The sequence below is a fragment of the Hoplias malabaricus genome, chromosome 2 (genome assembly GCF_029633855.1).
Source record: "Hoplias malabaricus isolate fHopMal1 chromosome 2, fHopMal1.hap1, whole genome shotgun sequence".
NCBI classification, from domain to species: Eukaryota; Metazoa; Chordata; class Actinopteri; order Characiformes; family Erythrinidae; genus Hoplias; species Hoplias malabaricus.
This window is the reverse complement of record NC_089801.1, coordinates 74,618,047-74,906,404: the sequence shown is the minus strand read 5'-3', so window position 1 is coordinate 74,906,404 and position 288,358 is coordinate 74,618,047. Positions and strand designations below refer to the sequence as shown.

Genomic DNA, 288,358 nt, shown 5'->3' with positions numbered 1-288,358 from the left:
CTTTGTTCAGTCTGCACCCTCCGCAAGAGTCTTAGACCTCCAGCAGAGGAGCGGAAGGCCTGCCGTTAGCCGTCATATCTCGGGTTTCTCTTCAGTCACGTACAAATCTTTCGCCTTTTACTAAAGATTTCCGTGGAGGGGAACGTTGACGAGTTTTGTGTATTTTTGAAGGCTCTGTTGCTGCAGAGCTACACATTTTCTTCCTGTATAATGACAGAGCGACAGCCGTCTTTGGAGCACGCCTTGCCACAAGTTCCTGTAGCAGCAGCTCTTAGCTTCTGTTTGCAGTTCTTGGTGGGAGGAGCCTCCGGTGTGGTGGTGGTGTCTGAGTGGGAGGGGTCAAGGTCTGACGACCAGGTTTAAATACCCTCCAGTAGTTGCTGGTTTGCGGCAGGGTGCTCCGGGCCGGCCGGGCCTTTCCGGTTATCGCTTCTCGGCCTTTTGGCTAAGATCAAGTGTAGTATCTGTTCTTATCAGTTTAATATCTGATACGTCCTCTATACGAGGACTACATATTAAATTGATTTTTTGAGCAGGGAGACGGAAGAGGGGCTTGCTCCGTCCGCTCCACGCATCGACCCGGTATTGCAGTGCTTCTGGGAACGGTGCACCTCCTTAAACTGGTTAAAAGTCAGAAAGAAATAAGTTAGGACATGGGTACGGCTTTATGATGTTGCCTTCTCGAGGCTGTTCTCTTTTTAATCTGTTTCATGGTTTTCCCTCCATTTTTCTTCTTTTTTTTTTTTTTTTTTTTTTTAAATACAAATCTATGATCTCATGTTTTTCTCGTCTGTGTTGACCTCTAATTGGCGTGTTAATTTATGCACAGATTATCCCACCCTGACCTTTGTTCAGTCTGCACCCTCCGCAAGAGTCTTAGACCTCCAGCAGAGGAGCGGAAGGCCTGCCGTTAGCCGTCATGTCTCGGGTTTCTCTTCAGTCACGTACAAATCTTTCGCCTTTTACTAAAGATTTCCGTGGAGGGGAACGTTGACGAGTTTTGTGTATTTTTGAAGGCTCTGTTGCTGCAGAGCTACACATTTTCTTCCTGTATAATGACAGAGCGACAGCCGTCTTTGGAGCACGCCTTGCCACAAGTTCCTGTAGCAGCAGCTCTTAGCTTCTGTTTGCAGTTCTTGGTGGGAGGAGCCTCCGGTGTGGTGGTGGTGTCTGAGTGGGAGGGGTCAAGGTCTGACGACCAGGTTTAAATACCCTCCAGTAGTTGCTGGTTTGCGGCAGGGTGCTCCGGGCCGGCCGGGCCTTTCCGGTTATCGCTTCTCGGCCTTTTGGCTAAGATCAAGTGTAGTATCTGTTCTTATCAGTTTAATATCTGATACGTCCTCTATACGAGGACTACATATTAAATTGATTTTTTGAGCAGGGAGACGGAAGAGGGGCTTGCTCCGTCCGCTCCACGCATCGACCCGGTATTGCAGTGCTTCTGGGAACGGTGCACCTCCTTAAACTGGTTAAAAGTCAGAAAGAAATAAGATAGGACATGGGTACGGCTTTATGATGTTGCCTTCTCGAGGCTGTTCTCTTTTTAATCTGTTTCATGGTTTTCCCTCCATTTTTCTTCTTTTTTTTTTTTTTTTTTTTTTTAAATACAAATCTATGATCTCATGTTTTTCTCGTCTGTGTTGACCTCTAATTGGCGTGTTAATTTATGCACAGATTATCCCACCCTGACCTTTGTTCAGTCTGCACCCTCCGCAAGAGTCTTAGACCTCCAGCAGAGGAGCGGAAGGCCTGCCGTTAGCCGTCATGTCTCGGGTTTCTCTTCAGTCACGTACAAATCTTTCGCCTTTTACTAAAGATTTCCGTGGAGGGGAACGTTGACGAGTTTTGTGTATTTTTGAAGGCTCTGTTGCTGCAGAGCTACACATTTTCTTCCTGTATAATGACAGAGCGACAGCCGTCTTTGGAGCACGCCTTGCCACAAGTTCCTGTAGCAGCAGCTCTTAGCTTCTGTTTGCAGTTCTTGGTGGGAGGAGCCTCCGGTGTGGTGGTGGTGTCTGAGTGGGAGGGGTCAAGGTCTGACGACCAGGTTTAAATACCCTCCAGTAGTTGCTGGTTTGCGGCAGGGTGCTCCGGGCCGGCCGGGCCTTTCCGGTTATCGCTTCTCGGCCTTTTGGCTAAGATCAAGTGTAGTATCTGTTCTTATCAGTTTAATATCTGATACGTCCTCTATACGAGGACTACATATTAAATTGATTTTTTGAGCAGGGAGACGGAAGAGGGGCTTGCTCCGTCCGCTCCACGCATCGACCCGGTATTGCAGTACTTCTGGGAACGGTGCACCTCCTTAAACTGGTTAAAAGTCAGAAAGAAATAAGATAGGACATGGGTACGGCTTTATGATGTTGCCTTCTCGAGGCTGTTCTCTTTTTAATCTGTTTCATGGTTTTCCCTCCATTTTTCTTCTTTTTTTTTTTTTTTTTTTTTTAAATACAAATCTATGATCTCATGTTTTTCTCGTCTGTGTTGACCTCTAATTGGCGTGTTAATTTATGCACAGATTATCCCACCCTGACCTTTGTTCAGTCTGCACCCTCCGCAAGAGTCTTAGACCTCCAGCAGAGGAGCGGAAGGCCTGCCGTTAGCCGTCATATCTCGGGTTTCTCTTCAGTCACGTACAAATCTTTCGCCTTTTACTAAAGATTTCCGTGGAGGGGAACGTTGACGAGTTTTGTGTATTTTTGAAGGCTCTGTTGCTGCAGAGCTACACATTTTCTTTCTGTATAATGACAGAGCGACAGCCGTCTTTGGAGCACGCCTTGCCACAAGTTCCTGTAGCAGCAGCTCTTAGCTTCTGTTTGCAGTTCTTGGTGGGAGGAGCCTCCGGTGTGGTGGTGGTGTCTGAGTGGGAGGGGTCAAGGTCTGACGACCAGGTTTAAATACCCTCCAGTAGTTGCTGGTTTGCGGCAGGGTGCTCCGGGCCGGCCGGGCCTTTCCGGTTATCGCTTCTCGGCCTTTTGGCTAAGATCAAGTGTAGTATCTGTTCTTATCAGTTTAATATCTGATACGTCCTCTATACGAGGACTACATATTAAATTGATTTTTTGAGCAGGGAGACGGAAGAGGGGCTTGCTCCGTCCGCTCCACGCATCGACCCGGTATTGCAGTGCTTCTGGGAACGGTGCACCTCCTTAAACTGGTTAAAAGTCAGAAAGAAATAAGTTAGGACATGGGTACGGCTTTATGATGTTGCCTTCTCGAGGCTGTTCTCTTTTTAATCTGTTTCATGGTTTTCCCTCCATTTTTCTTCTTTTTTTTTTTTTTTTTTTTTTTAAATACAAATCTATGATCTCATGTTTTTCTCGTCTGTGTTGACCTCTAATTGGCGTGTTAATTTATGCACAGATTATCCCACCCTGACCTTTGTTCAGTCTGCACCCTCCGCAAGAGTCTTAGACCTCCAGCAGAGGAGCGGAAGGCCTGCCGTTAGCCGTCATGTCTCGGGTTTCTCTTCAGTCACGTACAAATCTTTCGCCTTTTACTAAAGATTTCCGTGGAGGGGAACGTTGACGAGTTTTGTGTATTTTTGAAGGCTCTGTTGCTGCAGAGCTACACATTTTCTTCCTGTATAATGACAGAGCGACAGCCGTCTTTGGAGCACGCCTTGCCACAAGTTCCTGTAGCAGCAGCTCTTAGCTTCTGTTTGCAGTTCTTGGTGGGAGGAGCCTCCGGTGTGGTGGTGGTGTCTGAGTGGGAGGGGTCAAGGTCTGACGACCAGGTTTAAATACCCTCCAGTAGTTGCTGGTTTGCGGCAGGGTGCTCCGGGCCGGCCGGGCCTTTCCGGTTATCGCTTCTCGGCCTTTTGGCTAAGATCAAGTGTAGTATCTGTTCTTATCAGTTTAATATCTGATACGTCCTCTATACGAGGACTACATATTAAATTGATTTTTTGAGCAGGGAGACGGAAGAGGGGCTTGCTCCGTCCGCTCCACGCATCGACCCGGTATTGCAGTACTTCTGGGAACGGTGCACCTCCTTAAACTGGTTAAAAGTCAGAAAGAAATAAGATAGGACATGGGTACGGCTTTATGATGTTGCCTTCTCGAGGCTGTTCTCTTTTTAATCTGTTTCATGGTTTTCCCTCCATTTTTCTTCTTTTTTTTTTTTTTTTTTTTTAAATACAAATCTATGATCTCATGTTTTTCTCGTCTGTGTTGACCTCTAATTGGCGTGTTAATTTATGCACAGATTATCCCACCCTGACCTTTGTTCAGTCTGCACCCTCCGCAAGAGTCTTAGACCTCCAGCAGAGGAGCGGAAGGCCTGCCGTTAGCCGTCATGTCTCGGGTTTCTCTTCAGTCACGTACAAATCTTTCGCCTTTTACTAAAGATTTCCGTGGAGGGGAACGTTGACGAGTTTTGTGTATTTTTGAAGGCTCTGTTGCTGCAGAGCTACACATTTTCTTCCTGTATAATGACAGAGCGACAGCCGTCTTTGGAGCACGCCTTGCCACAAGTTCCTGTAGCAGCAGCTCTTAGCTTCTGTTTGCAGTTCTTGGTGGGAGGAGCCTCCGGTGTGGTGGTGGTGTCTGAGTGGGAGGGGTCAAGGTCTGACGACCAGGTTTAAATACCCTCCAGTAGTTGCTGGTTTGCGGCAGGGTGCTCCGGGCCGGCCGGGCCTTTCCGGTTATCGCTTCTCGGCCTTTTGGCTAAGATCAAGTGTAGTATCTGTTCTTATCAGTTTAATATCTGATACGTCCTCTATACGAGGACTACATATTAAATTGATTTTTTGAGCAGGGAGACGGAAGAGGGGCTTGCTCCGTCCGCTCCACGCATCGACCCGGTATTGCAGTACTTCTGGGAACGGTGCACCTCCTTAAACTGGTTAAAAGTCAGAAAGAAATAAGATAGGACATGGGTACGGCTTTATGATGTTGCCTTCTCGAGGCTGTTCTCTTTTTAATCTGTTTCATGGTTTTCCCTCCATTTTTCTTCTTTTTTTTTTTTTTTTTTTTTTAAATACAAATCTATGATCTCATGTTTTTCTCGTCTGTGTTGACCTCTAATTGGCGTGTTAATTTATGCACAGATTATCCCACCCTGACCTTTGTTCAGTCTGCACCCTCCGCAAGAGTCTTAGACCTCCAGCAGAGGAGCGGAAGGCCTGCCGTTAGCCGTCATGTCTCGGGTTTCTCTTCAGTCACGTACAAATCTTTCGCCTTTTACTAAAGATTTCCGTGGAGGGGAACGTTGACGAGTTTTGTGTATTTTTGAAGGCTCTGTTGCTGCAGAGCTACACATTTTCTTCCTGTATAATGACAGAGCGACAGCCGTCTTTGGAGCACGCCTTGCCACAAGTTCCTGTAGCAGCAGCTCTTAGCTTCTGTTTGCAGTTCTTGGTGGGAGGAGCCTCCGGTGTGGTGGTGGTGTCTGAGTGGGAGGGGTCAAGGTCTGACGACCAGGTTTAAATACCCTCCAGTAGTTGCTGGTTTGCGGCAGGGTGCTCCGGGCCGGCCGGGCCTTTCCGGTTATCGCTTCTCGGCCTTTTGGCTAAGATCAAGTGTAGTATCTGTTCTTATCAGTTTAATATCTGATACGTCCTCTATACGAGGACTACATATTAAATTGATTTTTTGAGCAGGGAGACGGAAGAGGGGCTTGCTCCGTCCGCTCCACGCATCGACCCGGTATTGCAGTACTTCTGGGAACGGTGCACCTCCTTAAACTGGTTAAAAGTCAGAAAGAAATAAGATAGGACATGGGTACGGCTTTATGATGTTGCCTTCTCGAGGCTGTTCTCTTTTTAATCTGTTTCATGGTTTTCCCTCCATTTTTCTTCTTTTTTTTTTTTTTTTTTTTTTAAATACAAATCTATGATCTCATGTTTTTCTCGTCTGTGTTGACCTCTAATTGGCGTGTTAATTTATGCACAGATTATCCCACCCTGACCTTTGTTCAGTCTGCACCCTCCGCAAGAGTCTTAGACCTCCAGCAGAGGAGCGGAAGGCCTGCCGTTAGCCGTCATGTCTCGGGTTTCTCTTCAGTCACGTACAAATCTTTCGCCTTTTACTAAAGATTTCCGTGGAGGGGAACGTTGACGAGTTTTGTGTATTTTTGAAGGCTCTGTTGCTGCAGAGCTACACATTTTCTTCCTGTATAATGACAGAGCGACAGCCGTCTTTGGAGCACGCCTTGCCACAAGTTCCTGTAGCAGCAGCTCTTAGCTTCTGTTTGCAGTTCTTGGTGGGAGGAGCCTCCGGTGTGGTGGTGGTGTCTGAGTGGGAGGGGTCAAGGTCTGACGACCAGGTTTAAATACCCTCCAGTAGTTGCTGGTTTGCGGCAGGGTGCTCCGGGCCGGCCGGGCCTTTCCGGTTATCGCTTCTCGGCCTTTTGGCTAAGATCAAGTGTAGTATCTGTTCTTATCAGTTTAATATCTGATACGTCCTCTATACGAGGACTACATATTAAATTGATTTTTTGAGCAGGGAGACGGAAGAGGGGCTTGCTCCGTCCGCTCCACGCATCGACCCGGTATTGCAGTACTTCTGGGAACGGTGCACCTCCTTAAACTGGTTAAAAGTCAGAAAGAAATAAGATAGGACATGGGTACGGCTTTATGATGTTGCCTTCTCGAGGCTGTTCTCTTTTTAATCTGTTTCATGGTTTTCCCTCCATTTTTCTTCTTTTTTTTTTTTTTTTTTTTTTAAATACAAATCTATGATCTCATGTTTTTCTCGTCTGTGTTGACCTCTAATTGGCGTGTTAATTTATGCACAGATTATCCCACCCTGACCTTTGTTCAGTCTGCACCCTCCGCAAGAGTCTTAGACCTCCAGCAGAGGAGCGGAAGGCCTGCCGTTAGCCGTCATATCTCGGGTTTCTCTTCAGTCACGTACAAATCTTTCGCCTTTTACTAAAGATTTCCGTGGAGGGGAACGTTGACGAGTTTTGTGTATTTTTGAAGGCTCTGTTGCTGCAGAGCTACACATTTTCTTCCTGTATAATGACAGAGCGACAGCCGTCTTTGGAGCACGCCTTGCCACAAGTTCCTGTAGCAGCAGCTCTTAGCTTCTGTTTGCAGTTCTTGGTGGGAGGAGCCTCCGGTGTGGTGGTGGTGTCTGAGTGGGAGGGGTCAAGGTCTGACGACCAGGTTTAAATACCCTCCAGTAGTTGCTGGTTTGCGGCAGGGTGCTCCGGGCCGGCCGGGCCTTTCCGGTTATCGCTTCTCGGCCTTTTGGCTAAGATCAAGTGTAGTATCTGTTCTTATCAGTTTAATATCTGATACGTCCTCTATACGAGGACTACATATTAAATTGATTTTTTGAGCAGGGAGACGGAAGAGGGGCTTGCTCCGTCCGCTCCACGCATCGACCCCGTATTGCAGTGCTTCTGGGAACGGTGCACCTCCTTAAACTGGTTAAAAGTCAGAAAGAAATAAGTTAGGACATGGGTACGGCTTTATGATGTTGCCTTCTCGAGGCTGTTCTCTTTTTAATCTGTTTCATGGTTTTCCCTCCATTTTTCTTCTTTTTTTTTTTTTTTTTTTTTTTAAATACAAATCTATGATCTCATGTTTTTCTCGTCTGTGTTGACCTCTAATTGGCGTGTTAATTTATGCACAGATTATCCCACCCTGACCTTTGTTCAGTCTGCACCCTCCGCAAGAGTCTTAGACCTCCAGCAGAGGAGCGGAAGGCCTGCCGTTAGCCGTCATGTCTCGGGTTTCTCTTCAGTCACGTACAAATCTTTCGCCTTTTACTAAAGATTTCCGTGGAGGGGAACGTTGACGAGTTTTGTGTATTTTTGAAGGCTCTGTTGCTGCAGAGCTACACATTTTCTTCCTGTATAATGACAGAGCGACAGCCGTCTTTGGAGCACGCCTTGCCACAAGTTCCTGTAGCAGCAGCTCTTAGCTTCTGTTTGCAGTTCTTGGTGGGAGGAGCCTCCGGTGTGGTGGTGGTGTCTGAGTGGGAGGGGTCAAGGTCTGACGACCAGGTTTAAATACCCTCCAGTAGTTGCTGGTTTGCGGCAGGGTGCTCCGGGCCGGCCGGGCCTTTCCGGTTATCGCTTCTCGGCCTTTTGGCTAAGATCAAGTGTAGTATCTGTTCTTATCAGTTTAATATCTGATACGTCCTCTATACGAGGACTACATATTAAATTGATTTTTTGAGCAGGGAGACGGAAGAGGGGCTTGCTCCGTCCGCTCCACGCATCGACCCGGTATTGCAGTACTTCTGGGAACGGTGCACCTCCTTAAACTGGTTAAAAGTCAGAAAGAAATAAGATAGGACATGGGTACGGCTTTATGATGTTGCCTTCTCGAGGCTGTTCTCTTTTTAATCTGTTTCATGGTTTTCCCTCCATTTTTCTTCTTTTTTTTTTTTTTTTTTTTTTAAATACAAATCTATGATCTCATGTTTTTCTCGTCTGTGTTGACCTCTAATTGGCGTGTTAATTTATGCACAGATTATCCCACCCTGACCTTTGTTCAGTCTGCACCCTCCGCAAGAGTCTTAGACCTCCAGCAGAGGAGCGGAAGGCCTGCCGTTAGCCGTCATATCTCGGGTTTCTCTTCAGTCACGTACAAATCTTTCGCCTTTTACTAAAGATTTCCGTGGAGGGGAACGTTGACGAGTTTTGTGTATTTTTGAAGGCTCTGTTGCTGCAGAGCTACACATTTTCTTCCTGTATAATGACAGAGCGACAGCCGTCTTTGGAGCACGCCTTGCCACAAGTTCCTGTAGCAGCAGCTCTTAGCTTCTGTTTGCAGTTCTTGGTGGGAGGAGCCTCCGGTGTGGTGGTGGTGTCTGAGTGGGAGGGGTCAAGGTCTGACGACCAGGTTTAAATACCCTCCAGTAGTTGCTGGTTTGCGGCAGGGTGCTCCGGGCCGGCCGGGCCTTTCCGGTTATCGCTTCTCGGCCTTTTGGCTAAGATCAAGTGTAGTATCTGTTCTTATCAGTTTAATATCTGATACGTCCTCTATACGAGGACTACATATTAAATTGATTTTTTGAGCAGGGAGACGGAAGAGGGGCTTGCTCCGTCCGCTCCACGCATCGACCCGGTATTGCAGTGCTTCTGGGAACGGTGCACCTCCTTAAACTGGTTAAAAGTCAGAAAGAAATAAGATAGGACATGGGTACGGCTTTATGATGTTGCCTTCTCGAGGCTGTTCTCTTTTTAATCTGTTTCATGGTTTTCCCTCCATTTTTCTTCTTTTTTTTTTTTTTTTTTTTTTTTAAATACAAATCTATGATCTCATGTTTTTCTCGTCTGTGTTGACCTCTAATTGGCGTGTTAATTTATGCACAGATTATCCCACCCTGACCTTTGTTCAGTCTGCACCCTCCGCAAGAGTCTTAGACCTCCAGCAGAGGAGCGGAAGGCCTGCCGTTAGCCGTCATATCTCGGGTTTCTCTTCAGTCACGTACAAATCTTTCGCCTTTTACTAAAGATTTCCGTGGAGGGGAACGTTGACGAGTTTTGTGTATTTTTGAAGGCTCTGTTGCTGCAGAGCTACACATTTTCTTCCTGTATAATGACAGAGCGACAGCCGTCTTTGGAGCACGCCTTGCCACAAGTTCCTGTAGCAGCAGCTCTTAGCTTCTGTTTGCAGTTCTTGGTGGGAGGAGCCTCCGGTGTGGTGGTGGTGTCTGAGTGGGAGGGGTCAAGGTCTGACGACCAGGTTTAAATACCCTCCAGTAGTTGCTGGTTTGCGGCAGGGTGCTCCGGGCCGGCCGGGCCTTTCCGGTTATCGCTTCTCGGCCTTTTGGCTAAGATCAAGTGTAGTATCTGTTCTGGGCAAATACTATGACTGACAGCGATAGTCGGCCGGCCCGAGTGGTGCGGCTTAGGCATACTGTTCGTGTGGAACTGCTGCAGGATGCTGGGGACGATGTGAAAAAGAGATTTGGATGGGACTGGTTAGTACTACGAATTCTTCGAGATGTCTGCGATCTCTCACCGTCAAGGATCTTCTGCATACAGGATTTTTCCAAGGCTGGGTTTTTGGACGTGACTTTCGCATCGTTTACAGACTGTTCAACATGTTTTGAGAAGTGCTGTCAGCAACAAGATCAGGAAGTGCTCAGAGGACTACGCCTGATCCCACTTTTCGCTATGGACGAGGTTCCGGTAACTGTCCATATGTACAACCCTTTCGTAAAGGATGAGGATATCCGGACATTTCTAGGACGTTTCTGTTCATCGGTCTCTCCTGGAGAACGACTGAAAGGAAGGTTCGGGATTTGGAATGGGAAGCGGCGGTTCTTTGTCCGGCTGCGGGCAGATCCAGCGTTTTCGGGAGGCCTCGTACATCCGCCAGGAAGTTTTTCCATCGGCCCACATCGAGGCTTCTTGCACTACCCGGGACAGCCTGAATACTGCAGACGATGTGGGGCCCGGGGTCACTCCAAAGACGCCTGCACTGGAGGCAGGTGTAGATTCTGTGGCGCAGAGGAGCATACGACAGCCGAGTGCGGAGCTCCAAAAGCATGCAGCCTGTGTGGAAACCATGACCATTTGTATAGGGACTGCCCTGCACGGACCAGGCTTTTTAGTGATCTCTTCAAAGTCCCAGCAGTCTTTAAGATACTGGATGGAGGACCTAGCATGGGAGAAGCAGAAGTGGAAAAGTCAACTGGTTCAGCAGAAGTTGTTGTGCCGGGGACGTCTGGGGTGAACCCACAAAGGCCCGTGGAGGGGAAGACCGGAGAAGTGGGGTCTGAGGCTGTTCCGGGGACTTCCAGGGCAAATTTGTCGGGGAATGTGCAGAAGAGGTCTGAGGTGATGGGGACTAAGTCCGCAACAGAGGAGGTGGCAGGTCGTGAGGCGCCAAAGGCAGCCCTGGCAGAGACAGCCATCCCGCAAGCCCTTGCGGGAACCCCCGTGAAACAACTGGGGGAGCGTGCGGACATGGGTGAATGTGAAGAGATGGTGGGGGTGGAGGTCAATGCTAAGGAGCCAGTGGAAAATGCACAAGCTCCTTTGCCCACCGAGGCTCGGAGTGAGCAGCGGCCAGGAGAAGATGGGCAGGGGAACTCTTGGTCCCCTCTGGAATGGGCTGGAGCCTCCGGGGACATGGATCAACTCCCGAGCATACAGGTCCTAGACTGGGCTGATCTGGTAATCTCGGAAAGCCCAGTTGCCACAGAAGGGGACAGTGAAATGGAGACAGAGGAGGGAGGGGTTTTGTTCAGGAGCCATTCGTCAAGGAATAAGGACTTTAAGGACGAGGATAGATCAGCCAAGAGGAGCCGTCTGGAGGTGGTTCGAGAGTTTGACCTCGTCCCAGTCGAGATGGGGGAAGCTGCCAGCACAAGTACAGAGGTAGATAAGCAACAGAGGACTGAAGGGCCGGAGTTCCCTGAACATAACCGGTCACCATTTTCACAAAGAGAAGGAGAGGGTGAGGGAAGCAGGGGAAGTCCAGGGACTGGGGAGGCAGGTGGGCTAGAAGAGGTGGGTTGGAAAGAAGTGGTCTCAAGGCGGGTGGGGAAGGGGGTAGGGAGGGGGAGAGCCAAAGGTTTGGAGGGGGATCATGGAAAACGGTTGGGGAGAGGAGGTGGGGATAAGGAATAGGGGGTTTTGTGAGGTTCAGTGTTATTTTGGGGGGATGGGGCCTTTTTTTTGGGGGGGGTTTGTTTTTGAACCGTGTTGCTCTATACCAGTCTATTCTTCCTGTTATTTTTTTTTCAAATGGATAAGCTCGCAGTTGCCACACTAAATGTAAGGGGCATTAGGCAGGCACTCAAGAGGACGGCGGTATTCTTGAGTCTGCGTGATGTCCTGTTTGACCTGTGCTTCCTGCAGGAATGCCATGTAAAATCAAAGGCAGATGAGGTCTCCTTCGCCAGGGACTGGACGTTGGGGCCATCGGTCTGGGGTGTCGGGGAGGGAAACGGAGATGGTGTGGGAATCCTGTTTAAAACATGCGACTTCCTAGTGACCGACGTCCAGTCGCCTGTGCCAGGTAGAGTGCTCTGCGTGGACGGTGAGTGGAGAGGGATCGGGTTCAGGGCCATTGCAATTTACGCACCCCCTGGGAAGGGTAGGCGGCGAGGTTTTTTTCAAATCTTGGAGCCCCTTCTCCACACGAACAGGTTCCTATTAGTAGGTGGGGATTTTAATGTTGAGCCAGATGTGGAGAGGGGGTGTCACCTAGCTCAAGTGTTGCGGGGGGCAGGGCTGGTAGATGCTTTCAGGGTGGTCGAGCCGAGAGCATCTGGTCACACCTGGGCCAATTCCCGGGGGGACTCTTCAAGGCTCGACCTCCTGTTGGTGGCTGAAGGGTCCCGGGTGTTGAGTTATGCCGCTGAACCGTTCTGGGGGTCAGACCATTGCTTAGTGTCAGCAGAAATCCTTGTTGAGGGAGGACAGAGAGGGAGAGGTCTGTGGAGAATGAATAGAGGTTTTCTCCAGGACCCCTCCTTCCTTCAAATATTTGGAGTTTTATATGGGGAATGGAGACGTTTGAAGGTGCTCTACACTTTGATGGCAGAGTGGTGGGAGGACCTTAAGAAAAGGGTCGCCACTCTGTGTCGTTGGTGGGGGCAAGAAAAGGTAAGGAGAAGGAAGGAGCACATCAGGCGATGGTCCGAAGAGCTACAGGCAGCTTGGCAGGGGGGAAACAGGGAGAGATTGAGGGAAGCAAGTGAGGAGCTGCGAGCTTTTTATGAGAAGGAAGCAAAGGCTTTTTGTTTCCAGGCAGGGAGGCAGAAGTTGGAGATGGATGAGAGGCCAACGCGTTTCTTTTTTGAATCGATTAAAACCCGCCAGCGACGATCACACATAGAGGGGTTGAGGGATGGGGGGCGGGTGGATGCATCCGTGGAGGGGATGTTGGGGATAGCGGAGGCGCATTTCACCTCTCTTTTTGGGACTGGACCCCCTGGGGAGGGGGGGGTAAACGACTATGGGTTCTTGGAGGCAGTCAGCGGGCGTTTGGTGGAGGAGGAGGCAGTTCAGCTTGAGGGGGAAATCAGAGTAGAGGAGGTCCAAAGGGCCATGCTCTCCCTGAGGTGTGGCACGGCCCCTGGGGGGGATGGCTTGCCAGTAGAATGGTACAGGACTCTTTGGCCCTTACTTGGGAAAGACTTGGTGGACGTGTACAGGGAAGCAGTAGAACGAGGCATATTGCCTCCCTCAGCACGGGTTGGCCATGTCACCCTTCTTTACAAGCGGGGGGACAGGGCCGACCTTGCAAACTGGAGGCCGATAACGTTGCTCAACGTGGATTACAAGATCTTGGCCAAGGTTTTGTGTCAGCGGCTGAGTGGGGTCATGGAGACAGTCATTCACCCCGACCAGACCTGCGGGGTGCCCGGTCGCAGGATAAGTATGAACCTGGCCTTGATAAGGGATGCCCTGGCCTGGGCAGAGCAGCGACAAGTGCCCTTGGCTTTGCTCAGCCTGGACCAGGAGAAAGCTTTCGACCGGGTTCAACACGAGTTCATGTTTGCCGTTCTAGATCGGATGGGTTTTACTAGGCCCTTTGTAGATCTGGTCCGGCTGATGTACAACGGTGTGACCAGTAGAGTGGGGGTGAATGGTTTTTATACACGTCCGGTCAAGCAGCAAGGAGGAGTGAGGCAGGGTTGTCCCATGTCCCCGCTGCTCTACGTCCTGTACCTAGAACCACTGATGGAGCGACTCCGGAGGGAGCCGTCCTTTCAGGGTTTGCATGTTCCAGGGGGAAGTGGGAGGAGGGCAAAGGTTTCTGTTTATGCGGATGATGCAACACTCTTCCTTTCCTCTGAAAAGGATTTTAATGCGGTTGGTCAGGTACTGAAGGAGTTCTCGAACGTCTCCGGGGCCCGAATCAACAGGGCTAAATCGGCTGTGATGTTCGTTGGGGCATGGGCACGCAGGCAGGAAGTTCCCGGGGGCTTCTCCTTATGTGCAGATGGGCTTAGGATTCTGGGGGTAGTCTTCTGGAGGGAAGACTGCGCTCAGAAGAATTGGGAAGCAGTCCTCAGGAAAATACGGATGAGGGCGGAGTTTTGGAGTCGTAGGGACCTCTCGCTTTCTGGTCGGGTGCTGGCGGCAAACACAGACCTTTTTGCGGCCGTGATACATTTGGCGTATGTTTACCCGATCCCTTTTGTGATAGGCAGGCGGCTGGAAAGGGCCATGTTTGGTTTTGTGTGGGGTGGGAGGTACGAACTCGTCGCCCGCTTTACAATGTATAAGGAGAAGAAAAAGGGGGGTAGAGGGGTGATTTGTGCGCCTCTTAAGATCATGGCACTTCATACGGCATTCGTGGCGAGGATGGTGCAAGGGGGGGTGGACCATGCCTCCAGTCTCTTTGCAAGGTTCTGGTTTGCTTTCACATTACGTAATGTCATCCCATGGAGAGGTACAGCGCCCTGGTCCAACGATAGGCCCTGGCACTATCAAAAGGCTGCCGAGTTTGTGAGGGACAATAGGTGGTGCCTGGAGGAGGACACCATTATGGACCACAGGCAGCTGTACAGGAAGTGGAGGGACCAGCTTGTAGCTCAGAGTACCACACACATGGCAATCGCCTGTTCCCCGTCAGTTGACTGGGCTGAACTTCAGCCCAGCTGGCTAGACGGGGCCAGCAAAGACCTGCACTGGCTAGGGGCGCTAGGCCGCCTTCCAGTAAGGGAGCGCTTGTACAGGCACGGATCTGGGCACACCCCTCTGTGCCCCCTTGGTTGTGGTGGGGAGGAGACGATTGAGCACGCCCTCTGGTCCTGCCCAATAGTGGCCCATTTCTGGAGGCTTGTCGCAGCTTGGTGGGGATCTGGGGGTGGCAGGACGGTTTTGAAAAGGGAAATGGTGTTGTACGGTAGTGGTCTGAAGAATCTCGAACGACGTGAGGCAAGGGACTTCTGGACAGTGATCTCGGTGGCGAAGTGTGTCTCATGGGGCACGAGATGCGAGAGTCTCAGAGTCAGGGAAACAAAGGCAGACCCAAACCTCATGTTACATGTTTTCAAAGGGCGTCACCGTAAGATTATTAACAGCAGGGAGGATGGTGGGGAGGGAATCATCAGGGTGGGAGTGGGAGGGGTGGGAGAGACTGGAGGTTTTGCAGGCCTCACGGTGTTGGGGCACTCATGGTGGCCCAAAAATTGATGGGAGTCCTGGGAGGTGATTATGAATTTTGGGTTGGTTTTTTTTTTTTTTTTTTTTTTGACCAAGTGAAGGATTCTGGAAATTGGGCATCTAGGGGACTGTGTTGGGTGGTTTAAAGTGTGGTGGCGGTGAATGTGTTTTTTCTTGTCTGATTGTAATGATTGAAATATGTAAATAAAGCTTTGGTTGGAAAAAAAAAAAAAAAAAAAAATCTGTTCTTATCAGTTTAATATCTGATACGTCCTCTATACGAGGACTACATATTAAATTGATTTTTTGAGCAGGGAGACGGAAGAGGGGCTTGCTCCGTCCGCTCCACGCATCGACCCGGTATTGCAGTACTTCTGGGAACGGTGCACCTCCTTAAACTGGTTAAAAGTCAGAAAGAAATAAGTTAGGACATGGGTACGGCTTTATGATGTTGCCTTCTCGAGGCTGTTCTCTTTTTAATCTGTTTCATGGTTTTCCCTCCATTTTTCTTCTTTTTTTTTTTTTTTTTTTTTTTTTAAATACAAATCTATGATCTCATGTTTTTCTCGTCTGTGTTGACCTCTAATTGGCGTGTTAATTTATGCACAGATTATCCCACCCTGACCTTTGTTCAGTCTGCACCCTCCGCAAGAGTCTTAGACCTCCAGCAGAGGAGCGGAAGGCCTGCCGTTAGCCGTCATATCTCGGGTTTCTCTTCAGTCACGTACAAATCTTTCGCCTTTTACTAAAGATTTCCGTGGAGGGGAACGTTGACGAGATTTGTGTATTTTTGAAGGCTCTGTTGCTGCAGAGCTACACATTTTCTTCCTGTATAATGACAGAGCGACAGCCGTCTTTGGAGCACGCCTTGCCACAAGTTCCTGTAGCAGCAGCTCTTAGCTTCTGTTTGCAGTTCTTGGTGGGAGGAGCCTCCGGTGTGGTGGTGGTGTCTGAGTGGGAGGGGTCAAGGTCTGACGACCAGGTTTAAATACCCTCCAGTAGTTGCTGGTTTGCGGCAGGGTGCTCCGGGCCGGCCGGGCCTTTCCGGTTATCGCTTCTCGGCCTTTTGGCTAAGATCAAGTGTAGTATCTGTTCTTATCAGTTTAATATCTGATACGTCCTCTATACGAGGACTGCATATTAAATTGATTTTTTGAGCAGGGAGACGGAAGAGGGGCTTGCTCCGTCCGCTCCACGCATCGACCTGGTATTGCAGTACTTCTGGGAACGGTGCACCTCCTTAAACTGGTTAAAAGTCAGAAAGAAATAAGTTAGGACATGGGTACGGCTTTATGATGTTGCCTTCTCGAGGCTGTTCTCTTTTTAATCTGTTTCATGGTTTTCCCTCCATTTTTCTTCTTTTTTTTTTTTTTTTTTTTTTTTAAATACAAATCTATGATCTCATGTTTTTCTCGTCTGTGTTGACCTCTAATTGGCGTGTTAATTTATGCACAGATTATCCCACCCTGACCTTTGTTCAGTCTGCACCCTCCGCAAGAGTCTTAGACCTCCAGCAGAGGAGCGGAAGGCCTGCCGTTAGCCGTCATATCTCGGGTTTCTCTTCAGTCACGTACAAATCTTTCGCCTTTTACTAAAGATTTCCGTGGAGGGGAACGTTGACGAGTTTTGTGTATTTTTGAAGGCTCTGTTGCTGCAGAGCTACACATTTTCTTCCTGTATAATGACAGAGCGACAGCCGTCTTTGGAGCACGCCTTGCCACAAGTTCCTGTAGCAGCAGCTCTTAGCTTCTGTTTGCAGTTCTTGGTGGGAGGAGCCTCCGGTGTGGTGGTGGTGTCTGAGTGGGAGGGGTCAAGGTCTGACGACCAGGTTTAAATACCCTCCAGTAGTTGCTGGTTTGCGGCAGGGTGCTCCGGGCCGGCCGGGCCTTTCCGGTTATCGCTTCTCGGCCTTTTGGCTAAGATCAAGTGTAGTATCTGTTCTTATCAGTTTAATATCTGATACGTCCTCTATACGAGGACTACATATTAAATTGATTTTTTGAGCAGGGAGACGGAAGAGGGGCTTGCTCCGTCCGCTCCACGCATCGACCCGGTATTGCAGTACTTCTGGGAACGGTGCACCTCCTTAAACTGGTTAAAAGTCAGAAAGAAATAAGTTAGGACATGGGTACGGCTTTATGATGTTGCCTTCTCGAGGCTGTTCTCTTTTTAATCTGTTTCATGGTTTTCCCTCCATTTTTCTTCTTTTTTTTTTTTTTTTTTTTTTTAAATACAAATCTATGATCTCATGTTTTTCTCGTCTGTGTTGACCTCTAATTGGCGTGTTAATTTATGCACAGATTATCCCACCCTGACCTTTGTTCAGTCTGCACCCTCCGCAAGAGTCTTAGACCTCCAGCAGAGGAGCGGAAGGCCTGCCGTTAGCCGTCATATCTCGGGTTTCTCTTCAGTCACGTACAAATCTTTCGCCTTTTACTAAAGATTTCCGTGGAGGGGAACGTTGACGAGTTTTGTGTATTTTTGAAGGCTCTGTTGCTGCAGAGCTACACATTTTCTTCCTGTATAATGACAGAGCGACAGCCGTCTTTGGAGCACGCCTTGCCACAAGTTCCTGTAGCAGCAGCTCTTAGCTTCTGTTTGCAGTTCTTGGTGGGAGGAGCCTCCGGTGTGGTGGTGGTGTCTGAGTGGGAGGGGTCAAGGTCTGACGACCAGGTTTAAATACCCTCCAGTAGTTGCTGGTTTGCGGCAGGGTGCTCCGGGCCGGCCGGGCCTTTCCGGTTATCGCTTCTCGGCCTTTTGGCTAAGATCAAGTGTAGTATCTGTTCTTATCAGTTTAATATCTGATACGTCCTCTATACGAGGACTACATATTAAATTGATTTTTTGAGCAGGGAGACGGAAGAGGGGCTTGCTCCGTCCGCTCCACGCATCGACCCGGTATTGCAGTACTTCTGGGAACGGTGCACCTCCTTAAACTGGTTAAAAGTCAGAAAGAAATAAGTTAGGACATGGGTACGGCTTTATGATGTTGCCTTCTCGAGGCTGTTCTCTTTTTAATCTGTTTCATGGTTTTCCCTCCATTTTTCTTCTTTTTTTTTTTTTTTTTTTTTTTTAAATACAAATCTATGATCTCATGTTTTTCTCGTCTGTGTTGACCTCTAATTGGCGTGTTAATTTATGCACAGATTATCCCACCCTGACCTTTGTTCAGTCTGCACCCTCCGCAAGAGTCTTAGACCTCCAGCAGAGGAGCGGAAGGCCTGCCGTTAGCCGTCATATCTCGGGTTTCTCTTCAGTCACGTACAAATCTTTCGCCTTTTACTAAAGATTTCCGTGGAGGGGAACGTTGACGAGTTTTGTGTATTTTTGAAGGCTCTGTTGCTGCAGAGCTACACATTTTCTTCCTGTATAATGACAGAGCGACAGCCGTCTTTGGAGCACGCCTTGCCACAAGTTCCTGTAGCAGCAGCTCTTAGCTTCTGTTTGCAGTTCTTGGTGGGAGGAGCCTCCGGTGTGGTGGTGGTGTCTGAGTGGGAGGGGTCAAGGTCTGACGACCAGGTTTAAATACCCTCCAGTAGTTGCTGGTTTGCGGCAGGGTGCTCCGGGCCGGCCGGGCCTTTCCGGTTATCGCTTCTCGGCCTTTTGGCTAAGATCAAGTGTAGTATCTGTTCTTATCAGTTTAATATCTGATACGTCCTCTATACGAGGACTACATATTAAATTGATTTTTTGAGCAGGGAGACGGAAGAGGGGCTTGCTCCGTCCGCTCCACGCATCGACCCGGTATTGCAGTACTTCTGGGAACGGTGCACCTCCTTAAACTGGTTAAAAGTCAGAAAGAAATAAGTTAGGACATGGGTACGGCTTTATGATGTTGCCTTCTCGAGGCTGTTCTCTTTTTAATCTGTTTCATGGTTTTCCCTCCATTTTTCTTCTTTTTTTTTTTTTTTTTTTTTTTTAAATACAAATCTATGATCTCATGTTTTTCTCGTCTGTGTTGACCTCTAATTGGCGTGTTAATTTATGCACAGATTATCCCACCCTGACCTTTGTTCAGTCTGCACCCTCCGCAAGAGTCTTAGACCTCCAGCAGAGGAGCGGAAGGCCTGCCGTTAGCCGTCATATCTCGGGTTTCTCTTCAGTCACGTACAAATCTTTCGCCTTTTACTAAAGATTTCCGTGGAGGGGAACGTTGACGAGTTTTGTGTATTTTTGAAGGCTCTGTTGCTGCAGAGCTACACATTTTCTTCCTGTATAATGACAGAGCGACAGCCGTCTTTGGAGCACGCCTTGCCACAAGTTCCTGTAGCAGCAGCTCTTAGCTTCTGTTTGCAGTTCTTGGTGGGAGGAGCCTCCGGTGTGGTGGTGGTGTCTGAGTGGGAGGGGTCAAGGTCTGACGACCAGGTTTAAATACCCTCCAGTAGTTGCTGGTTTGCGGCAGGGTGCTCCGGGCCGGCCGGGCCTTTCCGGTTATCGCTTCTCGGCCTTTTGGCTAAGATCAAGTGTAGTATCTGTTCTGGGCAAATACTATGACTGACAGCGATAGTCGGCCGGCCCGAGTGGTGCGGCTTAGGCATACTGTTCGTGTGGAACTGCTGCAGGATGCTGGGGACGATGTGAAAAAGAGATTTGGATGGGACTGGTTAGTACTACGAATTCTTCGAGATGTCTGCGATCTCTCACCGTCAAGGATCTTCTGCATACAGGATTTTTCCAAGGCTGGGTTTTTGGACGTGACTTTCGCATCGTTTACAGACTGTTCAACATGTTTTGAGAAGTGCTGTCAGCAACAAGATCAGGAAGTGCTCAGAGGACTACGCCTGATCCCACTTTTCGCTATGGACGAGGTTCCGGTAACTGTCCATATGTACAACCCTTTCGTAAAGGATGAGGATATCCGGACATTTCTAGGACGTTTCTGTTCATCGGTCTCTCCTGGAGAACGACTGAAAGGAAGGTTCGGGATTTGGAATGGGAAGCGGCGGTTCTTTGTCCGGCTGCGGGCAGATCCAGCGTTTTCGGGAGGCCTCGTACATCCGCCAGGAAGTTTTTCCATCGGCCCACATCGAGGCTTCTTGCACTACCCGGGACAGCCTGAATACTGCAGACGATGTGGGGCCCGGGGTCACTCCAAAGACGCCTGCACTGGAGGCAGGTGTAGATTCTGTGGCGCAGAGGAGCATACGACAGCCGAGTGCGGAGCTCCAAAAGCATGCAGCCTGTGTGGAAACCATGACCATTTGTATAGGGACTGCCCTGCACGGACCAGGCTTTTTAGTGATCTCTTCAAAGTCCCAGCAGTCTTTAAGATACTGGATGGAGGACCTAGCATGGGAGAAGCAGAAGTGGAAAAGTCAACTGGTTCAGCAGAAGTTGTTGTGCCGGGGACGTCTGGGGTGAACCCACAAAGGCCCGTGGAGGGGAAGACCGGAGAAGTGGGGTCTGAGGCTGTTCCGGGGACTTCCAGGGCAAATTTGTCGGGGAATGTGCAGAAGAGGTCTGAGGTGATGGGGACTAAGTCCGCAACAGAGGAGGTGGCAGGTCGTGAGGCGCCAAAGGCAGCCCTGGCAGAGACAGCCATCCCGCAAGCCCTTGCGGGAACCCCCGTGAAACAACTGGGGGAGCGTGCGGACATGGGTGAATGTGAAGAGATGGTGGGGGTGGAGGTCAATGCTAAGGAGCCAGTGGAAAATGCACAAGCTCCTTTGCCCACCGAGGCTCGGAGTGAGCAGCGGCCAGGAGAAGATGGGCAGGGGAACTCTTGGTCCCCTCTGGAATGGGCTGGAGCCTCCGGGGACATGGATCAACTCCCGAGCATACAGGTCCTAGACTGGGCTGATCTGGTAATCTCGGAAAGCCCAGTTGCCACAGAAGGGGACAGTGAAATGGAGACAGAGGAGGGAGGGGTTTTGTTCAGGAGCCATTCGTCAAGGAATAAGGACTTTAAGGACGAGGATAGATCAGCCAAGAGGAGCCGTCTGGAGGTGGTTCGAGAGTTTGACCTCGTCCCAGTCGAGATGGGGGAAGCTGCCAGCACAAGTACAGAGGTAGATAAGCAACAGAGGACTGAAGGGCCGGAGTTCCCTGAACATAACCGGTCACCATTTTCACAAAGAGAAGGAGAGGGTGAGGGAAGCAGGGGAAGTCCAGGGACTGGGGAGGCAGGTGGGCTAGAAGAGGTGGGTTGGAAAGAAGTGGTCTCAAGGCGGGTGGGGAAGGGGGTAGGGAGGGGGAGAGCCAAAGGTGTGGAGGGGGATCATGGAAAACGGTTGGGGAGAGGAGGTGGGGATAAGGAATAGGGGGTTTTGTGAGGTTCAGTGTTATTTTGGGGGGATGGGGCCTTTTTTTTGGGGGGGGTTTGTTTTTGAACCGTGTTGCTCTATACCAGTCTATTCTTCCTGTTATTTTTTTTTCAAATGGATAAGCTCGCAGTTGCCACACTAAATGTAAGGGGCATTAGGCAGGCACTCAAGAGGACGGCGGTATTCTTGAGTCTGCGTGATGTCCTGTTTGACCTGTGCTTCCTGCAGGAATGCCATGTAAAATCAAAGGCAGATGAGGTCTCCTTCGCCAGGGACTGGACGTTGGGGCCATCGGTCTGGGGTGTCGGGGAGGGAAACGGAGATGGTGTGGGAATCCTGTTTAAAACATGCGACTTCCTAGTGACCGACGTCCAGTCGCCTGTGCCAGGTAGAGTGCTCTGCGTGGACGGTGAGTGGAGAGGGATCGGGTTCAGGGCCATTGCAATTTACGCACCCCCTGGGAAGGGTAGGCGGCGAGGTTTTTTTCAAATCTTGGAGCCCCTTCTCCACACGAACAGGTTCCTATTAGTAGGTGGGGATTTTAATGTTGAGCCAGATGTGGAGAGGGGGTGTCACCTAGCTCAAGTGTTGCGGGGGGCAGGGCTGGTAGATGCTTTCAGGGTGGTCGAGCCGAGAGCATCTGGTCACACCTGGGCCAATTCCCGGGGGGACTCTTCAAGGCTCGACCTCCTGTTGGTGGCTGAAGGGTCCCGGGTGTTGAGTTATGCCGCTGAACCGTTCTGGGGGTCAGACCATTGCTTAGTGTCAGCAGAAATCCTTGTTGAGGGAGGACAGAGAGGGAGAGGTCTGTGGAGAATGAATAGAGGTTTTCTCCAGGACCCCTCCTTCCTTCAAATATTTGGAGTTTTATATGGGGAATGGAGACGTTTGAAGGTGCTCTACACTTTGATGGCAGAGTGGTGGGAGGACCTTAAGAAAAGGGTCGCCACTCTGTGTCGTTGGTGGGGGCAAGAAAAGGTAAGGAGAAGGAAGGAGCACATCAGGCGATGGTCCGAAGAGCTACAGGCAGCTTGGCAGGGGGGAAACAGGGAGAGATTGAGGGAAGCAAGTGAGGAGCTGCGAGCTTTTTATGAGAAGGAAGCAAAGGCTTTTTGTTTCCAGGCAGGGAGGCAGAAGTTGGAGATGGATGAGAGGCCAACGCGTTTCTTTTTTGAATCGATTAAAACCCGCCAGCGACGATCACACATAGAGGGGTTGAGGGATGGGGGGCGGGTGGATGCATCCGTGGAGGGGATGTTGGGGATAGCGGAGGCGCATTTCACCTCTCTTTTTGGGACTGGACCCCCTGGGGAGGGGGGGGTAAACGACTATGGGTTCTTGGAGGCAGTCAGCGGGCGTTTGGTGGAGGAGGAGGCAGTTCAGCTTGAGGGGGAAATCAGAGTAGAGGAGGTCCAAAGGGCCATGCTCTCCCTGAGGTGTGGCACGGCCCCTGGGGGGGATGGCTTGCCAGTAGAATGGTACAGGACTCTTTGGCCCTTACTTGGGAAAGACTTGGTGGACGTGTACAGGGAAGCAGTAGAACGAGGCATATTGCCTCCCTCAGCACGGGTTGGCCATGTCACCCTTCTTTACAAGCGGGGGGACAGGGCCGACCTTGCAAACTGGAGGCCGATAACGTTGCTCAACGTGGATTACAAGATCTTGGCCAAGGTTTTGTGTCAGCGGCTGAGTGGGGTCATGGAGACAGTCATTCACCCCGACCAGACCTGCGGGGTGCCCGGTCGCAGGATAAGTATGAACCTGGCCTTGATAAGGGATGCCCTGGCCTGGGCAGAGCAGCGACAAGTGCCCTTGGCTTTGCTCAGCCTGGACCAGGAGAAAGCTTTCGACCGGGTTCAACACGAGTTCATGTTTGCCGTTCTAGATCGGATGGGTTTTACTAGGCCCTTTGTAGATCTGGTCCGGCTGATGTACAACGGTGTGACCAGTAGAGTGGGGGTGAATGGTTTTTATACACGTCCGGTCAAGCAGCAAGGAGGAGTGAGGCAGGGTTGTCCCATGTCCCCGCTGCTCTACGTCCTGTACCTAGAACCACTGATGGAGCGACTCCGGAGGGAGCCGTCCTTTCAGGGTTTGCATGTTCCAGGGGGAAGTGGGAGGAGGGCAAAGGTTTCTGTTTATGCGGATGATGCAACACTCTTCCTTTCCTCTGAAAAGGATTTTAATGCGGTTGGTCAGGTACTGAAGGAGTTCTCGAACGTCTCCGGGGCCCGAATCAACAGGGCTAAATCGGCTGTGATGTTCGTTTGGGGCATGGGCACGCAGGCAGGAAGTTCCCGGGGGCTTCTCCTTATGTGCAGATGGGCTTAGGATTCTGGGGGTAGTCTTCTGGAGGGAAGACTGCGCTCAGAAGAATTGGGAAGCAGTCCTCAGGAAAATACGGATGAGGGCGGAGTTTTGGAGTCGTAGGGACCTCTCGCTTTCTGGTCGGGTGCTGGCGGCAAACACAGACCTTTTTGCGGCCGTGATACATTTGGCGTATGTTTACCCGATCCCTTTTGTGATAGGCAGGCGGCTGGAAAGGGCCATGTTTGGTTTTGTGTGGGGTGGGAGGTACGAACTCGTCGCCCGCTTTACAATGTATAAGGAGAAGAAAAAGGGGGGTAGAGGGGTGATTTGTGCGCCTCTTAAGATCATGGCACTTCATACGGCATTCGTGGCGAGGATGGTGCAAGGGGGGGTGGACCATGCCTCCAGTCTCTTTGCAAGGTTCTGGTTTGCTTTCACATTACGTAATGTCATCCCATGGAGAGGTACAGCGCCCTGGTCCAACGATAGGCCCTGGCACTATCAAAAGGCTGCCGAGTTTGTGAGGGACAATAGGTGGTGCCTGGAGGAGGACACCATTATGGACCACAGGCAGCTGTACAGGAAGTGGAGGGACCAGCTTGTAGCTCAGAGTACCACACACATGGCAATCGCCTGTTCCCCGTCAGTTGACTGGGCTGAACTTCAGCCCAGCTGGCTAGACGGGGCCAGCAAAGACCTGCACTGGCTAGGGGCGCTAGGCCGCCTTCCAGTAAGGGAGCGCTTGTACAGGCACGGATCTGGGCACACCCCTCTGTGCCCCCTTGGTTGTGGTGGGGAGGAGACGATTGAGCACGCCCTCTGGTCCTGCCCAATAGTGGCCCATTTCTGGAGGCTTGTCGCAGCTTGGTGGGGATCTGGGGGTGGCAGGACGGTTTTGAAAAGGGAAATGGTGTTGTACGGTAGTGGTCTGAAGAATCTCGAACGACGTGAGGCAAGGGACTTCTGGACAGTGATCTCGGTGGCGAAGTGTGTCTCATGGGGCACGAGATGCGAGAGTCTCAGAGTCAGGGAAACAAAGGCAGACCCAAACCTCATGTTACATGTTTTCAAAGGGCGTCACCGTAAGATTATTAACAGCAGGGAGGATGGTGGGGAGGGAATCATCAGGGTGGGAGTGGGAGGGGTGGGAGAGACTGGAGGTTTTGCAGGCCTCACGGTGTTGGGGCACTCATGGTGGCCCAAAAATTGATGGAAGTCCTGGGAGGTGATTATGAATTTTGGGTTGGTTTTTTTTTTTTTTTTTTTTTTTTTTTTTTTTTTTTTTTGACCAAGTGAAGGATTCTGGAAATTGGGCATCTAGGGGACTGTGTTGGGTGGTTTAAAGTGTGGTGGCGGTGAATGTGTTTTTTCTTGTCTGATTGTAATGATTGAAATATGTAAATAAAGCTTTGGTTGGAAAAAAAAAAAAAAAAAAAAAAAATCTGTTCTTATCAGTTTAATATCTGATACGTCCTCTATACGAGGACTACATATTAAATTGATTTTTTGAGCAGGGAGACGGAAGAGGGGCTTGCTCCGTCCGCTCCACGCATCGACCCGGTAATGCAGTACTTCTGGGAACGGTGCACCTCCTTAAACTGGTTAAAAGTCAGAAAGAAATAAGTTAGGACATGGGTACGGCTTTATGATGTTGCCTTCTCGAGGCTGTTCTCTTTTTAATCTGTTTCATGGTTTTCCCTCCATTTTTCTTCTTTTTTTTTTTTTTTTTTTTTTTAAATACAAATCTATGATCTCATGTTTTTCTCGTCTGTGTTGACCTCTAATTGGCGTGTTAATTTATGCACAGATTATCCCACCCTGACCTTTGTTCAGTCTGCACCCTCCGCAAGAGTCTTAGACCTCCAGCAGAGGAGCGGAAGGCCTGCCGTTAGCCGTCATATCTCGGGTTTCTCTTCAGTCACGTACAAATCTTTCGCCTTTTACTAAAGATTTCCGTGGAGGGGAACGTTGACGAGTTTTGTGTATTTTTGAAGGCTCTGTTGCTGCAGAGCTACACATTTTCTTCCTGTATAATGACAGAGCGACAGCCGTCTTTGGAGCACGCCTTGCCACAAGTTCCTGTAGCAGCAGCTCTTAGCTTCTGTTTGCAGTTCTTGGTGGGAGGAGCCTCCGGTGTGGTGGTGGTGTCTGAGTGGGAGGGGTCAAGGTCTGACGACCAGGTTTAAATACCCTCCAGTAGTTGCTGGTTTGCGGCAGGGTGCTCCGGGCCGGCCGGGCCTTTCCGGTTATCGCTTCTCGGCCTTTTGGCTAAGATCAAGTGTAGTATCTGTTCTTATCAGTTTAATATCTGATACGTCCTCTATACGAGGACTACATATTAAATTGATTTTTTGAGCAGGGAGACGGAAGAGGGGCTTGCTCCGTCCGCTCCACGCATCGACCCGGTATTGCAGTACTTCTGGGAACGGTGCACCTCCTTAAACTGGTTAAAAGTCAGAAAGAAATAAGTTAGGACATGGGTACGGCTTTATGATGTTGCCTTCTCGAGGCTGTTCTCTTTTTAATCTGTTTCATGGTTTTCCCTCCATTTTTCTTCTTTTTTTTTTTTTTTTTTTTTTTTAAATACAAATCTATGATCTCATGTTTTTCTCGTCTGTGTTGACCTCTAATTGGCGTGTTAATTTATGCACAGATTATCCCACCCTGACCTTTGTTCAGTCTGCACCCTCCGCAAGAGTCTTAGACCTCCAGCAGAGGAGCGGAAGGCCTGCCGTTAGCCGTCATATCTCGGGTTTCTCTTCAGTCACGTACAAATCTTTCGCCTTTTACTAAAGATTTCCGTGGAGGGGAACGTTGACGAGTTTTGTGTATTTTTGAAGGCTCTGTTGCTGCAGAGCTACACATTTTCTTCCTGTATAATGACAGAGCGACAGCCGTCTTTGGAGCACGCCTTGCCACAAGTTCCTGTAGCAGCAGCTCTTAGCTTCTGTTTGCAGTTCTTGGTGGGAGGAGCCTCCGGTGTGGTGGTGGTGTCTGAGTGGGAGGGGTCAAGGTCTGACGACCAGGTTTAAATACCCTCCAGTAGTTGCTGGTTTGCGGCAGGGTGCTCCGGGCCGGCCGGGCCTTTCCGGTTATCGCTTCTCGGCCTTTTGGCTAAGATCAAGTGTAGTATCTGTTCTTATCAGTTTAATATCTGATACGTCCTCTATACGAGGACTACATATTAAATTGATTTTTTGAGCAGGGAGACGGAAGAGGGGCTTGCTCCGTCCGCTCCACGCATCGACCCGGTATTGCAGTACTTCTGGGAACGGTGCACCTCCTTAAACTGGTTAAAAGTCAGAAAGAAATAAGTTAGGACATGGGTACGGCTTTATGATGTTGCCTTCTCGAGGCTGTTCTCTTTTTAATCTGTTTCATGGTTTTCCCTCCATTTTTCTTCTTTTTTTTTTTTTTTTTTTTTTTTAAATACAAATCTATGATCTCATGTTTTTCTCGTCTGTGTTGACCTCTAATTGGCGTGTTAATTTATGCACAGATTATCCCACCCTGACCTTTGTTCAGTCTGCACCCTCCGCAAGAGTCTTAGACCTCCAGCAGAGGAGCGGAAGGCCTGCCGTTAGCCGTCATATCTCGGGTTTCTCTTCAGTCACGTACAAATCTTTCGCCTTTTACTAAAGATTTCCGTGGAGGGGAACGTTGACGAGTTTTGTGTATTTTTGAAGGCTCTGTTGCTGCAGAGCTACACATTTTCTTCCTGTATAATGACAGAGCGACAGCCGTCTTTGGAGCACGCCTTGCCACAAGTTCCTGTAGCAGCAGCTCTTAGCTTCTGTTTGCAGTTCTTGGTGGGAGGAGCCTCCGGTGTGGTGGTGGTGTCTGAGTGGGAGGGGTCAAGGTCTGACGACCAGGTTTAAATACCCTCCAGTAGTTGCTGGTTTGCGGCAGGGTGCTCCGGGCCGGCCGGGCCTTTCCGGTTATCGCTTCTCGGCCTTTTGGCTAAGATCAAGTGTAGTATCTGTTCTGGGCAAATACTATGACTGATAGCGATAGTCGGCCGGCCCGAGTGGTGCGGCTTAGGCATACTGTTCGTGTGGAACTGCTGCAGGATGCTGGGGACGATGTGAAAAAGAGATTTGGATGGGACTGGTTAGTACTACGAATTCTTCGAGATGTCTGCGATCTCTCACCGTCAAGGATCTTCTGCATACAGGATTTTTCCAAGGCTGGGTTTTTGGACGTGACTTTCGCATCGTTTACAGACTGTTCAACATGTTTTGAGAAGTGCTGTCAGCAACAAGATCAGGAAGTGCTCAGAGGACTACGCCTGATCCCACTTTTCGCTATGGACGAGGTTCCGGTAACTGTCCATATGTACAACCCTTTCGTAAAGGATGAGGATATCCGGACATTTCTAGGACGTTTCTGTTCATCGGTCTCTCCTGGAGAACGACTGAAAGGAAGGTTCGGGATTTGGAATGGGAAGCGGCGGTTCTTTGTCCGGCTGCGGGCAGATCCAGCGTTTTCGGGAGGCCTCGTACATCCGCCAGGAAGTTTTTCCATCGGCCCACATCGAGGCTTCTTGCACTACCCGGGACAGCCTGAATACTGCAGACGATGTGGGGCCCGGGGTCACTCCAAAGACGCCTGCACTGGAGGCAGGTGTAGATTCTGTGGCGCAGAGGAGCATACGACAGCCGAGTGCGGAGCTCCAAAAGCATGCAGCCTGTGTGGAAACCATGACCATTTGTATAGGGACTGCCCTGCACGGACCAGGCTTTTTAGTGATCTCTTCAAAGTCCCAGCAGTCTTTAAGATACTGGATGGAGGACCTAGCATGGGAGAAGCAGAAGTGGAAAAGTCAACTGGTTCAGCAGAAGTTGTTGTGCCGGGGACGTCTGGGGTGAACCCACAAAGGCCCGTGGAGGGGAAGACCGGAGAAGTGGGGTCTGAGGCTGTTCCGGGGACTTCCAGGGCAAATTTGTCGGGGAATGTGCAGAAGAGGTCTGAGGTGATGGGGACTAAGTCCGCAACAGAGGAGGTGGCAGGTCGTGAGGCGCCAAAGGCAGCCCTGGCAGAGACAGCCATCCCGCAAGCCCTTGCGGGAACCCCCGTGAAACAACTGGGGGAGCGTGCGGACATGGGTGAATGTGAAGAGATGGTGGGGGTGGAGGTCAATGCTAAGGAGCCAGTGGAAAATGCACAAGCTCCTTTGCCCACCGAGGCTCGGAGTGAGCAGCGGCCAGGAGAAGATGGGCAGGGGAACTCTTGGTCCCCTCTGGAATGGGCTGGAGCCTCCGGGGACATGGATCAACTCCCGAGCATACAGGTCCTAGACTGGGCTGATCTGGTAATCTCGGAAAGCCCAGTTGCCACAGAAGGGGACAGTGAAATGGAGACAGAGGAGGGAGGGGTTTTGTTCAGGAGCCATTCGTCAAGGAATAAGGACTTTAAGGACGAGGATAGATCAGCCAAGAGGAGCCGTCTGGAGGTGGTTCGAGAGTTTGACCTCGTCCCAGTCGAGATGGGGGAAGCTGCCAGCACAAGTACAGAGGTAGATAAGCAACAGAGGACTGAAGGGCCGGAGTTCCCTGAACATAACCGGTCACCATTTTCACAAAGAGAAGGAGAGGGTGAGGGAAGCAGGGGAAGTCCAGGGACTGGGGAGGCAGGTGGGCTAGAAGAGGTGGGTTGGAAAGAAGTGGTCTCAAGGCGGGTGGGGAAGGGGGTAGGGAGGGGGAGAGCCAAAGGTGTGGAGGGGGATCATGGAAAACGGTTGGGGAGAGGAGGTGGGGATAAGGAATAGGGGGTTTTGTGAGGTTCAGTGTTATTTTGGGGGGATGGGGCCTTTTTTTTGGGGGGGGTTTGTTTTTGAACCGTGTTGCTCTATACCAGTCTATTCTTCCTGTTATTTTTTTTTCAAATGGATAAGCTCGCAGTTGCCACACTAAATGTAAGGGGCATTAGGCAGGCACTCAAGAGGACGGCGGTATTCTTGAGTCTGCGTGATGTCCTGTTTGACCTGTGCTTCCTGCAGGAATGCCATGTAAAATCAAAGGCAGATGAGGTCTCCTTCGCCAGGGACTGGACGTTGGGGCCATCGGTCTGGGGTGTCGGGGAGGGAAACGGAGATGGTGTGGGAATCCTGTTTAAAACATGCGACTTCCTAGTGACCGACGTCCAGTCGCCTGTGCCAGGTAGAGTGCTCTGCGTGGACGGTGAGTGGAGAGGGATCGGGTTCAGGGCCATTGCAATTTACGCACCCCCTGGGAAGGGTAGGCGGCGAGGTTTTTTTCAAATCTTGGAGCCCCTTCTCCACACGAACAGGTTCCTATTAGTAGGTGGGGATTTTAATGTTGAGCCAGATGTGGAGAGGGGGTGTCACCTAGCTCAAGTGTTGCGGGGGGCAGGGCTGGTAGATGCTTTCAGGGTGGTCGAGCCGAGAGCATCTGGTCACACCTGGGCCAATTCCCGGGGGGACTCTTCAAGGCTCGACCTCCTGTTGGTGGCTGAAGGGTCCCAGGTGTTGAGTTATGCCGCTGAACCGTTCTGGGGGTCAGACCATTGCTTAGTGTCAGCAGAAATCCTTGTTGAGGGAGGACAGAGAGGGAGAGGTCTGTGGAGAATGAATAGAGGTTTTCTCCAGGACCCCTCCTTCCTTCAAATATTTGGAGTTTTATATGGGGAATGGAGACGTTTGAAGGTGCTCTACACTTCGATGGCAGAGTGGTGGGAGGACCTTAAGAAAAGGGTCGCCACTCTGTGTCGTTGGTGGGGGCAAGAAAAGGTAAGGAGAAGGAAGGAGCACATCAGGCGATGGTCCGAAGAGCTACAGGCAGCTTGGCAGGGGGGAAACAGGGAGAGATTGAGGGAAGCAAGTGAGGAGCTGCGAGCTTTTTATGAGAAGGAAGCAAAGGCTTTTTGTTTCCAGGCAGGGAGGCAGAAGTTGGAGATGGATGAGAGGCCAACGCGTTTCTTTTTTGAATCGATTAAAACCCGCCAGCGACGATCACACATAGAGGGGTTGAGGGATGGGGGGCGGGTGGATGCATCCGTGGAGGGGATGTTGGGGATAGCGGAGGCGCATTTCACCTCTCTTTTTGGGACTGGACCCCCTGGGGAGGGGGGGGTAAACGACTATGGGTTCTTGGAGGCAGTCAGCGGGCGTTTGGTGGAGGAGGAGGCAGTTCAGCTTGAGGGGGAAATCAGAGTAGAGGAGGTCCAAAGGGCCATGCTCTCCCTGAGGTGTGGCACGGCCCCTGGGGGGGATGGCTTGCCAGTAGAATGGTACAGGACTCTTTGGCCCTTACTTGGGAAAGACTTGGTGGACGTGTACAGGGAAGCAGTAGAACGAGGCATATTGCCTCCCTCAGCACGGGTTGGCCATGTCACCCTTCTTTACAAGCGGGGGGACAGGGCCGACCTTGCAAACTGGAGGCCGATAACGTTGCTCAACGTGGATTACAAGATCTTGGCCAAGGTTTTGTGTCAGCGGCTGAGTGGGGTCATGGAGACAGTCATTCACCCCGACCAGACCTGCGGGGTGCCCGGTCGCAGGATAAGTATGAACCTGGCCTTGATAAGGGATGCCCTGGCCTGGGCAGAGCAGCGACAAGTGCCCTTGGCTTTGCTCAGCCTGGACCAGGAGAAAGCTTTCGACCGGGTTCAACACGAGTTCATGTTTGCCGTTCTAGATCGGATGGGTTTTACTAGGCCCTTTGTAGATCTGGTCCGGCTGATGTACAACGGTGTGACCAGTAGAGTGGGGGTGAATGGTTTTTATACACGTCCGGTCAAGCAGCAAGGAGGAGTGAGGCAGGGTTGTCCCATGTCCCCGCTGCTCTACGTCCTGTACCTAGAACCACTGATGGAGCGACTCCGGAGGGAGCCGTCCTTTCAGGGTTTGCATGTTCCAGGGGGAAGTGGGAGGAGGGCAAAGGTTTCTGTTTATGCGGATGATGCAACACTCTTCCTTTCCTCTGAAAAGGATTTTAATGCGGTTGGTCAGGTACTGAAGGAGTTCTCGAACGTCTCCGGGGCCCGAATCAACAGGGCTAAATCGGCTGTGATGTTCGTTGGGGCATGGGCACGCAGGCAGGAAGTTCCCGGGGGCTTCTCCTTATGTGCAGATGGGCTTAGGATTCTGGGGGTAGTCTTCTGGAGGGAAGACTGCGCTCAGAAGAATTGGGAAGCAGTCCTCAGGAAAATACGGATGAGGGCGGAGTTTTGGAGTCGTAGGGACCTCTCGCTTTCTGGTCGGGTGCTGGCGGCAAACACAGACCTTTTTGCGGCCGTGATACATTTGGCGTATGTTTACCCGATCCCTTTTGTGATAGGCAGGCGGCTGGAAAGGGCCATGTTTGGTTTTGTGTGGGGTGGGAGGTACGAACTCGTCGCCCGCTTTACAATGTATAAGGAGAAGAAAAAGGGGGGTAGAGGGGTGATTTGTGCGCCTCTTAAGATCATGGCACTTCATACGGCATTCGTGGCGAGGATGGTGCAAGGGGGGGTGGACCATGCCTCCAGTCTCTTTGCAAGGTTCTGGTTTGCTTTCACATTACGTAATGTCATCCCATGGAGAGGTACAGCGCCCTGGTCCAACGATAGGCCCTGGCACTATCAAAAGGCTGCCGAGTTTGTGAGGGACAATAGGTGGTGCCTGGAGGAGGACACCATTATGGACCACAGGCAGCTGTACAGGAAGTGGAGGGACCAGCTTGTAGCTCAGAGTACCACACACATGGCAATCGCCTGTTCCCCGTCAGTTGACTGGGCTGAACTTCAGCCCAGCTGGCTAGACGGGGCCAGCAAAGACCTGCACTGGCTAGGGGCGCTAGGCCGCCTTCCAGTAAGGGAGCGCTTGTACAGGCACGGATCTGGGCACACCCCTCTGTGCCCCCTTGGTTGTGGTGGGGAGGAGACGATTGAGCACGCCCTCTGGTCCTGCCCAATAGTGGCCCATTTCTGGAGGCTTGTCGCAGCTTGGTGGGGATCTGGGGGTGGCAGGACGGTTTTGAAAAGGGAAATGGTGTTGTACGGTAGTGGTCTGAAGAATCTCGAACGACGTGAGGCAAGGGACTTCTGGACAGTGATCTCGGTGGCGAAGTGTGTCTCATGGGGCACGAGATGCGAGAGTCTCAGAGTCAGGGAAACAAAGGCAGACCCAAACCTCATGTTACATGTTTTCAAAGGGCGTCACCGTAAGATTATTAACAGCAGGGAGGATGGTGGGGAGGGAATCATCAGGGTGGGAGTGGGAGGGGTGGGAGAGACTGGAGGTTTTGCAGGCCTCACGGTGTTGGGGCACTCATGGTGGCCCAAAAATTGATGGGAGTCCTGGGAGGTGATTATGAATTTTGGGTTGGTTTTTTTTTTTTTTTTTTTTTTTTTTTTTTTGACCAAGTGAAGGATTCTGGAAATTGGGCATCTAGGGGACTGTGTTGGGTGGTTTAAAGTGTGGTGGCGGTGAATGTGTTTTTTCTTGTCTGATTGTAATGATTGAAATATGTAAATAAAGCTTTGGTTGGAAAAAAAAAAAAAAAAAAAAAAAATCTGTTCTTATCAGTTTAATATCTGATACGTCCTCTATACGAGGACTACATATTAAATTGATTTTTTGAGCAGGGAGATGGAAGAGGGGCTTGCTCCGTCCGCTCCACGCATCGACCCGGTATTGCAGTACTTCTGGGAACGGTGCACCTCCTTAAACTGGTTAAAAGTCAGAAAGAAATAAGTTAGGACATGGGTACGGCTTTATGATGTTGCCTTCTCGAGGCTGTTCTCTTTTTAATCTGTTTCATGGTTTTCCCTCCATTTTTCTTCTTTTTTTTTTTTTTTTTTTTTTTAAATACAAATCTATGATCTCATGTTTTTCTCGTCTGTGTTGACCTCTAATTGGCGTGTTAATTTATGCACAGATTATCCCACCCTGACCTTTGTTCAGTCTGCACCCTCCGCAAGAGTCTTAGACCTCCAGCAGAGGAGCGGAAGGCCTGCCGTTAGCCGTCATATCTCGGGTTTCTCTTCAGTCACGTACAAATCTTTCGCCTTTTACTAAAGATTTCCGTGGAGGGGAACGTTGACGAGTTTTGTGTATTTTTGAAGGCTCTGTTGCTGCAGAGCTACACATTTTCTTCCTGTATAATGACAGAGCGACAGCCGTCTTTGGAGCACGCCTTGCCACAAGTTCCTGTAGCAGCAGCTCTTAGCTTCTGTTTGCAGTTCTTGGTGGGAGGAGCCTCCGGTGTGGTGGTGGTGTCTGAGTGGGAGGGGTCAAGGTCTGACGACCAGGTTTAAATACCCTCCAGTAGTTGCTGGTTTGCGGCAGGGTGCTCCGGGCCGGCCGGGCCTTTCCGGTTATCGCTTCTCGGCCTTTTGGCTAAGATCAAGTGTAGTATCTGTTCTTATCAGTTTAATATCTGATACGTCCTCTATACGAGGACTACATATTAAATTGATTTTTTGAGCAGGGAGACGGAAGAGGGGCTTGCTCCGTCCGCTCCACGCATCGACCCGGTATTGCAGTACTTCTGGGAACGGTGCACCTCCTTAAACTGGTTAAAAGTCAGAAAGAAATAAGTTAGGACATGGGTACGGCTTTATGATGTTGCCTTCTCGAGGCTGTTCTCTTTTTAATCTGTTTCATGGTTTTCCCTCCATTTTTCTTCTTTTTTTTTTTTTTTTTTTTTTTTAAATACAAATCTATGATCTCATGTTTTTCTCGTCTGTGTTGACCTCTAATTGGCGTGTTAATTTATGCACAGATTATCCCACCCTGACCTTTGTTCAGTCTGCACCCTCCGCAAGAGTCTTAGACCTCCAGCAGAGGAGCGGAAGGCCTGCCGTTAGCCGTCATATCTCGGGTTTCTCTTCAGTCACGTACAAATCTTTCGCCTTTTACTAAAGATTTCCGTGGAGGGGAACGTTGACGAGTTTTGTGTATTTTTGAAGGCTCTGTTGCTGCAGAGCTACACATTTTCTTCCTGTATAATGACAGAGCGACAGCCGTCTTTGGAGCACGCCTTGCCACAAGTTCCTGTAGCAGCAGCTCTTAGCTTCTGTTTGCAGTTCTTGGTGGGAGGAGCCTCCGGTGTGGTGGTGGTGTCTGAGTGGGAGGGGTCAAGGTCTGACGACCAGGTTTAAATACCCTCCAGTAGTTGCTGGTTTGCGGCAGGGTGCTCCGGGCCGGCCGGGCCTTTCCGGTTATCGCTTCTCGGCCTTTTGGCTAAGATCAAGTGTAGTATCTGTTCTTATCAGTTTAATATCTGATACGTCCTCTATACGAGGACTACATATTAAATTGATTTTTTGAGCAGGGAGACGGAAGAGGGGCTTGCTCCGTCCGCTCCACGCATCGACCCGGTATTGCAGTACTTCTGGGAACGGTGCACCTCCTTAAACTGGTTAAAAGTCAGAAAGAAATAAGTTAGGACATGGGTACGGCTTTATGATGTTGCCTTCTCGAGGCTGTTCTCTTTTTAATCTGTTTCATGGTTTTCCCTCCATTTTTCTTCTTTTTTTTTTTTTTTTTTTTTTTTAAATACAAATCTATGATCTCATGTTTTTCTCGTCTGTGTTGACCTCTAATTGGCGTGTTAATTTATGCACAGATTATCCCACCCTGACCTTTGTTCAGTCTGCACCCTCCGCAAGAGTCTTAGACCTCCAGCAGAGGAGCGGAAGGCCTGCCGTTAGCCGTCATATCTCGGGTTTCTCTTCAGTCACGTACAAATCTTTCGCCTTTTACTAAAGATTTCCGTGGAGGGGAACGTTGACGAGTTTTGTGTATTTTTGAAGGCTCTGTTGTTGCAGAGCTACACATTTTCCTCCTGTATAATGACAGAGCGACAGCGGTCTTTGGAGCACGCCTTGCCACAAGTTCCTGTAGCAGCAACTCTTAGCTTCTGTTTGCAGTTCTTGGTGGGAGGAGCCTCCGGTGTGGCGGTGGTGTCTGAGTGGGAGGGGTCAAGGTCTGACGACCAGGTTTAAATACCCTCCAGTAGTTGCTGGTTTGCGGCAGGGTGCTCCGGGCCGGCCGGGCCTTTCCGGTTATCGCTTCTCGGCCTTTTGGCTAAGATCAAGTGTAGTATCTGTTCTTATCAGTTTAATATCTGATACGTCCTCTATACGAGGACTACGTATTAAATTGATTTTTTGAGCAGGGAGACGGAAGAGGGGCTTGCTCCGTCCGCTCCACGCATCGACCCGGTATTGTAGTACTTCTGGGAACGGTGCACCTCCTTAAACTGGTTAAAAGTCAGAAAGAAATAAGTTAGGACATGGGAAGGCTTTATGATGTTGCCTTCTCGGGGCTGTTCTCTTTTTAATCTGTTTCATGGTTTTCCCTCCATTTTTCTTCTTTTTTTTATTTTTTTTTTTTTTAAATACAAATCTATGATCTCATGTTTTTCTCGTCTGTGTTGACCTCTAATTGGCGTGTTAATTTATGCACAGATCGCTTCTCGGCCTTTTGGCTAAGATCAAGTGTAGTATCTGTTCTTATCAGTTACTCACCTTTTCAGTCGTTGGGCTAAGACAGCGATCGACTCCTAAGTGTGTTTAGATCTTGATCTTTGTGATCTTGGTCTCGAGCGCTTAGGAGGTAAATTGTACTTGTCCTAGTGTTTGGTTTGAAGTCTGGGCTGATAGACTTCAAGTCTAGTAGTCCTAGGGCTCATTTTTCTCTCCACAGGTTTCTTTTTCCATCAAGGCCGCAGGAGGAAAACAACCTACAGGTAAGTACAATCTTCTTATTCATTCTTCCTTTTTAGCCTATTTATTTGGTTTTTAAAGGAACTTTATTTTTAGGTTGCGTTTTAAGCCACCAGGTGCCTCCAAGCATGTCGGCTGCTCGTGCCGGCGTGCGGAGGCACCACAGTGTGCGCCTATTATTTAGAGAAGTTGAGGGAAGGATCCTGGGGATGTCTCGTTTAGACTTCTCCAGGAAACTAATTCAAGGAGCCCTCAACTTCTCACCAAATGACCTGAATTGCCTCTTGACTCTGCCTGGAAACAAAGGTTTCGATGTTAGCTTCCGCACTGCTTCCCTGTTGAAAGATTTCTGGATTAGATATGAAAGTGTAAAGGAACAGTTCTCTATGTTTAAACTGGAAAAACTCTCTGACGATTCCCTGAAAGTGGTAATTGTTAGAATGTTTAATGAAACCGTCGATAGAGAAGACATTATAACATGGCTTGAAAGATATTGCACGGTGAGAGACCTACCGGTTAAGGTATTGGACGAGGACGGCATTTGGAACTGCTCGTGGAGAGTTCCCATTAAACAGTGGGACGACCCGAGCAGTTACCTAGGCCTCCGCCAAATACCATCAGTGATCGTGTTGGGCGAAAACCGTGGCTACATTTTTTATCAAGGGATGCACAAACTTTGTCGCAAATGTAACAAGTTTGGGCACCTTGCCGAAGCGTGCCAGGAGATCATATGTGGGAAGTGCAGAGAAATTGGGCACACGTATGAGGAGTGTCCCAATGGTAAAAGGTGCAACCTCTGTGGAGAGTCTAACCATCTTTACAGGGATTGCCCCAAGTCCTTTGCCAACAGAGTTAAAGCTAATAGAATGGCCGCCAGGGCCCAACCACACGAGGAGGAGGAGAAGGAGAGAGAGGAGGATTTGGGCGCTGAAGTTTTGGAGGGAAATTCAAATCCTCCTCCGGCTTCAGGGATTGGCCAAGAACGAGAGGGCGGAGCTAACAAGCAGGCAGAGTCAGAGCAGGTGCTGGAAGCTCCTCCCTCCCCACCAGGACATGGAAAATCACAGAGAGTGGAGCAAGAGGAGGAGGAGGACTTTTCGTCTTCCACCTCCTCTTTGATAACGGTTCCAGAGGTGAGTGTGGCTTCCAGCGGGAGTGAACCAATGGTTGCACTCCCAGAGATACAGATGTGCAAGAGACCCGCGGAGTCTCCTCTATCTGTCTTGGCAGAGAAGAAACAGCGGGCTAGACAGGATCCGGGCAGTTCCTCATCAGAAGGCCCGGATCGGTCGTGGCCTGGTGGATCTCCCAATGAGGTGTCCTTCTTGCATTTCCATCTGAAAACATCCACGCCTAAGGTCCCACAAGAGCAATGCTCTGTGGGCCTAGAAGCCAGGGACACCAGCAAACCTCCTATCCTCAGAAAAGTGAGGATAAAGGAGGAGCAGGTGTCACAGGAACTCGGGTGATTTTAACTGTCTTTTTAAAGTTTTAATGCCTCAGTAGTCCTTTTTTAAATTGAGTTTTACAATGTGTACCTGTTTTTTAAACCATATTGCTCATGGCTCTCACCATCTCAACTATAAATGTTAGAAGTGTGAGAGCCCCTACTAGAGCAGAGAGCGTCTTGTCCCTTTTAAAAGACATAAAGTCAGATGTTTTTTTATTGCAAGAGTGTGCTTTGCCATTTATGAAAACTTACAGAGATTGGGAGCAGCGGTGGTCTGCCGGTCCCTCTCTCTGGAGTGGCTCACACTATAACAGAGCAGACGGCGTCGCCATTTTAATTAAAAAACCCCATATTTCGGTGAAGGGCAGCACAGTGGTGAGAGACGGACGGGCTCTTTTAGCAAATCTGACTTTTTTAGGGACGGATTTTAGCATTTTGAATGTATATGGTTTTAATGATAAAAACGACAGGTACGACCTTTTAGAAGACCTGCAGCCCCACATGCTAGGGAGGGTTCCTTTTATAATGGGAGGGGATTTTAATTGTGTTTTATCAAGAAAAGACAGGAAGAATGTAGGGGAAGATTTTAAATCAGACAAAGCATCAGTTTTATTGCAGGGGTTATTAAAAGATTTTAAACTAGTCGACTGCTTCAGAAAAGTGCATCCAGAGGAGGAGGGCTTCACCTGGTACAGTGGTGATGGTGCCCGAGCCTCCCGCATCGACTATGTTTTTACAAGAGACTGCCCACCAACTGATGCTACATTGACCCCTGTGTTCTTTTCCGATCACGTTCTGCTGTACAGCACCCTGTCCTTCCCCACTGGTGTGACTGTAGGGGGAGGGCTGTGGAGGCTGAACTGTTCCCTGTTACAAGATGAAGACATAGTGCAGAGTTACAGGGAACAGTGCAGTCTCTGGCAGACCCTCCAAGACTTGTTTGATTCACGGACACAGTGGTGGGTGATGGTTAAAGACAGGACGAGACGATTTTTTAAGAAAATAGGAAAGGAGAAGAAGGAGAGAGAGAGACGACGCATGGTGGGGCTGCAAAAAAGACTACAGAGGTATTTTAAACTTTTAAATGCAGGACTGGATTTTAGTAAAGAGATTAAAGAGGTGAAAAATGAAATGTCGGTTTTATCGGAAATAAAAAGCAAAGGCATCATTTTGAGAAGTAAAGAGCAAGAAGTGGAAGAAGGAGAAAAGTGCACTAGATACTTTTTTAAAAAAATCTTATCAGGGGAAAGAGGGATCACAAAACTAACAAGAGATGGGAGGGAGGAAAACACAACAGAAGGGATTTTAAAAGAAGTAGAGTGTTTTTATGAAAATTTGTATGATAAGAAGTTAGTGCACGAAGAAACGATGGGAGAGGTCTTAAACTTTTTAAATAAGAAAATAAACAGTTATGATGATCTGGAAAAAAATTTTAACGAGGGAGAAATTTTAAAGTGTCTGAAAGGTTTTAAAAAAGGCAAGTGCCCGGGAGAGGATGGACTCCCCGTGGAATTTTATTCGACCTTTTGGGACATTTTAGCAACAGACATTTTAACTGTTTTTAATGAATTTGAAAAGTTCGACCGACTCCCAGACAGTTTTAGATTAGGGATAGTTTCTTTACTCCACAAAAAAGGGGACAAGACCGACTTAAGGAACTGGCGACCCATCACTCTTTTAAACCTGGACTGCAAACTTTTTAGCAAACATTTATCGAGACGGATGTCCACAGTTTTAGAGGACGTGATCCACCCGGATCAAGCCTGCGCGGTTCCAGGAAGGAGGATCACTGACAGCCTGGTTTTGGTCAGAGACGCCATCTGTTTTGCGAGAGACAGAAACATTCGACTAGTAGTCCTAAATTTAGACTTTGAAAAAGCTTTTGATCGGGTCTCGCACCAGTACCTGTTTCAGGTACTGCGAAAAATGGGCTTCCCTGGGAGGTTCCTAAAGTGGGTGGGACTACTCTACAAAGAAATAAGTAGTAAAGTCATTGTAAATGGGCATCTCACAAAGGCGATCAGAATTCGTTCTGGCGTCCGCCAAGGGTGTCCGTTATCTCCGCTCTTGTTTGTAACATGCATTGAACCATTAGCGCAGATCTTGAGAAAGGACGAATGGATCAAAGGACTGGACTTGCCAGGTGGACTGACGGCGACCTGCACCTTGTATATGGACGACGTCACGCTTTTATGCTCCGACTTTTTATCGGTCCAAAGAGCACTCGACGTGACTGACTGGTTTGGAAGGGCCTCGGGCGCCAAGCTCAATAGGAGCAAGTCCGAGGCCCAGCTCTTTGGACCTTGGGGTAGCACGCGACCGGACCTGGATTTGGATTTTAAAGAAAAAGATATAAAGATTTTAGGAATTAAATTTGACGAAGAGGGTGGTGGACGGGGTAACTGGACTGACGTGTTAGGGAAAGTAAGGCAGCGTTTGGGGTTTTGGAGACTAAGACAGTTGACCATGGAGGGCAAGATTTTAATCATCAAAGCCGTGATTTTACCCTTGCTTTTACTCCTGTGTTCTGTTTTTAGCCCTCCTCGCTGTTTTCTTTTAGGTCTGGACAGAGCGGTTTTTTATTTCCTGTGGGGGTCCAAGTGGGAGAGATTGAAGAGGGAGGTGGTGAAGAAGAGGCCAGAAAACGGAGGGAAAGGACTCCCAGACCCCCACTTGTTTTTAGGAAGCAAGTTCGCTGCTTTACACATAAAGTACACGACGACCCCATCCAGAGAACACAAAACAGTGGCCATGGCGAAGTTCTGGATGGGGTCATACTTGCACCATCTGAACATTTTAAAACCAGACCTAAGAAACCCCGTGTCCTTTACCCTGCCCCATGAATATAATTTTATTAGAAAGTTTTTAAGAAAGTTTTATGTAGAAAAAGAAGAACTGAATGTTTTAACCGATGCAAAACTTCTCGTCTCTCTTGTACAGGACCGGGAGACGGTGAGCCCCGTTCCAGGCCTCACACTAGGTGAGGCCAAACGAGTGTGGAGGAACGCAGCCCACCCCGTTCTTCAGAACAAGCACAAGGACCTGTCGTGGATGGCTGCTCATGAGATCCTCCCGGTCAGAGCCGTGATGCACTCCCGGGGCATGGCAAAAAATCCCATCTGTCCACGACCCGGGTGTGGCGAGCCCGAGACCGTGCGACATGTGCTCTGGGAGTGCAGCGTGGCGAGGGACCTGTGGGCCTTAACCGGCCCCCTACAATTCCCGTGCCTGCCAGCAGGGGAGGCCCAGCCTTTGGTTTACCGGGTAGCGGTAAACGGGGTGGGCCAGGGCATTGACAAACTATCAGCTGCTGAATTCAACAAGCTCTGGCTCACCCTCAACGGAGTGAAGGCCGCCTTGTGGACCTCCCGCAACCTGCTGGTGGGGAAGCGCGTGACGGTGTCCCTGCAGGCACTTGCAGCTATGGTGACATCATCGCTGAAGGGGACACCGCACGTCGACATTCGGAGGAGGGGACTGGGGCCACACGCAGGAGGGTCCAGACCACCACGGTCTCTGGCTTCCACAGGTGCCCCCACCGAAAATAACGAGGAGCGTGGACATAGGGCGGGGATCTCCTCTGAACCCTGAAACGACAGTGGGACAGTTCTGAGGAACGGGTTGTTGACCTTTTGATAGGGCTCACCCCAGTCCTGTACAAGACAGCATTTTATCTGCTCTTATTTGTTTTTTATGGCAGGGTATTTATGTACTTTTTATTTAGTTTTCATGATTTTATTTTCTCACACATACTTGGACTTTTAACTTCACACGTGGGGTCTTTTTTAACGCACAGACTTCTTTTAAACAAAAAGACCTTTTACACACAAGATTTTAAAATACACATTATACTATGTAAATGTTATTTTATGAAAAGATGTGTGATGTATGTTGTGGAAATTTGAAATTGTGACAATAAAATTTTTTTCGAAAGAAAAAATCTGTTCTGGGCAAATACTATGACTGACAGCGATAGTCGGCCGGCCCGAGTGGTGCGGCTTAGGCATACTATTCGTGTGGAACTGCTGCAGGATGCTGGGGACGATGTGAAAGAGAGATTTGGATGGGACTGGTTAGTACTACGAATTCTTCGAGATGTCTGCGATTTCTCACCGTCAAGGATCTTCTGCATACAGGATTTTTCCAAGGCTGGATTTTTGGACGTGACTTTCGCATCGTTTACAGACTGTTCAACATGTTTTGAGAAGTGTTGTCGGCAACAAGATCAGGAAGTGCTCAGAGGACTACGCCTGATTCCACTTTTCGCTATGGACGAGGTGCCGGTTACTGTCCATATGTACAACCCTTTCGTAAAGGATGAGGATATCCGGACATTTCTAGGACGTTTCTGTTCATCGGTCTCTCCTGGAGAACGACTGAAAGGAAGGTTCGGGATTTGGAATGGGAAGCAGCGGTTCCTTGTCCGGCTGCGGGCAGATCCAGCGTTTTCGGGAGGCCTCGTACATCCGCCAGGAAGTTTTTCCATCGGCCCACATCGAGGCTTCTTGCACTACCCGGGACAGCCTGAATACTGCAGACGATGTGGGGCCCGGGGTCACTCCAAAGACGCCTGCACTGGAGGCAGGTGTAGATTCTGTGGCGCAGAGGAGCATACGACAGCTGAGTGCGGAGCCCCAAAAGCATGCAGCCTGTGTGGGAACCATGACCATTTGTATAGGGACTGCCCTGCACGGACCAGGCTTTTTAGTGATCTCTTCAAAGTCCCAGCAGGTGACTTTAAGATACTGGATGGAGGACCTAGCATGGGAGAAGCAGAAGTGGAAAAGTCAACTGGTTCAGCAGAAGTTGTTGTGCCGGGGACGTCTGGGGTGAACCCATAAAGGCCCGTGGAGGGGAAGACCGGAGAAGTGGGGTCTGAGGCTGTTCCGGGGACTTCCAGGGCAAATTTGTCGGGGAATTTGCAGAAGAGGTCTGAGGTGATGGGGACTAAGTCCGCAACAGAGGAGGCGGCAGGTCGTGAGGCGCCAAAGGCAGCCCTGGCAGAGACAGCCATCCCGCAAGCCCTTGCGGGAACCCCCGTGAAACAACTGGGGGAGCGTGCGGACATGGGTGAATGTGAAGAGATGGTGGGGGTGGGGGTCAATGCTAAGGAGCCAGTGGAAAATGCACAGGCTCCTTTGCCGACCGAGGCTCGGAGTGAGCAGCGGCCAGGAGAAGATGGGCAGGGGAACTCTTGGTCCCCTCTGGAATGGGCTGGAGCCTCCGGGGACATGGATCAACTCCCGAGCATACAGGTCCTAGACTGGGCTGATCTGGTAATCTCGGAAAGCCCAGTTGCCACAGAAGGGGACAGTGAAATGGAGACAGAGGAGGGAGGGGTTTTGTTCAGGAGCCATTCGTCAAGGAATAAGGACTTTAAGGACGAGGATAGATCAGCCAAGAGGAGCCGTATGGAGGTGGTTCGAGAGTTTGACCTCGTCCCAGTCGAGATGGGGGAAGCTGCCAGCACAAGTACAGAGGTAGATAAGCAACAGAGGACTGAAGGGCCAGAGTTCCCTGAACATAACCGGTCACCATTTTCACAAAGAGAAGGAGAGGGTGAGGGAAGCAGGGGAAGTCCAGGGACTGGGGAGGCAGGTGGGCTAGAAGAGGTGGGTTGGAAAGAAGTGGTCTCAAGGCAGGTGGGGAAGGGGGTAGGGAGGGGGAGAGCCAAAGGTGTGGAGGGGGATCATGGAAAACGGTTGGGGAGAGGAGGTGGGGATAAGGAATAGGGGGTTTTGTGAGGTTCAGTGTTATTTTGGGGGGATGGGGCCTTTTTTTTTTTTTTTTGAGGTTTGTTTTTGAACCGTGTTGCTCTATACCAGTCTATTCTTCCTGTTATTTTTTTTTCAAATGGATAAGCTCGCAGTTGCCACACTAAATGTAAGGGGCATTAGGCAGGCACTCAAGAGGACGGCGGTATTCTTGAGTCTGCGTGATGTCCTGTTTGACCTGTGTTTCCTGCAGGAATGCCATGTAAAATCAAAGGCAGATGAGGTCTCCTTCGCCAGGGACTGGACGTTGGGGCCATCGGTCTGGGGTGTCGGGGAGGGAAACGGAGATGGTGTGGGAATCCTGTTTAAAACATGCGACTTCCTAGTGACCGACGTCCAGTCGCCTGTGCCAGGTAGAGTGCTCTGCGTGGAAGGTGAGTGGAGAGGGATCGGGTTCAGGGCCATTGCAATTTACGCACCCCCTGGGAAGGGTAGGCGGCGAGGTTTTTTTCAAATCTTGGAGCCCCTTCTCCACACGAACAGGTTCCTATTAGTAGGTGGGGATTTTAATGTTGAGCCAGATGTGGAGAGGGGGTGTCACCTAGCTCAAGTGTTGCGGGGGGCAGGGCTGGTAGATGCTTTCAGGGTGGTCGAGCCGAGAGCATCTGGTCACACCTGGGCCAATTCCCGGGGGGACTCTTCAAGGCTCGACCTCCTGTTGGTAGCTGAAGGGTCCCGGGTGTTGAGTTATGCCGCTGAACCGTTCTGGGGGTCAGACCATTGCTTAGTGTCAGCAGAAATCCTTGTCGAGGGAGGACAGAGGGGGAGAGGTCTGTGGAGAATGAATAGAGGTTTTCTCCAGGACCCCTCCTTCCTTCAAATATTTGGAGTTTTATATGGGGAATGGAGACGTTTGAAGGTGCTCTACACTTCGATGGCAGAGTGGTGGGAGGACCTTAAGAAAAGGGTCGCCACTCTGTGTCGTTGGTGGGGGCAAGAAAGGGTAAGGAGAAGGAAGGAGCACATCAGGCGATGGTCCGAAGAGCTACAGGCAGCTTGGCAGGGGGGAAACAGGGAGAGATTGAGGGAAGCAAGTGAGGAGCTGCGAGCTTTTTATGAGAAGGAAGCAAAGGCTTTTTGTTTCCAGGCAGGGAGGCAGAAGTTGGAGATGGATGAGAGGCCAACGCGTTTCTTTTTTGAATCGATTAAAACCCGCCAGCGACGATCACACAGAGGGGTTGAGGGATGGGGGGCGGGTGGATGCATCCGTGGAGGGGATGTTGGGGATAGCGGAGGCGCATTTCACCTCTCTCTTTGGGACTGGACCCCCTGGGGAGGGGGGGGGTAAACGACTATGGGTTCTTGGAGGCAGTCAGCGGACGTTTGGTGGAGGAGGAGGCAGTTCAGCTTGAGGGGGAAATCAAAGTAGAGGAGGTCCAAAGGGCCATGCTCTCCCTGAGGTGTGGCACGGCCCCTGGGGGGGATGGCTTGCCAGTAGAATGGTACAGGACTCTTTGGCCCTTACTTGGGAAAGACTTGGTGGACGTGTACAGGGAAGCAGTAGAACGAGGCATATTGCCTCCCTCAGCACGGGTTGGCCATGTCACCCTTGTTTACAAGCGGGGGGACAGGGCCGACCTTGCAAACTGGAGGCCGATAACGCTGCTCAACGTGGATTACAAGATCTTGGCCAAGGTTTTGTGTCAGCGGCTGAGTGGGGTCATGGAGACAGTCATTCACCCTGACCAGACCTGCGGGGTGCCCGGTCGCAGGATAAGTATGAACCTGGCCTTGATAAGGGATGCCCTGGCCTGGGCAGAGCAGTGACAAGTGCCCTTGGCTTTGCTCAGCCTGGACCAGGAGAAAGCTATTGACCGGGTTCAACACGAGTTCATGTTTGCCGTTCTAGATCGGATGGGTTTTACTAGGCCCTTTGTAGATCTGGTCCGGCTGATGTACAACGGTGTGACCAGTAGAGTGGGGGTGAATGGTTTTTATACACGTCCGGTCAAGCAGCAAGGAGGAGTGAGGCAGGGCTGTCCCATGTCCCCGCTGCTCTACGTCCTGTACCTAGAACCACTGATGGAGCGACTCCCGAGGGAGCCGTCCTTTCAGGGTTTGCATGTTCCAGGGGGAAGTGGGAGGAGGGCAAAGGTCTTAGTTTATGCGGATGATGCAACACTCTTCCTTTCCTCTGAAAAGGATTTTAATGCGGTTGGTCAGGTACTGAAGGAGTTCTCGAACGTCTCCGGGGCCCGAATCAACAGGGCTAAATCGGCTGTGATGTTCGTTGGGGCAAGGGCACGCAGGCAGGAAGTTCCCGGGGGCTTCTCCTTATGTGCAGACGGAAGACTGCGCTCAGAAGAATTGGGAAGCAGTCCTCAGGAAAATACGGATGAGGGCGGAGTTTTGGAGTCGTAGGGACCTCTCGCTTTCTGGTCGGGTGCTGGCGGCAAACACAGACCTTTTTGCGGCCGTGATACATTTGGCGTATGTTTACCCGATCCCTTTTGTGATAGGCAGGCGGCTGGAAAGGGCCATGTTTGGTTTTGTGTGGGGTGGGAGGTACGAACTCGTCGCCCGCTTTACAATGTATAAGGAGAAGGAAAAGGGGGGTAGAGGGGTGATTTGTGCGCCTCTTAAGATCATGGCACTTCATATGGCATTTGTGGCGAGGATGGTGCACGGGGGGGTGGACCATGCCTCCAGTCTCTTTGCAAGGTTCTGGTTCGCCTTCACATTACGTAACGTCATCCCATGGAGACGTACAGTGCCCTGGTCCAACGATAGGCACTATCAAAAGGTTGCCGAGTTTGTGAGGGACAATCTGTGGTGCCTGGAGGAGGACACCATTATGGACCACAGGCAGCTGTACAGGAAGTGGAGGGACCAGCATGTAGCTCAGAGTACCACCCACATGGCAATCGCCTGCTCCCCGTCAGTTGACTGGGCTGAGCTTCAGCCCAGCTGGCTAGACGGGGCCAGCAAAGACCTGCACTGGCTAGGGGCGCTAGGCCGCCTTCCAGTAAGGGAGCGCCTGTACAGGCACGGATCTGGGCACACCCCTCTGTGCCCCCTTGGATGTGGTGGGGAGGAGACGATTGAGCACGCCCTCTGGTCCTGCCCAATAGTGGCCCATTTCTGGAGGCTTGTCGCAGCTTGGTGGGGAGCTGGGGGTGGCAGGACGGTTTTGAAAAGGGAAATGGTGTTCTTCGGTAGTGGTCTGAAGAATCTCGAACGACGTGAGGCAAGGGACTTCTGGACAGTGATCTCGGTGGCGAAGTGTGTCTCATGGGGCACGAGATGCGAGAGTCTCAGAGTCAGGAAAACAAAGGCAGACCCAAACCTCATGTTACATGTTTTCAAAGGACGTCACCGTAAGATTATTAACAGCAGGGAGGATGGTGGGGAGGGAATCATCAGGGTGGGAGTGGGAGGGGTGGGAGAGACTGTAGGTTTTGCAGGCCTCACGGTGTTGGGGCACTCATGGTGGCCCAAAAATTGATGGGAGTCCTGGGAGGTGATTATGAATTTTTTTGTTTTTTTAGTTCTATTTGGAATTTTTTTGACCAAGTGAAGGATTCTGGGAATTGGGCATCTAGGGGACTGTGTTGGGTGGTTTAAAGTGTGGTGGCGGGAATGTGTTTTTCTTGTCTGACTGTAATGATTGAAATATGTAAATCAAGCTTTGGTTTGGAAAAAAAAAAAAAAAATCTGTTCTTATCAGTTACTCACTTTTTCAGTCGTTGGGTTAAGACAGCGATCGACTCCTAAGCGTGTTTAGATCTTGATCTTTGTGATCTTGGTCTCGAGCGCTTAGGAGGTAAATTGTACTTGTCCTAGTGTTTGGTTTGAAGTCTGGGCTGATAGACTTCAAGTCTACTAGTCCTAGGGCTCATTTTTCTCTCCACAGGTTTCTTTTTCCATCAAGGCCGCAGGAGGAAAACAACCTACAGGTAAGTACAATTTTCTTATTCATCCTTCCTTTTTTAGCCTATTTATTTGGTTTTTAAAGGAACTTCATTTTTAGGTTGCGTTTTAAGCCACCAGGTGCCTCCAAGCATGTCGGCTGCTCGTGCCGGCGTGCGGAGGCACCATAGTGTGCGTTTATTATTCAGAGAAGTTAAGGGAAGGATCCTGGGGATGTCTCGCTTAGACTTCTCCAGGAAACTAATTCAAGGGGCCCTCAACTTCTCACCAAATGACCTGAACTGCCTCTTGACTCTGCCTGGAAACAAAGGTTTCGATGTTAGCTTCCGCACTGCTTCCGTGTTGAAAGATTTCTGGACTAGATATGAATGTGTAAAGGAACAGTTCTCTATGTTTAAACTGGAAAAACTCTCTGACGATTCCCTGAAAGTGGTAATTGTTAGAATGTTTAATGAAACCGTCGATAGAGAAGACATTATAACATGGCTTGGACGATATTGCACGGTGAGAGACCTACCGGTTAAGGTATTGGACGAGGATGGCATTTGAAACTGCTCGTGGAGAGTTCCCATTAAACAATGGGAAGACCCGAGCAGTTACCTAGGCCTCCGCCAAATACCATCAGTGATCGTGTTGGGTGAAAACCGTGGCTACGTTTTCTATCAAGGGATGCCCAAACTTTGTCGCAAATGCAACAAGTTTGGGCACCTTGCCGAAGCGTGCCAGGAGATCATATGTGGGAAGTGCAGAGAAATTGGGCACACGTATGAGTAGTGTCCCAATGGCAAAAGGTGCAACCTCTGTGGAGAGTCTAACCATCTTTACAGGGATTGCCCCAAGTCTTTTGCCAACAGAGTTAAAGCTAATAGAATGGCCGCCAGGGCCCAACCACAGGAGGAGGAGGAGAAGGAGAGAGAGGAGGATTTGGGCGCTGAAGTTTTGGAGGGAAATTCAAATCCTCCCCCGGCTTCAGGGATTGGCCAAGAACGAGAGGGCGGAGCTAACAAGCAGGCAGAGTCAGAGCAGGTGCTGGAAGCTCCTCCCTCCCCACCAGGACATGGAAAATCACAGAGAGTGGAGCAAGAGGAGGAGGAGGATTTTTCATCTTCCACCTCCTCTTTGATAACGGTTCCAGAGGTGAGTGTGGCTTCCAGCGGGAGTGAACCAATGGTTGCACTCCCAGAGATACAGATGTGCAAGAGACCCGCGGAGTCTCCTCTGTCTGTCTTGGCAGAGAAGAAACAGCGGGCTAGACAGGATCCGGGCAGTTCCTCATCAGAAGGCCCGGATCGGTCGTGGCCTGGTGGATCTCCCAATGAGGTGTCCTTTTTGCATTTCCATCTGAAAACATCCACGCCTAAGGTCCCAAAAGAGCAATGCTCTGTGGGCCCAGAAGCCAGGGACACCAGCAAACCTCCTATCCTCAGAAAAGTGAGGATAAAGGAGGAGCAGGTGTCACAGGAACTCGGGTGATTTTAAAGTTTTAATACCTCAGTAGTCCTTTTTTAAATTGTGTTTTACAATGTGTACCTGTTTTTTTAAACCGTATTGCTCATGGCGCTCACCATTTCAACTATAAATGTTAGAAGTGTGAGAGCCCCTACTAGAGAAGAGAGCGTCTTGTCCCTTTTAAAAGACATAAAGTCAGATGTGTTTTTATTGCAAGAGTGTGCTTTGCCATTTATGAAAACTTACAGAGATTGGGAGCAGCAGTGGTCTGCCGGTCCCTCTCTCTGGAGTGGCTCACACTATAACAGAGCAGACGGCGTCGCCATTTTAATTAAAAAACCCCATATTTCGGTGAAGGGCAGCACAGTGGTGAGAGATTTTAGCAAATCTGACTTTTTTAGGGATGAATTTTAGCATTTTGAATGTATATGGTTTTAATGATAAAAACGACAGGTACGACCTTTTAGAAGACCTGCAGCCCCACATGCTAGGGAGGGTTCCTTTTCTTGATAAAACACAATTAAAATTCCCTCCCATTATAAAAGACAGGAAGAATGTAGGGGAAGATTTTAAATCAGACAAAGCACCAGTTTTATTGCAGGGGTTAATAAAAGATTTTAAACTAGTCGACTGCTTCAGAAAAGTGCATCCAGAGGAGGAGGGCTTCACCTGGTACAGTGGTGACGGTGCCCGAGCCTCCTGCATCGACTATGTTTTTACAAGAGACTGCCCACCAACTGATGCTACATTGACCCCTGTGTTCTTTTCCGATCACGTTCTGCTGTCCAGCACCCTGTCCTTCCCCACTGGTGTGACTGTAGGGGGAGGGCTGTGGAGGCTGAACTGTTCCCTGTTACAAGATGAAGACATAGTCCAGAGTTACAGGGAACAGTACAGTCTCTGGCAGACCCTCCAAGACTTGTTTGATTCACGGACACAGTGGTGGGTGATGGTTAAAGACAGGACGAGACGATTTTTTAAGAAAATAGGAAAGGAGAAGAAGGAGAGAGAGAGAGACGGCGCATGATGGGGCTGCAAAAAAGACTACAGAGGTATTTTAAACTTTTAAATGCAGGACTGGATTTTAGTAAAGAAATTAAAGAAAATGAAAAGTGAAAAATGAAATGTCAGTTTTATCGGAAAAAAAAGCAAAGGCATCATTTTAAGAAGTAAAGAACAAGAAGTGGAAGAAGGAGAAAAGTGCACTAGATATGTTTTAAAAAAAACATCTAGTGCACAAAAAGAGGGATCACAAAACTAACAAGAGATGGGAGGGAGGAAAACACAACAGAAGGGATTTTAAAAGAAGTAGAGTGTTTTTATGAAAATTTATATGATAAGAAGCCAGTGCACGAAGAAACGATGGGAGAAGTTTTAAACTTTTTAAATAAAAAAATATACAGATATGATGATTTGGAAAAAAATTTTAACGAGGGAGAAATTTTAGAATGTCTGAAAGGTTTTAAAAAAGGCAAGTGCCCGGGAGAGGATGGACTCCCCGTGGAATTTTATTTGACCTTTTGGGACATTTTAGCAACAGACATCTTAATTGTTTTTAATGAATTTGAAAAGTTCGACCGACTCCCAGACAGTTTTAGATTAGGGATAGTTTCTTTACTCCACAAAAAAGGGGACAAGACCGACTTAAGGAACTGGCGACCCATTACTCTTTTAAACCTGGACTGCAAACTTTTATCAAGACGGATGTCTACAGTTTTAGAGGTCGTGATCCACCCGGATCAAGCCTGCGCGGTTCCAGGAAGGAGGATCACCGACAGCCTGGATTTGGTCAGAGACGCCATCTGTTTTGCGAGAGACAGAAACATTCGACTAGTAGTCCTAAATTTAGATTTTGAAAAAGCTTTTGATCGGGTCTCGCACCAGTACCTGTTTCAGGTACTGCGAAAAATGGGCTTCCCTGGGAGGTTCTTAAAGTGGGTGGGACTACTCTACAAAGAAATAAGTAGTAAAGTCATTGTAAATGGGCATCTCACAAAGGCGATCAGAATTCGTTCTGGCGTCCGCCAAGGGTGTCCGTTATCTCCACTCTTGTTTGTAGCATGCATTGAACCGTTAGCGCAGATCTTGAGAAAGGACGAATGGATCAAAGGACTGGACTTGCCAGGTGGACTGACGGTGACTTGTACTTTATATATGGACGACGTCACGCTTTTATGCTCCGACTTTTTATCGGTCCAAAGAGCACTCGACTTGACTGACTGGTTTGGAAGGGCCTCGGGCGCCAAGCTCAATAGGAGCAAGTCCGAGGCCCAGCTCTTTGGACCTTGGGGTAGCACGCGACCGGACCTAGATTTGGATTTTAAAGAAAAAGATATAAAGATTTTAGGAATTAAATTCGACAAAGAGGGTGGTGGACGGGGTAACTGGACTGACGTGTTAGGGAAAGTAAGGCAGCTTTTGGGGTTTTGGAGACTAAGACAGTTGACCATGGAGGGCAAGATTTTAATTATCAAAGCCGTGATTTTACCCTTGCTTTTACTCCTGTGTTCTGTTTTTAGCCCTCCTCGCTGTTTTCTTTTAGGTCTGGACAGAGCGTTTTTTTATTTCCTGTGGAGGTCCAAGTGGGAGAGATTGAAGAGGGAGGTGGTGAAGAAGAGGCCAGAAAACGGCGGGAAAGGACTCCCAGACCCCCACTTGTTTTTAGGTAGCAAGTTCGCTGCTTTGCACATAAAGTACGCGACGACCCCATCCAGAGAACACAAAACAGTGGCCATGGCGAAGTTCTGGATGGGGTCATACTTGCACCAACTGAACATTTTAAAACCAGACCTAAGAAACCCCGTGTCTTTTACCCTGCCCCATGAATATAATTTTATTAGAAAGTTTTTAAGAAAGTTTTATGTAGAAAAAGAAGAATTGAATGTTTTAACTGACGCAAAACTTCTCGTCTCTCTTGTACAGGACCGGGAGACGGTGAGCCCCGTTCCAGGCCTCACACTAGGTGAGGCCAAACGAGTGTGGAGGAACGCAGCCCACCCCGTTCTTCAGAACAAGCACAAGGACCTGTCGTGGATGGCTGCTCATGAGATCCTCCCCGTCAGAGCCGTGATGCACTCCCGGGGCATGGCGAAAAACCCCATCTGTCCACGGCCCGGGTGTGGCGAGCCCGAGACCGTGCAACATGTGCTCTGGGAGTGCAGCGTGGCGAGGGACCTGTGGGCCTTAACCGGCCCCCTACAATTCCCATGCCTGCCAGCAGGGGAGGCCCAGCCCTTGGTCTACCGGGTAGCAGTAAACGGGGTGGGCCAGGGCATCGACAAACTATCAGCTGCTGAATTCAACAAGCTCTGGCTCACCCTCAACGGAGTGAAGGCCGCCTTGTGGACCTCCCACAACCTGCTGGTGGGGAAGCGCGTGACGGTGTCCCTGCAGGCACTTGCAGCTATGGTGACATCATCGCTGAAGGGGACACCGCACGTCAACATTCTGAGGAGGGGACTGGGGCCACACGCAGGAGGGTCCAGACCACCACGGTCTCAGGGTTCAGAGGAGATCCCCGCCCTATGTCCACGCTCCTCGTTGTTTTCGGTGGGGGCACCTGTGGAAGCCAGAAACGACAGTGGGACAGTTCTGAGAAACGGGGTGTTGACCTTTTGATAGGGCTCACCCCAGTCCTGTACAAGACAGCATTTTATCTGTCCTTATCTGTTTAATGGCCTGGTATTTATGTACTTTTTATTTAGTATTCATGGTTTTATTTCCTCACACATACTTGGACTTTTAACTTCACACACATGGGGTCTTTTTTAACGCACAGACCTCTTTTAAACAAAAAAGACCTTTTACACACAAGATTTTAAAATACACATTATACTATGTAAATGTTATTTTATGAAAAAATGTGTGATGTATGTTGTGGAAAGTTGAAATTGTGACAATAAATTAATTTTTTCGAAAGAAAAAATCTGTTCTGGGCAAATACTATGACTGACAGCGATAGTAGGCCGGCCCGAATGGTGCGGCTTAGGCATACTGTTCGTGTGGAACTACTGCAGGATGCTGGGGACGATGTGAAAAAGAGATTTGGATGGGACTGGTTAGTACTACGAATTCTTCGAGATGTCTGGGAGTTCTCACCGTCAAGGATCTTCTGCATACAGGATTTTTCCAAGGCTGGGTTTTTGGACATGACTTTTGCATTGTTTACAGACTGTTCAACATGTTTTGAGAAGTGCTGTTGGCAACAAGATCAGGAAGTGCTCAGAGGACTACGCCTGATCCCACTTTTCGCTATGGACGAGGTTCCGGTAACTGTCCATATGTACAACCCTTTCGTAAAGGATAAGGATATCCGGATCTTCCTAGGACGTTTCTGTTCATCGGTTTCTCCTGGAGAACGACTGAAAGGAAGGTTTGGGATTTGGAATGGGAAGCGGCGGTTCCTTGTCCGGCTGCGGGCAGATCCAGCGTTTTCGGGAGGTCTCTTACATCCGCCAGGAAGTTTTTCCATCGGCCCACGTCGAGGCTTCTTGCACTACCCTGGACAGCCTGAATACTGCAGACGATGTGGGGCCCGGGGTCACTCCAAAGACGCCTGCACCGGAGGCAGGTGTAGATTCTGTGGAGCAGAGGAGCATACGACAGCCGAGTGCGGAGCCCCAAAAGCATGCAGCCTGTGTGGGAACCATGACCATTTGTACAGAGACTGCCCTGCACAGACTAGGCTCTTTAGTGATCTTTTCAAAGTCCCAGCAGTCTTTAAGATAGTGGATGGTATACCTAGCATGGGAGAAGCAGAAGTTGAAAAGTAAACTGGTTCAGCAGAAGTTGTGCCGGGGACGTCTGGGGTGAACCCACATAGGCCCGTGGAGGGGAAGACCGGAGAAGTGGGGTCTGAGGCTGTTCCGGGGACTTCCAGGGCAAATTTGTCGGGGAATGTGCCGAAGAGGTCTGAGGTGATGGGGACTAAGTCTGCAACAGAGGAGGCGGCAACAACTGGGGGAGCATGCGGACATGGGTGAATGTGAAGAGATGCTGGGGGTGGAGGTCAATGCTAAGGAGCCGGAGGAAAATGCACAGGCTCCTTTGCCGACTGAGGCTCGGAGTGAGCAGCGGCCGGGAGAAGATGGGCAGGGGAACTCTTGGTCCCCTCTGGAATGGGCTGGAGCCTCCGGGGACATGGATCAACTCCCGAGCATACAGGTCCTAGACTGGGCCGATCTGGTAATCTCGGAAAGCCCAGTTGACCCAGAAGGGGACAGTGAAATGGAGACAGAGGAGGGAGGGGCTTTGTTCAAGAGCCATCCGTCAAGGAATAAGGACTTTAAGGACGAGGATAGATCAGCCAAGAGGAGCCGTATTGAGGTGGTTCAAGACCTCGTCCCAGTCGAGATGGGGGAAGCTGCCTGCACAAGCACAGAGGTAGATAAGCAACGGAGGACTGAAGGGCCAGAGTTCCCTGAACATAACCGGTCACCATTTTCACAAAGAGAAGGAGAGGGTGAGGGAAGCAGGGGAAGTCCAGGGACTGGGGAGGCAGGTGGGCTAGAAGAGGTGGGTTGGAAGGAAGTGGTCTCAAGGCGGGTGGGGAAGAGGGTAGGGAGGGGGAGATCCAAAGGTGTGGAGGGGGATCCTGGAAAACGGTTGGGGAAAGGAGGTGGGGATACGGAATAGGGGGTTTTGTGAAATTCAGTGTTATTTTGGTGGGATGAGGCCTTTTTTGGGGTTTGTTTTTGAACCGTGTTGCTCTATACCAGTCTATTCTACCTGTTATTTTTTCAAATGGATAAGCTCGCAGTTGCCACACTAAATGTAAGGGGCATTAGGCAGGCACTCAAGAGGATGGCGGTCTTCTTGAGTCTGCGTGATGTCCCGTTTGACTTGTGTTTACTGCAGGAAACGCCATGTAAAATCAAAGGCAGATGATGTCTTTCGCCAGGGACTGGATGTTGGGGCCATCGGTCTGGGGTGTCAGAGAGGGAAACAGAGATGGTGTGGGAATCCTGTTTAAAACATGTGACTTCCTAGTGACCGAGCTTTTTATGAGAAGGAAGCAAAGGCATTTGTTTCCAGGCAGGGAGGCAGAAGATGGACGAGAGGCCAACGCGTTTCTTTTTTGAATCGATTAAAACCCGCCAGCGACGATCACATAGAGGGGTTGAGGGATGGGGGGCGGGTGGATGCATCCGTGGAGGGGATGTTGGGGATAGCGGAGGCGCATTTCACCTCTCTCTTTGGGACTGGACCCCCTGGGGGGGGGGGGGGTAAATGCCTAAGGGTTCTTGGAGGCAGTCAGTGGACGTTTGGTGGAGGAGGAGGCAGTTCAGCTTGAGGGGGAAATCAAAGTAGAGGAGGTCCAAAGGGCCATGCTTTCCCTGAGGTGTGGCACAGCCCCTGGGGGGGGATGGCTTGCCAGTAGAATGGTACAGGACTCTTTGGCCCTTACTTGGGAAAGATCTGGTGGACGTGTACAGGGAAGCAGTAGAACGAGGCATATTGCCTCCCTCAGCATGGGTTGGCCATGTCGCCCTTCTTTACAAGCGGGGGGACAGGGCCGACCTTGCCAACTGGAGGCCGATAACTCTGCTCGACGTGGATTACAAGATCTTGGCCAAGGTATTGTGTCAGCAGCTGAGTGGGGTCATGGAGACAGTCATTCACCCCGACCAGACCTGCGGGGTGCCCGGTCGCAGGATAAGTATGAACCTGGCTTTGATAAGGGATGCCCTGGCCTGGGCAGAGCAGCGACAAGTGCCCTTGGCTTTGCTCAGCCTGGACCAGGAGAAAGCTTTTGACCAGGTTCAACACGACTTCATGTTTGCCGTTCTAGATCGGATGGGTTTTACTAGGCCCTTTGTAGATCTGGTCCGGCTGATGTACAACAGGGTGACCAGTAGAGTGGGGGTGAATGGCTTTTATACATGTCCGGTCAAGCAGCACGGTGGAGTGAGGCAGGGTTGTCCCATGTCCCCGCTGCTCTATGTCCTGTACCTCGAACCACTGATGGAGCGACTCCGGAAGGAGCCGTCCTTTCAGGGTTTGCATGTTCCAGGGGGAAGTGGGAGGAGGGCCAAGGTCTCTGTTTATGCAGATGACGCAACACTCTTCCTTTCCTCTGAAAATTATTTTAATGTGGTTGGTCAGGTACTGAAGGAGTTCTCGAACGTCTCCGGGGCCCAAATCAACAGGACTAAATCGGCTGGCTAGACGGGGCCAGCAAAGACCTGCACTGGCTAGGGGCGCTAGGCCGCCTTCCAGTAAGGGAGCGCCTGTACAGGCACAGATCTGGGCACACCACTCTGTGCCCCCTTGATTGTGGTGGGGAGGAGACGATTGAGCACGCCCTCTGGTCCTGCCCAATCGTGGCCCATTTCTGGAGGCTTGTCGCGGCTTGGTGGGGAGCTGGGGGTGGCAGGATGGTTTTGAAAAGGGAAATGGTGTTGTACGGTAGTGGTCTGAAGAATCTCGAACGATGTGAGGCAAGGGACTTCTGGACAGTGATCTCGGTGGCGAAGTGTGTCTCATGGGGCACGAGATGCGAGAGTCTCAGAGTCAGGAAAACAAAGGCAGACCCAAACCTCATGTTACATGTTTTCAAAGGGCGTCACCGTAAGATTATTAACAGCAGGGAGGATGGTGGGGAGGGAATCATCAGGGTGGGAGTGGGAGGGGTGGGAGAGACTGGAGGTTTTGCAGGCCTCACAGTGTTGGGGCACTCATGATGGGAAAAAAAAAAATTGATGGGAGCCCTGGGAGGGGATTATACATTTTGTTTTTGTTTTTTTTGTTTTTTAGTTTTATTTGGAATTTTTGACCAAGTGAAGGATTCTGGAAATTGGACATTTAGGGGACTGTGTTGGGTGGTGGTGATGTGTTTTTCTCGTCTGACTTTAATGATTGAAATGTGTAAATAAAGCTTTGGTTTATGGAAAAAAAAAATCTTTTCTTATCAGTTACTTTTTCAGTCGTTCGGCTAAGACAGCGATCGACTCCTAAGCGTGTTCAGATCTTTATCTTTGTGATCTTGGTCTCAAGCGCTTAGGAGGTAAATTGTACTTGTCCTAGTTATAGGTTTGAAGTCTGGGCTAATAGACTTCAAGTCTGTTAGTTCTAGAGCTCATTTTTCTCTCCACAAGTTTCTTTTTCCATCAAGGCCAGAGGAGGAAAACAACCTATAGGTAAGTGCATTTTTCTTATTCATCTTTCCTTTTTTAGCCTATTTATTTGGTTTTTTAAAGGAACTTCATTTTTAGGTTGCGTTTTAAGCCACCAGGTGCCTCCAAGCATGTCGGCTGCTCATGCCGGCGTGCGGAGGCACCATAGTGTGCGTTTATTATTCAGAGAAGTTGAGGGAAGGATCCTGGGGATGTCTCGTTTAGACTTCTCCAGGAAACTAATTCAAGGAGCCCTCAACTTCTCACCAGATGACCTGAACTGCCTCTTGACTCTGCCTGGAAACAAAGGATTTGATGTTAGCTTCTGCACTGCTTCCCTGTTGAAAGATTTCTGGACAAGATATGAATGTGTAAAGGACCAGTTCTCTATGTTTAAATTGGAAAAAACTTTCTGACAATTCCCTGAAAGTGGTAATTGTTAGAATGTTTAATGAAACTGTAGATAGAGAAGACATTATAACATGGCTCGGTAGATATTGCACGGTGAGAGACCTACCGGTATTGGATGAGGTAAGGTATTGGATGAGGATGGCATTTGGAACTGCTCGTGGAGAGTTCCCATTAAGCAATGGGAAGACCCAAGCAGTTACCTAGGCCTCTGCCAAATACCATCAGTGATCGTGTTGGGTGAAAACCGCGGCTACATATTCTATCAAGAGATGCCCAAACTTTGTCGCAAATGCAACAAGTTTGGGCACTTTGCCGAAGCGTGCCAAGAAATCATATGTGGGAAGTGCTGAGAAATTGGGCACAGGTATGAGGTGTGTCCCAATGGCAAAAGGTGCAATCTCTGTGGAGAATCTAACCATCTTTACAGGGATTGCCCCAAGTCCTTTGCCAACAGAGTCAAAGCTAATAAAATGGCTGCCAGGGCTCAACCACAGGAGGAGGAGAAGGAGAGAGAGGAGGATTTGGGCACTGAAGTTTTGGAGGGAAATTCAAATCTCCCTCTGGCTTCAGGGATTGGCCAAGAAATAGAGGGCGGAGCTAACAAGCAGGCAGAGTCCGAGCAGGTGCTGGAAGCTCCTCCCTCCCCACCAGTACATAGCAAAACTCAGAGAGTGGAGCAAGAGGAGGACTTTTCGTCTTCCACCTCCTCTTTGATAACGGTTCCAGAGGTGAGTGTGGCTTCCAGCGAGAGTGAACCAATGGTTTCACTCCCAGAGGTACAGATCTGCAAGAGACCCGCGGAGTCTCCTCTGTCTGTCTTGGCACTTCCAAATCTTTCTTGCACTTCCACCTGAAAACATCCATGCCTAAGGTCCCACAAGAGCGATGCTCTGTGGGCCCGGAAGTCGGAGACACCAGCAAACCTCCTAGCCTCAGAAAAGTGAGGATAAAGGAGGAGCAGGTGTCACAGGATATCGGATGATTTTAACTGTCCTTTTAAAGTTTTAATGCTTCAGTAGTCTTTTTTTAAATTGTGTTTTACAATGTGTACCTGTCTTTTTAAACCATATTGCTCATGGCTCTCACCATTTCAACTATAAATGTTAGAAGTGTGAGAGCCCCTACTAGAGCAGAGAGTGTCTTGTCCCTTTTAAAACATATAAAGTCAGATGTGTTTTTCTTGCAAGAGTGTGCTTTGCCATTTATGAAAACTTAGAGATGGGGAGCAGCGGTGGTCTGACGGTCCTTCTCTCTGGAGTGGCTCGCACTATAATAGAGCAGACGGCGTCGTCATTTTAATTTAAAAAAAACAACCATATTTCGGTGAAGGGCAGCACAGTGGTGAGAGACGGACGGGCTCTTTTAGCAAATCTGACTTTTTTAGGGACGGATTTTAGCATTCTGAATGTATATGCTTTTAATGATTAAAAACGACAGGTACGACCTTTTAGAAGACCTGCAGCCCCACATGCTAGGGAGGGTTACTTGTATAATGGGAGGGGATTTTAATTGTGTTTTATCAAGAAAAGATAGGAAGAACATAGGGGAAGATTTTAAATCAGACAAAACATCTGTTTTATTGCAGGGGTTAATAAAAGATTTTAAACTAGTCGACTGTTTCAGAAAAGTGCATAAGGAGGAGGGGGACTTCACCTGGTACAGTGGTGACGGTGCTCGTGCCTCCCGCATCAACTATGTATTTACAAGAGACTGCCCACCAACTGATGCTACATTGACCCCTATGTTCTTTTCTGATCACGTTCTGCTGTCCAGCCCCCTGTCCTTCCCCACTGGTGTGACTGTAGGGGAAGAGCTGTGGAGGCTGCACTGTTCCCTGTTACAAGATGAAGACATAGTCCAGAGTTACAGGGAACAGTACAGTCTCTGGCTGACCCTCCAAGTCTTGTTTAACCATCACCCACCACTGTGTCTGTGAATCAAAGACAGGACTAGACGCTTTTTTAAGAAAATAGGAAAGGAGAAGAAGGAGAGAGAGAGGGCGCATGATGGGGCTGCAAAAAAAGACTACAGAGGTATTTTAAACTTTACTAAAATCCAGTCCTGCATTTAAAAGAGATTAAAGAGGTAAAAAATAAAATGTCAGAAATTTTAAAGTGTCCGAAAGGTTTTAAAAAAGGCAAGTGCCCGGGAGAGGATGGACTCCCCGTGGAATTTTTTGACTTTTTGGGACATTTTAGCTTCAGACATTGTAACTATTTTTAATGATTTTGAAAAGTTCGACAGACTCCCAGACAGTTTTAGATCAGGGATAGTTTCTTTACTTCACAAAAAAGAAGACAAGACCAACTTAAGGAACTGGCGACCCACTACTCTTTTTAAACCTGGACTGCAAACTTTTTAGCAAACTTTTATCGAGACGGATGTCGACAGTTTAGAGGACGTGATCCACCCCGATCAAGCCTGCGCGGTTCCAGGAAGTAGGATCACTGACAGCCTGGTGTTGGTCCGAGACGCCATCTGTTTTGCAAGAGACAGAAAAATTCGACTAGTAGTCCTAATTTAGATTTTGAAAAAGCTTTTGATCAGGTCTCGCACCAGTACCTGTTTCAGGTACTGCAAAAAATGGGCTTCCCAGGGAGGTCCTTAAAGTGGGTGGGACTATTATACAAAGAAATAAGTAGTAAAGTCATTGTAAATGGGCATCTCACAAAGGCGATCAGAATTCGTTCTGGCGTCCGCCAAGGGTATCCGTTATCTCCGCTCTTGTTTGTAGCATGCATTGAACCGTTAGCGCAGATCTTGAGAAAGGACGAATGGATCAAAGGACTGGACTTGCCAGGTGGACTGACGGCGACTTGTACCTTGTATATGGACGACGTCGTGCTTTTATGCTCCGACTTTTTATCAGTCCAAAGAGCACTCGACGTGACTGGTTTGGAAGGGCCTCGGGCGCCAAGCTCAATAGGAGCAAGTCCGAGGCCCAGCTCTTTGGACCTTGGGGTAAGCACGCGACCGGACCTGGATTTGGAATTTAAAGAAAAAGACAAACATTTTAGGAATTAAATATGATGAAAAGGGTGGTGGACGGGGTAACTGGACTGACTTCTTAGGGAACGTAAGACAGCATTTGGGGTTTTGGAGACTAAGACAGTTGACCATGGAGGGCAAGATTTTAATCATTAAAGCCGTGATTTTTAGCCCTCCTCGCTGTTTTCTTTTAGGTCTGGACAGAGCGGTTTTTTATTTCCTGTGGGGGTCCAGGTGGGAGAGATTGAAAAGGGACGTGGTAAACAAGAGGCCAGAAAATGGAGGGAAAGGACTCCCAGACCCCCACTTGTTTTTAGGAAGCAAGTTCGCTGCTTTACACAAAGTATGCGACGACCCCATCCAGAGAACACAAAACAGCGGCCATGGGGAGGTTCTGGATGGGGTCATACTTGCACCATCTGAACATTTTAAAACCAGACTTAAGAAACCCTGTGTCTTTTACCCTGCCCCACGAATATGATTTTATTAGAAAGTTTTTAAGAAAGTGTAATGTAGAAAAAGAAGAAGTTAATGTTTTAACTAACGTGAAGCTTCTTGTCTCTCTTGTACAGGACCAGGAAACAGTGAGCCCCGCTCCAGGCCTCACACTTGGTGAGGCCAAACGAGTGTGGAGGAACGCAGCCCACCCCATTCTTCAGAACAAGCACAAGGACCTGTCGTGGATGGCTGCTCATGAGATCCTCCCGGTCAGAACCGTGATGCACTCCCGGGGCATGGCGAAAAACCCCTTCTGTCCACAGCCCGGGTGTGGCGAGCCCGAGACCGTGCGACATGTGCTCTGGGAGTGCAGCGTGATGAGGGACCTGTGGGCCTTAAACAGCCCCCTACAATTCCCGTGCCTGCCAGCAGGGGGGGCCCAGCTTTCGGTTTACCAGGTAGCGGTAAACGGGGTGGGCCAGGGCATTGAGAAACTACTACAACAAGCTCTGGCTCAACCTCAACGAAGTGAAGGCCGCCTTGTGGACCTCCCGCAACCTGCTGGTGGGGAAGCGCGTGACGGTGTCCCTGCCGGGGCTCGCAGCTATGGTGACATCATCGCTGAAGGGGACACCACACGTCGACATTCGGAGGAGGGGGCTGGGCTCACACGCAGGAGGGTCCAGGCCACCACGGTCTCTGGCTTCCACAGGTGCCCCCACCGAAAACAATGAGGAGCGTGGACATAGGGCGAGGATCTCCTCTGAACCCTGAAACGACAGTTGGACAGTTCTGAGGAACGGGGTGTAGACCGTTTGATAGGGCTCACCCCAGTCCTGTACAAGACAGCATTTTATCTGGTCTTATCTGTTTTTTAGCTTTGTATTTATAGTTTTTTATTCTCACACATACTTTGTCTTTTTACATGCACACACACACACTGTCTTTTAATGTACGGACTTCTTTTAAACAAAAGACCTTTTTTACACACAATGAAAGATTTAAATTACATAAAGTACGTAAAATGTTATTTTATGAACAAAAAATGTGATGTATATTCTGGAAGAATGAAGTGAAATTGTGACAAACATTTTTCGAAAGAAAAAATCTGTTCTTATCAGATACTACACTTGTCTGTGGATGAGCTGAGGGAAGGTCTTTGGAGGTATCCAGAAAAAGGATCCGAAATTTGGAGCCAGCAAGGCCTCTTCGCCATCTGACAGAGCCACAGAGAGATGAAATGGCCGAGTCATGTGAGAAAGCAGTGGACAAATCAGTATGCCAAATCAGAGTGGAAAAGTTTGATAAAATTCTCAGCGAGCACAATCAAATTCAAGCACCTGCCAAAAGAGAGAGAATATCATAGCAGATAGTTCCTAACCATTGCCATTAGATCAAAGAAATAAAGAGATAAAGTTAAAGATAGAGGAAGGGTAAGAAGAATTGTGAAGGGAGGGGTTTGATGTAAGTGGGGGAATGATTGGTGGGATTGGGGGATGGGAATATGAGGGGGATAACAAAAGGTCACACAAAGATGCAAAAAGGCCATATAGATTCTTTCAATTCCCCCTTTGATTCTCCCTAATGTAGAATCACAAAATTGTATCATCATTACAAATATGATAACTGTACAGAGAATAGACCAGTGCCATCTCCATAATGTTATGTCCAAAGCCGGGTGGCAGAGCTTTTGAAAGATTCTGAAAAGATATTGAATCCATATCTAAGATTGTAAAATTTGGCTTCAACAATGTTTTCCCTTCAGTCAGCTTTTCAGCTCCTCAGCTTTGTAAGCATCTAATGTCCAAGATGTGTGCATAATGCCTTGAAGAACATTTGATGAGAGGTCATCTTAAAGTCTGGTTGAAGCAGTAGACACTCAGCTCTTCAGCCGTTGTAGTTTTGGTCAGAAATGTGAAGATCATTCAGACCATGCTGGATAGGTAGGAGCACTGCCTGGCTCTGGTTTATCTGTAATCAACACAAAAGAGATTCGTCCACAGTAAACTGTTCACAGGTGAGAAGTTTATCTGCAATTAAGTTATACTCTGCCCCACCATATGTCCCTCAGAGGGGGCTGGTATGGTTCCACACAGTGTGTTGAAATCTTCACCAACAGGGGTGGCCACCACAGCCTAAAAACCATGGGTCTTCCCTGAGGCTCTGTGCTTTACCCACCTCCTCTACAGCTTTCCCTAGCAGTAAGTTCTGGGGCAAATTTGATCTATTTACAGTAAGAAATGTTTACATTCATATGTAATAAACCCAGGAAAACTTGGCATGTTAGTTCACCATGACCCTTTGACCAGTATATATTTTATGGCTACCTTTAGTATTTAACTAACGTTCCCCCTTTGGTTCAGACACCTTTGTTGCACTAAGGGAGTACAATAGCAGATCATATAGTGGTTTTGGAAATATCAGTGTAAGAATATTTTCAAGATCTAAGAAGGCCTTAAATATATACAAATGTATTCAGGTAACAATAGTTTATTAATATTAGACCTAAAAGGCAAATTCCTTAAAAAGCTTTTCTTAATTCTCATCTGCCTTAATTACATCAACCCAAAATATCTGAAAGGTGTGCTTGCAAATTAAATCAGTAAGTGCCCTTACATATGTATCACAATTTCTTATTCTAAATCATCAGGGAATCATTAACATGAAGGTTATTGACTGCATTTTTGTTGAAAAACATGCTGAATTTTACCCCATTTAACATGACGCCAGTTAGGAAGTAATGTCAACAGGGCCTGTCTAAGATCTGGTCTCAAGTATTCTACCAGCTGTGTAAAATGAAGACCTTCAGTTGTATCATCAAACTTGCCACTATTGTATGTATCTATACCTGAGTGACTCAAGAAAACTCTTTCAAACCTTTCACAGAAATCTGCAGCTGATTCTCCCTTTTTCTGCCTGCATTTAGTTATTTGGCCCCAATCAGTAGTTTTGCGGCATTTGTGACTAATCCAGTCATTGAAAGCTTTCCAGACTTTTTCAATGTTCTGGCCTCTGCTTTGTCACCCAAAGCATCTGACACCTTTTTAGCAAGATGTCTGCTGTCTGTTAAGTTGAGGACTTGGCTTGCTATGGCCACAGCATCACTGGGGTTCAGAGAGTACAGCATTCTTTTTTTGCATCTATAAATTCAAGACCCATATGCCTTGGAGGTTTAAACTCCTTGGACAGGTTGTCCAGGGTTGCTGCATCTAAAGGAACATGGCCAATGTCTAGCCTGGTTTTATTAACTTCACCTCTCTTGTGAAGTACCTCAGCAGATGTGATTGTCACTGGCCTCATTTCAGCTTTCCTTGTGACAATCACTTTACCATGGCTAGTACTTAGCCCATGCTCAGAGTCCTCCTCAGAAGATGAATGGTCACTGCCATCAGAATAGTTAGTCTCTTCACCCATGCTGTTTGCAGCCAATTGTGGATACAATCTGACTGTTGCTGGAGGATTTAAATCTGAGTAACAAGACTTCTTTTGTACATGACCTATTGGTAAAGGACAAGACTGCCTTTTACATTTGGCATGTTGCAGTTCAAGGGATTTCAATGATCTCTGAAGTTTTTCACAGGTTTTCTGTGCATTAATAGGAGCTTGTTTATGCTTTTTACATTCATTAGCTAGTTCAGAGATCTTCAGATTCTCCTAGGTTATGTTCCATGGACTTCAGTTTGTACTTCCAGTACTGCTTAATGACATAAAGGCACTCTTTAGCAGAGTCATGTTTGATACCATATCCTAAAGCTGATCTACATTCTTCAAGATTCCATTCTGTGTCTGCAGAAAAGCCTTTAGATAAAAAGTACTGATTGCTCTTTTGCTCATTGGTGTGCTTATTGACTATGCTGTCTATTACCTTTTCAAAATCTGGTTCAGTCCATTGAGGCATTTCAGTCCCCCCCCCCTTAACTAATGTGCTGTTTCTATAGCTGATAGGCTTCCAGAAGACTTTATAATATTTATGAGAATTTTGGCCAGTTGAAGTCATGGTGAGGCAATACAACAAAACAAGCAAACAAACAAATAAAATAAACAAAACAAAAGTTTTCTTCAGTAGCTAACAGTAACTTTAAGTACTGTTTTTCCCCAATCAGAGTATATAGGAACAGCCATAAAACTAAGTTTTTAACCAGTGACACTAGTGTTTCAGCAAACACAAAGATCTTTCTTGATCAAAGAATATAAAACAGCCACAAAATGCTAGGTTTTTACCAGTGACATGCCAGTGTTTCAACGAAACACAAACAGGCCTCTTTTGATCAGAAAAATCTAAACACTTATAAAATACCAGTCTTCCCTCAGAGGAGATTTTGAAGTGCCTTCTGACTCTGCCTGGTAATAAAGGATTTGATGTTAGCTTCGGTACTGCTTCCCTGTTAAAGGATTTCTGGACAAGATATGAATCGACTAATGACCAGTTCTCTCTGTTGAGAGAAAAGTGGAAAAATTTGACAATTCCCTAAAAGTGGTAAGTGTCAGAATGGTCAATGAAACTGTAACTAGAGAGGACATTATAACATGGCTCAAAAGATTCTGCATGGTGAGAGACCTACCAGTTAAGGTACTTGACGAGGATGGCATTTGGAACTGCTCATGGAGAGTTCCCATTAAACAGTGGGAAGACCCGAGTGGTTGCCTAGGCCTGTGGCATGCTAAATTGACCCATATGTTTTTTTTCCGATCACTTTATGCTGTCCTGTACCCTGTCTTTCCCCATTGCTCTGACTGTAGGAAGAGAGCTGTGGAGGCTGAAATGTTCCCTGCTACAAGGTAAAGACATAGTCCGGAGCTACCTGGAACAGTATAGTCTCTGGCAGACCCTTCAAGACTTGTTTGATTCACAAACACAGTGGTGGGTAATGTTAAAGACAGGACTAGACCTTTTTTAAGAAGATAGAGAAGGAAAAAAAGAATAGAGAGAGACAGCGCGTGGTGGGTGTCACGCCTTGGCCCTGTCTTTTGTTGTTTGTTGTTCCCACCATGTCTCTTAGCACATGGCTCCTTGTTTTGTTGCTGTCTCACTTGTCTCCTCCTGAGCCCCTCCTTGGTTTGTAGCTCCACCCTCTCATCAGTGTCTCCTCTTGTGATTGTTGTTCCCTGTAAAGAACAGGAAACAGAAGGATATATATATATATATATATATATTTTAATCTTATCAAGGGAAGAGAGATCATGAAAGTAAAAAGAGATGGGAGGGAGGAAAATACCACAGGAGAGATTTTAAAAGAAGTGGAGTCCTTTTATGAAAATTTATATGGTGAGAAATGGACTGTCCGTGGAATTTTATTTGACCTTTTGGGACATTTTAGCTTTAGATATTGTGACTATTTTTAATGAGTTTGAAAAGTCTGACCGTCTCCCAGACAGTTTTAGATTAGGGATAGTTTCTTTACTTTATAAAAAAACGGGACAAGACCAACTTAATAAACTGGCGACCTATTACTTTTTTAAATTTGGACTGCAAACATTTTAGCAAACTTCTATCAAGATGGATGTTGACTGTTTTAGAGAACGTGATCCACACAGATGAAGCCTGCGCGGTTCCAGGAAGGAGGATCACGGACAGCCTGGTGCTGGTTCGAGACACCATCTGTTTTGTGAGATACAGAAAAATTCGACTAGTAGTCCTAAATTTAGATTTTGTAAAAGCTTTTGATCGGTCTCGCACCAGTACCTGTTTCAGGTACTGCAAAAAAATGGCTTCCCAGGGAGGTTTTTAAAGTGGGTGGGACTACTATATCAAGGGATAAGTAGTAAAGTCATTGTAAATGGGCATCTCACAAAGGCGATCAGAATTTGCTCTGGCGTCCGCCAAGGGTGTCTGTTATCTCCACTCTTGTTCATGGCATGCATCGAGCCGTTAGCGCAGACTTTGAGAAAGGAGAAAATCTGTTGAATGGCATATGATGAAATTCATTAGGATGTGTAAAGTTCCCGGTAAGAGAGACTGTTTGCAGTTTCTTAATGCTGAACCACATTCTCTTCAGAGATGATCATGGGCTGGTATGAAATTTTATGTAGAGAAAAAAAAAAACCAAAAAAAAAAAAACCATCAAATAACGGCCTTGAAAAGGCAAACTTGTTCATGTGCTAGTTAACCAAGTGTGTTGGAAAAGGCAGGGCCTAAAGGACTAGGCTTACGAACCAATGAAATAAGTAATGTTTACACAAACCTGAAGTAAATCCCACTACACAATTTTTTGGCATTATTGTTTTTTTTTTCTTAAGTTTAACTGTGTATCCGTAATGATTGTACTGCATCATTTTTTTAATAGGTTAAATCGCTTAACTGTTTTAAGGTTATTTCCATAACGCTCCATGTTGAAGAGATCAGCTTATGATAGTTGTGTTCATGAACCTAAAATGGTCTGAATATTCCAATAACTATATAATAAGTAAGCAGGAATTATTAATTAATTCATTATCTGTAATCGCTTATGCAATTCAGGGTCGCTCTGGGTCCAGAGCCTACCTGGAATCATTGGGCGCAAGGCAGGAATACACCCTGGAGGGGGCGTCAGTCCTTCACAGGGCAACACACTTGAGTCGCCAACCCAACTGCAACGTGTTTTTGTGGGAGGAAACCGGAGCACGCGGACACGGAGAACACACCAACTCCTCACAGACAGTCACCCGGAGCGGGAATCGAACCGACAACTTCCAGGCCCCTGGAGCCTCCTTGCCGCCCCAGCAGGAATTATATATATAACATATACTTGTTGTACAGCAATGGTCAAAAATATTGCCAACCGTGCATAACCTCTTCCAGATCATTGTAACAGTTACAAATGCCAGGTATCCACTTGTTTGTTTCTTTTATTTGCAATGGATCAACACCGGGAAAAAAAAAAAAAAAAAAAAAAAGTAAAATCTGATATTATTCCACACAGAACTCTAGAAAATGGACTGGAATGCTTTGCCACAAATACAAATTAAAATAAAAAGTGCTTCATGATTGAAATGTAATTACAATATATAATTTTTTATTTGAAAAGATGCCAATAATTCTGTTCAGACCATTTTTGGAGTTCTATTGAGTTTATCAGAAAAAGACCCCAAAAAGAAATTACAGAGATTTCACAGACCAGGATTCAGTTCACCCTTCTTTCATTCCCCTGTATGTTATTAAGGCTACATGCATTGCTTTGAAAATATTTACAGCAAAAAAAACTGAAATACTCTTGCTATACCTAAATTGTGAAGCATAGTTAAAGCAAATACACACTAATATATGCAGGTGTACGTTACTACATTACAGAGTTATAGCCAACAGAATTCTGAATAGCTAACCGCAAGCTAACTTTATTGCAGTATTAAGCTTCCTTTAGGAAGTTATATAGATTTAAGAATTACACAATCAGCTAGCCATGTATGTTGATAACTATCGATGTAGATAGCATTTACAGTACTTTCTATTACTAATAAAGTAGTTTCTACAGTAGTTGCAGTACAATTTACTGTCGTTGCTAGCACGAATTTACACTATGTACATTGTTTTTAGCACATCAGCTACGTTGCTGAATCAGTTAATCAAGGTAAATTCAAGGCCAAAAACAACAGATAAAAACTCTACAATGTTGCCAATTCAATGAATATAAAATAAAATGACTGGCTGGTCTAGTCTGTTGCCGTTCAGAGGGCACTGTCAGATTTCCCCCTAACCATAACCTCACACTCGCCGGTGTCCGCCTATTTACTGGTCTCCGGCCTGTATGTCCTACCCCCTTGGCGGTCAAGCCATCCAATTAGAAATTACCTTTGCACCTGCATGTGGTGAAGACTAGCTATCTGTATCAATATCAGCAATACTGACCCTGTATTTACTTGGTATCGGATCGATACCAAAATTCCCGGTATCGCCCACCTCTTTCTTGTACTCCTGAGAGAGTTTGACGGCATTGTAAACAAAGCATAGGCAGAAGTTTAACCCATTCTAGAGGAACCTTTGTGAAGTCATAGCAACTGTTATCTAATGTCAAGGAAAGCTGTGGATACAAACTAACCTTTCCAGTTATCCCATTTTTGTCACTGAAAGCAACTACACTGCTGATAACAGAATTTTAAACAGCCACTTTAACCGTTATTTTTCTGTTTTTCATTTGAACTTTGTCCCATGTGCATTTGAAAATGGAAAGCCAAAGCGGAGCTAATTTTGGGACAAAAGTTTTGTCAAAAACAACATTAAAAAAAAACAACCTGAAACTAAGATTCAAATAGATTTAAATAGAATTTAGATTTCTGGAATTTTTTTAAATAAATAATTTATTTTCATTCTGTATATGTATATAGTATAGAACAGGGTAGGATATTTTTATCCCACAGGGGGAAAGATGCATTGTAACAGCAGCGGAGAATACAAAATAAGTAATAAAGTAAGCAAAGAGCAATAAATAGACAATGGTGCACACTATACAAGTACAAAATGTAAGAAATGCTGTAGACATAAATATGTAAACATCTAAAATGAAGACTACACAATATACAAGTTCACAGCATGGGCATTGCACTGGTACTGTTCTGTCACAGCAGTTACATAAATACTGACATTGGCCATCTAGAGCGTTATACAGGTAATGAGTTATAGCAGCAACTATTGCACATTAAATAGAGTATTAAGGGATAGTGCACGGGTCCATATAATGCATTAGTGAGGGAATAAATTATGGGTTCATGTAGTGTGGGACAGAACGGACAATCCAGAACCACTAGTTAAATATTTCTGTTCCCCTCTTATTCCTAGTAGCCCTTTCTGTCCCTGTTTTATCTTCCAGAAGCTCACACACACATTATTCCTTTTCAACTTTACTTACATATTGCTAGCTTGGTAAACAACCTCACCTTTTTCAGTTAAAATACGCTACTGGGCTGTAAAGCAGATCTATTTCATACTTACACGGGACTTATTGCACTTTCCTGGTGTCAAAAAAACAAAAGACCCAAATTGAGTTTTAGGTGTCCTTAAATAGTGCCTGAGCAAATTCAGACACGCCCAGGTTGGGTTGATCCATTTGAGGTGGAGGGGGTCGTATGATTGGAATTTATTTATTTATTTATTTTCATTTTAGATTAATCTTGTTCATAATGTGTTTGTAGTTTGAGAAATATCAAGTAGTCATTTTTGAACAAGGGTTTTGCATAATACAATACATGTTTTTTTTCTGCAGAAAACGAGTGGTATATACTGAGTTAGTTAAACCAGTAGAAGTCTATATAAGGACTCATTTGCGTACAGCTGAGAAAGAGAGCGAATGTGGGATAGTTGGCTGAATAGTTGTGTCAAGAAATTATCTTTTATATTTGAAGGAAAAGGGTTGTTTCCTTTTATCCCCTGTATGTACTTTGTAACTATTTTTTTTTTATACATTTTCTCTGTTACTTTACCTTGATTTGGACACCTTTCCACATTTCACTAAATAAAATGCCCTTGCACTGAATCCGCTGTTGTGGGTTGCCCTCATTTAATTCATTTATAGTGTTATATTTATTTATTTATTTATTTTCAAACCATAACCTTGTTGGAACACACTACCCTCACCAGTGAGCAAGGTGTAGGCGAAGGTATGAGTCCATCATTGGTTAATGACAGAAAGGTGACTGAATCTCTGTTTGGGGAAATTTTGATTGTAGAGCTTAACAGCAGTAGTTGGAGGAGCCATCCCCTGAAAGAGCTTCCCAATACTGCAACTGTCTCCTGTAGTGGGTGAGAGGTGTTATCCATTATGGATGCCAGCTTGGCCAGCCTCCTCCTCTCTCCCACCTCCACCACTGAGTCAAATGCACAGCCCAGGACAGAACCTGCCTTCCTGATGAGCTTGTCTATTTTCTTCCTATCAGCTGATGTAATGCCACCTCCCCAGCAGACAATGCCATAAAAGATGGCTGATTCCACCACAGAGTCATAGAAATAGTGAAGTGCACCCTGTATACCAAAGGACCGGAATCTCCTCAGCAGGTGCAGTCTACTCAGGCCTTTCTTGTACAGTGCATGAGTGTTGTCTGCCCAGTCCAGTTTACTGCTTAGATCAGGTGTCGGCAACCTTTACCACTCAAAGAGCCGTTTGGACCCGCTTCACACAGTAAAGAAAACACTGGGAGCCACAAAACCCTTTTGAAATTTTAAATGATATAACACTGCATATGACAGGGTTTTTTTTTTTTTTGCCTTTGTGCTATGTATAAACAAACTATACTGTGTTACATTTATGAAATCAATGAACGACTGCAGAGAAAATGAAATAAAATTTTCTGCAACAAAATATTTTTAACTCCGAAAAATAAAGACGTTGGGTTGACGCACTTTGGAAGTTGTGACGTGTATTAAGAGCGACAAAAATATTTTAAATATTAAAAATTTTTAGATGTTACAAGATCGCCATAATCTTCATAGAATTACATTTAAAAAAATGAACAAACTAAAATAAAATACATTTTAATTAAATACTCATTAATTATTTTCAAAAGCTGATATATATGGAAGCAAATCTGTCTCATCAGACTTTGAAATATTACCACCTTTGAATTTGTAGCACTGAAAGCAGCAAAAATCAGACGCATAATTTCAGTGCAAAAAAAATTAAGTGCTACAAATTCGGAGGTGGTAATATTTCAAAGTCTGATGAGACAGATTTGCTTCCATATTATGTCATTAGGAGATGTACCACTTGCGTGTTAAAATTGTTCCCCACAGGCTTTAGTAAAGAAGCAGGCAGCTGGCCTTAGCATAGTTTTTATAATAAACAGGGGTTCAACAAATTTCCATTATATTTCAAACATGTTCAGCCTCTGCTAAAAAGGCCAGAGCTGGATGCATCAGTTCGTAACAATTTTAGACCCATAAAAAGCTACCAATATTGCCTTAAAGAAAGATGTTTTCCCCAAGTTTTTTTTATTTTTAAGCCCTCCATCAATTACATTTGGGGCCGGCACAGTGGTGCAGTAGGTAACATTGCAGTCACACAACTCCCAGGGACCTGGAGGTTGTGGGTTCGAGTCCGGCTCTGGGTGACTGTCTGTGAGGAGTTGTGTGTTCTCCCTGTGTCCGCGTGGGTTTCCTCCGGCTGCTTTGGTTTCCTCCCCCAGTCCAAAAACACACGTTGGTAGGTGGATTGGTGAATGTGAGTGTAAGTGTGTTGCCCTGTGAAGGACTGGCGCCCCCTCCAGGGTGTGTTCCTGCCTTGCGCCCAAAGATTCCAGGTATGGTCTGGACCCACCGTGACCCTGAACTGGATAAGCAGTTACAGATGGATGGATGGTATTCCATTCGGGTTTAGAACACTCTGAGTTCGCCTCATTGAAAGGCAATGTTTACGATTTTAATCAGAAATCACTTTTTATAAGATTCAATGTTTTCTCACCATCTGTGACTCCAAAGAGGTCTAATGTGTTTAAGAAGCCCTACATCATAAGACCACCTCCAAACATCAAAAAGCATGTAAAGAGATGAGGAAATGTCTCTTTTCTTATTAAAAATGTGGGTGTTATATTTGCTATTTTAGATTACATAAGGTGGAACTAAAAGTAAAAAGACTGAAAATGCTACAAAACTAAACAACTTTCTCTGTGGCAGTTCTGACAGTGAATAAAAGCTTACAGACAAGTTAACCATTAACCACACAAATATATAAATTTATTTTTTAGTTGTGGAACTTCTGAATGCAAGCAAACTAGAGAGAACAGCAATTTAACATGCCTCTCTGTCTCATGCAGGCCACCCCTTCCTGATTATTGCTCTTTTCAACAGAAACGTTCATTGCAAGTTTCTCAGGCAACATTAATGTCTATCAGCCAGCAACAGTGTTCTTTAAGGAATACTTTTTTTGTTTTTAAACCTTAAACCAAATGCCTCCAAGATATAATGTAGAAATTATTTTTCCACATCAAGCCGCACAATTTCATATTTAGTTTTTCTTTGCTCTGTGTTGAGATCTAAAGATAACAAACGTTCTCTGTCTGCTCCAAGCCATTGTCTCCAATTTATCATCAAATTGCCCCTGTCCAAATATATTTTAAATATGTACAAACATTTATTTTCTCAGTTATCTGGGTTCTTTTAAAAACCGTGTTTAAATGATCTGTTGTCTTTCTGTCAGGATCTTTGTTTTATTTTAGTTTCTATATTGATATTTTCTTCCATCATGTAGCTTTACTAAATTTAATTTAGATTAATTGTGCAGTTATAACCTGTTTTACATTTTCACATTTTTTTCAGATTCCTGAGAATAATGAATGCTCCACAGAATACCCTACATGTCAGTAGCCTAGTTTAAAAGATAAAGCAGACTGAGACCTCTTTAACAATAGATTACTGCCTATTCATACATATAAGTAGTTGTATGTTTAAAGATGTTTAAAGTAGACATTCACAGATAAACCTACACACAAACACATATGCACACAGACACACGGCAAATTTTTAATTTCATTTGTTATTTGTTACAAACAAAATTAGTTGATAAAGCACCCTTTATATTTATAGTCAATCACCCATTAGAATAGATCACTTTAAAATGCGTCCAATATTCTGTACAAAGAAATGGCACGCAGTGTTACGTTATCACTTTTTTTTTTTTTTTTTTTTACATTTTTTTCTTTTTTACAATTGCATAGAAGATTAAAAACTTTTTTTTCTCTCAATAATAAAACAATTCTATACTTATAAGAAACTACTGAATTCTATCATCTGGAACCATGATCATTCAGAAAAATAGATTTTATTGATTTCACATTGTAAACATATCCTGTCCAGCTGTTTACACTACAAAAGCATGCACTGAGAAGACTTCTTCAGTCTAAACCCTGCTGTTCTGTCATTATGCTGACCAATGACTCCAAGCCATATCCAGTGTTATCCGCCATAGGGAAGAGACTTTCCATTTAATTTTCTGAGGAAAATGAAACAAAAAGACTAAATAAGTAAGACAGTCATGCAAATAACAGACAGTCAAGTAAAATTAGTAATATTCACACTAAGTTCATTACAGTAACACTCCTAAATCATCTACTCCTACCATATACATTTTTCCTGTCAAGTCAAAGGCAGAAAATTAAATTCTACATTACTAAAGATAATTCAATTTTGAAAAGCATACAAAATCTGGATAGGCAAAGGCTCTATTTTCAGCAAGCCTCAAAATGCATACATAAACGTTCTTGATACAATTAGCTTACATAACAAGCCAGAAAAACTTTAGTTCTTTGGATGAACTCTAAAGCAGGTAGGTATTCTGTATAATCTGGAAATTAAAAGATCTACTTCACACACACACACACACATACACACACACATACATACACAATGGTTAGCATTGGACTTTACTCTAAATTTTATGAAAGCAATCTGATGTACCCTAGTAATCTGACTACATGTGAATGTTATGTTGAAAGTTATTTAATAAGCAAAACAATGCAACAGAGCAGGAGAACATGAAAAGAAAAAGACTAAAGTGTGTACAAAGTGAATTCCTGTGCAATAATAGTGCCATACTAACCTCTTATGGGTTTAGTTTTCCATCTCCTTGGATAAAAAAGACAGATAAAAAAAAGAAAGAAAGGAAAATTACAGATTAAATGCATGTCCTTTGCTTGTTAAAGGCATAAAAATAAGAAATTGACATCTAGAGAATATTTACGTGCTGTTCTTTTGTTGATATCTAATGTTTGGAATATAAGCGATATTTAGGGATTGGCATAACAATGAAAACCTATGGCAATGATTTTGGACATTGAGTATTATCAAATGCTTATGGACATTTAAACATTTTAAATGTATAACTGAAACATTTTAAAATGAATTAATGTGAACCTATAGAAAAGACTAGACAGAAATAAAATCAAAACATGGGGTAATGACAAAAATATGATTACTAGCTGGGTTTCAACAAAAATCTACAAAAGCTAAATAAAAACAAATTAATTTCAACAAGAAAGTAGCAAAACTAGAAAGCAATGAAAATGTAGCAAATTTTAATACAAAAACATCACACAAGAAGAAATGTGAACTATAAAAGCAACTGTGCTGGATGGTAATATGACAAAAACTGATCAAACTGCATACCTTTAAAACTGAATGGCTTGCTAAAGAGGCCTCTTATCTTTTTTTAATTACTTAAGGCCAAAGTTAAAGGAAATAATTTTTAGTGTTTGTTTTCCAAGGAAACCCTCGTTCCTGCAGCAAAGGTTTTCCCTTGGTGTGGCCACATTAAGTAGGATAATGTGCCTGGTCACACTTCAAAAACTTGTTCAGAAATGGTTTGAGGGTGTTCTCCCTGTATCTGTGTGGGTTTCCTGCAAGTGATCCTGATTCCTCTCACAGTCCAAACAAAAAAATAAATAAATTAGATAGATTGGGAATACAATATTGGCCTTGGCTTTGAGTGTGTGATGGACTGGTGCACAGTCCAGTGTGTGTTCCTGCCATGCACCCAGTGATTCTGGGTAGGCTCTGAATGATGAATGAATGAATGATTGGTTGGGCGAACATGACAGATTAACACGTGTTGACTTGGTCTCCAAATAGTCCAGATGTCAATCTGAATGAGCATATATGAGACGTGCTGGAAAAACTAATCAGATCCATGGAGACACCTCACAACTTACAGGAATTAAAGGCAATTTTCATAATACATAATAATTACAAGTAACATTTGTGTGCAAACTTTTTAATATTTGGGCTTACAAACTTCATTTAGGAGAAATGCATGTTAATCATATTAACATTCTTTTTAATATTAATGAACTTCTTAATTGTTTAAGGACTATAGAGGATAGAGGGTTTACTAATTGGCACAGAGTCCACAGAGAGCACCGATACCATAGGTGTGTTGGAAATATCCTGCTACTCACTATTCCTACATGTAGTGGACATGGAACTTTTCGGGACACTCCCAATGAAGCAGATACTGACACAAATGCACGCTGCTAGATGCAGCTCAAATTTAAAGTTGGGGCAGATGGAAAAATATCACACACGACTGGGGATAACACACTACACGACCCTAAATTCCCCATCAAACACTCAATTTGCGTTTCCTTAGACAAACAGATAAATACAGACGTACAAATTTCTGCGGTTATTGGGGATAAAAAACACGTAAAAATGTTTTTGGGTCAGTGTTGCATCATTTAAGGTGGAATGGAAAATTACAATACAGTTGGAATAAAGGCTGTAACAGCGTGTTGTGTGGCGCACTGTTTTCCTATGTAATATATTGCAGTTTTTCATAGTTTTACCGTTTAATCCGTCCTCCAATGTAGAGCTCCACACCACATGCCTGTGTTTACTTTCTGTTCTCTATTCCCATTAGCTGTTGAAGTGACTCATTCAGCCTTAAGTTGGTGGAGAGTTTACACTATACGATTAGGTCTAAATTTAAGTTGAAAAAACAAACATCTGATATGCTGCGACTGGTCTAAAATGCGATTTTAAGGCAAAAATATTTCAAATCAATAAAAAAGTCATGTAGCTTAAAAGTCATGCACTCCAGCTTAGACATGCCAAAGAACACTAACTTCATTCAAGCAGCCACAAAGAAGCATGCAAACACAGGTCAGAAAGAGTCCTTAGAAAGTGCATTTCACAGTCGTATAGTATAGTCTAGCCTGACTGAACTGTCATGAGGATGTTTTCCTACTTGTACTTGTTACTGCATTGTGGGAAGATTTATTTTTGTCATGGCTCTGAAACTTTTATTTTAATGTGCAGTTAATTAAGTACATGTTGTTCATTCAAGCTTATTTTATCTTATTAGTGATATAGAACAAGATAAAATCTGTTAGTATAGAAATAGAAATATCTGCATTTATAGACACCTAGCTAGAAGTTAAGATGGATAAAGTTGTTTTCGGTACTCAGTATCGGAAGGGAAAAAGTGGTATCGGTGCATTCCTAGTTATAAGGTGTAAACCCTCTGATGAAAGATCCAAACTATACAAATATCTGGTCATGAGCCTTTTTAAAGATGCATTTATGCAGTATTTTCAATTGTTCTCTGATATCTACATAGATCCAATATCAGTCAAAAATTATTTATATATAGCTTTCGGGGCGACATGGTGGTGTAGCAGTTAGCACTGTCGCCTCACAGCAAAACAATCCGGGTTTGATTCCTGGCCTTGGCTGTTCTGTGTGGAGTTTGCATGTTCGCCCTGTGCTTGCATGGGCTTTCTCCGGGTACTCCGGTTTCCTCCCACAGTCCAAAGACATGCAAGTTAGGTTGATTGGTCTCTCTAAATTGTGTATTTGCTGACAAGAGATTGGGATGCTCAATCAGTTTATCTACTCCCATTGAGCACCATGAGTACAGTGAACGCCTGACTCTTCCTTGCACAAAGCGATGATGGCAATGTATGTATATAGCTTTCTCTTTGTATAAAAGCTTTTTGTATAAGAGCTCAATTCTTCTAAAATGACATCTCCATTTCTGTTATACTTCAAAAACATTTATAAAAGACGAAGGCGACTTTATTTTCCTTGGACATTTTTAAAAAATATCTTACCTTGGCTATGGGGAAAAGAATAATTCATGTGCTCAATCACGTCCTCTAGTCCAATGCTTGCATCCTGGGAGGGACTGGGCAACTCATCATCACCTGAAATACACAAAAAAGTCAAATTATAATACCAATAAATTGATTGTGTTCTGTACAACATAAACCTGTTAAATCTAGTTATTATATATGCAATCATTAACATCTTTAAAGATGTATTTATGCAGTATTTTCAATTGTTCTCTTATCTACATACTATGTATCAATCAATCAAACTTTATTCTAAACTACACTGAGGTTTACACATTTACAATGTAGCCGAACTAATACATATAATAAAATAAGAAATAAATTGAAAAAGTTAATGTAAAACTAGAAACAGAACAAAAAATTAAATTGTAGAGTAAATTGTCGAATTTAAACAAACCATAGCACAAATGAGTTGAGTGGCATAAAAAAGCGATAATAAAGACTGAATATATAAAGCATAAGACAATAGTTAAGAAGTGACTAAAAAATAGTTAAAATAAATAAAAATAATAATAAAAGAAATGTAAATGAAATGAAGCTAAAACATGAACATGGGATCTGCTGTTCATGATCTCTTAAAACTTGGTTCTAAAACAGTGCACAAACACAAAAGAATGGAAGTTAATAGCACCTAACCAATGAGTTATCAGCTGGGATCCAGTTTGTGGCTCAGATGGGGATTTCTGTATGTAAATCTATACCAGGAATAGATATGAGGGTTCAATTTTATTTATTTAGCATTTATTCCATTCTGAATATAGGATCACATGTGGTGCCTCTATGTGTCCTTTTAGGCATATCAATTTGTTTATTTGTAAAAACACATTTATTTAAGAATAACTACAAATATACACTATGTGGCTTGTGACATGACAAGCCATATTGAGCATCATTAAGTTCTGACAAGAAATAATGGACTTAGTAGAACAGAAAAGAAATTCATAATTGCCATTGTAATGTGTACAATGAAATTCAGTTCCTATTCTCCACAGTGCAAAGAGCAACAAAGTTTAAGAATTAATAAAACTATAAATAAATAAGAAATAATAATTTAAGGTAAAAATAAAACTGAGGCACAATAAGAAGACACACTGGAAAAACTACATTCATTCAATAAAACTGCACAGATCCCAGCTAGTTAGAAGCAATTAGGACTTATACAGTTGTGTGCAAAAACTGTTTTTTGTTTTAATTGCTCTGTACCATCTGCTAGATGGTAACAGTTTGAACAGATGGTGACCTGGGTGGGATGTGTCCTTAATGATGCTATGGTTTTCTTGAAGGCATCCAGAACTGTGTAGGTCCTCCATGGTGGGAAGAGAACATCCAATGATCTTCTCTGCAAATTTGACAATCCTCTTTAGCTGTTTATTTGTTTGCTACAGTGCAGCAAGAGAACCATACGCAAAACCAGGAGGTGAGGACCCTCTCGGTAGAAGGACACCAGCCGTCTCTGAGCGATGTTATTCTTCCAGAGCAGAGTGTAAAGCAGGAGGCTCAGCACACAATCTTGAGAGGAGCTTATTCTGAGACTAACAGGTGTGGAGTGGAGAAACTTCTCACTGCGTCCTGTCAGGAAGTCCAGTGTGTGTTCCTGCCATGCACCCAGTGATTCTGGGTAGGCTCTGAATGAATGAATGATTGGTTGGACGAATATGACAGAGTTACATGTGTTGACTTGGTCTCCAAATAGTCCAGATGTCAATCTGACTGATATATATATATATATATATATATATATATATATATACATACACACACACACACACACACACACACACACATACATACAAACAAGGTGGACAAATAAGTTAAAAACTCCAGCAGCACTGCTGTGTATGATCCACACATACCAGAACAACAAACATTAACATACCATGGTGTCGGTGTCACTGCAGCATTCCAGAATCCACAACCCAAATCTCAAACCCATAATTTCAAAATGTGTTTTAATCTTTGCTATATTTATACAGGTAAATAAATAAAAACTGTAGATTTACACAAGAAAATGAAGTTTCAATAAATAAGTAAATATTTTAAAAAAATTAAATAAACATATAAATCCATAAAGAACAATATATCTACAGTATAAATTAAAAATGTAATCGTGTGTGTGTGTTTGTGTGCGTAATACTTTGATTAATGACTGCTTTGTAGTTTGTAGAAATTTTGTGAATGGTAACCCCTTAATTATAGTAACAACTTAGAGGGCAATTGGCAGGTGAGAAAATAATATAACTGGTGGTAGAAGCATAAAACTGGATGAGATCTGCTGACCTTGGAAATCCCTTTTTTATTGAGAAATTATCAGACAAAATTTAAATATATGATGTGCTATTTTGACTATGATGACAAGCAAGCGGCCCCACTTTGTGACCAATAAATTTGCCATGATCTATAAGACATTGTTTAAATGTCTGGGGGTGGGGGGGGGAGAGTGTATTTCTTCTTTCATACCCGATGAGAACTGTGGATGAACAACTCGTTTCACTCAGCAGATGGCCAACAAACCGGACAAATCAAGTATTAAATTCAGAGTGGCTCCTGGTGTCAGTAGCATTTATCCTGTACTGACTGTGCATATATTTATTAAAAAAAAAATTTATATATATATATATATAATTACAGAAGAAGCCCTAATTGGCACCATGAAATATAAAACTGAAAGTATGTACCAGAGTAGCAGTTGTGGGTTAGCTGTGGATTGAGGAAGGAGGACCGTGCTGTTCCTTCACTCCCACTGTCTTTCAGTCCTAAGCCCTCTTCCCTAATCATTAGCCCAAGACTGCCCTTTAGTCAGGGTGCGAATTATACAATGAAAATTGGGAAACCAGAACATCGCATGCACATGCTTCAGTAAACTGATGTCTTACTATCCTTACAGAGTCTTGTTTGTTTACTGTAATATCTGCAGTACATTAACGATAAATCCATTACACCAGCTAATGTGTCACATACCACACCACAACCTTTTTAGTCAGGGGTCACCAACAATATACAATCAAAATATTGTATAAATACAGCAACTCATCCTCTATTTGCAGATTTACTGCAAAATTAGGCATAATTTTTCTGAAGCAGCACAGAATATTCATTTACATTTTAACTATGTTTTCTATTTATTAACAGTTTTCAGTGTATTACTTGTTATTAGAATAGCCCCTTTTGGTTAAGTAAAACAAATTGTTTTTTAAAAGCATTTTAACCAATGCACCTCAGCCATGTACTTCATTTTTATACATCAATGTATTGATTAACTGCAGTGATATTTGTGTTTACTGTAGAACTACTCTCAGCAGCAAATAATGCCTCACTATTACAGCCACCATATAATTACGTTTTTAGGTTCTTGTTCCCTTCCACATTAAAATGGTGCATACATTACATTGAGCTTGTAGTAGATGTTAAGTTCTTGATGAGTTTTATACATTACGTTAACTCGAGTTTTTTTTTTTTTATACGTTATACTGCTTATAAACCTAGCTTCTTATTTGAGTGTTCTGTTCCACCTTAAAAGCCGCCGAAGTTACGTTCAAGCACCTAAAACACATCTTCAGCCTGAAACCTATGTGTTGCCACTGCATCATTTATGGTGGAACAGTAAAACTGAACAATCTAACATCTTCATGTGAGTGATTTACTGAAGTCAATAAAGTGCACTTACACCTAATGCCTTCTCTGGCTTGTGTGGGTGCTACCTTAATGTGGACGCAATCCACGTGACCAATAATATGCGTGAGGCAGGCAAAGGAGAGGTAAAACTTAACAAGAAATTGTATGGTTGATTGTAAGGGTGTTTGAAACCGTATTTCTAGATTCTTTCAGACATGGATATTGTTGGGTTTTTTTTTTTGTAATATTTAACATTATAGGTAAGGGGGGGAGGGGGTTAATTTAATAACTCCCAATTCCCCCCATAACTCAAACTCTTCCTTTAGTGTGTATTAGGGCTGGCCCAGAATATTCGGCTATTCGTTCATTTGGTAGGAATTTAGTTTATAAATTTGAAATTTTTGGATAAATGTGGTGATAAAGGCAATCTTTGTCAACGAGACTTGAACAAAGCCTAAAACAACCTAACATGCTACAGCAACCTACTTACAACTAAGAATGGCAAAGCTACAGTTAATTTTGTCAGCTTTTCAGCTCAAATTAGAATACCTGCACAAAGCTCTGTTTTATTTGTGTATTGCCATTAGTAGCACTGCGTATGCACAAATTAGCGAACGATGCCATGCTGGGAGCCGCAGTGCAGCCTTAATTTTAAAGCAGGATATGAGTGCTGATTTTGGAACAATAGGGCTGGCCCCAAGTGTTTGGGTATTCACATGTTTGTTTTTTGGGTATATATTCGGTTTCTAATTTTGAGATTTGGATATTTTGTTTTTTTGGATAAATGTGGTTATCGAACACTCCACCACATTCAGGCTCTCCAGCAATAAAAAAGTGCTCTCCCTCCACCCATATTCAGGCTTATCAACATAAAAGTCTTTGTGCAAATGCGTAAAACTCAGTCATAAAACATCTTAACATGGTAAAACAACACACTTTCAACGAAGCGAGGCAACACCACAGTTCATTTTGTCAGCTTTGTGCCTGAAATTAGAGCACCTCTGCTCAAACTGCTTAAATTGTGCATACTCTGTGCCCTTAGTTAGCAGGTTAGCGAGTGAAGCCGCGCTTTGAGCCACAGAGCAGCCTGGAGAGAGGGATATTAAAGCAGGGGTCGGAAGCGGATTTTGTTAATGACAACAATATACAACACCCCACTCCCAGTCGATGTTCAGAAGCCCTATAAAAGTTATTTGGGACAGCCCTAATGAGTGTGTGTATGTATATATGTGTGTGTGTGTGTGTGTGTATACACACACATACATACACTCACACATAAACATATATACATACATAGTAGAAAACTGGTCATTTAATATTATTAAAAAAAAATTACACTTAACTTATTTTTATTCTAAAATAAATCTTTCATGAGACCAGCCTGGGCTTTGAGTATTAAAATGAATTTTAAAAAATTCATATTATCAGTGATATAGTCGTAACTCTATTATTTACTCAAATACTCCGGGGACACAATCAAATGCAAATTTAGCATGCTTCCACAAGTTTAGAAAATGTTAGAATTGAATTAACGTCTACAAAACCATAATTACTGTAAAGTTATTCAGATATAACATATTTTGGCTTGTACAAATAACCCTTCTAGCCCAATACATGTATAAATGGTTTAATAAAATTCATGATCAAATTCAATATTTATGTGCCCTAATTACTTTATTCATACATATATATATATATATATATATATATATATATATATATATATATATGGAATATTTAAAAATGCAAGAAATCAATTTCCTTAAATCATATTTGATGGCTAATCCAGACATTCAGTTAAAGTTAATTTACCCATTGTCTCTGTGGTTTGGCTTGCGGCCACACGCAATGAGGCCAGGCTGGTGTCAGATCTCTGGGATGCAGTGGAAGGGGAGGACAGGGCAGTGCCATTCACCTTGGACTCAGTCTGTGGCTAGGACATAGGTAAGAAAGGAACCACAAAAATTAGGGAAAAAGGAGCGGGTGCAGAGTGTAGAATTTTGTGTTTTTGCATGACAGTGTAAATAAGGTCTTAAAGATAAGGAGATAAATTAACAATAAACTAATGAAATTAATAGAACAAATATATATTACGAATCATTAATCATTTATAAATATCCATGATGCCTATATAAAATTTTCCCCAATGAAGCCAAGTGTGCATTGCTGCTGCTGCTTCTTTTTTTTTTTTTAACAATTATAGTTTTAAGTTTTTATTCACTATTTGAATTATCACAGCAACCCATTTGTAACTCATGTATTTTTACCTTAAGTAATCCAAATAGCAAAATAAATCAATATATTATATTATATTAATCTCTGTAGATAAACTCATCTGTATTTTCATTGTTAAAATATTATATTTTTATGTTTTTTAACATAAAACATAAAGTTAGCCCCTGCTAACTTTTTCCGGATTTGCTCACTTTTTAGTGTTGGATTTAGTGTGATTATATTGGCTAGAATACCATGCTTACCAAGGTTACATATTATTGTTGTAAATAACATGGTCCAGTATATGAGTGATACATGGGTTTTATAATGTAGTCAACATAGTTTTATTTGATTACATACATTCCACAGGCTCAGCATTGACGTACAGTGTGAGTGTATTGTGTGAATGTAAAAGCCTGAGAGCCGTTTGTGACCGATGTGAATATTCCTCGGCTCAAAAGGTGTGTGTGTGTGTGTGAACGTGTGAGACAGAGTGTCTTCTTTTGATGTACAATATTTTATTTCAACATCAGTGGTGACCCAGATTTTTATACCAAACCGGTTTCTTGGCCATTTACTGAGTGAAGGACAGCACTGTTTTATAGGGAACAGCTGTTTATCCACAGCTATATTCTCACTGGGTGTGGAAGAAGCAATACTGTTTACAGTCTAGATTTTGGCCTCATCACAGTACAGAGACTATATTATTGAAGAATAATTAAAAAAAAAAAGAAAAAAAAGCCACTTAATATATTCTGACCAAAAGAATGATGTCTGCTGGTTTTATTTGATCTTACTATAGCATTTAACATTTGTTAAGGTTTGTTAACATAAAACACTTTTGTGTAATTTTAAATTTTTGCTACAAATATATAATACAGATAGGCAGTATATCTATACACTTGGCATTAGCTTTCTCTTTTATGCTGACAACATATCAGCTAAACCAGGAAATGAACTACAGTTTACTTAGAGAGCTGAGTTTGGAAAAGATAAAATGACTGGATGTCAAGAAACTACTCATAAGTTCATGCCTTTCTTATTTAAATGATGGGCTACTAAAATACCATGCTTTCTAGATGTTCGAGAAATGCCATAATATATATAATAATGTACTTAACTGCAGGTTAGCATTTTTGTACATACTTCAATCAGTCATAAGAATACAACTCCTGATTAGGCATGTAATATTAAAATGGATGATCATCAGAGGAAGTGTGAGGGGGAGACTTTGTGAAAAGCTTACGAAAACTTTCAGTTTTAGATAAACTTTCAGATACTTAAGTAAAAAAAGCAATAAATAAACATTACAATTTCTTTAATTGGGCTGGTAAAACTCATTACGTTTGGAAAAATGTATTACTTTCTAATTAATATTAATGATCTTAAAAACAACCATGGAATTTATTTTAGCTGGTTATTGTTGCTAGAGTTCTGACAAACACTAGACCTGGAAACCCTGTTAGTCGTTCACCTCAGTAAGCATGCTTGAGCAAGCAGCGGTGGAACTGAGTACTAAAGCATTAGATGTAGATCTGGGGCTTGTAAAATGCGTCTGACTCTGCCAAAGCATCCTAATCATTTTATTCTGACCCATTAAAATAAGAGAAATACCAGACTTGTGTCTCTTTAGATGTTAAATCAAAATGTAAAACTAAGAAACAGTAAATAACATTTTAAGGATTAAAAGTTATTTACATTTTTATTATAATATATTTGACTATCATTTAAAACTGGCAAAGTTACTGTGCTAATTGATACAAATGTAAGCATTTTATTAATGCTATGTAAAATTTGAATGGCAAAAATAAAAACTAAAATGTAAATAATCATTCTTTTTATTTGATTAACTTTATTCTAATTGTTGCACTGCATCTCTGCAGAGCACTGTTGGTATACTGAATATATTAAACTTAATTAAAAGCAGAATTGCAAAACAAGACATGAATGTGCTTTTAAAAGGGATGTTTGCCATGTGTATGCTTTTTGTAGTTCTTCAATTACAATGTTTTAGCTCCTTTTTACTTTGTTCTCCAATGATCAGCACCTCCACAGAGCTGGTGGATGACTTCAGTGACACTGTTGTGGTGGTGGTGTGTTAGTGTGTGTTGTCCTGGTATGATTGGATCAGACACAGAAGCGATGCTGAACTACTGGACTAAAAATAGTATAAATATACAGCAACTATTATGTTTTGCACATAGCAAGAACTGATGTGTTTAGGAAATCTGCTGTCTCAGATGGCTTGAAAAATAGTTCATATCACTGCTGTAAACGGGCAAGCATTGTTCTGAACATTTGGGCTAAGCCCCAGATGTTTGGCTTCGCCCATGATGCTCAGTACATGTATTTTCAAATAGTCTTAAATATTCATATATAAATATAATAATATATTTGTAAATTTACATTTATAAATTAATAATATATTTATATTATTTACATAACATATACCACTGGCATATATATAACTTTTGGATCAACTGTTTTAAAAGTGTACTGATCTTATTCTGAGTGTAAGTCCTAATCTAGTTTAAATGGCCAGCTTGAAATATTGTTCAGTCCTAGCCTCCAAGTAATGTTTCCTACAATTATTTGATTACATTCATGTAAAGGGCTAAATAAATGCCCCACCCACCTGCTCCAGTAGTTGTCTAAGTCGTTTTAGCTGTGACTCCAGTTGTTTGTTGTGATCTTCAAGAATTTGCATTCTTGCCTCCAAACGACCTTTGTGTTGCCTCAATAATTTTGCTTCAGCAATTAGCTCAGCATCTCGGGGACTCTGGGGTGAAACTGGCAGCATCTGAGGGGGTGATGGGAGTGGCGACAGACCTCTGTGATCATGGGCCTTTTTTAGTCGTTCATACTCAGCCTGCAGTTTCCTAAAACACAGAGTGTACAAAATAATTAACAAGACTATAATAGTGTAGAAAATGTAAAAGGCATGGAATTGACAGCACTGAAAATTGAAAAGAATATATAAGGTGCATTTGCATTATGATGAAACGGGCTTTTAAAAAAAAGCAAAATTAGAATTTTACAAAACCTATTCTCCTGCTCCAAATCACTGAGAACTCTTTCAAGCTCCCCTTTCTCATCACCCTCCATTGATATGAGAATCTGTGCAGGACTCTGTGGCTGGCTCAGAGGGGAGCCCTGATTGAGGCTCTGGCAGTAGTGTTGAATCAGCAGATGCTCGTCATCCCTGAAATGAACATAGCCCAATATACATAGGTACAAATGTTGAAAAAAAAATGCGCAAATAAACTAAAAACATGAACTGCAATATATAAACATCACATCACCCTATGTACCCAAATTAATCACTTAACCTTAAGCATTATATATATATATATATATATATATATATATATATATATATTTACACTGGAAACAACACATCAAATGTATATTTAGATTATTTAAATATCATTCAAATGTATACTTTAATACTTTATGTTTTCTGATTAGAGATGTGATCAAATTTTACCATCATTCCTTGTGCTCTAATTTTTTTTCCCTTTCTGTACACACTGAAAATATCTTTTATTTTTATACTTTTCATAGGTTTCAAATAATATTTGAAGATACATGGGACTGTCGTCACATCTACTACAACTATATGTATTATAAGGAACCATTCAGGGAATAAATACAGAAAACCATAAGACATTGAATAATATCAAATAAAACCAAAAGAGTTCAAAGTCAGATTAGTTCTGAGTGAGAAAAAAATGCAGTATATATTAGGACTCCACATTGAAGGAAAAACATACTGACTTGAATATGCTTAAATGTCTATGAGACCAAACTGGAGGTTTTTACAATCACGTCAGCTCTGTGTTCACATTAAACATTTTGGGGATCTCTGTGTGGGGCACAATGAAGTCTCAAGACTTACAAGGCATTTTGGAGTGAAACTTACTGCCAAGTAACAGATTTGTCTGCTACAATCACATGTCATGGTTCCTCCAACAGGATAATGACCAACAATTCACAGCTAAAAACAGTCAAGAATGGCTAGGAATAAAAGAGTGGACACAAAACACATTCATTCATTCATTGTCTGTAACCACTTATCAGGTTCAGGGTTGCGGTTGGTCCGGAGACTACCCGGAACCACTGGGCACAAGGCAGGAATGCACACTGACAGTGGACTGATGGTTCACCAGTGCATCATAGGGCACCACACACACACACACACACTTTCGGGCACAACTGCGCAGCCAATGCATCTAACTGACAAATGTCGCAGCCAATGCATATAATGGATAAGTAATAACTGTAGCAGATTTTAGTATTCATGTAAAATGTAGATAATTGTACAAAACTGTACTTAGTAAAGCTAATAAAAATTCACTGTTTTAAATCAAATATCAATATAAGTTTAATATTAATTAAGCAGCATTCACAGTCATAGGCTAAGTGAAATGTGTTTACTGACATGCAAAATGTTTATTTAACATTATTATATTTAAATCAGTTTCACAAAACTTCAGGTTCTAGTCCCAACATGAGGGGTAAGGAAAACTTCCAAATTTGTTCTTTTAAAATGGCTCCAACCAGAGGTTTAACACCCAAAAGAGTGCACTATACAATATGATACCAATTTGAAAGAGATATCATTATTTACTGACCTATGTAATGCAATACAGTGTGAAGAATTTCATTAGAAATTGGAGATCATTAACACCATAAGAAATTAAGATGTCTTTATCTGCTCTATATAAAAAAAAATCAGATTTAAGCAAGGTTGGTTTGTGTTTTTTCAGTTTTTTACAGCTGTTCGTTATTCTATTAAACACTGAAATTTGAAATGTATTTCTTTATTTTTAGACGGCTTCCACTTAGACCTATGTAAGTGCAGACTACCAGCATCATATTAGAAATTTCTATTTTAATTTTGTATATTAAAAACTGTTTCATACAATCCATTACATTTTGACAAGGATGAATTTTTTTCAGGATATAACTTTAAAAAAAAAAACCTTGTCAAAATGTAATGAATTGTATAAAATAGATTTTAATATATATACAGTTCCTTATACAGATATTCACACAAAATAAGGCAAATAAGCTCACATGCTCTCATTAGGTGAAATATTCTCGTTCACATATGAGCCATTCCGGTTTTCCATTTCAGCTAGCCTGTGTGAGACACAAATATATTAACTCATTCAAAACATTTGCATTAGTCACATACATTCATAGCAAAACATCCAAAAGAACATCCAAACAGTCATCTTTCATAATAAAAAAAATATAAACAAATAACATTAGCAGCACTTTATCTGGTAATTTTGAGATGATTCCATGCACTGAAGCAGACATTGTGCATGTGATTTGGAGCAAAAGCTTCACAAAATAATAAGAGCATAAATATGCAATTCATTAATAAGTTTTGTGGTATACATTAATTTGATCAACAATCTAGTTAATAATTAAAAAACAATCTGAATCAATCTGACTAGGAATGATATACTTTTACACGGCATTTCATCAGATATATGGTTTACACATAGCCATTGTTTTCTTTTATGGTGGCAATTACTCTGCATTATCACTCATCAGGAAATTGATTTTTCTATGTTAACAAATATTTATCTCTCATACGAAAATCAACAATAAAAAATCGTGCATTCATATGGTGACATTTAGTAGTAGATATCTGTAAGTACAACCACTTTTAACCACAACAAGCATGACATCTCAGCTCAGCTCATTACATCTCACACATCATAATATAAAATAGCCTATTCATCCAAGTCAAGTTTAAACAATGCACTAGCTTAATAAATTGCAAAATGTAGTTCACCAACATTGTATCAAAATGTTTTTCCTGCTCATATGCAACAGCACCATTATTATTACCCCACTTCACTGGAAATGGAATCAACAGTTCAGATGACCATATGGTTACGCTTAGTACCTGCCATTTACTGACAGACATCTACAGGATTTCTTAAGTCAACTCTGATTCTCAACTCTTGCTGCTAGAGCTGATTTAAATGAATCATTGATGTCATTTCAATTTAGTGTAGACTGCACTACTGTTATATTCAAAGCAAACATGAAACTGTCAAAGTTTTAAAATTTTGAGTTGCTTGCCTAGAGTTAACCTCAACATCCAGATGCATCTAAGTGAAAGAATCAACTCCTCGTCATTACTTTTATCTGTGATTTATAGAATTACTTTCTATAAATTAAGAAAGTTGGTATTTTGTTTGTAAAAGAACACTTTAAAGTAGAAAAACATATGTTTTTTGACCATAAGTATGTTTCCATATAGCTCCAATTTCCTCCTGAATTCCAAAAAATGTTTTCTTGAAGTAATTTTTTACACTTCAACTTTTGACTGTAGAGACATCATCTGGGATCCAGTTTGTGGCTCAGATGTGGATTTCTATATGCAAACCTTTACCAGAGAAGGTTTTGAGTCTTCCAACTTTATTTCTTTGATATTTATTTAAGTCTACATATAGGATCACATGTGGTGGTTTTCTTTTGGGCATCTACTGGTGTTTTTGGTAAAAACACTGTGAGATTTATAAACTACTACATATATCATGGCTTATGTTTGGGCCATGAGAAGCCATATTGGGAAATATTAGGTTCTGACAAGCAATAATGGACTTACTAGTTGTGTTACGATTTTATTTATTTATTTGCTTTGTAAACCTGGGGTAATAAATCCCCAAACTGTCAAATAATTTTGTAAAACAATACACTATTACCCTGAAATGAAAATTGAATGGAAAACTTAATGGTTATAAGGTATCGAATGATTATAGATCATTTACCTGGGTGTTTACCTGCATATGTTATGTTTTATTTTATTACTGATAAATATTGTGAATTATATTTGATAGGAAGATTGTAGACAGAAAAGAAGGGCTTGTTAGTTTCAGGATAATCTCAGGAATTCAGTGATGCCTGGTGTATACATACAATTTTATTTATTTATTTTTTTTAAATCAACAGTTATATTTCATATTATACATAGAAATCTGAAAACTTGACTATTTAAAAATTTACTGATTTATAATCCTGATAGCCAGCCCTTTTATTTGATGCATAATTTATTCATTATATTATTTTTACAAATGAACAATATTCATATTCCATTTCATATATATTTCTTTTATTTTTGGGCACACAGTTTCTTTGAGACAGATTCCTCATTAGTTGTCTTAATATCTACATAAATTAGCTTTCATATGGCATCTCTGAAAGTCTGAAACACAGGATTTTTACTGGAGTGCAGGAGTATCTGGGGTCTTAATTAAATGTTTGTCACATGCTTTGGTCAAATTACCAAAAGGTATTTAAATGATATATTATAATAAATTTGAATAACAAGTGTATGGTATTAATCAATTTGAATGTTTTAAAATTCAAAATGAGCTTTGACATTTATAAAATGAAATGGTGTTGAGCTTGAGATTAATGTTTCTCAAAGAATGCCGAAGATACCATACCTTAAGTCTCTGTGGACTTTTACTGTTTTTGGTTGGATTCAATAAATACTTTTAACCTTTTGTGTATGGGTTATATGTAATAACCTATGTTTTGTACTTGATCTACTTTGGACAGACTGTCAATATATTTCAGATTCTTCACCCTATGTACCCAAATTAATCACTTAACCTTAAGCATTTTATATATATATTCATTCAATCATTAATTCATTCATTCATTATCTGTAACCGCTTATCCAGTTCAGGGTTGCGGTGGGTCCAGAGCCTACCTGGAATCATTCGGCGCAAGGCGGGAATACACCCTGGAGGGGGAGCCAGTCCTTCACAGGGCAACACACACTCACACATTCACACCTACGGACACTTTTGAATCACCAATCCACCTAACAACATGTGTTTTTGGACTGAGGGAAGAAACCGGAGCACCCAGAGGAAACCCACGCTGACACGGGGAGAACACACCAACTCCTCACAGACACTCACCCAGAGTGGGAATCGAAGCCACAACCTCCATGTCCCTGGAGCTGTGTGACTGTGACACTACCTGCTGCGCTTCTTCAAATCAGATGCAATAAATCAACTGACATGTCTTTGACATGTTTTATACATCCAGTAGTAATTATTCTTCTTCTTATCAACTTAACAAATATACTGTACTCTACTTACTTTACATTTGTGTTCAAAATAATTAATTGTTGTAATCATGGATAATGATGGCTAGGGATGCATCTCTGTACATTTTCATATAAATGTTTATCACTAGCATGGACAATTATGTGAGCAATTTTTAATCTTACATTTAAATTTAAATGACAAAAAAAATGTAACCGCACTAAGGTATGAAAATATTTTCTGCATTTTAGTGCAAATTTGGAAAAATGGACGTCAAGTAATAATAGGATTTCTAGTTTGCAAGCAGCTAGGGATCTCACGTGACGTGACAATCTTCCTGCTAGAAAGGTTGGTAAACTTTACTGGTAATTATGGGTCTTTGTTTTCTAATATTACACAATGCTGCCCTACTTAAAGCTTTCTCTGTACAGCTGCCAGGACAGAGATTAGCTTTTTTTATTTAATTTTTTTTTTTTTTAAATGAACAGCTGTTCTCAGACACAGCATTTGTGTCCCTTCATTACAGAAAGAGAACCATGCTGGTTGAATTTGGATTCTCTCTGTGGAAGTTTACTTTTTCCTGAGAAGACCGCTGGTTTACCTCTGGCCTAGATTAGTTGAATTTTTAGACTTATTACAATTAGGGATCTGTATTTTTTAAATCAGAAATATTTCAGAATTTTTATGATCACATTTTTTATGTGAATTTTACAAACATGAATATTTCACCACCTCAAAATTTGAAGTTTATCAACATACATCATACAAAAATAATTAAAAAATAAAATATTCAGACAAAAATATTCAAAATTCAGACAAACATAATTCAAATATTAAAATTAAGTTTCAAATATTTATGTAATTGATTTAGCTCCATAAACAGTACACATTGTGATAATGAATTTGTGAGAAGATAAATTCTTGTATCAAGCAAGTGTGGAAAAAGTTGCATCTGCAACAATATTACCATATTTGTTATTCAAAATGAAAGGTGATGTACAAACAAAGATTATACCCAGTGGTCAGCAAGCTTTGTCCCAAATGTATGTGTGTGCTGCTCAAATCAAATAAAATATTATTTATTACAAATAAAATTTATTTGGTGACAAGGAATATTTTATTTGTATTTCTTTCCATTTAAATAAAAGTTGATATTGCATTATTTTAAATCCCAACTTTTGTGCAAAATGTGCTTTTATGATTTTACCATCTGCTGGGATATTACTGCACTACTTCTGCTAACTGTGACTGGGCATAGGCCTAAGCACATTGAATAATGATACCAATTGGTTAATTATAACCATTCATAGGGTTCAAATTAAGTTAACTATTCATAAAAGTGGGTTTTTAAATGTGCTTAGGCCTATATACATTCTTAGTCAACAGAATTGTGACAATATAGTTTATCATAATCAGTGAGAACATAAAATCACAGGGTTTATCTAAACATGAATGGACTTAAACGTGCAGTGTAAAGTGTTATCCAATGACAACATTTCTAAATTCATTCTGTGATTTACAAATTTAGTGATTTAGTGATCGATTTGGCTTTAGGTAGCAGGCAAAACAATTTTCACACACCACTAGCAAGACGGCTTAATTTTACAGTAGGCATGTTCAGAGGATAAATACTTATTTTGGAAAATAATTCAAAATGCTGTTGCTGGAGTGTCAGAATCACAGAATTTAACCTCTTACATGGTGTGCTACATTATTAAAATGCAAAACTAACACAAGCATAATTAACTTGCTTCTCCTTCCATCTCTTCATTATTTAGCAAGTGTATAATTTATGATATCTCATTTATTTTCTAATTATTAACACTAAAGTGTGAGTTTAGATTCTGGTTAGCGTCTCACTCTATGCAAATGCAGAGCATACACTGTAATGGAAAATTGGCGATTTGTATTTTTTAATTTGCATAATTCATTCAAATGTGCATATTTATAGTTGTTCACATTCTTACAAATGTTAAGATTTACTGATGTTCCTCTGCACTGTAACAAAATCCAGACCAATATGCACATTTTCACTTCAATTGAGGTAAAGTTAGCTAATTTAATAAGTGTGTTAGAGCAGGTAGTTCACAAATATGATTGATAATATGCAAATATACTAATGCATATGCAAATTATATATTTACAAATATTCAATTAGGCATTCTGTCCTAATAATAATCAAAGGCTGATTTATTTTTTCATTTAATTAACCCTTATATAGTGCTTTTCTAGAAACTGAAGCACACTTTACAATCAACACTCAACATTCAACCCACACACACACACTGGTGAGAAGAGGCAGACAAACGCACACAGCGTACTCTTGACCATAAATGACTGTCCACCTGGAGGACTGCATCGGGCACTAGGACAGAGCGCCAATCCATATCTGTGCACACATTCACTCGCACATGTACAAACATTCATTCACATACACACTCTTTCACTCACACAGTTATTAGAGAAGAAAATTCACCTAACATGCATGTTTTTGGACAGTGGGAGGAACACGGAGACCCCAGAGGAAACCCACTCAGACACAGGGAGAACATGGAAACTCCACCCAGATGGGACTTGAACCCAAGATCCTAGGGCTGGGAGGCGAACATGCTAACAACTAAGCCACCATGCCACCTGATGTATTGTGCTGATTGAATATAACTGTCATTTGTTATTATGTCATTGTCAATTGTATAAGGCTCATTCCTTATTCAGCTAAAATGTATTACTATAAACCATTTCATACCATAGTTTTAATACCTTGCATCTTACCTGCTTGCATAATGCTCGATGCGTGAGTGGGTATCATCATGGGACAGCTGGGGTGAAGATGTCAGACTATAAATAGTAGAGAACAGAAGAATGCAGTATGTAAACTATGAAATAATTTGTTCTCTTATTAAAATAATTGAGGTGGATATTAATGAAAAAAAAAAAAATACATATTACAGACCTACAGCTGACATGAATACAAATATGTATCATATATGTATTTCTCTAACAGCTTCTTTTTTACTAAATGTAGCCCTCTAGGTAATGATATGGAAATAATGGTCCTACAATTACTTTATTGTTCAGAAACCATTGATCTCTCCTTGATATTCAAACATTTATTACTCTGCTAAGTGTTCAAATATTAGAAGAAAAAGACGAAGAAACACCTTTATTGATTCCCTTAGGAAAATTGCTTCTCTGCTTTTGACACATCCGTGGCAGTGAACACACAAACACACACTAGTGAGCAATTCTTCACACAAACACACACACAACCAGAGCAGGGGGCTGCCAACCACCTTGGTGTCCGGGGAACAGTTTGGGGGTTAAAAAAAAACAACAACTGCAGACACTGCTTATATAGCAGTGTACTGAGAGTCAAAACTACTCTTCTCATTCAGACACTAATGTATTTGTACAAATAAATATAAAATGCTAAACCAAATAATATTTAAATGTATGTTTTGATTTTTAATTAAACTTCATATAAAAAAAACATATTCTTTGGATTATTAATTTTGCTCATACAGAAAAAGGTTCTTATCTGTTTAAAGAAAGAGAGACCTATAAATCCAAAACTAAAAACAAGAGAAATGCTATTAAACCGTGTTAGAAAGTACAATTTGCTCCTTTTACTGAGCAAATGCCTCCACAGGAATGTGCTCATAATTAACTTTTCTCTTTTCTCAATAAACCACTGAACAATTAGCCCAAAAAATAAAAAATAAAAAATGTTGCTTTGTGAAATTCAGTAGAATACTCACGGATGATCAACAGGCCAGAAGTTAATCAGTGTAACAGGACTGCAAAACAAAATATATACATCAGTCATTCAATTAATATGGTGGCAAACAAGTGCAATAACTAACAAACACACAATTTTCAAATTTTACAGAAATATACTATAGCTACTGACTTCTTTGATAAAACAGAATATAAAATGTAGAAAATATTTTTATGTTTGCTTATCAACTTCATTCAATAACATAAATATATAAAAAAATCATAGAAATCCATAATGATTTTATTATAATACTCAATTGTTCTGGATTTATTTTTAGCCAGACAAAATGATGTCTGTTTTTATTAAATAAAAATGTATATTAAATTTGTCTGATGAAGCACACTACATTACCTTTTACCAGACTCACCCGAAAAGATTAAGAAACTGATAATGGACTTACGTCTCCATGTTATCACCTTCCAGGATGGTTTGCACTGGGAGATAACCCATACGGGGGTGCTTGGCAAAATAGCGTTTTGTCCTGAATTTATTCTTGAGTACTTTGGCAAAATCCCTTACATCTTCTCCCGAGGTTGTCTAATAACAAAACAGAACAAGAGCAAATGATCACCCACATATATGCAGTTTCTGTCATTTGGTGGCCATAAAACACATTGCCTTTTTGTTTTAGTGAAAATAAACGCAGCATCTTTTAAACAGATTCCAATATTATTTGCTTACACAGTATGCAAAAAAAAATAAAAAATAAAAAAATAAAAAAATAATAAAAAAAAAAACCCTGTCCTGAACTTTGGAATATACTTTCAAGGCAGAAATTACAGCTTGCAACTATATTTTGTAGCCAGCTAAAATTCTTTCAGTACTTTGTAGTTTCCAACTGTTTTGTGCAGTAGGCTTTTCAGAGAATTTACTGGATTGTCTGGCATGCATTTAATTTAATGTTTATCCACTCATTCTGTGTGATTTTTAGTTGCAGAAGCCATCCTCATTATGTCTCAAGCTTTAACAGATGATTTGCTTTGAGGGTTTCTTCTTTCAACCCAAGCAATACTGCAAGCCTTTCTTTTTATGACTCATTGTGAAGATTACGTATTTGCACACAGAAACTGATCTATTCAAAAATATCTGCGTACAAATAAGTGTATATTTAAGCAAGGTTGGACACAGGCGAAGCCATAACTCTTTGTGGAGACAGTGCAAATTGATGACATCATGTGGTAAAATATAGAATTGCATGTAAAAGTTCAAACCATCTTCACACATATCCATCTATAACACAAAGATTAAAAAACGAAGATTAAAGAAGACTTATGGAATATTAACTCTCACTTGTTTAAAATAACTTTTAAAAATGCAGAATATATAAAATAATTAAAGTTACAATGCTTCAAGGGTGTCCAAAGTCTAGCCCCCTGGCCAAATGCGGCCCACTATAAGATTTTAATTGGCCTGCGGTATTACTTGTTGGATTTTACAGTCTTTTTGGCATCCTGCAGCAGTTAATGCATTAAAATGTAAATTTGTGTTTTTCATATTTTGAATACGCTGTTATAAATAATTAATGAGTAATATATTTGGAAAGAGAGACTGGCCTTTAAGAATTTTGATATGATCCAGTTCGGCCCACTTTGAAAAAAAGTTTGGACACCCCATGCATTGCTTGCTGTATATCATTCATTATTTGTTGTAATGTTTTACTCTAGATTGTTTTATTTAATTCTGTATTAAGATTTTATTCAGATTTTTTCATTTAAATTATTTAATCTATTTTAATTTATCTCAGTGTAATAAATTCATTTGCAAAGTGCTTTTTAAAATCTGTTTTGAAAAGTGCCATAAGTTCATTATTATAATTATGATTATTATCATTGTTGTTGTTATTGTTATTATATAGCATTAAACTAAATAATAAATGGACAGTAAATCATTATGGGCTGGTAATAGTTGTAGATTATGAGCCAAATCAGCTGTACCTGGCTCAGAAACACAGGTCCCTGTATAGGCAAGAGGCTGATGAACTGTCTGTCATAATTGCTTTTCTGGCGCTGCTAAAACCTAGCTCAGACATATAAGGTGGTAACAGGTTTTCGGAGATCATTAAGTCTTTTTGCGAATGATGATGACTGATTAATTAGCCAATTTAATACAGTTTACTGCTGCAGCCACATATTGTAACTCAACTAACATGCATTTGTTTGTAATGCCATGACTGAGGCCATCAAACAACACATTTTCCCTCGCCTTTACCTCCAGAATAATAACTTTTACAGCGCAGCCTCCAAAGCTTCTCATTTTTGTCTTTCAGTCCTCCATTGCCTCCACTATATTTCTTATGCAAAAATGAATGGAGGAGCCCATATTTAAATATTCAAGGGGTTATTTGCATTGACAATTTACAGGTAAATTGGCGTTACGGGGGCGGAACATATGGCTGGTTCACCTGTGCACATTTTGAAGAAGGTTGTGATTTATAAAGAGAAAAGAGTGTGCAGGTGTGCATACAAATGGTTTTATTAATATTGATATTTTCTGGCTTGTGTGTGCATGCAAACTTTCACTACAGAATCCATGCAGTGTTTTAGAAATTAGGCCCCATTTGCTAATCATGGTCTAAGACCATGTTTAAAGAAAAGTTGAAAACATACCGGAGTACAATATTCCACCATAGGGTACTGCATTTTGTGTCCCTTAGCCACTCTGCCAGAGAAGAAGCAGCTTTGGCAGATGTCATAGTTAAAGTGCTTTAAGCTTCTGTACCTGTAGAAAGGAATAAAATCCATATTGAGAAATTTGAAAATGTGAATGAAATAGCTATGTATTTAAAAATTCAATCAAGCATTACAGAACTCTGAATTGAGCAGCATGAATATAAAATAATATTATCAGCTTGATCTCATCTAGTAAAAAAAAAATATATATATATATATATATAAGAAATATATAAATAAATATATAAATATATAGAATTAAGCAATAATACAAAGACAAAGTGCTATAACATGAGATATTGGCACTGGTGTGCCACGTCTGTAGACACAAGGCCACTGGCCAAATGCTGAATATCTTTACAGATACAAATTAAAAGACAATGATTTAGCATAGTTGTCACATAATCCTATGTCATCCTGATCTGAAAAAGTGTGTGTTTGTGTAAAATAAAAGAAAATGTAAATTTTGATTTTTAAATGAAAAAATTGGACCAGCCAGGTGTTTTAATGTGGAGCACTGTATCACAAAATGAGCTCTATGTTACAAAGGTTAAAAAGACTTTAAATATATTACATCATTTCACAGGTGCAAATTTGCAGAGTCTCCAAAGAGGAGACGGACACCAACATGAGATTAATATTTCCGATCCACATTTAAGCAGGTTCACACAGGCATGTTTGAACAATATGAAACTGACACAGAACTAATAACAAAGAAGCTCTTCTTGTGCTTGTTTCTTAAAAACACGTAATAGAAATTTCCATTAATTTTTTTTCCTCATAAAAGAAAGACAGGAATCTGAAATAAGAAGTTTCCCCTTTATTTTTTTAGAAAATGAAAATGCTTTGAGTAGGCCATTTCCATGTCCTCAAATTAAAACAAAAATCTGAAAAAATAACGTTTTTCCTGAGAGTGTATAGACACAACATATTCTATTTGTTATTTCTACTGTTTCTGTTTATAAACATTTTTTGTTTGGTTTATACTTATACAAAGATATCTCCATGAGATTTAAAATAAAGAATTAAGCTGTAAATAATATATCACCTTGTGTGCTTGTGTAGCTGAGTTAAATACATTTCATTGTGGTTACAAAATGACCAATAAAGAATATTGGACTGCAAAAGCAAGGCGATGGCTAAGGAATATTATTTGATAGTGATGATTTTTAAGCTTATATTAGTATCATGATATCTTGATGATTTTATTGGTGAGAATATCATTTTGGCAAATATCAAAATTGCATTGCCAAAATTCTACTCCCTCCAATGCTCTCACCAATACATTTGGCATTTGTAAGGCTTTACACCCCACACACTGCTAACCGGATAGAAAAATTGCACAGTTATTAAATAACCAAAAAAGCACATATGTTTTGACCACTGGTTTCATGGATAACCTGCACCACCCCAGCAAAAACATATTATAGGCTCAATAAAGGTGGTCAGAATGCAATTTGAAAAAGTCAGATTCAGTGCTGAAATAAGATCCAGAATTACAGGAATATCTTTATGGTTTGGGTATGTGGACCGTAAACTCCAGTAACTCACTGCTACTCCTCACTCTGACTGGATCACTGTATACTAAATGGTATATTTGTAGTGCATATATAAACTGCCATTTTAATCAGACTGGTGAGTGGGGTGTACACCTAAGTTTGAGTCAATAATGGGAAACCTAGCCCATGTTCAACAGGCAACAACACAGCTCAGCTGTTATATTCAGTTTGAAGACCCACAGGCTTGCAACAAAAAATTAGTCATTATTTGTAAATAATTGAAAATAAAGTTGTGAGATTTCTTCCTTTGTTAGGCAGTGTTTTCTGATAACTGTTGATCAGCTGACCTGCTGTCATTTTTCATTGTACATGTATTCTGTTTCAAGATCAGCGGCAACCCAGACTTCAATATTAAATTTGTCTGGTTTACTGGCCATGTAGTGAGTGCACTGTACTGAGTGCCACATACAGATTGTCATCCAGAGTTAAGTTCTCACTAGGTGTGGAAAAAGCAATATGCTTTTTCAAAAAATGCATTGAATATCTCAGAGAATGGCTGAGCTGTCAAATAATGTGGTGGTGAGGCATCAGATGGAAGGGTAAACGCTGGATAGACTTGCTAGACACAAACCTATAGTGAGAATTCGCTGGGAAAGCAACTCATCTCAACTTGGTGGTGAAATGTTGTGAATTTAAAAATCTGAATGTAAGTGAACTATCCAGCCTTCCCAGGAAAAATAAACTTCCATAGTGTGATTGAGTACAGTATTATTTGATTGTCTCACCCCGTCCCTATTTATGCCCTAAGCCCTTACTGTATGTGTGCACTTTTTATAATTTTGTATAAGTTTGAGTAGAAGGGGGCAGAAATTCAAGTATGCAAGGGGCTGAAGGGTAGAATTTGGAAACATTTCCCCTTGCGACATTTCAGCTGTGTATGTCACTATGGTTTAAACATCATTCACCAGAGTGTGTAGCCGAGCCGTGTTTGACATTACTGTGTTTTACTGAACAGAATAAACAGTAATGTTTTTAATGATGAAATAATTTATCATAATCTCTTATTCATGTGCTGAGGCATTTCTCTCACCCACAAGATTTTCTGTTCTGTGTTTTACAAAGCTGTTAGTCACCTCTATTCCTATAACTCACACCAATACACTAGTCTCTTCTGCACTGCTTTTTCTGTTCAATATTACAAAAACACATGAAATATATAGTCTCATTAAAGCCAGAACACCAGAGAAAATGGCTGTTGTTTGTATGCAGTTGAACTTGTCTGTAAGTTTTTATTCACTGTTTGAAATACCACAAAATCTCATTTGGTACTCGAGTTGTTAAGTTTAGATCTGTGACTACTTTCATGCAGTTTGCGCGCACCTGAATTTAGAGTCAGATACATCTACTGCAAAAATAAGTCAATATCACCCACCTATGCAGCTGGGGCTTTGTAAATTCATTAGATGGGTTTCAAGCATTCAAACAGACTGGAGAGCTGTTTATATACATGTGTATATGTGTGTGTGTGTGTGTATATATATATTTATAAAAAAAGTGTGTGTGTGTGTGTATATATATATATATATATATATATATATATATATATATATATATATATATATATATATATATACACACACACACACACACACTTTTTTTATTTATTGTTATTAGTGCATTTTTTGATAGACACAACTAATATAAATCCTATATATTTTTCTTACAATGATTCTTTATTTTAATTAAGCAATTTACAGCCCTATTACACAGCAATGTAAGTATAATTACATTTAAATTACTTATTTTGTACGTCATTTCGAATTAATAATTCATTGGACATGTGTTGTATGAATAAATACCCAATAATACAGGTTTTATTCACTTTGAAAAATGAAGAAAAACATTAAAATAAATTCCTTTATGATGACATTTCTTGGAATGTCCAAAATTTTAAGTTCATCTGTGAAATACATCTGTTCAATTACTCACTCTACCTGTAACAGTATTATCACTAATATTTTATTTCAAATGTAGGTACCTGAACCCAATAATGGGGCATTCCTTGCAGATGTTGCATTTGGCCTGATGCTTGGCTGTCTCTGCTGCTGCCACACGGTGAAGTACTGGGAGCCAGACCATGGATTGAGGCTCCAAACGCATCCAGTCCAGGAAGACTGAAGCTTCTAGTTCTGGTTTGTTATTTGCCTTAAGGTAGAAAAAGAAAAAAAGAGAGAGAACAAAGATTTTTGTGAGGATGTTGTAAAAAGGGAATGTTTCTGCATCTCCTTGCATTAAACATCTTAGTGTTTGAAGTGTTTAAACTAATTCGGTAACAAAATTTGCTCTTATTTTGTGACTAAATTACTTTAAAGTGTAAAAAAAACTTCATGTGAGTTTAAGCAAGTGTTTTTGTTGTTGTATGTTAACTGTATTCAATAAACAATTTTTTTTAAGACTTTAATATCCCTCATTATTATTAAAAAGAATAGTGGAAAGATAATGGAATAAGATAATAAATATGGGATTTAAAGTTCTGAAGATGTGGGGCTATTAGTCTGACCTAGTATGTGACAGATTTTTGGGACCCAGGTCAAACCATGGGAATTTTGGTGGGCACAGACCAAATTTGAGCAGTTTGTAATATTGGTGAAATCTATACAGACACACTTCAATGAATTCCTATGGGAGTGTTCTGTAAAAAATTAAAAAAAAAAAATGAATGTAAAGCTGTTAAAACATCATCTCCGGTCAACAGTAAAAAGTCATAGCACACCTCTCACTGCAGAGGGTAAGTTGAAGATTTTGTGTAATTTGTGTGTTTAATCTGTATTAATTGCAAAAAACTGGAGAATAACTAAATTAACACTACATGAAGGAAATACATAGTGCTTGAAAAGAGCTGAAAGGGTGTATGTGTACCCACATGCATGCACATGATTGTGTGTGAGTTTGTGCCAAAACAAGCTGACATCTCTCTGTTGGGAATGCATGTATTCTTAAACATTTTTAAGTGTATCCAGTGCATCTGCATTTTTATACAGAAAAAATATAATCCCATTCCCTCTCATGCTTGTGTGCTCCGAAGCCCTAGCCCCTGGTCTGTTCATAATATAGAGCTGTCGATTTCCTTATTTATATGTTAAAACCTGTGTATATGCATATATATGTGTGTGTGTGTACACACAGTTGTGTGGCAGGTGTGTTTGAGAATATATGGGAGGATCAAAGGTGGGAGGAAGTGTGAACAATGAGACAGAAATAGGGCCATGCATATCTGCAGTGTCTGTGACACTGAGTAGGCTATCCATGGGTTGCAGCTAATGTCACTGTGTGGAGTATCCGCCAATAGGGTACCTAACTTAATCCTCACACACCTTAACTTTTGCTACACTGCAGCTTGTAAACATCTTTTACAGATCACTTTCAGTCAAGAAGTACATCATTACATTTTAAGCCAAACTAGAGAAATTATTTAGGCAGACTGTCATAAAATAGGCAGACTGTCATCATTTTATTTGCAAAAAAAAAAAAATCCTCCTCCAAACACCAGTTAAACTCCAAGCGCACAGGGCAGTTTTTTGGCAGGATATTTACTGAAATGAAAATGCAAATACATTTTTGCAATTCCTTTATCTAAACGTGTGCAAATATCTTGACAAAATAAAAAAAAAACTAATTTGCAAATTCAATTTGTGGCGCAGCAGGTAGTGTTGCAGTTTCAGAGCTCCAGGAGCCTGGAGGTCATGGGTTCAATTCACGCTCCGGGTGACTGTCTGTGAGGAGTGTGGTGTGTTCTCCCTGTGTCTGTGTGGGTTTCCTCCGGGTGCTCCGGTTTCCTCCCATGGTCCAAAAAAACACATGTTGGTAGGTGGATTGGTGACTCAAAAGTGTCTGTAGGTGTGAGTGTGTGAGAGAACGTGTGTGTGTTGCTCAGTGAAGCTGTGAAGGAGTGGTGCACCCTCCAGGGTGTGTTCCTGCTTTGCGCCCAGTTATTCCGGGTAGGCTCTGTACCCACCTCGTCCCTGAACTGGATAAATGAATAAATAAATTTCAATTTTTCATGGGACATTCAACTGACAAAAATAACATTAAAATTAAAAAAGGTTTTGTAATTTCATTTTGAAAACTATGCTGGTATTTCATGGTCAAATCTAAAATGAAATAGCTAAATGAGAAAAGAAAATACAAACAACTCTGGCTTTTAACTGCATAATAAATTTCAAAATTAAAATTAAAATGAAATATGAATTTAGCTTTTCATTTTTGGCTGCAGCATGTAACAGATGGAGCAAAATTAAAATAAAAAATGGATACATTAAAGTAAAAAACTCCCTGTAGGTAGGTACGGAGCCTACCCGGAATAACTTGGTGCAAAGCAAGAACACACCCTGGAGAGGGGCACCACTCCTTCACAGCTTCACTGAGCAACACACACACGTTCACTCACACACTCACCTACGGACACTTGGGAGTCACCAATCCACCAACCAACATGTCTCTTTCATTTTCCCCTTTGGGTTTTAATTTTCTACTTTTTATTTTTATTTCCAGATGGAACAACATAGAAATATATGTTGATTATCAGCAGGGGTTACCCTCCCTGTTTCTTGTGTGTTGTTTTGACACTGAAAAAAAATCACTTGTGGAGCTACTGGGCAAAACTTCTGTGATAGTAGAATCCTGGGTCACAGTATGGGCTGTGAAAAGGCAGAGTGGAAAAAGAAATCTGTAATATGTGTCACTTTTGTTGAGATCTGGTTGTGCTGTGGTGTCTGACTCAAATAAATTTTAATTAGCATATAACTCAAGAAGTAAATAAGCATAAATGTATTCTTTTAACAGCCCAAACGCAGCACTAACAAATGAGACCAGTTTGGATCGATCTGACCACTAATGAGGGGCTGCCTTACATAACAGTTAATAAAATATAACGTCTAATTTCTCAAAAATTGTACCAGCACAAACAATAACTTTTGTGGCACAAATGCAGCACTAAATAATAAAACATTTTTATTCAAAATCTGATCACGAGGGGTGCAAATTGGAGCTTAATGGGTACTACATGACATCACAAGAATAAATAGCTTATAACTCACAAAGCAAATGACTTCTAACAAATGAGACCAGTTTGCAGCAATTTAGCCAGAGCAAGAGCAAAAACGTTTCTTTTAACAGCATAACAAGCACAAACGCAGCACTAACAGAAGGAAACCTTTTTATTCCGTTTCTGATTATTTGAGTGGCCAGCTTCACAAAGGTCACAGGAGTTCATGTGAAGTCTCTGCTTTTATTAGGATCCTTTCTGTTGAGAAAGCTGTTAAACTGTCCAGATAGTCTAATACGGGTATTATCTTGCCATATTCTTTTGAGTTTTTTATCCTAAATAATATAACTGACATTGTGTGTGGTTATTTTTAAAGAAAAACTCAGGTGAGTTTAGATACTTTGCCATAGTAAACATATGGAGGCAGGCAGAGCTACACATCATACTAACAACAGCAATAAAAGGTGTTAGAACTATGTTGACCTCACTTTTGAGAGATTTTCTGTCTCACTTTCTGTCCATGTTTTCTACATTCACTCTATGTGTGACTGTCTGAGTGTGTGCGACTAGAATGATCCAACACCCAAATCATACTTGCTAAGAAACTACGCAGAGAAACAGGTGGACAGCAGTGTGTAATTGTAATTCTACTACAACGTGCTCCTGTATGGTCAGTAGAGCTCATAAAATGGACAATGACTGTATATGTAAGGTAGGTACTCCTAAGCCAAACATTTCACTGTATAAACCAGTTCATATTTTACCTAATTTATTATTATTATTTTTTTAAGTTTTGCAGTTTCATCAACATGTCAATATTTCCATATGAAGGACATATCAAAGACAACATGTTTTATGACTGACTTACAAACTGAAAGCAGCTGCGTACACTAGGTTCAATGTTGCTTCCTCCAAATGAAGCCACTTCTCCTAGTTGCCTGGGGATCTGGATTGAGTCGTGTAGCATAAGGCCAAGACGGCGCTGGTCACAGAAACCTGTGGCACTGGCAACCTGTCTAAACAGAACTAACATAGATATAAGAGTTACGTATTAACTGTATATGTCATTTAAACGAGACAACTTTACATATATCATTTACTGTAAAAAAAAAAAAATATATATATATATTATATAATAAATAAATAAAGTCCATCACTTGCATAATACAACATCTAAACACAGCAACTGTCCTTCACAAAATGTGAAAACTTGATGAATAGAAATACAATATTTTTACATTGATTTCCACTGTAAAGTTACTTTTTTGGAGATACAGATTTTTTGGAGATCCTTTGGACAGCAAATTTCAACACTATGAAACCAAGAATTTTTATTTGAGGACTTTGCAAATTACTACTAGCTTTTTGTAAACTAAGTTAATACAGACACCAGTTAATTTTTAGACACCACTAATTTTTCTTACTTAAACATTTACCAAATTGGTGCGCAAATTTGAATATATTGTGGGTTTCCAAGAAACAACACGGGGAGAATATTATACATACATCTACATAAATTATTAGTTTAGGGGAGCTGAAAGCTCCAGTGCTTTTTATTTTTGTTTTTAAACTTTATGACATGGCCTCTTAATTTACTGTTAGTTATACTTACTGTTAACTTACTTTTAGTAAGGGAGGTGCAGAGGCAGAAGCATATGCTGAGGTGGGAATTTATTTTACATGAAATAAACACTAGGGAACACAAGAATTTTCACACACCTTACAACATGCCAATTAGCCACAAACAAAAGAACAAAAAAGAGCGTATAAAGAAGACACAAAAGGAAACAAGTGTGAAAACTTCCACATGACACACTTGGGTCTCATAGGTGTATGGAGTAGCTAGTGAAGAAAGACACTTGGCAAGGAAAACAGAATTGATAATGTGATAACAGACTGGGACACAAACCAAGACAAGAAACAGCAAGACAAAGATATGCCATGCTTTCATTCATCAGCTTTAACATTATAACCACATGCCTAATATTGTGCATTACAGTGTTGTGTTATGGCACCTTGCACTAACTTGCTGCATAATGTGGCACATATGTTCAGTCAGATTGTGACCTGGGGAATTACGAGGCCAAGTCAAGGTCAAGCAAGGATGTAGTGTATTCCATCAGAACATGGCATAACATTGCCACAGTTGGCTTGGCTTCTTCCTATATTTCCCCACACTAACACCCTGTCATCCACGTGATGTCAAAGAAAAACGCGATTCATTTAACAAAGCCACCTTGCATTGCTCCATGGCCTAGTTCTGATGTGTAGAAACCCAATGTAGCCCACATAACTTTTACAAAAAAATCATATTACAGTATGTCTTCTGTGAGATGAGATTTGCCGAGCTAAGCCTGTGCATCACCAAGCCTTGAGGGCCCATGTCCCTGCCACCGATTCACTGGATGGTCTTCCTTGGACTGTTTTGGAAACGTATGACCCAGTTGTCTACTCAATACACTTTGACCATTGTCAAAGTTGCTCAAATCCTAAAGTTTCCCTGCTTCCAACTTATAAAATTAAAGGACTGTTCCCTTGCTACCTAATATACCTCTCCCCTTGGCAGGAGCCATTGAATAGCAATGTTATTCTCTTCCCACCTATTGATTTTAAAAGTTGTAGCTGACTGGTGTACAGAAGAAACTGGTCTTCACCCTCAAATAATCAATTAGAATGCTAAATCTTGGACAGAATTAGGTTTTCCAAAAAGGGCAATGGCTAAATGAGTCTAATATTATGCATTTAGGGCAGCCTTGACAAAGTCCTGAACTGACCTTATACAAATTCTGACAAGAAGACTACTCAAATACTACCAGAATTCTGCATGAAGCTAATTATCTAATGCCTTTGACTGGTGAAAAGTGCTATAGGTAATTTATTCTAATTTTAGTTATAGTTTTTTTTTCTTGAAACCCAGAATATGTATAAATTTGTGCAGAACCTTTTTTAATAAGTGTATTTGGTGTCCAGTCCTTGTTCCACAAAAAAGAACAGCTGTAGAGAACATTTAAAGCTCAGTCTTGCCATGATATTAGACTATTGTTAGCACTCTTTGTAAAACATTGACCAAAACAAAGTGGCAGTAGCATTTCTTGACTTTTCATGAACTTGATATTTCAATAATCATTCCAGATATACTCCAGATTTTCAAAGATGTATGTGGTTGTTAATAAAGCTGCACATAACCATGGGAAACTGCTGTGCATAAAACCACAAAATTTGCTAAATTTATTTTACTAGTTTGATTATTTAATTATTTTTCATTTCTATGCAATCATAAAATGTTATTAAATTTAACAAGAAATGTAAAGTAAATCATATAAAATAAATTTACATCTGTACTTATCCTCTAGATGAGCTTTGCAGAGTGAGATTATTCCAGTTTTGAAAGACAGGGTTCGAATCTTCCCAGTCCTACCTCTGTGGGTGAAAGAAAAAGTAAATAAACAAATTATTTCAATTATTCACTGTATCAGTAAAGCACATTAATAAATATTCTAATGTAAATGCATAAGAATTATTAAGTAAAAGCATTATTCAGTAATGCTGTTAGATAAACAAGGATTGATTACCATTTGTAATAATTTGTTGTTCATGAAGCCTGTTCGTAAATCTACAGAGAAAAGTTATCAGAGTCTTGCCGTTTTAAACAAAACCAATGTTTAAAAACTGTAAACTTGAGGTAGAACTGTCGTCACAACAGCTAAATGTATATTAATGCATCTTTGGTTAAAAGTAAGATATTGTTGTTGTCCAAATAAAAACTAGTAATTTTAACTTTCAGTAGAAGTCAATGTAAAAGATTTTATTCCAAGCAGTTTCCGAGCATTATGACACACATTGTGAAGGACAGCAGCCATGTTCAAATGATGTAGTAAACTAATAATGAAGGAATGGACTGTAGAAAAAAATAAGACAATTTTAAAATAAGCCATTAGCATTATATTTTGTAACATAATATAATTAGCTAATACTTTTTGTAATAAGATGGTTTTAAAATTCCATAAACAAGATAACTTAAATTTTCAAATAAAAGAATAAAAGTTAAATTTTACACAAAACCACAGAATTTACAACTCTTTTAGAAATGCAGCTTCTTATAGTCTGCATGCTCTAGTCTGAGTTTAATTTAAAAATAAAAAATAAAAAATAAACATGGAGAAAATCTCTCAGCTAATGTGAAAGAGGGGGAGAAAATAAAAAATAAATAAATAAACAATGACAAAATAGCTTCGGCTGAGTGTTTAGAAAGTCTATTTATGTGACATGTTTTACTGTTTGGGGCTGTTTGTAATTTAGCTGCATGCTGCAGAGTAAAATAACGAATTGACCCGCACCACTTGTGCCAATGCCCAGGCTGCCGAGTAAAATAAAGGATCGACCCGCGCCGCTTGGGCCGAAACCCCGGCTGTAGAGTAAAATAACGAATCAGCCCGCACCACTTGTTTCAACACCCTGGCTGCCGAATAAAATGCAGAATTGCCCCGTGTTGCCTGTGCCTGTTTAGAATTATAAAAGTATAGAATTATAATCATACACAGGATAAGATGTAAAATATCCTATGCCAATCCATTAGAGCTTCACTAAGGGCCCACCACACACTCTTCCTACTTGCAGCCACAAAATTTCTGTTGCTTGAATTCTATCCCTCATCACTAAGGTTGCTGTGGCCGTTTATGATCTGATCAGCAACATCTAGCAACTTTTAGTAAGGCCACACACACACACACACACACACACCAGAGAGAAAGAGATTAGTTAGTCTAGATTAATTGCTTTTAGAAACAGTTTATTTTAGAGTGAGTTTATTTATTTTTCTTTGTATTTTGGATTTATTGATTGATTTCTCTGCCTCTCATTGGTGAAAACTTCTCTTTATTTATGCTACTATGCAGAGTCCACCAGTTTTGGCTGGGCTCTAGCATTTTGCACTTCTGTATCTATGCTTGATAAACGCAATCCATGAAACCGAAATATAAACAGGACACATAAATTCCAATCTTTTATGAAAGTAACAAATTAAAATACTTACGTATCATAAACATTCAGTAACCAGTTCAGACACATGTCCACACACAGAGGTACATTCACAAGGCTGCTGTGCTGCTGTTCCAATCGATCATAGATGCTGGTCAGACAGTTGATCATCTGCATGATGTCTATGAACTGCTCGTTCTGTTTCAAGTTGTGGTGTTCAAAGGCCTCACAGGCTGCTGACATCCCCAGTAGATCCACTGCACAAAGAGAGTAAAGCTCAACACAAAAAAAATAAAGTCTTTTCTTAGACTGATAAGACAGAGACATAAAACTACAATAGCAGAACATATCATCATAAGCCCAGCATGTGCTTCCCGCAATGAGCATAATCCTTGTTCTCCCATGAGAGCAAGTAACATAACCATTTGGCTAAATGACTAATTACAAAGCACACACAGAGCTCAACTACAACCTTCAGTAATGCTGTAAAAGTGATAATTATTCTTAGTTGCATAAATGTGTTTTCAATTTGTGAAGTTTAATTGATTACTTCCACCACAATCTGTATCACAATGATCTGTTTAAGGAAATAAATATACGTTTATCAAAAAGAGCACCCACCCCCCACTTTGAAAGACCTTCCTAGTGCCTAGACTCCTAGTTCCTGGATGTATGTACAAAATACTGCTTCCCTATGGTGCATAAATTGATTTATTCAGAGACAACAAAAAGATTGGATGAGAATGTACTACACAGAAAAATGCAAATGCCAATGGACACCAAATAAAGCAGTTTACCATTTGATACAACCACACAACAAAGAAATCTTGAGATGCTCTTAATTTCTGCCTTTGTTATTTTCCGCAGCAAGTTGCTGTGTATACAGAATCAACATTTACCAGCTTATGACGTAAAATCATATGAAAATTTAGTCTAGTTAAAAAGATTAATGTGATGGGCTATTATCTGAGGAAAAACAACGTCTTAATTTATTTGATTTAAACCAACAGTATAACATGCCTATGATATGCTTTGGACAAAACCCCACAAGTACCAAACAAAACAGCACCATTATTTCACCTTGTCTAAACAGCACTGTTCAGAATGACTAATTTGAACTCATTTTAATGTACTTGATTATATAAGCCCAGCGAGGTCAGAATGACTTGCTTCATCTAATGTTTTTTGGCTTAGAAAATATACAAAAAATTCCATCCAGCTCATAATTTAAACTTTCCACAAGAAATATGTTTAAATATAATGGTGGAACTTTATCTTACACTTATTTAAAACATGAGTACCAGTATTGTTTTAAGGGAAGAATGCTTTGGAAAAGCTTTTCAATATGTGATTTTAATGTGGCTTTGATCTATGAAATAAAAGTGGCTTGACAACTAACTAACTGTGTACATAATTTTCCAGTGAATGATTTTATTTCATTATAATGATATTATAAAACATGAGCACAGCTAACAGCAGCAGTAAAAAAGTGTGTATGTATCCAAAAAGTACTGTGTTCATAACAGCTTAAGAGCCTAACTGGGTGTTTTAATTTCTTTATACCTATGTGTATTTTGTTGATTATTTCTCATTGGTTGCACGACACTTGCACATGTGAATTTTCCGGCATCGTCACCAAGGGGAGCAGCTGTTAAATGAAGCAAGTTCCTTCTTAGTCTGCTTTGTCATTTATGAAATGTGAGTCAAGTTTGTTAATTCATGTTAGTACCTTACTGAAAAGGACACTCTGTTAGTCAATGTTTACAAGCATTACTGCTTCATTGTGAGTGTGTGTTCAGTCCATGACATAAACGAGAAATATCACACAGATATGAACATGTAAAACATACAGGAAATAAACCCAACCCAACAAGTACACAACCAAGGGGAAAGTAAAACTAAACATACAAGAGGAGCCCTTGACTGAACACACTCGTCAAACAGCCAATGTCTTCTCTAAATATCATTGAGTCAATTACAGGGATTGACTGCTAGGCGTGTCAGTACTATTTATATAAAATGCTATGATAATGCTGTATCGGAGTCGGATTCTGAAATTAGAAACGCACCTGCTTTCATTGCATTTTAGCTTCTGTTTCACTCATATTGGCATATTCTCTGTTAGCTTTTTTAGCTTTCTCTGAATTTGTTTCACAGACCACACACAGCTCTTTATTACTCCTCATGCCCATAACTTAATAAATCCTTGAACTAACTCTGGCCTCAAGTGGTGTTCTGGCCGACACACTGGAATGAACACAGGACAAAATATGCATCAGTGATAACACTCCTAAGTTACACAGTGGTCTCTACAACATTGATGTTCCTTCAAGCCAGATTCTCCTGTTTTTGAAGATGGATACTGTTCAAGAGTACGAGGCTTAGGGTGGGCAGCCTAAGAGATGTATTCGTCCTCCATCCCGTAATGATGATTATGAAGTACAGTTTCACAGTTATTGTTGTCCCTGCCATGGATATGTGGAGGTATGGGTCCATAACGATGCCTCTCACATCTCCATATTGTTGCCCACCACATCTGCAGCTCCCACAAATACATAAGGGCTACACAGTCACAAATGTGACATCTGATCCACAGAGTATGCCAGGCCACCAGATGAGCAACTGTTACCTGATTACTTCAAGCCTTTTTCCTTGGTCCATTACTGACAGCCAGTCAGTCACATCAGAGTAGAATTAGTATCTCGGACTTGGCAAAGCTTATATCAGAGACCACAGTCCCAGGGGTGTCACCTTGTGGAAAGTACTGTGCCACCGGGACTCCTTACGCTCCTCCAGTGATGTTGAATAAGACAGAATCCTTTACACTTTATTGGGGCCTGTTCATCAGCAGTTCTCAGATTGGGCAGCCACTAGTTAAAATCACAGTTACTACACCCCAACAACTAGTCATGACATCCCGGACAGTTCCTTCATAGTAATGCCACCCCTACAGACACAACTTACAGAGTTAATTGACCGACAATACCCAACTTTACTAGTTGAGATCCAAGATTGTGCTTAAAGATAGCCCTTGAGAAATTTTTTACCAGCTGCTGGGACTGAGCTATTTAAATACCAGGTCTTGGTGGGCAATTTTAAGTTAGACAAAGAATGCGGAAGTTGCACAGGTTGGCAGATGAGAAGAGCAAACCTACTACGGGTGACTACAGCAAAGCAAAGAAACTCCTCTTCAGCAGGGCCCAGTTAAGAGTTTTACCAAAGAATTATGCCTCTTGAAAACTAGGAAACCTGTCGTCAAAAGTAGTAGACTTGTAAATTTATCACCAGAGCTTGATGACACTGGAGAACTTATTGGCTTGGCTGGAAGATTTTGTAGAGCAGGATGTTTGTATTTGAATACCTTACAATTCATTGTCCTGACACCCCTTGGTACCCCTGAGGTAAATATCAGTTAATCACACAACTGAAATTAAATATTTGGATATTTCACTAGGACTTACAGCACAGTGCTTTCTGCAGCCTTCTTAGCTTCATCGCTGTCCTGTATGCTGAAAAACGTACATTGTTGAGATCCGCTGTAGAGCAAGACAACAAAAACACAAACAAAATATTCTATTATTACATTTATTCACTGAAGATGATGCTATGAAACATTACGTTTTTCTCTTTACTTTACACTTGTCACAGTACATGGTTTCAGAATTTCATGAACAATGTAACAAAAGACAAAAATAATAGGTTTTTATTTATTTGTTTATTTTTTAATTAGTTAAATTTATTGCATCTTGATTCATAAAACTAAGCTTAAACTTCAAATCACACCTAATAGCAGAACATTCTGCACGATTTTCTGAAAAAGATTATATTGTGCACTACCACACTACTACAATGTTTGACTGTTGGTATAGCGATCTTGTTGTAGAATGCTTCATTAGCTTTACACCAAAAAGTATCACCATTTATTTATTTATTTAATTATTTATACATGTACCTATCTATCAAATTTGAGATGAACCTCTATGTTTCACTTAAGCCCTTTAAGCATTAGAAAATCTTTGAAGGTACAAGAGTGTCCACATAGAAGTCAGTAAAGTAAAATGTTTCAAAACATTTACATTCAGGGGCCTGTGTTCTGCTGCACATTAAATCAACAAAGATTATGTTGATTTAATGTTTATACGGTTTAAAATTACCAGTGGATTTAGGTTATCATAGGTTTTAATGTGGGCATATAATGAATCTATTTCCTATTTTGAGGTCTACATATATTCAAATGCCCATTTGCATTGTTACATTCTCGTTTAAAATTGTGTTGTTTTGTCTTAAAATATAGCAAAATATTTTTATTTAAATGGGGGCCTTTTTAATTTAGGTGATGGGCCAGACAAAGAGTGATCCATAAAGACAAGAATGAATAGGGTAAGAACAGGGACACAGCCTTCCTTGCCTGGAATAGGGTTACCGGGGCCTCACCCTGGAGCCAGGCCTGGGGGAGGGGCTCCTTGGGGAGGGGCTCCTTGGCGAGCGCCTGGGGGCCGGACTTTCACTCATGGGGTCCGGTTGGGCTCAGCCCGAAGGAGTAACATGGGTCCACTCTCCCATGAGCCCACCACCTGTGTGAGAGGTAGTAATCCGGGTCTGGTGAACTGTGGATCGGATGGCAGCTGGGTTCGGGGGCCCTGGTGTTCTGATCCTCGGTTACTGAAACTGGCATTTGGAACATGGAACGTAACCTCTCTGTTGGGAAAAGAGCCTGAGCTGGTCTGAACCCGAGTGGTGTTCAGTTATTGGATTTCTGTGCCCGTCACAGTTTGTCCATTACGAACACCATGTTCGAGCATAAGTGTGTCTACAAGTACACCTGGCATCAGGATACCCTAGGCCGCATTTCGATGATCGACTTTATAGTTGTATCATCGGACCTGCGGCCATATGTTCTGGACACTCGGGTGAAGAGAGGCGCTGAGCTGTCAACTGGCAGGGGAGGATGCCGGACAGACCTGGCAGGCCCAAACGTGTGCTGAGGGTTTGCTGGGAATGTTTGGCAGAGGAACCTGTCAGAAATATCTTCAACTCCCACATCCAGCAGAGCGTCGACTTCGACTGACTCGACTTCGACTGGGCTCGTCTATCACTGTGGCTGAGGTGGTAGGGAAACTCCTTGGCGGTAGGGCTCCGGGGGTGGATGAAGTTCGGCCCGGGTTCCTCAAGGCTCTGGATGTTGTGGGGCTGTCCTGGCTGACATGTCTTTGCAACATCGTGTGGACATCAGAGGCAGTGCCTCTGGACTGGCAGACTGGGGTGGTGGTTCCCCTTTTTAAAAATAGGGATAGGAGGGTGTGTTCCAACTATAGGGGGATCACACTCCTCAGCCTCCCCGGTAAGGTCTATGCGGGGGGTACTGGAGAAGAGAGTCCGACTGATAGTTGAACCTCGGATCCAGGAGGAACAATGCGGATCCCGCCCCGGTCGTGGAACACAGGACCAGCTCTTTACCCTCGCTAGGACCTGGTGGTCTCAGGATTCCATGTCTCCTTTTTGCGGATGATGTGGCCTTGTTGGCTTCATCGAGCCGGGACCTCCAGCCGAGTGTTTTAAGCCGAGTGTGAAGCGAAGTGACCGAAAGAACAAGATCGCGGGTACAAGCGGCTGAAATGAGTTTTCTCCACAGGGTGTCTGGACTCTTCCTTAGAGATAGGGTTAGGAGCTCGGACATCCGGGAGATACTCGGAGAGGAGCCGCTGCTCCTACACTTCGAGAGGAGCCAGTTGAGGTCGTTGGGGCATCTGGTTCAGATGCCTCCTGGACGCCTTCCTGGTGAGGTGTTCTGAGCATGTCCAATGGGTAGGAGGCCCCTGGGCAGACCAGGAACACGCTGGAGAGACTACATGTCTCAACTGGCCTGGAAACGCCTCGGTATACCCCTGGAGGAGCTGGAGGTGGTGGCTGGGGAGAGGGAGGTCTGGGTTTCTTTGCTCCGACTGCTTCCCCCGCGACCCGGACACGGATAAGCGGTGAATAATGGATTGATGAGGGGCTAATAAAGAACTTAATGTGCTCTTCTCTGATTGGCTGGTTTAATATGAGGCGTTGCAATGTTGAGTCAACAATCAGCATAACAATTTGTTTTTACAGACATTTTACATGACTGCATTATTCTGTTTTTTCAATATATGCAAATGAATAAGATGCATAGGATAAAATTTACTTACCTAAAGACTGGTAGAGTTCAGCCATCTTTGGATGGTCCCAACAAGTTGTTTGTGTCTGGTGACTGTTGAAACAAAAATGGCAGTGGATGAGAAAAAGAAATGAAGGGGTTAATGATAGTACTTGCTGATAAAACAATCTCAATTTGTTTTGCATTGCTTGATAACAGATTAGCTTTGGGCAACAGAGTTAAATAGACATTTGTTTTTGCCCTGTTAGCATTTCCAACGGAAACAGCCTGAACATGCAACACACTACCAGGCACCACAAACTTATGCTATTATGGTAAATGAACCTATGAGACTGTACAAACATAAGAATGTACAAGACTATAATATTTTTAATTGAGGTGATTGTGTGTTTAAAAAAATTGTTCTCTCTGTGTTTGGGGCATAATTTGTCTGCACAATGTCTATTTACAGAAATAGCATGAATATATGCAACTGATAGTGTGCTGCATGATCAAAAATGGCAACCACGTCAGAATAAGTGTGCTGGGTAGAGCCAAGGGCAAAAAGCCTGGAGAGCAAGGTCAAGTACCCATTCCTATCTGAAGGTAAGTTTTTCTTGCGCAAAATGTTTTTTTACCTATTTTGAGCACATTTTTTTACCCATATTGATTTTTTTCGATTGTACAAAATATTTTCCCCACTCGTGAATTTTTAAATTAGATCTGATGCCATTTGTTACTCTTTCTACCTCTTAAGTTCCTTAAGATGCTTAAGTTGGTAATGCACTAAGTTTGTTTCATAACATACATAATATTTCATTTAAATAAAAAAAAAAAATAATGTTAGATGTGAGATTTTTTATTTTCTCTGGCTGGTAATCAAAATTATTTACATGGTTCCAGTGTAATCTTTTCTTGTGAAATTGAGTAATTTTTATACAATGTGCATGTCTATTATGTTCATATAATTTAAAATTTAATAATATACAGTAATGGACATTAGATGTATTCTGTCTGCATTTTTAGAAGGATGGTAAATCACCCAAGTCACACTTTCGCTGTGGTGGATCTTTGGGGGTCCTGACCATTGAAGAACAGGGTTAAACGGAATAAAGTATGCGAAGAGTAACTACATTCTGTAATTCTAAGACTACAAAATGCTCTTGTAAAGTCACTCTGACTGAGAAAACAGGCATTGAGTGCAGAAACAAGAAAGTAGTCAAAATATTGTAATAGGCCTACACACATAAATAAATAAATTCATTCATTGTCTGTAACTGCTTGTCCAGTTCAGGGTCACAGTGGGTCCATATATATATATATATATATATACACACACACCAACAGCAATCATTCCACTATAAGTAGGTGACAATAAAAGTTGTGAAAGAAGCACCCATCAAAGTATTGCACAGAATTACGCTGTTCTGGTAGACACAACTATTTCCAGTTATTTTCAACATGAAGAAACTGTTCTGTCAGATTTGACCGCATGGTCAATAAATTTTTACCTTAAAATTACAGCTTCAAAATCATTTTGATGCTTCACTGACCTGTAATGAGCAGAGCAGAGCCTTAGTCATTGCTATTTCAGGCTCAGCACTGCAGAAACTGCAATTTTTGGAGAAGAGTAAGAAACCACCCCCTCCTTCCCCATTGAATTCGGTACAGTGCTGTAAAAATGAATAACACTACGAGCTGCACCAGGACCAAAAACCCAAATCTTAACTAGTACTTCTTTAATAAAGTCACAACACCCTGAGAACTAGGGGTTAATATACCAAACAAGGCTGTGAACTTAACTACATTACATAGGGCATAATATTTTTTTTATTTTTACACAGAAAATAATTCCAGATTTTGCTGAAAAGCACATATAAATTTGAAATAAAAAGTTGTTCATCTTTTAGCAAAATCATACCTTTCTTTTTAAAGAAAGAAAATGTAAAAAATATAGCATGTGTTATAAGATAAAGCTTATGTTTAAATATACTAGGAAAAATGAAAATGCACACAAAGACCAGGTCTTTTGAAATATTGTATTCAGAACAGATGAATGAAAGAGAGCAGACAAGACATATACCAGCATATATAAATGGCAGGTGGGGGGTGGGTCAGAGAGTGGATATGCATAACCAATGATGGTTATGGAATCTGGAAGAAGCGTTTTGCTTTTCCAGTCTGAAAGTGTGATAATTTTTGCAACATTGCCACTTGAAGGATCATTTTCACTTCTCAGCTCAGGACCTGGCTGGTACCATCTATGTTGCATGGTTAGGGATTTCATATGAAAAAGGTTTTAAACAACATATATGAATAAAATGTGAAATTAAACCTCACTGATGCATTTTAAGTGGCATAATTGAATAAATTCATAATACAACATTAAAGTATTACATATATATTTGCTATATTACAATGCTGAAATCATTGCTATTGGCTATTCTTGCTATTATCTCACCGCACTGCTTCAAACATTACTGAGAAATGAGCATGCCTCTCAAACATCAGGTTTGAAAAGTCTCTCTGTTTACAGAGGAATGTCTCTCGCTGCTCTTCTACTTGCTCGGGCTAAATGTTTATTACCCATATTATTTCACATCTGTCCGTCAGATTCTTACATTTAAGTGAATTGTGTGTTGTCGTTAGAGAACAAAAACCTGGAACATAGAAAATAACGAGTCAGAGGGATCTGCTTAGTCTTCAGTAAAGCACGGAAACCGGGTAAAATAAGAAGACGTTCCTAATGTAATGTAAGAACGTAGCGTAATGATATGTTTGGTGTTCATGTTCTTAAGTTATTTTGAATTTTTTTATCATAGTTGTGGAAATGGAGGAGCCATAAAAGGTGAGGAAAAGATGTCCCTTATGTTAACATACTATAACATGATATCATAAAGTTTTTCCTGTTATTAACTAAATAAAATCAAATTAACTAAGCATCCTGTATCATTAAATTCTTGTCTGCCATTTGAAATTGACAAAACCACTTGGAAATTGGTTGATAATTCAGTGGTTTATGATTAACCTCTTAATTTTTTGAGTGAACTCTTGCCTTGATATTCATAACATTAACAGATTGTCCTGACAAGTATGATGGTCTTGTTTATGCATTACTCCACGAAGAAATTACCAATGTTTGTGGTAATTCTACATGTTTGTGTCTATGGTTGCTAGGATGTGGAAAGCTCAAATCTATCCATCAAACAAAAATTAGAAGAGTTTGTTGAATGCAAATAAATGGGCTCAGTATCAAATACATGTTTCACCAAACCAGGTGGTAACAGGATTAACTGTATGAATAACTCTTACTTTACAGGTTCCAGTCTACTAAAAGACAACTAAATCACTGCTAAAAGACAACTAAATCAGACCTAGGCATACATCTAATCACAGTGGAGGTAGACGAAAGGAGAGAGCTGATGCAAAGATGCAGATATTACCCCTGTGGCATCTGTTCTGATCAATGGGTTGTCCATTAAAAGGAGGTACGTGCATCCTAGTACTTCTTAGAATTGTCACAAGTGTCCAGATCTCGCAGGAGCAAAAGAAGTCTAGCAGTAACTGATGCCCACTGACACAGTACCCAGCTCATGGGCTTATGGCTCACCTGAACCTCTGGGACAAAACCTCAGATATTTGTGAGGTTTCATGACTCAGGATTTCGGGGCATCTAAGTATTGGCAGGAGATGAGATTAGTGCTGATGTGAGATTGAAATATAAGATTGGTACACATTTCATGTGTGCGCCCACATCCACATGATTAATAATGTTTTATACAGTGGGTACGGAAAGTATTCAGACCCCTTTAAATTTTTCACTTTTTGTTTCATTGCAGCCATTTGCTAAAATCAAAAAGTTCATTTTATTTCTCATTAATGTACACTCACTACCCCATCTTGACAGAAAAAAACAAGTGTAGAATTTTTGTAGAAAAACTGAAATTTCACATGATTATAAGTATTCAGACCCTTTGCTCTGACACTAATATTTAACCCACATGCTGTCCATTTCTTCTGATCCTCCTTGAGATGTTTCTACTCCTTCATTGGAGTCCTGCTGTGTTTAATTAAACTGATTGGACTTAATTAGGAAAGGCACACACCTGTCTATATAAGACCTCACAGCGCATGTCAGAGCAAATAAGGATCATGAGGTCGAAGGAACTGCCCAAAGAGTTCAGAGACAGAATTGTGGCACGGCACAGATCTGGCCAAGGTTACAAAAGAATTTCTGCAGCACTCAAATTTCTTAAGGGCACAGTGTCCTCCATAATCCTTAAATGGAGGAAGTTTGGGAAGGCCAGAACTCTTCTTAGATCTGGCCGTCCAGCCAAACTGGACAATCATAGAAGAGTCTTGGTGAGAGAGATAAAGAAGAACCCAAAGATCACTGTGGCTGAGCTCCAGAGATGCAGTAGGGAGATGACAAAGTTTCACAAAGTCAGCTATCACTGCAGCCCTCCACCAGTCAGGGCTTTATGGCAGAGTGGCAAGACTTATGAAAGCCCACATAGTTTGCAAAAAAAAAAAAACACACATGACGGACTCCCAGACTATGAGAAATATGATTCTCTGGTCTGATGAGATGAAGATTGAACTTCTTAGTGTTAATTCTAAGCCTTATGTGTGAAGAAAACCAGGCACTGCTCATCACCTGCCCAATACAATCTCAACAGTGAAACATGGCGGTGGCAGCATCATGCTATGGGGGTGTTTTTCAGCTGCAGGGACAGGACAATTGGTTGCAATTGATGGAACAAGGTCTGAATACTTTCCATACCCACTGTATATAATGGTATATATGTGATGTAATGATAGGGATTAGGGATGCATAAATACCATTTTTTCCTAACTGTGTACAAGTATAAGTATGTGTATTTTTGTATTTGCCGATTATATATACTCATTTAGAATTAAGCAATCTGGACCATTGTGTAATAGTGTAGTTATTAATTTAAATATTTTTGTTTAATTAAAAACTTTATTGTTAATTTTGTAAATAATTTCCCACATTACACCACCAATAATTAGAATTTCCCTCTGGGATTAATAAGGTATCTATCTAGAAATAAGTAACATGAAATGCAACATGCTCTTGATATGCATTTGCACAGTGTTGTACATCATTGGAAAGTTTCTTTTATTTGATTATATCCAGTTTTTAATTTATGAGCAGCAGCCTGATCTATGGCGTCAGATCTGTTTCAAAATGCATTAGCGGAGAAGATCAGGCAATTAACAGTCACTAATAAGAACATAAAATGTTAGTGACTACCAGTTATATTTTAAAAAATGAAGACTATTATATTTTAAAACATATAACTGAATTGGACAGTGTGTTCTGCTCTCAAAGATATTTTATTGTAATAATTTAAAGTTATTTTATTATTTGTAAAACAATTAAAAATAAGTGATTCACTGTACAACTTGAAATTAAAGGTTTTGTAAATGCTTTTGTTTTTGCATGTTATTTCAATTTGGTTGTTGGTGTTTATACAGGTGCATCTCAATGAATCTGAACATCATTAAAAATGTATGTATTTCAGTAATTCATTTAAAAGGTGAAACGTATACCGATACTGATTTATTACAAACAGAGTGACCTATTTTAAGTGTTTATTTCATTAAATGTTGATGATTATAGCTCACAGCCAATGAAAACCCAAGTCATTATCTCAGAAATTTAGAATATTATAAGATTATTATATAATCTTCTAAGAATTAAAAAAAATATTTTTTATACAGAAATGTTTGCCTTCTGAAAAGTATGTACAGTATATGCACTCAATACTATGTCAGGGTTCCTTTTGCATTAATTACTGCAGCACAGCTGCATGGCATGGAGGCAATCAGCCTGTGGCACTGCTGAGGTTATGGGAGCCCAGGTTGTTTTGATAGTGGCCTTCAGCTCGTCTGCATTGTTGGGTCTGGTGTTTTATCTTCCTCTTAACAATAAGGGGAGTTTGCTGGCCAGTCAAGCACAGAGATACTGTGGTTATTAAACCAGTTATTGGTACTTTTGACAGTGTGGACAGGTGCCAAGTCCTGCTGGAAAATTAAATCAGCAACTTCATAAAGCTTGTCAGCAGAGGGAAGCATGAAGTGCTCTAAAAATTCACAATAGACGGCTACACTAGCTTTGGACTTGATATAACACAGTGGACCAACACCAGCAGATTAAATGGCTGCCCAAAACATTATGGAAACTTCACACTAGACCTCAAGCAGCTTGGACTATGTGCCTCTCCACTTTTCCTCCAGACTCTAGGACCTTAATTTCCAAATGAAATGCAAAAAATTGACTTTCATCTGAAAACAAGACTTTGGACACTGAGCAACAGTCAAGGTCTTTTTCTCCTTGGCCCAGGTGAGACACGTCTGGCATTGTCTCTGGGTTATGGGAGGCTTGACACAAGGAATGCAACAGTTGTGGCCCGTGTCCTAGATATGTCTGTGGTGTGGCTCTTGAAGCACTGACTCCAGCAGCAGTCCACTCCTAATGAATCTCCACCAAATTTTTTAATGGCCTTTTCTTGACAATCCTTTCGAGGTTGCGGTTATCCCTGTTGCTTGTGCACCTTTTTCCTACCACACTTTTTCCTTCCATTCACCTTTTCATTAATATGCTTGGATACAGCAGGAGGGTGTCAATGAGTGCCTTCTGGACATCTGTCGAGTCAGCAGTCTTCCCCATGATTGTGTAGCCTACTGAACCAGAATCCCCATTTTAAAGGCTTAGGACACCTTTGCAGATGTTTTGTGTTGATTATTTTAATTTTCAGAGTTTTCACTGACTGTAAGCCATAATCATAATCCTCATCATTAAAAGAAATAAACACTTGCAATAGATCACTGTATTTATAATGAATCCATAAGAGTTTCACTTTCCAAATAGAACTACTGAAATAAATTAACCTTTTGATGATATTCTAATTTATTGAGATGCATCTGTAAATTTTTTTTATATGTCTATGCTATGTGAAAAATGTTCTTGCTATGTTACATGTACCCCTGAGTACAGACTGAGTATCCACAGTTTCTCTCCATTTTAAGCTAAATTAAATTCTTCTCTGAGCAAAAGGAAATACATGCTTTAATTTCCAAGTTCTAGAACATCATATCTGTGAGAGACTCTGTCCCATGTTAAATTTCAAATTTGGACTCAGTGACGTTACGTTTGATGAACTAAGGCAAGTGGCCACTTTTTACACTGCTTTAATTCCACCATGGAAGACTCATATGTTTGCACACACTTGATCTCACCACTACTTTATACGTATACTGGGCATGTTATTAGATTTGTTCAATCTATACTGAGAATATACTAATGCAAATAATAGTCTGTACCTTTGTTTATGTTTATTTAATTTCCTTTGTAACTTACCATAAACAAGAGTTTATTGTAAAATCTATGTAAAACAACTTTAAAGCCTAATGTGTTATGCTGTATATTCTGGCAACCATAAATGCCAGTGATTTACTGTAAAGTAGAACTTTACAATAAAATACAGTAAAACAATAATGGTTGTAATATGTTAACTATGGGATGTAATTGTTTACAGTTTTATAAAATAGCTGTTAATTTTACACCATATTACTGTAAAGAGGTTCAAAATATCCTTTTTTTATTTAAGGTAGTTTTCCATAAACAAATAAGTTATGCATTTAAAATTTATGTTTGCCAAAAAAGACACCATAATGTTTTTAAAAGTGAAATTCGGGTACCACAGCTGCCAGTATTTTACCATAAATTTTACAGATTTTTTACAGTGTAGTGGAGTTAAAGTAAACAGTCGCCCAAAATGGAATTTCTTCAGTAAAGTACAGATACACGAAAAAAGTACTTAAGTACAGTAAGGAATTCCATTTACTTCATTACTGTCCGCCGCTGTTTAATATATACCATGATGAACTGTATAAGCAGATATATTTCCCAAATAATATATTTTATTCCTGTATTCTTTAGAGGAAATCAGCTTTATATGCATATTTAAATTTGATTTAAATATATTTATTAATAAAATAATCGGTGGCAATATGCATGGTGTAGAGGTGTAAATATTTGACCCATAACCATGCAGCTATGTTACTGAACCTTAACGCATAAACAGGACAATATTTTAACAAGACAACTAACTAATGCACTTAATGCCAGATCATCTTATTCCTTTCCATTCAGAGTTTGGCACTCAAATAACCCCTTGCTCACTAGGGTTCTGGCTTTAAAATGTCCTGAGATTTTACCTATTATCATGTAAAGTTACAGTAAAACCTGTGCAGATGTACTCATAAGAAAGTCAGTTACAGTCAGGTATGGCATCACATCAATGTCAGAAATAGAGGCTGCAAAAACAACAGGAGGAAAATTTAAACCTGCAAGGTTTAATATTTTGTGCGTGTAAATAACCCTCTTGTGACTACAGATGTGAAACCCTGGAGCACAGAGGAATTGCACATGCACTGATCATAATCTTACATTTTTTTTATCGATATTGTATTCAAATATAAGCCAAAATAGAGAAAAAAAATATTTACTGTCTGAAAACAGGAGAGAATTGGTAATGCTTTCATGGCATTTTACAGCAAAACTAAGATTTAATCTCAAATGTCTCACATTTTCACATTTGGTTTGATTCGAGTCTCAACAGCCGCTTGTAACTTTACCTTGTGTTGTTTTGAAGAGGTTTAAATGCTGCTTGGGCCAATGGCAGCTGAAAATTTCTAGCAAAAGCTGAATGTGCAACAAGTACACCCGATCTGTGAGAACTGGAGTGCGGAGCCATGTTCAGTCCAAAAACAAAAACATGCAAACGTACCGCCTCCATTGTTTTCACAGCTCGCAATATGAGGTTTTGCAACGTCACCGGCTCCATTTCGTGGGGAAGCTCTGCTAGTGGAAAAGCGACAAGCCAAGCCATGCAGAGTCAAGTCGCGTAAAGCAAAAGGTACCATATGCAGGCACAATGTAAGTCATAAAACAATGGTCTCTGCACACACATGCTCCATTTATATTTAGCTATAACATTTAGGTCTTCCTTTCAAACTAGTGTACTACTAGTCTGGAGTCAGCAGTGAAGTTTTAAAAACTGCAAAGTAAACTTCGTAGGGTGGTATTTGGGATGAATCACAAGATTGACAACACAAGAATATACCAGGGGAGGCATGCAAGAGGTACTATGTCAAGCTCATATACCAACCAGGAAAAAAGCAAATAACAGAAAATATTGACATAGAAAAGTGGGCATAAATAAAGGAAAAAATGTATAGAGGTGGGATAGGGCCCCCAAATGTTCAGAAACATGCCTCTATGTATGAAGAATATCAATGCTTGAAAAGGATAGGTTTTAGTAATTATTGTCAATGTGTAAATCCACATATTCATCGTTTTCCATTGGTGTGAACTTCTTTTCTGATTGTGTTCTTCATGTGTTAAGTACATGAAAAATGCAACTTAAAGTAGGTCTAAGTACAGGCTTTGGATAAAAACTGACTGTAGTGGAGTCAGTTTCTTATTTGATAGTATAGTGTTCATTTCAGACATTCCATTCCGCGTTTAATAAATCCATCCAAGACATCATAATAGTAACATTTCAGGATAACTGTCTAAAATAAATTATCTCTGCTTCTTAAGAATTAAGCTTTTAATTATCAGAAGAAGAAAAAAAAGCCTTTTTATTTAAATAAAACAAAAATCAATGTAAAATCATTTTCTGTAATCTTTTATCCAGTTCAGGGTTGTGGTGGGTCCAGGGCCTTCCCGGAATCACTGGACACAAGGTGGGAACATACCCTGGACCTCCACAGGGCGACACATCCTCACCCCTAATTACACTTTTGAGTAGCCAATCCACCTACCAACATGTGTTTTTGGACCATGGGAGGAAAAGGTAAAATCAACACAATGGAATAATATTTATATTATTTAAATTTTAATTAGAATTTTCTCAAGAGACATATTATATTTTATTGTGCAGTTTGTTGAAAGTTACAATATCAAGTAAATAAATGCTGCATTTGTCTATAATGTACCTTATTTTTCTGCAATATATAAATGTGTATAGAAGCATCAGCAGCTATGTACTTTATAGGGTGGGATATTGGCATCAGCCAAGAATTCCCATATTGGTGCACCCATAGTTTATTTTGTATATTTATCTAACAATATCCAAGGATGGCACTGTAGCACAACAAGTAATGACACTCTCACACAGCTCCAGGGTCCTGGGGTGGTGTGTTCGAGCCCCACTCACTGCAGCCATGAAGAATGATTTCCAAATGGCTTTAAAGTGGTTCTGGAAAATACTCCTACAGCTTGCGGGGAAGGAGGAACACTGTCACTTTGCAAAAATATATAATTTCATTTTAGGATCATTTTATGCCATTGATATAATGATAATATATTAGCATAATAATGTTATCATTATCTTTATAGAACTTTTTTGCTAACAATTCATTGCTCTTTGAAGGGGTGTAATGTCTTATCTTCGGCAGTTATGTTGATTTGTTTGAAACACACCTTCAAAGAGCAATGAACTGTTAGCAAAACTACAGTTAAGAATATTACACCTTAGAAATGGAATATAAAAATGTTTCAATATCCTAAATAAACCATGAATAAAATAAAATCACTGTACCAAACAAATATACATTATTTTCACATTATTAGGTGTTTTGCCGCCAAGTGTGAAGTTGTCTGTATACGGATCAGCCCCTCCAATTCTGAGACCGTCGTTATCTCCCAGAAAGCAGATGTGGAAGGGTTCAAGTGTCTAAGGTTTTACGTTTCGAGTAATGGGAAGAGTGATTGTGACACAAACCACAGATTCTTTGTAGCCTCTACAGTAATGCAGTCACTATAACTAACTACAAGGGTAAAAAGGGAGCTGAAAAAAAGGCTAGGAGTGCGTACGCACGGTTTTATAAAAGAGGCCTCAAACCTTCAAAATTTGCTCCTCTCCACACTACCTGATGCAGTGGAAATAACCCACAGTATAGGTACGTGTGAGAAATTACCTTTAACATGGAAATATATATTGGAATTTTAGCAAGACGTATGCTGCCACAAAGGGGACATTTCTTTTTTAGCCTTTGCTGCTTGCCAGACTGACATTGTAAATAAGAATATGTTCTTAACGACTTGCCTAATTAAATTAAAAGGTTAAATATGCCAACATTTCTGAAAATCAGGTCAGTAGTTACATCATAGGAAACAAGTCAGTGACTCAAATTCATTCAAATGAATTACATTCCCAGCATGTTTTTCTTATTCAAATAAAAGTTTAAATCAATCTAAACACATTACCATTGTTAGACAAGTCTAAAACTGTCTTAAACCATTTTGTTCCACTCTCCTCTCATATAGCGATTTGCTAAATCTCAGAACTTACAATTATCATCCAGTCTCACATTAAGTCCCACAACATGATTACTGACTGACAAAGTTTTCTTTTCTGAAAAGTGTCCATTTGAAACTAGACAGTGCTGTACCTGCAAGTGTGACTGCAGCTCAGCAGTAATACATTCCACTTATTATAACCACACAGATCAAGCACAGAAATAAATGCAGTAATTGTGACCATCTGTTACGTCTAGTGACTTATTTGTGTTTCTCTACTCTCTGAGTAAATGCCTCAGGTGCTGCTGATTTGCTGCTGGAACCATGCTCTGGTTGGCTGACAGGATTAAGGCAGAACAGATATAAAGCCCTGCTGGTTGACTGAAAGAAGCTCCTCCTCTTCCTCCTTGCCATTGCTTCTTCCTGCCAGACTAAGGCTTGTGTGTGTATGTTGGCATGCTATTGTGTGTGTGATTCAGCTACCTAATGTAGTGTTAACGTAATAGTTATCCTACTAAGTTGGAAGCTGTAGGGGGTGTAGCCTGGTTTCTTTTCCTTAAAGGGGTTGAATTGCTTCTGTTTTTGTTAGGAAGATAGGTTATGTTTTTGTATTTTCTTTCTTAATTATTTTTGGTTAGGTAAGTTATATATGTTGGGTGGAAAGGGGTTTTGATTGTTTTGGGCTTAGATCACTCCTGACGCTCTGCTTCCATTATAGCCTTACAGTCAGTAAAACATTTGGAGACTGGAGTCTTGTGACATTGTGTGGTTTTCTTGGTCTGGTGGGATTGAAGTGTGAGGAGTTGGGGGAGACATTTTTTTTATTTATTTTTTTCTCATTATTATTAATTATGTTGCAGCTTACCTAGACAGGCTGTAACACCATCATATAAATGGTGTAAGAAAACCATACACAAATACATAGAGAAATAGTCAAGACTAGTATTTAGGTATTTTATCCACAAACAAAGTTCTTTGTTTCTAGCTTAAAAGCTGAATGAGGAGACTGAGCAGGAAGATTCTCATTAATGTAATGTATAAAACCCTGAACCAGCCGATTTCCCTTACTACAAACAAATGCTTGAAGATGAAAAATGTTTCCCAAATGGAAACCAATGAAATTCAGTTAAAGACAGGTTGTCTATTGATGAGGTGCAAAAACTATACAGATTGAAGGATTTTTAATTTCTATTTGCTTGTGCAGTTCGGCATTAGGGGCCAAAAAATAATGGCAGCTTAGAAGGAGTTATCAGAAACAGCTGAAAGGTCTAGTCATTGGTTGTGGATAAGGAGAACACAGAATAGTGTTCTCTGGGAAACGCACTGTGGAGGTGGTAGTTGGTGATGTAGCACATAAAGATCACATGAAACTGGTGGCACTGATCACACATTTACGGTGCCAGTGGGGCTAGGTACAGCCTTAGTCACCAGGAGGCCAGTGTGCATTTACGGTTGTTGATGGTAAAGGGTAAGGTAGGACTGTAAAGCTAGCTTGGAGGGGGTGGGTCTGGGACACCAGACTTCACAGTTGAGTCTTCTGGAGATGTTGTGGGCTTAATTCATCGAAACACTGATGAGGGGAGGTGCCTACCTGATGACCCCTTTGAAGAGCTAGTGATGCAGTGGGTGGTTTGGGTACCCATGTGATGGGCTCAATGAGTAACCGTAGATGTTAAGGGTAGATTAGATAATAGCAACATTACAGTGTAGCTGTATGGATTGAAACCATAGAAATGATGTGGCTGCCGGAAGGAAGAGATTGGGGTGGGCCTTATGTGAAGATCTAATGGATTGGCATAGGATATTTTACATCTCATCTTGTGTATGATTATAATTACTATAGTCCCCCCTGTCACAGGTGGACAAGAGGCCCTACACTGGTGCAAAAATATACGTAATATACGTAAATAAACGTAAAATATATATGTAAGGGCAGGTTGTGTTCGTTTAAACATATCTTTATATAGCTGGTGCTATACCTCTGACTTGTAACTGCAACAAATATGTAATTATTACTGTCATAAGTAACCATGCACAATTTGAGGCTGATCAAACCAAGCGCAATCTATGTCTTGTTCCTGTTTTTTTTTTATTCATTTGTCTGGGGTTTTTTTTGTGTGTTCTCTGAAGAAAGTAGACTTACATGCATTAATGTCTTTAAACCAAAACCTTTGTATCTGTTTATTATATTTTGTTATAGTGAGAACAGTTGTACTCAAATAGATAGTATAATTAATGTATAGGTGGTCAAATTGTTACGATGCCAAGATTTGCAACCACAGCTAAGTTACTATTTAGAAAATGTAGAGGGCGTTACAGAATCAACTAGACAAACAAAATATCAAAATATTTCTAAACCGTTGTGAGATCTTAATGAGTATGCCAATTTTCATGAGTTTCCAGCATTGCAGAGTGGTCAACATTTAACACCAGTAAACCTGTAAATTTTTATGAGATTTTGAACATCAAAAGCCTTTGAAAATACCAAGCTGAATTTTAAACTTGCATATTCTAGGTAAAAGGCATTCCTTTCCAAATTTGTTGCATATCTGACCAACTTCATTCAGACCACTCCAAACCACACACAAGCCCATGATGAACGCAGAAAATACAACAGATTCTATTTAAAATCTTATGCAGTTTTGCAGTTTCGGACACGTTTTTTTTGACTCTGTGTGAACAGGCCTTTACAGATGTTTTAAAATCAGACCGGCCAATCAAAGTGACATTTTCATTGTTGCAGACAAAACAAATTAATGGGAAGACAGCAGAGTAACAGTTTGCCCTCATCATAGCTGACCATAAAAGCCTAAAAGCCAAGCAACACGTTGACTACTAAAACTGGTGGTTAAAAGACAATATAATTTTTTAATGAAAAGAGAAACAAGCAGAAGCAGAGCCTCAAACTCTTCCAGTGACCTTCAGAAAAATGTTGCTGAACTCCTGGTGATTTTAGTGTGTTGTTTAATTGCAGTGCTTAAAGTAAAATAATAAATTAATCACTGCTCCTACTCAATGAATCCTTTTCTCCTTCCTCTTCCAACATCTTCCCATGATTTAAAAAAAATTAAAAAATCAAGGCACAACTGCACTGTTGTCCACCATGTGCTATTTCAAACTTAAAACACCTCAGTAAAATAAAATGCACGAGATTTTGTTTAAATACTGACATAAAGAAAACAAGCCAAAATGCAAATAATAGTCATTAAATTGATTTAAATGTGCTTGAAATCTTAAAATAAATACAACATGTGGTTTTGCATTTATAGAATGAAGTGCTGAATTAATGTCAGAATTGAACACAAACCTTAAAATGAAATCAGCTCAACTACATTGTATTTGTGCACAGAGTGGCACTGTGAACATGCTTAAAATAAAAACACTGCACATTACTGTGTTTAGTCAAAAAGCACTGTGATATACATGTCACAGTTAAACATAATGGCCGTGCAGTTAGAATACTCACTAATTTTTGCACGGTGGTTGAGAAATCACTTAATTGTGATTGTTAAGTTATAGCTGTAACTTATTCCAGCACTCACTAGATGATTACATTTTCAGATTAAAACTAGGGGGCCTCAATGCAAACAGTTTTAGTGATATGTATTCTGTTATTTCCAAGCCATTAATAGACTCTCGTAACAAATCTGCCAGTCTGACATCCTTTAATATTTCTCTGGATATTGTGTATTATAATATGACTAAAGGATTGGCATCGCAGTGCGGATCAGCTTCACTTACTTACTGTTTTTTTTTTGTAATCTGTGATCAAGTGTGTTGCACTTGTTTTGGCATGTTCCAAACAGCACACAATGGAATACAATTTCCGTTTTAAGTTTTGTTTTATTCTGACACAAATTAGTATTTCATTCTATAAATGCATACCCACACACATTGCTTTTGTGTTAAGAAATCAAACAGCATTTCATTAAAATAATGAGTAACATTTGTGTCAGTTGTGTCTGCCTTAATTAGATTCCAATGTGTACTGTATTCCGCTGTAACATGAAATCAGTATTTAGTTTTCAAAATGCAAAGAGTTCAAGTGACAACATTGTAACAGCGCATTCATTTTTACACATTCTACATGTTGCTATGGAATATGCTGTGTAAAATGCTTTTCACTATATTCCACTGTGGTGACTGCTTTTCAATTTGCTGCTAGGCCTAGGCAATGTGGACAAAAAGTTATCACTATATAATTTTCTATCTTGTATTATATCAACAATTATTACTACAGAAAACTGTGTAACACTGTCACTGTTAAAGAAACTCATGTTAAACACTGTAGAGTGAACAGATCAAAAGTTAATCATTTTATTGTCATTTTTTTAAATATTTAAACATTTATTAGAACACACTATACATGCACCAGGTGCAAATATCTCAAACCCACAAGGAAATATTTAAATCATACCTCGATAAATTTATATTTTGATTATATAAAATTTTTATTTTGATTGCCCAGGTAATGAAAAACCTCCACCCTTAAGAAACTGTTGCAAAATCCTCTTACGATAAAAAAAAAAGTGATGAATTCATGAATTCATTCTTAAAACATAAATATTTTTGTATTTCAGCGTGCAGGTCATGTTCAACAGGTGAAAAGCAATACATTACCATAAGCAGAGTCATTTCATGACTCTTTCTTATTATAGCTGGATAATATTAATATATACTGCAACATAAAACATTTCAATAACAATAATATGATTTTTAAAAACATTTTAAATATTTCAATATACATTATTTACAGCATTTGTCAATGACTGACGTTCATAGCAGGGAGCTGTCCTGTTCACTGCCCTCAATTTTATAGTTAGTTAAAAAAATATGAATATTGACAAAGCCAAGAGGTATATGTTTGACTGTAATGTCAGGTTCCTTTTTTGTTCTGGGCAATTTTTCTGTGGCTTTTATGTTATTTATATCAATATCGGAATTACATAATATCAACTGAAATTTAGAAATATATTGCGATATATATTTTGGTTGTATTGTCCAGCCCTATTTCTTATACAGATATGAAACAAAACTGTGTAATCACATTTTTGTCTGTGTCTATGTTTTTAGCTGATGCTAATCACAGGGCTATGTGCAAGGGGGGAAAAAGCAAAGTTTGTGTGTGGCTGGTAGACTGTCCTACCTTGCAGGGTTAATGGTTTACAATGAAGTTGGTACTCACTAAAACACTGTTTGCCAAACAGTACTCTGTCATAGAACTTTGCTGTCCCAATATCCAGGTAGATGCTAAACATTAAGGCAGTGGTTCCCAAAGCGGGGGGCACGGCAGGGCAAATGAACTACACACGTTTGAGCACTGCTAGCAAAAGATTAAACGTGCAGCAGATGATGAGTTTTCTCAAGCCACAATTTCTAAATGAAAAACAAGAAAATATGATGAGGCATGTTTCAAATCAAGCCCATACCAGTCACTGAAGAGATGTGGGGATTAAATGTGTCATTTTTGTAGAGCAAAAGTGCAGGTTTTAGTGTTTTGTCCCCTCAGGAAGCTGTTTTATAATTTATTTTTTGTGCAAGGAAAAAAATTAGGCACAAATCTGTTTAATGACAGCAAAATTTTAAGCACACTCCCTTTAGTTTTGTTTGTAGTTTCATTTTTGTATGAATGTAAAAATAAATTCCAGTGGAGCTAGGAAGTAAAAGATGTGTACGTGTGTCAATAAGGTTGGGGGCAAAAATATTCTCATCTAAAAAAAAACGGGGGAACGGCAGAAAATTTTGGGAACCATAGCATTAAAGAGACAGCTCAACTTCCACAAATGTCCCAATAAATGTAAAGCCCTATGAGTGTCTTGAAATCCCCCAATCTTAGTGCAACACTTGTAATCACTGATAAAATATAAACAAATAATTATTTAAAAATAAAATAAATTTATCACAAATTCCGCCAATGCAAGAAGAAAGGGGAACACACGGCTGCACTAAATACTGATTCTAAATACTTGATTTTAAAACATTAATTAATTAGTTAATTTAAAGTAGAAAATCAACTACAGAATCTCTACAGTCACTTCCTCCAAAATATCCCATTTGAATTTTTATTTTTGCATGAGATTATTATTCTATTATTAGTCAGGACAAAATCATTTAATCTTCAATTCCAAAGTAACAACAATGCACTGAAAATACACAACTATTACATGAACACAATGTTTAAAAGAAAAATTAGCAATGCTTAACAATGCAACACTTTATATTCCTTAACTACAACTAACAGAGGTATTTCATATGTCAAACGGCAGCTTATTATACACAAACTACCCATCATCTGCATTACAACAAATTTAAGGACACTGCAATTAAGCACAACAAATAATTTACCTCTGCCCTCACATGTTTGACTGAAACTGTCTGCGCCCCCTACACATAGATACAGTGTAGGACAGCAGTGCATGTTAATAATGGCCTTGTGCCAGTCTCTATCCGAAACCCCATACCTGCCCATTGAAGACGCTAGAGAAGACGGAAGTAGTGTCATAATATGGGTTTGGATTAAAATGACCTCCTAACTGCGCGTAACAATTACAGGTGAAAATAATGAGATTACATAAAGCATTTTCTCATGCACACGCGCACACACAGTATGTCACCACGATGTCCAATTCATTAATCTGTCTGCAATTATAGTAAGATTATTTAGTAACGTTTACATCTGTGGGAGAAAATAGCACAGTATCAGCCAGCTTTAAGGAGCTGTTAAACCATGGTGGGGAAAGAGGCCCTGCACAGCTAAACACACCCATTTAAAACCTTAAAACAAATAAATGTAACCAACGATTTCCCACGTCTTTCCTTAATAAAGCGGTATTTACAAGGCGATGCATGAAAGACGCACCGGGTCGTTAGAGGAATGGCAAACAGTAACCAAATATAGGAGCATCGGAATGTAGTGAAAACAATCGATTTGTATTTGCTCTGGCAGATAGGAGAGGCACCTGCAGGGTTGTAGAAACGGTGGGGTGAACTGTTTATAACAGCTGCACCCGCTAGCGAAGCTAATAGGAAGGTAAACTCCTTCAGCGTCCTCTGATTTCTGCAGGGCAAACCAGGCGACATTTAACCGCGGCATCGATGCATCGCACTTACGTTCTCAATTGTTCCCTCATCGTTTCGGTATACGAGTTATCCGACTTAAATCCTGTAAATACGAGAGGTCGATGTTGTGGGGAAGGATTTGCTTTGGTATTCCCTCTCTGTAGGAAAAAAAAAGCATCAGATTTCCCTGCAATCTCCTCTCAAGAGCTGCCCAGACAAGGCGGAGCTATTCCGTTTCTTCCCTTCCCCCAAAGCTTAAACTGAGGAACCTAACGGCAAAGTTAGCCTGCTAAAAATACATTTTACTGTTTTTCGGGGAGAGGCAATACACTCTAACCGAGCAGTGTAGCCGTTTATTTTAGATAATGCTTTTTATTTTATTTTGTATTGTAATAATCGACAGATCTTTTGACTGATTAATTTATGTGATTCTTATTCCAATATTCAGTTTGACAAAATGGTTGAACTGCTATGTTTATTATGCTGATGATATGGGGAATACAAAAATTGCAGTTAGGTTGTGCAATGATGGTTCTCAAACTGGTTTGTGAAGTATAAAGAGGGGGTACGCCAAATGACCTCGAAAATTTACTGCTTAAATAAACTGAATATCTAAAGTTTTGTTGTGTAAATTAAATACTTTTTCACACTTATTTTGCCCCAATGAAATTAATCTGTGTTAAGTAGTACAACATGCTACGCATACACCCTAGTCTGTAAGGGGGGAAGGGTGGGGACAGCGTTCTCGCTTTATTCCAGGGAGCAAACACGTTTTTGGTTTTTTTTGAGAAATAAATGTAAATAAAGCCCAGTTTCAGTTGCTTGGTGGACGTAAGCAAAGTCTAGACAGAGACGAAGGCTGAGAAATACTCTGAAGCTCAGAAGGACAAATTCCTTAGCCAAAAATAGAAACAAAGCACGAATTTTGTTTACATGAAGACAAAATAGAATAAAACGCTCAGCTCAAGAGAAACAAAGTGGCCATTCTTCATAGCATTAGAATCCTAAAACACTGTTTAAAGGCTCGTTTATGCTCCCTTTGCACAGGGGCTTGCCTAGGCCCTGGCTACGGGGCTATAGCCCCGGGTCTTTTTACATTAGCTCCGGGCCTTTTCTAACAGCAAATTTGTATTATGAAGCAGGATCTGGCCCAATTATCGCTCTAATCCAGCCTGCCAAAATATTTTAAAGAATTATTGTATAATTTCTGAGGTGAAACTGTTAAGATGAAGCTCCAGAGGGAGAGGCTCCATAGACTCACTTATTATGACGACATAGATCGTCACTTATTTAGCCAATCAGCAGCCAGAGTTAGCTGTCCCTCATTTAGTGCTGCAGCCAATGGAGTCAAAGTCCCTCCTGAAATAGTTTTATTCATTCATTCATTATCTGTAACCACTTATCCAATTCAGGGTCGTGGTGGGTCCAGAGCCTACCTGGAATCATTGGGCGCAAGGCGGGAATACACCCTGGAGGGGGCGCCAGTGCTTCACAGGGCAACACAGACACACACATTCACTCACACCTAGAGACACGTTTGAGTCGCCAATCCACCTACCAACGTGTGTTTTATGGACTGTGGGAGGAAACTGGAGCACCCGGAGGAAACCCACGTGGACACGGGAAGAACACACCAACTCCTCACAGAGGGTCACCCGGAGCGGGAATCGAACCCACAACCTCCAGGCCCCTGGAGCTGTGTGACTGCGACACTACCTGCTGCGCCACCGTGCCGCCTGAAATAGTTTTAATTTTGTTTTAATACCCGATGTTTTGTCAGAGATATTCCGTTTATTAAATATTAAACCACATGTTATAATGAATTACACGTTCATCTATTTTGTCGTTTGCAATTGTGAATTCAGCATGCACCCTGTGGATAAATTGAAACATTTAAGAGGAGTCGCTGATATGATACTGATAAAAGCTTTTGTGGTCCGGCCTGTACCTGACATTGAACTGAGTGGAATGTGGCCTTCTACCCATGAAGTTTGCCACACCTGGGTTAGTGTATTTAGCACAAGTGCATGGTACTGCAGTTTTTTCTGAATGTAGCAAAAATGCCCTGTGTTTTCTGATTTTGTTGATATCATGTTATTTTGAGTGTAATTGAGTACTCACAACTCACATATTAAAGTAAACTCCAAGTAAATTTTCATCTGCAACCAACTTATTAACTTATGCCATTTTAGTAGAATTGTACTATTAAAGCAAAGCCCCTCATATTAAGATATGAATTCTTGATGGGGTTTGACCTTACAAACAATCGGTAAACATTTCATAGAGCAACATTTCTTCTTGGGGCTAAGCCCCGGGTCTCCTCGCAGTCTATGCATGCCCCTGCCTCTGCATAAGGAAATATACGCATGTGCTTTCCTCGCCTTTCCTCACTGTCCTTTAGAGTTTTAAACAACTGGAGAACCTGCAAAGTGTGTTTATTTACAACTGACGATATCCATGTTGAGGTAGTCTTCTGTTTAAACAAAACATGGCGAATAACAATGTGGGACAAACATGATGTTACACCAAAAAGGGCAGCGTCTCTTTACAATTATACTCAAAGAAGAAATTAGTAAAATATTGGAGCTACCAGTAGTGTACACAAACATGGTGTTCTGCGCATGCGCCATCCAAATCAGGCAGCGGAGTAACCTCACTGCCAACATATTTCCTTGTGTCAGCTCCGAAGACATGGTTGTTGAGCAACACATCCAGTAGAGGGCAGTTCGGAGTAAAAATCAAACATAGGGATCGCGGAGTAACTTGCAGTTATGTATGGAGTGGTATATGATGGAGTGGCAGAAATGGACTTCTATAGTTTGTGGACCTCTGTAAGTACTTTAAGTGATAGAAAAGCAAGCAAAATTCATTCATTCAATTCATTATCTGTAACAGCTTTTCCAATTCAGGGTCACGGTGGGTCCAGAGCCTACCCGGAATCACTGGGCACAAGGCAGGAACTCACCCTGGAGGGGGCGCCAGTCCTTCACAGGGCGACACACACTCACACATTCACTCACACCTATGGACAGTTTTGAGTCGCCAATCCACCTACCAGCGAGGGTTTTTGGACCGTGGGAGGAAACCGGAGCACCTGGAGGAAACCCATGCTGACACGGGGAGAACACACCAAACTCCTCACAGACACTCACCCAGAGTGGGCCTAGAACCCACAACCTCCAGGTCCCTGGAGTTGTGTGACTGTGACAATCCCTGCTGCGGCACCGTGCTGTTTAACCCCCCCCAATGTAAAATGATTTTTGTGTTATTAAAACGTTCCATGTCTGTTTTCCTTAGATATTATGAATTTTTAGCTCTTTTTTAGCTTTTGCTCTTGGTTATGAGAAGTGACAGGATTGTGGTGGGAGAAGAGGCTGAAGGGCATTGCCAAATAACTCTGTAACTCTGCAAGTGTGACCTCTGGTGGCTCGGGTACTCCATTTTTAAGGCACTATCCAAAGAAAAGTCTTGAAATTTTAGCCTTACAATTTTGCCTAGGTCAACACCCTTGTGGTATTTGGGTATACAGACCTTCCTCCACACTCCCTCATGCTGTAGATGAATTAGCTGAACTTTTATCCCCATACAGTGACCTTAAGTGGTTAACTAATGCATCCGATCCTCTGAAGGATGTGTATGATAATCTCTCTTTTAAGCAATTAATTACAGAACCAACATGACCAAACTTGCATTACCCCACCAAGACAACATTAATTGATCTAATTTCATCTAACAGACCGGACAGAATTACTTCTGCTCAACACAGGACATTCCTTTGTGTAAACTTATTCCTCGAAGAATACCAGTCCGATTTTAAATTAAAACACAACACAATCTCTGCTGCAACACTCATTCTAGATAACCTTTTAACTGCCATTGATATCAAAAAAATATTGTGCATAAATCTTCATTGATCTCTCTAAAGCTTTTGTTACTTTTGATTATTCTCTGATTAATTAATAAAATGACTGAAAAATCATTGATTAATGATTCTAAAAATGATTGAAATTCTATCATTTTTATTTTACATGGTTTGCTTAAATCTGATTTATTCACTTGGATCAAACCACTACATTTTTTGAGTAAAATTAGACAAATGTATCTTTCCCCTTTATGTTGTACCTTAGCTATATTGTAAATTAGGGACACGTTCTGTGTATCCAGAAATTAAATAAAGGTTGGCTAATACTGTAAATATAACCCCATATTAGAATACTTTTAGATGGTACTGAGAAATCAAACAAACAAAAAAAAAGCTGCTAATTCACATTATTAGATTTTTTACTTCTGAATTAAAATAACCACACCTTGTTGCCACACCTTTTCACAACAACTGAAATATATTTTGGGTTTGAAGACAGCAAGTGATGAACTGTTTCAGGTGTAATATTTTCCTATTCTAGCTGCAAACAAGGCTTAATTTGTGCAAAAGAATGTGGTCTTTGTTGTCACTTTTTGCCAAACATTGCCAAATATTCTGTATTCAGGGCATGTTGAGACTACAGGCAGGCCAGTCTAACAACCATTGCTGTGGTAATGAGTGGAGAATGTGCTTCTGCATTGTCTTGTTAAAATATGCCCCTGGAAAATAGGCTGTGGTAAAAGCAGTATAGGTTGCTGTAAATATATCTGTAATTTTCAGCACTAATTGTGCATTTACAGAAACATACTGTATGCTTGCCAAAGGCACTGACATAGCCCCATACATTGACAGATTTTGGACTGGTATCAGTCTGTATGGTCCTCTTCTGTTTGGTCTAGACACACACCGTTCATTTATTTTAAACAAATCTTGAAATACTGGCCACAAAACAAATTTTTGCTGTGCAATGCTCCATTACAGATGACTTTGAGCTCAGCAAGTTTGGCAGCACATCTGGACATGACTATGGTAATGCTGTCCATATTTGGGACAGTAAGTTTTATTTTGCATTTCTGGATGTAATCACAAATTATACTGCTAGGCAAAAGTATAGCAAAATAATCCTGAGCCCATGTGGTTATATCTGTGATGATTCTTGATGCAGTGCTGTTTTAAGGTTTAAAGATCATGGTTATTCAGTTAGGCATGTGCCCTTGTCCCTTTACACACTAAACTTTTTCCAGAATTTATTTTTAATTACATATAGTCAATGAAATATCCAAAGTCAGCGTTAGCAAAATCTTAGTTTGAACTTTTATATATATCATTAAACAACTCATTTCAATATAAAGGTGTAGTGGAGTTCAGGCATCCTGAGCAGAGGAAGAAGCCACACATTATACTGCTGTTTTGCTGTTCTCAAGGCCTTGTTTTCACCCACGGGATGACAGATAGCGCTGCCCTCTGGGTCCTCCCCGCAGTTGTTTTGCCCTCCGCAACGAGACCGGCACTGCCCACAAAGCTTTCTTTAAACAAGATTGCGGATTGCACTTCCAAACATTCAGGACAACACAATAACTCACATATTCCTCTACTGAGAATAAAACACATTCTTCCCTAAAAACAGCAACTAACACAGAGTGAGAAACAAGAGCAACGAGAAACTAGGCAATCCTAGTCCCCGCCATTAGCTATGTAGCCATTGAGGTTTTATTATGTTAGTGTGTGGTACAAAAAATGGAGGGCAGGTAATAAATGCAGAAATTTAAAAAAAGGAGCACAAATTTTGTTCATAATATGTAACACCGGCATTAGTGTTTTTCTTGTTTATTTTTAATTTAAAGATAAGTTCTAGATGATCTACCACCAAAGAACTTACTTATTTATTGAATGTAACTTTTTATAGAGTAAAACGTGAAGTTTAATGTGGCTGTACGCAGCAATATCAAGATTTATAAACACACTAACGGCACAAAATGTTTCGCCACCACAAAGAGACACACGCAAAAATCAGACAAATTCAGCAATCCCCCTCTCTCTGTGAGATACAGTAAGTGTGTAAATGTTGCAGCATTTCCAAGTGGTCCTGCTGTGCTTGTGAACAAACCAATGCCGTGCCGAGGTTCTGGCCAACGTGCCAGATACACACACACACACACACACACAAATGGAGAACGTTCTTGTCTTATTTCCTATGATTCAGCCATGGTCCAAAACCAAAAACATCCTCCCACGGTCCAAAACCACACATTGGTAGGTGGATTGGCAACCCAAATGTGTCCATAGGTGTGAATTTGTGAGTGTGTGTGTCACTCTGTGAAGGACTGGCGCCCCCTGCCTTGTGCCCAGTGATTCCGGGTAGGCTCTGAACCCACCGTGACCCTGAACTGGGTAAGCAGTTACAGAAAAAGAATGAATGAACGTATAAGTGTTGCTGAAAGTCTCCAAAAGGTCTCTGAACTCATGTTGCACACTGATGCTGCCAGTGTGTGAAATCAATTTTCTTAAAGACTATTTGCTCAGCTTACAGACACTCTAAATATCAAGTAGATAGCATCAAACTACATGTATTATTGAAATACTAAAATTCAGAATACTTACTTTATGTAGTATGGAACATTGTTGGGAGAAACAGAACGTTCAAAAGGACTTTGTACAGAGGCTGTAAACACAACAAATATGTCACATCACATTAACACGTTCTGATCAGCTACTTCCTTGTGTTATTGCTGTGACACATCATATGGCTGATTACATATTCCTGTGAAAATTGAAAGGCAATCATAATGCATAATACCTCTATAGAAAAAATATGGTTTTCACCTTGTAGAAAATGTTGAGAATGAGGTCCTAAGTCCTTGTGGGCCTCTGTTAGCTGTCTCAGATATTCTTCAATAGAGATCTGAAGAAAAACATGAGCTACTCAGAGATTCTAAGAATGAAACAATAATGTTACAAGCGTTACCAAACAATCTAACCAAACAAAATGTGAAATATGTTTAATTATACCACAGTTAGTTCGGACCCACCCTGCAATGTGATTGGCTGAGAAACTTTCCAAGAGTGTCAATACCACACCGTAATAGCACTCTGACCAAAGCTCTTCGGGTATCACTCTGCTCAAATATGTGTAACCTAGCAACAACGGCAGCACTTAAGCTGGGCTTACACTATATGACTTTTAGCCCGATTTCCAGTCGGGCCGGGTCTGTGCTAGTTGGCTCTAGTCTGCAGACTCTGGTGCATTCTTATGCCTGGATCAGATTACACAATATTTTTTCTTTCATTACATTCACTATGTCACATTCATGCCATGTCTTGGTCAGGACACTGGCAACACTGCACATTCGTCACGGACCATTCTTTGTTCACGTCATTGGGTGAGCTCAGAATTTCTCTGGGAGGCAGGTCAAGAAACTGTCAATCATAGCAACAGAAGTGCTGTGTGTGCTGCTGGTGGTTCTGTGTGTTTCAAGGAGGAGAGAGTAGATTGTCTGTCCTGCAAAAAAAAAAACTTGAGGTAATGTGTTAACATGGCAAGAGCATTACCTAGTTTTGTTGTTCCACCTGACAGCTGCAGCAGCAGCCTCCCTCTTTCTCTTCTCTGTGTTTACATATGCGCGGCAAGACAGCACTCTGTCTTCCTATTGGTCATCGTCAAAGAACATGCCATAGGAAATGTCAGATTAAGAGAAACAATCCAAAAAATTTTAACATGCTAGAATTTTTGGTTGTGGTTTCGTGGGGTGTCCCAGACACCACATCGCTGATCTTTGTTTATGTCACACTACACAACTGTTACTCACCCCAACACTCAAATGCGGTTCTGACATTGGAAATTTGTCGTCTACGATAAAATTGTGCCAAAATCAGGCTAAATGTGTGTAGTCTGATCCCGGCATAAGGCTGTGCCTGGACTTTTTCACCCAACTGGGAAAGGGTTCATTTTCCGTTAGTGCACCTAATTTTGAACAGAGTAAAGGGTTATGACGCAGTGAACCGTTATCTACTTTCTGATTTATAAACAAGACAAAATCTGAAATAAATAAAGGTAAATTGCTACGTCTGAATGGAATTATTGAACCTCGCGGAAGGTTGGTAAACAAACAAATAATTTTTCACTGTCTTCTTTATCTTAAAACCTAATAACTCCCATAATGAACTGTGGAATAATCGCAATAATACACATAGGTTTGTGCTATAACATGAGATGTTGGCACTGGTGTACTGATCTACAACCGCAGCAAACCAGTGCCAATATCTCACGTTATAGCACTCCCTCTTGCGTATTATTTCTTAAATAGTTTAGTTGAAGGAATATGTTTTCCTATGAGAACTGTATTTAAAACAACTTACTTCATATTTTCCAAAATATTGCAGTAAAAACTGTACCTGCAGAAGTCGCCATCGTGTGTTGAGGTCATCAATTCTGTTCAAGTTATCTAGTGAAAGTTGAATACCAGGAGTTTTAAATGTGGAGGCCAGTTTGTTGACTTGATTTACATTGTCCTGAATGGGAGTTATATCTTCCTGGAATACCTGTTAAGCCAGAAAACGCTTATTCAATTTAATAGATATTATATGCACAATTACTGTTACTGAACAGTAATAACAGTAATTTTAAGTATTCAAAAATACACATTGGTAGGTGGATTGGTGACTAAAAAGTGTCTCTAGGTATGAGTGAATGTTTGAGTGGGTGTCGCCCTGTGAAGGACTGGTGCCTCCTCCAGGGTGTGTTCCCATCTTGTGCCCAGTGATTCCGGTTAGACTCCGGACCCACCACAACCCTGAACAGGATAAGCGGTTATAGACAACGAAAGATTTCAATGATTTATAATGGCTGTTGTACAAAGTATAGGCTGTGAAAATATTTTGGATATATTCATACCTTGCATGATAAAGATGACTGAGTGTTGAAAATTAATTTACATTACAGAAATATATTAACATAAGAGTAGGTTAATGAAGTCCTAGGTGTTTTTTTTTTTTTTTGTTAATAGGCAAATGAGCTGGATGAATTGTATAAAAGTTCTAGAATGTTTTGGTTTTGTTTTGTTTTTGTTTTTTTTACCAGCATTCTGAACATAAACTAAGACAATTTATAAGACTATATTAAGGTAATTTCAGGAAAAAAAAAAACAAAAAAAAAAAATATATATATATATATAAACAAACTACCACACAACTCCATGTCCATGAAAAAAAATTACAATGAACCTTCACTAACCTTAACTATGTCTATTTGTTTACTCAGATCATCAATCAGCAAATCTCCAACTGGGTCCCATGAATCCTTAACTATCTCAGCTTGCTGAAGCTTGAAATCTAACTGATCCTCTGCATCTTGAAGTTCCATCAGTCGCTCTAAAGCCAATTCCAGCTGTTGCTGCCAGTCAACCACAGCTGTACCCAGGTCCTTCCATTGTATGGTTACATTCTCTGCTTCCTTGCGCAATATGCGTTGCACATTGTGAACTCTGTCTTCTGAGTGAACATCTTGAAAAAACAGTAACAACAATTACACAAAAAAAATTCACTGCAAGAAATTACACTACAAATGATAAGTCTAGGTGGTATAAATATGTTCTAACAAAATTCTATTTTAAGCATGATTTCAGCACAGTATACCTAACAAGGAAGTAATGGAATGTTCTATGAATTTTACTAGCATCATGCAGTAATACTTGTGTTTGTAACAGATAAAGATTTATGTCAATATTGCATAACACTAAAATAAATGAAAAAGTGTGTCCCGTGATAGTTAACATACCTGTGCAAAATGAAATATTCCAGCTTTAAAAAGGAGCATACTCAGTGTGTGTCTTTTTAGTTTCATTGAAAGCAACAAAAACAATCTTAATTCTTGTTTAGTAAAATATGTACTCTAAATAGGAACCATATTTTGAATAAAGATTGCATGCTAGGTATGTATATTTATTTCATATACATGAATATTTCACATGTATATAAGCTTCACCATATAGCATAGCTGAAGATAATAAATGACCTGTTACTCCCTTCTACTATCAGTGTGTCTTTGCTTATTTTACCCGATACTGGTGCAGCATTTGTGCACCATTCCTTAAATTGGGGGTTAAGTTAACTTGCCAATTGAGAAATTAGCTGTACACAAATGGACGCAAACAAAATGTGTCCCGATTCTATTCTCAGCTCTCTGAACCCTTGAACACTTGAATGCTTGCACCCCTTTTTTTCAACCTTATAAAACATCATCAAAGTACACACTTCAAGGAAGGCCTTAGGGCTCAGGGCATGAATTGGGATGAGGGTGAGACAGCTCTGTGATCGGCAGCTGTGAGAGGAGGGAACTGTTACTGTTTAATGCTGCAATCCATCACTCTGTAGATGTAGATGTAGGTGTACTGTTCCTGAGAAACTTTGATGGTCGACATCTGGCCTAGATTTGTTTTTTAAGATCTGAATTTTTGCATAAAATTGTATTATCCAATTATATTTTTTATCTGAATTTTTAAAACCTAAATATCATAAATTTCACCATCAACAAGTTCATCAAATGCCATAAAAATATAATAAATGTAAAAAAAATCAAAGACTTACTATATTTTTAAGGCATTTGAATAATTCATGTTGTAAAAATTGAGATACAAATATTATAGAATATATATAAATAAATATAATACACAGAACTCAGGTAAATAATCTGAATTTTCAACATTCAAAAACTTGTCAGTGGTTTAGATCCATAGTAAAACTGAGTAGTTATTTTTACAAATATTAACAGTAAATATATAAAATTAACGTAACAATAAAAATAGACCATATGTTACAATTCAGGATTTCACCTCACACTCATCTGACATATATTTTGCAGTGCATGAATGTACACCAATTATAAAAACAATCTCATTTTAATTCAAGCCAGTATTTACACTGGCTGTATGACATAAGCACATTTCCTTGTATTGTGCTTAAAATAACTGTCTCATAAGCAGTGAATCAGCATTGGTTTCCTTGATTACTGGATAGAAAACCATACCTCTTTGGCCAGGTTTCTGTTTACTTTCTTCACTAGGCAACTCTGACAGGAAACTCTTTACATTGTCCAACACGTCATTGATTGATGGTTCTTTTGTTGCCAGTTCCCTTTTAAAAGCCTATAACAAAGGGTTAAATTGTAGATATTGTAAATGTTTATATCACCACAATAATAAAGACCCCTCACAGGATTGGTAGGAACAGGAATATCCTGGCTTTTTTGCAATCTGGCTATTTTAATTCAGATTATAAAAATATTATAATAAAGCTTTTCTCAGTATTAATTATTGCTATATTTTCCTGTATTATTCTGCAACCAGTAGTGTAAGCTTAGCTAAATGTAAACAAATTCTACCCTATTAATTTGTTAAATCAATATGCCTGTTTCACCACTTAATATACATTGAACAAGATAACATTATTCCAGTTAATGCGATATTCTGTGTGTGAATGTGTTTGTTTAACTTTTTCCAAATCTATACTCGTGGCAGTCTTATATTATTTGAGGTTATCATCCAATGCCTATATTTACTGATTAAAAAATTATGATTTTAAATAATGTGTGCTGTTGATTTAATAGATTCGTGCAATCAAGGAGAATCTGAACAAAACTTTTGTTCTTCAAACTCACTCACACCTACTACTTTATAGAAAAAAATCTTATTTGTATTATAGATTTTTTGTACCATGCTTACTGACATTTGTTTCAATATATATTAATATATATAAATATATATATTAAATATATATTAAAAATATTTAAATAATTATCTTAGGTGCCTAAGACTTCTGCACAGTACTGTATGCTACTGGAAGAGAATAAACAACAGTAATGCCTGTAAATTTCAGCCTAGCTTATAAATTTCTTGTTCGCTACCTTTCCATTTGTGTACACTGAGGGTAGGATAGTAATGTAGCATCTTTAGGGCAGGCACTGCAACAGGACAAAGTACTTCTCAAGGCTTATTTCTGTCTCAGACTCCAATCCCTAACAGCTGGCTGTTCCTGTACAATACTGCTTAACGTGGAAAATAAAGGAAAAATATACACATTCAGATGGTGGTGACAAAGGGCATTATAATATTCGAGACACACTCTCAGTACACTCCCTCTTATCATGTTAGTCTAAATCCTCTTCAACTAGTATGGCTGCTGCTGCTACATGTCATGAAAAGTTAGTGGCTGCCTGTGCATGTACTTCTGTTTGCTAAGCAAGAATCAAAATTAAAGCTAGAGACAGCACACACCGAATACAATCTCAAGGTTGAAGGGGCTGGCATAGCAGCCAAGTTATCAGAACTGCAACATGAAAAAGAATTAGCAACACTGGCAGAAACACAAAGTCTTGATGAAGCAGTACAAGCAAGTCTCTAGAGAAGGCAGCAAGAGCGATCTTACTGATGTAGTGAGTGCTGCTACTCAGCGAATCCGTGAGAATGTGGAACATCACTCTCAATTGCAGCTCTTTGTTTATCAGCCACCACACAATCCCTGTTGCCTCTGATTAACCTCAATATTCAGTCACACAATGGAAAAAAACATGAATCTTTTCAGCACACAGGAGCACACTGCTGACATTAGAGCCTCTTATGGTGAGAACAATGATATTCCTGTAGAACAGCCAGCTGAAAGCTTCTTGTTTCTTTATGAATAGAAACATATCTGGGAGTGGAAGTCCTCTTTCCGGAATGCAATAGATTGAACTTAATTGCCAGTGAAGATTTCCATCTCTTAAAGTTGCATGGGGCCAGGCTTCGAATCATATCATGCCACCAACCCTACAGTAGGTTTACAGATGGCATGGGAAGGCGCAGAGAAATTTTATGCTTCCTCTGAAGTGACAGAGAGAGCTCTTCTTGAGACTGAAAGAACATGGATATCTGCTAAGAGATTTACCAAAGCTCAAAGTTACCTGCCTGGGCTCTCATATTTACACTCTCCCAGGGGTGTGAACACAATTGTTGAGAAGTTGCCATTTGACTTTGTTTGTAATGAAGTATACAGACAAAACAATAATTTAGTTTTTAAACTTAGTTTAGTTCTATAAAACACCCCAAAATCTAAATTAACATGTCCTGAATGCATGTTCCCAGCCACTGGGTTCTTGGCTGAGTCACTGGATGGAACAGCAATTGTGATGCTTCCTACACTCATTGAGTGCTATCACATCCTAGATCATCAGTCAGAGATTCCTTCTTCAGATGCTGCACAGCTCCACACATATTTAAAATTAGTTGCTCACAAAATACCACAAATGGACACAAAAAGGCCCAAATCCTCCTTCTATTTGGGGTGCGCTATCCTGCATGTGCTCAGAGTATCAAACGGGTCCCCATTATACTCCATATGCTCAGCAGCTAGATCTTGGATGGGTCATTATGGGAGATGTTTGCCTAGGATCAATTTTAACGTCCACACCAGTGACCTTGAAAAATGATGCCTCTCTATCATTACTCCCTATGTTTGACATAAGCAATGGCCTGACTGCCTGGGTCCAGTAGAAAATACTTATGTCGTGTAAGTCAACTAGCGAGTTGTTCACCCATTTGGGCTGGTCAGAAAATAAGTTGGTTCACATGACATGTTGGCTAACTGGCTGAAGTGAACACACACCTAGAAAAGTTGGCTAATTGTGCAGCTGGTTTGAGTTGGTAGTGTAAATAAAGGAGCCATAAACAGACAGAGCAGTAGCAAGATGTGCATCCTGACAAAATATTCAATGTTGTTTTGTATTGTATTTTGTTTGTTTTCAGCACTGAACGTATATACACTAGCCTTGCTTTGAGAACGCCAAGAAGATTCTATATCAATTGTCTAGGATATGTCGGTTAAGAAATTCAGCACCCAGCTGCAAATGGTGGGTGTCAGTTCAATAGTGAGGGCGTTTTCAGAACTGCATTCTGAAATAGGTGTCTTTCCCCTCCAGGTGGGTGAGGGCTGTGTGGATGGCAGTGTTGACTGCATTGTCAGTGGACCCCAATGATATGTCCAATTTGTCCAGAATGATTTCCCAGATCCTATCCTATCCCAGATACTATCCTCTCGAATCATTTAATCACAATTGGAGTGAGTGCAATGGGACTATATGGGAGATATATAGAGTGTTGTGAAAATGTTTTTGCCCCTTCATGATTTCTTAAAATCAGATTTCTGAGAATATTCTCGGAAATATTCTGAGAAAAAAATCTCTGAATAATTCTGAGACAAAATCTCAGAATAATTGAGTAAATAAAGGTCTGTATAATTTTGAGAATATAATCAGAATATTTAGAGAAACACTGTTTGGGTTATTATTTATTATAATATGTAGATAGACAGACTAACACTCTGTGCGCCATGAGTGAGTTGTGAAAGAAGCAGTCAGTAAAGTGAACAGAATTATTTATTAAACGCATCCACAGAACATGGCTACTCCATCAGTGCAGCCCCTGACTGCGATGCATAAGGCTTTAGTTTATTGTACGAATTCAAGCTGTAACGCGATGGAGCCTCGTGGGGGCGTCGGAGTTCCACTCGCTCTGGATCGATCATTTTTGTGATCATTAATTGTATCATGTGAAACTACATGCCATGGGTTCGTGCACCGATTCAAAGTTTAAATACTAATCACACTGTGCTCCTGAAAAGAACCGAGTGTTTATTCTGAGAACTGAAATCTATACCATATTATGACTTAAGCAACACACTGCATTCCACAGTTACACTGTGTGTCTGCTCCATTATATGCAGCAAATAATTCTGAGAATATTCTCAGAATTATTCCGAGATTTTTTCTCAGAATTATTTCGAGAATATTGTCGGAATTATTCCGAATTTTTTTCTCAGAATTATTCAGAAATTTTGTTTTCCTCAGAATTCTGACTTTAATCTCTGAATCTTTTTTTTTTTTTTTAAACGATGTAGCCCTAAAACTCCATCGTGTGTTTCAGATCATCAAACAGATGACAAAAGTAAACACAAAATGCAGTTTTTAAATGAAAGATTTTATTATTAAGGGAGAAAAAAAATCCAAACCTACATGGCCCTGTGTGAAAAGTGTTTGCCCCTTAAATAACTGTTTGGGCCACCCTTAGCAGCAACAACTGCAATCAAGCATTTGCGGCAACTTGCAAAGAGTCTTTCACAGCGCTGTGAAGACATTTTTTGCTCACTCATCTTTGCAGAATTGTTGTAATTCAGCCACATTGGAGAGTTTTCGAGCATGAACTGCCTTTTTAAAGTCATGCCACAGCATCTCAATAGGATTCAGGTCAGGACTTTGACTAGGCCACTCCAAAGTCATCACTTTGTTTTTCTTCAGCCATTCATAGGTGGACATTGCTGGTGTGTTTTGGATCATTGTCCTGCTGCAGAACCGAAGTTCGTTTTAGATTGAGGTCACGAACAGATGGCCAGAAATTTTCTTTCAGAATTTTTTGGTAGACAGTGGAATTCTTGGTTCCATTTATTACAGCAAGTCTTCCAGGTCCTGAAGCAGCAAAACAGCCCCAGACCATCACACTACCACCACTATATTTTTACTGTAGGTATGATTTTCTTTTTCTGAAATGTGTTACTTTTACACCAGATGTAATGGGGGACACACCTTCCAAAAAGTTCAACTTTTGTCTCGTCAGTCAACAGAGTATTTTCCCAAAAGTCTTGGGGATCATCAAGATGTTGTCTGGCAAAATTGAGACAAGCTTTTCTTGAGCTCAGCAGTGTTTTCATCTTGCACACACATGGAGGCCATTTATGCCCAGTCTCTTTCTTATGGTGGAGTCATAAACGCTGACCTTAAGTGAGGCCTGCAGTTCTTTGGATGTTGCAGTGGGGTCGGCTGGTCACTCCTGGGAAGGTTCCCAGGGGGGGATCACACAGGATCTTGTAGGTTTGGATAAGCATGCTGTCTGTTCTTTTTAGTGCTTAAAATGATTAAAACTAGGCCCTGGCCCCAGGTCACAATCTCAGTTTTTAAGTCTAGGTGAGTATCAGTTTTTGAGAAATATGTGAAAAAACTTATTTTATTTAACTTATTTAGTCAAGCATTTGGCAGTCAATTGTCCCTTTAGGTGAGGGTGTAGATCTAGGGGTTCATGAATATTCTCAGCTGCTCGTATATTACCTCAGTTTGATTGGTGTTGGAGTAGAGGGAAATGATCTAATGGAGTCCTCACATTTTTGCTACCTTTCTGGTTACAGTACTTAGACTTGCCATAGTTTAATTTTACATTCAATTAATACTTCATAATTGTGTCCAGTCGACCTGATACAAAATCAGAACTAGCTATCTGTATGTTCCTATTGCAAGTTCCACAACTGTCCATAATATCTGATTCGATGCTGTTGCAATATTTTCTTAACTGGTTGCCTCTGCTACAGATCTGTCTTTGTGGACCCACATATATAATCCACTTTAATGAATAACAAATCTCATTACCACCAAACATGAAGATGAGACTCTGTCTAAATGGATACTAAAATATAAATGTTCTTTGTTCACCTGCCTCACACTACATTTTTTAAATACCTCTTAACATACTCACTTATCATAAAATAATTTTAACCCTAGTCACTGGCATTCGTATGCTTTATTCTCATTCCCTCTCTGATAGGTTTCCAATAGCAATACTCATTTTTAAAATGCTTCTTATTTTCATACTGCTAGAATCCTAAAAGTAGTTACTGGTTTCATTGGCTAATATATTTTTTCTTTCTCAGAGTACACAGATTTTTGTGATGCAGCCAAGCATTATACAAAAACAAGAGATATAAATACAAATTATGACAGTAAAATCTATAAACTTCTATAATTTTCTATAATCCCTATTTTACACAGTGTACATTTATAGGTCTTTAGTCATATACATCTAATAATTTTACTATTCATTTTTGAATTAATGCCCTTATTGGCTTTTGTCAGTTTCTGTATAACTGATTTCAGTGCGCTATAGCTGAACCTGCTTTGTGACAGTGTCGTAAATCATTACACAAACATAATAGACCTGAATAAATTTACATTAAACCAGGTGTGCTGCAAATGGAATTGAACAAATTCTTGCACTGGCTGGATTGTACCAAGATATCCGGAAAAAACTGCTCTAACAAAGATGTCACTAATTTATATATTTTTTATCAACAATACTGTCTGTGTTTACAGTGACTTTAACTGTGTATTCTTTTCTGGTTTGACTGCCTTCTATTATCACCGCTGACTGTTCTGTTTTGTTGTCTCTGTGTGGTTCAGTTTGCCTTTTTGTTCTCTGCAATTTATATATAGTAAAGTGATATTCGGTGCTAAGATTATGCTATATAAATTATACATTACGATTATTAGTAGTATTATTTTGTGTTTATTACTATTATTGTTATTGTGTGTATTATTATTATTATATTTTGTAAGGTATCAAAGCCTGTTCCCACATCCACACAACACAATTCCACTAAAACAAGATACAATCTCTCAAAAATAAAATATTAAATATTAAAAAATATTAAATATTTGAAAAATTAAGGATTTTTCTGTTTTGTGAGAAGTTTGTACTGGCAATTAACCTTAAGTGTGATCAACTGCTGATGCACAGTTGGCACATCACCCCCCACTGGTTTCTGATGGTCCAGCTCCTCCTTCTTAATCTGTAGCCAATGCAGCAGCTCTTGTAAAGACATGTGATAGTGCTTCCACTGCTCCATGCTAGAATCCAGGTGAGGCCTAGGGATATAAAATGCTAAAATGTAATTTAGTCAAAAAATCCATATTTGAATTTAACTGTTTAATGTAATGACTCGTTAGATAACCATTTTAAATTCAACTCTTAACCAAATTAATAAATATTTTTAAACATAAAATATGGTCTTTCTCCTATTTATTTCCAAGTCTGGATACATCATTTATCATTTTGGCCACTGTATAGGAGTACAAGTAGGATATTTTTCACTCCAGTTAGACAATGTGCCTGTACACATCAACAATAAACTGTAATATGTGTTTAATATGACATGGTTATGACCAGCCAGTATGACACTATAGTTGCAAGAGATAACTAACTGTGAATAGTGTCATATCAGCCAGCCGTATTAAAATCCCACCCAGGAATCTGAATTCAAGGAAAACCTGCAAGACATTAACAGCAACAAGAAGCTATCCCCCAGACAATGGGGATCATCATCTGGCTGATGAGCTGAATGCCTTAAACTACAGGTTTAAAAGCCTAGCATCACACTTCAACCGCTATTCACACCTCATTCAAACTACAACATGATGATTAGCAACCCTCCCTGAACTCTACACCTTCTGTCTCTCAGCCAGCACTTATAATCTATGAACTGTATGTGCACCGACATTATCCAGACAGAGAGAAATGAGGAAGAAACCAAGCCTAGACATTTTTTACCTTCAGGTCTTCACAAACATATTCAACACATCCCTAAAGCTTTAAAGGCTCCACAATAATAACCATTCCCAAGGCCAACCTCACAGGAATAAATGACTACAGACCTGTTGCCTTTAAGAGATATCACAAACCACTTTTTGGATACCATGAGGTTTGCACATTGGGTTAGCAGGTCTGTGGATGATGTGGTGAGCATAGAACTACACCTGCCAGTATTTCATCAGCTTCCTCAGAGGCAGAGAGCTGCAGAGGATACAATAATGTCCCTTAAGGATGTGTGCTCTCACATTGTTCACAAATGACCCCTCTGTCAAAAATCAGAAGTTTGCCAACGAGACTGTAGTCATTGTTCTTATCTGGCACTTTAGGACAAGCAACCCAGTTGAGCCAGCACTCAATATCCTCAACTATGATCGCTGGGGAGTCTTTAAAGTTTCTGAGAACCACACAAGGGAATTAACAAGGAACTTAAAATGGGACCCCATCATAAACACTATCACAAAGCATTTTCAACAGAGAATGTACAGGTGCTGGTCATAAAATTAGAATATCATGAAAAAGTTGATTTATTTAAGTAATTCTATTCAAAAAGTGAAACTTGTATATTATACTCATTCACTACACACAGATTGATGTATTTCAAGTGTTTATTTCTTTTAATTTGATGATTAAAACTGACAACTAACGAAAACCCCAAATTCAGTATCTCAGAAAATTAGAATATTATAAAAGACCAATACAAAAAAATGGATTTTTAGAAATGCTGAACAACTGAAAATTATGAACATAAAATGTATGTTCATGTACAGCACTCAATACTTAGTTGGGGCTCCTTTTGCCTGAATTACTGCAGCAATGCTGCGTGGCATGGAGTCGATTAGTCTGTGGCACTGCTCAGGTTTTATGAGAGCCCAGGTTGCTCTGATAGTGGCTTTCAGCTCTTTTGTATTGTTGGGTCTGGCGTACTGCATCTTCCTCTTCACAATACCCACAGATTTTCTTTGGGGTCAAGATTAGGCAAGTTTGCTGGCCACATAAGAACAGGGAGACCATGGTCCTTGAACCAGGTACTGGTGGTTTTAGCACTGTGTGCAGGTTCCAAGTCCTGTTGGAAAATGAAATCTGCATCTCTATAAAGATGGTCAGCAGCAGGAAGCATGAAGTGCTCTAAAACTACCTGGTAGACAGCTGCGTTGACCTTGGACCTCAGAAAACACAGTGGACCAACACCAGCAGATGACATGGTACCTCAAACCATCACTGACTGCGAAACTTTACACTGGACCTCAAGCAACATGGATTCTGTGTAAATGCAAAATTTACTTTTATCAGAGAACATAACTTTGAACCACTCAGCAGCAGTCCAGTCCTTTTTGTCTTTAATCCAAACGAGACACTTCTGACGCTGTCTCTTGTTCAAGAGTGGATTGACACAAGGAATACGACAGCTGAAACCCATGTCTTGCATACGTCTGTGTGTGGTGGTTGTGGAAGCACTGACTCCAGCTGCAGTCCAGTCTTTGTGAATCTCCCCCACATTTTTGAATAGGTTTTGTTTCACAGTCCTCTCCAGGGTGCGGTTATTCTTATTGCTTGTACAATGGTTGTCTTTTGTCTTTTGTACAATTGTGTAGCCTACAGAACTAGACTGAGAGACCATTTAAAGGCCTTTGCAGGTGTTTTGTGTTAATTAGCTGATTAGAGTGTGGTACCAGCTGTCTTCAATATGGAACCTTTTCACAATATTCTAATTTTCTGAGATACTGAAATTGGGGTTTTCTTGTACTTTCCAGCCTACTTAAAGGAGTTTCACCAGCCTCAGCAGTTGCTGGTCTAGTTCTACACAGACATTACAGAGTCTACAGTCACAGTCTGGTGCAACATTGCCAGCAAACATGATATTAACAAAGTGCAGGACTCCACAAACAGAAAGCATACAGAGAAAATCATCATTGGTGTATCACACCCCAACTATCGTTAATTTCAGCTCATCACCTCAGGCAGGCACCTTGGCCACATAAGGTTTAAAACATTCAGAAAGAAGAATTTACATTGTAGTAAAATGTTTCATTTTTACAGTGTTGATCTACATTCATCAGATGCATTTCACACTATGAATACCCTTATACCTTTCATTGTGAATGGTTGTGGTCATGTTTACATGTGTGTGTAAAATACTGTACTGTGAAATGTCTCTTGTCTGATACTGTGCATCGTGAGATACTGTTAAATCAAAGAGAAATTCCTTGTACGTGCAAACATACATGGCCAGTAATGCCCAATTCTGGAATTAATTTAATATTAATACAGTCATTCTATAATATTGTTAGGTGCATGACTGAAATGCCTTTGTGCACTTACCTGCCACAAGCAGTGACACTTGTTAATGTCCACATAAACCAAAAATGCAGAAAATAAAAATAAATAGGTCATACCTGATATTAATGACTTTTTCACGCAGGTCATGCCATCGCTGTCCCATGTTGTCAAGACGTTTTTGAAGCAGTAAAGCATTCTCTGTCCTTCCCAATGACATTACTATGCGTCGTCCACTTTCATCTAGTGAATGGTACATATCTGTGTGGGCATCTATTTCCATTTGGAGGTCCTGTAGGAATTATCAATAGTTCATGCTTTTTAAGTAATCAGCATAAACTATTGTTCTGTTTTCACAGCAGTTTTTAATTCACTTGGCTAATCTTAACTGGTAAAAAATATATTTCTTCTTATTATTACATGTCCATAATAAAGAATATCAAATGTAACAATATATCATTTTGTATTAACAATATAGCACTTTGCCTAAAAGGATCTGGAGTTAGCAGTTTTTCAAAAACTATTCTTGTAGATATATACCATGTTATTTATATGTTAACTTTGATACCACTATTATACAGTTGTTTGCATTAGTTAAAGGACTCCTGGTAAAATACAGTTATGTTTTTCTGAATGAACATCCTCGACTTTTATATAAAAAAGCAAACAGAAAACAGAGATAAAAGACTAAATCTACATTTTCCAATATTTTGAAATCATCTGCTGCACAGTATTAATGCTTTAAAATATGCAGAAAACATGTTTATGTTCCTGTAGAAAATCAATAAAACATGTAAAGTGTACTTTTAATAAACATTATAACACTGACAAACCATAATTACTCTTCGTTTGTTAACTACAGTATGCTTCAACGTTCATGCATTTGTTGTATTAATTATAACTAATCCTGTTAATTTTATTACACATATGTAGCAGTTATTAATATAAATCAGTACAAGAAGGAAATAAAATCCAAACCTTAACATGATATGTCTTCCTGTGTAACATTTCCGCAAAACGAATGAGGTGAAAAGTCCCTTATTTTCCTGACATATGAATGTATATAACAGAGCGTAAACAATTCAGATAATAATATAGAAGGAACAAAAACAGTCAACAATGAGAGAAGCTATTGTGCTGAAATCTGTCTGTAGGCTCCCAAATGCCTGCTGAGGCAAGCACACTGGTGCTGTTGTCCACAGAGAGCGTGGGCACTGCTACGCTGGAAAGGGTCAGCTCTGTTTCGGAAAAAACAGAAGCTTCTCTTTACATCCTACAAGTTTGTCTGCCTCTTTATATTCAACTGTTCTATGTCCTTTTGCCAAGTGCACATATCTGTCATTCCAGTAAGTGCATGATGTTCCAGACAAAGAACTCAGACTTCTCATATGTCCTTAGGTAACCAGCTGAGGTGGGTACTGACCAGTTTATTTACAGAGTTACATACACTTAAGTAAAATCCTGATGGAGTCATAATTACCTGTGTATTTTCAAATTCTCTGGAATGCTCAGACAAACTTTAGTTCCTATAGCGATTCAAAGAACTCTCAGATAAAGACCAAAAAACTTATGTAATTCTAGTCATTGTTTAAATTAATTAACAGGACTTTTATTTGAGTATTAGTTTGTAGTCCTCAGCTAATCAAACACTATACATAAGAATTTGTGCTGAAAATGGCAAAAAATAAACAAAATTGAAATTTATGTTTATATTGCCATTATAAGACAGTATGTAAACAAACAAAGGACAGTAAATATATATAATTCTAAAGTGCTATATTGTGCCAAGAAAACTGTCATAAAAATGTATAGAGTAACACATATCTACAGAAACCACAAGAATTACCAAATTTTCTGTAACAAGGATTTTTCTTCTGGGTCCAACTGTATTGTATTTGGATAAAAAAGTACATTCTATACCATCTCCCACAAAGGGCAACATGTGTAGGTAGGTCTGGATTCAAGTTTAGTGAGACCAATATATTGATATGTACATATTATTTCTTGTTATTACAGGTATTACATAATACAGTTATTATTGTTTTTAAACAAATCATTGTATGTTTCTTCTTTTTCTTTTTCTTATATTTCCAGGAATCAATAACTCAAGAACTGCTTAAATGTTACAACTTAGCAACCACCCAGGATGCCATAGCATCTGCCAAGTTACACCTTAGCAATAAGTTGGGAAAACCTAGAGACTACTTAGCACAATCACATGCAAAACCACAGCAACCTGGCAAACTCTTAGGGACACCTTAGCAATCTCTTGAGATACCATAATGACTTCCTAGAAACCATATCGCAACCACATTGGATACCATAGCAACTACCTCACAACACCTTAGCAACCATCTGGGATACCATAGCAGCAGAATAGTGACACCATAGCAACCACCTAGCAACCACTTCAATCAACATTTTAGTACCACTTGGGATATCATAGAAAATGCTGAGTGACACCTGTGTACATTACATTTAAAAAATACTGTGGAAATTCTGTTCAGAAATGCCCATGAACCTCAAACGTTAGGTTGTTAAGTAAGGAAATATAAAAAAAGCAATCTCAGTTGACTGAGACTGTCAATGAAACATATAAACTGTGGCAACACAGTTCCTGACAACTACATTAAGACATAGCCTCTGCTGTGTCATTGAATTTGTGTGATGACCATTAGTATGAACCTTTTTATATACTGTATTTACAAACCATGTGCAGGAAAAACATTAATCTGTGCTTTGTTCATTCTCTTTAACATTTATTTAACTGAATTTAATTGACAAAATACAAAGAAAATGTTTCAAATATTTTCAGTTACAAACTTGAATCTATTATATAAATATAAAAAATGTTTAGAATTTGATGTCAGCTGCACTTAGAAGCTGTAGATTCCAAACACTGAAATTTTATGTATTCTATGAACTGCTGAACAGTCTATTGTTGCCATTGTCTGCAGAGAATTCAGAAGTTTTTATCATTTATATATTACTTTCTGTGTATCTTTTCAGTCAAGTAAATACCCAAGAAAAAAATAAATATACCAGATTCTTATGTTTCATTACATGTTATAAATTAAATTTTATATTTTTTGGAGAAATGGGATGTGTAAATGACTTCTGCTGACAAGTTGACTAGATATTTAGTGCCATGCCCAGAATAATTATTTTACTTATTTATTTAAGCACAGTGCTAAAAAAAATCTGGAGAAAAAAATTTGGTCATAATTTCTTTTAGATGTCTTGATTCTTCACAATGCTGTATTATTTACAAAATGTAGTTGTTTTCCCCCAGCCTCTCAAATTTCAATCCTGCTATAAACTACAGTAATTACTTATTTATATAAAAAAGCAAAAACCTTAAGGGCTAAAGTGACAAATCCTGCTGGACTAGTGCATATTTCTGTTTTGTTTCGCTGATTAGCGGTTAAACTTTAACCAGCTCTCTGTTTACCAGCCCTTTTACAGCCATTTAGCACCAACCTGCTGTGTACACTTTATAGTTCACATGGATCAGGTTCTCATCAGAAACAAATTGCACCAGAGTTCATTTGGGACCGGACTGAGACCACCTCCTCTCAAGGATTTCTGTATGGATGTTTAGGTCCACATTCAAGTGTGACTACTTCTTTCACACATGACCAAACAAAACTGCACCAAGGATCAAAATGATCAATTTAACAAAACTAAAATCTGCAGCTGTGAAAACACCCTAATCTAAACTAAGAAGAAAGTATATGTTTTGAATGCAAAACAGAAAAAAAAAACTTAAAAAACATGTTTTTAAAATATACTTGGTTACATTATTACTGTTAGTGGTTATTTTGATAATGATTTTTGTTTGCATTTTGCAACCATTTGCATTAATTTTTTTTAATATTTTTGTTCGTTTGCTTTTTTTCCTGATAAGGACTTCTTCTGCTTCTTTTTATTGCTTGTGACTTTTGGAACGCTTTTCTTGGGTAAGAGGGTTTTAGAAAAAGGCATTCGCCTTGAATCTCCATTGGCCACTGCTCTGAAACCTCCTCTGGGATAGAGTCACGCTCACCCTATCAGCTTTCGAGCTCTTGATTCAAAATTCAAGAATTTTGTTTGCAAATGACCTTTATGAAAGCAAACTGTTCAGTCTAGAAACCTGAACACTTTAACAAATTTGATATTGTAACAGTAGAAGAACCCTTTAATCAAGCAAAAGTTTTTTCTAGTACAACAAGTGATTTGGTGCCATAAAGAAACATTTCCTAAAACATGCTATATATAACCATCTATGGCACATTCTCCATCATTCTGAAGAACCTCTTCATGATGCAAAGAACACTTTAATCATGCAAAAGTGTCTTCAACATTCAGGGTATTGAACCATTTAATTTAATAAAGAACTATAGTAGAACCATAAGAGTGTACTCTTGTATTTTAGTTATTCTCTCAAAATATGTCTACGATTTGTCACACCTGATTCATGAAGTGTTCAAATTGGCACATTTAAAATAATGATATACTTACTTGCCATTGGTCTAGTAAGTGCTGCACTGTGGCTGGGCTCTTCAGAAGCTGTTCCTTATATGTAGCATCTTGCAAGACATTTGCTGTAGTTTCTGCTTCAGTTAGCCAATTAATAAACTTTTCCAGGTCTATATAAAAGTGTTGTATTTGACGTTGTCTTGACGCCAGATCTGCTTCTTTGTCCTCTACACTAAAAAGAGCAATACCAAATAAACCATTATTCAATACAGAAGTCAATAGTGTGCACCAAAAGCTACATTTGCCAACATCGGCTCACCACAGATGCACTGTGAGGCCATATGCACTGTTAGGGCTGTATTAACTTTGTTGACTCAAGTGATACATGAAATAAGACACATTATTGTTTGCAACATTTCTAAAAATGCACTGTAGCAGTAGGAGAAATTTACATATCCTTCTGAAGCTGTGTAAAGAGATCTTTTGCCATGAAACAAATGCCATTATCCTTTTGCGTTTAAACAAATTTCATTAGCATTTTGCCATGAAGGGTTCACATTTTGCTATTTGTTCAGAATGTTCAGAATCATTTGTGATGTCTTGTAAATTGAGTTTTTTTTAAACTATTTTCATACATCTTCCTATAAAAATATTTATTTATTTTTTATTTTCATAGATACCATTAAAAATTCAGTTTAAAAATGTATTTATTTGGAAAAAGATTACATTTGTTAGCTACCATTTGTACAGCCCTTAATTGCAATATTCCACATTTTCTTAGCTATTTTGGTAAGTTGCAATGCAAACAGAAGAAGTGAACATGTCAGTATCAAAACATTTTAATTGCAACTGTTTTATGGGAGAAGTTTGTTGTCTAATAGAAATGTAGTGGTGCCAATATTTAAAAATTTAAACCTTTTCTAGGACTGAAATTAATTGTTTCTATAAAATATTTCTACTAATAAATTTACAACTTAATACTAATATAGTTCTAATTTTAATTATAACCTATGTGATAAAAAACAATGTCTAAACAAGTTTTTAAATGGGGATATTTAGCTTATATAAAACAGAGTTAGACCAATCAGCATCAACCAAACTCTGTGCTGTGTACATGTCAACAACCACTTTTTTTAATGACAGCCTGTGACTTTACATTCAGCATTCTAAATAAAAAAAATAATTTTAAGATTGGTTATTAAAAAGCCCTTAATCAATAGAAAATAACTTTCATAAGTTTAAATTTTAAGTAGTGTCACAGTCACATAGCTTCAGGGACCTGGAGGTTGTGAGTTCTAGTCCCGCTCCGGGTGACTGTCTGTGAGGAGTTTGGTGTGTTCTCCCTGTGTCCATGTGGGTTTCCTCCTGGTGCTCTGGTTTCCTCCCACAGTCCAAAACCACACGTTAGTAGGTGGATTGGCAACTAGGTGTCCCTAGGTGTGAGTCTGTAAGCGAATGTGTGAGTGTGTGTCGCCCTCCAGGGTGTGTTCCCACCTTGCGCCCATAATTCTGGGTAGACTCCGGACCCACCGTGGCCCTGAATTAGATAAGTGGTTACAGACAATGAATGAATGAATGATCTAAAGCACAACAGAAAGCGTTCTAACCAGAATTTCAAACTGTTGAATCGGGAAATGGGTAGCATCTGTTTAAATGCTACCCATTTAAACTTAATACATTCCATATTATATGAGGTTTAGCTATACATTTATAATTACTCAATATCTGCTTTATCTTAATCTCACATGATGACTTTTACAGTTTTAAATTAGGCAAATGAGTTATTATTCATTGAGGTCTATAGGTCTGTTTAAATTTTATTTATAAATACATAATGCTAATTATATAATAAATCTTGCTAAAACTTTTAAATAAATCTTGCTGAAATTATTTCAGTTTGTAATTCGATATTGTTTGACTTTTCAGTGTATTTTAGAAAAAATAGCAATAATACTGAAAACTGTTATAATTCTGGCCACTATAATTGTGACATTATATTTTCGTACTGTTTCTTGTCTAAAGTGTAGTGTGTCCCAAAATGTTTGTCCATATTGTATATGTGCTAATTCACATGAATGACTAATCACCTAATCTAAACTTGACTAATCAAGTTTTACCTGAATGTTACCCATAATTACCCCTGGTGCATTCTACCATGAATAGAAATTAGGCTCTCCCCAAGCAGTGGTAAACAAGGGATATTGAGCCATATTCAAAAATCACAACTTTTATTGTGATTTGTCCTCATTTTTTTTGTCAAATAACAAATTTATACAGTACTAGAAAAAGATTAAATGCAATGTAATGTTTTCAGAAATATATCATGTTTCAAGTAAATATGCTCAAACACACATTTTTAAATCAGTTCCCTCATGCCAAAATGATTTAAAAATAATTTAACATTTGTATTTACTATCTAACTATATTCCTAAGAAATGCAGAGTAATCCTCCTTGATGGGTTTGAGGTGGCAAGCAAGCACTGTACATTTGTGGCTTAATACATTGATTTATATTCATTAACAGCTTACTGAAATATGTCCATTAATTATTCTAACCCATAAAAGAAATCCGTAACCTATTACTGTCACAGAAGCTGAGAAGTATTTTCAGAGATGTTTTGTAAGGAACTATATTCATTTTTACTTATTTCATTTACTCACCGCTCTCTGATGTTGGCAAAAGCAGCTTTCATGCTCTCAGTCATCTGTTTAATTTTGCTTGTGTCATCATCTGCATAAAGTGTCAGGAGTTTACTTGCCAGTTTATTGGTCACATCCATTTGAGCTTGCCACTGCTGCATATCTTTGGCAAGTTTCTGCAAATTACATGAATTACAAAGTATAATCATAAATGGTGCACACTCTATAATATAATATATATAATATAATAGACACTCTATGATAACTGCAAACAAGACACCCCTAAAAGCTGTGGCAGAGGCATTTCAAGGCTTGAAATGCTGTAAAATCTTAAAAAAAAGAAAAGATATTTGTGATGCTGTCATGCTAAGAGATTTCAGGAAATGTCCCGTCGAAGGTAAGAAGTAGTCATTAAATGCATCCGTGATTAAGCCAACAAATTAAGAAAATCTTTCCTCAAATTTAAAAATACCACAAATAACAATGCATTAAAAATCAGCATACATCTGTTTTGCAGCCATATTGCTACAAGTCCTTGGGAATACTTTAAAAACCCCTTGTCATATCGGAGTTGCATATTCCAACTATTGAAACTTGGTTTGCAGAAAGTGTACATATGTACATATACTGTACTTGTTTAATGTATGTTTTCAGTTTATGAATTGAGTGGCAATAGTGAATGAGCTTGAAAAGTTACACATCATGCACAGCAATATATTACAGGGATCTGAAATAAATACTAACTGCACTGATATAATAGGCAGTCCTGTATTAATGAAATGATGACTGAAAAAGACGAGAAAATGCTTAAACTGCAACTGAAAAAATCTCACGTCTCATACAAGGACGATTATCCCAAAAGGGCAGTTTGAATTGTCATTCCATGACTCCGGCTGTTTTATTGTATTTAATATCACTTTGATGGCTTTCTCTAGTGTGCTAGAATTAGTTTTGCTTGATATTTGATTAAAATGATTTTTAATTATATTTATCAAACAGAAAATGGCCCCTTGAGGCAATCATATTACCTTAACCTACACATTTTATACCTTTAAATCATCGGTACTATGGGAGAATCCACTCCAGCCTTCTAGCTTTTCAGTGGCTTGCTTTATAAGAGGCTCCATGGTTTTTCTGGCTTCCAGCCACTCACTGGAGTCTTGATACATGTTCTGAAGTTGAAGAACCCTTTCCATCAGCTTAGTGTGTGAATCTTCCCAATGTGATTGTAGTTTATCCACTTAAGGGGAAAAAAGGCAATACTCAATTATAACAGGAAAGGACATATGGATATTAAGCCAATTCTTTTGTCACAGAACTGTTTTTCAATGTCTGTTTACAATTGTTAAGGAGGCACATCTCATCACAGTGGACAACAACAACAACAACAGTACCAATAATGGTGATGTCCATATATCCATCCATGTCCATGTTGGCATTGTTAATAATAAATGCAGTAGGAACCAAATGCCTCCTAATATATTTAGCCAAGGGCAGAGTGTTTTGTTTACATTTATAATAATAATTTTGAAATGTAAGATATATTTTTCCTTTTTAAGAAACCAGCCGTAGTGTTTTGGCCAAGCACTAAATTCAGATTTAAAGAAATGCAGATCTACTACTCTTGAGTCTTTTGTGGTAACAGAAATAGAGTATATAATGCCCAGAATTATGACAAACTTTAGTGTAATTTGAATAGATATTAGGGGGGAAGCCATGGCCTGAAGTGCACAGAACAGCACTCTAAAGGAGAATAGCATCCCTGAGAGGAAGCTCTTCTGCTACATGTGCATAAATGCAGGCTGTGAGTTCACGGCTGTAAGGAGTACGAGCCTGACCCACCCCACACTTGCGTAACTTCTCAGCACATGAGCCTGTCAGTGTGACTTCTGAGACTGTGGAGCTGATTTTTCCAAAAGTGTTGAACAAAATACCATGTACAGGGAAGGGAGCCTGTTCTCCCAATAACCCAAGACATATTCTTTTTTAATACTAAATATTATTTTTTAAATAATACATATTGTACAACAGGACGGCATGGTGGCGTAGCAGGTAGTGCCACAGTCACACAGCTCTAGGGAAGGGGTTTGGTTTTTTCTCCCTGTGTCCACAAGGGTTTCCTACTTGTGCTCCGATTTCCTCCTACGGTCCAAAAACACACATTGGTAGGTGGACTGGCGACTCAAAAGTGTCCATAGGTGTGAGTGAATGTGTCAGTGTGTGTCATCCTGTGAAGGACTAGTGCCCCTTCCACAGTGTGTTCCTGCCAGGCTCCAGACCCACCACAACCCTGAACTGGATATAAGCGGTTACAGACAATGAATGAATAAATGTATATTATCCAACAATATGTGAGTGTGTGAATGAGACCGAGCTTTGTTTTTTTCTTTTAGAAATAGATTGTAAAGCAATACAGTGCAGCTTAGGAAATTATCACAATGTGGTGTCATGATGGCTTACTTCCAGGGCATAGTTATGAAAATATGGCCCCCCTTTTTATGGTAAATTAAAGTGGCAGATGAAACATCTGGTAATGGCTGATCATGAAGAAGAAGAAAAAAAAATGAAACACCTTTATTGATCCCCTTAGGGAAATTACTTCTCTGCATTTGACCCATCCGTGGTAGTGAACACACAAACACACACTAGTGAGCAATTCTTCACAAACACTAGGGGCAGTGAACACACATACACACACACAACCGGAGCAGGGTGCTGCCAACCACCTCGGCACCCGGGGAGCAGTTTGGAGCTTAAGGGCATTGCTCAAGGGCACTTCAGTCGTGAATTAATGTTTCCTTGTGGTAGCGGGAATTGAACCTGCCTCAAGCTCGCTTCTCTAACTTCAAGGCCACAGCTGCCCCATACCAAAACCCTCATACAAAAACCATTTAAAAGAACACTAGATGGGATTTGGGTTTTTTGCTCCTGTGGCTCCCCCCAGTGTAACTTATATTTACCCATTTATATTCCACGGGGAGGGGTGGGAATGGAAATGTATTCCTACCCTCCTCCAAAAGTTACAGAGTGTAATTTCTGCAGTGCTGAGCCCAGAGTACCAATGATAGAGGTGATATTCACCCTTTTACATGTCAGTGAAGCATCACAATGAATCTGAAGCTGTAATTTTAAAGTAAACATATTACATAGTGTTCCATTAAAGCAAATAAAGAAAATTGAACTTACTTTGATCTGTAATTGTAGCACGAGTCTGAGGATTGCTGTTTTTGTTCTTGAGGTTCTGTGCTGCAGTGATTTGTTTATTCAGTTGAGGATATCTCTGTTCCATGTCTTGTAGTGATGACTGCAATACAAAATTGTTACATATGATTATTCATTAAATCATGAGTCCAAATGCTTGGCACAAAAGGCTTAGTGGTGCAGCATGTAGTGTCACAGTCACACAGCTCCAGGGACATTGAGGTTGTGGGTGACTGTCTGTGAGGAGTTTGGTGTGTTCTCCCTGTGTCCGCGTGGGTTTCCTCCCGTGGTCCAAAAACACACGTGGTAGGTGGATTAGCAACTCAAAAATTGTGTCGGTGTGTGAGTAAACGTGAGAGTGTGTGTCGCCCTGTGAAGGACTGGCGCCGCCTCCAGGCTGAAAACATTAAAATATACAAATCATAGCTGAATGATTTTATTTACATATTTCCCTACTAGCTTATTTATTTACTTTTTAGAAATCTTCTTCCATCATTAGCTCAAAGATAATAACCCCTGATACAGAGCAATACACTCAACTCACCTTAAGTTTTGCAGTCATGTCACTGATTTCATCAAGATCTCCTACTATCACCCTTTGTGTTAGGACCCGGTGATCAAGCAAAGACAGCCAGTTGTTAAGTTCTGTCCATGATTTACTGAACTTATCCAGTGCAGAGACATCTTCTGGGACACTGCCTGTCAAACTTTCAGCTACATAGAAAAACAAGTTTTCAGTTAAAAGTCTGACAACATGAATGCTATAATAAAAGGCATTAATTGATATTTCTGAAACATTACATGCAACTTGGCATCTATTTTTCCATTCCTTCAGCAATATTTGAATGGCACTCCAATCTGCACTAAGACGATCATATTGATTCTGAAAATAGGCAGAGAAAATATGTGTAAATTATTTTTTTACTCATAGTTCACAGAGAGTAGTATGAGTGCATTATAAGATTTGGGTTTAAAATTATATTTACAATGTGATATAATTTTCAAGTACGCACCCTTTCTGGTTGGCTTTGTGGTTTCTCTTTATCCAAAATTGTTTTTACTTCTGGGGCCTTGGCTTGGATATCATCATCAGTCTACAATAACACAAAGTAAAATAAATTTAAAAACAAAGCATATACCCACATATGACACAGTTATAACTTGTGCAAATATTGCCCTCACAGTCTACTAATTGGCCAAAAGTACTTTTAAATAATTTGAATTGCTATTTTTGCTCAATCATATAATTCATTCACAGATTCAAAGTAAAAATTATTTATTTTACAATAATCATTGTCCTGTTTACCAGGGTTGCAAATACTTATGACTGGCATTGTATCTTAAGATGTTTACTTAGATGTGTACTTTAAAAGGAGCAATCTGTAATATATTTAGTGTACTAAATAATAAAATGACCAGTATGTGTCATCTGAGATTAAGGAAACATTCTAAGTTAAAGCACTGGCATCCCCGAGAGCAGTATTTCAGCCCGGATATTCTTTTTTGAGAAGGTCCATTCCGGAGCGGAGCTCTATTGTTGTTTAGGCCTGATATACCACCCTCTGTCCAAGTACAGTACAGTACACAAACCCCAGGTTGAGAGGTAAAACACAAACAACACACAATATCCATACATACACATTTTACGGGAAATAAAAGTGTAGTGGAGATGAACAGATTAATAATTTTTAATAAAAGACATTGTTTATGACACAGGGTCAAGAGAAGAATCTTTCAAAATGCAAAGAGACACACAGAGTCAACCTTGATTAAGACCTTCACTTCACTTTTTAAGACTTTTTCAAGGCTAAAGTGAGAAATGACTCGGGTTTTGAAATGACTCTCCAGCCCTCTGCAGGTGTCAGACTTTTATGGCTCTCTTAAACAGTCTTGTGCCCCTCAAGCATGGTCCAGATAGAACAGAAGTTCTATTTTAATTTAATCTCTAGTAGAAACCTATAGTAAAAATGACTGTAGTTATTCCAGCAAAAATTCACCGCCACAGCCTGAGCATTGAAGGAGACCTCAGACCTCTGATCCTCAAAGTGATGACAAAAGCTTCTGGACCAGCGACGGAGAAGGCCACACGTGCCCTCAGAATGACCTTCTGAGAAAAGGGCCCATGAGAGACATGCATGGACGTGTCTCTCACAAGGCGGCAGATCAGCGATGACAGAGAATTCCCACAGAGAACTTCAGAAAGCCACCAGCTCCGACAGAGTGCTTGCCGTGTCCCTTGCCACAAGGGAGAAAGAGGAACCTAGCGGCTGCAGTGCTCCAGGAAGCCGCGCCGGATTGCGCCGCACGTCCACAACATGCTCCCAGCTATCTCCAGTCCCTCTCCAGGGATATGTGAGGTCACATGGTTTCATTTCTTCATAGATCAGGAGTTTGGTGCTAAATGCTTGCTGGGAAAAACAATAGCCTTTCTAGAATTTAGGGTAGTTATCAGAGAAATTCCCTCATAAATTAATCTCCCTGTTCCCTCATGTATCGCTGTAATCCATTTCAGTAAATGAATGTATAATCAATATTCATTATTTGATATTACAATTAATAAACCACTTCTGTGATAAAACCAATCCTTGGTTATTTGTTTGTGCACTTATCTTGAACAGAATTATTACTTCTAGTTCAGATTCAATTTGAGCCAAGAATCTACAGCGGGTCAATGAGCATAATTCAGTAATAATAATTAATTCTAGCTAATTCTGCTGTATAATATGTGAAGATGGCCTACTTGTCCAAGCTAAAATTGGACAGGTACAGACACTAGACAAACATTATTTAATGACTCCCAAACATGGAGCTTAAAAAAATGAATTAAATAATTATTAATCAAATAATAATTCATTATCATTGACTCCGCTATGTAGTTTTTATGGCACCGCAACATGTGCATAACTATTTTCACTACAAACGCTACTTAAAAACCTCCATAATCAAAGATGGAGTTAAATGAGAGGGAATACTGGCCATGTGTTTGAAACATAGAGACAAAGTCCAAGAGCATATGTATAAAATGTAAATAAAATGCCTTTTCTAAAGTGGTTTTAAGATGACCATGGCATTATCCTATTTGGTCATAAAAGAAAATAACAAACTACCTTATGGTCCATGTCTCCAGGTAACTGTTCAAGTTGACTTCTAGTAGTGGATGCCCAGTTGGACAGCTTAGAAAGTTGCTCTTGGTATAGACTCAGACTTCTCAGTAGTTCTTCTATCTGTTGTTGCTTTTCAGAAAGATTCGAAGGTACCTTCAAAAATCAGAATTAAGAAATATGAATTATTATCTGGAGAATTGTGAAAAACACTGTAAAAAACGTACACAATTGTACATTAAATATCATGAGGATGTGTGAATTACCTTGGCAAATCTCATGCTGATAACCTTTAAATTGTTTTCCAAAAATTTTATTTTATCAGCGGGGAGGGACAAACATTTGTTGGTCATCTTGTGTAATGTTTGCTTTTTGCTTGGCAATTCTGATACTTGAGCCTTATATTGTCACACACACAAAACAGAGCACAGCAAATCAAAATTTGTCAGGTTCATAAGGATACATAGGTCCTCCATTGTCAAAAGCTCAAAGGTTACTGGAAAATCTAACATAACATAAATTGATTTTAATGACAATAAAACTATTTTCCATTATAACCTAAAAAGACAGATAGGTTTCTAGGATGTAATTTCTGGGTGGTCATTTGGATGGGCAAGAATGCACTATATGTTTTGCACATGGTGTTTAAAAATAAATAAATATATAAAATAAAAAAATTAAAAAATACCTGCACGGTTTCTAAAGATGTGAGGAGCTGCTCTTTATGACCTGGGTGTACTTCTAGAGCAGCCACAGCCTCTGCTTTATCCAGCCAAGACTGAAAATCCCCAATTTCTTCCTGAAGCTCATTAAGGGCAATGTTTGCCCCTGCAGATCTATTAAATTTTAATAAAAAACGATGCAAACAATGTAATAGGTAATATGTATCACATTGACAAATCTACAGTAATAGTACTAATATTAGTAACATCAGTAAGAGTACCAGGAAAAAATAACAGTACCACTTAAATATAAATACATAAATAAATAAATAAATAAATAAACAAATAAAACATTTTGTACAATACAGTTGGTTTTAACACTGAATAATTCAGAATTCATAAACAATCTTAATATTGTTAGCTTTAAAACATTAATTTTTGACAAATTTTTTATTTGTATTTGCAATGGTTGCACCCAGCAGATACTGTTTACCAAGTTACCCACAGAGTAGTATCTACCTTCTCTTTATTTCAGTAAGCTGATTGTACACTTTGGCCCAGCGGATACTGATGGAAACAAGCTGCTGTTTAATGAAATCTTCATCCTCTTTTCTACAATGCAGGGCAACATCTTCACCCAGAACCTTTAGCCCATTCACTGCTGCCTCTTGTTTCTCCAAATCTTTCTGGAGATCCTTGTTTGGATAAATGCAGATAACAATAATGTAACTAAAGTGAATTAGTGAATAAATGTCAAGAATTAAACTATATTAAATATCTTCCATATATTCAAGGATTTATTTATTGATTTGCAAGCACTGGTATTTCCTTCAGGTTATCCAGTTATCCAGCTATAACTTCAGGTAGTCCAGTTATAACCTATCCAGTTATAGTTCTTAAAAGACTGTATTACTCATATTATTATTATTATTATTATTATTATTATTATTATTATACAGTTTTTCATAATTAAACCATGACATTATCACCACCTCCTTGTATCTATACCCACTGTCCATTCTGAGTTCCACTGACCATTCAGGATATATATGCGGATATATAGGCTGGGTTAACTAGTCTACATTAAGAAACTACTAAACTTATTTCCTCCTCATCTACAAGCATATTAGGTTATTCTACAAGTTTACCAAAGATAATGAAACCAATTAAAAGAGTAAATTACTTTTTATTGTATTAAATAATTGTGTAATATGGTAAAAGTTTCAAACACTTCTGCACTGTCTTTTTGCTCTTTTTGATTCCATTTAAATTTTGTGTAATAAAATAAAGTCTGAGTGATATCCTGGTTATTATAACCAATCCTTACCTTAAGTTGGGCTCTACAGAGGTCTGGGTCTTGCTCATATAGCACCAATGTTTTCTCAGCAAGAGTCAGCCAGCCCTGGAGGGCTTTTAGTTCTTCATTGTATTTCTTGCACTTGTTGAAATATCTGGAAGAAAGGAAAACAAAAACACTAGAAATTTTGTAAAGGGGAAAAAATTTGAAAAAAATTAAATAGCTAAACTGTTTATAATATTCAAAAACATATTGATCAAATTGTTATATCCATACTGAATTTCACATTCTAAAACCTACTTAATTAGCAAGCTAAAGGCTACATAACACCATGGTTCTACCGCAAACATAAAGCCAACAAATATTCACAAAAAATGTGCACCCCCCCCCCCCCCCAAACAATAAAGTGCAACAAAAAGGTGCATTCTGTCACTCATACTTACACTAATCTCTCTTGATAAAGCTTCTTCAGGTTTTCCCAATTAGTACTGAGGAGCTGAATCAACAGATTCTCATGAACAGGGATTTTGCTTTTGTTCAAGGCCTCTGACACTGGAGTTTCAAGTCTCTCTAAATTACTCTTCACTTCCTAAGGATAAAAAAAAGTATATGTGAGCATTGGATTTTCAAATTTACAAACCAAATTCCAGAAAAAGTTTCAGCACAGTTTGGACATCTTTTGTTTATTTATTTGTTAATTTATTTAACTGAAAACACTACAAAGAACACATTTCCAAAATTTTCATTGGCCAACTTGATTGTATTTTTAATATGAAACTTTATTAAATATATGTTTACTCCAAAGTTCTTTTTGAATGCAAGATTGCAAAGAAATTAGGTCACTAAATATTTACAGATCCATTTAAACAAATTAGAATACTGTGGAGAAATCAGCCCAAACTTCTTCTCAGTTTTTGCAGAAAAAAAGAAAATAGGATCACATCAAATCAGTTAAAATTTGGTACTTTCAAAACAATATGTCAGTATTCAATACTAGGTTGGGAATCCCTTTGCTTTCACTGCCTCGATGTGATGTGGCATTGAGGAAATCAGCCTGTGGCATTGCCTGGGAGTTACGGAAGCCCAGATATCCTTAATGCTTGCTGTCAGCTCTTCTTTGTTGTTGGGTCTGGTGGCCCTCATTTTCCTCTTGAGAATATTCTCAATGGGGCTTAGGTCCAGCGAGTTGGCTGGCCAGTCAAGCACTGCGATGGCATGGGCATCAAACCAGGCTTTGGTGCTTCTGGCGGCATGGGCAGGGGCCAGGTCCTGCTGGAAGATGAAATCTGCTTCTCCATACAGATCCTCAGAAGAAGGAATCATGCAGTCCTCTAAAACATTCTGGTAAACTGTTGCAGTGACCTTGGATTTAAGAAAGCAGAGTTTACCAACACCTGCACCAGACATTGCATCCCAAATCATGACTGACTGTGGATATTTCACAATGGACCTCAAGCAGTTGTGTTTCTCACCCGTCTTCCTCCAAACCCTTGAACCACTGGCCAATAGTCCAGCCCTTCTTCTCCTTGCCCAGTTGAGACGCTTCGTAAATTGGCTCAGGTTCAGAAGTGGCCAGTTTTTATGTCTGCAGTCTACCCCATATTGAACCAAACTGAGACAATTGAACCATACTGAAGCAATTTAATGACACCTGGGGAAACCTATGCAGGTGTTTTGAGTTTAGTAGATGATTAGTGTCACACTCAGTTTAAAACATTCATGCCCTGCAAAATTTGGGCTGATTTCTCCACAGTATTCTAATTTTTTGATATCCTGTTTTTGTGGGTTTTATGAGCTGAAAGCCCAAATTATGTGAAAATAAACAAATAAATACTGGGCCCTGAATCTATAATCTATGAAAGTTTAACTTTTTGAATGGAATTATGGAAATTAATAAACTTTTCCATGATATTCAATTTTTTTAGAACGGGTCTGTATTATACACAATTTTGTATATTTGTGTAGGATAAGGCCAGAAACCAGGGGTGGAGGGAGTGGGTGGCTTACGGGTCTTAAGCCCCAAAAGATTTGCCAAATGCCCCCCAAAACTAAAGAGAAATAAAGAATACTAAAGAAAAAAAAGTTGATAAATAAACATTAAAAATGTTCTAATTGGACTGGTAAAATCAATGTTCAAAAATACGTATTGCCACTAGACCTGGCAAACTTTCACCTTAGTTGTTCACTTCAGTAAGCAAGCTTGAGCAAGCAGCAATGGTTTTTTGAAAAATTTGTGATGAGGAGTGAATTACAACCACTGTGACCCTGAACTGGATAGCGGTTACAGAAAATGTATGCTTGCCCCCCGTTACGTGGCATGCTGGCAGACTAATAGAGCAGATATAAGGCTAAAGTTAGATTTTTATTCGCAAACATATCAATGCTGTCCACATGAAAACATGTGTCTCTAACATCAGCTTTATAGGAGATGGAATTAATCTTTTCAACGTTCACTGGAAGCCTAAATAAAAATATTTTTCATTCATTCATTCATTGTCTGTAACCGCTTATCCAGTTCAGGGTCACGGTAGGTCTGGAGCCAACCCAGAATCATAGGGTGTGCCACCCCTATTTTGGACGATTTTTATTAGTCAATTCATAATGAGGAAAATCTGCTGTGTTGAAATATGCAGTAAAATTGACATAAATGGAAATACATGTTTTTCTTTGGATGGTAATGATATTTGGATTTTCTTTTCCACTTTAAATGGTGCTCTAAATTAAACTTATACTGTTGCTCTATGTTTTTTCCCCTTCTCATTCGGGGCATTTACACAAATTTTCACAGCAACATTTAAGGTGGAATGTGAATGATAAGAAATAATATTGCTGTTTTCTCCTATGCTCAGCAACTGCATTTTTTTACCTTTCTGTCCTATGGACTTGCACTGTTGCTACTATGCCTTGACAGGGGTGTGGCTGAATAAGAAGTATATGTTTGATCTGAGATGATAGTGCTCCAGTGCGAGTTCTGGTGGCTGAATATGGCATGCCACCAGAACTGAGTATGAAGACCGTACTCAAAAGCAATTGGAAAAAATACCCAGATATAAAACTAACAAATATTCATAAAATTACCAAAGACATTTCTGTAAAAAAATTTTTTTGATTTCCACAGACATTAGCTGCACTGCTTTTAATTGTAAATATTTAACTAGCATTGCTGACATAGGCTTTAGCAACTACAAATCACACTCAGTTAATAACCTGACAATATATACTGTATGTCAGCCCAGGAAGTCTACTTATAAATGAATTTTTGCGTTAATTAATGCATAAGCTTATCTCATAGGCTTGTATATGTAATTTCCCTCATGCTGCAGATATGAATGAATTCTTAATTGGCACCTATTAAGATGGAACTAAAAATCTGAATATGAAATGCAGTAATGAGAACCCATCTTAAGCTTTAAGACTCAAAGTTATTTTCTATTATATTTTCCACCACATTTGAGGTGTAGTTTTTAGTGTCTCTCTCTGTTATCAGGGCACTATGAATTTATGCCGGCTAAGTGGCTTGGTCTCTATAGCAGCTTTCTGTGTTTGTGATTTGTCTTGGAGGGTGTGATTTGATCTGTGATTTTTATTGACTAAAGATGCTCCTTGACTTATGTTAAGATTTATCTGTAACATCAGGCTTTAATGTGATAAATAGGCTAGCTAAATAAATAAGTAAATAAAATCAGGTGATTTACAGAACACAGTATATGTGCACAAAGTTCAACACAAAAAAACCTTGTGCAATCTAAAATATTAGTAAGTCAAAGTTGTTTATAAGGATTTGAACTTTAATATAATTGTATGTTGAAACATAATATTGATTTAATCTCACCTTAAGGCACTTTTCTAGTTGGGGTAGATCTTCTGCTTTAGCAGACCAGCATAAAGGGGACTTCAGTTGTGCTTCATTTTCAGCAATGATACATAGCAGAGCTTGTACGTCCTTTATAAACCAGGGTAAGGAAAAAAATGTATACATTTCAGACATCATATAGTCTATGAAGGTTAAAAATGCATTATTAATGATATTTCTGCCTCCAAAATATTTTTCTTTCTGCCTTGCCCCTTGTTTCCCTTTTCAGCCATGTGCTCCATGTTTTAGTTTCATTTCAGTCTCCTCCCTTGTCTCAGCATTAGCTCCACCCTCTCATTAGTGTTCCCAACTGCCTCCTTTGTTGCCCTGCTCTCTTGTTATCTCTTCCAGGTGTTTACCTGTATGTATGTATATATATATTTATTTCTCCTTTGCCTGGTCTTGTGTGTTTCCACCAGTTCGTGGTTGTTTTCTATTTCATTTCTTTTCAGTATGTTCTAGTGTTCTGATTGTGTTTATTATCCATTTGTGCTTTTCTTTTCTTAATAAACTATATTCCTTGAGTGTACATCCGCCTCATCGTCCTCCCTCCAACCGTGATAATATTTGATACATCAGTTGAGTGTTTTCTGTTAGACTTACACTTAGGTGATGTACTTGGGCAAACCTATGGTGCAGCTGCTCCCACCGTTTATTAATGGGGATAATCTGTGGCTCCACAAGCTTGACCATTCCAGCCTCTGATAGCACATGACCTAGTTGCTGAATCTCTTTAAGTTCTGGACGCTGCTGTTCAATCTTAGTGTCAATTTCCTGAAAGGAAAAAACACTAAGGATTACCATTTTATAATGTTCATCTTTCATGTTAGAGTTAGTTCATCTACACTAATGCAGATGATTGCATTGTGCATTTTGGTTACTTAAAAATGAAAGCAGTACTTGCTATTAATCTTTTAAGTCTTTTAAAAACACCTACATTTTTAGAGCTGGTCAAGGCAATGACAGCTGAGTCAGTCCACATGATCCACATTAAATATTAGGTTTAACATGCAACAGACAGGAACAAGCGTAAATTCTCTCATAAGAAAATGGGCCTCTGTAATTCTGTTCTTCAGACCCAGTCAGCCCAACCACAAAGACACTCACAGATGACATCTCCAGATTCCCAATAGTCAAAGAAAAACACCATAAAACATGATTAAGGTGACACAGTGATTAAAGTGATCGCTGCTTGGTTTTACAGCAAGAGGTCTTTTGGGGTCAGTAAGAAATGTAAAAAATGTTAGCGTGCAATTATTTGTCATTGTACAACTTACAACCAAATGTGCCTGCCACATTTAGCCCATCTATGGCAGTGAACACACACACACACAGTAGTGCTCTAGGGAGTGAGAACACACACCCAGAGTGAAGGGCAGCCATCCCCAGTGCCCGGGGAGCAGTTGTGGATTTGGTGCCTTGCCCAAGGGCACCTCAGCCGTGGATTGAGGGAGGAGACCAGTACTGTTATTTCATTCCCACCACCAGCAGGAAAAAAAACAGCAGGAAAAATAGAACCAATGACCATTCAGTCCTAAACCCTCTTCTCTAATCATGAGGCCATAGCTGCCTTATTCCTCATGATGGAATATCAACATCCCTAAGAATGGAATAACAACTTTTATTCCTTTTGAAACAGCTAAACCCAAATACGTTAATCTACTGCATCAATAATGGCAACCTGAACTCTGATACACAAAGTGAAAGCTATATATCAAAACTTTGAAGAAACACTGAGTTCTCAGGGCAGAGGCTCATCTCAGAAAGAAGTTAGTGATATTTTGGAGAGACATATGCTGCAATTGAGGCAATGTCTTTAGCTAGAATATCCATGTTTATATTGGCTTGAATTTAGTACATATCTGTCAACTATAATGCATCATGAAACAGAATCATACAACAGTGACCACAGAACACTGAGCATCTAAGGTCTTGTATCAAGTAATAATGGGCAAAAACACTTCCACAACAATTATCCAGTAAGCAGGTCAAAAACATAGGTGAGTGCAGGTTGAGAAGTTTTAATCACAATCCAGAAAAATCAGAGACTAAAACACACAAGCAGAAATTAAACACAGAAACTTACTGCTAAATCAAAAGAGATTCCCAAAGAGAATACAGAAAATACATAATTGAAGGTCAATATCCATACAAGAAGACACAAGAAAATCACTCAGTAAGGCTAGGTAAACACGAGGCAATATTTCACATAGACCCTGTGTGGACACATTATTTAAATACACACAAACAAGTGAAAATAATTAAAATTCTGGTGAAGAATTATTTATTTCTTCTCTAACATTATATCAGCCCTGGTTCTAAAATGCTTTGATTGGTGAGGCAGTAAAACATAATGTCATATTTTGAAAGGTAAAACTGGCTTGTTTTTGAGGAGGGATGAGAGGGGATGCCATTACTCCATTTAAAAGGAACCAAGGTGACAACATGCGATCAAGTCCTGCTCCAAGTGACTGTGAGAAGTTTGGTGTGTTCTCCCTGTGTCTGTGTGGGTTGCACTGGTTTCCTCCCATGGCCCAAAAATCCATCAAAAGTGTTCATAGGTGTGAGTATGTGAATGCATGAGTGTATGTCGCCCTGTGAAGGACTGGCGCCTCCAGGATGTGTTCCTGCCAGTGATTCCGGGTAGCCTCGGACACACCGTCACCCTGAACTGGATAAGCAGTTACAGACAATGAATGAATGAATGAATGAATTAAAGGAGACAACCATTCCCCTATGTAAAATGTATCACCCTTCCAACACCCTTTGGATCAATAACTGCATCTCAGTTTATATGGAAATATTATACTGACAAAAGTATTTGAAATAAATAACAGGGTTGAATAAAAAAAATAATTAAAGCTTAGTAAATTACCATGTCTTACATTTTTGTGTGTAATTTTCATATTAATTCATTTATTTTCATAATTTATCTTCATACATTATTGCCAACTCTGCTTTTATTTCATTTTAGAATATCAAGCCTTAGGAAATTAAACTTTGAATATTCAACCTTTAAAATTTGACCTTAAAATTTTCATTTCATTGATTCATCCATCCATCCATAAATTATCTGTAACCGCTTATCCAATTTTAGGGTCGCGGGGGGTCCAGAGCCTACCTGGAATCATCGGGCGCAAGGCGGGAATACACCCTGGAGGGGACGCCAGTCCTTCACAGGGCAACACAGACACACACACATTCACTCACACCTACGGACACTTTCGAGTCGCCAATCCACCTGCAACGTGTGTTTTTTGGACTGTGGGAGGAAACCGGAGCACCCGGAGGAACCCCCGTGGACAACACAGCACACTCCTCACAGACAGTCACCCGGAGGAAACCCACGCGGACACGGGGAGAACACACCAACTCCTCACAGACAGTCACCCGGAGTGGGAATCGTACCCACAACCTCCAGGCCCCTGGAGCTGTGTGACTGCGACACTACCTGCTGCACCACCGTGCCGCCCCCTTTAAATTTTTCATTCATTAAAATCTGACCTTTAAAATTCAACTTTTAAATTTCTGTATTTCAAATTCGACCTGTAAAATTTGTACATCTACATCCGGGACCTAAAGGAAAAGTATTGGTTCATGGATGGCACAGAAGAGAAAATTCTGCCAAACATCGGCTTTTTACATTTAACCTCCTTTACTGGATAACGAGGCTTCTTTGCTTAGAGGGAAAATGAACCAAACGGTAAGTGGATGTCAGGGTTCACTCAGCAGTGTAATTTTTATGAAGGTAGTTTATGTTATTTAATCATTTGCGAGTTAGAAGTTTTATGTGTGAGATTAATTAATTTTTTTTGGCACAAGTTTTATTCCATAGAAATCTTGACAAAATTATACAGTTGATAGCCAAGGGGTCCTTCTGTTTAATGACAAAGAAATTATCTACCTAATTAGCGACCCTAATTATATTTGGTAAAGTAAAATTTAACCTCTATTTCTACATGTACATCAGTTTTATCATTCATTGCAATGCGTGTTTTGACTCATTAACGTGTTTGAAATATAAAATATTCATAATACTTGTTGATTTTGGTATTGCTTGAATCTAATAGTGTAGTAACAGAGACATCACTGCTCAAACGCGGGTTTCTGATTCTCTATTTGTCCTGAACGGACAATGTCGTCTCCGTGCCTACTCGGATTTGAAGTGTGGATCATTTGATCATCAATTAGCTTGACCCCAGTAAAACTCTAGAACTTTATGGAGAATTTAACCAGTGTTAGCTAGAACTGCAGTCTTGTGTTATAAAAAGTTACACTATTGAGTGAACCCAGACACCCACTTAGCGCTTGGTTAATTTTCTCTTGGAGCGAAGCAGCCTTGGTTATCCAGTAAAGGCGGTTAAACGAAGAAAGCTGAAGTGTGACAGAATCTTCTCTTCTGTGCCATCCATGCACCACTGCTTTTCCTTTAGGTCCCAGATGTAGATGTATGAATTTCATAGGTCGAATATTAATGGTTGATTTTTAAAGATATAATTTTAAATGTTGAATTTTAAAAGATTAACTTGAAATTCTAAAATGAATAAAAGCACTGGAATAATGTCAACTGAATTGTAGGTATGAAAATAAATGAATTAATATGAAGCACACATAAAAATGTAAGACATAGTAATTCATTCATTCATTATCTGTAACCGCTTATCCAATTCAGGGTCGCGATGGGTCCAGAGCCTACCTGGAATCATTGGGCGCAAGGGGGAAACACACCCTGGAGGGGGTGCCAGTCCTTCACAGGGCAACACACACACATTCACTCACACCTACGGACACTTTTGAGTCGCCAATCCACCTGCATCATGTGTTTTTGGACTGTGGGAGGAAACCGGAGCACCCGGAGGAAACACACCAACTGCTCACAGAGCGGGAATCGAACCCACAACCTCCAGGCCCCTGGAGCTGTGTGACTGCGACACTACCTGGTGCACCACCGTGCCGCCCCATAGTAATTCAGTAAGCTTTAATTCATTTATTTTCATTCAACCCTGTTATTTTATTTCAAATACTTTTTTCAGTAAATAACTTCCGTAAATTCAGGGACTGAACCTTTCAAAAGGCACATTAATAGCCAGATTAGGTCACAACTGCACAACCAGGCTGTCCCATTTTGAAAGCTCCTTCTCCATAAGAAACATCCTTCATCAGCCAGGATACCCAGGATATCTCATGACTTATAACTGTAAACTGTAAAATGAATCCCCAGTCCCACCCAGTGACAGTCCTATTTTATAACCTATTCAATAAACTATCCTGTGTCTCAGGAACTTACCTTCACTTTTGCCTCTTCAGCAGGATCAGACAGCGCTGTCATCATTATCTCCATGTTTTCTAAAAACTGCATCATGTCATTTGACTTCTTACAGAACTGGCGCCACTGTTGAGTAAAAGCATGTGCCTTCTTTCTTCTGAGGGCTCTCAGATTCTGCCAGTGCACAGAAAGAATCAAGAAACAAGAAAATGTCAACATTAAATAATAAAAAGAAAAATAATACATTTATCATTTATCATCTGGATATTAATAATTTGACACATATTGACATATTGTAAGAGAAATTAAACAGAATTTACCATGTAATAAGACTATAACAATTTCTTCCCAATCATGGATATCAAGCACAGTTGGGTGAATTTAACGTCCAAGTTTAGGGATGGGTCTAAGCAGAAATTACTAAACAATACTGTGAATTGAAAATCCCTGATATATTGTTGCCTCTTTAAAGCATTTCCAACTGAAAGACATTTGATGCTAGCACTAAAAAAAAAAAAAAATATATATATATATATTTATTTATTTATTAATTTTTTTTTTTTTTATGCTAGCATCAAATGTCTTTCAGTTGGAAATGTTTTAAAGAGGCAACAATTGTAAAGAGGAGGAATTTAATATACAACCTGTTGAGTAATGCCAGCAGTTTCATACCTTCAAAGTATTGTATTTATCATGGAGCAGATTATGCTTTTCACGAACAGTTGCATTTGCTTGATCTGTGGTCCTTTTAATCAGATTTTCTCCATGCAGAAACAGCTCTTCTAGTGCATCTTTATCAGTAACCTACAAAGCCATATGAATTTCAGATCAGTAGGCTTACATTCGTTATGTGTAATTCAGCTATTCAGAATGTAAACCTTAACGCATATCTGCTCTCCACTTCTCTGATGTCAGATTAAAAACAGCAAAGTATTATAAACACTTAAGGTACAATGCAAATTACTTCACATATCAGGTCTATATAAATGCTTCAGTGATCATTCACATACACTCAATCAGTACAGGCACTATAAGTGGAAGAACACTCATTTCAATCTGCCATGATTTTTGCCATACTGTAAAATACTAAAAGAAAATACCTATGATGAGTCATGTATTACAGCATTTTTGTCCTGGTTAAAAGATGTTGTGCATAATGTAAATTAATAAAATTAATTTACTTGAAATGGAAACATGTGACATTGCTTTATGTAATAATGCATAAATTGTATGATGGCGGAGGGTGTATTTAGTTACACTGTTGTTTTACCCTGCTATTCTAGAGGATGTAATAAGCCAAGGTATGATATCTTCCAACAGAGAATCTATTACAAGGATTGGCTGTTTATTACACATTTTTACAATTAGAATGAATAAATATAAAATATATTACTGGTTCATCAAGCAAGTCATCTTCTTTGATATTTTCACCCAGTTTTATTTCTTCATCCAGTAGGTGTAACCACAAATTTGCCTTTTTGTAGTACTCCTCTAACTCCTCTGAAGTGGCCTATAAAAGTACATTAATACATAGACAAAATATCATATAAAAATATGATTTATGCATTCCTAAGGGGTCTGCATTTTACAAAAATTTGTTACCATTTAGCCATTACCTGTGCATTTAATATCCTTTTGGCAACCATATCGAAGTGCTGACTGAGTGATTCCAGTTTAGGTTTTACTTGAGCTTTACAGTTTTCCCCTCTGTTCTTGATCAGGTCTTCACCCAAACACAGGACACTCTCTAATTTTGCACGCATTTCCTCCAGCTCTTCTTGCAGACCCTGATCAGTTTGGTCAATAATTGGACATACAGTCATACATCTACCTTTTTTATCTCTATGTAAAAATGGCCTATGTATATTCAAGTATCTGTACTCCACATCATTTTTTTAAAAACACAAATAAACTCTTGTAGGAATTGTGCGGGTTTATTTTCCAAAAACAGTCATGATTTAGATTTACATTGTCATTTCTTTTTTTTTGTACCCACTGAAATTAGAAAGGATGCTGTTTTAATATAAAAAGCGATCTCTGTATTTTGACCAAAAAACTTTCCTTATAACTTCAGTGTAAATAGGCAGAGTTTAACACAATGCACAATATAATAATAAACCACAGGAAAAAGCAAGATCACAAACCTTTAAAACATGCTCTTCACAGCCCTGACTCTGCATCTTGTCCATCTGAGCCTCAGCTCCATTTATCCATGTATTAATATGACCAATGTTCTGATCAAGAGTTTTCATCTGACTTTGGTAATCCTGCATTAAGGATTCAAGGAGAGAAAGAGAGAGAGAGAGAGAGAGAGAGAGAGAGAGAGAATAAATGCATATTTTTCTATTTTGTTTGAATGTTTGGATTTAATAGTTTCATTTTAATTAAAACTAAAAAGTAGCAAGTATTATAACTAAAAATACTGGGTATAAATGAGATATTTAGGTCAGTTGTTTTAGCATAAAAGACCGAACAGTTCATTCAGAAATAGAGGCATGGAGTGCCACATGCAGTTCATTTGAAAGAGTAATGCTTATTTCTTACCAAAAGTAGATTTAACCACTGCTCACTGCGTGAAGTCACAGCAATCCAGTTGCAATTCAGCAGGCTGACCTTGTCATCTATGAGGTTTTCCTGCTCTCTTAGCAAATCTTTCAAGGTTTCTGCTAACTCTTTTACTAAACTTAGTTGGGGCATGTGTCGATTGGTATCCTCCTGTGTGGCCTAAGAAAAAAAATGTTAAAACCACACTGCTAGCTGCATATATTTATCTCATTTTTTTGAGTGAATATAAAGCTAAATTATCAGAAATGTTCTAGTATAGCTGTATTGAATAATAAATAATTCAATTACATATATGACTTTATACACATATGTAATAAATTTTACTCTTCACTGTGAGTTGACATGAGCAAAATTCATTTAGTCCAAAGAAATAATTTGTAAACCCAGAGATGGGGATACGAGTTTGAGTCTCACACATCTTCAAATGACTCGGACTCGACTCGAACACGAGATTTGTGACTCATGAACAATCTTTGTGCAATGTAATTTATTATTATTACTATAATTATTTTTTAAGTGTATATCTTTATTGTTAGTTTAGTGACCTGCATTCAGTTTCCTCCCTGCAATACACAATGAAGCCACAGATATCAGCACTGACTACGGCAGTAACAAGTTCACCTGTTGTAGCTGAGCCTTTTGTCATTAAATTTGCTTATACAATATACTTCTTTATTAATAATTATAATTTACATTTTGCTGGATTTTTATTTATAGTAGTCCATGGTAGTCAAGGTACTCTATTTTAAAATTTGCTTGGTTTTTACTAAAAATAAACATCCCGTTTAACAATAAAATAATGTCCACTCGCAGTGGCGTAGCCCAAACTAGTCCAAGCCCCCCTCAGCCTAGTGCTAATTCCCCGCATGAGAGTTCACATGCGAACCACTCTCCTTATTGTTCCACTGTTCCGTCACACACGAGACACACAAGACAACCGCAGCTTTCATTTCATTTCCACGAGATGTGCTGCACCAAACCCTCCACATAAAACAGAATTAAAATGGCAATTCATGCTTTTCAACCATAAGAGACTTAAGACTCGACTTGGACTCGTGATGAGAGACTTGAGACTTGACTCGGACTTGAGCTCAAAGACTTGAGACTTGCAAAAATGACTCATGAACATCTCTGTGTAAACCTCCCCAAAACTGTACAGAATAAAATAAATTATATTCATCCTGAAGCATTCAAAAAAATATACACATACATTAAATCAAAATCTGAATTTTATGCATCAGTACCAATTCTGGGCCCAGTTTCCCAAATACATGTGTTAAGTGTTAAGATCATCTTAACAGGGAGAGAGTGTGTTCAGTATGATGCTCACTCTACCACTTTTTTTGTCCTAAGGTGCTTTTGGGAATCCCTGCCCTGGTCTTATTTCAAAACTAATATTATTTTAATTAACAATCAACCTACCTTTGCCCAGATGATTTCTGCTTCTAGATCACTGGGCATCCCCTCCACTGATGAACGGCGAGTCAGTTCCCCATCAATCACAGCTAACCACTCTGTAAGACTGTTAACTTCCTTCTTAAACTTTCTCAGTAACTTCAAACTCTTTTCTAATTCTTGCTTTCCTTCTGTCACCTGGATAAACACAATTGACAAAGTTTATCATTCTGTTTAAAAAACTAAAACAAACAGAATACAAAGGTTTTTAGAAATATGTATAGCTAAAGGTAATAGATGTACAAGTATTTTTTATTTACCATGCATTAAAATCAGGCTTGTGTAACTGAGTAAAAAGACAAACTAACAAACTATACATATCATCATTGTGACTGAAAATATGTGAAATGTCACTACTGCAGAATTGTACCTTGCAGCCCAAGTCGTTGTACAAAAGTTTTAGAGTTGTTAAATGGTCATCCAACTCCTTGGGTTGCTCTGTCTGTTGTTTTTGCACAATTTGTCTTCCTGTTTTAATTACCATCTCCACTTCAGGTTTCACTTCACTTAGAGTTTTATATAACTTCTGCAGGAGAAAACGGGTGAAAATGTATTTTAAAAAAACAAAACAGGTAACTTGCCATTTTGAAGTCTTGGAATGCCCTTGCTTTCCTTGCTCACAGAACAAAAGGACATACAGCTCTGCAGAATTTGAGAAGTTCTCTGCAAGCCCTACATAGGAATGAAGAAGCATTTAACATATTATACTTACCATACACTGCTCGAGTTGGGACTGCACCACTTCCTGCTCCAAACTGCGGATGCTCAGTACACCCAACTGAGCCTTTGCTTCTTCCAACACACGCTCACATTCCTTTAATCGCTGATCAAAGTTGGCTGGCTTTTGAAAAAGTCTAAATTTTGCTTTTACATCCAATAGTTTGTTCTTAAAAAAAAAAAAAAAAGTAGATAAATATCATAATAGCATGAATCAACTATATACATTCAGGGAATACACAGCATTCTGAAACAAATGCAGAAATGAGTAAATAAATAAAACATTGTGAAGAAATTTAACTCAATATTCCAGTAGTTGACCTGAGAAGTGAACATGCACATTGAGTGCTAATGACACACGGCAGGAACATCAAGCCCAGAATGATTGTGGTAAAATGTTAGACCACTATACCGAAAAAAGAAGTCATGATTCTCAGTCACCAAAGCTTTTTTTTACTGCTAATGATAATTTTACTACTAATAATGTTAATAAATTTTATATTTTACTATGCTATGAAATGCAAAATTGGCCTTTTTAAATGTTGTTATACAAATGGAATGCTGGAACTACACTGATAAGCAAAATACAGATGATTTGACTAGTATAACTCTAGCCATGAATCATATATTTTGCTTCGTGAGTGATTAGAACATAGCAAATTTGTTTATTAAGTTAGTAAATTAGTGTCTTTATCAAATATGCATACAGTGAAATTGGTTAATTTAGCGCTTTCAATTCTACTTGTATTTGCTGGTTTCAAGTAGTCACAATAAAGAAAATGTAACTTTCGATCAGCTACCAGCTTCAGTGGGACGTCCAATCAAATTCCTTATTGAATGTGGGGTAGAGCCTTGTTTAATAAATGAACGGTTGAGACAAAAAAGTGCTCGTTTGAACCACAGAAAATGAAACAGCTTATAACCTGCTGTTTGGAAAATGTAATGTTATTATTATTATTATTATTATTATTATTATTATTTGCTTGCCGTTTCTCTGCAATTTATTCAATGTAATGTGTGGTGTAACGTGTATGTTTTTCAAAGTACTGAAAAATATAATACTGTGGTCCTCACATATGTGGCATTAATCTCTGTCATAACTTTTTCTGGCGTTTCGCCGGCCTTTTTCTTCATTCCATCCAGAGATGCCTCATGACCTGTCAGCTCAGTTTGAATTTTCTATAAACAAAACAAAATATTTACAAATTAACTGACAATTCCACCACTCACAAGATATTCATTAAGATATGCAAAATGGCCTAATGTATATGTACAACCCACTTAAGCTGTTGTTTTTCCTAGAGGGATCAATTTCAAAACAATGTCACCTCAATTCGACCAGGTCTGATCAAACAGGGTAATTATTAAATGGACTGACTTATGCAAAGGGTAGTAGCCTATGGCAATACCATTTGTAGGGTTAAAAACTGAAGTGGCTGAATTACAATCTGAAATATCTAAATGAACACATTAATTAAATACAACTACAAAGAGCATGTTCACAGAGTCCTGAAGATTGCCTAAAAATGGCATGTGTTCTGCTGAATCACTTTAAAAGTTCCAACACCCCCCTGTGAGACGTGTGTGTCCAAAGACAATCTCAAGAAGTGGGTTTCCATGCCCTGGCAGATGCACACAAGCCTAAATTCAATGGGCACAATGCCACCCTTCAGCTAAATTTATTAAAGCAAGACACCATTGGATCCTGACAAGGTACAAACATGATCTGTAGATGTAAAAAGGAATCACACTTCACAATCTAGCGGTCTGGTGAACAAACCTAAAAAATCTAACTACAGAAAAACTGTGTGTTACTTTCACCGTAGTGGTGGTTTCTTTTGCTGTCACTGTGGTGGTACCCACAAATGTACATACTCAGTACCTTTGGTTAGGGATAATTGTACCATAATCTATTATAATTGTCATTTCATCTCTAGGACTTAGTTTTCTAATGCTATCTTACAAATAATACTTCTCTTTCTGGAGAAAAAAATGTAATGTATCATTCAGGGAACAAAACTGGACAAAATCATTATTGAACCTTTATAGGTACATTTAAACCAGGGGTCACGAACAAGAGGACCGTAGTCCAGGTCCGGACTCAGACGCTGTCCTATGTGGGTCTGGACCTGTAACTGATAAACTATTTAGAGCTGTTTAATTTTGAACAGAGTGTTTACGTGGAGTGACTCTTCTAGTCATTAAGGTTCAGGTTTAGTGCTCCAGGAAACGCAAGGACTAATCACATGCTTTTCTGTATATCACACGTGAGGCTACTCAGCCAAATCAGATCTGTGCAATAAGATGAGCACTGTGATTCGACTGAGTGACACACACAGGGCAGGGCTCCAGACACCGCCATCCTGGGGCCAGTAAAAATAACTGAGGGGATGTGAAAAAAGCTCTTTTGAGGCACTTTCAGGATGACAGTATTGTGCAAGGTAAAACCAGAAACTTTAAAATAAGAGAACAATTACTGTTGAAATTCTCATAACGTTGAACATGGATTCCCGTCCTTCAGCATAAAGAGCCAATCAGAATGCTGTTAACTGACAAAGTCCTGCCCTCTTGCAATAAGAGCCAATCAGATTGCTGGTTATGGTCAACTACAACTACAAGACATTAGGGACTTTCTTTAAATATGCATTTTCTTATTCAAAATCATTGTTTTATTTGTAAAATTTTACTTGAAATGTGAAAATATATTTTATTTAGTGTATTTGTTATTTATAATATTTCAAAATCTTATTGAAATACATAGAATTGTAATTGAAAGGGTAATTTGATTTGACATTCAGTTGTTAACTACATAAAATGTTGCTAGAACTACAAGGCTACTTCAGTATGGAGGATAGTACTGATCATAATGCAGGTTATACATTATGTTCCGGATCTTGGCTTAAAACTTTTTTCTTACATTGTTTAAGGTCTGGAGCTGTTTTTCAGCATTTGGGTCTAGGCTTGAGTGTAATATGAGGAGTAAAATCAGGGTTACTCCTATATAATGATATTTAAACCACTGTGTCTGAAAATTTGTAACAATAGCTGGGGAAATTATTTTTCCTGTTACAGCATGAATGTGCCCTTGTATAAAAAGATATAGTTTGATGTGGAGGAATTCCATTGGCCTGTACAGAACCCTGTCATTAACCTGTACATGTTCAGAATTAATTGTAATTTGACTGTGAGCCAGGCCTTTTTCATTTAACATCACACAAATCTCACAAATGTTATTTTCCAACAGTTTAACACATTATAAAATCTTATGGAAAGCTTTGCACAAGTGAAGAGGGCTATTTCTGCAAAGGGGGAACCAACTTTATATTAACGCTCAGGGTTCTGGATGTCCAGCAAGATCCTACAGGTATGATAGTCGGTTGTTTACATACTCTTGGATACACAGTGTATGTTTTGGTGTCTTTGTGCAGAAAATAGTATGCAGTGTTTCACATCAATGACTGAAGATTACACCAAGATTGCAATATAAATACTTAACTGTAGAAGTGCATCAACATATAGACAAACCTGTGCTTCCTGGGGTATCTGAACAGCATCTACACCATCTGTAAGATATGCAGTTAAGTGACGGTCAGTAGTATTTAGGGAATCTAGGATAAGTCGTAGGGTTTTGTCATATTCTTGAGCCCACTGTAAACTCTTCTCAAGCTGTTCTCGCCTTTGTGCTGCCTGCATTAACAGAGAAGTTATCATCAAAATAAGTTAATATCAAAGAAATCATAATGAAATGAGATTTTGCATTTAGTGATTCAGTTAAAAACAGCTGAAAAATGAAGTACATAGGTATGGCCAAAATCTTACCCTTCGCATGAGTTCCTCCCACCTAATGTTGTAGTCTTCCACCTTTGTATGAATAAGCTCATGGAGGACTCTGCCATCCATAAGGGTCTGGGACAACTCACGTATTTGATTACGATTATATTCGGGATGTTCCCTTATCATGTTATCTAAAGACTAGAAGGAAAAAAATAAATAAATGAAATAAACAAATAAATAAATATTAAAAGTGTTAAAAACAATAAAAACAAATATTAAACAACGCATTTGTAAGAATGTTCCTGTACGCCACAAAGATGCTCATCTGTTTAGTATTTAAATAGGAACAGTGACTAAAGTGATTTTTATGCAATCATATAATTAGCAAAATTTAAATGAACTGCAATGTGCAAAATCCCAATGTAAAATTTGTACATTGCATACATGTAATTTAAGCTCAAATTTAATGTAAAATAATTCCGTTTAGGGCGGCACGGTGGCGCAGCAGGTAGTGTCGCAGTCACACAGCTCCAGGGACCTGGAGGTTGTGGGTTCGATTCCCGCTCCGGGTGACTGTCTGTGCGGAGTTGCTGTGTTCTCCCCGTGTCTCACACGTTGCAGGTGGATTGGCGACTCGAAAGTGTCCGTGAATGTGTGTGTGTCTGTGTTGCCCTGTGAAGGACTGGCGTCCCCTCCAGGGTGTATTCCTGCCTTGCGCCCGATGATTCCAGGTAGGCTCTGGAACCCCCGCGACCCTAAATTGGATAAGCGGTTACAGATAATGGATGGATGAATTCCATTTACATTTATCTGATCGTTTGGCATTTTTACAAGGATTAAAGCAGTGAAGCTGTCTGTGATGAGTTTCTCCGTGTCCGTGTGGGTTTCCTCCAGGTACTCTAGTTTCCTCCCACAGTTCAAAAACACACGTTTGCAAGTGTACTAGCTACTCAAAAGTGTTCATAGGTGTGAGTGAATGTTTGAGTGTGTGAGTGTGCCCTGAGATGGACTGGCACCCTGTCCTAGATGTGTTACCGCCTTGGGTCCACTGATTTCGGACTGAACTGGATAAGCGGTTACAGACAATGAATGGAGGAATGAATGACTGCAGTGAGGGTAATAATGTAAAGGAAAAGTGGTGAGGTGCTGTTTCCCCATTAACAGTTGAACACTGCCATCTCTCTAGCATGGTGGTGAGTTTGAATATTAAATTTAAAATGCATTTTCACTGAGTGCAAACTCATTCTATGTGAATAGACAGACAGATAATTTATTGATCCTCAAAATTCAATGGGGGATGTGATTGGACTTTATCAGCAGACCACAAAACAAACAGATAAAAGATTTTTTTAGAGTTGCAGTGAATAGATCCTGAATTTCAAAGTAATTAGAGTTTCATATATTTGAAAAATGTGTATAAATTCTTAAAAGCTTCCTGTTTAAGATCTCAGGTACTTACAGCCAATGCCTCTGCAATCTTTTCTGCCCCCCCCTGGACATTCTCTGTCTCATCAAGTTTCTTCTCCAAGAGATCCATCCAAGCATTTTCCTGTTCCAAATATGACAGCAGTTCACACCAACAAGCCCAAACCTCCTGCAAAATAGAAATATATAACATTTCAGTATGTTAGAAGACTGTATCCCAATATCATTAATGGTGTTTATTTTTTTCAATTGCATTGAATACAGATTTACAGTACACAACAGTCAAACTAACCTCTAATGTCTTGTACTTCCCATCCAGCCGGCTACAAAGCCGATGATAATTGGAAGTCAGGATTTCTAGTTCTGCCTTTAGGGCATCATGAGCTGCTGGAGGAGCCTTTGAAATAAAACTGGTTACTTTGTCTGTCAGCAAGTTCACTTTTACTTCTTTTTGATGGACTTCTTCTTGAGCTCTCTGAATATGTGATAGATGCAGAAAAAGATATTTCATTACATTTTTAGACAAATTATTGTATAAAAATTATATAGCATTATTACAAATGACATTTTTGCATCAAACACTCAATAAGGTGTTTGGCATTGGCATTCTTTTATTTTACAAAGTTCTATAATCTATAATGAAAAGAATGTAATGTACCTTTAGGAAACTGGACTTTAACACCACTGTGGTACTTTTAGAGGTACATTTACACTGTGTACCTTTACTGACCAATAATATACCTCTACCACACCTTTTTTCTGAGAGTGTATATTAAGCATGCACTAAACCATTTAACATATATTACTAAATCTTTTTACAGTACACACTACATACAGTCAGCATAATACAAAAATAGAAAATACAAGTCAATAAGTCAAACTGGTTAGGTAAATAATCATTGCTGGAAGTCAATCTTCAAATACATACCTTAAGTTCCTCTACTGCTTTATGAAGTTCTTCAGGTGTTTTGTATTGGAAGTCTCGCTCCAGGTAATCTTCTTCTGCTTGTGTGATCCACTCCTGCATTTCCTGCAATTCCTTCTTCAAACTTACTGTTATATCTAGTCCACCTTTAAGAGCAGATTTTTTTGCATAGGCCTAAAGAGAAAACCACACGTTACAACATGATTGAAACTATGCGGTATTCAACATCAAAATAAAACAAATAAATTAAATTTACTCTGCTTTCAGAAATAGTATTTTACAATATGTTTTAAATTAATCATTACCTAAATGAGAAATGAATTACCTGTTTACAAATTAGTTCCCACTGCGCATTGAGCTCATCAAGCATATTCTGTATTTTGACACCAAACGGTATTTCCGCATCCCTCTTTAATGTCTGTCCCACCTCATTAATGCCATTCAGACTTGGTTGGACAGTGTGAATGTCGTTTACTAAGGCCTAGAAAACAATTATAAAAAAATAAAATGAATGAAGGATTCTTGTTTAATGTTGAGACAGCTAGAATCTTAAAGGAGACTAAATATACTATATTTCCACAAGTTAACACAGTTCCCTGTGGTCTTAATGAAATATCTGTGGCCTGCTTTTGTCAAAATAACACAAGGACCATGCACTACAGCTCCATTCTCAGTCTAACCAGCCCTGTTTGGACCACCTGGTATAAGTATCTTTTCATTTAAATGTCAATGAGCCACTCTTTACCCTCTCTCTTTATCTCAAAACTACACATTGTACAGGATACTTTAAAAACATCTGTAAAATAAGATATAGAGTTAACTTTATGATCTTTAAGTACCCAGCCAACATCCCTGCTGACTAGCATTATGCAGTGAGCAGATGAATCAAGAATATTGACTGAACAACACAGACAATTAAAACATGCACTTTGAATTGTTACCGCAACCCTGAACTGGATAAGCGGTTACAGATAATGAATGAACTTTGAATTGTGCTCCATGCATTTAATATGTGAAATCACACACTATCTGCACAGCTTTCAAAATATATTTAAAAAAATGTTGGTGGCTTAGAATTGGAATGTTGTAGATATATTGTAGATATTTTAACCTGTTTGAATTCTAGGGCCAGCATGTCATATAAAGACATGTGAGGTCTGCTTACAACTTAATTACAATGAAAAAATATTTAGTACATTATTAAAGTAAACAGTTAATAACCTATTTAAAGAATCTTAAAAATTCATTATATGAATACATTGTATCCAACACATTTGTAATTATTTACAGCTGATACCTCACTACTAAATAAATAATGGTTAATTGCTGGTTAATAAATTCATTAATGGTTTGCTTAAAATTAATCAACAGTTGCTGAATTAAAATAAAGAGTTATCGGACAGTGTCACAATAGATGTCCAGGATTTTCTCTATACAGAAGAAATAAAGACTGCTCTCACCGTGCATTGTTCCAGCTGTTTCTCTAAAGCTTCAGTGTCTCCTAAAGCAGGCCACTCCTCATTCAAGAAAACATCAACATCTGCCATCCACTTCTTTAGAGTCTTTGTGTCATTCTAAGACAACAAATACATTTGCATTGTTTTAAAAATCTGTTTGCAAAAGTCTGTTTTTCTTCACATAATATGAAGTATTAAATGTTGTGTGATGTCACTTAGTCTTGGTTTATATGCACTGTATGCAGTTAGTAAATAGTAGAAATAGTAGAGATTTTACTAATCTAATCTGCTCAATTTGGAGAAAATTGTCAGTAATGCTTAAAAATGTATCAAGTAATTTCTGACCATATGAAAATGTGTCCACAAACAATTTGAATACAAATATCTAGTCCAAGGCCCCTCCTGCTATCTAGGTAGCCCTAGATTAATTTCATATTTATTCACTTAAATGTTAAACACCATGTGGATATGCATTTTCAAACATCAAGCTGTCAATAATTCTGTAGGGTGCTGTACATATACATACATATCACCCACAAAATTAAAGGGAATATATTATGCAAAAGTCGTTTTTTGCATGCTTTTGTATTATGTTTTGGGACTCTACTGCTCCTATAAACACTCCAAGCGCGAAAAAAAATCCATCTGTTTTCTGTGAGTCCGTTGAAAGAGTTTGGTGTCAGGGACCATATGCTTTTAGGAGCCGTTTGAATGGCTCCCTGATTGTAACATCACACTAGGGAAATTTGCATAGAACCACCCTGTGAATGCAGAGCCCGACTGCCCTATATGCTTACTACGCATTTTGCATACGCTTACTATGCATGTTGCGCAAATTAATGAAGGACCCCTCATCTCAACTAAGGGAGAGTCTGTATAATCAGAAGATGAAGAGACACTACACGATGTGAACCTGTGACTGTTCTTCTCGAGGTTGGATCGTTAATAGTCTGCGTACATGGCTGTGGGACTATATTTAGAGGTGCCATGCACTGCGCAGCTGCCCTCCACAACCTTAAAAATTATTATATTATTATGATTTTCCTTTATAAATCATTGGTTGTTCTGATCAGCAATTTCAGTTAAATATATCATATAGCAGATGAACACAGTGATATTTGAGAAGTGAAATGAACTTTATAGGATTTACAGAAAGTGTGCAATAATTATTTAAACAAAACTAGGCAGGTGCATAAATTTGGGCACCCCAAAGACCAGCTCCAAAGACCTACAACATCATCTTGCTGCAGATGGTGTCACTGTGCATCGTTCAACTATTCAGCGCACTTGGCACAAGGAGAGGCTGTATAGGAGAGCAATGCAGAAGAAGCCTTTTCTGCGCACACACCACAAACAGAGTCACTTGAGGTATGCTAAAACACTTTTGGACATGTTTTATTCTGGAATATGGTGCTGTGGACTGATGAAACTAAAATTGAGTTATTTGGACATAACAATGGGCGGTATGCATGCAGAAAAAGAACACAGCATTCCAAGTCAAACACTTGCTACCCACAGTAAAATTTGGTGGCGGTTCCATCATGCTGTGGGGCTGTGTGGCTAGTGCAGGTACTGGGAATCTTGTTAAAGTTGAGGGTCGCATGGATTCCAGTCAATATCAACAGATTCTTGAGAACAATGTTCAAGAATGAGTGACAAATTTGAAGTTGCGCAGGGCTGGATACTTCAACAAGACAACGACCTTAAACACTGCTCAAAATCTACCAAGGCATTCATGCAGAGGAACAAGTACAAAGTTCTGGAATTGCCATCTCAGTCCCCAGACCTGAATATTATTGAATATCCGTGGTGTGATTTAAAGCGGGCTGTCCCTGTTCGGAAACCATCAAACCTGACTGAACTGGAAATGTTTTGTAAAGAGGAATGGTCCAAAATACCTTCAACCAGAATCCAGACTTTCATTGGAAGATATAGGAAGCATTTAAAGGCTGTTATTTCTGCGAAAGGAGGATCTACTAAATATTGATGTAATTTTTATGTTGGGGTGCCCAAATTTATGCACCTGCTGAATTTTTTTAAATAATTATTGCACTCTTTCTGTAAATCTTATGAACTTAATTTCACTTCTCAAATATCACTGTGTTAACTTGCTATATTATATATTTAACTGAAATTGCTGGTCCGAATAACCAATGATTTATAAAGGAAAATCCTGAAAATTATCAGGCATGGCCAAACTTTTTCATACCACTGTATATTGATTAGTGCATCCCATTTGTATCTATAACGTAATTTTGCACAACAATAAATGTAATTATTCATTATGTCATGGTTTGCACATGGAAGTGGTTTGTTACCATGGTGAAAATTTATTCCCAGATTTTCCTTGCCTCCTATATTGGTAATATGTATCCCTTTTCTCTGTCTTGTATGTTGTCTCACATTGCTCTTTATTGAAGTTTATATTTGTAACCTAACTTCTGTGTTAAGCATCAGTATGTTTAGTAGTAATTTTTGTATTCTAAAAATTAATGTTTTTAATTTTCTTCATTATTTTGTTCTCTTCCTTTTTCAACATTGGCTTTTATTAATAAAGCAAACTTGCAGTTGCATCTTGCCTCCTTTCCTGCATCATTTTTTTCAATCACCTCTTTGCAAACATTAATTGCACTTAAACAAACATAAATAAAACAAAATACATAATTTATAGTTTTCTTTTGTTGTTAGTTATATTTAAAATGAAATCTTATTAAACTGGTTTATTGCTTCTCAACCCCAGTCCTGGAAGCCAAATAACATCATTTTTTGTGTTTTCCCAGCTTTATACACACCTGACTTAACTCAAGAAAGACCTGATAATTACCCAATTACCTGGTTCCATGCAGTTCTGTTGGACCTTCACTTTAGCTGGAATGACTGAAATAGACTTAAGTGATCAAGAAAATGTATAACTTTACAGAATTAAACAAGTACATACCATGAATTGCTGCAGCTTGGACATGTGGTCCTGTAATTTCTTTATGTTTTCTTCAACTTGTTCAGCTATACGTTTCCAGCGTGCCATCACATTGTCTAACTCAATACGATACTTCTGACACACATCTGAAGGAGCTTTCTTGAAAACATTTTCAGTCATTTTATTAAGGTCTTCTATTTGACACTGGTGTTCTTGTAGATCTGCTTGAATTGCCTGCAAAAATATGAGAAAAAAATTTGCTTAAATATCTTCGGTTAATGGTGTATACTTTTCAGTGGTGTTTAAGTTTCAACAGCTGTGTTGCTCCAGTTTAAAACATAGAAAACTTCTCTTCATTCATGCATTTTGTCACGCCCTTGTCCTGTTGTCTGTTTTCCATGCCATGTGCTCACGTAGTACATAGCTCTGTTTGTTATTGTTCGTGTCTCCGCCCTTGTCCTCGTCAGTCTCGTTTGTAATCCATCCCCCTGCCTCCGTGGACGTCTCTGCCGGACTCTCTGCTCTAGGGCAGCGATCCTGGCCGCTCTGGATTCAGCGAGGGCGGCGATCCAGGCAGCTCCTGTTCCCAAGATGGCGGCAATCTCCGTTGCTCCTGTCCCTGTGAAGGCGGCAAACCCAGCCACTCCTTTCCCTGTGAAGGCGGCAAACTCGGCTGCTCCTGTCCCTGTGATGGCGGCCAACCTGGCCGCTCCGGTTCCTGTGATGGCGGCTAACCCGTCCGCTTCTGTTCCTGTAATGGCGGCGACCTCCGCCACTTGTGTTCCTATGCCAGCGGTGTCCCCTGCCGCTTCTGTTCCTGTGACTGTGGCTTCGGCCGCGTCTGCACCTGTGAATGTGGCTCCGACCACTTCAGTTCGTATCCCTAGGTCGGGCCCAAGGACTTCAGGGCCGATCCCAAGAACTGTACCCAAGCTGGCTCCTCAGAATTTTGCCAGTCCTGGGCACTGCCCAGTTGTTTTGGTACCTCTGTTTGTCCCTGTTCTGGTCCCTGTCTCTGTCCTTGTTCCTTGTTCATATCCATCCAGTGTCCAGTCCCCATACCCATCCATTGTCCAGTCTAATGTCCAGCACCCTGTCCTGTCACCTGCCCCCGTCTAGTCTTCTGTCTCTAATCCTGTTCTGTCCCCAGTCTTGTCTCCATTTTCTACACATGTCCCATCTCAGTCCCCATCCAGTGTTCAGTCTAATGTCCAGCACCCTATCTTGTCCTCCGTCCAGTCACGAGTACCTGCTCCTGTTTTGTCCTGAGTCCCGTCTCCTGTTTCTAGTCCTGTCCAGTGTCCGTTTCAGTCTAGTCTCCTGTCCACTGTTCAATCTCCGTTCCAGTCTCTTGTTCAGTCCGGTCTGGTCTCCCATTGCTCCCATTTGTCAGTCTCCTGTCCTGTCCCGAGTCCAGTCTCCTGTATCCGGTCCTGTCCTGTCCCCAGCTCCTTTGTCTGTTCCTGTCTTGTCCTGAGTCCAGTCTCCTGTTGGTTCATTGTCTTGTCCTGTCATGTGCTCTCTCCTCCACCAGCTCCTGGGGGGTCTAGGTGTATGCGCCCTGCGAGTTGTGCGTTTAGGAGGCGACATCTGTCACACACTTGTCCTGTTGTCTGTTTTCCCCACCATGTGCTCAAGTAGCACATGGCTCTGTTTGTTATTGTTCGTGTCTCCGCCCTTGTCCTCATCAGTCTCATTTGTAATCCGTCCCCCTCGTTATCTATTCCAGGTGTCCGTTGTCTTGGTTTGGTATTTAAGTCCTCTTATGTCACTTCCTAGTTGTCGGTCATTTGTATTGTTTCGTTTCCTATGTCTTGTTGTTTTCTAGTCTCTGTCTCCCCGTCATTGTTTCATTTGTTTTATAATCCTAGTCAGTCTTTTTTTTGCCATCCTTGTTATAAATAAAAGTCTTTGTGTTTTAGCATTTGTGTCTGCCTCCGTCAGTCTGCCCCAGTGAGCCTGACACATTTACAGAACTGATCCAGAAAAAAATCCATACACTAGATTCATACTGAATTTGGTACTTGACACAATTATGAACTGCACTCGATTTTTCATCTAGTATTTAATAGACACTGCCCAAACCCTACAAAAATATAGAAGATTTTAAAAAAATAACAATGAAAATAAACTAATACCGTCATGTCTTTGTGCCTCTGCTCCATGACTGGGTACTCAGTTACTGCTGTGGAAGGGAGAGCCAGTTTCGCCTCACATTGCTGTAACCAGGACATCAGAGCTGCCATAACGTCTTTGTAGTGAGCAGGTGGAAGACTAGACTGGACTAAAACAGGAACACAGGGAGATTTGGAATTTTATTTGCATGTCTTGATTTTGTCTCTTGATGTTCCATCATCACACTTACTTTTATTGCATTTAGCAGAAGCCCGCTTCCAGAGCTACTTACAAAAGTGCTTTGTCTACTTGCAAACTAATTAGAACACATAGTATATTTAGTTGCTATGCTATCCCTGGTTGTTTCTAATGCACTATTAGGCAGTTACTATGGTATCTTGACTTAGTTTAAAATGCAGGTGAGCAGCTTCTATGGTAACAGAGGTGGTAGCTTTTGTCCTGATAGTATGAAAAAAGCAGACCATGGTTGGTCCAATGAGGGCAAAGTTGGTGGTCTATTGGCATTTTGCACAGTATTTTCTGAGCGGACCACCAGTCAGTTTAGATAATATGTCACACTTTAGCCCTTTTACATTCACAGTCGAGTGTACAAATGTTTCCTTCATTGCTTTCTAAATCATCTTAATCCAGCACAGTGTCAATATTTTCAACATAATCACTTTATATCCGGACAGCTGTTTGGTATTATTTGTATGTGCTTATTTTTCAGAATGATAGCCTCTGTAAACTTAAAATGAGTTTAAGAGATTTAGGTGATTAAAAAGTAGATCTTGTACACAGGACAGCAATGTTAGAGGTCCTATGGTGAACCAGCATGGGCCTTCAGTCAGAGATGTGCTGATCTTTTTAAGCCAGTGGAACAATATATGCTTGCTGCTGGTTGCTGGTGCTTGCTGTGATATCTCAAGTGGTTACTAAGGTGTAACTAGGCAGCTGCTATAGTATCCCTGGTGGTTGCTTAGGTTCTGCTAAGTGGTTGCGATGATATCCCAGGTGATTTCCAGTGTGGTATCGTGACAGGATGCCACCTGTGCAACAAGTCCACTTATGATGATTCCTCCCCACTAAATATTCCAAAGTCTACTGTAAGTAGTATCGTAACAAAGTGGAAGTGACTTGGTACAACAGCAACTCAGCCACAAAGAGGCAGGCAATGTAAAATGATAGAATGGGGTTCAGCAGATGCTGAGGCGCATAGTGCGCAGAGGTGACCAACATTCTGCAAAGTCAAATGCCAAAAACCTCCAAACTTCATGTGGCCTTCAAATTAGCTCAAAAACTGTGCGTAGGGAGCTTCATGGAATGAGATTCCATGTCTGAGCAGCTGCATCCATGCCTTACATAAAGCACACATAAAGCCACTGGACTACAGCAGTGGAGAAGTGTTCTCTGGCGTGACGAGTCACACTTCTCCGTGTGGTAATCAGATGGACAAGTCTGGGTTTGGCGGTTGCCAGGTGAACCGTACTTGTCTGACTTCATAGTGCCAAGTGTAAAGCTTGGTGGAGGGTGGCTCAGTTTCAGCATACCAAGAGATTATGCACAATTTGGTGGTTATAGATTTAAAATAGGATCCACTGTGATTGGTATGGTATCTATAATACTAATATGTATAATGTCATCATCATCATTTTCTTTTCCGCTTCTCCATTTCAGGGTCGCGGTGGCAAAGGTGAGCAAAGAAGCCCAGTCGTCTCTGTCCCTTGCAACATCCACCAATTCCTCCTGGGGGATCCCAAGGCATTCCCAAGACAGCCGGTAGATATAATCCCTCCAGCGTGTCCTGGGTTTACCCCGGGGCCTCCTTCCAGTTGGACGTGCCTGGTATACCTCCAGTGGGAGGCGTCCAGGAGGCATCCTGATCAAATTCCCAAACCACCTCAACTGACTTCTCTCAATGCGAAGGAGCAGCGAGAGTACGCCCAGCGACCTGTCGGAGAAAGCTCATTTCGGCCGCTTGTATCCGCGATCTTGTTCTTTCGGTCATTACCCAGACCTCATGACCATAGGTGAGAGTGGGGACGTAGACTGACCGGTAAATTGAGAGCTTTGCTTTATGGCTCAGCTCTCTCTTCACCACTATGTATAATGTATATGTGTGAATTAATCTTATGTATGGTTGATTGAAACACCTAAGGATTAGGTGGGGTGTCCCAATTCTTTTGTCCATAGAGTGAGTCAGGAATTTAAAGAATGGGCAAAATGTTGTGAGATTTCAGATTTCAAAGCTATTTATACAAGTTTTGGGATGTAATGTTTCAGTGTAAGGATACAAGGAAATGTATGAACAATTTTTATTCTGATTTACCATGTCCCTGAACTGGAGAAGCAGTTAATGAGAATGAACGAATGACTTTGTTTTAGCATAAGTTTGTCAGCAGCTTTAGGGATGTTCTCTGACTTTAAACATTATATTTGAAAATGTGTAACATGTAACATGGCTAATAGTTCAAAATATATATTTTTTGCTTGGAAATTAAATCTTGTTTAATTTCCAAAGCACCCACACAAAAAAGTACTTGCTTTAAACCCAGAACAATTTAGTTTTACTCTCATCCAGTAATAATATCGCTCACCCAGTATCAGCTGTTTTTCTCTGGCTTTTAAGTCTTCGAGGACTTTCTGGTAGTGCTCCTGGAAGGCAGTTATATCAGCATCGAAGATAACCGATGAATCCTCTTTCTCCCTCAACTCATGTAGTTTTTCTTCAAGTTGCCCCACTTGTGGCTGAAGTGCAGAAAAGCGAACTATCTCATCCTAGAAATGAAAAATGGCAAAGAATAAAGCTGTTGCTATTTTAACAAACAAAATATATTTAATTTTGTTCATATGAACTGTGGAGCACACAAAGCTTACAATTTTGCTTTGTGAACTAATTTAAAGAGCTAATATTCTCTAGTAGTAGCGTTTCAACAAAAATGTTCCATGAAAATCAAAACGTCTGCCAGTTCTGAAAGGAAATTCTAAAGTGAGTAGTAAAGAAAATCATTTTAAGCTTCATTTAGGGCACTGGCTATTAGAGATTTTACATGGCATACATTCCTTGTGTTCATTTTTGTTATTATATATTTGCTAGCATAGCCCAATCAGGCCCTCCTGTAATACAGTATATATCTGCAATAAAAAACCTGACAGACCTAAAAAATATTAGCAAACCTGCACTCAGGTGCAGATAAGGAATCAAAATGTTCAGTGCAATAGGGCGCCTAGGTCTGTTTTATAGAAAACTGCTTTAGGTCATTGGTACATGGTGTCCTGGATGAGAGAACAACTTAACACATGCAGCAGGTAAAGGGCATTACCTGGAAAGACACAGGAATAGACAGACTTTGTCCTGTATATGGACACAGAACAGACAGACAATGAAAACACATCTAAAGAGAAACAAGATGCCATGCATGCAGGCAGACACTGGTGGTTACCCTGCAGCGCTCAAGTTGGATCCTCAGTGGTTCTGGATCACATGCCGGGGGGTGCTGCACTTTTAGCCAGTTCTCGGAATTGGCTACATTCTGCTCCAACTCCTGGAAGAGATTGTAGAAAGCCAGCACTTTGGTCTGGTAGGCCAACCATGCCAGCCTTTCAGCAAGGAGAGCGCAGAAATCAACCCATCGGGTACGTAACTGTTGCTCAGCCTGTTGAATGTCATCAGAATTCTGCCCAACTAAAAAAAATGAAAGAAAATTGTGTAATTAATAGAAATCACAGATAAATTATAAGTATTTACATATAATACATTTAAAGAAATCTAGGTCAGATCTAGATCTGCTCCTGGCCACGCCCTTCTGTTGCAGGGCTTAATTCATTTATACAGCCCTATTTGGAAATCAACTCGGAGGGCGGGGGGTTTTATCCAGCCCTTCTTCAAATTTAAATTGTACAGAACCTGCTGTGCCGAGATGAAATACAGTACCAGTCATCAAATGTTTAAACACGCCCACTTGTTTTGGGTCTATTTTCCACATATTGTTTATATACATTTCCAGTCAAAAGTTTGGACTTCTTCTCATTTAATAGTTTTTCTTTGTTTTTTATTATTTTCTGGAAGACATCTGAACTATGAAGAAACACATGGAATGATGTAGTAAACAAAAAGTGTTAAACAAACCAGAATGTTTTATACTTTAGATTCTTTAAAGTAGTTCAAGTTAAGTTGTAAAACTGCTTGCCTTCTTAATAGGTTTGAAACCATAATTTGGGTTGTGCAGATGTAGGGCTGGTACACAGTTCTATACAGTGAATAGCCCTATTCCACGAATGACTAACGAGATGTCCAAACTTCTCGGAGCTGTTATTTTAAACGGCTTGCTTTGACATTAAGAAGTTCCTTCCAGAATTTTTTAAACTTTACATGACAATAATCTCAAAAAATGATTTTTACCACTTGTGAGCTGATCTACTAGTGCTTGAACTGAGCGTGTTGCTTCTTGCAGCTTTCTGAACTTCTCTGGTCTTTCCCTGTCTATTGCCTGCAAGAAGAGTAAAAGTGTTAGGAGAGAAATATAACACAGTGTCACAAAAATACATTCAAATTTTTCTGTTAACCCTCTGGTGTTTGAAGCAATTCATTCATCCATGAGGTAGTGTGACAATGCTTTAACATTTTTAGAGATTTCACCTACACTCTAAAAAGAGAAGAGTTGATCCAACTTAATTGAATTGCTTCAATTGGTAACAAGTAATTCAATTAAGTTTATCCAACTTAATTTTTTAAGTTCAACCTTCAAAAACTTAAAATATTAAGTTGGATAAACTTAATTGAATTACTTGTTACCAATTGAAGCAATTCAATTAAGTTGGTTCTTTTTAGAGTGTACCTACACTCTAAAAAGAGAAGAGTTGAACCAACTTAATTGAATTGCTTCAATTGGTAACAAGTAATTCAATTAAGTTTATCCAACTTAATTTTTTAAGTTCAACCTTCAAAAACTTAAAAAATTAAGTTGGATAAACTTAATTGAATTACTTGTTACCAATTGAAGCAATTCAATTAAGTTGGTTCTTTTTAGAGTGTACACTCTAAAAAGAGAACAGTTGATCCAACTTAATTGAATTGCTTCAATTGGTAACAAGTAATTCAATTAAGTTTATCCAACTTAATTTTTTAAGTTTAACCTTAAAAAACTTAAAAAATTAAGTTGGATAAACTTAATTGAATTACTTGTTACCAAGTGAAGCAATTCAATTAAGTTGGTTCTTTTTAGAGTGTACACTGTAAAAAGAATATTGCTTCAAATGGTAACAAGTAATTCAATTAAGTTTATCCAACTTAATTTTTTAAGTTTTTAAGGTTACACTTAAAAAATTAAGTTGGATAAACGTAATTGAATTACTTGTTACCAATTGAAGTAGTTTTCTTTTAACTGTGTAAAAACACTAACACAATGCTACACATTCTTATATTTAGTACAAACTCAGCAACAATAATGTGAAAGCAGTTAGAATGTCATTTGAGTGTTTTTGTTTAAATTAACTCCAAACATAGATTTTCCGAAAACCTATTTACAATTGTGCTGAGTTTTTGTTTGAGCACTGATTTTTTCTAGACATGGGCCTTGGCTACACACGAACAGCTTTCTGAAATGTTATGTCGTTTTACTTCTGTATTTTTACAAATCTGATGTGACACAGTTTTTGTCAACACAAGTGGTTCACACATTGAATATCAGTAATGGCCATTAGTCTCCACAGTTGTTAATTTGAAAAGTGTAAGAAGAGACCATACAGATAGAGCCTCAAGTTTGCATAATTTATGAATTTGCCACTTGCACATTTTGGCAGCCACCACACATATTTGCAAGTATTTCAGTCATTTAAACCTGACAAACTCATCACAGAGGCTACTTCAGCGAGACACATATCCATATGCTTTTCACAATTTTCATACATGATTGCACCCTGTTCAAAACTCCAATAAAATAACCAAATTTGCTGATCACACCACAAGAGTTGATTTCTGATAATGAGGAGATGGCCTAAAAGGCTCAGTACAGGATTGGTATTGGTACAGGAACAATAACCTGGTCAATTATACCTCTAAGACAAAAAAGATCCACATTAACTACAGGAGAACAAGAGGGACAGCCCATCGTCACCTCCACATACATGGAGAAAAGTTGGAAAGGGTTGAAACACTACAGTTATATGTAGTCTATATGTCTGAACAGCTGACATTAAACTGCTTCTTCCCAAGAAAGACCACAACTCCCACATAAAATAATATGCAACATTCACATGTTAAGTACTTACAAGTACTTAATATTTATAACTACTTATGTACAGTGTAATTTCTTACCTGCTATAGCACAATGCCACCTCTGTATATCACTATCATTATTATTAGCATTTTACTTTTAGAACTGATTTTTATTGTCTCTGTTGGAGATGCCATGCAAAATTTCACTGTACCTGTGTACAGTGACAATAAAGATTCTATTCTATTCTATTTTAAACGGCAAAGCTGTACTTGGTTGTACCTTCTTGTATTTCAGTTATTTAGCAATGACCTAAACTGAACATACAAAGTCATAAATATGTGCTTCAGACGAGTGCTTAAAGGCTGCATAGAGCACATTTACTACAAGCTACTTCTTTTTTCCATTAGCTAAGCTCTGTGCCTCTGCATGAAAGAACATACACCTGAATGTGTGTGTAGGCTTCCGTGAAATCATTCAGTTTAATATATGCTACTGAACTATCTAACACTGCCTAAAAAACAGGTCAAACAGATTTTACTTACCCATCATCTTGAAGCTCTGTGCTCAGTGTGAAAATCCAGCCATGTGCTTGTGCTTACAATATTAAATGAGGGGTTTTCACACTTTGCAATATGCAATAATCCTTCTGTATGAGCTGCCTGATTACCATGCTGTTATCATCTGAACAGCTGAACTTGTGAATGGGTGGGCCATCAAGGCTTGCACCCTGACCCACAGACTGAAACATGCCTTTTGTTATTTTGAGACCTTTCAAAGTTTCTTGGGGGTGTTCATTACGGTCCTAGGAGAAAAACTCGCTGAATTAAGTGTTTTGATTCATGTTCTGATTTATCTCAGTGGTGGGAGCACAGACTCTTAAAATCCATATATCAATATGTAATATGTCCAAAGAAAATGAATAATAAAATGGGGCCAGATAAAGACTTTATTAACTGGATCATGGATCTTACCAAGACTTTATCATAGAGGTCTGCTACACTGCCCTCTTTACGTGACACTGAGAATTCTGGACTCTGCAAGATGGCCTCTGAGCGTGTCATGAAACTATGAATCTCAGTGAAGTCCACATCAAACCTGGAAAAAAAAATGCAAATTAGCAGTTAAAACCCTGTCCAGTCTTTATAGTGCACAGCCCGCTGAAATACACACCTCTAACAATCTTAATTAGGCCATCAACACCACCTGACAAGAAAAACTGTGACTTCAACACCTGTGGACAATAACTGAGCAAACCTCCTTCTATATTCACAAATTTTTACACAGGGAGAACAAATATTGGTGTTTTCCATCCATTGCATCCATCCATGGCAATGAATGTCAGTGCAAGTGACATTTTTTTAACCGCAGCCACTAATTCCCTATTCACCTCAGGCCGGGGGCACCAAAGTGGTGGCTTCCCAGCTCTCCCATGCTTCTCATTTGAGGACACTGTTAGAATGTCTGAGTTTGGACACAGTACAACCTAGCACAGGTACAAGCAGCGCTGTTTTTGTTACTAAATGGAACGACTGAAAAGCTCTGTATAATTGTAATGTATTATTATATTTATAGTAATATTTATTATTATTAATTTCCCCTGGCTTTTACAACCATTGTTGCACATATGTACCACATTTCTCTGTCATATTCATTTACAAGCATAGCAGATGCTCTCCAGTTTCAGTTGGAAAGCAAGCCCTATGTGGACCGTATGGTCTCTTTGATGTCTCTTGCCTGATAAGGCAATATGTCCAGAGATATTTTGGCCAACACCATGCACAAGTACAACAATAGAGTCAGTGCCAATATGCATGCAGCACATACTGGTAGGATTGACAACACTATCTCTCATTTTCTCTTGGTGGTGGATTCGTTGTTACAGTTGACAGAAACCGATACTATGGTAAAGGAAGTCTTGGAGGCCATGCTCCATGGTCTGGGATTTGTCATTTGGGAGTTGAAATGTCTCATGGCAGTTCTGTAGTGAGCCCAACACCAGATTTGATCTCACAAACTCCCCTGTCGAATGAATGTAGGTCTATTCTTCATTACCTCCAGTTCCTGATTACTGGGGTGCTGATGACAGGTCTGGCAACGGTCCCTTCTCATCAGCCCTTCAGAACTTTTGTACAAAGCTCACTTCAGACCACAATTTTGTGGATAGAATAAAACTTCCTATTGGCAAAGTGGGCCATTAAGTTGGAAACATGTATCATTCAGTTACAATGGCATTGTTCAGTTTACATTCTCATGCAAAAAAGAGATTGGGAGGATCCACCAGATTCTCAACCTAAGGAACCTGAATCATTTTCTTTAATGACTCTTACAATACTGAATTTGGTTGATATCCTCAAATTAAAACCCCTGAATGAGTTATTTAAGACGTCTGACCTAAGTGAGGCTTACTTTCATATTCCCATTGCTCCTGCATTGTGGTGGTTGAGTATTTTCTGTCGTTTAACCTGCTCTGTGTGTGTGAGTTTACACCGCTATCTGTACTGAGCTATATGTACTGAGCGGTATACTTTAAATTAGATTTCACCACAAAGATATTTAATGCCAGAAACCGTTCTCTGCAGAAACTGTAAAAAACCTCCACAAGGCAGATATTAGTTTTATATTTACAGGCGTCAGTGCATATCCACAAGCACTAATTAAACTGCACTAATTTAACAGTTGTATTTTTGGCTAAAGTTCCAATATCAGACCAATTGCAATACCTAATAATCTATGTCAAATAATATATTGGCCACTGATATATCATGCATCACTACTGTTTTCATTTTTCTTATATTTTAATTTAATTTATTTTCCTTCTACTGCTATGAATCTGATTTGACACTGTATTTTTCTATACCTGTGGCTCACACACACTATTCATAGTGTGAAACACAGGTGAGAAATCCCCTCACCACAGTCAAAGATAAAGGTCCATTAGCCCCCACCCCATCAATGAGACCAACAAAATCTTTTGTTTTTAAATGGTGCAATTTTAGCTATTTAGCAACTGCTTTGGAGCAAGGAAGCCATAAATATGAGTCATAAAGATGAATGCTTGAAAGCAGCAGAGAGCATCCAAACTTCATTACAAGCCATTTTCCCCTTTTTGAGCGTTTTTACACATCGTAATCTTCCAATAAGTGCGGCCGGATTATCATGTTATTATCATATAAATATGAATGGGTGGGCCATCATGGGTTGTGGTCTGAGTCTCAGAGAGAGGTCTGCCTCTTGTTACTTTTCTTTCTATATCTACCAGTTAAACATAAATTTCTTTTCAACCTCCATATATTTGAAAATTAGACCCTTTATGGTTTCTGGGAGTATGTTTAAGTTCTGAATTATCCCGCTGGCAGGAGCGCAGACTCCAAAGGGTTAAATAGTATTTGTTACCCACTCAGCAGATCAATCATAATAATTGTAATCAAATAAATAATAATTAATTAATGACTATTTATTGCTGACTCTGCTACATAATGAATGGATGAATGAGATTCATAGGCCCCCACCAATGTCAAGAGCAAATCTACGCCCTTGATCTGTAACCTCTTATCCAGTTCAGGATGGTGGTGGTGGGTCCGCGGTGTGATACTACCAGCTGCACCAAGAATCCTTTACAAAGAGCCAGGCTGTTGTAATCCTTGAAGAATGTGAATCAGTCTTGTTATGAAGTAATAAGCAAGGCCTTCTCATATGGCTTCCCAGTCTGGATAATAGCATGTTGCTACAAATCATGGCCAGTCTTGCTAAAGTGCCTTCTAGAGTGGCAAAAACAAGACAAACTGCCCTTATGGTTGGTCTTCATATGGCAAATATATAACTGAGTGCCCTCTTGGGTGCCATTTCTTGCAGTAAATTGTGATGACGTGCCCTCTAGAGCAAGACATTTTGGTAATGTTTCTTAAGAAGTGCCCTTATTTGGTTGCCTTTAAAAAAACAAGGGTGCATTATTAAGTGTCTGCTATTGTGCCCCTCCTTGACAGTGCCCTTGCCAGTAGAAAAAATGACATGCAAAGGATGTATCTACATTACAGAGAATATGGGTACGTTTTCTAATTGAATCCTTGTCAGTGGAGAAAATATTATGCAGTGGCCCTAAAAGTGATGCCACAATGGGATAAATTCAACATCCCCTTTGTATAAAAAAAAAAAAAAGTTCTCAGATGTCCTTCCAAGTGAGAAAACATGAAGCAGTGCCCTTGTAACATCCCTCCTGGGGCAGGCTTTCCCAAGATGGTGCCATGACAGTTTATATTTGCAATATGTAATCAAATTTCCTAATAACGTAATTCATTCATTCATTATCTGTAATCACTTATCCAGTTCAGGGTCGCGGGGGTCCAGAGCCTACCTGGAATCATTGGGCGCAAGGCAGGAGGGGGCGCCAGTCCTTCACAGGGCAACACAGACACACACATTCACACCTACGGACACTTTTGAGTCGCCAATCGACCTACCAACGTGTGTTTTTGGACTGTGGGAGGAAACCGGAGCACCCGCAGGAAACCCACGCAGACACGGGGAGAACACACCAACTCCTCACAGACAGTCACCCGGAGTGGGAATCGAACCCACAACCTCCAGGCCCCTGGAGCTGTGTTGGCATGCTAGCACAGCCCTGTGTCCTGCACTAGGTGCCCTTTTTATATTTTCATCCCTGCCTTTCAAACAGTCAGAGTCCACCCATGTTTCAAAATCTGTATAAATATCATTCAGTATTAACAGTGCCTTCACAGATGCCCAAGTCACCCACACCATGTGCGCTAATGCATCCCTATACAATAACAGATTCTAGTTTCTAAACTGTAGGCTTATAACAAAAATTTTTTTTTTCAGACCAAAGAACACTTTTTCACTTCGCCCCAGTCCATCTTAAATATGTTCAGGCCCTGGGAAGTCAGCACCATTTCTAGATCCTCTTTTTATAAGTTTTATTCTTTGCATTTCTAAATGCAGAAAAGAACAATGTTCACAGATAATGATTTTGGGAAATGTTTCAGAGCTCATGCAGTGAAAGTACCTGTTTTAAATTCAATCATGCCAATGACCTGGTGTCTTGTCAATTTTTCTTTAACAATGTGTTGCTGGCATCAAATTCTACATTGGCATACATTTAAAAAACAAACAATACATTTTCTCAGTTTCAACATTTGAAATGGTGTTTTTGTACCATTTTCAGTTAAATATAGGGCTTAAAACATTTGCACACCATTTCATTCATTTTTATTTACATTTATGTTGTCCCAACCTTTTTGGAAAAGGAAATTTGCAAAGTAATAAACAACCAAATAAATAAATAATGTTGTTGTTTTGGATGATGATCTATCATTTTTAATTTTTATACATATGCAGGCCACCAGTATGAAAATAATAAAGTTTACCTTTTGCGAAGTTCTGAGTCCACAACAATCTGACGCTTCTTTTGAGGGGGAGAAGTAGCCCTACCCTCCTTAGTATGCTTCACAATCTTTTTCTGATGTGTGGTAACTTTAGTTTCCATAGTTGTATGCATAAGTTCAGATTGGGTTGTAGTGACAGAGGTTGTAAACTACAAGAAACAAAAAAAATAAATAAATATATTGTATAATGTAGGAAAAAGCTTTGAATGACAAAGGGTAAATACTAACCATAGTACAACAATTTCAAAAATATCAAAAATCACCTTGGTACTGGTGAGATTAAGAGACTGCACCAGTTTGTCCCAGCGCTGAGCAAACGTCTCTAACCTTGCTTCAAGTTTCCCTGCTGCCTCCTTATTCTTAATTTTGGATAACAGGTCTTGAACAAGGGAGCAAAGCTTGTCCATGGTCTGCCTCTTCAGTTCAAGGTCTGCTTTCAGAATCTGCATAAAAAAATAACACAAAAAGGAAAAACAAAAAGCTTAATATTTTTCCTCAAAAACATCCAGTATTTAAAGGGAATACAGTTTCTCATCATTATAAAATTTCTGCTCTACATCTCATAATTATGGAGGGCAATGAGATTCTGCATTTACTTAAATATTTGTACATTTCCAAAAACTGGAAGTATTCCTGTAAGCTTAAAGCACAGAAAATACCATATCCATATTGTATGCCTACATACTTTCCGTAAACATATATATGTTAAACATTAGAGGCCTCCTTCAAAGTGAATAACTGTATAATTTTTTTCATTCATCCATTCATTCATTCATTATCTGTAACCGCTTTTCCAGTTCAGGGTCCCGGTGGATCCAGAGCCTACATGGAATCACTGGGCGCAAGGCAGGAACACACCCTGGAGGGTGTGCCAGTCCTTCACGGGGTGACACTCACACACTTATGCCAATCCACAACCTCCACTTACTTAAATGTGGGAGCAGAAAGCGTCAAATATTATGCTTATCATATCAAATAATCTGTTTTAGGCCAACCAGATGTCACATTTTGGAATTTTATAATATTTTTATGTCAATTTTAGATTTGTTTATCCTATATATCTATTTCCATGCAACATTACTTACAGCAAGCTTTCTGAGATTGGCAGCAACTTCACTGGGGTCAGCTGTATTTTGGATGGAAAGAATTAACTGCTCCTTCTGTGTTAGCCATGAATCAAATAAAAGCTGTAAAAACAGGCAGATTAGATTAGTAACTTTAAAATGTAACAGGGGACATTTAAACACTCATGAAATATTAGCTCTTGCTCATTCTGTGCTGTTTATTAGCATTTCTGGCAATATTATAGATAACAGTTTTCTACTGTACCTGTTCTTCGGTGAAATGCTGCCAACTCATCAGGATCTTTTGAAGGAGTACCCAGCGCTCTTCTGTCCATTTGCAAATGGCTGCCCATCTCTCTCCGAGGTTCTAAAAAGGTTCAAAAGTGAACAAAGTGTTAGTTTGTTTATTTAATATGCCCTTTCATTCATTATCTGTAACCGCTGATCCAGTTCAGGGTCGTGGTGTGTCCAGAGCCAACCTGGAATCATTGGGCGCAAGGCAGGAATACACCCAGGAGGGGGAGCCAGTCCTTCACAGGGCAACACACATTAACTTACACCTACGGACACTTTTGAGTGTCTACCTACCAACGTGTGTTTTTGGACTGTGGGAGGAAACCCACAGACAGTCACCTGGAGCGGGACTCGAACCCACAACCTCCAGGTCCCTGGAGCTGTGCGACTCTTACCTGCTGCACCACCGTGCTGCCCCTTAATATGCCCTATCAAGGAAAAATAAAATTTCCCTTTTGTAAAATAGGTGATGAATGTTATATTATTGTGTAAATATTTTCTTTCTTGTTTACAACGTTATATAACGGAAAGTAGACCCAAAAATCAGGAAAAATGAGCAAATAAAAGTATCTGAGTGACATTAACATGTGCCAAAATGTGATGGTTTGAAAAATGGGAAAGGCATCTCACAAACTGCAGCTTTTGTGGATTATTCCCAGTATGCAGTGGCTAGGACCTACCAAAAGTAGTTGAACTGACAACAGGTGAGCAAGCCTCAATTATGGCCTTGGGCTGTGATGCCACCTGAATTGCTGAAAAATGTAATGTTGATTTTCACAGAAAGATGTCAGAATACACAGTGCATTGCAGCATACTGAGTATCTGATTGTGTAGTATCTGATAGTGGAGTAGTCAGAGTGACCATGCTAACCCCGATCCACCACAGAAAACATCCAAATTTGGCACATAAGTAAAAAACTTCAAACATGAAAACTGAAGGTGGGCTGGTCTGATTTTCTTCAACTTCATGTGAACTTACAGGAAATAAAGGACTTTAAAAGACTGCATTCAGAGACAGTGTGGAACATCATCCTTTTACCTAAAATTATTATAGCTTCTGAGATCAAGGAAAAAAGAAATAAACAAATATATATATTTTAACCACATTAAAGCCACATTTGGCTAGTACGAACCACGCCCGTAGAGGCTGAAACGGGGAGGCGAACTCAGAAGTCTTTTGGGGAAGAGTTCAGGGCGGCTTATGAATGCGTATGAAGCCGGACCCCCCCGTTGGATAAATGAATATGAGAAAAGGGGTGGAGGAGAGGGGGGTGGTTAAAACAGGAGGCTCATGAAGCATGAAGCATGTGGACATATCCACAACAGTAATATAAATGTTTTGCTATGTTAAAGTCCCTGAAAATCATTCCGCACTGTCATTCAGAGCCACATCAGGGCTATATTTCAAAATCTATAAACAGGGTGACATATTAAAGCATTTATCTATTAACTTGATGAACACTTCTCTAAAATGTTAGAATTTTTGTACATGATCAAAACATGCATAACTGTACAATTATCAATATTACATTTAAGAAATATTGTTTTGCAAATATTACACCATGTATAGTCATGAACACCAATGGAAAGATCTCTTTATCAGACATATCCTGGGGTAGTAGCTTGACATACTGAAAGAAGACACAGTGGAGTATATATAAGATATGCACCTAAAACCATCTGTTTTCTTAATAATAATAATAAAAAAAACTCTCTATCTTTGTCAGCTACCATTGAATTTTATTTTCTTTAGATAGAACATTTACAAAATGCCATAACTACAGATATTTGTAAAGATTTGAGATTGGGACCTTAAACTGGGCTTTACCTGTTCAAAAGTCTTTAAACCATGACTGTATATACAGAACAAATGAGTATTCCTTTTTCTCATTGCATGCTGCATGAGCTGTCAATGTATGTGATAGAGTCTTTTATTTTGACATTAATATCATCAGTTCTGCACTGCCGGTGTGTTAGTGTCAACATAAATCTTAATTCATATTTAGTTTGTATTAGTTACATTAGTTGGTATTTCATGAATTGGTAATAGCATTCTATCCCTTAGTGTATCAGGATGTCTGTAGTAATGCATTGTCTTCAGCCGTTAAATTGTACATTTTATTTAGACAGTGACAGGGGTAACAAAGCATGGCAGTGGCTCTGTGTCTGATATATAATTTCATATTTATTTGTATTCATGTTCTGAAAAAAGTCAAACTGGCACTCACTTCAGCGTAGTGATTTGGGCACTAGTTCTCTATTTGCTGATTTATGCAGCATATATAAAAAATCTAGTCTGGCTGAGATACAACAGAGTAGGTCAGTGTCATCACTGCAGTACAAAAAAAGTGATAAAGGCATGTTGCTCAAGCTTACATTACATTTTGTCTTATCACTTTGTCTTGTTCAGCTTCTTCTAAACCTCTAAAGGCCAGAGATAAAGTAAAATATGTAGTAGGGATGGGCGGTATCCACATTTTTTTTTACCGTCATAAAATATTATCGCGGTATACGGTATTTAGGGTGACCAGATCTGAGGTGGTGAAATGGGGGGGGGGCATGACTACTGACATGCAGACTGACCAATTAAATGTTTACAGAGAAGGTTATTGACCAATAACGGTAGCTACTTCACCACGCCCCCTTCTCACTCAAGTGAACCAATCGGAGTAGGGGAGGGCGGGACTAGTTTGTGAACAAAACGCTTCTCGAAGTTCTATGTAAGCTCTAGAAAAACAATATCCCGGACGTTTGTGAAATTCCGTCCGGACATGTTTTTAAATCTAAAAAAGAGGACATGTCCGGGTAAAAGAGGACGTCTAGTCACCCTAACGGTATTAATGGAGGGAGGGGTGCTGTGTCAGGCTGCGCTGAGAGCACAAAGTTGAGTGAATTTAGCTAAATACTGCCCGATAGTGCACACCGACACACGTTTACGATAATAGTAATGCTAAGATAGATCCCATTATCAGAAAAAAATACTGTGAGCACAACAATTTGCATTGAATGAAAGTACTTGGCCACAACCACCACATGCACAGCCCCATATGCAGGGTTTAGGCACAATTCCCCTTGGCAGACTGTCTAAAAAGTCTGTTTCTACTGTTGAAATGTTTCTACTGTTAAGTCATTATAAATGGCTGAAAATTCAAGCTCCCTTAACCAATGGCACAAAGCTTACATTGGCCATACCCAGCCACGGGAGTATCATAGCTTTTAACCTGCAAATACTCAACATCATGGTTTAGTGCTGTCCAGCATCTTTGCCTCAAACTTGCCAGGTCAAGTCATTCCCACCTTCCCCTATAAACAATCTCAGTCTCTCAACGTCATCCTGCAGGCTCACTATTGGGACAATCAAAATATTTCTAATCTTGTTAGGTTCATGGCATGTAAAGAAGTAGTTGAACATCGCTGTAAGCCTCAACCTTTCTATTAACAAAGACATGCATCTCTTATGCACTTTAACATATGCACTGTAATCCAGAAATATTACAGAGTTTACTTGAAGTGGCTGTATGCGTGAACGCGACCACCTTTGTCCCAGATATTATCTGGACTTAATCCCAGTAGCGCCCTAGAAATGACTCCTGGTAAAGTCTGAGTCAGCGCATGTGAGAACAGAGTGGGAAATGTTCTGTAGTTTCTCATTTTTTAGAAAATTCTGAGGCTGTTTCCTCACCATTTGTTGGTTTGTTTGCCAATCCACTCCAATCCAATCCGACTCCAATCATGTATATAGCACTTTAACACTTTCACAAAAACCCAAAGTGCTGTTTATGAAGTGCTGTTTGTTTGCTCAAAACTGGTCTGTTTATGAAGCCCCAGTGTCAGTAAAAGGTCCAGCAAAAGCTGTTTCCTATTCTTAAGAAGCTGCACCCCCTGCAAAAATGTTGTGGGATTAGGGAGAAGTCCTTAAAAGACAGGAAACAGAAAGGCATTCATTTTAAATGCATAACACATCTAGCAAGGAACTGTGAAAAGTTTGTGACATGCAATGAGTGTGGCAGTGAAAGGCATCACCCAGTTCTAAACCCATGACCAATTCCTGCGTCTGTTAAGGCCTGCACCTTTAATGGAGATCAAGGTGGGGAGTGAAGTGATACTCCCAAAGAATAAATGTCAGCCAACTGCACTGCGGTCTGTGGGGACAATGTGACTGTTAAATCTTGTTCAAAATTTCCGTGTTAAAAATATTATTATTGAGGACCAGAGTAATCGTTCTTTGGTTAGATTGGACTTGATGTTTTCAAGACAAGACATAACATACTGGCAACCTATGTAGGTGTGACAGAGGTGATTGGGAAACAAGCCCATGGCTTCCAATTTACATAGATGATAATGTCACTATTTCTCTTCCAGCTTTAATAGAATGCAACATCATCCCTAACAATCGTTTGGAGATCCCCACACCACAAGCCTCACAACTTCACCCACACTTAAGGCCTACTGAAAGACAGATCCCAGAACTTAACTATAAAGCTCCAATCCAATCGCACCATATGCTGAAAAACTAGACATTGGTTGTGTCATGGTTGGTAGCATTTGTTTGGCAGGCAGTAACTGTCACAAGAATGGAGCATATGTCATGGTGGTGTTTTCAAGAGGTGGGAATATGATGAAACAAGGTTTTTACAAAAATAAGGAGAACAGCTGTGTAGCCCCTCATAAGTTTCAAAGATGGCTTCTACCCAATAACAGAGAAAAAGGCATTTCACTTTAGCTCATTACAGCAGTCTTTCTCAAAAAAAAAAAAAACAGTTAGGAACTCTCTCTGAAGGAACACTCTTTTGTCTTTATGGAGAAGATACTGGAGCAAGGCCATGCAGAAGTGGTTCCTCCACTCCAAAAACACAAGAAATGCTGGTATCTATGGCTTGGGGTCTATCACCCAAGAAAGCCATGCCAGATCAGAGTGGATTTTGATTCTAACTGTCGATATGATGCTGTATTCCTCAGTGACATACTCCTGACTGAACCAGACCTCAACAACAGCCTTCCTGGATTACTCATGCACTTGTTGTTAGACCACAAAACATTTCCTCTGGTTCTTTTGGAATCAGGACAATAAAGAATGTAGGAATGTCACTGAGTTTATGATGAGAGTTCATATCTTCAGAAACAGTCCCTATTCTGCCATTGTAATTTATGACTTCAGACAAGCAGCAGGATCGTGAGTATGGAGCTGATACCCAGGAATAAATAGAAAGAGATTTCTATGTTGATGATTGCTCACTGCTGCAGCTGCTGAAAATATGCTGACATGTTCTAATCTCAGGTTTAAACTGAGGTCTTGATAAACAAGAACTACCTACACATTCCCAGACCATGCATATGAGTTTCCTTATCTGCTGCTCTGCGTCTTCTTGAATGCCTCTGTTTTGGCATTCCAGGTGATTGTCTGTGAGGTGTTTGGTGTGTTCTCCCTGTGTCCACGTGGGTTTCCTCCGGGTGCTCCGGTTTCCTCCCACAGTCCAAAAACACATGTTGGTAGGTGGATTTGCAACACAAAAGTTTACGTAGGTGTGTGTGTTGCCATGTGAAGGACTGGCACCCCCTCCAGGGTGAATTCCCACCTTGCGCCCAATGATTCCAAACCCACCATGACCCTGAACTGGATAAGCGGTTACAGATAATGAATGTTTTCCCCCTGGTCATTGTTTTGTTTGTCTGTGTTTCTGTTAGTTTCATTTTTCATTTCATTTTCATGCTCTTGTCATAATCTTTGGGATTTGTCCCTAGTGTTTGTCTCATTGTTGTTTGCTTCTGCCTCTTTTTTCCCCTTAGTCCATATTTACCGTGTGAACAGGTTTTGTCACTGTTTAGCTGTAGGTTCATTATCCTTAACACTGTGTATTATAAGTCTATCAGTCTTTTGTTCTATTCTTTTAGTTTTGTTTGTCTAGTCAAGTTTTTCCATATTTATTCTCTTTCTTATTTGGTTATTGTGTTAGCCCCTTTTAAGCTTGGGTAAGTCTTTTGCTCTTGTCTAGTTTCATTTAGTCCTGGTGCTGTCTCAGTTGTGTTTTTGTCCTTGTTTCTTAAATATATGTCAGGCATCACTGCATTTCCATCCACCTATTTGCTTCCTTGCAATACACATGATAAGGAACATGCATAGAGTTGAATATTTAGATGATAGCAAGTAAAGATTCTTGCAGAGGAACGATGCTCTTGGTTCATTAACCCACCCTATGCCTCACATATGGGGGGTGCATGGGAGCAGATGACTGGATAACAGGAGTTATCTATCTGCTGACTTATGCAGGGTGTGTTAGGGTGGCAGAAAACTACACACTGTAATTCTGTACGACTGGATGAGTGTTAACCGGTTATTTATGTGCAGTCAAAGTTTTAATTAAAAAAATATATATTTACCTGCAGTTTATCCTCCAGTGCTGCAGTAGCCCTGTCTCCACTGTTCTCGTCCACTACAACCACCATGTGTGTCAGGGAATTAACTCGAACCTGCTCCATCTCCAGATCCTCTTGCAACAGCTTTAAATGTATCAAATCATTAATAAAAAACATGATCAGAATGTGCAAAAAACTGGATACAATTATAACATACAGAGCCAATTCAAAAGTAAATATTTTATATTTTATTTAGCCTTTACTATTTTACAGTCTGGTTTATTTTCGGAACTCTCACAAGGGCAAGTTTGTCAAATTCAAAAACAAATGTGTGGCAAAAAAATATCTTTTATTTAGAAATAAAATAGTTACTTGTGCAACAAAAAACTATAAGGCAGGAATTAATCTGAAACTACCAATTAAATCAGTGATCAGTGTATACTGGGAATTGGAACTGAAAATAATAAGAGCTGTCCTCTTGCTTATTTATATTTCGAAGCAGAATCAACTCTAGAGTGATTGTTACTGTGCCACCAATCAGAAAATTAAATACAAAAAAATAAAAATGTCAGACAGATGAGTCTGACTTTTCAACAATGGGAAGGAAGGGACCATAATACATTGCCCTCTTATTTGACTTTTTTGTCACTCAAGCATTAAAAGAAATTCAGCAATGAAGAGGCAGTCATTCATGTGGGTAGATAATAAACATCCTTCTTATTAGACATTTGTATTGACTTGGGTGATTTTTAATCAAAATGCCTTTCTGGCTAAAAAAGAAAAAAATATTTTCATTTGAAAAACTACAGTGTTTGGAACTCAATTATAATGCTGTTTTTGTTCTATCATCTTAAAATCCTTAAGTTTCCACAAAAACAATAAAAGATGGCACACCCTGGATGGGGCAACAGTCACATTCACACAGTCTGTCTCACACACACATACCTTTGGACACTTAAATGTGGTAGGAGCACCCTGAGGACACCCACGCAGATACAGGGAGAATAGAAATATATTCAGACAGTGAACTGAGGTGGGGTTTGAACCAACAATCCCAGGACACTGAAGCTGTGTTATTTTGCTAGTAGGGACCACAACCGTAAAGGCTGAAAGGGGGAGGAGTTTAGGGTGGCTTCAGAATGTGTATGAAGCCAAAACCCCCACCATTGGATAGATAAATACAAGAAAAAGGAGTGGAGACGAGTTGGAGGTGGGAGCGAGTTTGTCAGACACGGAAATTACATTCTCAGTGTATATGTAGGGCTGAGGCCTGGTCCTACTCCCAAAATTATGTTATTACATAACTTCAATTAACTCTTTAAAAATGTAATTAAATTAATAAATGTAATCCTGACTTACTTTGTGCTCTTCAATTTGACGTTGTACATCCTCAATATCAGGACCTATTGATTGGGCTCCCATTCTTTTAATCCGAGCTTCAGTAACATCTAGCCAGGAGGTGAGTTGTCTTAGCTGCTGATGCTGCAAGTCCATCAAAACTTCATGAAGCCTTAAAATAATTAAAGGTACATTTTAATTGAAATGGAATACAATTTCAGGGCAAGTTAGGATTCTTTGTAAAATTCAAAAAGATAAATGTGTTTGAAAAAAAAAATCTTTTTTTGGAAATAAAATATTTATTCGAGCAGCAAACAGCTGTGAGGCAGGAATTAATTTGAAACAACCGATTAAATGGATCAGTGTATGCTGGGAATTGGAACTAAAAAAAATAAGAGCTGTGCTCTGGCTTTATTTACATTTTTAAGCAGAATCAACTATAGAGTGATTGTTGCTGTGCCACGAATCAGAAAATAAAATAAAATTACACAATATAATCAGAGCCATAATAAACCATACATGAAATATATATGAATCTAGAAAAGCCTGCAATTGGCTTTTACAGTGTTTCTTGTGATTATGAATTAAAAAATATAGATAATAATATAAAAAAAATAGTATCTGATTGTTTCATATAAGGCCACATTTTTCAAAATATTTCTCAGGGTTTTGACAAAAGGTTTTTGATGATCTTCAAATTTAAAACCATATTCATTTCAAATCACAAAAGAAAGTATCCCTACATGTGCACTCCAGAAAAATGAATGCCAAGTCCACTTAAAAAAAATCTTCATATAATATATATTTAAACCTACCTTATTATATCTATGGCAAAAAATAACCAACATAGTGGTTCATTTTCAAGTTCAAAGCACCCCACTATAACTCACTCATGTTAATTTGAATTCTCATGCTTGATTTATGTTCATTTAAATATATAAACTTCACAGCACAGAAAGATTTCTTTTGAATGACCCTGAGGCATATAACATATATTATTTGTACTAAATCTCTCCAAGTTTTACGATTTCTTTCTACATAGGTATCCTGTATCAAATATATTGTTTACAGAGTATTCTATTACCAAACTGTGTAGTGTTTCAAAAAAGTAAAACATAGACAAGCTTGCATATCAAGCTTTTTATTACCTGCTTTGTCGTTCCATACTTGCCACACGTAGGTGTTCCCATCTAGAATTTAGAAGATTCATCTGCTCACGAATTTCACTTTCCTCATCCTCAGTCAGGTTTCCTTCAGCCAGCAGAATACTCCCTGATTTTAACACTTTACCTACATTTCCCTGATGAGAAGTCAGCTCAACCATGTATCCCTGAAAACAAGGATTCCCATAATTACACATATACAATAGATTTTTTTTTAAATAACACATAACCAAATACAACCCAAACCCAAAACAAAAAACACCTTTATACTCATGGCAAGCACATACTTATATTTGTCCAGTTGTATGCAAACGTTTGGGGAGTTCTTGGTCAAATGTCATGGTTTTTTTTTCTTTCTACGTAGAACACCAATGCACAGTTACTATATATTTACTAAATGTAACATTTTCAACAGAAAAATATTTGGCCTGATAAATAGTTGTAGCAAAGTAAAGGTTTATATATGTTCCAGTCAGTGGCGGATGCTGGTCTTTCAAGGAGGGGAAGCTCAATTTCGGACTACATCATAAATGTGTCGGTTTATTTATACATAATTTCTAGAAGTCAGTCTCCAAACACAAGCAGCTACAAAAACCCCACCAGAAAAAGAAGCTCGATTTGTCGCTAGTTGTTTTTAACAAAGAAAATGCCACTAAGAGGTTTAAGAAAGTCTGGTTCAACTCAGAACAGAATGAAAATTTAATGCTCCCACGGATCTTTACACCAAAGGATCGCTGATTCGCTCATTTCGCTGTCAATCAAAAAGGGATTCAGCCTCAGAAAGATCATCCAATCATCATGCAGAAGCTGAGTGTTCGGGCCAGCCGAGGCCAGCCCACTGCCCCATAGACCCCCAGAGACGCTGAGCGTCCGATGGGCGGGACAAAGCACAGCAATTATCCAATGGCTCGACTCGTTTCGCTGCACTTCGCTGCTTCGCTACTGAACTCTGTGGACGCTCAGCGTCCTCACTGTTTAAAGCACTGTGAAGGGAATGATTGAGAAGAAAGTCGCATCTTTACCAGTGATAAGAAGCTGATTCTGAACAAAAGTTGAGTGCGTTGTAGTGCATATTTATTCAATGACATGTACACACAACAGAATATATTTGATCACTTATTTTTTGACATTTTAGGGGAAGCTGAGCTTCCCTTGCAGTCTTAGAGCAATCGCCCCTGGTTCCAGTATATAAACGCACCATGTAAATCCATATCACCCCTTAAATCATCAGAATAAAAATGCCATAAACTGAGACAAATTTATGTAATTTCACTAGGTGTGTTTAAACTTGCCGTGGAATCACTAGGTACAATGTGGGAACACACCCTGGAAGCGGGACTCCAGTCCTTCGCAGAGCGACACACACTCACACCTATGGCCATTTGAGTAGGCAATCCACCTACCAATGTGTGTATTTGGACTGTGGAACGAAACCCATGTAATTTTGGGGAGGACACACCAAAGTATGCACTTTTCATGTTTTAATAAAATGTTGTGCAACCCAGAAATTATTATAGCTCAGTAAGTTTTCCTGTCATTATTTCTTTACCTCAACTTGTATATTAGTTGCCTGGGTCAGAATGTTGACGAAAATAAAAAGCTCCAACAAAAAGTTAAATGGTATTTGCATTTTCTTTTTACTGAAGTGTTATAGTAAACCACCAAAAATATATGTAATGTGAAATTACAAAATATTTCTATTTTATACAGTAATTTGGCAGATAAAAACATGCTGCATATCCTGAGTTATTCACTGACCAAAAGAAGTCAGTAGGAAGAACAATGTTACTTATAGTATATTATAGTATACTACACTGGGCAAATAACAGAAACAAACTATAGTTCTGTCAGTTATGCAACAATAATACCTAACACATGAAACCACAGCATTTTACAGTTTAAAATCTCTCATAAAGATCATATGTGTCTCTGACATCTACATGCTTTACATTACAATTATTTGCAGTATCGTTAATCAGCAACACACATGACTTTCAGATTACCTCATGAGTGTGAAACTGCTCCTTCACTTCTTCCACAAAAGAGGAAATGGGTGGCTGAGCTTGCAAGCCATCCTCAGCAGACAGGAGCCAAGTCAGCACCTCTTCCAGGGCACTCTGGTAACTCTCTAGCTGGGTTGCGCGTTGTGGCAGAGGACTAAGGGAGGGCCACATATCTTCTGGTTTTTGCAGGGACTGCAGGGCATACGGAACGAAGGTTTATGATGTGTTAGAAGATTGTTCAAATAAATCTACAATTTAAATCTCCACACCTAGAACATGTCATGCTTACTACCATAAAGAAAACAGTTACTTTTTTTGGCAATTATGATTATGAGTGGAACATATCAGATAAAATCAGGGTGGTACAAAACTGAGGGGTTGGAATGTGCTGGTTTTGAATGGTTGGAGGGATTGATTCACGTGATGAAACACTAACACTCTATTTCCATCACTCGGCTCCTAACAGATCAAAGGAACATGGTAAACATTACAGTCTTTTTGTGTGAATTTACAGTTTAAAAGATTTTAGTGCTTACAGATCTGGAGGCTAACTTCAAAAATCCTTTTAAAAAAGGGTGGTGTTAGGGGAAAAATGCTGATGACAGGATGTGAGAGGGAGTCATTAGACTGCGATGGTTTATAGAGATAAGCAACCACATAAACATGCCCACTCTTAAGCGGCTGAGAATAAAACATTTTTAAAGCGATGAGGATTGAACAAGAAAAAACCCACTTTAACTCAGAAATCAAGCCTAAGATTTTGATCGAATACAGCAAATCTCTTTTTTAAAGCTCTGTCACTGCAACCAAATAAAACTTTAATAGAGCACACAATAATATAGTAACATATATTTTATCATTTGAGTTATGTAAATGTATACAACTTATAAAATAAAAAAGTGACACTCGTTAAGAGAAAGAGTTATATATTCTAATAAGTGTTATATATTCTAAAGTGAAATTTGTGTTTAGTTTTTATGTTTAGTGATAATGAGTATGAACGTCTCCAATTATAAACTTATATGTCTTTATTATGCACATGAAAAAAAAACCTCACACATTGATTGAAAAAGCTAATGAAGCTTTTGATTTAATTACTGTTCAAACCACTTTTGACAGCAATATCTCAAGGAAGCGCTTGTTCAGACATCATTCAACATTCAAAAACATTTTTTTAATCATGCTTCCTTGGAGAACTGGCTGGGGGGAACACATTTATTGAGACATCTCTGTTGGATTAAGGTCTACCCTCTAATTGTGCAATTTTTGTTATTTTTATTTTGGCCGTCCCATAATTAAACTACACCTTTGTTTGCATACCCTATTTAAGAAAAACTATTTTATTGTTTTAAGTGAAATAATTCATGACATATCTATTAGATTAAAGTCTGGCCTCTGATTAAGTAATTTCAGGCAAACTTTATTTTACAGTCAAAACTGTCAGAAATTATTTATTTAAAAAAAAAATGTCAGGTAAACATAAGCTTAAGATATCAACAAAATCACAGATTCTTGCTTTTTTACATTTTACTTTTCCTATTTAATTAATCAGGCTAATTTGGGTAAGTAAATACAATGAATTACTGTTGTATTAATTGCTCAGAGAATTTCTCCACTGAAAAATTAAAATGCATTTTAAATGCATTTTACAGATTGGATACAAATTGATCAGATTATTAGTTTCAATAACTCAGTAATATTACTTTCTTAAATTTGACCTTGATGTGAACACAGAGGAAGCTTTGCACATTTCCGATTTTCCAGTTTTCAGTACAATAAGTCATTACACTCTTCCTTTGAGATGGATGCATTATCAAGACAGACATCAACAAAAATATCAATAAAGTGGTATATGTAAGTATTAAACATACACCACAGAGGTTGAGTCAAATAAAATGACCAAGTATAGAAGTATCATCTGGATGTCTGGATATTTACACTGTTATGAATGATGACATCCATCAAAAATAAATAAATAAACAAATAAAGTGCTGCAAAAAATTGTGTAATTCAATTTGTTCAACTCCTGGGTAAAATATTGTAACTAAAATTACAAGCGCAATTTTACTTTACATACAAAAAATGTAACAATAAATTCAAAATTCATTATTGTACAACTCTCTGTACTACAGCTAGATACAGACATAGTTAACCTACTGGTACTACTTGTGTCAAAAAAGACAATGACAAAAAAGACACACTTTGAAAAGACTAACCATTGTGACTGGGTTCTTTCTTTTCTGCTCAGGTGTCTTGACATATGCTGCTTGAGTAAAGGCATAGCTTTTGTAGCGTGGCTTACTTGAGGGAGAAGGGCTGCGTACTTGACTTTGAGCCACACTCACTGTGATCTAAGGATGAAATATGATATCAGCAGTAAAAGTTTTTAATGGTTTTAGCTATAAATTAGGATGGTAAAATCTTTCAGTGTTTTGCTATATACAGTACTGCACAAAAATCAAAGACACACACACACACAACAATATACATCAGTATTATATCAATTTTCATTTTCATATAAAATCTTCTCCCCATTTTTTTTGTTCCATTTCCTTTTTCAGTAATAACATTCTCTTGAGCACTTCACCTGGTAATAGAGAGTGAGCCAAGTAACCTGCTGGAGAAAACTCAAGCCAGATGCTTGTATTTGCAATATATGGAGAGGGTAGGGATATACACTGAACAATCACTGAATTCTGAACAATTACCTTGTATCTATAAGCATAGTCCAGTTTATCATTGTAGGTTTTTAATTTACACTGTAAATTACTGTAGTTCATCTGTTTCTCTGCACACCACATCAGTTTCACAGCAGCACTGAGAATGATCAACCACCCAAACCCATCATACCTGCTCTGTGGTGGTCTTATGGGGGTCCTGACCACTGAAAACCAGTGTGAAATGGGTATGGGTAAGAAAGTATGCTGTAAAACAGGTGGACTAAAGTCTGTAATTGTAGAGCTATAAACTGCTCCTGTATGAGCTGATAAAATGAACAATGAGTTTAGGTGTTCCTAATCCATCCTTTGTTTTATGCCTCAGATCCCTTTAATTGCAATTGTCTGTCCATGTATTATTTATTAATATTTATTACATTCACCAATTGGCCATGTACTGAGTAAAAGGACATCGCCCCTTGGTAGGGATCAGTTGTTCACCCACAGTCATGTTCTCACCGGGTATGGAAGAAGCAATAATGTTTTTTAAAAATATACTGAACATCTCATAGATCATGGCAAGTCTGTCACAAGGGCAGCTAGCACATTTTATTTGATTAAATAAAATTGTAACTATATTGTGTTATGGGTGGCACAGTGGTGCAGCATGTAGCGTTGCAGTCACATAGCTCCAGGGACCTGGAGGCTATGGGTTCGAGTCCCTCTCCGGGTGACTGTCTGTGAGTAGTTTGGGGTGTTCTCTCTGTGTCTGCATGGGTTTCCTCCGGGTGCTCCGGTTTCCTCCTTGAGATTGGTGACTCAAAAGTGTCCGCACATGTGGGTGTGTGTAGCCCTGTGAAGGACTGGGGTGTGTTCCTGCCTTGTGCCTGGTGATTCTGGGTACGCTCCGGGCTCACCACACCGCTGAACTGGATAAGCACTTACAGATAATGAATGAATGAATTAATATTTTACAAATTTGGATTAGTTCAATACATAATTATATTGTTCTTTATTAATTTACAGGGTGCGATTTTAAAACTTTTGATGTTACACTTGGGTCGGAACGGTGGCACAGCAGGTAGTGTCGTAGTCGCGCAGCTCCAGGTACCTGGAGGTTGTGGGTTCCAGGTGACTGTCGGTGACGGGGTGTGTACTCCCCGTTTCCACATGGGTTTCTTCTGGGTGCTCCAGTTGGTACACGTTGGTAGGTGGATTGGTGACTCAAGAGTGTGTGTGGGTGCTATATGATGGTATATATAAACTATACATACTGTACCCATAGAAATGCTAATCTGATCGCATGTCTGAATAACAGATAATTGGGGAAAAAAACAAGAAATTTCACAATTCAGAGAGATCACGCTCTACCTTCTGCATAGAAGGCATGTTTCTCAGATTGTTTCTTCCAGTGCCCAACAATACCAACAGCTGAGTTCAGATTTTCACCATCCTTCCTGAGCACAGCTTGGACAACCCTTTGGGGTCACCCATACGTCAATCTTCATGGTCTCTCCAAACTCTCTGGATTTAGCTTCTGCAACTGCCAAAGCTACAATTTTATTCACCTGCTGGTACCCATCTGTTAAATCAGAAGTTCCTCAAGCCAGCCAAGCTGGAAAAGCCGCCTTCTTCCGCTTGAAGGTTTCCCTCACCATTGGTGTCCACTACCAGGTTCTTTGGCTGCCACCGGCACCAGCAAGATTTTGGCCTTAGCTTCTTAAAGAGAATCCATTAAGACTCCATATCCCCTCCCACCTCTAGAATGTATGAAACATACTCTCAAACGTGAGAGTCGAAATCATTCTGGGCAGAGTCCTCTGCCAGCCTTTCTCAACAAAAACCTTTCTTATAGCAGATTAGGACCCTTCATTTTCCGTTCTCACTCCAGCAAGAGCAAGGACAAAATAGGCAACAGTGGATTGAAGCCATATTTTGAAAGGAGCAGCATTCCAGTACCCGCCCCCCCAATTCTTTTCACTCTCCCTTCCAGTAAGTTCACCCCTCCCACACCCCATTACTGTATGCAGCCTGTAGTGAAGAGTCAGCAGATTCCATTTTTCCCATTTCTTTATAAGATGAAAAATGACCAATATATTAAAATAAATGGAGCGCCTGTCCCATCCTATTTTGCACACTGTTATTCACATGGGAGTATGATTTATTTAAATCACACTGAAGTTATGATATTTAAGTTTATCTTGTCTTGAATTTGAAGGCTCTGTGAAGTAACACAGCCTTGGTTCCAATCAAAACGAGTGCAAACCTGGGCTGGTTCACTGGATACCCTATCGAGAATGGGACCAATGGAAAAAAAAAAAAAACAGATTTAATTTGACCGCAAAGGACTATATACATATTTGGGTTTACCTGATCTGGCAGCTTTCCCTGCCACCTGATCCAACTCCCTACCAGATGATCAGTTGACAGCTCAGCCCCTGTCTTTACCTGAGTGCCCCAAACATATGGCCTCAGGTCAGAAGATATTACCACAAAGTAGATCACAGGTCTTTAGTCCCAGGTGCTCTGGTGCAAAGTACACTTATGAGCAACTTTGTGTGCATTATTAAAAAAAAAAACTGAATAGCACAAACGTTCAATATCATTCCAGTGCGCTGGTTCAAATCAGGCAGGCTGTTCCTCCCAGTCACTCCTCTTCAGGTTGCCAACATAAACATTGATATCTCCCCAGACACTCTGCAGTGCATGGAGTCTTCTCCAGAACTCTATCTACTATCTCCAAGAATGCAGAATACTCTGAACTGCTTTTGGGTGTACACACTACAGTCAAAATATTTCCTCTCTTTGAGCCAAAGATTCATTGAATTCATCCCCTCATTTACTGGGACAAACTCCAACTGTACAGCTGCCAACTGGGGAGATTTAAGTATTCCCACACCCTCCCAGAGCTTCACACCCTGTGCAATTCCTGTGTAGGAGAGAGATCAACCCCTATCTGAGAGTCTGGTTTCAAAGCTTACACTGTGCATAGAAGTGAGCCCAACTATATTTAGCTTGTATCTTACAACACCCTGCACCAGCTCCAGTGCATAACACCCCAGTGAGGTCACATTTCATGTGACAAGAGCCAGAGGCACTTGTCATCAGACTCTACCCCTAGGCCTGGCTCCAAGGATAGGTCCTGGTATCCCTGGGCAGGCTACAAAATGTCTTTTTCTGGTGTTTATAATGGTGCTCCTTGGGTGGTGTGTCTCTGCATCTTCAAGTCAAGCAGCCCTAAAGCTGGCCTCATAGATTCCTACTCATACAGCCTCCATTCCTCTTGCCCCTGTCTCTGCAGCCCAGACATACAAAATCATCAACACACACTGACTACTAGGGTAGGGCTTATATAACAAAAGGTAAGAGTGTGAGGTGTGGCTAACAGGGGTGAGCCTAGGCCCTGGCTACTGGCCTATAGCCAGGGGTCTTTTCTAACAGCAAATTATTATTATTATGAAACCGGATCTGGCCCAATTATCACTCTAATCTGACCTGCCCAAATATTTTAAAGAAAAATCATTTTGTTCAGTGGTCTGAGCCTTCCCAAATTAGACCAAGGCCCACTCAGTCAGCCAGAGCTAATGCCCAGCGAGTGCGACTTCATGCTTGCGGACACACTCTCCTTTTGGACTGTTCCGCACAAATGCTCATTTCCGCGAGTCAGATTCAGAGCTGGAGCGTGACGGGACAAGATTAGAGTTGCCAACCGCCCCGTGTTTGGAAAATAAAAACCGTGTTCTGTTTGGAACCGATACGGAAGGTGTTTTATTCCGTATTTCTGAGGTGCAACTGTTAAGACAAAGCTCCAAATCTCTTCTTCAGCCAGAGAGATAGGTTAATAATCCATAATAATCCATAATCCAGAACGTGCTTCTCATTTGTCGTCGCCTATTTAGCCAATCAGCAGCTAGAGTTAGCTGCCCATCATTTAGTGCTGCAGCCAATGGAGTCAAAGTCCCTCCTAGATAAATTTAACCGAAATACAGTTTTAATCTTACTTTAATAACAGGTGTTCTGTCAGAGATATTCCGTTTATTAAATATTTAACCATATTTGTAATAATGAATTGCACACGTTCATCTGTTTTGTATGTTGAAATTTTGAATTTAGCATGCACATTTTGTGGATAAATTGAAACATTTAAGAGTTGCTGATATGATACTGATTAAAGCTTTTGTGGTCCGGCCCGTACCTGACATTGAACTGAGTGGAATGTGGCCGGCTGCCCATTAAGTTTGACACCCCTGGTTCAGTGTATTTAGTAAAGTGCACGGTACTGCAGTTTTTTCTGAACCAACTTATTAATTTATGCCGTTTTAGTAGAATTGTACTTGTAAACCAAAGCCCCTCATATTACGGAATTCTTACTGGGTTTGACCTTACAAACATTTGGTAAAGATTTCATAGAGCAACATTTCTTCTTGGGCTAAGTCTCCTCTCAGTCTAGGCATGCCTCTGATTGTTAAGGGAGACAGGTGGGAAAATGAAGAAAGGTGCATATATCGACACATTCCATAGTATTTTGTTTACACGATTTTGAAAATGTCCTTATGCTTTATATCGAGTATGACGAAGATACTCAGGTTTCCATCTGAGTACATTTAAAACAGTGCACAAATGTCCAGTTCAGCTGATTTTCTGTCTCGTGCACCCCCACATTCACCCGGAGGAAACCCATGCGGACATGGAGAGAACACACCAAACTCCTCACAGAGAGTCACCCGGAGCAGGACTTGAACCCACAACCTCCAGATCCCTGGAGCTGTGTGATTGCGACACCACCTGCTGTGCCACCAATGCCGCCCAGGTTTATTAATATGCTGCTTCCTATTTGTATATTGACCCCTGCCTGAATGTGGCATGCGTTGAAGAGTAAATTTCAATAAAATTTAATTCTGAGATTGATTATACTTAATATTTGAAGCATTTGCAAAATGTTTTGCTAACAGATTTTGTGCTTTTTTCTTATTTTTTGCTCAGTACTGTATATCATTATTATGCAAATGTGTATTTATATGACTACAAACAAAGAGGTTTTGTGATCATTTTATTATAGTTACCTTAAAACCTTTTAAGGAGAAAAACATTTCCAGCATGCACTGTTTCTCATTATTACTTCTTATTAATATTCAAGCCACTGACCTGTTGGGAGTAACGCTGTTGTGTTTGAAAGTGAAAGTGCTCCTCTTTAGTTACTACAGTTCGAGGCAGAGTCTCAACCTCATGAATGGCCTCCATACTCACACCTTGGGGTAGGACTTGAAAGAGTGAGGTTACATACATAATTATAGACTTCTTATCTGGATGAGCAGTGGCCACATCTACAAGATAAAAAGAAAAACGTATAGAATGGTACTGTAGCATATAATCAGTCAAAAACAAAATAAATTAGAAATGATGCAGAATGAAGATAGAGACGATAATGAATATTTTTTCATCCAGCAGAAATCAACAATGACTGGTTGAAGGCTTATGTACAATATAAACAAACAATTGATGAACACATTAACAATTTTGATGGTTTAATGACAAAATAATTTATAACTGTTTTATCAGTTTATCAGTTTCCACAACGGAGACATTTATTTTATTCATTGTCTGTAACCGATTTTCAACTCAAGGCCCGGTGGGTCTGGAGCCTACCCAAAATCACTGGGTTCATTCACTCACACCTATGGACACATTTAAGTCACCAATCCACTTACCAACATGTGTTTTGTGACTGTGAGTGGAAACCTGAGAACACACCAAACTCCTCACAGACAGTCACCCGGAGCAGGACTTGAACCCACAACCTCCAGGTCCCTGGAGCTGTGTGACTGCTGCACCTATATATGTGTGTGTGTGTGTGTGTGTGTTTAATAATATTAATGTGTTTACAGTGTTTAAAAAATCTTAGTTAATGCGAGTTCTTGTTTCTTATATTTACTTAAAAACTGTGACATTACAATTTAATAATGCTTATTACTGGCTTATGTATTGTGAATTAATGTATCCTTATACGCACACACACACACACAAACACAAACTTGGATGCAAGGGTTCTAAAAGGATATCAATGATCAATATAACTAGTATTGATTTGGATTCTTGGTAAGCCACCTATAAAGAAATCTCCACTATGCACTTGCATCCTACCAAAGTTTTCCAGTTATACAACTGGCATTCTAAAGAACCAAGATTAGCACAAACTGTCTGTCATTTCATAAAACAAAAAAATTAACTTTTGCAAATGCTTTGAAAAGAAAGTTAGAAAATTCATAGAAATCTAGACTAATTTGACTCCATGATCAAAGAGTGCAAATAAGATTATTTCCTGTGAGTTCCCTCAGTCCAACAAACAGAACTGATAAGAATACTGCTGTTATGGTGACAAATGTGACCCAGTGACAGCACCATACATTTTTCTGGAGAAAACGAGATGTTGTAGCAACATTTACTAACAATAAACAAATAAAGTATATCTGCAGCACTTTAAAGAGTGTCTTTTATATATATATAAAGCACAGACCAAAATTTTGATATGTTTAGTAGTAGGCCTGGGCCAAACATGCGTAATAGTACAACTATATTCGCCAGCACCTTAATGTGGGCCTCTAAAAAAAACATGATGAATAAATTCAGATTTCTGAAGAAATCACACTTCCTAAATTCAGAGCAAAGTCAGAGAAATGTGCTACTAACAACTGTGGACAAATGGACAAACTTAAGCAAAAAGTAAGTTCATCCAGGGTGTCAGATTTTGAATAAAAGCTCAGAATTAACAGCTTATAAATGTAGTTTATAGGTACACATCATTGTGTATGTTATTACATCATACCTTCAGGGTCAAGCAGTCGTTCAATGCCCAAATGCTTCTCAGCAATACTAAATGCATGATCCAGTCGATCGACTGCTTTATCCATTTGTTCCATCACATCCCAGTCAAACAGCTCTGGTCTAACAAATATAAAATCACACAATTTTACAGGCCCTTCTGCGACTTCTTAATGAGATATATGTAAAATATATACCAAAAGTTAATGAATAATCTAACCTGTGGCTGTGAACAAGAGCATTGAAAGCAAGACCATCTGCCCAGCTGCTGGAGAAGTTCACAATATTGATCTGTGGGTAATTCTTGGTTGATTGCCTAACCCAGCTCAACAGAATTTTTTCACTGTTGTTTTGCTTTAAGTCTGCCATTACATCTTTCATCACATCTTTCACCTGTAAAGGAGAAATAAATGAAAAAGAATTATTCAACGTAATTAAAAAATAAACTTTTTTTTTTTAAATAAAACTTTTAATTGTCATGAATTGCCCTGTCTGGTGTGTTCCTGCTTTGTTGTTCCCTTGTTTCGTTTTATGTTCTTGTCTCCACCCTAGTCCCGCCTTAGTCCCACCTCAGTCTCTGCCCTCTCGTTATCCTTCCCAGATGTTCCTTGTCTGTGGCTTATGTTCCTGTGTGTATATGTAGTCCCTTTATTCCAGTGCCTCCTTGTCTGTTCTTGTGTGTGAGGATGTGTTTCTGTGTCTCTCACATTACCACCAGTTCACGTTTTTGTTTTTTGTTTAGTTCTGGTTTAGTCAAGTTCATGTTTCATTTGTCTGTTTGTTGCTTTTGCCTTGGTTCTGTTTAATTAAAGATTCCCATGCGTTTACGTCTGACATCAGACAGATGTGACATTCAGACAGATCCAAATGAAAACGGTGTTCTTCATGACAACAAATAAATCAATAAAAATGTAATAAATAAACCCTAATTCGTTTTTACAAACATTTTACAAATTACGTTTAGCTGTATTTTCATTGTGGCATAAATATGATATGGTAAGCGTCTAACAAAAGGGTAAACAAATAAATTTCTTTAAAATATGAGTGATGGACTTTCCCTGTAAGTGACATTCATGCATTTTGCACACACATGGTGATGAGGGTCATTTGAGAGGTAAACCACACATTAATAAAATAATATAAAAAAAACCTTTAGAATCGATTTTCCTCAGCCTCATCAGAGAACATACGTTTCCACAAATGTGTGTGTGTATATATATATATATATATATAAACCACCACTGCAGAGGTGAGTGAGCAAATAGCTTATTCTTCAGCACTGTATTCTGAGTATTTTTTTTCTCAGCATAGGTTTTGGCTCCATGAAGATACTGTAACTATTAAACTATTAACTAAACTATATACTATTAACTATTTAACTAAAGAGTTTGCTTTTGTTAATTCAGTTGTAATACTTGGGAATATGCTTTAGTTGTTTGTTTACTTATTTATTTATTTATTTTTGACCACTTATGTTTTATTTGACAATTTAATATTACATAAATACATACGTTTTTCAGAGAAAACAGTAAAATCAAATATACTGAAAGTAATTTTATACATGTTTAATGTTGCTGCTACTGCTATACGTTCCTATAATAATTTATGGAAAGAACTATTGTCTATCATTTTTGTACTTTCCAGATTTGTTCATTGATTTTATTCAAGTGTGTTTGTATGGGTTTTAGAATGTAACTTAAAAGTAAAGTAATGAGGTTTGAGATTACATTTTCCAGGATGTAATGAGTAAACTAATCCCATTATAATTTTAGTTAAGTAGTGAGTAATCAGTAATGGATTACATATTTTGAGCAATTACCCCAACACTGCATGCAACCTGTGCCATGCTTTTTTACCTGCCAATGGAGAATTATGCTCCAGATCAGTCCCAGTGTCAGTTTATGATTCCCATCAACAATATCAGCTCCTCCAATATTCACCAGTTCAACCTACAGGTTTGACACATCAAATCAGATATTATAACTTAAATGTCTTTGACGTAAAACAGTTGACAAAAATGTGAAAAAACAAATCTACAATTATACAGTGGCTTATGGGGGGTTATCAGTATATGTTAACTGCTGTAAAACCATGTCTTTGCCATTCAAATATATTTTATTTATAGAGTGATATACACTTGGTTTTGTCCCAAGCATCATTATATAATATATGTGATATATATCAATATATAATAAAAGTTTGGTGTAGGGGGAATTATGGTTTGTGGTTATTTTTCAGAAGGTGGGCTTGGTCCCTTAATTCCATTGAGAGGAACACAATGCTTCAGCATACCAAGACATTTTGGACAATATCATGCTCCCAACATTGTGGGAACAGTTTGGGGATGGCCCTTTCCTGTTCCAACATGACTGTGCACCAGTGCACCTTGTGGGATAACCTTGTGGAAAGTTTTCCTAGAAGAGTTGATGCTGTTATAACTGCAAAGGGTGGACCAATATCATATTAAAACCTATGGATTAAGAATGGGATGTCACTTAATATGTGTTCGAAGGCACATGAGCGAATACCTTTGGCAATATAGCGTATAATATGTGCGTTGACAATGTAAATTGAGAGGCAGTAGAACAAATTTATTTTTAAATAAATAAAAGCCCAGTCAGTGGGCATGAAGATGAAACACACTGGCACATGCAGATGGCACCATGTGAGTTCAAGAATCTGGAACTTGATGTTAGTATGCAAACACATAAGCCACAATTTGAACTGGTTCAGGGGTTTTGTCATGAGAAGATCTAGTTAAATTGCAGGTGTACATTTGTTTTTGCCTAGTACTTACATTGTTCTTCTGAAGGATCTGCAATGCTCTGTTGACATTATTGAGTGAGTGCACTCTCGTAAAACCACGTTCTTTCACCTGTAGATAAACGGCATAATTCAATTTCATTTAAAAAAAAAAATAATAAAAAACAAGCATTCGTCCTAAACCTGTTTCACACCAAACAAGACTTGCTGTGCCATGCCATTGGTGTAGCATTTCACACAATTTGAATTCACAGCAATTGAAGTCAGTGTAAAAGATAATAAAAAACGTAAAATTGTAAATTTTACAATTTATCAATTTTAACTCAAATTTATTGTTGGCGGAGCTAAGTTAAGTTTTAGATACAATAAGATGCAAGGAATCAGAGAAAAAAAGAATTTTGTTTCTACGTTATACGGTTTAGGAGATATGGACGTAAACGCGTTTGGTATTGCTATAGCGCCACCTTGAGGCCAATAGGTATAATTTTCCATAGTTCTCTAATTGCACCTCAGCTGTACCGTGCCTTAAATTTTGGTGGCTCTGGGCCTTACGATCTTTGCTCCAGAATGAGTTTTAGCCGAGAAAAATAATAATAATAATAATAATAATAATAAGAAGAAGAAGAAGAAGAAGAAGAAGAAGAAGAAAAAACCCGACAATCGCTATAGGGTCCCCACACTACGTGCTAGGACCCTAATGAACAGTTGCTCAGACACAGTGCAAAAGGGCACTGATAATGTTCACTTACACATGATTACATTAAGATATTGAACAATTTATTTAAATGTACCTACCACTTCATGCCCAACAAGGCCCTCTAAAAGTTCTAGAAGACGACGACCATCACACAGATCTGTGAAGAGGTCATCAATAGGGGTCCTTCCAGCCTAAAAATGAATACAGCACATTTTTATAACATGGAGGGAGAAAGGAAAGCTGAGCATCTGGTAACATCTGGTAATTTAACTTGTAAAACATTTTCAATGTATGAAATGTCTCCAATTCATATGTGACAAGGTCTCTGTGTAATTTCCCCCCAACTACCTCAGATATTCAGAACTTAAGCATGATAACGGGGATGTTAAAATTAAACAGATCCAATCATTCATTCATTCATTCATTCATTATTTGTAACCGCTTATCCAGTTCGGGGTCACAGTGGGTCCAGGGCCTACCTGGAATCATTGGGCGCAAGGCAGGAATACACCCTGGAGGGGGCGCCAGTCCTTCACAGGGCAACACAGACACATTCACTCACACCAACGGACACTTTTGAGTCGCCAATCCACCTACCAACGTGTGTTTTTGGACTGTGGGAGGAAACCGGAGCACCCGGAGGAAACCCACGCGGACACGGGGAGAACACACCAACTCCTCACAGACAGGCACTCGGAGCGGGAATCAAACCCACAACCTCCAGGCCCCTGGAGCTGTGTGACTGCGACACTACCTGCTGCGCCACCGTGCTACCCCAGGTCCAATCAGACAACAATTAAAATTGCACTGCCCTGTCAAAAGCACTTTCAAAATAATTCCTCATCTTCTGTCATTAGCAAAAACATTGTAAATTAAAAGGAATTTGACGCATACAACATGCTTCAAAAATCTGTGACAGAGGCATTTTTGCAGGCCAGTCTAGCACACACATTCAGTGTCTTTGAAGCCAATCTCTTGTTGCTTGAGCCTTGGATATCCTGGGAGAATGCATCAACATAATGGCAGCAGATAGCTCTCTAAAATCCAAATGTGTACCTCCACCGAGACCTTTACGCAAGTCACCCATAATGTGAGCACTGAAGCACCCTATACCATGACAGCATTTTGGCTTTCACCTTTCACTGTTAACAGTCTAGCTAAGGGGTCACAAATAGATGGACCGGTGGAACGTACTCATACGCTGTCCTATCCGGACCAGGACCTGTAACTAATAAACTACCTTGTAACTAGTAAGACTTTGTCTTACTGGAATTCTGTGAAGCTGCTTTGTGACAACATCAGTTGTGAAAAGCGCTATATAAATACATTTGATTTGATTTGATTTGAAGAGCTGAGTGTTTGTTTTAAGGGGAGTGACACTTCTAGTCATTACGGTCCAGGTTTAGCAGTTCAGGAAACTCACAGACTAACTTTATGCGTTTCTACATATTGCATGTGAGGCTACTCAGCCAATCAGATCTGTGCATTATGATGAACACTATAACTCGAATGAGTGACACCCTCACAGTGACGAGCTCCAGATGCTGTCCTAGAACCAATAAAAATAGTCCACGGGACGAGATAAAAGCTCTTTTGGGACACTTTCAGGACGACAGTGTCGTATGAGGTAAAACTAGAAACATTAAAAATAAAGGAACAATTACTGGTTTAAATATTGTAATAACACTTAACATGGATACTATTTACGAATAGAGTTCCATTCTTCAGTGTAAAGAGCCAATCAGCTTGAAGTTAATGGATAAAGTCCTGCCCACCAGAAATAAGAGGTTGCTGGTTATGGAAAAGCAGTAAAGTCAACTGCAACTACAAGAAGTCATTAGGCACTTTATATATATATATATATATATATATTAAATACTTGTTTTATTTGTCAATTTTACTTGAAATGAGAAAACAATATTTATATAATTATTTATAAGTCTTGTTGAAATGTAATTTGTTTTGACATTCAGTTGTTTACTACATAAAACACTGCTATAACTACAAGGTTGGTTTACTGTACAAGATATGGAATAGATCATAATGCAAGTTATACATTATGTTCAAGTCCTTGGCTTGATTTTTTTTTATCTACCTGGACCATAATGGGGTTTATTTAATTTCCCCTGGTGTAGATGGTCCCTTCTTTTCTTTCCCAGAGAGTTTGATATCTGTTTCTCCTGGTGGATGCTTTATACATTAATACATTTTAATAGTGTCCTGTTTGTGAAAAATACCCCCAACACTTATATTTTTCACAATTATTTTGCCCTTCTCCCATTGTTTCTTGGGTGTCATGAATCACAGTCCAATAAATCCAAGATGGACATATATATACCCATTCCTATATACAAACCGGATTCCAAAAAAGTTGGGACACTAAACAAATTGTGAATAAAAACTGAATGCAATGATGTGGAGGAGCCAACATCTAATATTTTATTCAGAATAGAACACAAATCACAGATCAAAAGTTTAAACTGAGAGTATGTCTCATTTTAAGGGAAAAATGTGTTGTTTCAAAATTTCATGGCGTCAACAAATCCCCAAAAAGTTGGGACAAGGCCATTTTTACCACTGTGTGGCATCCCCCCTTCTTCTTACAACACTCTACAGACGTCTGGGAACAGAGGAGACCAGTTTCTCAAGTTTAGAGATAGGAATGCTCTCCCATTCATGTCTAATACAGTCCTCTAACTGTTCAATCGTCTTGGGCCTTCTTTGTCGCACCTTCCTCTTTATGATGCGCCAAATGTTCTCTATAGGTGAAAGATCTGGACTGCAGGCTGCCATTTCAGTCCCCAGATCCTTCTCCTATGTAGCCATGATGTTGTGATTGCTGCAGAATGTGGACTGGCATTAACTTGTTGAAAAATGCAGGGTCTTCCCTGAAAGAGATGACGTCTAGATGGGAGCATATGTTGTTCTAGAACCTGAACATAGTTCTCTGCATTAATGGTGCCTTTCCAGACATGCAAGCTGCCCATGGCACAAGCACTCATGCAACCCCATACCATCAGTGATGCTTCTGAACGGAGCGTTGATAACAACTTGGGTTATCCTTGTCCTCTCTGGTCCGGATGACATGGCGTCCCAGTGTTCCATAAAGAACTTCTAATCGTGACTCATCTGACCACAGAACAGTCTTCCATTTTGCCACACTCCATTTTAAAAGACCCCTGGCCCAGTGCAAATGTCTGAGCTTGTGGAGCTTGCTTAGAAATGGCCTCCTCTTTGCACTGTAGAGTTTCAGCTGGCAACGGCGGATGGCACGGTGGATTGTGTTCACTGACAATGCTTTCTGGAAGCATTCCTGAGCCCATTCTGTTATTTCCTTGACAGTGGCATTCCTGTTTGAGGTGCAGTGATGTTTAAGGGCCTGGAGATCACGAGCATCCAGTAGAGTTTTACGGCCTTGACCCTTACGCACAGCAATTGTTCCAGATTCTCTGAATCTGTTGATGATGTTATGCACGGCTGATGATGATAACTTAAAAGTCTTTGCTATTTTACGCTGGGTAACACCATTCTGGTATTGCTGCATTATCTTTCTGCGCAACAATGGTGGAATTGGTGATCCTTGTACCATCTTGGCTTCAGAGAGACACTGACAGTCTGAGAAGCTCTTTTTATACCCAATCATGTTGTCAATTGAACTAATTAGTGTTAATTGGTCTTCCAGCTGTTGGTTATTTGCTCAATTTCCCTTTTCCAGCCACTTATTGCTACTTGTCCCAACTTTTTTGGGATTTGTTGACACTGTGAATTTTTGAATCAACATATTTTTCCTTTAAAATGTTACATTTACTCAGATTAAACTTTGGATCTGTCATCTATGTTCTATTACGAATAAAATATTGACATTTACCATCTCCACATCATTGCATTCAGTTTTTATTCACAATTTGTTTAGTGTCCCAACTTTTTCGGAATCCGGTTTGTACATTACTCTGTAAAACTAATGTACCTACAGACTGGAAATTTTCCATATCTAAAAGAAAGTCCATACAGATCACCTTACCTTAGAAAACTGTGAGTTCACCCATTTTGTGAATGTTTTCTTTTGTATGTCTTCTCTTTCATCTGCAAATGAATAAGAAAAGCATTAAATACTGGGTGAAGCAGACCCCCGCAGCTCTCTGGGTAAAGCAGACTCCTGTGGCTAACTGCTGTGACCCAGGGCTCTGCTATCACCAAGGCTTCGCCCAGGAGTTCCGGCAAGTGTCACACGAGAAGCAGGGAGTGTAGCCCCGTCCACTGCTAATCAACATATATCAGCATGTTGTTCAGCCCAAAAAAGAAAACGAAAAGTGGAAAATGAAAAGGAAATTGGCAGTAGGTCGGTCCATTTATTTCTTGGTCGTTCTTCTTTTGTATTTTAAAAACAAATATTAAAAATTGAAAAACGGATGGTTATTTGGTTTTCATACTCCAAATCCATATTTCGCAAAAACAAATAATATCTCTCAAACCGGAAGTTTAACACAGTCTTCACTTTGTGCTCACTTTGATTTTTTTATGCTTGCTCTTGTAAGTTTACTGTTTTCAGAGCGGTTAGTTAGCAGGATGGCTTTAGAACCACACGCTGAAGCAATTGTACACATGACAAGAGGGAAATATTTTCTACAGCCATCATTCTACATTCTACAGTGGCTATTTCGCATTGTTATGGAATCGTTGTCCTATATGTCGTCATAAATAACAGTATATTTAAATCTATGAAATAAGCAATGCGTGTTTTGCCTCCTTAAAGTGATTTGAAATTAAAAATAATCCTATTGACTTGTTAATGTTACTCAAATTTATTATTACATGCATTTAGTGATGTAGTAACAGAGGCATCAATCTTGGTTAATCAGGGGTTTCTTGGTCAATTTACTCAATCAGGGGTTTCTGATTCTCTATCTGTTCTCTGTTGTGATCTCTGTAATAAAAAAACTATATGTGCATTCGGATATAATTGCGGATGGCTTGGCCGCCAATTTCCAAAGCTGGACCAAAGTGAAAATCCCTAAGAAGGGACTATCTTCTACAGCCATTTATTTCACATTGTTATGGAGAAGAAAGGGGTGGTACAGGTGGATCAGACACAGCAGGGCTGCTAGGGTTTTGAAAGCCATTAGTGTCACTACTGTACTGAGAATGGTCCAACAACAGTAAATGTCCAGCCAAGAGAATCCTGACAAAGGACTAGAAGACAACAGACACAAACTGTGCAGCAACAGATGAGCTACTCACTCTGACATTAGTTACAGTGTTGACCATTTAGGTAGAACTATCTAACAAAGTGGACAGTGAGTGGACAGTATTTTAAAACTCAAGCAGTACCTCTGGGTCTGATTTAGATTTTAGTTATGAAACATCCTAGAGACCTAGAGAGTAAATGTTTATTGTTATTCCTGAATACATGTAATGCCTTATGAAGGACTGGTGCACTGTTCAGGGTGTGTTTCTGTCTTGCTCCCACTGCTGGGTAGGCTTCAGCCCCACTGTGACCCTGAATAGAATGATGCAGCTGCAGATTTGAAATGAATTTTTTAGTCCTGAATAGAATCCCACTACAGCACAAAGGCTTGACTCCTTTAGTACCCTTCAGGAAAAAAAATTTAACTATTTTCCTCCTCAAAATCATCAATGTGCATAAAAAGCAATCAACCAAAACATTATGACTACCTTCGTTTTTCTATACTCACTGTAACTCTCTCAGCTCCACTGACATTGGTGGAGCACTGTGTAATTGTATAATGAAAGACTGTAGTTCATCTGTTGCTTTGCATACATTGCTTGCCCCCTTTCGCCTTGTTCCTTCATGATCAGAACCCCCAAAGGACCACCGCAATGCAGGTATGATTTGGGTGGTAGCTTATTCTCAGCACTGCAGTGACATTGGTGTGGTGGTTGTGTGTAATTTTGCTGGTAAGAGTGGATTAAACACAGCAGGCTGCTGGAGTTTTTAAACACCTCTGTGTTTGCTGTGCCTGATCCACCTGTGCTAGCGCAACATACACTAATGCCGCTTTTCCACTGTATGGTACCTACACTAAGTCTACTTTGGATTTTGCTTTTCCATTAGACAAATGTGGCACATGGTACCTGTTTGCTCGTGGTTCCAAGCAAGACAAGTATGGAATAAAACATGATGTATAAACCCTGCAGAGCGCTGACTGACCAGAGAAACTTGTGAATTGCAACAAAATGCACACATCCATCATAAACCAGCCGTTTGTAAAATCTCCAAGTTAAGTTTTCATATGACTCACAACAGCAGCTTGTAAAACTACGCCATCGTGTCCTCAAAAAGTACAAACGCTCCTGGTGGCTGACGTAAGAATCCTGCTAGACCTGGACAGTGCAACAAGGAATGAAAAACTCTTCTGATCTCTCTTAAGTGATACATGGCTGAGTCCTAAAAAACAAAAACAATCTGCAAATACACGATGAGTAAACAATACTTAACGTTACTGTCACCAATGTTGTGGTTCCATTAGTGAAAGCTATATTTCCGGGGAAAGCTGTGGTATTAGAAAACCAACCAGGTACAAGTGAACACAGTGAAGTACAATCGAGTAGTGTAGGTAACATGCAGCACACAACACACCACCACGTCTGTGTCACAGCAGCACAGAGAATGATCCACCACACAAATCGCGCTTGCTCTGTGGTTGCCTTGTGCAGCTCTGAAAATTGAAAAGCAGGGTTAAAGGGGGCAAACACTTATGCAGTGCAACAGATGGGCTCCAGTCTTTAATTGCAGAAGTACAAAGCACTCCTGTGTGGTCAATCGGGCTGAGACACTGGAGAGTGAATGTAGAAACAAAGAAGCGGCCATAATATTCTGATATGACTGTGTAACTTTAGTTATACATTTTCAAATATCAGTTCAAAATTGTGTTGTGACTTTATAAACTCCAAAGAATAAGTGAGAGTGTAATATGTTGATACCCTGCCACCTTTGTTTTGTCAAGTGTTACGTGAAATGCTCAAAGAAAACTCGTTTTCCATCTTGGAATCTTGGAATTTGGCCTGACTCTATTTATATATAAAGCGGGCAGAGAGTCGCGAGGATGAATACGTGTTTGTAACGGATCAGGCGCGTGACTTAAGGCAGGTGGCAGCTGGTTTGTCTGCGCCACAATCTAGCGTGTAGCTCGCTGGATTATATCCGCCCTTGTACAAATAGGATGATAAGGTAAACTAGGTTGAGCTGCAGCTGACGGGCAAAGACATTGGTGGGACCAGAATGTACCGGCCTTAGCAACTTAATCTCCCTAAACAAAGCAAAACAATCCAAAACTCAACTAAATTTCAGACTTCTCAGTTATTTCAATGCCCTTATAATTTTTTTTTAAGACCCAACTACAGTCAAATGTAAATCTCCAGTAAAATGTAAATTAAAAAAAAAATCACGCTGTAACAGCGTTAGGTTTGTTTTATTTTAAATAAGTGTCTTAATGAGCCGTGCACGAGGGAATTGAAATGACAGACATACATGCCGTAAACATGTCCCCCCAACTTTGTTTACAACCTTGAATATAACGCATTCCTCGACATGACAACAATAAGGAATAATTAAGCGCATGTGGGCAGTTAGAGCCTTGTTTGTATCGGGGGTTAGTCCCTCATATCGCGGACGCACAAACGGTTAGATAATCTGATGTTAACACCCCCCCCCCCCCCACCCCTTAAATCCAAAATTAATCGCGTGACAACACGACCTAATAAAAACCGTTAAGATGGTTATCCTTAGGTAAAAAAAACAAAGCGTGACCACACAACACTAGCATCCCAGTTCAGTTTCTGTCTATTTCAGTCTCTCCTCGCAGTCGATGCTCGAATTGCTTGCTAATAAGCAGGAAAACCCTCCTTTTCTAACCAAGAACGTATCGTTGTGGTAAGCAGTGCTCATTAAGACATGTATCAAAAAGCGTCTGGGAAGTTACCTGTATTGAAGCAGTAAGGCGGAGTGATATCACCCGCTGACTGGGTCTAAGCGCACGTTCGGCCGGAATAACAGCGTCGTACTATTTCTCCATGCTTACATCCTCTGCCAGCAGCTGTCGGTGAACGCGTGTGCAGTTTCCTTTTTTTTTTTCTTCCCTGAGTCTTTCGTGTGCGGTTAGTTGATCCGCTGAGAACTGTTTTCCCTGCCGACGTGTAGGTTATACCGCGGAGTGATCTATAAACTATTCTTTTCCTCCTCTGACAGGAGCTATCACAGCCCGAGAGAAACACATGGCCTAGAGGCTATAGTTAGAATCAATCACCAGTGCCAGATACACACAGGAAGAGATAATATAACGGTATTTTAAATCAAATTCATTAAAAAAAAAAAGGCGCCAAAACATTTTGGAACCAGATTTAATTTAGAAACATTTGTAAAGGCTCATGGAAACAAACCATAGTTATATTTGAGTCACTTGGTCATAACTTTACTTCATTTGATGTAATGATGATTAGTTATTAGGGAATATGGCAGCAGCTGGAAGTAAATATACATTCCATGAGGGAGAAACCAAGACTCAAAAGAGGGAGTCTTTCTTCTCTGGTCAACACCTGGTCGCAAGTCGTGCCATTCTTCAAAATACTACAATGAAGATTTGTTTACCTGGTGTGTCATGCAAAAAGAATAGCAGAAACTTGCAAAGAACTAAATGAAGTGTAGATACAGAACAGTGTGGAAGAAGTTGGAGAGTATACAATCCAAAAAAATGTGGGTCAAGGGTAAAATGTATATAAAAAGGGAATGTTCAACACACACACACACACACACTTTTGAGTCGCCAATCCACCTACCAACCTGTGTTTTTGGACTGTGGGAGGAAACCGGAGCACCCGGAGGAAACCCAATAATTTTAACCCCCAAATTTAATCGAAAAATGTAACATATCAAATGTTAAACCTGAGAAATCAGCGGGTGACATGTTTGGACTGCAGACCTGCAGTGAGTTCTGTTTTTAATGCAGTGCAGCCTGGAAGCCAGAAGCCACCCTATACTGATTTTTGTCCTTGTTCCTTGGATATAGATTTCTCCGGATTCTCTGAATGTTTTAATAATATAATGTGCCTTAGATAATGAAAAGCCCCAAGTCCTTCACTATATACTGACCAATGTTCTTTTTTAATTATTGCACTATTTGCCTGGGAAAAAGTTTGACCTCTCTGGGATGCTCTGGTATGGTTTGTTTAAGCATTACACAACTTCACTTGCTATCCTGACCCACCTTTGAAGTGTGACACTGACAAAACATTCATCATCATCGTCATCTTTTTCTTCATTCTGCTTAATTCATTTTAGGGGCGCGGTGAACAATTCTAAATTGGCATAAAGTTATAAAATGGTAACGTTTGTTATGTTATATTTTCTTTGATTATTTTAATTTTATTATTGTTATTTAATACAAACCCCATGTCATGAAAATGTAAATTAAAAACAAAATGCAGTGATGTGCATAGGATGTAAATATTTCATTTAAATACATCACTTTTAATTTCAAATTCATTTTTTGTAACATATGCTTTTTCTATTATTATTTTAAGCCAGTTTAAGACAATTGAAAAAAAAAAAAAAAGCTTGGACAGGGGCATCTTTCCCACATTTCCTTTTAACAAACTGGAAACTGATGAGAACACACTGCTGTAGTTTTGAGAGTGAAAGGTTTTCTCATTCTGGCTTGTTATAGGATTTCACCTGCAGCACAGGGACTCCATTACAGTGTTTTTTGTTCATAAAGCACCAGTTGTTTTCAGTGGGTGATAGAATAGTTTATCACTTTTTTAGAGTCCTGCCTTTGTAATCCATGCAGAATGTGTTTCACTGAAATAAGCAAGGCTTTCCCTGAAAATGAAATTGAATGGAAGTATGTTTTTTCAAAACATGTATAATCTTTAATTTGGAAAGACTCAGCCTTTCTAATATGCTTTTTAAAAAACCTCAAAACCCCAGAACCCCACCTGTTGCCAATTAATCTAATTAGATTGTTTTGTGGGTTTAGATTTAGACTGCAGATGAGGGTTCGGTGCCTTGCTCAAGGGCACTGTCCTGCCTCAATCCACAGCTGAGGTGCCCTTGTTGCCCTGTCCCAACTTTGTTATCCTTTGTTATCCTGTTTCTGAAAAATGTTTGCTGGCATCAAATCCAAAATGGGCATGTATTAAAAAAAAGTCCCTGTACTATTTTCAACTAAAGATAAGGATTTTATTTATTTATTATTCAGAACATCCCAGGTTTCTTGACGTTCAGCGAATTTAAAATTGCCGTAGAGTCAGAGAATAAACATAAGCCTCCCAGATTGGATGGCTTTCCTCTGGAACTTTATTTGACAGTATGGGATCAATTAAGTGATAATAAAATTAAATCACTAATGATGGCCTTCAGAGTATTCACTGGTTCTGCTCCCATCTACCTCAATAGACTCTTAAAACCATACGTTAGCGCCCGTCCTCTCCGTTCCTCAAAGGAGCGCCAACTAACACGGCCAACCCCCCGTACAGGTCAGTCAAAGCTATTCTCATCTCTGGTACCACGCTGGTGGAACGAGCTTCCAAGCACCATCAGAGCAACAGGAACCCTCTCCGCATTCAAGAAATCCCTGAAAACCCAGCTCTTCCGAGAGTATCTTTTGCACTGAACGTCTTTCTTTAATACACTTATTACTTCCTGGCATATTGCACTGAATGTAAGGTATTTTGTATAAATTGTGCTGTAGTTTGAATGTTAAATCTTCTATTGTAAGTCGCTTTGGATAAAAGCGTCTGCCAAATGCACAAATGTAAATGTAAATAAAATTAACGTGTTGATATCCATTCTAATGTCTAATGTCTAACGCTAGCAAATCTGTTGCTAGATGCCCAACAGACAGCTGTGCCTTGCAGGAATTTCTTCCCAACTGCTATATAGCGAGAGCAGTTATAAACAAATATAGAGGATGCCAATGAATGCATAACCCCAGCTAGGCTCTCATAGGTTTAGGATCCTTCAGGCACCTGAGAATCAGTGTGCATCCCACACTACAGGATTCTGACTCATAAATATTGGACAGGTTTCATATTTACAATTCACAATCAGGGTGGCCCCGACTACACTGAGAGAGGATCACGAGCTCCCCACACTACAGGATAATCATTTATAATCATCCTAAAATCAGGAGACCTTTTGTGATTACTGGGGGAAGCAAGTCAGCCTCTAAATCAGCTTCAAAATTATCCTGTAGTGTGGGCCATGGTAAAACCAAGGAAGTCAAGTTCTTGAAGATATCTACCGCAATCAAGTTCTTTACAGGATTTAAAAGAATTAAATAACCTTCCTGATCACTCTTATATTATCTTAAATAAATGCTTTACAGGCCTATGGCGTTTAAGAGGGGTCAATGTGTTTTCTGCAGCTTATAATAGTCTATTACCTCATATCTCATAAGCTTCCAATTACTAACACTTGGGAGAAATTATTTATGTGTCATTGAACTTGGGAATAGATTTGGGAAATATCCCTTCTATTATTAAAAATGTATCACATTGCTTAATTCACTACAAGGCTCTTTAATAAGCCTATGACACACTCTGTAGTCTATTTAAAATGACTGTCTAGCTCCCTCTGGAAAAGCTATATGTACATTTGTGCATGTTTCATGACCATGAGCCATTTTCTAAATTACGGGATTTTGTTACACGTGGAAGAATATTTGGAGGGTGGCTTTCACCTGAAAGTTTCATACTGCACTCTGCCATCTTGCATGAACAGTGCTGTGTGGGTGGTCACAGTCTTGTCTCTTGGGGAAGGCAAAACAAAATGCGTGGAGGGCCAGCGTTTCCACAGTTTGAGACTAAAATGCACACAACGACCTGCCAGGCTAGACATCAAAGAGCAGAGAACAACACACCTAAGGTGTGAAAATTCATCCTTTGGTCAGAGAGCCATTACTGCACTACATCTGCACATATAAACAAGTTGTTTTCTTCTATGCTTAAACGGTGAGGTATATCACAATATTATTGGATTGTTTTAGCTAAATGAACATAAGCTTGTGTTTATGTCTTTGCATTACACTGTAAATAAAAATTAAATAAATACACATTTTATTTACTGTAGATTATGTGCACGACAAGATACAGTATGCGTAAGAAACAGGGAAGGGCACACACCCCTAGTTTGTGCAGTAAACATAGGGAATAGATATGAAAAGCAAGCGGGTAAAACTGGCAACATCCAGAGATAAACAGTCACATAAAACTTAAGGAGTGCTCGAGATTACCAAGATACTCAGCAGAACATGCAAAAGCAGGATTAATAGGCATGCCAACTTCTTCGCATGGTGCTGTCTCAATGGTTTCAGCAATTATTAATATCATTGCTATTAGGATTACATTTGTGGTAAAATGTACACAGTTCGTATGACTTTTAACTGCTTGTCAACAACAATACGACAGGCTTAAACAAGGACACATGAAATCTTACACCAGGCAACTGCAGCTGTTTTGAGCCTGTTAAGACCATATATCAACATGAGAATAAATATAGCTCACTCTAACGTGGACTCAAAATTGAGTCTTGTGCTTACAGGCAAAAAGATTACGTCCCATAGAAATAAGTTCTATTAAAACACACATTAAACTATAAACAGCTTAGCAGACCAAAACTCCCAATATGAACAATAACTACTTTAATAATATAGATTTAAGCATCAAATGTTGTATACACCCTGAGGATAGACCCGATATAACACTATATATCTATATAAATAGTTTAAAGTCATGTTTTAATATAAGCATGTCTTTGATAAAGCGATAGCCACTTATTTACACCGAAGGAAATTGAGTTTGTGGAAAGGCTGTCACACACGGCGGCACTGGGGAACTACGTATATGAAAGATAGTCTTGGCAGCACAGATGACCTGCTAATCCTATGAGCGTGATAGCAGAGTGGGCACTCCTTACAATGAGTTTCCACTTACCCGATCTACTCCTTATTATTTCTCCAAATTCATCCTCCAATGTCTGTACTTCCAATTGGTCCTCTGGGTACCCAGCTTCAGCCATGATTAAAAATTGGAAAAAATAATGAAGTCAGTGAAAGTTATTTGCTCTTAGGTGCAGGACAGGAGTTTGTGAATGGCACTGTGGTAAGATAGTCGCCGGAGTGTTATGATGCAGGGGAAGCAAACTTGTCAAGTGGCCCAGATGAGGAGGAACAGGTGGCACATTCTGCTCATCTTAAAATAGTTAATGGACCAGACAGTTGGCGTCACCATGGAGTCACAAAGGTTTTCTCTGAGATATTTAGAGGAATGGAATAAAGGCCACTTAAAAATAAGGATCTTAATAACTGCTAAAAATTTTCATTAAAATAAACCAGTTTTTTTACAAAATTAAAATCATCTATTGTATATATTATTATATATATTTCTACATGACAGCTTCACACAAATTTGCTCTAATGAATTTGAAAAAACAACAACATAAACATGTCAATATCTAAAGCCAACACATTAAGGGATTTCCAAATAAAGCAACGCAACTATTAGGGCTTCCTGTGCACAATGGCTTCTTCATTTAGTCTTCACACCATTTTCATTATTGTCTAAATAAGTCAAAGCAGACAACCTGATACCCTCTACACCTAATAACGTTACGGCTGACATGCTAGATAACCAACTAGCCTATCTGCTACATATTCCTAAGGAGCATTTTTCTGTGATAACTGAAGAAGAACCACTTGGATTCCTAAAGATGTTGTATTATTATCATTTTTATGCTTTAATCTTAGACATCTTTCCCACTAGTTTTTCCTGCTGGAAAGTGCCACTCTGTGGTGGACAAAGTACCCAAACCATGTAGTTGAGTAAAAGTACAGATACCCAAGATAATATATTACTCCAGTAAAGGTCCTCTTTGTAGATCTCCACTTGAGTAAAAGTACAAAAGCATTTACCTTCAAATGTACTGAAGTGTTGAATGTAAAAGAACCATGACGTATAATGGCTCTAAGGTCCTATTATTATGATTTTTATTACAAGGCTCATGCCTAACCCATTGTAGGTGAAAAGACTCTAGTGTCACTCTAGGTTCGCCAGTCGTTTAATAGAGTGTCATTAATTAGTCTGACATAGATGTATACAGCAGAAATGACTGATTCATACAATGAATGATGTTTTATCAACTATTACATACACCCTAGGTGCTGCCCCTCCAAACCAAAAGAGGTCACTGTCTCCGGAGTATTTTGAATGTATGCTTCTGTGTTAAACCTAGGCTGTAAGCAGAGTGACCTGATGTGCGCCTTTCCAGAAATATAACTCGTCACGTCTATGCAGACCACAACTGTTATTAGTCTGCAGTCAGATGAACATGGGTCACGTTGTTCAAGTCAAGAAGTCCAGAAATATTAATTCCTCTACACGACACACTCCCTAAATAGTGCACTTTAGAGATTTGTAAAACTAATACCACACCACTACATTGTGTACTACATAGGGTTGAAGATGATGTTTGAAATTCAGCCCTAGTGGTTTGGCGGTGTAAATGCAGAGAGACGCAGATGCCAACGCACAAGTATAAACTTTCACAATGGCATAGGTCACTTGTGTATACCATAAATTTGACTAATTTAGGAACACTAGGCAAGATTCTGGGTTTTTTCCGGCTCTTGGGGCTCCCCCTAGTGCAATTAATTTTTACAGCACTGTACGGAAACTGGTTGGGAGGGGAAGGGAAGAGGTGGTTTCCTACCCTCCTCCAAAAGTTGCATAGTGCAGTTTCTGCCGTGCGGGACCAAAAGTAGCAACGACAGAGGCTCAATTCTCACTTTTGTGGGTCAGTGAAGGATCACAATAATTTTGAAGCTGAAATTTTAAGGCAAAAATATTACACAGTATTCTTTTAAGCTCTGTTTTGTCTACATAGTTGCAGAGTAAAGACTATTTCTGCAATTCTGAGACAATAGTTTTTAATTTTGTGACTTTTTGCCTGATCCTCATTTTTCTCTTTTGACCTCATTTATCCCTCTGTCCGGATTTTGGGTTTTGGAACATTTCTTCTGGTTTTGGCCTCCCTTCACATGTTGTGTTTAATTAACTCCAACTTACTTTCACCTTCAGTGAGTGATTTGTGACATCTACAGCTCCGCAAACCGTGTTTATGAATGAATAGTAGTTACTGATGACTCAAATACAGCCAAATACTAAACGGTACAAATCGTTTTGTTCAATCATTGTCTTCTAGCAACAGTGCCGTTAACAGTGGATGGGTGCGCTGCTGAACGCCGCTCTCCACAGGGATTCGCTCACAGCTAAGGGGGCGGGTCAGAAGTGATTGACATCTCTGTGAACCAATAGCAGGGACACAGACCGAGTGCAGAGATTACATTTACTCTCTGGGCCTGGGAAAGATAGGGAACGGCTGGAAACAGGAGGAGCGCCCCAAAGGCGCACGGTAAAGGAGTGCGTTTGACTGAAAGAGCGCTATGGAACGCCACCTGGGCCAAAATATACTAGAATAAACTTAAAAATATGTTTTATCGCAGAACAATCAAATAAATCATTTATGTTTTGTGACAGACTATTTTAACCATTTTGGGCACTTTGAGGTAGGTATTGTCTACTTTCAGAAAATGCTGTAAAACTCCACAACACTGTTTTTGCTTAAAATTTTACAAGACTCTAGTGAATAAGAAAATATAAAGAAATGGCTAGTCTGTTATCCTCAGCACCCAGTAACACATTGTTTACCCCTAAAATAATAGGTGCTTTTTGGGGTTTTTTTTTGTTGACTTTTTTCTGTTTTTAAAGGTTCTCAATTGGAACTTAAATGATGGAAACCAAAGCCTGAAGGTGAATGAATGCCTTGGCCATGAATGATCATTCTATTTGTAGAACTTACCTGTTAAAGTGGAGTAGCACAAACTGCTCTAAAATGAGCCAAAAACAGCATCTGGAAAGGGGATATGTATTTGCTATATGTTAAGCTCATCTGCCTGACCTCTACTATATTACATAATAAAATAACCCTAAAATATCCCTAACCTGCCTTCTTCTCTCTTCAAATATGAATTTATATGACATGTATCCACTAAATAACTTTTCAGATTTGGCTGTAGAGCTGCTAACAGTGTACATATACAATATCTTGAGGCTTGAAAATGGTCAGTGTTAAACACCTGATCTTCTTTAATCTGTTAATAAGCCTTTACCACAGCAGGATATGCTACCAAAAGTGTTTGTGGAAGCAGTTCAGAACTGCTTTTGGGTTTTGTTAATAGCCAGCTCAACACGGCACTGTGATTTCACTTTTGTCAAAATATGAAAAGCATTGAATTTTTTCCCCATGTTATCACCCTTAAGTTATAAAGTTGGATCTAGCAATTAGTTGTTGAATTACTTGTGGGAAGAAGGGGGAAATAAAACAGATATCTCGCTATTACTGGAAAAGAGTTTTCCACACAGATGGTAACAGGGACAACAAAACTAACAAACAAAAACCCAACAAAATCCAGTCCAGCACAGTATGATGCTCAATTTTGGTCAACATATAATTCATAAGGGTTTAGTTGCAACATTACAATGACTGAAATGAGAGCTCAGGTTTTCTTATATATATATATACACCCTCAAAGTTTCACTCCCTAATGCAACATTACTCGCAGGATTAACAGGTTAATATCCTCAAGAATGCATGGTACACCTGTGTTATTTTCTCATTCCAAAATGGTTGATTTTGCAGTCTTCCACATTACAAAAATCAGAACATAATCATTACCCCCCCACACACTCACAAATGATAATTAAAGTAATTTGTCATAGCAGGGACACTCATGTCTGACAAATAATACAAATACACTGAATATTCTAGTCATGAAAATTATGTATAAAAAATATATATAATCAAGTATAAAATATTTTCCTTCAAGAGTAGGCATACTATAAATATTTGTTTTATTACAGCATATGTACATTTATCTAAGACACATTGTCAGTTTCAGTTGGGGATTTGCTGCTCTATTTAAAATGTGAGTTGTCCATGGCAGTGACATAGTTTGTAAATTTATTACACAAAGTGGATGGAAGAACTCATTCCATATAGCTATAATTTAGCCACTGTATTCAGGACACATCAGCAGACATTTATATTGGCACAATTATAGCCAACTTCTTTTACCTTGGACAATTTGGAGTCTGTTCTTCAGTAGGATTTTATGTCCAACATATATTTACAGCTTTTTGTGTTCAGAAGTAGGCGGTTGCTACAGTACCATTACACTATTTCCTTGAATTCCTTCCCTCTTCTCTGTTGGTTATGAGACCAAAGTGGTGTCACCTGTAAAAATTAAAATCTTCACAGATCGTTCATATTGATGTTTATATTTAGCATCTGAGGCAATGTTTGGGAATGCTGCAAAACAATGGGCCTTAAATATTCCGCACATCTGAGCAGTTTTCTATAAGAAAGAATTAAAATAACATCAAATCAAATGAACATTTATTTGATATACAGGATACACATTCTGTGTATACAGATACACCTTTTATTGAAGATATAGTTTTTAGCCAATTTATACAGGGGAGCAACAATTCAGCAAAAAAAAAAGTGCTGTGTATATTACTGGTTGATAGAAAACAAACATTTGCAATAATTTGCTTGTTCTCACATGCTGACAACCAACACCAAAACAAAACAAACTCGTATCATACATTAGTTGTTGTTTGGTTACACTGACACCTAAAAAGTTTACGCAGGTATACAATTGCATGCACAAAACATTGAGCCATGTAGATCAACTGTTTTTCAGGCATAAACTGAGAACAAGGGTCCTAGAAACAAACTTCAGCTCATAAGTTCAGAATGAATTCTCTTGACAACTTTGGTCAGGTAGTTCTTAGATGGTACAACTGAAGTTAAGATGTTTTCAATCTGGTCAGCCCTGTGGAAAATGCAGCAACAAATCACATGTTTTAAACATTTACACCAAATGAGAAGCTAAACAAGGAGAAAATCAACAGCAGAGATATTCTGATAATTTACAAGGTCAGTCATTTCAGGAAAAGGGGATAATAAATGACAGTATACTGACAGATCAAATGCATAAATGGAATACAAGTTTATCTGGTGAGTAGACTCTCAGGATTGTACAACCCCTCTGCCCATCTAGAATGATGGTACAATACTTCATAATATGAGAAGGCTGGGGGTTTGGGTCTGTGGTAGCTTTAGAAGAGCACTGGTACCCCTAAGATAATTAGCCTTTTCTTATAATTACGAATAATGCTTTTGATTAGAATTCCTTGTTATGTGACATTTCAATAAGTAATATGTTAACTAATGATGTGTTCATTACTATAAAAGAAAAAAACTAAAGTGAATAAACCCAAAAATGTTCCAAACCTGGTTGTGCCAATGTGATTTTGAAATTTCTTCATTTGAAGACAACTGAATGGATAGTCAAGAGTGACAGCCAGACTTAGCTCAAATTTGACAGAAGCCTTGACACTGGAAAACACAATTTCAACCCTGCAAGAGTAAAAACAAACAAAAAGGAAGCAAAATGATACATTGGTCCAATATGGTTTCTCACATCAGCAATAAAGTCCTAGATTTTAAGGGCAATCATTCCTATATTTTGAGGATTAATTTAAGCCAATCGTCTCATTAAAATATGCCTAAGGTCAATAAAAAAATTGCTCTGTATGCTGAAATAAATTGGTTCTTTATCCAAATTCAAATAAATTTTATTAATGTGCAATTAAAATTATATTACTGTTTTACATAAACTGTAAACTTTTTTTTTTTTTTTTTACATCTGTTTAACTTCTTTGGGATGTTCTTAGACAAAGGATCCCAAGTTGACAGCTTCATAGGCAATACCAGCCATTTTGTAAATAAGCACATGAAAAATATGTTAAATATGTTATGTAAAAATTACACAAATTTGGAACTAGCACTATGCACAGATTTCTTATCCATGCATTTGCACAGACACATTAACATCTTATTATATCCTGCAACTTTTTAATGAGGTACCGTTGTGTGGATTTTTTTGTTAGCCTACAGTCTGTTTACAGTGCACAGTCCCTTTTTCATGCTCTTACGACCTTACAATATTGTGTGGCTGCCTCTATGCACCTCTGCACTGTCACCTGCATAATATTCATGCTATTTTCTCAATTACTATAATATATTGTTTTAATCTCTTTTATGTGCACAACATTTTCAACATTTACATGACCACCATGGATAGCAAGGTACTGTCTGCCTGATTATTAAATGGGTGGCACGGTGGTTATCACGTTCGCCTCCCAGAGCTGGGACCTTGGGTTCAAGTCCTATCTAGGTGGAGTTTCCATATTCTCCCTGTGTCTGCCTGGGATTCCTCCGGGGACCCTGGTTAACTCCCAACCAAATATGGATTGGTGCTCTGGATAGGTGAAGCCCTAGTGCCCGATGTAGTCCTCTATGTGGATGGTCGATCCTAGTCAAGAGTACGCAGTGTGATCCTGTGTAAGAGTATGTTTGACTGTTGCTTCTTGTGCAGGTGTGTGTGTGTGTGTGTGTTTGCATTCAGTGTTGAATGTACAGTGTCCTTGGGAATCTAGAAAGACGCTATATAAGTGTAAATAAATATAAATGTATTACACAGGTCTCAGACATAATTAAGTCTATGCTAAATCCAGTCAGATACAAGTATCTGATCTAGGAATTCAAGCACATAGAGAAATGTGGTAATCTGAGATGACTGTGCTGCTGCTCTCCTACAGTATATAGACTCAGTATATATGATGGTGTTAGATATTTTTGATGGTACAGGGATTACCATCCAGTTATGACCACAAAGCAGCACCTTTATGCCCCATCCAGCATCAAGGACAAGCTTTGAGGTTTCCTGCTAACCTCCCATGGAGCAGTCTGCATGTGGCATAAAGTCTCACCTTCACAGCCACTAAACACCTGAACTTTACTCATACTTCCTTAACACACTTAACAATTATTAACCTACTTACAACACAATGTTACAGAGTATTTTATTGTTATAGATTATAGTGTATTTTACTGTATCTGAAAGATTTACAGGACTTCCATACACAAAGATTGTGTTCTCTAAATAACAGTCCTGTTATTTATTTTTGAACACTGCTGTTCAGCTATACACACACACAATGGTTATGATGACCTATCTGCAAGACAGTGGCAATTCCTTAAAATAGCTAAATATTAGTATTATAAAGATTAGTTATGAATTTAAAACAATATTTTGTCTCCACCTAGAGGTAATTTCGTTGTCTGCCTAGGTTTTATGGTTAAACTGAGGGGCCAATGCACCCAAAAAAGTAGGACGTAGGAAATTTCCCAATTTTCTAATATTTCTGTTGCTATAATCTTTCTGCTATGTGGAATCCTATACTTACAGTTTGAACTTACAGTTTGGTTATTCTTTAAGTATCAACATCAGCGTTTTTCTGAAAGAATAAATAGTAAAGGTTTTGACTTACAGTTTGTCCATACATGTTATTTTTAGGATTCCAAGTCTCAATCCACCCCATTTCTTCAACTGATGGATCTCTTCACCCAAAAGTCGAAGACGGCTCACCACCAAGCTGACATCATGGAGCAACTTTTATGGGAAGACCAGAAACACAGACTGATACATCAAGGAATTGTGTAATATTCTGAATCCTGTATCTACTTTGAGATACTTTGACATACTTTGTATGTCCTTTGAGCTACAGCAGGTATGCACCCCCTCAACTCACAAAGCAGGTAATGCACTTGATCTCATTCTCACCAAACACTGCCTAATTAACTCTGTAAATGTTACTCCTCTACATCTCTCTGACCATTACTTTATTCAGCTCAATGCTTGTCTCCCTCAGCAACCCACTGTGTCCGCTCCCCCTGTACCCGTCCGGCGCAATCTCCGCAACCTATCTCCCACCCACTTCTCTGCCCTTGTGACTTCTGCTCTCCCACCCCCCAGCACCTTCTCATCTCTTGAGGTCAATGACGCCACAGAGTCACTCTGCACAACACTGAGCTCCTGCTTAGATCGCCTGTGCCCTCTGACTACCAGACCCGCAAGACCCATGCAGCCCCACCCGTGGCTTACTGACTCCCTTCGATCAATGCGCACTAACCTCAGAGCTGCTGAGAAGAGATGGCGAAAAACAAAAGACCCATCACACCTGACACAACTACAATCCCTGCTCTCAGCCTTCTCAACAAATGTCACCATTGCAAAAAAGAAATTCTATCAAGACAAAATCAACAATGCTACTGACACCCGGAAGCTGTTTTCAACCTTCAAGTCTCTGCTGAACCCTCCACCTCCACCCCCTGCAACCAACCTCACCGCTGACGCATTTGCTGACTTCTTCACCAGCAAAGTTGCTGCAATCAGCAGCCGGTTTTCTGACCCCTCTACACAGCCTTCGGCTCCCCCTTTGAATCCTCCTAAACCTACTGCTTCCTTCCCTTCTTTCACTCCTCTCACAGAAGACGAGGTATCAAATCTTCTTAGAGGTGGCCGTCCCACATCCTGTTCACTGGATCCCATTCCTACCACCCTACTGCAAACAATAGCCCCGTCCATTGTGTCCGCAGCCACTCATGTAATCAATTCCTCACTAACCTCTGGAACATTTCCAAACACCTTCAAGCAAGCTCAAGTAAGACCTCTACTCAAAAAACCTGCTCTTGCTCCTTCTATAGTAGAGAACTACCGACCAGTCTCTCTCCTCCCCTTCCTGTCTAAAATCATTGAAAGAGCTGTCTTTAAGCAGGCAACAAAATTCCTCTCCCAACATAACCTTCTTGACTCGAACCAGTCCGGCTTCAAGAGCGGCCACTCGACGGAAACTGCACTTCTGTCAGTAATGGAAGCTCTTAAAGATGCAAAAGCAACAGGTCAATCCTCAGTTCTCATTCTGCTCGACCTATCAGCAGCGTTTGATACGGTCAACCACCACATCTTACTAAACAAACTCACTGACATGGGCTTCAAGAACAATGCACTCTCCTGGTTTGAGTCTTATCTCACTGGACGATCCTTCAGTGTGTCATGGCTTGGACAAACATCAGCGCGACACCACCTCACCACAGGTGTGCCCCAAGGCTCGGTGCTGGGACCCCTCCTCTTTGCCTTGTACACTACCTCTCTAGGCCCAATCATACATTCGCACGGCTTCTCCTATCACTGCTATGCAGATGACACACAGCTCTATTTATCCTTTCCTCCAGGAGACACTTCAGTGGCAACTCGAATCTCTGACTGTCTCTCTGACATATCTACATGGATGAAGGAACATCACCTCCAATTGAATTTATCCAAAACTGAACTACTGGTCCTCCCAGCCAAGCAAGCTATTCTCCACAACATCAGCATCAAGCTAGGGTCCCTATCAGTGGCTCCCACCAAGGTTGTAAGAAACCTAAGTGTCATGGTTGACGACCAGCTGACCTTCGCAGATCATGTTACCGCTGTAGCTCGATCGTGCCGCTTCTCCCTATTCAACATAAGGAAGATTAGGCCATACCTAACTCAACATACAACACAGCTCCTCGTTCAGACGTTAGTAATCTCCCGTCTAGACTATTGCAACGCCCTCCTGACAGGTCTTCCGACCTGTGCTGTGAGACCGCTACAGATGATCCAGAATGCGGCAGCACGCCTGGTCTTCAACCAACCAAAAAGAGCACATGTCACGCCCCTATTAGTTGAGCTGCATTGGCTACCCTTAGCTGCTCGCATCAAATTCAAATCACTAATGATGGCCTTCAGAGTATTCACTGGTTCTGCTCCCATCTACCTCAATAGACTCTTAAAACCATACGTTAGCGCCCGCCCTCTCCGTTCCTCAAAGTAGCGCCTACTAACACGACCAACCCTCCGTACAGGTCAGTTGAGGCTATTCTCATCTCTGGTACCACGCTGGTGGAACGAGCTTCCAAGCACTATCAGAGCAACAGAAACCCTCTCTGCATTCAAGAAATCATTGAAAACCCAGCTCTTCCGAGAGTATCTTTTGCACTGAATGTCTTTCTTAATAATGCACTTATTACTTCCTGGCATACTGCACTTAATGTAAGGTATTTTGCATAATTTGTGCTGTAGTTCGAATGTTAGCTCCTCTTTTGTAAGTCGCTTTGGATAAAAGCGTCTGCCAAATGCATAAATGTAAATGTAAATCTACTTAGTATTATATCTAATTTGAACAGGGCCAAGCACTTTCATATTTTTGTCTTAGGAGCAAGGCTGATTCTTATGAAAAAAGTGTGAGGCAGAGCATTGTCATGGTCTAATTAATCTACAAGTTTGAAATGTAAGATTAGAATAAAACTGTTATTATTTTGTTATATATGTGTGTGTGTGTGTGAGAGAGAGAGATTTGGGGGGGATTGTGTTGAAAGGGTTTTAGATTATTTGTTTCTTGCCACTTTCTAGTTTCTAGAGTGAGATAGGACTAAATGTTATGTCATGTCAGGTAAATCAAAAAATCCAATCAGAATTAGCAATATCAGCATGCCAGCTATAGAAGGAACAGGAATGACTTATTTGTTAAAATCTAATTCAGACAGCTCAGACATGAAGAGCAAACAAATCCTACCTGTCGTGTGTGAATTAGGATCTGTATTCATGTGAAAAAACACCGGGACTACTAATACCAGATTAAAGAGTAAGTGATCTTCATAGCATAAACAGCCAAAAGCATTTCATTTATAATATTCAGATGCTGCTAGCTACTATTTGTTGCACTTTGTTAGTAATTACTCAATTTGACACAACCACAAATTCCTGTTGTGGTAACAATTTAATAGCTTACATCCTGAGACAAAAACTAATCTAACCACTAGTAAACTGAACAAGACAAGAAATGGACCATTTTAGAATACACAATAGGGTATTTAGGGATAACAACAACCTTATAACCCACAAAGACCATGTACATGAAGGCAACATAAGGTGTAAAAAAAAAAGCATTTTAGTGTAACATAGTTGTAAATCAAACATTCTCCTGCTCTTTGTCATTTTACAGAAAGTGTTGCATAGTATTAAAAATGACAGTTGTCATTGTTTTTTAAAAGCAAACAAACAAAAACAACAAATAAACCCTAAAAATGAATATGCTATGTTCACAATCCTTAACTGTGAAATCAGCATTTTGAAATAATCTAAATTAAAGCTCACACATAACTTTCGATACAATGTTATCCCTAAGAAGAGAACATATCGGTGCACATGCACTTGCAGTGCTTTTCACTGATTGAACACACAAGGAAAGCAGTAAAGAATAAATTCTATTATGATTTTCAAACTACTTAATTTGTAGGGTATTTTTTGTTTACTACAATTGTCATTTTTAATATTAACAGATACCGTAAAATGACAGAAGGGCTTGAGAATGTTTGAATTGTGAAATGCAATTTATGTTACACAAAAACATATTTAATTACCTAATATTTGAGGGAGGGGGGGGGTGGAACATATCACAATACCAAATGAAGAGATAAAAGTTACCACTGGTATGTGCTGAGATGTTGGGTACTTCTGCATCTGTTTCTGCTTTTGTGCTTGGATGTACTCTGCAAGTAAGTCATGAATCATGCCTGCATATGGTTGTGAGTGATTACCTAAAAATGGAGAGCATTATAACATTTTAGAATGCTAGCTCTTGTGCATATGAACAAATGGCTGACAACTAGGATATGCTCTTGAATAATTTTATTGATGCTTCCTAATTTTATATGTTAGTGAAATGCAAAGTATAGAGACTGTGAGAAATGAAATACGGTAGGATTTCATGGACTGATAATAAGAGTAATGTGGCAAAATCTATGTAAATTATACATTTTTATTTAAAAATATATTTTTAAAAAGTTACTGCAAAATAATTATAGAGCAATTTTACCTATAACAAGATTTATAAAATTACATTTAATACACTGAAAAATAATGCAGTAGATCTGCTGAAATTATATTGTATATTCTAGTGCTGTAGCGGTTCTACTTTGCTTCTGAAATGTTAGGCCTTTAAATCGTGAGATACACTGTCGTATGATGTAGAGTTATCACATCTCCTATCAGCTTATGACATCAGTGCAATACCCTGCCATTTTAATCAGTGTAGCATTTCACACCGGTTCTGTACATCATGTGGCATTGTGGCCAAATGCTAGAGATTTTTGTAGATGGTACTATCCGGGCAAAACCAACCCTATTTTTTGCTTAGAAGGCAGTAGCTAATGCCACCAACCACACACTATCCTCATAATCCATACTGTTATTATCCGATGTGAGATGCAATATTTATGAAATAAGAAAAAAATTCATTTGTATTTTACAGCCATATTACTGCATAGTTTCAGCATAATTTCACACTATATATGTATATAGCACTGAACATTTTATGAAAAAACAGGTCAGGAAAAAAAAAAGCAAAAACAACATTTCATCAGAACAACATTGTTTTTGGGGCAATAACTAACATTGCAAAACTTGTTACCTATACAATTATGGAATAATTATTAAACTAACAGAACTGACAAATTCTTTTTAAATTATATTTATTTTTTTCTTTGGATTATCTATCAAAGAAGGGCATTTCATTACACATATATAGAAAGAATATAGAAAACTGCTATACTTTCTAAACTGCTCCATGGCGTCATTGAGAATACTCTCTATTGCCCAAGCTATTTAGGTATTTTAAGGATCAAGTACATTTTATCTTCCCTAACCTCTGTATTGTCAATACCGTGGAGGTGGGGGAGAAACTTTTATCCAGTTTAAACATTCTTATAGACAACTGCTCTAATGTACTTAAAGGGATACATCAGATTATTTTACCATTCAGCAGGAACTTAAATGAAATGTCCACATCCTGTTCAATATCTTCACTAATCCCTTTGTTTTCTATGAGAAAAGAAAAAAGTTGCAATATTGTGCCATACTGTTTAGAATTCATTTAAAACACACAAAGCATGTTTCTCTAATTCTAATGTTACTTTTAGTCAAGAATGAGTATATAGGTTACAAGGAGTTACCAGTGGCATTTTTCAATTTAATTTCCAGGTGTACAGTGTTATGAAGAAAGGCAAAAACTATTCCACTTTCATCTCTCTCAAAGAACTGCCACTCATTCAATCTAGAAAAAAACAAAAACAAATTAATTAACACACAACAAACAAAAAACATCCTCATGTATGAAAATACATTTAGCGATTTTGTTTTGAAGTCATTGTTTTCTACATTGTTGATGGCCTATTTTGAAATGATAAGAAGTGTTACTAAAATTATTTCTTAAAAACATTTATAGGGTTAGGCTATGTATTGCTCTTTTTAATGGTCTTTATTTAATGCTTAATTTGTGTAGGTTTACTGTAAAATAAACATCATACAAAGACATTATAAATATTTCTAGTACACCTCAGTCACCTTTGCGTCCAAAACGGCTTGTCATTACAAACATCAGCGCGACACCACCTCACCACAGGTGTGCCCCAAGGCTCGGTGCTGGGACCCCTCCTCTTTGCCTTGTACACTACCTCTCTAGGCCCAATCATACATTCGCACGGCTTCTCCTATCACTGCTATGCAGATGACACACAGCTCTATTTATCCTTTCCTCCAGGAGACTGAACTACTGGTCCTCCCAGCCAAGCAAGCTATTCTCCACAACATCAGCATCAAGCTAGGGTCCCTATCAGTGGCTCCCACCAAGGTTGTAAGAAACCTAGGTGTCATGGTTGATGACCAGCTGACCTTCGCAGATCACGTTACCGCTGTAGCTCGATCGTGCCGCTTCTCCCTATTCAACATAAGGAAGATTAGGCCATACCTAACTCAACATACAACACAGCTCCTCGTTCAGACGTTAGTAATCTCCCGTCTAGACTATTGCAACCCCCTCCTGACAGGTCTTCCGGCCTGTGCTGTGAGACCGCTACAGATGATCCAGAATGCGGCAGCCTGCCTGGTCTTCAACCAACCAAAAAGAGCACATGTCACGCCCTTATTAGTTGAGCTGCATTGGCTACCCTTAGCTGCTTGCATCAAATTCAAATCACTAATGATGGCCTTCAGAGTATTCACTGGTTCTGCTCCCATCTACCTCAATAGACTCTTAAAACCATACGTTAGCGCCCGCCCTGTCCGTTCCTCAAAGGAGCGCCTACTAACACGACGAACCCCCCGTACAGGTCAGTTGAGGCTATTCTCATCTCTGGTACCACGCTGGTGGAATGAGCTTCCAAGCACTATCAGAGCAACAGAAACCGTCTCTGCATTCAAGAAATCATTGAAAACCCAGCTCTTCCGAGAGTATCTTTTGCACTGAATGTCTTTCTTTAATGCACTTATTACTTCCTGGCATATTGCACTTAATGTAAGGTATTTTGTATAATTTGTGCTGTAGTTCGAATGTTAGATCCTCTTTTGTAAGTCGCTTTGGATAAAAGCGTCTGCCAAAAGCATAAATGTAAATGTCATTTTGTAGTAACTTTAAAAGCTCATGTTTGTAGCTTTTAGAAAGAGTATACTATTTTACCATAGTTTAATTGTACATTTTAGGCCCTTGGGTACCAAAAAATACCATAACCATTACATAACACATACAGGAAAGGAATTGCGCTCCAATATGCGGCACTGTGCCTTCACGGGGTACAGCCCCAGCGACAAGCTGCTGTATTTTTTTAACCACCTACTGTAGCTAATCCTCTACCTGCCTTATGCCTGGACTGTCTTAGCCCAGGACCAGTCACTTAACCTCACTCTCACTGCCATGACAATCTGTCTTATTATTTTTGTTATTTTTCTGAAGGGCTTTTTTTTTCGTGTTAGATGTATAAATAAAATAAATAAATAGAATACCTGTTCAGAGTTGTGATATGACTATTAATTTTACTGGCTTCAACTTTTATTTTCTCCATTGTGTCCACCAAAGCCAATCTCTGATGTTCAAGTTCACAAATGTGCCTGCCAAATAAGATATCATTATAATTTTACACAAGTCTCGAAGAAAGCAGTGGTGATATCCCAAACATTATGCTTTTTTCATGAATTGTACAGTGAATTTGCATAAAAAAAACCCATTGATGAATTAATATATGAAAGTAACAATTCTTAATACATACTTTTCAGTCTCAGCAAGTTTTGAATTAAGATCATCAAGATCTTGTTGCTTCATTTTCAAAGCAGGCTCGTTTCCAACAAGGGAATCTCCTAAGTGTATACTATTCATTTCTGCCAGTTCTTTTGAAAAAAAAAAAAAACATACATTAGTTCATTCTTGTGCTCCTCACCAATTATCTACTAAATAATATAAAAATTTCAAGCAAACAATTATTTTTCTAAATTATGGAATCTACAACAATAATTGGAACATATTAAATCAATGAACAACATGCACATATATAAACACTTATGTCAGAGACTTTTTTGACCACAGAAAATTACAAATTTCTATGAATAACGTTTAGGCCTATAAAGGCCTATTCACACAGATTTTTTTGGACAGAAATTACGTCCATTTACTTCATAATTTTAAAACAAAGTCAGACTTTTTTTTTGTCTCCACACTCCTCAGTCAACAGTGATGATGAATTTACCACTATTCATTGGTAGAGTTTGAGGCTCTACTTCTGCATATTGCATCTTCTTATTAAAAAGGATTATAATTTTTTAACCTTCAAATATTTATAGTCAGCGTGATGCTTGACTATGAAACTAATTGGTCAGCTTGACTTTAAAGCATTCATCCAACGCAGAAAATAGTACAGGCTCTAATGGAAAACTTGGTATATCGTCACAGTCCATCAGTTTTGGAGATATATATATATATATATATATATATATATATATATATATATATATATATATATATTTTTACGTGTTCCTTTTCAAAACTTGACATGTGCTATTTTTGTGGGGGAAAAAAATCTAACTCTGTGTGAAAAGGGCCTGAAGAATAATGCAGTATTGGTTTTCTAGTCCAAGCTGAAATTTACCCACTGCCTTCCACATGAAGAGAAATAATTATTAGTAATTAAAAAATTCCATACCACATTCCAAGCCATATACACATCCATCTAGATCTTTCAACATCTCATCTGTCTCCATGATTTTCGTCACCAAGTTTTGTTTCGACTCCTAAAAATGCAGATAATTAGGGACAGTTCAGTAAGTTAAGTAATTTCAACATATTATTTTGGTAGACCCAGATATTAGTCAGGCAATACTGGGAGTATTTATTCAATTACAAATTTACATCTGACAGGAAAGACTGACACAGGACAGACTAAACTCATTACGTTGCACAATTCTATAAAAGATGCAAACACAAAAACAACTGTTATGAATTTTCCTAACACATTATTTGCCCAATACAGTTTGGGACCTTTCCTTTGACCAGCCTTTCTCAACCAGGGTGTTTTCTCGCAATATCACGGGTGCTGTCAAAAAGATTGACGTTGCGGACATGAGAATAAAAACAACAGTTACAAAACTTTTATCTAGGAATTGTGGTGCGGCCAAAAATAAAACTGAATCTGAGCATGAATAAATTCACTGACAACCAGTGCCATAGATAAAAGCAGGAGTCCAGTGTAGTTTGGCGAAAATGAGCAGTTTACTTTCACTTTGTTAGTGGGGTGATGCACTTTACAAACAAAGGCAGCTATATTTGTGGACCATACTTTCGTCTTACTTAGGCTGAAAGTTAAACTGAGCAAGTCTATACGTTTGTCGATTGTTAAAGAAAAAAATTTAACAAAGGAGAAATTATTCATTCGGTACTGGGGAGACCAGTAAAGTGCTTAGGTAGATGGTATATTGCAGCGCTAAATGATACAAAGCGGACTGTGAATTGGTGGTTATTAATTGCAATGACTGGAGTTGTTAGGGAAGTTGGAATTATGGTCTCTGCAGTCTGACTTACTTACTGCCTTGTATAAGATGGCCGTTGACAGTACATGATGCTCCGATCACAGAAGTAGAGAGGATGCAAAGGGTTATGAACAAAGCTATAAGGGAGTGGCAGTGCAAGTAGCTAGGAGCACATTAGATCTAAGGGATGTGAATGGCCAAGTGCAGTGCAAGGATGCAGTAGATGAAGCATTCGAAAAAAAAAAAAACAGGTGAAGTACACAAACTTGGCGGTCAAGATAAGGAAATAAGGAAAGATAAGAATAAGGAAAGCACATACAAAGTGGGGAAATACACTGTACAGATGGAGTGGCTGAGCTGTATTTTAGGTACGTGGAGGTTCGGGCAGGTGAGCGGGATGCTGTGGGTGTTATTGTGGTTGTTGGTATATTCTTCCATATTTTTTACTGCTCTCTATATATATTTTACAGAGCCTAGTGACCTATTATCGATTGTAAATTTGTTGCTGAGATAAATATTATTTTTATTCTGAAATATGGATACTAGTGTATATTTCAAAACAGGATGTAACAGGAGGCATTTGATTGGCTTGAAAAATATAGCAAAAGAGGAAGTGGATATGTCCTGGAATTTTTACCCAGTATGGACATATGGGGTATCAGCAGAAGCCTTAGAACTGTAATAAGCAATAATACAATTTTGGACTTTCATTGCTGTGAGGGTTTCACGTACTGCTGGACAATGGTGAATAGTGGTGCACCCAGTATTCCAAAAATCACAAAAACACAGTTTTCCACAAATTTAAAATAATGTTGTGTAGTTATTCCTTATGGGATAATAATCAGAAGAGATTATTACATTTTGGTGCAATTGCATACCTAGATGCTGCTATGATCCACATAAAACCTACACCACACGTTGTCCAATTGTAGAACATGTATATTCAGGGTAATGGACCTACCAAGTTTGGTCTCAAATCTGCTAAATTTGTGGAGTGACAGCTGAAAGGACTGTATACAGTTGCTGCCAATTGGATTCATTGACAAGTTTCATCAACAATGATTCCAAATTCATATTTGATGATAGTTGGACAACACAACGACACAAGCTCCATCCATTAGTGGGGGCTGCCTGGGCATCACACACTGAATTTTGTTTTTTGAATATTATTAAATTTGAAGTTCTTAGGATCCTGTTGATAACATGTCCATACTGGGTAGGAGTAGCTTGTGCACAAATAAGTGAGTGATTTTTGCATAGTATGGAAAATAGTTCAAGAGCTATGTGAGCAGAACTTATGGGTTCCTGAGTTTTTTTTCCCTTGTTGGGTTTGACCCAAGGAATCAAGGGAAAAATAATTTTTTCTCTATGTCATACGGGGTAGGAAATACAATCCTTGAATTTTACTACAGATTCATCAGGTCAGTCGGGCTGAATCTGAGTGTCTGAGATTTGGGGGGGGGGGGGGGTAATTCCTGTTAACCAAGTTTCTTGTCCATATGACATTGATATGAGTTTGATAAAAGATATTGGATAAAACAGAATCCAGAGACCAAAGAAGAAAAAAAATAAATAAATAAAAGAAGAAGAACAAAAAGCTTAACAAACATTTCCTACACCTCTGGGAAATTAATCCTAAAATGAGAGTAAATGTCTTACCTGTGCTGTTTTTAAGAGTTCAGAGTATAACACTTTCTTCATTTCATGAGAAAGAGCTTTGCTTCTCTTTCTGAAGAATGCCCTTTGTTCTTTCAACTTGGTCCCAAATTGCTGCAACTGTGGCAAACAAATAAACCCACAACACTGCACTATTACCAAAGCCTTCAACAGCCCTGGAAGGCACAGGACCAATCACAAGAGATTTTAAATAGTTAGTACATTTTACCTGAACATTTGAAAAGGCACACATGTCTTGCAGAAGAGTTCCGTTGACATCCCTGAGCAGTTTATACTGCTCTGCCATTTGTGTTTTAAATCTAAAAAAAAGAAACAAAAATTAAATCCAAAACAGCAAACGAATGTGTGCAATTCAAACAGGTAAAAGTATCTATCTGAATGATCGAATAACTGTTTAAAATATGTAAAACACAGGGTCTCAAATAAATTCCTTCCTCTGAACTCTGACAAAACAGAGATTCTACTCCTGGGTCCAAAAGCTGCAAGAAATAAATGGTCAGACTTAAGGTTAAATACAGCAGTTTTTTCTGTGGTACTTGAGTCAGCAGCAAAAATCTTAGCAACATAATCAATCAAGATCTGTCATTTGACGAACGCATAGGAAACATTACTAGGACAGCTTTTATTCATCTTAAAAATATTGCTAAATTAGGTAATACCTTATCCCTTCATGATGCAGAAAATTTAATGCATGCTTTTATTACTTCCAGGTTAGATTATTGTAATGCGGTATTGTCAGAATGTTCCAGCAAAAACTAAAGTAAAGTAAACTTCAGCTAGTTCCGAATGCTGCAGTCTGAAGATTTGATCATAATAGCCCAGTTCTATCAGTTTTGCACTGGCTTCCAAATAAATTTGGTATTGATTATAAAGTTCTTTTGTTAACATACAAAGCCCTTCATGGTACTGCCCCTAAATACTTGCAAGATTTTTTTCCCCCTATTACAAACCATCACATCCATTTTCAAAAGACTTCAGTGGGTGGTAGAGCTTTTTTTTATTTTATTTTATAAATAGCACCCTAAGTGTATAATAATCATCCAGGATTCAGACCAGACACAGTCTCATTCTTAAGGCTGAACACTTACTTGTTAGGTATAGCATTTAGTAATGAACATTTCCCCATTCGAAAAAAATAAAATAGTAATAGCTTGCTTATTTTGTAAACAACAGTAACTTAACAAGATTCTGATTTTGTGTGTGTATATATATATATATATATATATATAAAGAAAATAACACAAGATGCAGAAAATTTAGTGTACATAAGCAAACGTAAACAATTATACAGAAAGTAACCTTAAAGCTTTACAGTAAATAAAACAAACACAGAATAGTTGCTATGCTGATTCTGTGTAGTTTATTTGCTTGGGTTAGAGCTCATTGGCTGTTGAATTATTCTAACGGTATTTTTTATTTTCCTCGTCCTCAACCAGGTGCTTCTGCTTGATATGATGAAGCAGATTTGTTGTTTCTTTTCCTTTTGTTGTTATAGGCTTCGTTCATTTCTTACATAATAACCAAGGTTTATTGTACATCTGATATTTTATAATCAAACCACCTCCACACTATTGAAGATACTCCCTTGATCTGGAGCAAATTCCTCCACCTGAAAGCCACTTTCCATTGTACTTAACTGTGCCTAAATGACTCACATAAAAAAACGTATGCCATATTATAAGTAACTGCAAGACGTAATTACATAAACAAGTCAGACAATACGATATGGCACAGCCATAATTTACATGTATATAGAAGAGATTATAACCATTAATGAACCGGCAGACCAATCGTAAAACACGGAGAATCAGTGAGGAAAATTAGTTGCAGAACTGTCAACTTAACAATCGCATTATGGCCAGACCTCCTTTGATTTCAAAACAGTGCTGTAAAAATAAATGACGTTCTGCAAATGTAGGGAGAGCCCAGGAGTCACGTCAAGTCAAATTTATTTGTATGGTGCTTTTTACAACCTGATGGTGTCACAAAGCACTTTAGAGAAATCAAATAAAAACAAATATTTAAGTAAACTAAATTTAAATTTATAACCCCAGGTGAGCAAGCCAAAGACAATAGTGGCAAAGAAAAACCTCAAAGCTAAGGGAAGAAACCTTGGAAGGAACCAAGACCCACAAGGGGGGATCCCATCCTCCTCTGGTCAAACAAGTGATAAATAATTAAGTTTTAATATAAACTGCAGGTAGAAACAGCCTTGGAATATGTACAGGTAATGTTCTTTTTTCCTGTTTATTCACATAACCTCTGCTCTCCTCTGGTATTGCTCTCAATACCAACTTGCTTTTGACATCTTCCTGCAACATCTTAATGCCCTCTCTTTCATCTGTTACACCTGGTCATTTTATTTTTTGATACTTTCCTTATTCATTTTTCCATATCAACCTGCTTTCCCTTAGCCCTCTCACTACCACCAGATACCTCCTTTTCTTTTGCTTGGAAGCCTCTGTTTTATAACCTGCAAGTGGACTTCAGCGGTCTGATTCAAACAATTACATACCAAATATAATATAATATAATATACTTGATAGTGTGTAGAAAGCAACAGTCTTTAGAAAGAGAAAGACAGTACAATATTAAGTCACTGCCACTGAAGTGGTAGCACTTGTGTGTGATTTACAAAAACAAACAATATTAGACCACATCTCAATTATCAGCAACACAATTGCATACCCATCTGCTATCTCCGTGAGCTTTTGGCAGTCCACTTCATAGACTTTCTGCTTAGGACGGTATATGTATCTTTCCCTTAGCAAGTCCTCCAGTTTGTGTGTTTGGGCAACTTTAAACTGAAGCAGAGTAAAATTCTGGTAAGTCACAATCTTAAAAATATAAACAACAACCCACAAACAAAAACATATATGGTAGAAATCTATGAATAGCTTACATTGTCAGGGAGAGCACTGGGTCTTGACTTGTGTATTACAGAGTTTATACCAAAGTGACTTAAGAGTTCATTCACTCTTAGGCTTCCATCTTCAAGTGTCTAAACACAAAATAACAAAAAAAGATGAAACAATATAAGATCATTCTTAAATTGTCCCACAGTGGGAACATTTACAGTGTTACAGCAGCATAGAAATAGGTGCTCAACTGTAGAAAGCAGTAACAGTATTAATTGTATAAACCTTCTAGCTAAAAAAATAAAAAATCAAAATCTCTGAACAATATATACATCTAGATTTCACATGAAAATGTTTTGCATGCTGGTATAATGTGATAGAAAAAAACCTTTATTCCATAAATGCATAGTGTGTATGTGGTCTAATGGAAGCAGTTTTGGTTGTATAGTTTAACAACAGCAAGAAAGAAGGACTTGCGTTAATCTATAACTTTGTTTTGTACTTTGTTGTGTAAAAGACAGTTTGTACTTAAATGTTTCTGTACAGTGATATTTTACACCACGCATTTTTAACCAGATAACAGCTCATCAAGGGCCAAGTTATCTTGAAATCTAAGACTAGTTTTCTTCAATTTATGCAGAAATAGCACCAAAATACATTTAGTTTTAAATGCTTGTGATACAAGTTACATAATTTCAAACATTTGTTTTTGGTGTACTTAACTTTTACATTTGTACAAACACTATTTCCAGAAAAGTTAGAACATTGTGTATTTACAACGTTTAATCATATGGGAACTGAGGATACTAATTGTTAACGTTTTGGTATATGGAATTTTTGTCCATTTGTACTTCATGGAAGACTTCAACTACTCGACAGTTTGTGGTTACAGTTGATTGATCTACCTCTTCATGATGCACCATAGAAGACAGATCTATTTATTTATATCTTTTATTTAGATCACATTTATTATGTGCCTATGAAGCCATTTTGTTGTAGAATGTACAAAATGAGGTCTGGTACTGTCTTGCTAAAATAAGAAAGGACTTCCTAGGAAAAGACATCTTGAAGGCAGTATCTGTCTCTCAAAAAAAAAAAACTAATTTGCCTATATCGGTGGAAACTTCTCATATCTGACAACACTCTGGATGTTTCATCATTAACATAAAAAACACAACATTAATTTTTCAATTAAGTTAAAAAAACAATTGCAAGCTCAGGAAACAAATGCAAGTGCAGAAACACAATGCAAAACAAGAATATCTCCAAACTAAATCTGTTATGTGTATACACTAGAGAGATGAAAAAGTGAGTATAATATCAGAGTTGAATTTTGATTCACCAATTATTGTTTTCATTGCATTTCACAAAACCTGTTAACTTTTCTGGAAATAGGATTCATAGTGCTAGACTACAAGATCATTGGGAAAATAAATATTACATGTAAATGTACCTTGTAAAAATCAAATTCATGATCCACAGATCCATCAATTTGTGAATCAAACTGGGAGTTTCTCAGAGCTTCAAAACAAAGAAAACATCAAGCATTTAGTTAAAGTTGCAAACAGGTTGGACAGGTTAAAGCAATGGAATATCATAACTATCATAACTGAAACGTTTAAACTTACTTGATTCAGATATTGCTTCACATTTCATATGGATGGAACTGCCATTATTGCTGGTGTCATCCATCATCTTTGTCAGGAGGCTAGAGGCATTCTGAATCCCAGTAGCTGTAGGATTATTGTCCCACTGTGCAAAAGCAGCATGGCATTCACAGAAAATATGAACAAATAAATACAACTACACACAAGTTTTGAAAATGTGGAAAAACTATGCTTACGGATTTTTCACTGGCTTCTCCTTCTTTTCCATCATCTGCATCTCTTATTTCACATGCCACTTTTTCACGTTGGCTGGCATCATCTTCAGTAGTAACCTTGTCCGAAGATGATACTGCAGAGAATTCTTGTTCATTGCTGAGCATCATATCAGACAAATCTTCATCAGGAAACACCTCATTATCGATCATGCCGATGATATCATTGCTGTTCTGTATATTAAAATCGAATTCTACCTCCTGGTTTAAGCTTTCCGATCTATTAGAGATTATTGGCATTGTTTGGTTTGGGCATACCAATTTGGCTCTTGAAGGAAGTTTTGGTGTTACAGCACCAAGTGAGTATCTTGTAAGGCAGTTCTTCAGGTTAAATGGTGTAAAACCCTCAAAATTAGGAGAGGTGACATTTTTCAAAGGAGGGCTTTCCTTTAAATGTTCTGTAGAATCAGGTCTCTCCATACGTTCATGCACTAGGCATTCTTCTGAAACTGTGACATTAGGAACAGGGGCTGTGTAACTTCCCATGAGCAATCCATTTGGTTCTTTCATAGACTGAGCTAAATTCTGAATTTTCTCTTGTAGATCAGCTAGACTGCTAGGTCTGCGCATGTCAGAGTTTGACTGCTTTCTTTTCGCAATAAACTCAGAATCATTTGCAACACATTCACTAAGGACAGATGGCACAGTTTTGTTTGTTGTTAAAGTATGCTCATCCTCTTGAAATTTTATTTGGTCACTAATGCCAGACAATGCTTCTGCATTTACTTTTATGGGGTCTTCCTGTTTAAACTCAATATAACATTGTTGTTCAAGCGTTATGTTACATGTTTGTGTAATTTCCATCCCATCATTTTTTTCAGAGGATTCCACATTTTCTGCAATAAAATTAAATGATGAACTTTCTTTTAAATTGTTGTGACTTGGGCCTTCACAGCTGTTAGGGACATCTAGACATACAGGGTCCTTGTCCAAGACACTATCAGCCAAGTAAGACTTGTTACGGCTGTCTGCAAGATTTCCAGGATCCATAGCCACTGCCAAAGTTGGAGGCTTACAATCTGTAGACTGTAATATTGTTCCTGGCTTCTCACTGACTACTTCCATCAAACTAATTTGATCTTTGTCCAACACAGCCGGCATGGAAGGCGTTTTTAGCCCCAACAGTGATAGACTTGTGAAAGGGTTGTATTTTGTGTCAATGGTGATAGTCTTGCATCCTGTCAGCTCCATATCGTCTTGTATTACAGACATTTCACGGCCACTTTTTTCATAAATTTCTCTGCAGTCAGTCAGTTCTTGTTTTTTTGGTACAGATACCTCACAGCTTTCAGTGTTTTGGTCAGAGGTTGCATGCTGTGTGAGTTTATGAGCCATCTCCTTTTGTTTCTGGTTGCCGAATTCATGTCCACAAGATGCTGGCAAAAGGGACATCCTTGTTCTTGATTTGCTCAATGGATTATGTTCCACATTTTGTTTAGATTCAAGGACAACTGTCTGACATTGAGTTATTTCCATATCATCAGCCATGTATGGAACTGAGAGTACACTCTGTACATCATCAGTCTTTTCAGTGTCTCCAGAGACTGACTGTGGCTCCATGAACAAAGTACGTTGTCTTGATATTTCCCTTGTTGGCAAAATATTTCCAGACTCGACAGTAAGGTTATTGCAAGCTGTCAATTCCATATCATCTGGACATATAAACATACTGGCTTGACATGTCAATTCCATACTGGCATTTTGATCATTTGGAAATAGGGTACATTCTGGAGCTGTCACGTTATTCTTGTTCTCAAGTAGCTTGCTTACAGTAGATACATATCTGTCTGTTTTTTGCTTTATGGGTTTAGAAGCAATTTCTACTCGGTCACCATCATCAGTTCTGTAGGATGATGAAATTTTCCTCATTTTGCTATAGGGCTCTCCCTTACACTTGGTCTCTAGCACAACAGTTTGAGACTGTGTAATCTCCATGTCCTCAGAAACAGTGATGGCATCAAATGAAAGATTATTCTGAAAGGGATGAACTGTGTTTTCATCTGATGTGTGTCTACTTCCAGGCTGATTAAAGGAAGAAATTGCATGTGACTCACAAAAAACGTCCATGGCTGCTTTTTTGTTTGCTTCATGTTCTTGAAGATATCCATCCATAACTATTCCTCTGGTATCATCAGATGCAATATTGGATCTGTTATGATCTACATCCAGAGGTATGCAGCAGCTTACATTTCCATTAGTTTTGAGGTTGATAGTAGCAGTTTGATTTTGAGTAATCTCCATGTCATCTGAATCATTTAAAAACACCAATTTTGTAGCTTCATGATTTCCATATATTACATAGGGAGAATACCGAGGAACACCCCCCTTATCAATTACAACTGTATGACATTTTGTTAAATCCATGTGATCCTGCTCAAGGAGGGTTGCTTCTGAACTCCTAGGTTGTAGCACACTTGGTGGTGGAATGACTGGACAACGTGCTACTTGCATGGAAATATGAGGTGGGATGACATTCTCCTTGTCCATTTCTTCGGTTGTGTCTTTTATACAAAACAAATCAGGATTTTTAACAGCAGAAGCCTCAAGATTCTGTGCTCCGGGCTTAGCTATGCTAGCAAGAAAATCATTGAATTCTGCATGCACTGCTTTTTCCATATGGCTAATGGTTTTTGAAGGCACACCATTCTGATTCTTTACATTACAAAGTCCAGTGACGTTTTCCAAGACATTCAAGCTGTTAATTCCCATCTCCTTGTCAATTGTAATTGTGTGACTGTGAGTCATATCCATGTATCCAGTGTCTTCTCCAAGTAATAAAGTTCTGTCCACACACTCATCTTGCAAAACTGGATCCGAGAAGAAATTCTCCTATAACATAGAAAGAAACTTGTGATTCTGTGTATGCAAATCATCATTATCTTTTCTTTTTTTTTTCTTTCTTACATTTACTTGTTAAAAGCTAGAAAAGGTAAATTGCCATATACATATGAAAAGAGTAGCACTTCGAATAGCATTAGACCAGTAGTAAGTCTTTGAGGAACAGTTAATATTATAATGCCATACCTGTGCCATAATTATCACTAGTTTTAGAGTCACACAGAGGACCCTCACAAACAGCAGAAGGCTTTGGGAATTATTTATCCTATATCTCAGATATTCAACTCTAAATAGATAAAGATATTATTACCACTAGATTTATGGCTAGTTGCTACATCTAGCATCATGTTTAGCTTAATGCAAAAGTTTGTGATAAGTTTGTAATAACAAATTGCTGTTTTTCAATAATGATTTTATTTATTGAAAGAAATTTCACTTGGCCCTGTTGTGTAATCGTCCCCCAAAGCCCATAAGTGTAACTGAGCCAATTTTGAGGGGAGTCTATATTCCAATCTTTACTCCTCTAAAATTCTCCCAGTGCAGTCAGGATGGCCTGACTGTGAATCGTAAATATGACTCAGAATCCTATAGTATGGGGTGGACACAGACTCTCGGGTGTGACACGTGACATTAACGTCAAACCTAAAAAATCTAAACCAACGAAAGCGAGAAAAAAAAATGTAAACCAACAAAACATGGTCATTCACCATGTTTGTTTACATCTAGGTTGTGTCTGAAATGGCTAGAGTGCTGTCTACTGAGGCAGTATTCTGAGGGATGAAGGTGCAGAGTCATGTTTGTATTTAAAACTTGTTTAAAATGCTGCCCGTTTTTGCTCCAATATCTTCAAGGATTTAAGAATTCTCACGCAGAGGCATTAATGTACAGGTGCCCTGGCAATGTGAAATATTGAATACTCTAATGTGACTCGGTTACAAACACATTCATTTTTAAAATGCTGCCTTGTGAGTCAACAATAGCGCAAGGTATCTGCTGCTTTCTGTTTCAGATACAGCCCTACTGCGTGAGAAACTCCTGCCTGCTCTGTTTCATTTAGGGCATTTATTGTAATGTGGGTACTTAAAGGAGTAACAAAGATCAAGCATAGGCAAATCTGTTGTTGGTTAGGATTTTTTAAAATCCTGTAGTGTGGGCCAGGTATTAGCTAGTAAATCAAACCCATTCAACACTTTTAAAATAGATGGGACATGGCATCTTTGTCACACTTTGTAGATTTTTCACTGTTGCTTGATAAAGTATTTCATCTGTTCAACAATTTGGGTCTCTATTAAAATATTTTTCATTTCATAATGCACCAAATGTTTTCAAATGGATGTCAAGTAGTTTAGAGCCTCTTTTACTATGAGACAATACGGTTGTAATCAATGTAGATTGATGATTGCCACCGTCTTGCTGCAAGGGCCTCCCTGAAAAAGTCAAGATCTGGATTGCAGCATGCTGCTCAAAATCCTGTATCCTTTAGCATTATCAGTGCCTTTGCAGATATGCAAGTTGTTCATGCCACTTGCACTAATGCACCCCATACCATCACAGATGCTGTTTTCCTTTGTGCTTATAACAACCCAAATTGTTACTCTCCTCTTTAGCAAATAGAACGCAGCATTTGTTATATATTACATAAGCTTGGGCCCAGAGAAGATGGCAGTATTTCTGGATCATGTCTGGATTAGTAACACACCATAAGAAATTAACTAGATAACCTAAAACCACTCTTTTCCTTTTGAACCGTTTCATAGTATATTTGCTTTTGCTCAGATCATTGTCTTGCTGCATAGCCATTTGTTCTTGAGCTTCAGATTAATCCTGTATTTCTGGTACAGAAAAAAAAATCATGATTGTGTCAATCACAAACAAGTAAGCTTGTAATCTACTTCATTTTGCAGGTAAGGTTATATTTATGTGAAATCCAACAAATTACCTTGATTACATTTTTTTGTTATCCAATAAATTAAATAATAAATGAATTAAATAATTATAAAAACAGCATTTTAGTCTACTCAAATGGCCTCTGTCTCACATTTTTTTCAAATTCTAAGTCTGACAAATATACAAAAAATAAAATGTTCCAAAACAAGTCATATGATATGTTAATTTTGCAAGAGTGAGATTAAATTAGATAAACTTAAAGATAAAGCTCACCTTATTTGGCTGTAGAATATGAAACGGCTTGCTTAACATGGTGTCCAATCCTGCAATTATAGGAGCAGTGTCAATCAGAAACTTGTAATTTGCCTCAGACAACAATTTCACCCTAGCCAGTTGTTGAATCAAGCAATGAATCAAACAGTTGCATACTTTGCACAAAAAAAAAATCTATTTTCAACATAAAGGCCTTTTTTAAAAAGTGCAAAATCTTCAACTAGGTTCATTAATGATCATGAAATTAAAGAATTAAACAGTATTTGGGCATAGCCTGACGCTGTAGTCAAACGGCAGTGAAGCGAAGGATTTGGTCGTATACTAATTTAACTAGTTTTCAGCATGTAAACAGAATGAAGTGATTTAGAATCATCTAAATATTACAAAAAAAAAATTAAAAAAAATTTGAAAGTCACCTTTAACACTGCCTGTAACAGCTCTAAAAAATAAAATAAAAATACAAATGCATTTTCGCCATTTCTTTTTCCAAATGTGTGTGCAAATATGACAAAATTAAAAATGTAATAAAAATTACTTCATTTGCAATTTCATTTTTTTCACTGAAGCAAGGGTCAGCACTGACAAAATTTTAAACTAGAATTAATTAAAAGGTAGCCATTTTAGCAACCAATCTTTAGCCTATACTCAGATTCATCCTAGCATTAGTATAACCAGCAACAGCTATACCATAGCAATTCTGTGTAATGAATGAAATCACAACTGCTGAGCTGCTATCACACTCTGAACATTTGTTTGTAGTGAGGAAAATTGTTTGAATCAAGAATTTCCCTATTTTAACATTTTATACATTACTTCTCACCCAAAGTTTAAATAGTTACACCTCCATCAGAAACACAAAGCTTTACAGAATTGTAGACACAATATCAAAATCCTGGTCTTGTGTTTCCCTCAGGTTTCAGTGTATGGTTTTTATATAGCTTTCATTCAAATATTATATGGTTTCTCATAGGAAATGACTGGCACAATCTTTGAGATACTCAAAATTAACTGCCACAAATTGTTATATCTCTTTCCCTTTCAGAGCACACACTGGCTCTCAAATTTACTGTCATAATATTGATACCTTATAAACCACCTTGGATACAGTATTTACATTTACATTTATGCATTTGGCAGACGCTTTTATCCAAAGCGACTTATAAAAGAGGATCTAACATTCGAACTACAGCACAAATTATACAAAATACCTTACATTAAGTGCAATACGCCAGGAAGTAAATGAGTGCATTAAAGAAAGACATTCAGTGCAAAAGATACTCTTGGAAGAGCTGGGTTTTCAATGATTTCTTGAATGCAGAGAGGGTTTCTGTTGCTCTGATAGTGCTTGGAATTGGTATTTTCTACTCATAAAGCTAAAATAACAGTAAGGAATGTTACAACTGCGCTTACTCTGTGTTAAATCCCGTGCTTGATTTGTACAGTTTTACCAAGGGGAATCTACCGCTACGAAACAGCACAAGAATGCACAGGAACTATTTAACCTGTACAAATGTTTTGCATTTTTTTCCCATGAAATATTCTTTTCTAGTTTTCTTTAATATCTTAAGAGTCTGCAGTATAGAAATCCTGTGCCACAAAGATTTAACAAAGTTTCTACATTAGTCCTTGAGTTATTAATACTGGATGAATACAAAGAAGAAAAAGTAGTAGAAGCAGTAAAGCGAGAACAATACAGTGCTCTGCAGGCAGTGTCATAATAAGCAGCAGTAAGAAAAATAAACGGAGAATAATACAGTGCTTTGATTTGCAAATACTGTAATAAAATAACTGAGTGTGTGAAATATTAGTTTGTTAACACAAACTCACCTGTGATAAAATGATTTTCCCTGGTATCAGAATGCAGCATCCCCATAACAGAAAAAAAGAAGTCTATGAGTCTCTAGCATATCTGGCTTATTAATAAAGCAATCCCAAACACATTTCTCAGCATAGAAGCATAGAGTTTGCATATAAATTAAAACTGCACAGTATAAAAATTTTGTCATGTAACTCTGTCCAGGAATATAGCCAACAAACCTCTGCACACTATGACATTTCATCACCTACAGGTGCATCCCAATAAATTAAGCATCTAAGCTACTTAAGCTCTAGTGTGAAGTTTCCACAATCAGTGATATTTTGGGGAGCCATGTCATCTTCCGGGTGTTGGTCCACTGTGTTAAATCAAGTCTAAAGTCAGTGCAGCTGTCTACCAGGAAATTTTAGAGCACTTCATGCTTCTATCTGCTGACAAGCTTTATGGAGATGTGGATTTCATTGTCCAGCACAACTTGGCACCTGTCCACACTGCCAAAAGTACCGATACCTGGTATCCCTGTGCTCGCCTGACCTAATTGTCCAGAGGAAGATGAGAGACACCTGACCCAACAATTTCGAAAAGCTGAAGGCCACTATCAAAGCAACCTGGGATTCCATAACACCTCAGCAGTGCCACACGCTGATCACCTCCATGCCAAGCCACATTGATGCAGTAATTAATGCAAAAGGAGTCCCAACCAAGTATTGAATGCATATTCTGTACATACTTTTCAGTAGGCCAATCTTTCTGTATTTAAAATAATTTTTAAATTCGTCTTATATAACATTCTAATTTTCTGAGATAATGACTTTTGGCTGTAAGCCATAACAATCAACATTAAAAGAAATAAAGCTTGAAATTGATCACTCTGTTTGTAATGAATCTATATAATTTTAAATGTTTCACTTACGGAATTGAATTATTGAAATAAATTAACTTTTTGATGATATTCTAATCTATTGGGATGTACCTGTACATAGTCAAAATATATTTCACATTTATACAAAAGGTTAAAAGAATGTGAATAACAGTGCACTTACATTTTATCCTGCACATCAGTAACCCCTGCTGGAGTTAAAGAAAAACAAACTGAAATGAAGTAAACTGAAAGCAATCTGAATGACGTTCTTTAAAGGGAACATCTACAAATGTGGGGAAAGGCTGTTCTCTAGTTTAGTAAGTTCTCTGCTTCTTTTAAGTTGGAAATGTATGTTGGAGGAAATAAAAAAATGACTGTTTGTACATTAAATGTTCAAATTACCACAGTAACAAATTTTTCACTTTTCTTTTTTATCCATTTAAACACACTGGGGTTTAAATGCAAACCGACTAGAGAGCTAGCAAATTTTGATTAAATTCTTGAATGTCGCCTTTAATAAGGTTATGTGTTCAAACTATAAATGCAACATACCCTTTTACTGTTTAAAAAGTCGATAATTTTTAAAAAAGTTCTTGTGCTTAATAGAATTTTTGTTTGATCATTATACAGACAATTACAAAATACTGCCAGAATTTAAAGGGGAGAAATTAATAGGAGGGGAAAAAAAAAAGTAACTTACAAACACCGGTCAAGTTCTGAATGAGAGCCAACCCTGGAGATTCATTCTTCCTGTCTCTAAACAATAAAAAGAGTTACAAACATCACTATACATCATGATTCTCTAAAATAATTTAGTCTAATTACATGTAAATTAACTTACTCTGTGAAAACGTGAACATTATTTGTTGTGGCAAAACTGACTCTTCTTGAATTCCGCCGCTTTTCAAGAGGTTTCGTTTCATCCTGGGGTGGCAGTGGGGTAAAGAACCAACAAATCAAAATTAAACATATTCAAAAAAAGTGTGTATAAACACCATGTAAACTCTGGGGAATAGAATTAGCTTTTTAAATACACACAAAACTTGACACTCTTGCCCGAATCCCTCTTGCAGGACTTCTATAAGTATAACAATAGTAATATGTATTGCAATAGACACATTCTCAATTACGTTTAGAAGACGATATTGTAGCATGATATGATTGTATCAACTGTGTTAAAAGCCAACAGCAATGAAAGCACATGAAGTATTAACAGCATTTGTTTGCATGAACAAACACCATGCTTGCTCTTGTTACATGCATACAAACAAATATTAGGCTCTCTCTGTGTGACTAATCATGCCATGCATGTGCTTTAGGGGTGTGGATTTAGTATGAGTGCTGAAAGTAGCAGATGGGACTTTTTTTCATAACAGGCATGCTAGAATATATACTTGGATAGATGTGGGTTATAACAGGTACACTTTTCCCCCACATAGTTTGACACAGTTGGTCTTGCCCTCAACTTGATAAATACGGGCAATGGCTTTTAAAACTTTGAAGTTCTTGGATTAACATTAACATCCTGAACCCAGATATTTGATATATTTGGTTTGTTTGGTTGGAAAATTGCACACACACATTATTTACTTGTTAAACTATTTAGAAGAAAAAAGAAAGAAAGAAAGAAAGAAAGAAAGAAAGCTATGAGATTTAATTCATGTTTCAGTAAAAAAAAGTAATAACTCTGCAGGATCGCTTAATAAAACAGTTAATATTTCATTAGGCTCTGTAAAACGGGTGAATATAGGAAGTAATATCTGGTAAAATTATTAATTTCCATAAAAAAAAAATCTTCACTTATACCCTAAAGTTGCTGTGGCCCTTTATGATCCAATCAGCAACCAGCTACTAGTTTTTCCCTGACAGTGACATCAATGATGCAAAATAATGAAGAAATAATTACTTGATGTTCATCCTGATCAGCTCCAGACGCTTTCATTGAGGTCCGAGGAGCTTTTAGAATCTGGAAAAGGCATAATCTGGGTTAGCAACAAGCAACATGTTTACACCTATAAATTAACATTTATATATATATATATATATATATATATATATATATATATATATATATATATATATATATATATATATATATATATATATAAATAAATGATATAAATATATATATTAATAAATAAATAAAATAAACGATCACCGGGTTAGAAACACCGTCCTTTTATCTACACTCACTGTGCACTGTGCAATTTGTCTGCTCCACTGACCATATAGGAGCACTTTATGGTTCTAAAGTTGCAGACCTACAGTCCAACTTTTTTTCTGCATACTTTATTACTCCTATTTTATCCTGCTTTTCAAATAGTCAGTGCCAGGGTGAATAAAAAACCTTAAGGGAAAATTTTTGGATTACAGTTTATAATTCATTTGTACAACGGCAAAGTGTTCCTTTTCAATCAGTGGAGTAAAGCGAATGGACAGTGAGTGCAGAAAAAAAGAAGGTGGTCATAATATCCTGATAACATTTTGAGTTTGTGAGAGTGTGTGTGTCTTCTTGGATAAAAGACATAAAAGGAACATTCTCCCTAACATTGACTGAAATACATGGACAAAGGTGATTAAGGACAAATAATACTGAAAAGGAATTAAAAAACGTGTAGTTTAACTCTTCAGTTTTTTCAGTTTCAGTTAGTGATAAGATTTCACAACAATGCATTATCAATAGCCCAAAAAAGAAAGAGATTTTTTCCCAAAGTACATACCGATGAAATTCTCCTTTTAGAAAATACATCTGGGTCATGCCTACAAATAGAATAGTGAAATTTAGTCACATGTACACTCTCTGAAAAAAGGTACGGTAGATGTGCATTAATAGTCACTAAACTTAAAAACTGTGTTAATATACTTTTAAAAAGGTACAACAGTGGTTTTGGAGGCCAGTTGTGTTCCCTAAAGGTACACTGCATTCTCTTCTCCAGAAAGAGAGAGGAATATTTGTAATCTTTAATTATAGAATTGAGAAAAATAAAATAATATATTATATGTAAGCTCTGGAGATAAAATGGGGCATATGAAATCATCACAATTTTAAAACCTACAATTATAATAGAATATGGTATAATTTTGTTCTCTAACTAATGTTACTGAATATGTGAAAACCCAGCTCTTCCGGGAGTATCTTTTGCACTGAAAGTCTTTCTTTAATGCACTTATTACTTCCTGGCATATTACACTCAATGTAAAGTATTTTGTATAAATTTTGCTGTAGTTTGAATGTTAGATCCTCTTTTGTAAGTTGCTTTGGATAAGTGTCTGCCAAATGCATAAATGTAAATGTAAATGTAAAATGTAAATGTGCCTTTGAGGGTATAACCACACTGACAGCAAAAGATACCACCATAGTGACAGATTTTTTTCTGACAGTGCAGAAAGTTTAGATGGGATCTAGATATGTCCCTAAATCACTTTAGGCAAACTACAAATAAAATACTATGTGATACCTGGTTGTACGGAGGGGATTAGTCTGTAAATAATATTAATATTATTTTCTGGGCGGCACATAACGTTAAACTACAATTAATCCACATTTACAGAAACACAAAAAATTAACTACCGGAGATGGAAACTTACCCGAATTTTAGAGGCTCGCTATGCTCCATCAAAACAACAGCAAATGTGCAGCTGTCAAAATAAACAAAGTTAATGGGATGAATGAAACTAATCAGTTTAACCTTAACTTGCCTTAGAAGCTTTAATAAAAAGATAATAATAGAGCTGTCGAATTAATAACATCACTTTTCGCAGCGCCATTGCGTTTCATTACAATATAGCTTCATACATACTTAATAACCAACCTATCGAGTGGCTATTTAGTCAGCTAGCTAGCAATAACTAGCAATACCTAGAGCTCGGTATAGAGTTAACAACAGTGAACCACCGGGTTAACCGCGTCGTAAGTAGGCTTGAAAGGGTAACTTGCTATATTTATCACGTGTTATTTACATGTTTAACAATACCTTTAAATGTATATATTCGTCTGCTTCGCAGCTGACTGTAAGCCCAAAATATGCGCCTTCTCTCCTGTCGGCGGTTAATATTTGAACATGCAATTTTTTTTGTTGTTCTTGTTTAAAATGGCCCGCCTTTCCGTTTTTTTTCATCAGCGCATGCGCAGTAATGTCTAGGCGGGAATTGCTTCACTTGCTAAGAATCGTTAGAGTCGATTCCAAGTTTGTGTCTGAATCGACCTGAATGCTGTCTGCTATTCTGATGCGGTAAGTCGTCGAGCACTGAATTCTGAATTGAATACTTGAATAAAACAAGATTCGACTCTGGGGGTGAGGGAGATGTTGTTTGCGGAAATGACGCATTTTTTTAAACATCGCGGCGCCCTAGACTTACACTCCTTTTTGAATGCAAAGAACGAAGGTACGTCATCATAAACAGTCAGAAATCAAGGTACGTTAGGAATCAAGTTTATGGCTGAAATCATTACTTTTTTGCAGTACATTTTTCATGTAAACGGTAACGTTAATTTGTGCGGTACCTAGCATATAATTAAGCAATAATACACGAGAGGGTGTGCTGTAAAGTGAGATACTGGCGGCCGAGTGCTGAAGAACAGTACACCAGTGCCAGTATCTCACCTTATAGCATGAACCTCGAGTGTATTATTGCGATTATACCACAGTTCGTTATCGCCGTTTTAAGACAAAGAAAACAGTGAACGTGATTTGATTGTTTTTCAACTGTCCGCGAGGGAGAATACGTAGTTCCATTCCTTCACACTTTCCTTTCTGCATTTTCAACGAGCTCTGAATCTGTTGCGATGTTGGACCCGTCCAAGATTTTTGAAAGTATGTTCTCTCAACCGGTCCGTGTTCACACAAGATTTGTTGGGAAACAATGTATGGAGGTATATTTGGAGCACATTCATTCATTATCTGTAACCGCTTCAGGGATCCAATTCAGGGTCACTGTGGGTCCGGAGCCTACCCGGAATCACTGGGAGCAAGGCAGGAACACACCCTGGAGGGGGCGCCAATCCTTCACAGGGCGACACACACTCACACCTATGGACATTTTTGAGTCGCCAATCCACCTACCAACGTGTGTTTTTGGACCGTGGGAGGAAACCCACGCGGACATGAGGAGAACACACCAAACTCCTCACAGTCCTGAGCACATGCGACAGTGAAATTTGTAGTTGTAGAAACTAGTCACACATGGACATCAGTAAATTTGAAGTCACAGAGAAAATCTCTTCCGGAGTTACAAACCTGTAGATTTTTTTTCTCTCCCACAAATAACATTTACACCTTTACAAATTTTTCATTGCAGGTGCACATTTCTAGACACACAAGTACAAAAATATCATGTACTCATAGTTTTGCAGTGGAAAATGTTATTTTTTGGGGGGAGGGGATATTTGTCTTGCACAGACACAAATCAGTGGTTACACCTGTTTGATTCTGCAGCTACGAATCACAAATGCGGTTTTTACACGCATCACAACAACATTTACAATGCAAACAAAAGGTCAGAACCCAACAGCATTAAAGGGAACACAATTACATTTAAAAAAAAATGCTGCATAATCTCAACACAACAGCATTAACGAGAACACATACATTTAAAAAATGCTGCATTGGTGAATAGCTCACACTGGAAATGCTTGGACTACTTATTAGAAATATCCTTTTTTATGGAGCGCCAGTCCTTCACAGGACAACACACGTATTCACTCACTCACTCACTCACACCTACGGACACTTTTGAGTCACCGATCCACCTACCAATGTGTGTTTTTAGACTGTGGGAGGAAACCGGAGCACCCGGAGGAAACCCACGCAGCCACAGGGAGAACAGAGCAACTCCTCACAGACAGTCACCCGGAGGAAACCCACACGGACACAGGGAGAACACACCACACTCCTCACAGACAGTCACCCGGAGCGGGAATCGAACCCACAACCTCCAGGCCCCTGGAGCTGTGTGACTGCGACACTTTTTTAAAGCAGTGGGTTAGGGTTATGGAGCATTTTGGAAATGTATTTGTGTTCTCCTTAATGCTGTTGTGTCTGAAATTTTGTGACTCAGGGGGGCCATCATAGTCTTTTCTGCTCACATGACAACTTGTGTGTGCTCTGTTTTGCACCAAATATCTCAGTAAGTATGGTGAAAAATTCAATTGTGTACCTGTAGAGCCAGGGGGGTGGGCACTGTTCAGAGATAGGAGAACCTTCTGACCAAACAGAGGCCTTGTTAGGTTCTGGTTCTGTAACTGAGCGCCTCCTACGAAAAGCCTTCTCCAGAAAACAAACATGGCAGACAGAGGTTCAAGAGTAATTTCCAGTTTGCCCTTCCGTGTTCTACACAGACCCTCAGTCCTCCATGTTTGTTTTCTGGAGAAGGCTTTTTGCCAAAATACAGGTGTGTAAGTCGCATTGCACAGATTCACATATTGTTTTGCACATTTTGCAACTTTTGTGGATGTTTTATATGAGTGTATGAATGTGTTTTGCACCATATTCACCACAGGAACAGGAGCAAAACTGTGAGCGTATGATATTTTTGTACTTGTGTGTGTAGAACTGGATATGTGCATTTGCAATGAAGAATCTGCAAAGGTGTAACTGTAAAGTTGTATTTGTGGGAGAGAAAGAAAATCTACAGGTTTGCAACTCCTGAAGAGAATTTCACTGTAACTTCAAATTTATTGATACACATGTGACTATTTTCTACGAATACAAATTTTACTGTCACATGTGCTCAGAGGTTTTGCACCAAATATACCTCCATAACAAGGTTACATTATCCAGAGCTGCTCTCTGTCTAAATCAGGAGAGGAGCAGAGAAAAACACATCAAGTCAATAAAATGTCATGGTTTAATCATTGTTTATAGCAGGTTTAGATCGTAGTGATATAGCTATCATACACTAAACGATGCCAAGTTCTCTCTGTTTAAGTTAAAAGTGAGTATTTTGGATTATGGCTTCAGAGACGTGCTGGTGAACGAGAGCAGCAGAGAAAAAAGACACGCTTCGACTTGAGATATACACAATCACAGAAACAACATAGATGTAACAATTTACTTTTATTTATTTCCGATTTTCTTTCGTTTACAAATCAGAAAGCAGATAACAGTCCACTGCACCATAACCATTTACTCTGTTTTGAAATAATGTGCATGAAAGGAGAATGAATCAGTACTCACACTGTCTTGTGAGCACTGGTGTCGTTGCTATGTTACATGTATTTTGATACCTGAAGAGTATCTGTCAGAGTGCCATTATCGTGTAATTGTGGCACTCCTGGAATGTCTCTCAGCCAATCACATTTCAGGGTCAGAACTAACTGAGGTATAATGTGAGCTAATTTACTGGATAGGTGAGATGGTTGTGTTCTGTTTACAAACTTTTTATTATTTGGTTTAATCAAACATGAACATTATTTGCTTATGTAATGATTGATACATTATTTTCTTTGCTTATATTTGTGCAGCAAATATGAAGAGAGTGGAAAAAGGTCAAATTCATGATTCAGCAATTCCTACCTATGCAAATCCTTCGTCAAGAAAAGCAAATGTCAAGAACGACACTGAAACTACGACAAGGTGGGAAATATATATGTTCTGATTTTTTATCTTTTGTTGTTTACTTCTAAATGAATAATAATGTGATGTGTTATTTGTTTACAGGAAGACCCAACCAAAAGCTCTTAAAGGGTATGAGCAGCAAATATGTAATTTGTTACATACATGGCATTTTTATATATGTATTCATTAATTTATTCCTTCTTTTTTTCTGTAGGCCATCAATTAAATATGGGCAAACTAATGATTTAAGGGAGCAGAATCGCCTTTTGGTGGCAGCAAATGAAGATTTGCAAAAGCAGATTTTAGAAATTAAGGTAGGGGTTGTTTGGCTGTTAATGTCAAAAGCAGCATAGTTATCTGCTGTACAAATGTATTGTTATCACCAGAGCTCCTTATATTGCAGTGTCACAGTTTGTATGCTTATAAAGATGGATTGTGGTGGTGTGCAGTGTAGCAGATGTGTTGCAATTTATCTTTCTCTTTCTAGCCACTGTCTGTACTACCTTTCACAAACTGCAATGCCTACACTGTGAATGGTTTTCAGGGTCTAATTAAGTCACATTTGAGTCATGGGTTAGCTGAGGTTTTTAATCAAGGGAAAAATATGTTCTACCTTTATTTTTGGAATTTAGGGTGCACTTAATACAACACATTGCATTTAACCACAGTCACATGTTATATTTAAGATGATGTACAAAGTTACAAAGTGCTGTTGTATGGTCAGCTGAGAGAACGGACAGTGAGTTTAAAAACAAAGAGGTGGTCTTAATGTGATGGTTGATCAGTATAACTTTTAAGTTTGTTAGTGTGTTTGTAAAATTATTGTTAGAATGTGTGTATTCTTTTGATAAACCCTCTTAATACATCTTTATTGTTCTCTCTGTAGAAATATGTGACTGTATTAGAACAGCGATGCAATGACTTTCAAGAAAACAATTCTGAAATTAGGAAAAAACTTCAGGACTGTCATGCTGTTATTATTGCAGAACACATCGATCCAGGTGGATTTTTATTTATTTATTTAATTAATAAATTTTTTTTTCCCCTTATTACCATTTTTTAGGTGATAGAAGTCTATGGCGTGGTTTCCCAGACAGGGATTAAGCCTAGACCTGGAGGCAGCATTTTAAATTATGGATTTACATTCAAAGGATGATATAGTCCAGGACTAAGCTTAATTTCTGTCTAGGAAACCAGCCTTATCTTTCCAAACATTGTATCTCTACATATGTCAGGTAGAAGAGCAACCACACACATTTTTTTTCTTTGGCGTTCATCTCATTTTGTTTGGTAACAAATCAGAGGGAACTGATTACATAATAATAAAATGGTTGTGTAGTTTTGCAAGTCCCTATATTGTAAAACATACAGTATGTTACTAGATTAATTCTTATAAAACTTCCAATGAAGTTGGGATGTTGTGTAAATCATAAATAAAAACAGAATATGATGATATGCAAATCCTTTTAAACCTCTATTCAATTGAATACACATTTCAAACATTTCTACATTTCAAATTGCTTTTGGAAATCATCGACGTCATGTCCTCTGGGCCAAAAAGGAAAAGGACTGTCCGTATTGTTATCAGCTCAAAGTTCAAAAGCCAGCATCTCTGATGGTATGGAGGTGTGTTAGTGCCCATGGCATGGTTAACTTGCACATCTGTGAAGGCACCATTAATGCTGAAAGGTACATACAGGTTTTGGAGCAACATATGCTGCCATCCAAGCAACGTCTTTTTCAGGGATGTCCCTGCTTATTTCAGCAAGACAATGTCAAGCCACATTCTGCACTTGTTACAACAGCGTGGCTTCATAGTAGATTGGCCTGCCTGCAGTCAAGACCTGTCTCCCATTGAAAATGTGTGGTGCAGAATATGACAACCGAGACCCCGGACTGTTGAGCAACTGAAGTTGTACATCAAGCATGAATAGGAAAGAATTCCACCAACAAACAGCAATTAGTGTCCTCAGTTCCCAAACGCTTATTGAGTGTTGTTAAAAGGAAAGGTGATGTAACACAGTGGTAAACGTGCCCCTGTCCCAACTCTTTTGGAACATGTTGCAGGCCTCAAATTCAGAGTTTCAAAGTTTATTGTTTATCCGTTTGAACATTGAATATCTTGTCTTTATTATTTATTCAATTGAATATAGGTTAAAAAGGATTTGCAAAGCATCGTATTCTGTTTTTTATTTATGTTTTACACAATATCCCAACTTCATTGGAACTGGAGTAGAAGGCCAAATGAATTTCCACATGGGGCAATACATTAATTAATCTGTCTCAGGTTTGAATTTGCAGTTATTTTGTTTTGGCCTGGGGCAGCACAGGGTCATTACAGGTAATGTCGCTACCACACAGCTTCTTGGGTTACGGGATTCATTTCCCATCTTAAGTCATTCTCTATGAGGCATTTTGTGTGTTCTCCCCATGTTTGTGTGAGTTTCCTCTGGTGCTCCGGTTTCCTCCCAAAATCCATAACATCCTTATAAATATATATTTTTTTAAAGAATTACACACATATCTTCAACTGTTTTAATGAAGAGTTTTGCATTTTAGTAAATTTTAACTAAAAACCTCTCAGTTTCAGGGGAGAAAAAAACAATTGAACAGACAGAGGATCAAAGGAAGGAACTTATGGTAACAATCAACTATTAAAATATATAATATTATGGTATAACAATATCCTAAGCAACCTTTTCGGGTTATCATCAGCCTTAAGAAAAAATAATGAATAAAAATATTCAAACATTGTTTCTTTAACAGATGGTTTCCCAAAATTTGTTGACTGAGTTGAAGCAGTTTGATGATGTTGCAAAAGAACATGGAACACATTTAGCAGTAAGTTTAAATACTACAATATTGATATTTTTAAAGCAAGCATGTACAGTCTATCAGCTTGAATCATGTGTTAAATAAATGTTGAAGCTTAGCTCTATAGAACAGTATGTAACCAGAATCAAGGTTCAGAAAAAAATTAATTGATTTATCTGTTTGGTTCTAGGAGATGAATAGCGCCATGAAAAGCCTTCAAGAAGCCAGAGAAAAACTTCTCCTGAATAGAGAAACATTTTGTGTGGATGCTGAGGAGATGGAGAATGCACTAGAAGAGGCAGAGAGACTGTTGATAGAGTGAAAACAACCTATTCTCTGAAAGAAAGCTCTTTAATCAATTTTTTACATTCTTGTGAAGATAAAGATATTTTGTGGCTTGTTGCAAGCACACAAACCCTGCCTATACTCCCAAGCAAAAAAACAACCCCAAAATGGCTCATTAAGCTTATTAAAATACTAAGCTTTTAATTGTCATGTGTACACTGTGCAAAATGTAAATAAAATACTGAAAGCATTTATTCATTGTCTGTAACCACTTATCCAGTTCAGGGTCGCAGTGGGTCTGGAGCTTACCTGGGAACACATCCTGGAGGGGACGCCAGTCCTTACACACACTCACACACATGGACAGATTTGAGTTGCCAATCCACCATCTAACGTGTTTTTGGACCATGGGAAGAAACCCACCCAGAGACGGGGAGAACCCACCAAACTCCTCAGACAGTCACCCGGAGCAGGGCTCAAACCCACAATTGGAAATAATACAAAGACATTATTAATAGAGGGGCATAGTTAATGAAGTTTGTCACGTATTGCTATCATCATTGCAACATTAGCTTATATACTGTTTAACTGCTATGAGGTTAAATTTGTAGAACAAAGGTACAATACTACCTTTAAAATACCACTACCTTTATTAAAATTTCACTTTAAAATATGCTCATTTTATTTAGGCTTCCACCTCAAATAAATGAATAGATAAACCTTAAAACCCTAAAAAGTCCACATTAAAAAACACTTTTCATATAGACATCCACCTTAAATACGTGAAAAGTTCAAATAACCATAAAACCTTAAACACAATTTCATTATATATTTAACCTCAAGCTAACAAAAAATTCATCTTAAGCAAACTGACATTTTATTAAGATAGCCAC

The 288,358-nt window shown here is 39.6% G+C and overlaps 3 protein-coding genes, 46 non-coding genes and 4 pseudogenes across 60 annotated transcripts; 51 read left to right on the top strand and 2 right to left on the bottom strand.

Moving 5' to 3' along the window:
- The first annotated feature begins 76 nt into the window (after positions 1–76).
- On the top strand, positions 77–190 carry LOC136688456 (U5 spliceosomal RNA). The gene has a single exon (XR_010801146.1). It is a non-coding gene; the product is annotated as a U5 spliceosomal RNA (small nuclear RNA).
- Positions 191–425: 235 nt separating this feature from the next.
- Positions 426–616, top strand: LOC136688218 (U2 spliceosomal RNA). Its single transcript, XR_010800924.1, has one exon. It is a non-coding gene; the product is annotated as a U2 spliceosomal RNA (small nuclear RNA).
- Positions 617–920: 304 nt separating this feature from the next.
- LOC136688787 (U5 spliceosomal RNA) lies at positions 921–1,035 on the top strand. The gene has a single exon (XR_010801475.1). It is a non-coding gene; the product is annotated as a U5 spliceosomal RNA (small nuclear RNA).
- A 235-nt stretch (positions 1,036–1,270) lies between these two features.
- On the top strand, positions 1,271–1,461 carry LOC136688217 (U2 spliceosomal RNA). Its single transcript, XR_010800923.1, has one exon. It is a non-coding gene; the product is annotated as a U2 spliceosomal RNA (small nuclear RNA).
- Positions 1,462–1,765: 304 nt separating this feature from the next.
- Positions 1,766–1,880, top strand: LOC136688786 (U5 spliceosomal RNA). The gene has a single exon (XR_010801474.1). It is a non-coding gene; the product is annotated as a U5 spliceosomal RNA (small nuclear RNA).
- Positions 1,881–2,115: 235 nt separating this feature from the next.
- Positions 2,116–2,306, top strand: LOC136688038 (U2 spliceosomal RNA). Its single transcript, XR_010800751.1, has one exon. It is a non-coding gene; the product is annotated as a U2 spliceosomal RNA (small nuclear RNA).
- Positions 2,307–2,610: 304 nt separating this feature from the next.
- LOC136688454 (U5 spliceosomal RNA) lies at positions 2,611–2,724 on the top strand. The gene has a single exon (XR_010801145.1). It is a non-coding gene; the product is annotated as a U5 spliceosomal RNA (small nuclear RNA).
- Positions 2,725–2,959: 235 nt separating this feature from the next.
- Positions 2,960–3,150, top strand: LOC136688216 (U2 spliceosomal RNA). The gene has a single exon (XR_010800922.1). It is a non-coding gene; the product is annotated as a U2 spliceosomal RNA (small nuclear RNA).
- Positions 3,151–3,454: 304 nt separating this feature from the next.
- On the top strand, positions 3,455–3,569 carry LOC136688785 (U5 spliceosomal RNA). The gene has a single exon (XR_010801473.1). It is a non-coding gene; the product is annotated as a U5 spliceosomal RNA (small nuclear RNA).
- A 235-nt stretch (positions 3,570–3,804) lies between these two features.
- LOC136688037 (U2 spliceosomal RNA) lies at positions 3,805–3,995 on the top strand. Its single transcript, XR_010800750.1, has one exon. It is a non-coding gene; the product is annotated as a U2 spliceosomal RNA (small nuclear RNA).
- Positions 3,996–4,297: 302 nt separating this feature from the next.
- On the top strand, positions 4,298–4,412 carry LOC136688784 (U5 spliceosomal RNA). Its single transcript, XR_010801472.1, has one exon. It is a non-coding gene; the product is annotated as a U5 spliceosomal RNA (small nuclear RNA).
- A 235-nt stretch (positions 4,413–4,647) lies between these two features.
- LOC136688036 (U2 spliceosomal RNA) lies at positions 4,648–4,838 on the top strand. Its single transcript, XR_010800749.1, has one exon. It is a non-coding gene; the product is annotated as a U2 spliceosomal RNA (small nuclear RNA).
- Positions 4,839–5,141: 303 nt separating this feature from the next.
- Positions 5,142–5,256, top strand: LOC136688783 (U5 spliceosomal RNA). Its single transcript, XR_010801471.1, has one exon. It is a non-coding gene; the product is annotated as a U5 spliceosomal RNA (small nuclear RNA).
- A 235-nt stretch (positions 5,257–5,491) lies between these two features.
- LOC136688035 (U2 spliceosomal RNA) lies at positions 5,492–5,682 on the top strand. Its single transcript, XR_010800748.1, has one exon. It is a non-coding gene; the product is annotated as a U2 spliceosomal RNA (small nuclear RNA).
- Positions 5,683–5,985: 303 nt separating this feature from the next.
- On the top strand, positions 5,986–6,100 carry LOC136688782 (U5 spliceosomal RNA). Its single transcript, XR_010801470.1, has one exon. It is a non-coding gene; the product is annotated as a U5 spliceosomal RNA (small nuclear RNA).
- Positions 6,101–6,335: 235 nt separating this feature from the next.
- On the top strand, positions 6,336–6,526 carry LOC136688034 (U2 spliceosomal RNA). The gene has a single exon (XR_010800747.1). It is a non-coding gene; the product is annotated as a U2 spliceosomal RNA (small nuclear RNA).
- Positions 6,527–6,830: 304 nt separating this feature from the next.
- Positions 6,831–6,944, top strand: LOC136688453 (U5 spliceosomal RNA). The gene has a single exon (XR_010801144.1). It is a non-coding gene; the product is annotated as a U5 spliceosomal RNA (small nuclear RNA).
- A 235-nt stretch (positions 6,945–7,179) lies between these two features.
- LOC136688374 (U2 spliceosomal RNA) lies at positions 7,180–7,370 on the top strand. Its single transcript, XR_010801076.1, has one exon. It is a non-coding gene; the product is annotated as a U2 spliceosomal RNA (small nuclear RNA).
- Positions 7,371–7,674: 304 nt separating this feature from the next.
- On the top strand, positions 7,675–7,789 carry LOC136688781 (U5 spliceosomal RNA). Its single transcript, XR_010801469.1, has one exon. It is a non-coding gene; the product is annotated as a U5 spliceosomal RNA (small nuclear RNA).
- Positions 7,790–8,024: 235 nt separating this feature from the next.
- On the top strand, positions 8,025–8,215 carry LOC136688033 (U2 spliceosomal RNA). The gene has a single exon (XR_010800746.1). It is a non-coding gene; the product is annotated as a U2 spliceosomal RNA (small nuclear RNA).
- A 304-nt stretch (positions 8,216–8,519) lies between these two features.
- LOC136688452 (U5 spliceosomal RNA) lies at positions 8,520–8,633 on the top strand. The gene has a single exon (XR_010801143.1). It is a non-coding gene; the product is annotated as a U5 spliceosomal RNA (small nuclear RNA).
- Positions 8,634–8,868: 235 nt separating this feature from the next.
- LOC136688214 (U2 spliceosomal RNA) lies at positions 8,869–9,059 on the top strand. Its single transcript, XR_010800921.1, has one exon. It is a non-coding gene; the product is annotated as a U2 spliceosomal RNA (small nuclear RNA).
- A 306-nt stretch (positions 9,060–9,365) lies between these two features.
- On the top strand, positions 9,366–9,479 carry LOC136688451 (U5 spliceosomal RNA). Its single transcript, XR_010801142.1, has one exon. It is a non-coding gene; the product is annotated as a U5 spliceosomal RNA (small nuclear RNA).
- A 235-nt stretch (positions 9,480–9,714) lies between these two features.
- Positions 9,715–9,826, top strand: LOC136688398 (U2 spliceosomal RNA; annotated as a pseudogene).
- A 5,413-nt stretch (positions 9,827–15,239) lies between these two features.
- LOC136688388 (U2 spliceosomal RNA) lies at positions 15,240–15,427 on the top strand. Its single transcript, XR_010801088.1, has one exon. It is a non-coding gene; the product is annotated as a U2 spliceosomal RNA (small nuclear RNA).
- Positions 15,428–15,733: 306 nt separating this feature from the next.
- Positions 15,734–15,848, top strand: LOC136688435 (U5 spliceosomal RNA). Its single transcript, XR_010801126.1, has one exon. It is a non-coding gene; the product is annotated as a U5 spliceosomal RNA (small nuclear RNA).
- A 235-nt stretch (positions 15,849–16,083) lies between these two features.
- On the top strand, positions 16,084–16,274 carry LOC136688228 (U2 spliceosomal RNA). Its single transcript, XR_010800934.1, has one exon. It is a non-coding gene; the product is annotated as a U2 spliceosomal RNA (small nuclear RNA).
- Positions 16,275–16,580: 306 nt separating this feature from the next.
- On the top strand, positions 16,581–16,694 carry LOC136688450 (U5 spliceosomal RNA). Its single transcript, XR_010801141.1, has one exon. It is a non-coding gene; the product is annotated as a U5 spliceosomal RNA (small nuclear RNA).
- Positions 16,695–16,929: 235 nt separating this feature from the next.
- LOC136688032 (U2 spliceosomal RNA) lies at positions 16,930–17,120 on the top strand. Its single transcript, XR_010800745.1, has one exon. It is a non-coding gene; the product is annotated as a U2 spliceosomal RNA (small nuclear RNA).
- A 305-nt stretch (positions 17,121–17,425) lies between these two features.
- On the top strand, positions 17,426–17,539 carry LOC136688449 (U5 spliceosomal RNA). The gene has a single exon (XR_010801139.1). It is a non-coding gene; the product is annotated as a U5 spliceosomal RNA (small nuclear RNA).
- Positions 17,540–17,774: 235 nt separating this feature from the next.
- On the top strand, positions 17,775–17,965 carry LOC136688031 (U2 spliceosomal RNA). The gene has a single exon (XR_010800744.1). It is a non-coding gene; the product is annotated as a U2 spliceosomal RNA (small nuclear RNA).
- Positions 17,966–18,271: 306 nt separating this feature from the next.
- Positions 18,272–18,385, top strand: LOC136688448 (U5 spliceosomal RNA). Its single transcript, XR_010801138.1, has one exon. It is a non-coding gene; the product is annotated as a U5 spliceosomal RNA (small nuclear RNA).
- A 235-nt stretch (positions 18,386–18,620) lies between these two features.
- On the top strand, positions 18,621–18,811 carry LOC136688030 (U2 spliceosomal RNA). The gene has a single exon (XR_010800743.1). It is a non-coding gene; the product is annotated as a U2 spliceosomal RNA (small nuclear RNA).
- Positions 18,812–19,117: 306 nt separating this feature from the next.
- Positions 19,118–19,231, top strand: LOC136688447 (U5 spliceosomal RNA). Its single transcript, XR_010801137.1, has one exon. It is a non-coding gene; the product is annotated as a U5 spliceosomal RNA (small nuclear RNA).
- Positions 19,232–19,466: 235 nt separating this feature from the next.
- LOC136688397 (U2 spliceosomal RNA) lies at positions 19,467–19,578 on the top strand (annotated as a pseudogene).
- A 5,431-nt stretch (positions 19,579–25,009) lies between these two features.
- Positions 25,010–25,200, top strand: LOC136688392 (U2 spliceosomal RNA). The gene has a single exon (XR_010801092.1). It is a non-coding gene; the product is annotated as a U2 spliceosomal RNA (small nuclear RNA).
- Positions 25,201–25,505: 305 nt separating this feature from the next.
- On the top strand, positions 25,506–25,619 carry LOC136688446 (U5 spliceosomal RNA). Its single transcript, XR_010801136.1, has one exon. It is a non-coding gene; the product is annotated as a U5 spliceosomal RNA (small nuclear RNA).
- A 235-nt stretch (positions 25,620–25,854) lies between these two features.
- Positions 25,855–26,045, top strand: LOC136688029 (U2 spliceosomal RNA). Its single transcript, XR_010800742.1, has one exon. It is a non-coding gene; the product is annotated as a U2 spliceosomal RNA (small nuclear RNA).
- A 306-nt stretch (positions 26,046–26,351) lies between these two features.
- LOC136688445 (U5 spliceosomal RNA) lies at positions 26,352–26,465 on the top strand. The gene has a single exon (XR_010801135.1). It is a non-coding gene; the product is annotated as a U5 spliceosomal RNA (small nuclear RNA).
- A 235-nt stretch (positions 26,466–26,700) lies between these two features.
- On the top strand, positions 26,701–26,891 carry LOC136688028 (U2 spliceosomal RNA). The gene has a single exon (XR_010800741.1). It is a non-coding gene; the product is annotated as a U2 spliceosomal RNA (small nuclear RNA).
- A 306-nt stretch (positions 26,892–27,197) lies between these two features.
- LOC136688443 (U5 spliceosomal RNA) lies at positions 27,198–27,311 on the top strand. The gene has a single exon (XR_010801134.1). It is a non-coding gene; the product is annotated as a U5 spliceosomal RNA (small nuclear RNA).
- Positions 27,312–27,546: 235 nt separating this feature from the next.
- On the top strand, positions 27,547–27,613 carry LOC136688395 (U2 spliceosomal RNA; annotated as a pseudogene).
- Positions 27,614–33,080: 5,467 nt separating this feature from the next.
- LOC136688387 (U2 spliceosomal RNA) lies at positions 33,081–33,271 on the top strand. The gene has a single exon (XR_010801087.1). It is a non-coding gene; the product is annotated as a U2 spliceosomal RNA (small nuclear RNA).
- A 305-nt stretch (positions 33,272–33,576) lies between these two features.
- Positions 33,577–33,690, top strand: LOC136688442 (U5 spliceosomal RNA). Its single transcript, XR_010801133.1, has one exon. It is a non-coding gene; the product is annotated as a U5 spliceosomal RNA (small nuclear RNA).
- Positions 33,691–33,925: 235 nt separating this feature from the next.
- LOC136688027 (U2 spliceosomal RNA) lies at positions 33,926–34,116 on the top strand. The gene has a single exon (XR_010800740.1). It is a non-coding gene; the product is annotated as a U2 spliceosomal RNA (small nuclear RNA).
- Positions 34,117–34,422: 306 nt separating this feature from the next.
- LOC136688441 (U5 spliceosomal RNA) lies at positions 34,423–34,536 on the top strand. Its single transcript, XR_010801132.1, has one exon. It is a non-coding gene; the product is annotated as a U5 spliceosomal RNA (small nuclear RNA).
- Positions 34,537–34,771: 235 nt separating this feature from the next.
- LOC136688026 (U2 spliceosomal RNA) lies at positions 34,772–34,962 on the top strand. The gene has a single exon (XR_010800739.1). It is a non-coding gene; the product is annotated as a U2 spliceosomal RNA (small nuclear RNA).
- Positions 34,963–35,268: 306 nt separating this feature from the next.
- Positions 35,269–35,382, top strand: LOC136688436 (U5 spliceosomal RNA). Its single transcript, XR_010801127.1, has one exon. It is a non-coding gene; the product is annotated as a U5 spliceosomal RNA (small nuclear RNA).
- A 235-nt stretch (positions 35,383–35,617) lies between these two features.
- LOC136688372 (U2 spliceosomal RNA) lies at positions 35,618–35,808 on the top strand. The gene has a single exon (XR_010801074.1). It is a non-coding gene; the product is annotated as a U2 spliceosomal RNA (small nuclear RNA).
- Positions 35,809–36,020: 212 nt separating this feature from the next.
- Positions 36,021–36,242, top strand: LOC136688393 (U2 spliceosomal RNA; annotated as a pseudogene).
- Positions 36,243–73,186: 36,944 nt separating this feature from the next.
- Positions 73,187–236,945, bottom strand: dmd (dystrophin). Of its 7 annotated transcripts, XM_066661558.1 has the most exons (78): positions 236,884–236,945; positions 232,961–233,053; positions 232,200–232,277; positions 231,259–231,351; positions 229,623–229,795; positions 229,407–229,525; positions 227,729–227,907; positions 222,143–222,277; positions 219,927–220,118; positions 217,909–218,090; positions 216,782–216,932; positions 215,447–215,566; positions 209,040–209,141; positions 208,796–208,897; positions 207,974–208,153; positions 207,693–207,859; positions 203,283–203,406; positions 200,496–200,583; positions 199,537–199,778; positions 198,691–198,871; positions 196,117–196,262; positions 194,000–194,212; positions 191,065–191,178; positions 189,930–190,085; positions 189,608–189,778; positions 188,972–189,154; positions 188,714–188,848; positions 187,300–187,452; positions 187,006–187,167; positions 184,555–184,659; positions 183,476–183,649; positions 183,134–183,289; positions 182,731–182,901; positions 181,288–181,467; positions 180,888–181,010; positions 180,360–180,530; positions 180,137–180,253; positions 179,416–179,547; positions 178,765–178,917; positions 174,081–174,251; positions 173,457–173,567; positions 170,068–170,213; positions 169,655–169,778; positions 168,847–169,022; positions 168,354–168,501; positions 167,932–168,063; positions 167,672–167,821; positions 165,578–165,658; positions 165,366–165,447; positions 165,109–165,278; positions 164,550–164,667; positions 162,413–162,603; positions 161,385–161,539; positions 158,766–158,955; positions 154,385–154,557; positions 151,111–151,267; positions 144,578–144,695; positions 142,787–143,055; positions 141,949–142,095; positions 140,380–140,458; positions 140,158–140,218; positions 115,350–115,411; positions 112,638–112,712; positions 109,232–109,433; positions 107,534–107,619; positions 105,068–105,225; positions 101,194–101,360; positions 97,594–97,705; positions 95,388–95,524; positions 94,968–95,006; positions 93,982–94,047; positions 88,202–88,267; positions 86,166–86,324; positions 85,758–86,001; positions 82,721–82,841; positions 77,276–77,368; positions 74,269–74,294; positions 73,187–73,662 (listed from the first exon to the last, which is right to left on the bottom strand). In XM_066661558.1, exons 5-77 carry the CDS (start codon positions 229,781–229,783, stop codon positions 74,272–74,274), a joined length of 10,299 nt encoding a protein of 3,432 aa, XP_066517655.1. In that variant the 5' UTR covers positions 229,784–229,795; positions 231,259–231,351; positions 232,200–232,277; positions 232,961–233,053; positions 236,884–236,945; the 3' UTR covers positions 73,187–73,662; positions 74,269–74,271. The 7 variants fall into 7 exon arrangements, 5 of the variants coding, with proteins under 5 accessions (XP_066517655.1, XP_066517657.1, XP_066517658.1 ...); XM_066661557.1 differs by lacking the exons at positions 73,187–73,662; positions 232,200–232,277; positions 232,961–233,053; positions 236,884–236,945 and adding an exon at positions 73,690–74,029 and having other exon boundaries at positions 231,259–231,329; XR_010800422.1 differs by lacking the exons at positions 82,721–82,841; positions 232,200–232,277; positions 232,961–233,053; positions 236,884–236,945 and having other exon boundaries at positions 231,259–231,329.
- A 13,291-nt stretch (positions 236,946–250,236) lies between these two features.
- On the bottom strand, positions 250,237–280,901 carry knl1 (kinetochore scaffold 1). Of its 3 annotated transcripts, none has more exons than XM_066661548.1 (25): positions 280,785–280,901; positions 280,399–280,449; positions 279,531–279,570; positions 278,717–278,776; positions 277,652–277,734; positions 277,511–277,566; positions 276,992–277,019; positions 275,960–275,979; positions 274,133–274,182; positions 269,099–271,963; positions 268,884–269,007; positions 268,709–268,776; positions 267,300–267,398; positions 267,086–267,201; positions 264,606–264,696; positions 264,380–264,496; positions 261,898–261,985; positions 260,971–261,088; positions 260,708–260,812; positions 258,883–258,983; positions 258,686–258,751; positions 257,357–257,469; positions 253,335–253,456; positions 251,233–251,358; positions 250,237–250,771 (listed from the first exon to the last, which is right to left on the bottom strand). In XM_066661548.1, exons 2-25 carry the CDS (start codon positions 280,425–280,427, stop codon positions 250,675–250,677), a joined length of 4,782 nt encoding a protein of 1,593 aa, XP_066517645.1. In that variant the 5' UTR covers positions 280,428–280,449; positions 280,785–280,901; the 3' UTR covers positions 250,237–250,674. The 3 variants fall into 3 exon arrangements, with proteins under 3 accessions (XP_066517645.1, XP_066517647.1, XP_066517646.1); XM_066661550.1 differs by having other exon boundaries at positions 276,992–277,016; XM_066661549.1 differs by lacking the exon at positions 280,785–280,901 and adding an exon at positions 280,623–280,704.
- knstrn (kinetochore localized astrin (SPAG5) binding protein) lies at positions 280,720–287,715 on the top strand. 4 transcript variants are annotated; one of them, XM_066661555.1, is made up of 9 exons: positions 280,720–280,738; positions 280,932–281,042; positions 284,273–284,384; positions 284,469–284,495; positions 284,581–284,680; positions 285,253–285,367; positions 286,951–287,006; positions 287,133–287,207; positions 287,371–287,715. In XM_066661555.1, the coding sequence occupies exons 3-9, from the start codon at positions 284,278–284,280 to the stop codon at positions 287,500–287,502; spliced, it is 612 nt and encodes a 203-aa protein (XP_066517652.1). In that variant the 5' UTR covers positions 280,720–280,738; positions 280,932–281,042; positions 284,273–284,277; the 3' UTR covers positions 287,503–287,715. The 4 variants fall into 4 exon arrangements, with proteins under 4 accessions (XP_066517652.1, XP_066517651.1, XP_066517649.1 ...); XM_066661554.1 differs by lacking the exons at positions 280,720–280,738; positions 280,932–281,042 and adding an exon at positions 281,105–281,226; XM_066661552.1 differs by lacking the exons at positions 280,720–280,738; positions 280,932–281,042 and adding an exon at positions 281,123–281,196.
- Positions 287,716–288,358: the final 643 nt, after the last annotated feature.

Bases quoted from the DNA above. Each gene is read 5' to 3' on its own strand.
- knl1 (XM_066661548.1), bottom strand. From the start codon at position 280,427: ATGGAGCATAGCGAGCCTCTAAAATTCGG. The intron at 269,008-269,098 runs GTAAGCATAGTT...GCTTTTGCACAG, and splicing joins GAGAAGCCAGTGAAAAATCC to TGGGACAATAATCCTACAGC. The intron at 268,777-268,883 runs GTAAGTTTAAAC...TTTGTTTTGAAG, and splicing joins TGAAGCAATATCTGAATCAA to CTCTGAGAAACTCCCAGTTT.
- knstrn (XM_066661552.1), top strand. From the start codon at position 281,130: ATGACGCATTTTTTTAAACATCGCGGCGCCCTAGACTTACACTCCTTT. The intron at 281,197-284,272 runs GTACGTCATCAT...ATATTTGTGCAG, and splicing joins TTTGAATGCAAAGAACGAAG to CAAATATGAAGAGAGTGGAA. The intron at 284,385-284,468 runs GTGGGAAATATA...ATTTGTTTACAG, and splicing joins GACACTGAAACTACGACAAG to GAAGACCCAACCAAAAGCTC.
- dmd (XM_066661558.1), bottom strand. From the start codon at position 229,783: ATGAAAGATGTAATGGCAGACTTAAAGCAAAACAACAGTGAAAAAATT. The intron at 181,011-181,287 runs GTAAGAAATAAG...TCCTTAATGCAG, and splicing joins AGTGGTTAAATCTACTTTTG to GATTACCAAAGTCAGATGAA. The intron at 165,448-165,577 runs GTGCGTACTTGA...GCCTATTTTCAG, and splicing joins CACAAAGCCAACCAGAAAGG to AATCAATATGATCGTCTTAG.